The sequence below is a fragment of the Poecilia reticulata genome, chromosome 18, assembly GCF_904066995.2.
Source record: "Poecilia reticulata chromosome 18, P_reticulata-male-v2, whole genome shotgun sequence".
NCBI lineage: Eukaryota > Metazoa > Chordata > Actinopteri > Cyprinodontiformes > Poeciliidae > Poecilia > Poecilia reticulata.
Genome location: NC_088847.1, coordinates 2,636,920 through 2,855,664, shown reverse-complemented (window position 1 = coordinate 2,855,664; position 218,745 = coordinate 2,636,920). Strand labels below are relative to the sequence as shown.

General features: G+C 40.2%; 13 protein-coding genes, 1 long non-coding RNA gene and 1 other non-coding gene across 29 annotated transcripts; 6 read left to right on the top strand and 9 right to left on the bottom strand.

The window, feature by feature from the left end:
* Window positions 1-1,969: 1,969 nt before the first annotated feature.
* mblac1 (metallo-beta-lactamase domain containing 1) lies at window positions 1,970-4,642 on the bottom strand. The gene is made up of 2 exons (XM_008434966.3): window positions 4,120-4,642; window positions 1,970-2,697 (listed from the first exon to the last, which is right to left on the bottom strand). Exons 1-2 carry the CDS (start codon window positions 4,528-4,530, stop codon window positions 2,458-2,460), a joined length of 651 nt encoding a protein of 216 aa, XP_008433188.1. The 5' UTR covers window positions 4,531-4,642; the 3' UTR covers window positions 1,970-2,457.
* Window positions 4,643-6,237: 1,595 nt separating this feature from the next.
* mpdu1b (mannose-P-dolichol utilization defect 1b) lies at window positions 6,238-12,110 on the top strand. The gene is made up of 7 exons (XM_008434964.3): window positions 6,238-6,399; window positions 7,519-7,584; window positions 8,455-8,587; window positions 8,675-8,760; window positions 9,892-10,010; window positions 10,600-10,710; window positions 11,235-12,110. Exons 1-7 carry the CDS (start codon window positions 6,273-6,275, stop codon window positions 11,367-11,369), a joined length of 777 nt encoding a protein of 258 aa, XP_008433186.1. The 5' UTR covers window positions 6,238-6,272; the 3' UTR covers window positions 11,370-12,110.
* A 4,744-nt stretch (window positions 12,111-16,854) lies between these two features.
* On the bottom strand, window positions 16,855-22,100 carry sox19b (SRY-box transcription factor 19b). Its single transcript, XM_008434963.3, has 2 exons — window positions 21,000-22,100; window positions 16,855-18,486 (listed from the first exon to the last, which is right to left on the bottom strand). Exons 1-2 carry the CDS (start codon window positions 21,647-21,649, stop codon window positions 18,225-18,227), a joined length of 912 nt encoding a protein of 303 aa, XP_008433185.1. The 5' UTR covers window positions 21,650-22,100; the 3' UTR covers window positions 16,855-18,224.
* A 3,610-nt stretch (window positions 22,101-25,710) lies between these two features.
* Window positions 25,711-34,613, bottom strand: LOC145548816 (uncharacterized). Its single transcript, XR_014084811.1, has 2 exons — window positions 34,139-34,613; window positions 25,711-33,179 (listed from the first exon to the last, which is right to left on the bottom strand). It is a non-coding gene; the product is annotated as an uncharacterized LOC145548816 (long non-coding RNA).
* A 5,628-nt stretch (window positions 34,614-40,241) lies between these two features.
* senp3b (SUMO specific peptidase 3b) lies at window positions 40,242-53,869 on the top strand. The gene is made up of 12 exons (XM_008434962.3): window positions 40,242-40,404; window positions 41,713-41,838; window positions 44,439-45,122; window positions 46,625-46,735; window positions 47,638-47,749; window positions 47,970-48,117; window positions 48,407-48,454; window positions 49,572-49,649; window positions 49,901-50,038; window positions 50,305-50,388; window positions 51,507-51,557; window positions 52,770-53,869. Exons 2-12 carry the CDS (start codon window positions 41,751-41,753, stop codon window positions 52,878-52,880), a joined length of 1,653 nt encoding a protein of 550 aa, XP_008433184.1. The 5' UTR covers window positions 40,242-40,404; window positions 41,713-41,750; the 3' UTR covers window positions 52,881-53,869.
* A 4,029-nt stretch (window positions 53,870-57,898) lies between these two features.
* Window positions 57,899-64,990, top strand: LOC103480125 (eukaryotic initiation factor 4A-I). The gene is made up of 11 exons (XM_008434961.3): window positions 57,899-58,009; window positions 59,192-59,234; window positions 59,467-59,599; window positions 59,910-60,049; window positions 60,430-60,598; window positions 61,690-61,799; window positions 62,557-62,700; window positions 63,718-63,855; window positions 63,938-64,027; window positions 64,355-64,434; window positions 64,555-64,990. Exons 1-11 carry the CDS (start codon window positions 57,987-57,989, stop codon window positions 64,697-64,699), a joined length of 1,215 nt encoding a protein of 404 aa, XP_008433183.1. The 5' UTR covers window positions 57,899-57,986; the 3' UTR covers window positions 64,700-64,990.
* LOC145548993 (small nucleolar RNA SNORD10) lies at window positions 60,882-61,021 on the top strand. Its single transcript, XR_014084937.1, has one exon. It is a non-coding gene; the product is annotated as a small nucleolar RNA SNORD10 (small nucleolar RNA).
* Window positions 64,991-69,393: 4,403 nt separating the features above from the next.
* On the bottom strand, window positions 69,394-72,248 carry med11 (mediator complex subunit 11). The gene is made up of 3 exons (XM_008434958.3): window positions 72,057-72,248; window positions 70,240-70,370; window positions 69,394-69,815 (listed from the first exon to the last, which is right to left on the bottom strand). The coding sequence occupies exons 1-3, from the start codon at window positions 72,124-72,126 to the stop codon at window positions 69,666-69,668; spliced, it is 351 nt and encodes a 116-aa protein (XP_008433180.2). The 5' UTR covers window positions 72,127-72,248; the 3' UTR covers window positions 69,394-69,665.
* pelp1 (proline, glutamate and leucine rich protein 1) lies at window positions 72,183-84,545 on the top strand. Of its 2 annotated transcripts, none has more exons than XM_008434960.3 (19): window positions 72,183-72,428; window positions 72,607-72,671; window positions 73,380-73,485; window positions 74,383-74,532; window positions 74,668-74,739; window positions 74,864-74,923; window positions 75,023-75,179; window positions 75,276-75,408; window positions 75,671-75,758; window positions 76,653-76,741; window positions 77,486-77,599; window positions 78,644-78,794; window positions 78,865-79,018; window positions 79,112-79,167; window positions 79,613-79,746; window positions 80,172-80,274; window positions 80,480-82,102; window positions 82,987-83,316; window positions 84,040-84,545. In XM_008434960.3, exons 1-19 carry the CDS (start codon window positions 72,288-72,290, stop codon window positions 84,127-84,129), a joined length of 3,816 nt encoding a protein of 1,271 aa, XP_008433182.1. In that variant the 5' UTR covers window positions 72,183-72,287; the 3' UTR covers window positions 84,130-84,545. The 2 variants fall into 2 exon arrangements, with proteins under 2 accessions (XP_008433182.1, XP_008433181.1); XM_008434959.3 differs by having other exon boundaries at window positions 72,185-72,428; window positions 84,037-84,545.
* An 804-nt stretch (window positions 84,546-85,349) lies between these two features.
* On the top strand, window positions 85,350-100,260 carry peli3 (pellino E3 ubiquitin protein ligase family member 3). 5 transcript variants are annotated; one of them, XM_008434955.3, is made up of 7 exons: window positions 85,350-85,604; window positions 93,803-94,000; window positions 95,504-95,633; window positions 95,727-95,828; window positions 97,513-97,737; window positions 97,991-98,179; window positions 99,366-100,260. In XM_008434955.3, the coding sequence occupies exons 2-7, from the start codon at window positions 93,828-93,830 to the stop codon at window positions 99,963-99,965; spliced, it is 1,419 nt and encodes a 472-aa protein (XP_008433177.1). In that variant the 5' UTR covers window positions 85,350-85,604; window positions 93,803-93,827; the 3' UTR covers window positions 99,966-100,260. The 5 variants fall into 5 exon arrangements, with proteins under 5 accessions (XP_008433177.1, XP_008433176.1, XP_008433178.1 ...); XM_008434954.3 differs by having other exon boundaries at window positions 85,351-85,604; window positions 93,800-94,000; XM_008434956.3 differs by lacking the exon at window positions 85,350-85,604 and adding an exon at window positions 85,730-85,877 and having other exon boundaries at window positions 93,800-94,000.
* A 1,413-nt stretch (window positions 100,261-101,673) lies between these two features.
* Window positions 101,674-109,809, bottom strand: rab1ba (zRAB1B, member RAS oncogene family a). The gene is made up of 6 exons (XM_008434951.3): window positions 109,536-109,809; window positions 107,159-107,231; window positions 106,949-107,044; window positions 104,966-105,061; window positions 104,723-104,854; window positions 101,674-104,367 (listed from the first exon to the last, which is right to left on the bottom strand). The coding sequence occupies exons 1-6, from the start codon at window positions 109,547-109,549 to the stop codon at window positions 104,173-104,175; spliced, it is 606 nt and encodes a 201-aa protein (XP_008433173.1). The 5' UTR covers window positions 109,550-109,809; the 3' UTR covers window positions 101,674-104,172.
* A 1,353-nt stretch (window positions 109,810-111,162) lies between these two features.
* On the bottom strand, window positions 111,163-127,015 carry LOC103480120 (ephrin type-A receptor 3). Of its 2 annotated transcripts, none has more exons than XM_008434950.3 (15): window positions 126,793-127,015; window positions 124,805-124,863; window positions 123,108-123,726; window positions 120,146-120,301; window positions 118,516-118,848; window positions 117,577-117,805; window positions 117,005-117,102; window positions 116,450-116,563; window positions 115,847-115,927; window positions 115,681-115,773; window positions 115,352-115,473; window positions 113,516-113,625; window positions 113,235-113,394; window positions 112,639-112,775; window positions 111,163-111,467 (listed from the first exon to the last, which is right to left on the bottom strand). In XM_008434950.3, exons 1-15 carry the CDS (start codon window positions 126,875-126,877, stop codon window positions 111,206-111,208), a joined length of 2,658 nt encoding a protein of 885 aa, XP_008433172.2. In that variant the 5' UTR covers window positions 126,878-127,015; the 3' UTR covers window positions 111,163-111,205. The 2 variants fall into 2 exon arrangements, with proteins under 2 accessions (XP_008433172.2, XP_008433171.2); XM_008434949.3 differs by having other exon boundaries at window positions 124,805-124,866; window positions 126,793-127,014.
* A 2,970-nt stretch (window positions 127,016-129,985) lies between these two features.
* On the bottom strand, window positions 129,986-174,669 carry ehbp1l1a (EH domain binding protein 1-like 1a). Of its 7 annotated transcripts, XM_017310564.2 has the most exons (31): window positions 159,957-160,207; window positions 157,739-157,796; window positions 156,329-156,424; window positions 156,165-156,218; window positions 154,221-154,399; window positions 153,874-154,019; window positions 153,258-153,320; window positions 152,833-153,054; window positions 149,707-149,877; window positions 148,781-148,906; window positions 148,533-148,673; window positions 147,153-147,371; window positions 146,881-147,025; window positions 145,057-145,107; window positions 144,726-144,905; window positions 138,906-142,783; window positions 138,764-138,812; window positions 138,351-138,557; window positions 137,556-138,098; window positions 135,418-137,229; window positions 135,074-135,227; window positions 134,366-134,532; window positions 134,237-134,285; window positions 133,611-134,132; window positions 133,481-133,517; window positions 133,346-133,389; window positions 133,105-133,216; window positions 131,659-131,758; window positions 131,499-131,572; window positions 131,273-131,387; window positions 129,986-130,969 (listed from the first exon to the last, which is right to left on the bottom strand). In XM_017310564.2, the coding sequence occupies exons 1-31, from the start codon at window positions 160,058-160,060 to the stop codon at window positions 130,876-130,878; spliced, it is 9,912 nt and encodes a 3,303-aa protein (XP_017166053.2). In that variant the 5' UTR covers window positions 160,061-160,207; the 3' UTR covers window positions 129,986-130,875. The 7 variants fall into 7 exon arrangements, with proteins under 7 accessions (XP_017166053.2, XP_081455923.1, XP_017166054.2 ...); XM_081599797.1 differs by lacking the exons at window positions 149,707-149,877; window positions 152,833-153,054; XM_017310565.2 differs by lacking the exons at window positions 147,153-147,371; window positions 148,533-148,673; window positions 148,781-148,906; window positions 149,707-149,877; window positions 152,833-153,054.
* Window positions 174,670-175,836: 1,167 nt separating this feature from the next.
* On the bottom strand, window positions 175,837-179,249 carry LOC103480200 (RNA-binding protein 4.1-like). Of its 2 annotated transcripts, none has more exons than XM_081599799.1 (4): window positions 179,101-179,249; window positions 177,340-177,768; window positions 176,296-177,035; window positions 175,837-176,139 (listed from the first exon to the last, which is right to left on the bottom strand). In XM_081599799.1, the coding sequence occupies exons 2-3, from the start codon at window positions 177,749-177,751 to the stop codon at window positions 176,311-176,313; spliced, it is 1,137 nt and encodes a 378-aa protein (XP_081455925.1). In that variant the 5' UTR covers window positions 177,752-177,768; window positions 179,101-179,249; the 3' UTR covers window positions 175,837-176,139; window positions 176,296-176,310. The 2 variants fall into 2 exon arrangements, with proteins under 2 accessions (XP_081455925.1, XP_081455926.1); XM_081599800.1 differs by lacking the exon at window positions 179,101-179,249 and adding an exon at window positions 177,966-179,082.
* Window positions 179,250-181,739: 2,490 nt separating this feature from the next.
* map4k2 (mitogen-activated protein kinase kinase kinase kinase 2) lies at window positions 181,740-218,488 on the bottom strand. 2 transcript variants are annotated; one of them, XM_081599219.1, is made up of 32 exons: window positions 218,199-218,488; window positions 210,716-210,773; window positions 209,275-209,365; window positions 208,164-208,228; window positions 207,798-207,853; window positions 207,221-207,268; window positions 207,080-207,122; window positions 206,317-206,389; window positions 204,007-204,138; window positions 203,815-203,877; window positions 200,525-200,606; window positions 200,050-200,166; window positions 199,401-199,479; window positions 195,921-195,979; window positions 195,784-195,830; window positions 193,488-193,526; window positions 192,681-192,714; window positions 191,626-191,779; window positions 190,419-190,585; window positions 190,164-190,205; window positions 189,333-189,417; window positions 188,390-188,469; window positions 188,170-188,230; window positions 187,959-188,082; window positions 187,760-187,818; window positions 187,340-187,443; window positions 185,616-185,793; window positions 185,474-185,542; window positions 185,302-185,388; window positions 185,152-185,222; window positions 185,008-185,063; window positions 181,740-183,878 (listed from the first exon to the last, which is right to left on the bottom strand). In XM_081599219.1, the coding sequence occupies exons 1-32, from the start codon at window positions 218,289-218,291 to the stop codon at window positions 183,791-183,793; spliced, it is 2,604 nt and encodes an 867-aa protein (XP_081455345.1). In that variant the 5' UTR covers window positions 218,292-218,488; the 3' UTR covers window positions 181,740-183,790. The 2 variants fall into 2 exon arrangements, with proteins under 2 accessions (XP_081455345.1, XP_081455346.1); XM_081599220.1 differs by lacking the exon at window positions 190,164-190,205.
* Between the last annotated feature and the right edge of the window lie 257 nt (window positions 218,489-218,745).

The following is a 218,745-nucleotide window of genomic DNA, read 5'->3' as shown; positions in this document are numbered from 1 at the left end:
TTGGACGAAAGCAAATTTTGTATGTCATTAGGAAATCAAGGTGCCAGAGTCTGGAGGAAGACTGGGGAGAAGGAAATGCCAAAAGGCCAGAAGCCCAGTGTCAAGTAGCCACAGTCAGTGATGGTCTGGGGAGCCATGTCAGCTGCTGGTGTTGGTCCACTGTGTTTTATCAAGGGTAGGATCAATGCAGGAGCTATCAGGAGATTTTGGAGCACTTCATGCTTCCATCTGCTGAAAAACTTTATGAACATGATTTCATTTTTCAGCACAACCTGGCACCTGCTCACAGTGCCAAAACCACTGGTTTACTGACCATGGTGTTACTGTGCTCAGTTGGCCTGCCAACTCTCCTGACCTGAACCCCATAGAGAATCAGTGGGATATTGTGAAGAGAAAGTTGAGAGACACAAGACCCAAAACTCTGGATGAGCTTAAGGCCATTGAAGCATCCTGGGCTCCATAACACCTCAGCAGAGCCACAGGCTCATTGCCTCCATGCCGCATTGAAGGCTGCAAAAGGATTCCTGACCAAGTATTGAGTGCATAACTGAACATAATTATTTGAAGGTTGACATTTTTGGTATTAAAACACATTTCTTTTATTGGTCGGATGAAATATGCTAATTTTTTGAGACGGGGATTTTGGGTTTTCATGAGCTGTATGCCAAAATCATCAGTATTAAAACAATAAAAGACCTGAAATATTTCAGTTGGTGTGCAATGAATCTAAAATATATGACAATTTAATTTTTATCATTACATTATGGAAAATAATTAACTTTATCACAATATGCAAATTTTTTGAGAAGGACCTGTATATTTATGATGGAATGTTCTAGAAATAGTTTCCTTTAAACCCAGTAAAGCCTGGTCTTCATAAACAAACAATGATAATGTTGTGCTGAGGGTTTAGATAGAGCTCCACCTCATTTGACACCTATCAGTTTATGTAACACAGTGATGTGTTTCAAGGGTGAGCCAAACTGTTTATTGACACTTAAGTCATGATTTTCCATGGTAATACGTCTCTGACGGCATTAAGATACTTTGATCCAGACACACCCATAACTTGGTGCAGTGACAGACATGCAAAAGCATTCATAAAAAAATATTCTATCACTTCATCAGTACTTTGTTTAAATTCAGAATATGGTTACACTATATCTGAGATTAAATGTTGTATATTAAAGAAGGAATATGTAGTAACATTCTGAGTTGAATGAAAGACCAGAGAGTTACTGGCCAGAAGAAGCTGAACCTTCACCTCCACCAATCACAGTGGTGGAAATATTTGTTGTGCTGCTCACTTCAGAGGTTTGTTCACGTTGATAAAGGCGACTGATTTGTGAATTATTTGGTAGTTTACATTCAAAGAAAACGGCACAAAATATAAACAAAGAAATAAGAAAAAATATTTCTAATTTCACATTTAATTTTTTAAAATTTTAATTTAAATTTACTAACATCTAATACAGTAATATAACTATGCATTAAAACCCAGAAATTATTATGACTATTTGGGTACTTAGGTCATATGGACACCAATAAAATATATACTACTGCATCTAAAAAATATAGAATGTTGCATAAAAGCGCATTTTTTGTTGCCTGTCATCTCAGAAAGTGAAACTTGTATATAATACTGAGTCATAATAGCACATAGACTGATATATCCCAAGACTTTGTTTCTTATAATTTTGATGATTATCAGCAGGACCCTGCTGATGACCTGCAGATTTAAAAGCTGCAGGACATGACCATGCATACATATTACATTATATGTAATAATTGTTGGCACTTTGGCTTTCTAAGAGTCATTTTTAAAGATGGTTTCTAAATGTTTTATATTAAGCTAAATGTTCTTTGGATACTGGATCAACAGCAGCCTAGGCACGATTTCCCTGATAATGCTTTTATGTTAGGTTTTAAGCCTCAATGGAAAATGATTGACGAGTCCTGACAAGAACTCTGACCTCAGAATTAAAACTCTAATTTTATTTAGCCACAAAGAAACACAGTGGTGCATCAATTAATAATTTTTGGAAGCATGACATTCATATTTTAACCGATGAATCCCGGATCATTTTGCCATTCACTCAGGCCTAGCTTACCATGTCACGTTTACCAACTGTCAAAGTTTACAGAATTGCAGCAACTCTTCAAAAGGTTGCTGCATGGAAATAATGTTTATTTTCAGGCAGCATATATGAAGAATTTTTCAAAGAAGGAATTCAAAACATCAAACTTTGAAAATCGCATACTTTAAACAGTCATAAAGTGTTAATGAACACTCGTGTGTGTTCCTCGTGTGTGAACATGTGCTATTCAGTAGGATTACTCAGTGTAAACTTTGACTGAATTAACTCAATAAAGCTCAGGCAGTGGGATAATAATACACGAGACTCCTAGATAAGTTGTAAATAAGCCAAGCGATGTCAGCACATCATTTCAATGTAATCAGGTTTTGAGAACTCTGAAAGGAAATCCATGTCCAGGTATAATGACATCAGCAATATTCAGAGCCTTCTGTCGATTGACTTCCTGCACTGCACTGTTCAGACTCAAATCCTTCCAGCTGTTGTCATCGGACCAGCACTCAAATAAGTCCCCTGCAACAAGGACAGTCCCAACAGATGTCCCCTCCACCTGGACGCTGACGTCTTGTCCTGCGTGGCCTGGGGTGGGAACCACATACACCTGTGATGGAGGAAGATGCACTGAATTTACCAGACTTCATAGAAATGGTTCACACATGATTTATTTTAATAGGTGATCATCCATTTCACAGTGAGAGATATTTTGATTATTGTTCTGATTCACTTTGATGCTAAAAAGTAAAAAGGGGTGGAAATAATCAGGAACGACTATGAATGACTATGAAAAAAGCAGAACTGCCACTTGATCTCACGAGACATTATTTTGGGGATATATTATGTGTCCCTTAGGTTCAATTATTTCATTCTCCATTACAAATTTTGTTCAAGGCAAAACTAAAACCTGGAACACCTCCTGGAGATTGGTTATTCTGCTTTTTATTTTTTGAGACATTGGTTTGGGAGAAGTTAACAATGAAATTCAAGAATGGCATCCCATCTATCCTAACTGTGCTATATTTATGTTTCTGAGGAGTTTCATTTCCCTTCTCCGGGTCTACAGCCATTTTACTGAGAGGTCAGCGTGACTACAGCTTTCTCTGTGAGGGGCCTTGAGCAACGCAGAGCTGTCTGTCCCCAACCCGAAGCTTAGCTTGGCCAATCAGCTGGCTGGAAGGTTTCCACAAACAACATCAGTTGACTAGAAATAAACTTTAAGATTCTCCTTGTCATTTTTGCAGTCAGCTTGCAGAATCTACTGATTATTTCCTTAGACAGAAATTCTTTTAACCAATTTTAATAATAAACTCAACTTAACTGCATGGCTTGATAATTAAGATTAATTGGATGTATAATTGGATTGAATTGTTTTGTTTTTTTGTTTGTTTGGTTTTTTTTACATATGTTGTGAATTGCTGCTGAATTGAATTGAACTGACTGTAGAAAGGGAGCAGATAGTCCAACTGATCTAACATCAGCTGTGTTACTAAATCAAACTCAGGAAAAAACGTTTTATACAGTAATTCTAACATTTAAATCAAATTGCTACATTATTTCAGAAAAAATTGAATAATTGTGGAATTTATATTTTGTTTGTTTTAAATAAAATTTGGGGATCTGAGAATCTATCCAGAACTATGCTTTCCTATTTCCAGTTGTTGGAAAACCAGAGGAGTTTGCTATTTGTGGTGTAAAAACTATTAGCAATACAAGCAAATAACGGTGGATCGTTGCGTATCTGCAACCTTTTCACGAACACAAGTTGTACAGAATTTTGTATTAGTGATTTAATTAGAACCTTTAGAAGTGAAAATGGACAGATTATTTCTGCAATAATCACATCCTCACTGTTGTGCTTTAAGGTGAAACGTGGCGGTGTTCTGACTTCCAGGGTTGTTTCACTTAAGATTTCCGAGGTAAATAAAACGCACCACATGAATCTTTCCAAATAAGAAAAAGGCTTCAGTTATACACAGACTGTTTTGGTGAAGTTTAAATAAAGTGCTGCAGGCGATGTGACCCTTACATGTTCATCCACAGTGTAGACCTGTCCTTCTGCCAGCTGGTTGGGGCGGTACCTGTCCCCCTCACTGATATCGTATCCCACTATAGTCAATGCAGAAGGGAAGAGATTCAGATTTCCAATGTGATCTGAATGTCCGTGGGTCCCCACCACCAGCTGTATGTCCGCGGGCTCCAGGCCTCTTTGCTTTAATGAGTGGAGGAGGAATTCCCGGTCCCACGGCCCCCCGGTATCCACCAGAATGTCCATGACTCCCCTTATGAGGGTGATAGTCCCGTCGGCTCTGAACGTCCCGTCAGTCTGAGGGACGCAGTAACCGACTTTAAGGACGGACACAGAGTACGGCTGGCCCGGGAAGTCCAGCTGAGTTTCTGACAAACACACTCTCCGATACCGATCACACACTGCGGCCATCTGACCCTCACAAACAAACGACTTTCTGCAAAAAGACACAAACTGCTGCTGCTGTCTGTGACTCACAGGATGGACGCTGCTTCTTCTTCGTTACAAGGACTGATCTATGGGTGGAATGCTGCCCTCTTTCGGTCCAGATATGAAACTGAACAAAAACTTCTGCAAACGTTTGAAGAGTAAAGCATTTAGTGTTTTAGTGTTAGCCTTTTAGTGTTTTGGTGATATGGATAACTCTAGCAAAATGTTCCGAAATAAAGATGCCTTATTTAGAAATATTTTATTTTGTTTTTATAAACAGCTGCTGTTTGACGCAAACAAAGGACTGACTGTGGCACAACATGTCTGATGAATTAAAATGAGTTGAAAATGGCTCAAAATGTGTTGAAAGCAGAATCTGAGTCTGAGTCTGAATAGTATGCACAGTAGAGAATAAAAAGGTAGGCTATGCATGCTGCAAAAGGGAATTCTGGGGAATAAAGACAGAATTCTAAGAAAATGATATTGTTTTGCATAAACCAAAAGATACACGTTATTATTTTTAATTGACTAATTTGACTGTGTTTATTTCTCTTTGCTTTACTTTGTGGATTGAAAGAGCTTTTAGCAACATCAATAACATCAATGTTTTTGGTTATTATTTTATATTATGATTGAAATCCCAATGTCTAATTAATGCTGACTCAATATAAGGTGTGTCGCAGACACTCTCTTCCTCCTCTTTGAGCTCTGGATGAGAGCATTTCCAGACAGCAAAATGTGGACAGGCAGAAACATTGGATCCATGTTTGAAGCCTGACATTTAAAAAGTGGTCAGTGACTTTCATGTTGAGTCAACGTTAGGTTTTCAACCATAACTTTTACTATATCAATGTTGAATCAACCATCATCTAATTTTGGATCTATGTGTATGTTTTGTATTGATTTTATATTGAATCTAAACTGAGGAATCAATATTGATTCATGTCAACATATATACTGTTGACAGAGATATGCTGCTGCTCATGCTGTGCAGAGCTGCAGGTGTGTGTGTTAGAGTCATGGGAGCAAACCTGCAAAAGGAAAAGAACTTTGCACAGTTTCCCCCACACCCACAAGCTGACAGAGTGAGATGAGGATGGAATGCTTCTGACATGCAGGTAATGTCAGAAAAATGATGACTAGCTAATGCCAATATATCCAGTTAAGCTTGTTCACAAGTTTGGTCTACTAATTTTGTTATCTTCTTTTACTTTAATTATATTATCATTGCTATTTTTACTTGAGGAGATTGATTGTGCATTTAAAGAAATAGACTTCAGAGATTGGAAACATTAGATTCTTAGATTTCTGCAGCATATGAGCTAATGTTTATGTCACTGTTTATATCCTTATTATTTATTTATGTATTAATAAACATGGTTATACCATTTGAAAGGTTACATTAAGGTTTGTTTATGTATTTATATTAAAGTAAAAGCTTGTTTACTCTGCCCTCCATAAAATAAGCCAGGCTTGTTCTAATAATACAAGTATAATTCTATTCATTGGTTACAATTCAATCTTTTTCTTTCTTTCTTTTTAAATTGTGACATTTCCATTAAAACAACTGTAATGTTGTATTTTCCTTTTCAGCCACACTATGGAAGTTCCTACATCAATGAGAACAATGTCTAGGAGTGAGAAGCTCCAGCGGAACCTTTGTATTTCACTGAAATTGCCGGGGATTTGTGACCGTAACACAATCAAGAGAAACGTCATCGAATATGGCAGATACGCCAGGTTATCCGAGAGGGGAATCATTTATGGATCCCTTTAGGGGAATATTAGTGGCATATTTTATGCCAGAAAATTGCTACGATAAATTCTTTCTGGATTTCGACTTTCTGGACGGTGAGTGGTCGGTTTCGTCATTTCCTCCAGTCCAAGGTGTCTCGTGATGATGGTGGCAATTAGGTTGTGAAGTCTTCCGGGATTTCTTGCTTGTCTGTTCATGTTTTTGTTTGAACACCAGATATGCAGACAAGTTCCTCATTCAGTTGCGGGAGCATTCAGGGAGAGCTGCTCAACCGGAAGTCCACGTCACAGTTCTCCGGGCTGCAGCAGTTCAAACAGCAGATTTGGAAATGAATGGGAGCTTAAACTCTGGAAATTGAAATGCAGTTAAAAGCAGATATTTCACTCTCCGTATGAAAAGGCTGTTTCTTCTCTCTGACATTAAATCAAACCAGACGTTTGTTTTCTGCTTTACCTCAGTCGTACCTAAAATATGAATACATTCTAAATGGCAGAATAATGAGGGATTTTTAAACAACTTTCTTCATATTCAGAAACGTGCACGCGTTTCCTTATTGAATGACTTGAGTCAAACATTTCTCACTTCCTTCTGCAAGATGTTCAAAGTAGTTTCTCAGTTAACTGCAGACTCTGCTTCTTGTTGAAGAAAAAAATTTACGTTTGTATTAATCTCATCATCTGCTGTGTAATCTGCCAAACTACACCTACTGTGCCTCCATCCATAAGCCAGTAGCGGCGGCATGGTGTCAGACACTTTTAACACTTGAATCATTTTCAGCACTTGTTCACTTTCATCTTTCCCAATACCGTTTTCAACCCAGGATCCCTCTGCCATTTAACCAGCAGGGGGCGATGTTGACCTGTCCCTACTTCCTTCCAGGACTCTGATGCGTGGTGAAGTGAAACCAGGCCTGCAGGACTGTGGGGTTGTGAATAATGTTGTGCTACAACCTGGGTTCATGTTGCTTTTCACTTCATATTCTGTTGCGCAAATTCAGAATGAGATCATGTTGGTCCATAAGGTCACATGGAGCAGCTCTAACCCAAACAGAGATCTTCCTCCATTTAATCCAGTTTCATTTACTGCTGTTTGTTTATCTGGACGATTCTGGGTCAAATCAAATGAATGATTATCTCCACTCTATTAACTGTGTTCATGTATTTTATTCCTCTTTGTTTTGTTTGTTTGTTTGTTTGTTTGTTTGTTTGGACCAGTACCATGTCTGAAGATCGTACTGAGCAAAGCCCTGGGGATCGGCATCATCCTGGGATCAGTGCTGGGTAAATCATTTATTTCTCTGTTTAAATAAAGCTGAGTTGTTTCTCTCCTCAGATATATTAACAAAAATATTCAACCGATTAATTATTCCTGTGATTAATTGGGATTGGCGCTAAAGTTTGACTTTAAATTTAGGTAAAGTTTTTTTGTGATATAAATATCCTCTCAGACAGTTCAGGGTAATTTTGGCCTACCTAACAGCTAGACTTTAAATTGAAATTCAGTTCAGTATTTTTTTCTTTTTTGTTCTTGTTTTCTTTCTTTCTTTTTCTTTACTTTTTTCTTTTTTTTTTGTTGAAAGAATTAATTAGTTTTCCTGAGAAGCAACCCCAGTGATCGTCATGGCAGCCCAGGCCTGCTGTCCTGATCATTCCCAGCCTGATGGGCAGTGGGGAGAAGAATAAATTCATTTCAAAATTTAAAGGCATTTATCTTATGTTTTTATTTATTATGCAAACATAAGATAATTTCTTTTTGAAACCCAACACATGCTGAGGATGCCATCTGCTGGAACTACAGCTTTAAGTTCAGGATGGAAGGCGTCCCTACCGTCACCCTAATCTAATCTTTAGCACTCTTCCCCGGTTCTGGATTAGATTCGAGTCAAGGTTTTAGCATGGCTGGTCCAAAACGTTAATTTTTCAGTCAGAACAATCTAAATCTAGTGGCTAACGCCTCCTGACGTCCCCCAGCTGTCCTCTGCAGGCTGCATCCGTGTAAATCAGACGTTTTTCTTTCTCATCTGATCTGAACCAATTCACCCCCTTTCCTTGTGGGTACTGCTTAACTTTAGTTATCTCCTCCACTCTTCTAGACAAAAATGGATTTAGGATCTGTAACATCTGTAACGTTTCTGCTTCCACTGTTCACAGTGAAATTACCTCAGATCATAAAACTGATGAGATCAAAGAGTGCAGAGGGGCTGAGCTTCAACTCTGTGCTCCTGGAGCTGCTAGCCATCACTGGAACAATGGTCTACAGCATGTCCAACAAGTTCCCCTTCAGGTCTGGACCTCATGCACTTTAACTCTGTGTTGCGTACCTCTACTCTTTGGTTTGATGGTTGAAGTAACGTGCTGAATGTGGCCGCAGTGCCTGGGGTGAGGCTCTGTTCCTCATGCTGCAGACGGTCACCATCGGCTTCCTCATCCAGCATTATGGAAGAAGAACCGGCATAGGTGAGACCAGACACAATGTCACAACTGACTGGTACTGTCCTCTCACTGTCATAAATGGGTTTACTGCAGTTACTACTGATTGTGGTGGTCTGCTGATGACCAGTTACACCAGTTACACTGGTCATCAGCCAAAATATTGTCTGGGGTTCTTCAACTGTTTTAGGGTCATGTTGATGAGCTGAATCCTAAAATCACATTGGTTTTGCTCAATCAGGTCAATTTCTGAACTATGGAGCAACATGAGCATCAACATGCAGGACTTGTTCTCACATCTGGAGAATCTGATCAATGAGTGATGAGCAGGAGGAGAGATTCCATCAGGACAGGGAGAGACTGAGAATTTTACACAATGAAGACGTGATGTTCAGGTCACATGTACTTAACATTATCAGTGTTTATTATTCAATTTACAGCAATCCAAGTTTGTAACATTTAATTAATATACTCTGTTAGAAACAATTCTTTTTTTCTCCTAAAACCTTTTTTGGATGTGAAATATTAACGGAAATGAACTGATAATGTCAGAAAAATGTCATCAATTTAGTCAGAAGATCAGATTTCTCTAAATCAAATTAGAATAAAAACCTGAACTGATTGAGAAAAATGGATATCATTTTTGGATTCAGTGGTGTAAAATAGTCCTAGTTAAAAAAACAAAGACAACTTCCAAAAAAAATATTTCTTTGTAACCCAGTGTAATCGATCTTTAAAACAAAAAAACAACCTGCTAATACAGATTATGGTTAAAACCAACTTTTTTTTCCGTCTGTAAAGTTACTAAATATAGTGAAAGTCACTAAGTTGGCAGCAGTGGTGTGACTATTGTTAGCAGCTAATAGCAGAGCTAAAGGGGAAAGTGGCTGATTTTCAGACCTTTACTACAGTTGATAAGATCTGAAGATAAGATCAGTTTCACATCAAAGAATCAACTAATGGCTCAAAATGAAGGAAATCGGATAAATGGACTGGCCGACATGTCGGTGCACTGCTGGTAGCTGCTGTGTATATGGATGGATAGATTTGGTTAAAATGCTTATAACATTTAAAATCATGTTTAGGTTCAGTAAAGATGAGGTCAGATAAACACCAATCTGTTAGACACTGAGCTAAACGTCTGTACATGTCTTCCAGGTCTCTTGTTTCTGGTGGTATATTTCGTCCTGCTGGGCGTCCTCCTGTCTCCAGTCACTCCCATGTCAGTGGTCACCAGCATGCAGGCCTTCAACATGCCAGCCATCATCATCGGCAGGGTGAGCAAACCCTTCATGTCTCTCTGCATCACACTGCCTGGCCTCTAACATGCTGACAAGTAACTGGCCTGGTATTAATTGTAGCTATATGAGTTTTCTGAGTTATTATTTATTTTTTTATGCATGAGTGGGACAAACAGAATGAACAGGTATAAAATGCAGAATAGTTTGAATATCAGTTATAAGTGAAGGAAACCGTCTTACTGCAGCATCTGCAGACACTCTGCTGAGGAGGGAGGCACTGATGTCAACATTTTGGTTAAAATTGATACCATATATTAATTTTGCTGTTATGGCCAATAACCAATATTTACTGATAGTATATATATTCCCCAACACCTTGAGAAAAAACCAACCACACTGCTGACTTCACCACTGCTTCTCTGCTTAAGTTAAACTCCCATAATCCTGTGCTGCATCTTTATCAATATCACGTGACCAAATCTCTCTGGAAACAAGGTGGACATGTATAACGGTTGATATCGGCCCAGTTTTGTTGATCAGACAGATACGATGCATTAAAAATGACCCTGGGCTGATGGAGATGTTACTGTGAATGTCCGACTGACTCTGACTCTGACCGTTCCAGCTGATCCAGGCTGCAACCAACTTCCGTAACGGACACACGGGCCAGCTGTCTGCCATCTCCGTCTTCCTGCTGTTTGCCGGATCGCTCGCTCGGATCTTCACCTCCTTGCAGGTGAGAACAGACTCGTCCTCCATCTTTGTTCCTGTTCTGACGGAGGAGCAGAGGGAAGTTCTCATTAAGCTCACATTAAACAAGTTGAACACAATTTAGAGCCCATTTTATCATCGGTGTATTTTTTCTGGGTAGTGAATGTTTTGTTCTTAAGTCAGTGACTTGATGCTCTGCTGGGTTTCCTTAAATAGAAACTAAAAAAAATTAATAGAAATGTATTTAATATAAAACTAAAAAATACATGGTGTAGTACATTTCATTAATGAATGAGAAAAATATAATGAAATAAAAAAAATTCACATAACAAACAAAGAAAAAGAAACAAAGTATCAAACTTTTTAATCTACTTTGAATAATTAATAGAGCATATTGTACTGTTTGATAACTAGGATCAATGGCAATGCATGTCAACTGAAATGATTATTACTATTATTATTTTTGTAAAGTTCATTGAGACGACATTTCTTGTGACATTTTTTGCTATGGAAATAAACTGAGCAGAATCGAATGTTGTCTTCTCCCAGGAAACCGGGGATTCGCTGATGGCTCTGACCTACGTCATATCCTCTACATGCAACGGCATCATCACTCTGCAAGTCCTCTACTACTGGAACAGCAGCCCTGAACACAAGAAGAAGAAGAAGAAGAAGCGGGAGTAAACTGCGGACAACTGTAGTGTTGTTTATGTGCGGTTTTCAAATTTCTCTTCTTCAAAACCCGAGGAGCTCACAGACAGCGAGCGGAGCAGCACTAACGTCCCGCTTCAGGAAGAGATGAATTTTCCAGAGCAGAGTAATGATGTGCAGCTCCTGGCTTCATGACTGTCAGCCGGGATCCGGACCGCTCTCCCATCATCACCCAATGATCACATTCCAGGGAAACATTCCTCATCATGATGATCTGTTCTGACGATCAGATTAATAAAAAGTTCTGTGTGAGCTTTTGTTTCTGTTTGTTTTCCCACGTAAAATACCATTACAATCTGGAAATCGTGACTGTTTTTATATTTCTTTTGTTAATTGAAATCTTTATATGCATTGAAAGAGCATGAATATTCAATTTCCAAATAATTGGAGTTGCTGCTGCAGTCCCGGCCTGATTTTCTTTTGAATCTGATGTAAAAAGCTTTAGAATCAATGAAACCACGCCTGCAGCTTTTCACACGCCACCGCGCCGCCGGCGTGTAATCGGGCTCGACATCGTTCTGTTGCAGTAAAGGAGGAAGTTCTGCGTTAGAGTCACCGTAAAGCAGAGCTGACTGTCAGGAAGTGAATCATCAAACTGAAGTGGATCCTGAGTCTGGCTGGTGAACAGACTGGTTCGGTTCTGACCCAAATACCTCTGACTGATTTATGATGTACTGTACTGCTTTGATATATAAAAGCATAATTGAAATTGAACTTATTGCAGTTTTTCTTTGGTGCTTTTCCCACTTTAAATTATTTTTTTTGTCCTATTTGTTTGTGTTATGGAGCTCAGTCTGACAGAGAGATAGATGGATACAGTTGAAACCAGAAGTTTACATACCCTATAATAAGACATACATTTTAAGCTTTTGACTTTGAAGAAAGTCATAAAAATGGCCTTTAAACATTTTCCCTCATTATTCTGGCGTTTAGCAAACAGACGTTTGTTCTGATTTCATATCAGCAAGAGAAAAAAAAATGAGATTCTGATTTCAACAATAGATCCTTTTACTTTCTTCTCTTATTAGATGAATTAAGTGAAATTATTACTTTCTTTTGTCCTTTCTTTGCAGCAAACTCTTCCTATGTGAATTTCTGTTGACATTTCTTTTGTCAGCTTTTTCTTGTCTGACGGTTTTTCCCGTCTGAATTATAATATACCGAGATAATTTTGACTGAATTGTGCATTCTCTTATTGGACCTAAATTCAACTGTTTTTTTAAGCAATGCTTAAAATATGTATTCTGTCATTTATGTGCATTATACATATGTTGCTAGGTTGATATATTGCAGATTCAACTTCACCGTGTCTAGGCTGAACATTTCTGGATGGGTTTTTATGACAGCTCTCTCAGTGGCAGCGTTACTCTAAATATTCCTGTCTTTCTCAGTAGGAACTGTTTCTAATTCCTCCTCTCCTACCTGCCACAGTTTTCACTTAAGAAGGAAAACAAGAGCTGCTCATGAATAAAAGTTTGACCCGGGAGAATCTGCCATTGAGATCTGTTCACTTCAAACAGGTTATGACCAGATTGTCTCCTCAGTTTGCTCTTTGAAATTCCGTTTGGTGACTACTACCCTTTCCAGCAGACGAAACTCACAAACACTGAGAATGACCACCGCTCTTTGTGGACTCCTAAGTCACTCTCAGCACATCCATGGCAACCACTTGTTGAAGCTTCACTGCCTGTTGCCGGGCAATGTGATGTACTGGAGCAGAAAATCCCTCCATTGACATGCTCTCCGCCTCCTTTGCACTCACCCTTCTCCCTGCCTCATCCCTGCCCTCCCACTGACCACTGTCAAAACAACCCCGGTTTGTGCTCCCCTTCAGTGGGACGCTGGACAAGAGATGCATATTTCTGGATCTCCTCCTTCTTGTCACAGCACAGTCATAAAAAATGATGCAAGGAAAAATAGCATGGATTCTTTGGATTCTATCAGAGAGGGAATAACAGAGTGAAAGAACAAAGTAATGTTTTTGCTCCAAACATGATGACGCAGTTCTGTGTTAGTTTAAGTTCATCTTGCAGTAAAAAGTATTTTCAGAATAGCCAGTTGTGTCACTTTCTAGGTTATGAATAAACTTTTGCCACGAGTTTCCACACTAAGGTCTCCAATTCTATGCACATCTTTCTTTATTCCACCAGCTCTGTGTTCCTCAACAATCTTTTTTATTTTTAATAATCTGTGCATTTTCCATATTTCTATTGTTTCTATTGTACATTTAATACTGCACTAAACTTTACTTAACTGTAGATCTCCACTGAGAGTTAAAACCATAATTTCTCAATGGACTGGGCTTCCTATAGCATTCAAAATGGTAACTCCAACATCAACAGGTGTTCCACTGGAAACGTCCCAGTTCTAACTGGGAATTCCAGCTTCCAGGCTCAAATACGTCACAAATCCTTTATTATTATTATTATTATTATTATTATTATTATTATTATTGAAACTTATAACACCTCTAACACTTATGATTCTAACAAGTAAGTAGCTCCTTACTTGTAACTTACATATAACAAGTACTTACGTGTTACTTACATATAACAAGTAAGTAACAACTTACTTGTTATGTGTTGTTAGTTTACTGCTATAGTTTGATACTCTGACATTAGTTGAACTGAATTGATTTTATCTGAATGGCAAATTGGACTTGTTTAACCTTTAGCAAGATGCTAAATCCAACTCTAACCATAACTTAGTGTCTATGGAAACAGTGTTGGCATGAGATCCAACCTTAAGAGGAAGTTGCTCCCAGTAGAAAACATTCTGAATGATTTTTCCAATAAACTGCTAGCAGCAGCTGTCTGTACGCAGTAATCAGTGTTGCAGATCTTTATTACATGCTGCAGTTACAGACCGGGCTTTGGCAGCAGCAGAGACAGAATGGGTTGTCTGAGGAACTCTGGCTCTCTCCGTGTCCTCAGCATCTGTTCTCAGCTCCTTCTCCCTCCCTGCTGCTGATCTCCATGCCCTCCGTTTTTCTCCTCTCCCCTCCCCTCGGTGACCGATTAGCCGGTGTGGGGTTCCCTCCTATTTCCATGAGAAAGGCAACGGTCGATGAAAGGGTTAAGCCCGAGGACGCAGCCCCCCAGAAAGCAGCCCTAATTTTCTGCTCGGTGGGGGAGTGAGGGAAGCGGGGCGAGGGAACAAAGACGCCCAGGGGAGGAGCGGAGACTGCGGCTTTACTATATGCACCTGCGGCCTGAAAAGCCACAGACAATGCGCCTCCGAAACGGCCAATTACGGCCAGTTTTCTAAGGAGAGTCCTGGAGGAGGAGGATGGCTGCTGAAAGGGAAAGGGAGGAAAAGAGGAAAGTGAATTTTAAAACAGGTTAAAGATAAGAAAGTAAATAATCATTGGAGACACTATAAGACCCCCCTCAGATCTCCACGAACCTCCCCACCCGAGTTTTCTTCTTAAAGAAATGTGGGCTGGTGAAGATCCGTGAGAGCTGCAGGCAGTGGAACCTGTGGAACCAGATCCTCCACTTCAGACTAATGCAGCCTTACAGGAGTCAGGAAATTACACAAGATACATCTCATAATTATTACTCTAAATATATATTTGTATTTTATCTAGTCGAAAACAGTTTTAGACTAATTCTGCTTTGGTTTATAGTTTGATGTCAGTTTCCAGTGGTTTCCTTCCAACCCTCTGATATTCCACAAGTTTTTTTATCTGGAGGAATCACATCTAGAATCCGCCGTGAACATCTGATAAGATTTTTTATGCTATATTTCAAATGGGCCTGAAAGCACCCGGGACTTTACGGCATAACTGATTATAAAATCAGTTCATTAAGGAGGATCTGAAAGTGCTTAATATCACATAAATTCAGTGTATGGGGAAAACTTTTTGCACCCAGACTGCTTGTAGGATGGGAAGAAGCACCATGGAGGGAGCATGAGCAGTCAGTCCAATAAAAGCTGAAGTTGAGAGTTTGCATCTGTGTTAACAGTTTGCCATGAAGGACTTTTCAGCAATGACTGTGGCTTCCCATCAGTCTGCTAAAGGTTATGAGACCATATCTAAACTCCTGACAAAATAAAGCAATCAAACTGGTGGTTTGGATGCTTTATTTACATAAAACCAGGAGTCGTGAGTTCCAAACATCCAGTATGGACAAAAATGCTGAGTGGCAACTTGTTGCAGTAGTGGCGTTAAATTTGTTTCTATATTTTTAAATATTTTTCACACTTTAAAATGTTTTTAATCTGGTTTAGATTCTGTGAAAGATTTCTGCCACTTTGTCAACACTTTAGGCTTGTTTTGTAACCTTAGCAACCAGAGAGTTACAAGCAGAAGAGGCTAATTGACATTTCAAAGTGTCACACGCTATTACCATGAAGGGAGAGGAAGTAAAAATACCTTGTATTCATCTGGACAGACTGAACTGGAACTGCAACGCTGCCGTTTTCAACCAGGGACGGAGCAGACTGTACTTCAGGAAGCCAACGTTCATCTTCTAGTCTGTCATGGAGGATATAATCTCCTCTGGCAACATCTGTTGAGGTAACCAAGCACTGAAACAGCTGAACAAGCTGCTGAAGCCTGTTTTACTGTGGGGACACCTCTGGAGCTGAATGTGCAAAAATAATGCTTCATAAACGCTGCAAGTCTACAGATGGTTTTCAGTCAGAGGCTTCAACAGAGCCACTGCAGCACAGACCACTACATGAAACCCATTCTACCCTTTTATCAGCAATGAAGAATCTCTGAAAGAGGAGCCAATAAGAAATCAAATTTCATTTCTTTTTTGGGATAAATGTTTGAAACAGAACTGCAAGTGAAGGCAACACTAGATGTGCATCATTTTTCCAAAGTTTGAGATGCATTTCAGTGGCACAAAACATGGGTATCAGGCACCACTGGTACCAACATCAGGCCATTGTGACACTTGCATCTTTTTAATGCTGGGACATTATATTACTGCCAGTCAAAATAACGAGGGTCATGTTAAGTACAGGTAGAAATATAGCTGCACTAGTTTCACCACCACTTACAGCATTCTAGATTCACCTGCCACTGGACTGCATGGATGCCAAACTGCCATTACCCGGCAACCTGGACACTTCACTGGTTTTCTGATCAATCGGCACATTTTAACGCCTCGCAGACCAAGACGTTTTTAAACTTGAAGAATCCAAGCCCTCTCCCATAATGAGTATTACTGTGGCCTTTTCCACATCAGTTTTACAACCACAGAGTTTGATCTTCAAGACAATGAAATGTATCACAAGTTCACACTTTGTTTAGCTCCTGGTAGTACACAAACCATTTTCTGCCCCTTTGGGAAAAAAAAAAAAATAAAATATATATATATATATATATATATACACACACACACACAATCTTTCACAACATTAGAGTTTGTATATACTCAGGACCCAATAAAACATACAGCAAGAGAACCTTACTAGTTCTGGGGAAAAAAACGTAACTGACAAATGTGTCATAAAAGAGTTTTAATCAAAAAGCAACCAAGACTCTGCATTTGAGCCTAAAAATATGGACAATATTTACAAGTGTTTCCTGTGACTCTACAATGCAGCATTTGCATACACTTACACATACTCTACAAAGTATTCAGTATAAAAGTTATTTTTATATATGTGGGTAGTAATGTAAACATTCAGATATTAGTGTAACAGGAGTGATTTTCAAACACTTTTGGTATTCATTCCCAGTGTCTGCTTGGTTTCCAGCAGAAGTGTTTTAACCACATTCAACATCCTGTGTGTGCAAGCTGATCAGACTCCAGCTCTGCCAGAAACAACCTCGACTTCATAGAAAAATGATGGAAAAAAATATATATATATAGTAACTGATTAATCTTTTTTTAAGGAGTGGTTTGTCCAGCCTTTTATTCTATACTAACAGAAATATGACTTCTCTGAAATGTTTTAACTCCAGCCCAGAGGAAAGTGATGACACACTGGCAAAACAATGGATATTTACATGCAGAGAATGATTCTAAAAAATAAAAAAAAACTAACCACAAATAAAATTCAAATGCAGAAAATAGAACATCTCAAATCCGAAAGTGGATTCCATCAATTTGATGTGAACAAGGACCTGCTCCATGTTTCAGATACATTTTGAGCAAAACACAGATGGAACTCGGAATGCTCTTGGTTTCCTGTAGATGTGGTGCTGATTGTCCAACAGGTGCATCAGCACACAGGATTTCAACTGGGAAAAATCTAAAAAGGGAGAAAGAAGCAGAAAGCCAAATCCAGTGCACAAAGTTAAAAAGATTTAAAAAGTTGTGCATTTTTTCTGCCTCTGAATCATCATAGACCCATTAACAGTTAATGACATCAAATGAGGGAGTGGTGGTGGGGGAGGAGGAGGTTCCAAAGCTCATCTCCATTTGTGCTTTTATTTTTTTTTTGAAGAATGACTCTGTGGCAAGAAATTCTGGGCTGCAGGGCATATGTTAAACCTTTTGTAATAAGTGCAGTCAACCAGTGATTGTCCACAATGAGTCATGAAGACCACAGAGGCTGGGAAAGGTTAGCCTTACACTCTGTACCAGGGAGCTAAAGCGGTAAGCCCTGAACCCGCATGCAACTACAGCAGTTGAGGGACAGTGTGTGCTGGTCCAGACTGTCAACAAACTGGACCGTTAACCTAAGACTCATAAAGACATGTTTCGTCAAATAGCCCAAAACCCAACGACTGAGGTTAAAACATGCACCAGCTACAATAATCTAGCTCCGTCCTGTAGGACTCCTCACCTCATTCTCTTGTTCAAGTCCCTGTGCATCGGCTGCTTTTCTTATTCCCAATACCACCCCAGGATTCCCACTTTTGTTCTAAATGTGCGTAAGTGGCACTGTTCCACTGAGGTAGTGCTGCTGGACACTGGTATAGCCCCTCTGTGCAGTTGCGGGATCGGAGGAATCCCCTCCAGGTCCGGGAATGTACATGCTGATCATGTCCCTGAGATCCCCCTGCAAAGCCCCTCTGTGGTGGTTCGGCGTTCCTGTTGAAGGCGAATGGGCCACCGGTTCCGCCTTCACCATGGGCATGTTCACCGGGCTCAGCTGCTGAGGACTGCTGCTGTATGACATGGGACTGCAGGAGAGAGAAAACGCAACAAATTAAACCCACACTTTTCCATTTTTGTTGGTACAGAGATCAGAACTAGAGCATTGAGTTTGAGAAGCTTTACACCTGCACCACTATGGGCTGGGAACAGTATTAATGTGGCTTGGCAGCATTTTGTACAAACCACAAAATGCAGAACTATGAAAAACACAAAGTAATTCAAGATGAATGATAAAGACTGAAAGTGGAACGTTGTAGAATTTAACTTTGGGTATGAATGCTGACATGAATCTGTTAAATACACCTGAACTCTGAACCACTTTGGTCCCAGAAATTGAGAGAAAAAAAAAAGTCTAGTTTCAATTTTACCAAATTAAAATTCTTTATTTGCCGATTTATGAGTCTATAACTTCCATTTTACTGTGGAACCAAGGTGGCTTTACTTCCACTAATTGAATTTTTTTTGCCGTGTAGAACAGTGCAGGAGCTGAAAATAAAATTCCAGTTCAGAACGAGAAATTGTACCATATAGGCCAGGAAAATAGTGCATCAATCGTGACTTGCATCTGCGTGTTAAGGCAAGGCAGGGATCGTCTTTAGCTTAACACACCCTACAAACTGCAAGCCTTCATTCCTGGTGTCTGTCTAAACAGGATTTACCCACAAGACATTAGAAACATCTTCATCCATTCCAATGCCAAGTCTTCAACAATTCTGCACAAGATTTGAGTGAACAGCATCATGCACGCATGACCGTTTCCCCATTTGTGATATCATAGAAGACTTACTGAAGTCTTTAAAAGATGACAGCAAAAATAGGAAGCCAGAATGAGGAGATGATTCATGCATTTCCAAGCAACGGAGGAAGAGTGTACACAAAATCTTCCAACAGCCAGTCAATCAGTTCAGAGGTAAGCCATCCAATTCCTCACACATGGGATCATGTTTCTTATGAGTATTCTTTTATGGAAAAGACCATCTAATAAATGATTGTAGATCACAGCAGTATGCTACAGCTCAAGAACTTTCGAACAGTTGTGGCCAGAGCTTTGTTGTGCATGTTTCCTTTCCTCAGCCGGCTGATTCCACTAAAGAATTTCAATAGTTTATGCATCAATGTATAAAACCGCTCTCTAAATTTGATCCATGGAAAAAGATCCAATATGCTTATTGTAAAAAAATATATAATAAAATCTCCTCGTTCATCAAAACCAAACTCTGACCGCCATCTTCTGTAGGCAAAACAGACTTCACAGCATCTCTACACAACTCTAGAGTAACAAAAAAATCCCAGTCTGAACTGGAGCTCTTGAATAAACTAGTGTAGCGTATCTTGGGCTGGGCATCAGAATTTGTAGATGTTAGAAGGCGACTTAAGAGTATAGAGAAACCAAATATTAAATTGAACAACAAATTTGTACAAGACAGTAATGGCTTTTAAAAAACAAACACTGAAACAGAGCATCACTGCTGGATTAAGATCCGAATGTTTCTCAGTGCAGTCTGTAGTTTGAGAAAATTTAAATAGAAGACAAAGCTCTCCGATCACTTAGGACAATAGTTTCAAAGAAACTGTGGGTGGCCACACACAGAGCAGCCCTGCCCGTCATCAAGTCCGCTTGATCAACATTCCAGGCAGGACCCAGCCCAGAATCACAGCCTCCAGCATAACAAGTAGGCAACAGACAGAACTCTGTTCCATGTTCCAAACTCTCTCAGGGACTGAATCATAACCCGACTGGGCCATCATTTAAATCTGTTAAATAATGGTCCAGTGCTTTACATCAAATTCAAACCATTTTCAAGCCAAAGTCCTGTAACGATGGAAGTGGATTTAATATCCAAATCATGAAAGGCACATTTGCACTGAAAATTAAAGTGCAGACGTGTGGAAGTGTAACGCTAAAACAGTTCAACAGCCCTCAAGTCAAAGGCTGTGTAAGAATAAGTTCAAACTTGACCAATCAGGACCGAGTTGAAAATCCATCAGTAAGTCGAGCTGGACAGTAACCTGGTGGTCAGGCAGCATAATCCGACAGGTTCATTCTGACACAAACTTTCTGGGGAAGGGTTTTTTTGTGATCAATTAAAATAAGTACACACTATAAAGTAATTAACACACTACACACAATCTGCTGGATTTCTTAAGATAAAAACTTTTAAAATTAATTTGAAATGATTTAGGACCACAGTCTGAATTTTGTACCACAAGCAAACAATTGCGAAATGGTATGACAATAAAAAAATAATTTAATGCTTAAAATAAAGAATTATATACTGCTTGATAAGGGTTCACTGGGATGTATGAGAGACTGAACTGTATAGAGGGCTTATTGTGAATTGGCGTCATGTAAATGAACTGCATCATTTATGTGAAATATATTTGAAAGTGATTTTATTTACCTGCACAGAGAATATTAATATATTAAAGTGTGAAAAGCGGCAGATTTATTTTGTTAGTGGAAGTTGTAGATTAGTTCAGAGTCGAGTCGCTGATTTTCCTGCCTGCTGTGGTGAGAGGCGGACAGAGGAGCACCCACCTGTAGGAGTTGGCTCCGCTCATGTACGTCTGCGCCGCCGTCATCGCGGGCGGGTACTGGAGAGCGGACAGGTCGTACCGGTGCAGCTGCTGCGTGTAGCTGAGCGCCTCGTTCTGCATACCGGTGTAGCCCCCGGTGGGAGCCCATCCGTAGCCCTCCATCCGGGGACTGCCGCCTTGGTTCTGCGCCGCTGCCGTCAGTAGGTTCCCTGCCGACAGTGGATACTTGCCCACCTGAGCGTCCTTCTTCAGCAGCGGCTTGGTTTTGCGGCGGGGTTTGTATTTGTAGTCGGGGTACTCCTTCATGTGGACGGCCCGGAGTCTCTTGGCCTCGTCGATGAACGGCCGCTTCTCAGCATCGGTCAGAAGTTTCCATTCGGCTCCCAGTCGCTTACTGATCTCGGAGTTGTGCATCTTGGGGTTCTCCTGAGCCATCTTCCGCCTCTGTCCTCTTGACCACACCATAAAAGCGTTCATGGGCCTCTTGACTTTATCCATGGGGTCGCCTCCAGGTGGACACGCCGTTTTCGGGAGAGAGTTCCCATTGGTCCCCATACTCCCGGTGAGGTTGCCGGTGACCGGTGACATCCCGGTCTGATGAGTCTGAGGCTGACCGTTTGGTTTCAGCTCGTGTTCCATCAAGCTGTACATGTCGGCCAGATGAGTTAAAGATACTTAGAGTGAGTGAAATACAGCCGAGCAGCCGGTGACTTGAACTTTTGCTTCCCAGCAGGTTAGACCGGGTGACTTAAATTAAGTTGCTAATTACCCACGTCACACCCGGGAAACAAAACGAGCTCAGCGAGATCCACCTTTTCTACTTTACGTGTTATGCTGTTGGGGATGTCATTACTTCTCCACTTCACGTTTGTGGGTTTTGTCTAAACTGAAGCAGTGTGAACTCCACGTCCAGCAGTTGTCAAACGGCCCCAGCATCGCACACTGACGCGACTCATCTGCCCCGAAGCTCAAACAGACCAACTCTGTGCTGCTGCACATCAGCAGGAACCAATGGGAAAGCGAAAAGCTCCAGAGGGCCATTTGAATGTGAATAGCTTCCGACGCTGCAGAGACACTTGTTGATGACTGAGTTGGGGTAAAGGGGCGTCCCTGGTGTCATGGGGGGAGGGGGCACAGACCCCATATTTAAGAGTAACTTGCAGAAGATATTTTTCCACATTGTTCATTCTCAAAACAAGTTTTTTTTTCTTTACTCTACTTCATTACTTTAAAACAAACCACTTTAGAAGTTATACTTTTTCCACTTTAACCATCGACTACTTCAAACCCATTAAATACAAAGGCTCAAGCAGGGCTATAGTTTACGTTCACATGTTCAAATCTGCTTTCTGATAACATCAATAACTAATGAGCAAATCCCTTTTATTACATTTTCTTATTAAGAAAGGTAGATGTTTGACAGTAGCTGTATATCATGGGATGCCAATATACGGTCAAAAAATAACAGCAATAGTTTGGGTTACTTTGTCTGTCATAAGAAAAAGAAATGGGGGTTCATTTTTCAAAATCACGTGTTTTCCATGTTAATTTATTAATAAATTAACAAACAAAATATTTAATTAGCAAGCTAAATAATTAGTTTGAAGGGTTTTTTTGTTTGTTTTTACGTCAGTACTAAAGAAAACTGAGAAACGGACATTTAAGTCCAACAAAACACCATGAAATCAAAACAACTGAGGGACAAAAAACATTCCAGAGACAAATAGAATACATAGCTGTTTTATTTATACCTCAAAAAATGCCAGAGTTTTCATCACATTGATAGTGAAATGTTGGATGATCAGTGGTCACTTTGTGTACTGAGTTTTACCCATTTTTCACTATAACTGAGATTAGAAGAATAAATATAGATCCGTGGTCTCAGACTGCATTCCTCAAGGACCAGAGTCCTGCAACTTTCAGACGTGTTCCTTGTCCTACACTACAGGTGTCAAACTCCAGTCCTGGAGGGCCACTGCCCTGCAACTTTTAGATGTGTCTCTGCTGCACCACACATGAATAGAATAATTAAGTCATTAGCAAGGCTCTGGAGACCTGATCTACACAAGAAGGAGGTAATTAAGCCATTTCATTCCAGTATTTTGTACCTGTGGCACATCTTAAACTGCAGTACAGTGGCCCTTGAGGACTGGAGTTTGACACCCCTGTCCGCTTGAACTAAATAGTGAAATTGCCTCTGTATTATGCAGGCCAGCTAATGAGTTAACATTGGAGCCAGGTGAGCTGAAGTGGAGAGACGTCTAAAGGTTGAAGGACATCAATCAGCCCTGGAGGACAGGAGTCCATTGATATACAGGTCCTTCTAAAAAAATTAGCATATTGTGATAAAGTTCATTATTTTCCATAATGTAATGATAAAAATTAAACTGTCATATATTTTAGATTCATTGCACACCAACTGAAATATTTCAGGTCTTTTATTGTTTTAATACTGATGATTTTGGCATACAGCTCATGAAAACCCAAAATCCCTGTCTCAAAAAATTAGTATATCATGAAAAGGTTCTCTGAACGAGCAGTTAATCTGAATCTGAATCAACAAAGTAACTCTAAACACCTGCAAAAGATTCCTGAGACTTTTAAAAACTCCCAGCCTGGTTCATTACTCAAAACCACAATCATGGGTAAGACTGCTGACCTGACTGCTGTCCAGAAGGCCATCATTGACGCCCTCAAGTAAGAGGGTAAGAGACAGAAAGAAATTTATGAACAAATAGGCTGTTCCCAGAGTGCTGTATCAAGGCACCTCAGTGGGAAGTCTGTGGGAAGGAAAAAGTGTGGCAGAAAACGCTGCACAACGAGAAGAGGTGACCGGACCCTGAGGAAGATGGTGGAGAAGGACCGATTCCAGACCTCGGGGGACCTGCGGAAGCAGTGGACTGAGTCTGGAGTAGAAACATCCAGAGCCGCCGTGCACAGGCGTGTTCAGGAAATGGGCTACAGGTGCCACATTCCCCAGGTCAAGACACTTTTGAACCAGAAACAGCGGCAGAAGCGCCTGACCTGGGCTACAGAGAAGCAGCACTGGACTGTTGCGCAGTGGTCCAAAGTACTTTTTTTCGGATGAAAGCAAGTTTTGCATGTCAAATCAAGGTGCCAGAGTCTGGAGGAAGACTGGGGAGAAGGAAATGCCAAAAGGCCAGAAGTCCAGTGTCAAGTAGCCACAGTCAGTGATGGTCTGGGGAGCCATGTCAGCTGCTGGTGTTGGTCCACTGTGTTTTATCAAGGGCAGGTCAATGCAGCAGCTATCAGGAGATTTTGGAGCACTTCATGCTTCCATCTGCTGAAAAGCTTTATGAACATGATTTCATTTTTCAGCACAACCTGGCACCTGCTCACAGTGCCAAAACCACTGGTTTACTGACCATGGTATTACTGTTGGCCTGCCATCTCTCCTGACCTGAACCCCATAGAGAATCAGTGGGATATTGTAAAGAGAAAGTTGAGAGACGCAAAACCCAAAACTCTGGGCATCCTGGGCATCCTGGGTACAAATTCAAGCAGGAGTAACAATTGAAGCATCCTGGGCTCCATAACACCTCAGCAGAGCCACAGGCTGATGGCCTCCATGCCGCATTGAAGGCTGCAAAATGATTCCTGACCAAGTATTGAGTGCATAACTGAACATAATTATTTGAAGGTTGACATTTTTGATATTAAAACACATTTCTTTTATTGGTCGGATGAAATATGCTAATTTTTTGAGATAGGAATTTTGGGTTTTAATGAGCTGTATGCCAAAATCATCAGTATTAAAACAATAAAAGACCTGAAATATTTCAGTTGGTGTGCAATGAATCTAAAATATATGACAGTTTAATTTTTATCATTACATTATGGAAAATAATGAATTTTATCACAATATGCTAATTCTTTTTAGAAGGACCTGTAGATAGTATGAAAAGAGGTATTCCAATGTTACCTGAAGTTCTGCAGACTATGATTGTGTGGTTATCCTTACTCCATGCTTCTTTTTCTGCTTTTTTAGCTACTTTCCTAAGATATAATTTCTGAGAAATGGTGTGAGATGTTGAATATTTGAGAACACAAAGATTTTGTATTGATGGCATTAATTTTAAACATATAATTAAACTACATTTATTGCTTATATATAAATATGAGCGAACAGCAATGTCCTCAAGTCTCAAATTATGACTTTCTATCTTGGTAGCATGACTTTTTGTCTGCCGCTGCCTATCTGACCTTTGACCTCACTCCACATCACTGGCTTCATCACAGAGTTATTTCCTGGCTTCCAGAAAACAACTCTGGAAGCCAGGTGAAGCGTCTTAATAGCACTTCACCGAAAAGAAGTGAAGATTAATTGTATATTTCTGAAGGACTACCTGAGTAGCCATAAAATTGGACTTAAGGAAGAGTAAAATTAATTCACTTCATTAGATTTACACTGAAATAGAGGTAATTCAAAGCACTTTGAATTGCCTTGTTGCTGAAAATGTGCTATATAAATAAAATTACCTTACCTTATCTAAATATGCAACAATTGTTCGAGAATAAAAGGTGTTTAGTAAAAAGGTTGTTTAAGCAACAGTGTGATCATAACATCTGATTTCATCTGTAAAAATTATGTAATCAGACAGAAATAAATGTATAACTTAATTTATTTACAAACCCAGATATTTTAGCTAAGTAAAATATCTATAAATGTACAAATTCAAGCAGGAGTAACAAACCTTTCCAAATGTGTTTTATTCACACAAAGAGCTGCTGAAACCAATACTTACAATAGATCATGTATAAATGTTGAAACAGTAAAAGGTACTTCAAAAGACTTCTCTTGACCTCCAAGTGGCACAGCGGACCGTTTTCAGCAGAGAGTTCCCACTGGACCTGGTGAGGTTGCCAGTGATCGGTGACATCCCCCTTGATCTGATGACTCTGACCATTTGGTTTCAACTCGTGTCCCATCAAGTGGCACATGTTGGGCAGGTGTGGTGAAGATGACTTAAGAGTCAGAGAAAAACCGAAATGCAGCTGCGAACCTGGTGACTTTAAATTTTGTTTCCCAGCAGGTTAGACCGGGAGCTCCAGGTGAGTTCCCATGTCACACCCGCAAAACCGCAAAACAAACTAGATCAGCCAGATATACCTTTCCATTTTCCTTGTAGATACTCCTAGAAGTACTTTCTTTTTCAAACAGTTGGCACAGACAGCCATAAAAAGTCTTTCATAAACACACATGTTGCTCTATTGAGGATCTTTACTCGTCCCCCTCATCAGGTGTTTTCCCCAAGCTTATCAACCAAAGCTGAAAAAAGAACAAGTCACTAATCCAAAATTACGTAGCAATCTCCAAACTTCTATTCATCAGCAAGGTTATTGAGAAAGCAGTGTTTGAGCAGTTCTAAACAATGACCAACCACTTTGATGTTTCCATGCTCATCACAGTGTGGAGACTGGCCTTGTCAAGATGTTCAATGACACCCACATAAATACTGACTGTGGAAGAATCACAGTGCTGGTTCTGTTGGACCTCAGTGAAGCATTCAACCCTGTTGATCATGGTATGTTATTGAAGCAAATGCAGAGCTGGGACAGACTCTCTGGTAGGGTACTTCATTAGTTTGAGTTTTCCTTAAAGAACAGGGACTGGTACTTTTGGTAACTTTTTGTTGGAACAGAGTTGCACGTGGGGCTCCCAATGGTTCCATCCTGGGGGAGCTACTATTTAATATCTACATGCTCCTGCACAGTGATGCAGCTGGTAGCACTGCTGCCTTGCAGCAAGAAGGTCCTGGGTTCGAACCCCGGCCCAGGGTCATACTCTGTACCCCAAATTTTGCCAGTTGAAGATGGAAACTAGTGGGAACACCACTAGGGATAAGTGTGCAAGATAATAATCTTCTCTCATACCATTATCTTCCTATCCAGTTTCCCTCCATCCTCTTTGGTCGTCCTCTAGGTTTCCTGCCTGGCAGTTCCATTCTCAGCATCCTTCTGCCGATGTGTTCACAGTCTCTCCTCTTTACACGTCCAAACCATCTCAGTCTGGCTTCTCTGACTTTATGTCCAACACACCTGACACAAGCTGTTCCTCTGATGTATTCATTCCTGATATGATCCACCAGGTTGCTAACAAAGAGAACCTCAGCATCTTCATCTCTGCTCCCTCCAGCTCTGCCTCCTGCCTGCTTGTCATTGCCACTGTCTCTAAACCAAACAGAACAACTTTAACGCAGAAGTCCTTTAAATCAAGGCTTAAAACCTATTTGCTTAGAGCCTCCTCCATTTAATAACTAAAACCCATCTTAATTTTAGACTGTATTCTAACTTATTACTTTCCTTATCCAATGTTTTGTGTATTTTTTTTCATGTTCGGCCCTTTGAATTGCCTTGTTGAAATCAACTTGTCTTGTTATAGCTTTTCTCAGTGAGATATTTGCTGAGCTGCCAGGCTAACAACAGCTCCTGACCCAGAACTGTTTTCATTGATTAGGACTTATTATGACTCACTGACATATTCACTGTTTTTATTTCTGCTCCATTTATTTGTGTGCAATCACAGCTTAAATAAATAAACAAATCCTTATAAATAAAGTACATTGTTGTTATTTCTAATTATTTTGGTTACAATTTAGTCTAAGCTAAGTCTGAGACTTGGAGTGTGCTAAAGATGAAGCATAGAGTAGATCTACATTTACTGAACTTCCAGTCCAGACCTGGATTGGAATCTGAATTGTAAGAATCACTGCTCTTACTACTAGAGCAGTATAGGTTGTGCCCTATTTCACAACGGAGACATTCATTTAAATCTGTAGAGTACACATAGGTAACAAGGACTGTATTACATTTCTGAATGTGTATATTAACTGTTAGGTATCACGTGTGCAAAATCAGAACTAAATGCAAATCAGTTGTAACCCTAATTGGCATTGTTTTCTTCCAGTCATTAAGAGTTTTTTTCCTTTTTCTTGAGTGAAATAAGTTGAAATGCTGCTCTGACAAGACACTGCATGAGACAGAAATTCATTTAGACATGAATAACCAGAGATTTAAGTCTAAGAATACCCCCACTCAAATCTATTTGGAAAATAATGAATTACGCACAAGCTGCACAAATCTTTTCTTTGTTCTTAAGTAGGCCTGTCACAATGACAATACATTTATTGAATTATGAATTTAAACAAATGATTCATTGTTTATCTTTTTTTTCTCTCTTTCTACCAAAAACTGGGTGATAAAAGTCTTTAGTTTTATGCTTTGGTCTCAACTTTGAAGGATAATTTTGTTTACAAAGATTTCAAAATTCACTTTATTTTTTGTTCATCCATCCTCCATCCATCCATTTTCTTACACCCTTGTACCTCAGTGGGGTCGGGAGGGTTGCTGGTGCCTATCTCCAGCTAACGTTCCAGGTGAGAGGCGGAGTCACCCTGGACAGGTCGCCAGTCTGTCACAGGGCAACACAGAGACAAACAGGACAAACAACCATGCACACACACACACACTCACACCTAGGGAGAATTTAGAGACGCTAATTAACCTGACAGTCATGTTTTTGGACTGTGGGAGGAAACCGGAGTACCCGGAGAAAACCCACGCATGCACAGGGAGAACATGCAAACTCCATGCAGAAAGACCGGGGCCGGGAATCGAACCCAGAACCTTCTTGCTGCAAGGCAACAGCTCTACCAACTGCACCACTGTGCAGCCCTGTTTTGTTCATTTATTTTGGATATTGTCTTCCAGTTCCAGTGTTAAATATTCATTATAATTTAAAGTTTACTGATCTTTTACAATGTGCTTTTGCATTATTATTTTGCCATTGCCATTATATTACTTAAAATTTTTCTCAAAACAACAATATTATCATTTATCGCAATAACTTCTGGAACAATTATCGTCCAGCAAAATTTGTTATTGTGACTGGCCTATTCTGGAGCACCATTCAAGGTGATTAAAGCAAAGGATTTTGTTATATGCACCTTGTGGGATCCTGATCCTCGGACCTTTGTAAGGACAGCGACTGAAAACCAAATGAGCACAATAAGAGACGGCCAACTTCTTAAGGATCTGGAGCCTCTGTTTATTTTAGAAGGGAGTTTTGCTTTGACTCGGTGTGGTAAATGGAAGATGAAATTATAACAACGTTTTTAAAAAGTTTAGACTTTGACAATGGTGTTCCTGTGATGGAAATACCAACTAGTCCCAGAAGATCCTGAAGATGAACTAGTTAAAATGGCAGCCGCCTGCAATTTAAGATGAAATCAATAAACACCATTGAGCTGAGAACGTACGCTGCTGCTATTGTCTGAGATACTTTATTAAAAATTATTTTAGACATAAATGTTTATAGTACTAACAATTATTAGACTTTATACACACTCTGTATATTTCAACAGTTTTCTACTCACTAGTGGCTAAAAGTTAGGTAGAGATCTTCAACTTTTTAATAATGCCATAATATCTCCCGTTGACTCAAAGTGTAGATTTTCTCTTCATGACAGCATCAAGTCACTTGCCTTCTTTTAGTGTTAAAGAACTCTGACTATCGGATTATCATAATGGATCCCTATTCAGCATACCCGCAAGATAATGAGAGGATTCAAATGCTTTGGAACCTTGCGAAAGGTGAAAACAGCTTGATGGAAAGAAGGGGAAATCTGAATGAACAGAAATTAAGTAGGATAAAATAAGGAGAAGTAAGGATGGCAGCAAAATGGGGGTGGGGAGTAGATTCAAGGGTGAGAAAGGGCCAGTGAATATGGTCCAACGAAACCCCCAAATAAAAGAGAATGGGTAGGCAATGTGGAGGGAGAACAAGGGAGGAGGAGGGCTGAAATGATGAAGGAATGGATGAAGGGTTGGTGTAAGGGTTTGGAGCACAAGGGTGGTTTTGGGTGACAGGCCTCATTCAATAAACCTCTATTCTTCCCCCTGCTGCCTTCTCTTTTCATGCAAAACAGGCCTGTTCAACCTCCTAGCCATCCGTCACACAGAGAAAGACCATGGCAGGCCTTTTGCGAGTCTCACACTCACATAATCCACCCACCCCACTCTACGATCCAGCACCCAACAGGGGGTGGAGTGGGTAACAAGACGGTATATGTGTGTTGGACCGCTGGGGGATGGGCAAAGGGTACCTTCACCACAAAAAAGTGAAGAAGGGCCACCTAGTCTAAGTGCAAGATTAAAAAGCAGGGAGAGTTAACATGTTTTGCAGTAGTTATATTGGGGCCCCTGGAGAAAAAGAAGGGTTAACATGTCTGGGGCACTCCAAACCATCTCACCAGATTCACATTCAAACATTCATTTAAGAACTAGATTTCATTTGGACATTACAGTAGTTAGAAGAGTAAGCATGTAAAGTTCTGCTTTCCGTTGTTTTTATCAAAGTACGTCAACAGCTTTCATATATTATATAACCTGCTTTTATAGGTTATTATATTAGTGGGTGTTTTGTATTGATAGGTGCTGGCTTGGCTGATGAGGGTGCTCTAAATATGGTGACACATTTTAAAATATTATGTCAGTACTATTTATCTATTTGTTTATTTTTCCTATGCAATTTCACAGCTCCCTATAAATCAGTCATACTTATAAAAAAACAAAACAAAGCATTATATTTATACTTTATTTTGCTAATTAGTAAAAAAAAAAAAATCACACTCGTTAAATTGCTGTTGTTTGTATTTGGGACAAATGCTGCTTGCAAAATAACAAATGGTGTATTTCACCATGTGTGTTGTGAATTTGATTTTTCCTTCTAAAAAGTTTCATTCACACGTTTCACATGTGCTATTTTTCACATGGTGAGACACACTATGTTCAAACTGGAAGTTTAAGTCATTTATTTTGGTTTTTGTACATTGGAGTGGATATTTCTGAGTTATGCTTAATCATCAATAATTCATATATGATTAACTCCCATTAAACAGTATGACCTCCAGCAGAACCTGGTTCATAAAGAGCAGCAACAGTATCTACCTACCAACTTACAAGTCAGGAAAGAGAAACTGACAGACAGAGGCACTGGGCTAGGAGTACTTTCTATTAACCAAATAAAGAAAGAACAGTGTTGGTGGCAGCAAAAATTGTAAATGTAAAGACGGTGTAGCCAACTGACTTCTCTACTCTTCTCTGAACGTCTATTTCAGATGAGGAAATAGACGTTCCTCATCTAATCTTGAAGGCATCTTGAGACCAGGCCAGCCCCCTGCAGCACATTCTCAAAACAAACGGCAATTCTCCACTTCCCATGACCATACAGGAACAGACTCTCCTTTGGACTCAGCTGCAAACTGCTCCAGACCATTTCAAAGGGCATGATAACACCAACAGAACCACATCTTCTCAAAAAGCTAAATTGGGAAGCTGATCCCTCAAAACGGATAGACTGCTGCCCACCACTACATACTCAAACCTTGTCCTTGAACGCAACAAAGAAGAGCAGAGACAAAGGGCAGCCCTGGGACCCAACGCTGTGTTGAGGATATGGACACAGTTCTCACTTTAAAGATAGACCAGAAGACTAGACAGGAAATAGAAGTGACAACAACATCCCAGCAGCTCTCCCTTCAAAATGCCAAGGAAAACAAGGTCATGAGTCTCCTCAACAACCACAAAGCCCAGGACTGAACAACCAAACTACTGTCATCCCGTCAAGGTATATAACAGACATCTACAATATAACTCTGTATTATAGAAAGGAGCATCTGAATGGTCTCTACTGCCACCACCAGGAATCTAACTGTATGAGACACACACACACACACACACACACACACACACACATCAACACATTTTTGTTCTGTCGATCCCTGAAATGGTTTCATCAGCTACACTCTGGTTTATATCCAACCAATCTAAGTACAAACTAATAAAATTTTGAATAATAAAAACAACAATAAAATCAGCAATCATGACTTTGACATAATCATGCATGATTCTCTCCAATCAAAAAAGTCTTGGTTCTGAATATGAAGAAATTAATAGAGAATTCTCAAAAACCATTTCTTATTTGGATGTTTGTTTCTGGGAAGTAGAAATAATTTTGTTAACTGATATAAAAAAGAAAAAATTCAGTATGATTAATGGTGAGGGGAAAAAGGTTTCTTTGTTTTATATCCATCCATCCATTTTCTTTACACCTTTGTCCCTTAGTGGGGTCGGGAGGGTTTCTTTGTTTTATATCATGTTCAAAAAACAAACAGTTTAAATTTGTTTATTTTTCATCTGAAAGCTTTCAGATTAACAATATCTACCTCTATAAATTCAACACGTAAATATTATTGTAAATCGGGTGGTTATTTTCTTTGTTTTTCAATAATGGCCAGGAATGTTCCCATAACAAGTACTGATTGTACTGTATAATGGACATTTTGGTCCATTATCAGATGGACCAAAATGTAAAGTTAAGTGGAAATGTTGGCATTTTAAGGACCAAAATCCCAATAATTCATATAAGTAAAAAATAACAAAATAAAGTTTTTCCAAATAAGTTTCTTTCAATATAAAACCTTTGAAACTTTAACGAAAAATGCTGATTTGTGTCTTTGTCTGGTGAATTTTTGGTTAGAACATATTTGTTTTTTATTCAGTGGGTAGAGAATCAAAAAAAAATTACTCAAGTAGAGTAGCAATACTTCACAATAAAATGACTCAAGTCAAAGTAAAAAGTAGTATAGTAAAAAATACTACACTGTACTTTTTAGTGCCTACTTGGAGCAGGCCCGTGCAGAGACCACTAAAGGGGCAGGTGCTCAAAAAAAAAAAAAGGGCACATCTAACTGCATTCTAGGACAGAATATTAACAAAGCCACTCAGCTTTCAGAGTTTAATAAACAATGATAAATTACAAAAATGTGACATATACAATCAAAGCTAACAAACATCTCCATATAGAGCATAACACTATGCCTATGTAAGATATTTTATTAGTAATTTCTTTCTGCAGGTCTATTTTGTTATAGGAAAGTATTGCAATATTCAAACCCGCAATTTAGCAAGATATGTAAATCAGAGCTAGACCACCAGACATATTTTGTCTTTACAGAATTACACTATTAAAAATCTAAACAAGGGCACAATTCAACCTTTTAGTGACTGTAATCTATAAAACAGAACTGCCTGTTTGCTGCAGTGGAGATGAAGACGGCCCATTCAGGAAAGCAGAGCTGCAGCAAACTTTAACGTGGACCTGCAGAAAAACGGAAAAAACAAAAGCAAAAATTGAATTGTTAATGCATGTCATCATGAGAAAAGCCTACTGAGTTTTGCTTAAAAAAACTTTTTTAAACATTTAAATCAGTCTCATGAAGTGCATGTTTTTTGCAAAACAAACTTATTTTGCATGTCAGAAATCTTTTCTTAATATTCTAAGTTTTTGTTGGAGTCAAAGTTTTGCTTGTGATTCTCACATGAGTCGTGGGCAGTGCCTAAAATCACAACAAAAGATTCCTGATGTGTGCAAATAAAAGTTTATGTTTGGCAAATAACTAAGTTCACAAGACAAAAATTAGTTATTTAATTTAAGACAGTTTTTTTTAAACAAAACGATTTTTTTTTTTTTTAAAGAGAAATCATTACAATTCCAAAAGTGTTGATTACAATTTTATTTTACTTAACTGAGGTTAGTTCCCCCCACCCCCATTGAATAATTGGGAAAACAAATTTAACTTCATACTCTGTGAACCAGACTCTAAACTTAAAGTCTGGATTGAGTTTTTTTCCCCTTCATTAATTACACACTTTTAACTTTTATTACATACATTATATCTATCATGGTAATTCAGGGTGAGTTATTTTTAATTCTAAATGAATATCCTTGTTGGACTTTTATTTAAGCGTTATTCTCCTTCAAGATACATTTACCTAACGGCAGAATAAATGAAATGTACATTATGTAGCAAAGGAAATTAGAAGATCGGACATATATCCATTATGGAGATGATCGGTTTTGGACGGGCGATGTGCCCTTATTGCATAAGCAATACTAAAGAATGACTGATATCATTAAAGATACAGGGGAGAAGCTTTTAGTTATCTTGCTTTGCTAGCAAAGTCGTTAGCTAGCAGCTAGCTAATAGCACAAGAACAACAGCCTAATGTCTGTGTGATAAAAATACTGAATGATAAATAAGAACAGTTTTTCCTCACCTGGCTGTCTCCTCCCGCTCAGAAATCGTTCAGGGAAAGGCAGAGGCAGAGGCCTGTCAGTATCTGTTGTATTTCATTACCTCTCTGCTTCTCTCAGCAGAAACGATAAGCAGAAACGATACTTCAACGTTTTCTGTCATCTGACAAGTAGCAAGTCTACTCCACTTTATTCACCAAAAACGTTTTTTTAATTCACCAAAAACTGTTATGTAATCTGGAACGCTCCAGTTAGCCGCTTTATCGCACTGCGGGAGAGGCAACTGCGTCATGCGTCACGGGCAAAAGGTCAAAGGTAACAAGGTGACCGGAGGGCTTATTATGTTGTACAAAAAAAAAAAATACAAATAATTTTAGTACATGTTATGCGTCAGAAGAGGCCTTAGAAAATAATAATACAAAAAAATAAAATAAAATAAAAATAAAAATGGACTAAAAGGGCACTTTGGGGCAAGGAGCAAAAAGGGCAGGTGCTCAAGCACCCCCAGCCACCCCCCACCCCCACCTCTGCACGTGCCTGACTTGGAGTATCATAATTTTTCTAACGCACTTCAGATTTATTCATTAGGATTACCTTTGAATCTTAGCATATCGTTCAACCGATTCGGAGGCAGCATAAAAGCCGCTTTACTGAGTTCATAAGAGAATGTAAAGAGATATAGAACAGATACACAGTTAAATGTGATATGCTTGGGAACTACTTCACTAAAATCCTTCATCGTCCTTGTAGTGACCATTTGTCTCTATCAAAAATCAAAAAACTCAAAACTCAAAGGTGATCTAAAGAAAAGGTAAATCAAACTCAAATAGTCACCTGATGCACCGTGGATTCTGGTTTACGCAGCAAAGAAGGATCAAAAGTCAAAATATAGTTCTTTGGTTTTATTCTTTGGCTGATTCTGTAGGCTGGTAAAAAACCTTATGACCACCCACGTGCATAATATGCTACCTAAGACCCACCTATTTATACCGTGAAATACCCACATCCCAACCTGAAATTAATTAACTAATTAAGTGAATTCCTAATCAAAACAACTTATTCTAAACAGCAAATTAAACAAAAATTCTAATGATAAATTAACTAAGAAATAAACAATAAGAATAAACTAAACAATTTAAATTCTAAGATTTAACCAAAAGAAAAAAGGGGAAAATGGCTCCTACACTCCAGCCCCTAATTGTGCATTAAAAATCACAATTACATCCTTCACTAAAGGAGCTATTTTAACAACAACCTCAAACTATATTAATGCAAAGACAAATAATTCTTCTGGTTCTTCATTTTCTTAATGAACCAGGTCTTGTGCATCAGCTTTGACTGCCAAGACTCTCTCCACCTGCCAACATCTTCTGGCTGCTGTAGCATCTGCAGTGAAGACGATGTCTCCAGGAGAGACGTTTCTTCTCAGTCTCATCCACTTTTGCTTTTCCTGCATTGAGGGCAGATACTCAGATCCATCTTGTGGCAGAACAGGTTTGTTCATCAGGATGTGATTTGGATCAGAGACAGAAATGATGGGTCTTTCATTCAGAATGGCTTCGGCTTCACAGAAAACTGTTTGCAGTGTTTCATCCTTTAGCCTGATTGAAGAAACTGGACCACTCCTGCTGATGAATCTTCTGATTACATAAGTGGCATCCAGAACATGAACCACTTTCAAATGAACACCACCATCAACTCCAACATCTGTGAATGGAGATTTGTCTGGTGGTACCTTTTCCTCAGTCATCGTTTGTTCCAGAAGTTTTCCTCCATTTCTTCTGCAGGTGACACAGTCAAACAGGATCCTTTTGGCAGCAGAGTTTGCACTGATTATCCAGCATCTCTGACACAGTCTGGACAATTTGTGATTTCTTTCTGTTGGACCAAGCAGACGGTAAATGAAACACAGAATCAATATTGCTACATGTATGGCTTTATACAGGACAACTGGATGTCCAGCCCCAGGTGGCACAGCAGCTCCTCCAAGATGTCCACCCACTCTGAGGACTCCATTACCAGCCACTGGACCAAGTTCATGCAGCTGGTTGTCTTCTAGCGCCATCTTTCCTTCACCGTTCACCTTCTCCATCTGAAGCTTTAGACGGGCATCCTCTTCTTCCTCCAAATGCTCCTGCAGTCTGTTCTGGTCATCTTCTGCTTGACCTAGATTTGTAGAGATCTGCTGGTTCTGGCAAATCTTCTTTTCGGCCAGCAACTCCTGTTCATTTTGAAGCTGGGAAGACAAGCTGGTAACATCTTTTCCCAGGTTGATGTTCTTGCCCTCTGCCTCATCACAGATGTTCTTTAGGACGGTGATCCAGTTCTTTGAAAACTTTCCTTTCAGGCTTGGAAGACGCTCTGCAACACAACACTTTACAGGCAAGATTGTATTTTCAGCCTTAAAAGGCAAATCAATGCAATAATGTTCATTTTTTAATTGTGCTGAATTGTTCATAAACTTGATGTCTCTGGACATTTTAATCTGCTGTTGGGATATTTTTTCATTGAAGTCATGATTGTATTTAGTCAACATTGTCTCCAGATGTTTAATAGAAATCCTGTTTGCAGTGAAAGAATGGCAGCCTGTTTTGTTCCTTTTACTCCAGAGTGGACCATTGATGATCCATCCAACTCGGGTCCAAACTGCATATGGGCCTTCATCCTGACTGTTGATCAGCTCCCATGGCTCCATTACTTTAAATGCATTTGTGCCAATGAGCAGATCTACATCAGCATCTATGTTGTGGAGCTTGATGCTTTGCAGGTATGGCCACTTATCAATGTCCTCCTGTTGTGGAACATTCTGCTTTGAAACAGGCATTAGTTTCTGTGTCATGACATCTGGAAGGTCAATGAAATCATCTTTATCAAGTGCTGCTACTTGGAGTCCAGAGATGATGTTTGTACCCACAATGTCTTCATGTCCCATTGTTTGCAGCTGGATACTTGTTCTTTTACCTTTCAGTTGCAGCTTCCAGGCCAAATTTTCAGTGCAGAATGTTCCTGTGCTTCCCGGGTCCAAAAATGCATACGTCTGCACAGTAGTGTTGGTTTTTGGACTCCTGACTTGAACTGCAACGATAGAAAGGTTTGAGTTATCTTCATCACAGACTCTGACATGACCACAGGTCTGAGTCATTGTGGAGGTGATACTCAGAGGATTCTGTGGACGTCTGAAGAAGACTCCTGTGCTCTCCTTGTTGATGTGCAGGACACTGGGATGCTGCTGGTGACAAACAGAACAGACCAAACGACTTCTGCATTCTCTGCTTATGTGTCCCACCTTTAAGCAGCCAAAACACATGCCCTTTTCTTTAATAAAGTTTACTTTATCTTTATGTGGCTTGTCTTTAAACTTGAAGCACTTGTCAATAGTATGATTGCTTAGGAGACAATACAGACAGCTGTGGCCTTTTGAGGACTTGCCCTCATCTCCAGATGGACACTCATTCTTCACTGCAACAACATTTGTAGCAAAGCTACTTCCACTTTTCTGTTTGGTAAAGCTGCTGGTTCTGGAGTTGAGCTGTTGCAGGTCCATGATGTTACCAAACAGTGGATCAGATACAACTTTAACCTGTTTTTCAATAAAAAGAACAAGATCAGTGAACAATGCCCTCTGACCCCTGCTTTCCTGCAGGTCACAGGCTACATTTCTCCAGCTCTCCCTCATTTTATAGGGAAGCTTTAGGATTATGCTCCTCATATTAGATGGCAAGTCCAGTTCCTTCATATAAATGATATGTTCAGTTAAGTTTGAGCATCCCTTAAGAAACAGAGAGAATGCTTGCAATGATTCGATGTCCTCATTTTTAATAGCTGGCCAATTGTTAATTTTATCCATAAAGGCCTGTGCAATTTTATATTCATTTCCAAAATGCTCAGAAAGAAGACTTTTAGCTTTAAGATAGCCCAGGTCTGACGGTAAATGCTGGCAGCTATGCACAAGATCTCTAGGCTGCCCCCTGGTGTATTGTTCTAGAAAATGCAAACAGTCACTCATGTTGGACGTTTTGGCCTCCACGCCGTTTTCAAACGCCCTTATAAATGATTTATATTGAAGAGGATCGCCATCGAAAACGGGGATGTTTCTTGGTGGCAAGACAGAGTTTTGGTTTTGCTGAACCAACATGGCAGTGATGTCATTCTGCCGCTGCATGATGTCAATAATACTGGCTTGTTGATCCATTTGTTGACCTGGTCGCTGCTGCCTGCTTGTGTTCGGATTTTGATTAACAGTTAATTGATCACAGAGACTTTGTGGCTTATGAACAATTTGAATTGCTGGCTTTTGTTTCAGCCGGACAACTGGTTGCTCAGAGATGACGGAGGAGATTTTAACATCGTCCATATTTTTCTCTGGAACAAATGCATCGGCCCATGGATCAAGTTTTAGCGCCGAATTGGAGTTGCGCTTTTCAACATAGGAATTCATGCCATCAGAACATTTTGTGCCACACTGTGAATTTATTTCGAACACACGAAGTTTCGCATTAGCAACTGCCAACTCAGTCTCAAGCTCAAGTTGCTCTTTTTCTTGTTTTAGCTTTTCCTCCAGCGCTTCTATCTGATGTTTCTTCTTGAGCGCAGCAGCCCGCTCCAGCAGCGCTGCTCTCTCGGCCTCTGCTTTAATACGAGCCGATGAAGTGGAGGAAACACGGGACACCCGAGAGCCTGTTCTAGACTTTACAGAATGAACATTGGAAGCGCTGTCTTCAGGATTTATGACGTAATCAACATCATTTTTGGCTTGGTCATAATCAGCCGCACTTGGTTGCACAAAAGGCTTACCCAGTTCACACAACCAGCCCCTGACAAGCTCGGTAAACTCAAGGCAAGTACTCATTTTATTTTGAAAATGTTCATTTTGTTTCATGAGTTCATCAGATGGGAGTGGCAAACTTGTCAAGTTTTTATGCGACACCTCTGCATCCTGAAAACACTGAATAAATGTAGCAAGAAGAGAATTCACTGAGTCAACTTTATCATTTGACTCCATCAAAATATTCAAATCGTCCATTATTCGTTTTGCTTGCTTCAATTTCACATTTCTTTTATCTTGGCATGTTTTAATATAGGATATCAAGCCTTTCTCAGTCAGTTTAACGGTTCGTTTGGATGAACCCTCCAGATCACTCCTGGTCAACTGTGCCTTCGATACATCAGACATTTTGGCGAAAACACCTTGAACTGCTTGTAGTTTTGTTATCTTTATTTTAAACCCACTGGCGGTGCGTAAAGGTGCAGCGCTTTAACTCAGTCTTTCATTAATCTTCATGTCGACGAACTTGTACTATAACGTTGATGCTATCATCAAACTCCTCTCGTTTGGCTGTTTTCCTTTACAGCATTAGCAATCATCGCACATACCGATATCGTTGAAGAAAGACGTGAGTGTTTGTAGATGAGGCCTCTTGTGGCTTGTGGGCGTGGCACGTTCCTCCCGCTGTCGGCGTCCGAAGAACAAAGGAGACAGTTCCTCCAAACTTTACGCAGCCATCAGCAGAATTGAGATCGTTGAGACAAACTCCAAGGTCGGATGTTTTCTTGTTGATTCAAAAAAGCCAAGGCCGGGTTTTTTACTTGATGTAGTGACCATTTGTCTCTATCAAAAATCAAAAAACTCAAAACTCAAAGGTGATCTAAAGAAAAGGTAAATCAAACTCAAATAGTCACCTGATGCACCGTGGATTCTGGTTTACGCAGCAAAGAAGGATCAAAAGTCAAAATATAGTTCTTTGGTTTTATTCTTTGGCTGATTCTGTAGGCTGGTAAAAAACCTTATGACCACCCACGTGCATAATATGCTACCTAAGACCCACCTATTTATACCGTGAAATACCCACATCCCAACCTGAAATTAATTAACTAATTAAGTGAATTCCTAATCAAAACAACTTATTCTAAACAGCAAATTAAACAAAAATTCTAATGATAAATTAACTAAGAAATAAACAATAAGAATAAACTAAACAATTTAAATTCTAAGATTTAACCAAAAGAAAAAAGGGGAAAATGGCTCCTACAGTCCTGCTATAGAAGGCGAAGAAAAAATTTGAGGGTGAACCTTCCGAGAGATACAACTAGATGGCGCTAATGTGAAATTATGGGAGTTGCAACTCTTTACTGAAAAAAGGAAGGACACGAAGAAGAAGGAGCCGAATTGTGGCTGGGCTACACTGTTTTAATTGAATGAGGCTAAAGAGCAGCTAAAGTTTGTGTTTGTGCTTTAAAATATTAAAAGGAAATACGTCCAGTATTCAGTCAGAAAGTCTGAGACCGAGGGGTAAGAACATTATCGCTGTATCCAGCTGGTTGAGGCATGCACCCGCTGGCTTTTTCATACAATTCTTGGAGCATGCTAAGTGCTTAGCTAGCTTAAGATAACGTTGCTAACAGCTAACACGTTTGCACGGGTATATAATAAATTATCAGTGGACTTTTGGTATTGCATTACGTTCATGTTGTACTCTCATTGTGATGTAAATAACGTTGACGTATTATGGTTCCGGATAAAACAGTTTTTTCAGGCAAAGTTGTGGGATTTTATCTTACGTTTTGAAGCTATCGTTGCTAGCTCTGTGCGCGCTCAGCGTAGCATTGAGGTGGACTGTTGAATGAGTTCTTGGTGTTTAGTCGTTTAAATACGCCGCCGTTTCACCGATGAAGGGCTCTCTAAGTGTTTTAAATCTGAGTTTTGGTGCTCACTTTATCTAGCGACCAAAACCTGTACGAACCGCTGTGCAGGTAGCATTCCGCGTCTGGAAGATGTCCACATGGTAATTAGTATTTACACATTTTGCTCATCACTGCTGGCTCTTCATCACCATGAAGAATCAACCAAGATTCAAACCTGCATTTATGTGCATGGTGGCGTGCAGCTGCAAATAATAGTTATGCAACCCAACCTTTTTAGATATAGTTAAGCAATATTAGATATGCTAGCGAAGATCAGGGATTTTTTCTTCAAGAGCAATAAAAAAACATTCATTGTTTGGTCATGAATGTAAATGACAAAATTGAGAGGCACCAGCGTTTTGGAGCAGTTTGTTATTTTACAGTACAAGGATGACACATAATCACTTGTTTTTTGATGAGTTCGTCATTACATATGTAACTAACTAGTTCTGATTAAAGATCGACCCGTTTTAGTATCCATTTTAAATATTAGTTAGCTGACTTGTATCAGTCTGTTTATTCAGCAATATGTGGCAAATGGATATGAAATGTTCACTATTGAAGACAGTGAGAAAAAAGTTGTCTTGAAACAAAAAATGCGTTCAAAATGCTTTTACAGTAATAATTGCAGCTAAATGTTAACTGTCAGACCTTTTCATGGTTAATTTGACATTAATTTGTTCTGGTTTGGCCAGACCAGAATCTCAGCAACAAGTGTCCTATTGCTGAAATTCTGTGGGGAATTATGATATGATCTGGGATGATCTGTCTTTGCATCATTTTTCCTATTTAGATGTCAGAGATTTTTTTTTTACCACAGCAACTTCATACATTTGAACAGACAGATTGCACATGCTTACACTAACGGTCATTTCTGTTTCCAGTGCTAATGCAAGCGTGTGTTTGCTGCTTGCAGGTGACGAGCTGGCGCAGGTCGTGGGCTGTCCGTGGACAATGCGAGACAATGGCGGTAGCCTGGCCCAGAACCGCTGGCAGGGGGACCTGGGGCTGACTGCTGTGGGGCAGGACAGCACTGCAGGAGGTGGGCACTTTAGATCATCTTGGATGTCACTACCAGAAGCTCTATACAACCTCCTAACTTGTGCCATATTGTTTTCACGTTTTCTGTTATTGTGCATGTTTCACAGTTGTGTTATTCTATCTTTATTTAACCCAGAAGTCCCACTGAGAGCAGGAATCTCCATGGCCAAGATGGCACCCTCACAATGCAGCACTGTGTAAAATACATAAATAATACACAACGCATCTTTACAACAACACAGGGATCAGTTTGAATGATATTTTAAAAATTATTATTGGAATGTGTGTGGTTTTTATTTTTTTTATTTTTTATCAGAATCAGTTTTATTGGCCCAGTTTGAGCTAACAGTCAAGAAATTTAACTTCAGTTTAACTTTTCTCTTAATAAACAGACATTCTTAAAAGTAAGTTATTGAGATATTAAGTTTTTTGTGGAAATAAATGTAGTTTTGGTAGAAAAAAAGACAACAAAGTTGATATTTAAGAACTGTCTGTGGTGCACAGAAGAAAAATGCCGTTTTGCTAGAATTGGTCAAAGACGAGGTTAAAGTATCTTACTGAGGTATCCTGATAGTTTAATAAAACCTTACCAGTGTTGTTGTCTACTGATGCTTAATGATGTCCAATAACTGTTTATTGTTTATTGGACCAATAACCAATAAACTGTTTTAAAACAGTTTTAAAACTGTTTGTTTTAAAATAACAAACAGTTTTCATGTTGAGTTGAACAAGTTTTCCATCAATCCATGTCACGATGCACTTACAGAAGGATAGTATTATCGATAGCAGTACAATTTGCACAATGCCTGTTTTGTTTTGTTTTTTTCTTGGAAAAAGTTAATAAAAACAAGTTTTTGTCTAAATTAAGGTGAATTCATGGTTCCTTTTTCCACATAATGTAACCGGTAGTGCTTATGATTAAAAAAATTAGAATTATGTGATCGGTATCGGTGATCAGCTGTGTTTTACATGGGTGATCGGAATTGGAATCGGCAGGAAAAATCTGATCGGCACATCTCTACATCAAGTGTAAAAATTGTCAAAGTTTTTCAAGCCAGTCTTTGATAAAATCATAACCTTTGTTTACTGGGTGTTCAAAATCCAATAAAAAAATTTCAAAGTTATGTTCTCACCTGTGGTGCAGAATGAGCAGGTGTGTGGATTGTATCACCTGTGCACAGATGCAGTTCTGCTCAAATGTATTTATGTAGACCAGTGGTCCTCAAACTACGGCCCGCGGACCGGATCCGGCCCGCCTCCACATTTGGTCCGGCCCCCTGAACAATACCAGAGAGCATTTCGATTTTTTATTTTTTTTTTCATATACCGTATTTTCCGGACTATAAGCCGCTACTTTTTTCCAAAGCTTTGAACTATGCGGTTTATAGCCCAGTGCGGTTTATATGTTGATTTTTCTTCAACCACCAGGGGGCTCTTTAGCAGGAAGTGAATCATTGGAAGTCAAAATTGGAAATAAAAGAAAGCGGCCATTAAAATAGAATTAGGTTTTAATAGGGAATTGAAATTTGAGAATGTTGTTGATCAGTTAAATAGCATTGAGGGGAAAAATAAGATTTTTCGTTTTTTTAAATACTGGGATCATTATGAGAATTTGAGGCATAGATATTAGGATCCAATAGATGGCAGTAGTGCAACAATAATGAATGCAAGCTGCCATTGAAATCTAAAGAAGCAGCAGAGGAAGAAGAAGAAGAAGGAAGTGCCCATTTTTATTTACCACATGCTAATAGCAGACACGAAGGATCAGCACCTTAACTGTTACAGTTACCGTTCGGAAACTACCGTAATCAGTTCAGTTCAATCTAAACTTGGCAACTTTTACTTTTTCAACCCTAATAAATGTGATATTCAATTGACCTGTTATGACTCAAATTTTGGGTGTCCGCCCCCCTCTGCTGCTGCATCGTTGTGGAAAACCTGGAGCGGCAGAGATATCTGCGGCCTACTGCCTGATGCGGCTAATAGTCCGGAAAATGCGGTATTTAATTCATAAATAGTGTTATTTCCTGGATTTTTTTCTGTGAAGAACCCAGAGAGGGTTATTTGATTGTGCTTTCTGGAAAACAATAAATTTTTACATTTAGGCACTCCTACATTCGTCACACTTTTTCTGTTACAAACTGACTCCGGCCCCCCACCAGAGAAGGGAAAAGTTATGTAGCCCTCACAGGAAAAAGTTTGGGGACCTTTGATGTAGACAGTTACTTCCAAATGGAAGCTCAGGCACAAAACTTTCTACGTTTCTAGAAAGTTAGATTTTTAGACCTCAGCCTGGACACAGGATTCTCTGTGTTAAATAGTTTTTATCAGGTCAGATCCTCTGGACAAAAGCCCGTAATCCTGAGTTTGTCTAAAAGTATTCACCGAGTCCATTTAGTTCTGAAAGATTTCCAGGTAAAGCAGCACATCATTAAGACCAGTTGTCAGCTGTAGCAGCAGTGACTGATCCGTGACCATTAAAACCAGACTGGAAAATGCTTGTTGATCTGCTTTTGTTCATGTAAAATCAGCTTTAAGATTTTTTTGTTTCTCGATTGAAAGCTGAATGTTTTGACTTTTTTTTTCTTGTGTTTTGTTTAGGAGGGATCCCTGGAGACCACCTCATTGTCCCCGTGTCAGGCCACAGTGTATCCAGCCCCATGCACCTCAGACTGGGCCAGAAAGAGAAATTGTGGACAGGAGAGTATGTAGAAGACGAGGAAGAGGATGGGCCAGATGAGATTGAAGCTGTTGGTGATGAGGAAGAAGTCAACAATCTGTATGAAGATGATGTAGAGGAGCTGGAGGGCAAAGGCTGGGAGAACAATGGAGAGGAGGAAGATGGGGATGAGGCAGAAGAGAGTGAGGAGCAGGAAAAGGAGGAGTGGGAAGTCCCAGACTTTCCCTGTCAGTCCACCCCATACAGCCGAGTACAACAGCCCCAAGCTCATGGACAACAACATAGGGCAGAACAACTCGGTGAGCCATGTGTAGAGAACATTGTCTCCCAGACTGAAGTCCATGGCTTTTTTGGATCCCGGTTCAACAGCTACCGGGCTCAGAAGAGGCTCAGACGCTTGTGGCGCATACGCTCCCACAAAGTCCTGGGGTTCCAGCTGGCCCAGCACTGGAAGAGCTGGCGGCAGAGGGCCCGCTGGATCACCACGGGGGGGCCCCAGTGGGGCCGAAGAGGGCAAAAGTACAGTTCGTACAGCAGGCAAAAGAGGACAAAAAGACCTCATCACAAATATGAAGGGGATGACAGCCAAGAGGAGCAGTTAACAGGTACATATGTTCAAATGCAGAATTTACCTCATGTTTCCGTCACTAGTAAAACTGCGTACACATTCGCAGGCTAAACACAGAAATCAGTGCACACACACACACACACACATAAAGGACAGCTTCAAATCTAATACGATCCGTTCTCTCTCTGTGGGACGGGGGTTAAACGACTCGGTTTAATAAAGGGACAGGCGGCTGTAGGATCAGCGTTTCTCTGGGAAGCAGGAAGGAGAAATTCAGATGTAACGGCAGCATCAGGCATATAGGTTGACACAAGTGTGCAAAGTTCCAAGTGTTAAAAACAGATTAAAAAAACGAGATTAACAATAATAATAATTGTAATAACTTACTGTACAATATTTTAACATAAACATACTGGGCAGTTTTTAGAATAGGAATATCTTACTCTCTATCCAAGAGATGTGCAGCTGAGTAGGATTACATTTTTAAATCTACATAATGTGGATGTGTAGTGAACATCCAGAAAGACATCAGATTGTTTGAAGTACAGCACAGCAATGCAGAAAAACACGTGCAATAACAGCAGAAATTTTATTAAAACATGAGTTAATAACAGTACAAGTTGTCCACACGCCAGTCGTGTTCAGAGCTCTGACGCTTCTACAGTCTAACAGCTGCTGGGAGGAAGCAGCTCCTGTAAGACTCCTTTGTGCACTACTTTCTATATACTGCATGGGGATGCACTGATATGAAAATTTGGGCCAATTTTAATATTGCTGTTATGGCCAATAACAAATAATTACCAATATTACACACTCACATGACCAGACCAAACAAGTATCACATAGCCAACTCCCCCGACCCCCTGTAAAAACAAACGGCAATAAGACGGAAATGCCGATTATTAATATTGGTTTAGTTTTATTTACTGGACTGATACTAATATGTTTAAAAAATAGCTAATATCGACCGGTACTGATATTAGTACTGATATGTCATGCATCCCTAATACTTAATACAGCCTTTCTCAATTCCGGTCCTCACGCCCCCCTGCCCTGCATGTTTTAGGTCACAGATGTCAAACTCCAGTCCTGGAGGGCCGCTGCCCTGCAACTTTTAGATGTGCCTCTGCTGCACCACCTGAATAGAATAATTAGGTCAACCCTAACTGATCTACACAAGGAGGAGGTAATTAAGCCATTTCATTCCAGTATTTTGTACCTGTGGTACATCTTAAACTGCAGGACAGCGGCCCTTGAGGACTGGAGTTTGACACCCGTGTTTTAGGTATTTCCTTTCTGCCAACACCTGGATTGAATATGTGGTGATTAACAGGCTTCTGCAGCACTTGATGGCCATGCAATCATTTGAATCAGCTCCTCTGGACTAGAGGTACATCTAAAACATGCAGGGCAGGAGGGGCTGAGGACTGGAATTGAAAAGCTATGACTTAATACATTTTGTTAAACCTGTATGCTTGTTTTCATATTCCATTTTGAAGTGAAATAATAGTGTGTTAAATGTTTCCTTTTGACTGACAGATCTGCAGTTAAACGGCCCTTCAGACAAGCAGGATGAGAAATTGAGACGGGAAGTGGGAGTGAGACCGATGGAAGTGGCTCTAAGTGAAGAACACACAAAATATATAACTGGTATGGAGGGCAGCTGAATTCTCCTGTTGAAATATCACAATGTAAATGTTTTGTAACCATTTAAACGGGACATGTAGTGCAAATTTCAGCTTTTGCATATTTTTATTATACTTTGATTTTGGTCTGTACTCCTAAAAACAACCCAAGAGCTTACAATAAACACCCAGACGTTTTTTTAGCAATAAGTTCATGTTTTTTGGTGTCTGGCAAACTGAGCTCTTGGAAAACCCTCCCGACTCGATGGGCACTGCTCCATTACGTAGCCACCTCAGCCGAGACCAACTATCACCTAGAAGCCCAATCAGACTTCCAACATGTCTTGTCAGCTCGTTTTACAGCTGTACAGCAGCTGCTGGAAAAGATAAGTTTTGTTGTTTGCTTACCATTTACAAACTGCTGCTTCATTCTTGTTGGTTGTGCAGGACATTTTACTTCTTCTGGTTTTGGATCTGACTTGAGGTCAAAAATGTATGGCTGTATAACTGTATAACTGTGTAAACATGAATTTGGGGGCGTGGCCAGCAGCAGCTCATTTGGATTTAAAGTGACAAGACGCTGGACAACAGCTCATTTTGAGAAGAGGTCCAAATAGGCACAACAGTGAAGACTAAAAGCTCGTCATGTAAGAATGGTTTTGTGCAAAAAATATAATGAATGTGTTTTGTATGGCTCACCTGTTCAAGATAGGCAAAATAAGTTACCTTTAAACTTAATGCAAGTTCAGCTGCTAATAGGATGATCTTTGAACAAATGAACAGATGTTGGTCCTGTTTTCTGTGATTGTTGTTGCTGAAAGTACATCAACAGTCAGTCCTGGGCTTTTGATTGAATGACCTGCCTGGATGGAGTAAAACGGAAAGCGGTCTATGCGAGCTGAGTGATTGTTGCTTCGTCTCTGCTAGGTGTTCTTGAAGAGTCTCTGCAGCAGTATGGCAGTTTGATTCCCTTCCATGTCGACGATGTCGTGGGAAAGCTTCAGGACGTTTTCCATGAGAGCTTCTCTCAGCCACACAGGTCAGAGATGCTGCTAACCTCCTGTGATGAACATCCCAATCAAACATGTACACAAAAGCTGTAAATGGCTGTGCAAAGTGGGAGCTGATCTGATAAACTGACTGAAGTTGAATACTAAGCTAAAAATAGCATACACTTTTTAAAAGTATCTTTGTCAGCCTGCTGCTTTATTTTTGTTATTAAATGACACTGGTTTCCATATCATGTGGTTGTTTAAAAGGAAAGCGACGGTCCAGCATCTCATTCAGAACTTCCAGCGTTCATCCGGATCGGCCGTGGCTAAAACATTCAGAGTGAACTATAAGCGCCACGTTTTGACCATGGATGACCTGGGCACTTTGTATGGTCAGAACTGGCTCAATGACCAGGTACAGCACTACTGCACATTACACAACCCAGCAGCAGACATGGTTAAAGGTGTCGGCAGTGAAACCACAGGCTGCTTCGTTTCATTCAGACGCTCCTGTGGCGTTTAGGAAGGAAGCACTCGTGTGTTGCCTGTGTGGAGTAAAAACGAGGCTGCCAAATTCACTTCTAAAGTATTTCACTAATGTTTGTATCTATGGAGTGTCTTTTCATCTTTTATATGAATGTTTATGTTTCTCCATTTGATTTTTATGGATTCATCTCATGGGTTACATGATGTGCTTTCTGTAGATTATGAACATGTATGGTGACCTTGTCATGGATTCTGTTCCAGATAAGGTAAGTGAACACAGAGCACCTTCACTTTTTCCTCTATGTCATGCCTCAGACAGGGATCTGTTTGGATTCTGCTCTTTAATGGTAACCAGCAAAGCTGCTGGTAGTGAGTTAGGTGACCAATTAGGCCCAGTGCATAGGGCTCCTCATTCAAGGAATAACCAGTTAATCTGAATCTTGTGGTGAGCCGTTGTTTTTTTTTTTTTTTTGCTACTTAGTTGAACTGTGAACCAGTTGAGAATTCTGAGTTAGGGTGATTTGGAGATAAATGCTCCTGTCTGAATGAGGAATGAACAACCTGTGTGTGCAAATAAATGTTGCACTTCTTTATGAAATGTTAGAGATGCACCCATATGACAGTTTTGGTCAATACCTGATATAAACATTGCTGTTATGGCCAATAACTAATATTTACCGATGTTATATATATTTTCTGACCCTTTCAAGGCTTTAGGGGGAGGAGGGGAAAGCATTGTGCTTTCTCCACCACACCTTCTCTGCTTCAGTTAAACTCCCACAATCCTGCGCTGCATCACTGTTAAATCAATAACCTCCTTTCCTACAACCCAGAAATAAATGGCAACAAGTTTGAAATAAATATGTTTTTTGAATCAACCCTGTTTTATTTCAGACCAATATCAATGTAGTTGCTGATGGATCACTCATCCCTACAAAATATTCATGTAATCATTTGGAATCACAGTGAGAGCAAACATACTCTGTGTTTTCTGAGTTCAATGTTCTGGTCCCGTCATCTCAACAAGTTGCACTAAGATCATGTTTCATTTCTTTAGACAGGCTCTTAATATCTTAGTGTTGTGGTATTTTCTCTTATTTTATTGTCATTTTTTGTTAGGTTGTTTTTACTGTAAAGTTCTTTGGTCATCTTAATTGGATGTTAAGTGCTATACATGTATATAAATCAATCATTACATGTAAGCTACCTTGTCGCTGCAATAATAATGTAAGAGAAAATGTGAAGTTTTTCGCTTAATTTATTTCTGATTAGAGACTCATTCACATTCATAAACATTTAGACACACTATGTAGAATATGTTCATAGTAGAAAATCAACTGGACATGAGTGCATTATGACCTTAAAAATGTTTTTTATCTTCAGGTCCACTTTTTCAACAGCTTCTTTTATGACAAGCTGAGGACAAAAGGATATGAAGGAGTTAAACGGTGGACAAAAAATGTAAGTGGACACTGTCCCTCCTTTTAATAACCGTTACTGTTTCAGGATTTGTCAACAGTTTTTATTGTGGATGTGAAAATGATAGAATGGGTAGAAGGTTGTTAAGACACAGGCAGACAGCAGATGGGTTATGTCAGGTTCAGATTATTGCTGATTAGGTCTGGTAAAGTCAGGGATCAGAGGTCAGTTTTGTCATTTTCTTTGATTTTGAGGGCTCTCCTGGTGCTAATATGTTCTTCCTCTCTTGTCAGGTGGACATCTTCCAGAAAGATCTGCTGTTGATTCCCATCCACCTGGAGGTTCACTGGTCGCTAGTCAGTGTTGACATTCCTCGGCGTACCATCACCTACTTTGATTCTCAGCGGACCCTCAACAGGCGCTGTCCAAAGGTAGGAAAAGCCCCCAACAACCAGATCCACTTTAGGACACAGAAAATTATCTGCCTGCTGTTTTAGCTGTAAGCCAACATTCTGGCTTGGTACTGTTCAATATGCAGCTTCCATTGTAAAAGCCCAGTAACTTATTGTGTATAAGTTACTGTGTCACTTATTGCCACAGTAAACAAAACACTACAGGTAAACTGTTATTGTTTTTGTTTTTGTACCTAACTTTGTTGTCCTTTCCTTTACATCTTTCTTGATTGTTTTTATTCCAGCATATTTTCAAGTATCTTCAAGCTGAGGCCATAAAAAAAGACCAGCGAGACTTTTTGACGGACTGGAAAGGCTTTTTTAAAATGGTAAATACTTTTTGTTTTCATTCTTTTTTGACTTGCTGCCATAGTTTATAGTTGATGCATTGAAGAGAGCATGAAGCTGGGATCGCGCACCAATCACACCACCTATGAAGACTGTTCTTTGAACTTTTACAAAATAAACTCGCCAGCTCCTGAAAATCCTAAATTTAAATGGTCAACAATTTAAAATATTTTATTTAATTTATCTTTGCTTACACTATTAAATCAAATTTAACTGTATTGATATTCTCAATAAACAAATGCCAACTTTCTATATCTGTGGTCTAAAATGTCAGCATTTATGGGTCCCCTGCGGAGCCTTAAGCAGCTGCTTAGTTCATTTATGCCATGGACCGGTTCTAAACGTGGTCGGCATTACATCGTGTTTTTTAGATCCACTATCTGATATAAAAAACAGTTACTTTGAATTTAACAATGAGGTCAAGTGCAAATAATTATTTATTTTAATTGTATTTTTTTGTTGTTGTTTTTAAGACTCAATAGTTATGGATTTAAGTTTTGTTGACAATGTCTTCCAGTAACATAATTACCCAGTAATATTTCACATTTCTTGTTAACTGAACATCTTTTAATACAAAAACATGTTCAGAGAACCACCTCGGCGCCCCGACCACCAGGCTTGGAAAGTTTTCTGCCTTTTAAAAAAAAACTGATGCTGTTCAATATTCAAACTGGTACAAAGTTTTCTGTGTGAGGACAGCCAGCTGATTAAAATGGAGTCCCTGACTGCAGCAGTCCCTCCTGACTGAGCTGGTAGCATCAGTGCATGCTAGCATACGTTGCATGGCATTGGTAGCTTTTGCAGCAGTCCCTCAAATCGATCATGCATGTGATAACGTAGAGGAGAACATCAGCAGAACTGTCTCTGTGTGAGCGACCATGGAAAATAGACAGATATTGATTTTAATATGTTGTTTACAGTCACTTCTGAAGCAGCTGAGGAAAGCTTCAGTTGGCCTCAAATATAAAAAACTGCTAGTTGTCGATATGACAGTAGAGAGTGATGTTTCAGTGTTAGTGAGGAGTTGTGGCAGCACGCCATGTTTGGCTGCAATGGGATGTGATTGGCTAAAGTAAATAATGTATTTTGTATTTTACAGAATGTGGGTCGTCAGAACAATGACAGCGACTGTGGAGCTTTTGTACTGCAGGTAAGTTTCTCTTGTTTGGTCATCACATTTGCAAATGAATGGCAACTGTTCTTCCTGCTTTAAGTATTGAAATGTTTATGTCCTAAAACGGTAAAGTTTTTCTGGGGCTTATTAGCTGCCAAGCGATACCAGGGAGACTGGGACATTCTGTTTATACTTGCAAGTCAGAATTGATCCAGTTCAATACTGTTTATTTCTATTGCACCATTCACTATAAACATTATCTTGAAGCACTTTACAAAATCATCAGGAACCCCTGACGGGCAAATTCAGATTTGGAAACTTTCAGCTCCTCCCTGAACATGGATCTTAAAGCCACATGGCTGCCTGACTCACACAGTGTTGTGATAGTTGCAGAAATAATGTTTTTTTTGCCTTTCAGGTGGTTTTAGTCTCATCAAATCCATCAACCAGCTCTGGTCAACTTTTTATTGTGAACATGTTCCCTCTGTATTTGGACACAAAATGCAGATTAAAACATCAGTTATCTGTTCGGTCTGAGCACAACAGTAAAGTAATGGCCAGCCAGAACAGTTAGTTTGGTTGAGTTCCAACCTCCAGAGCAAACAGTCTGTGTTGCACAAATCACGCAGAATATCCTGCATGAAAACATTGGTCTGCCGGTCTGTAATGATCACCAGCTACATATTTTATAAAAATAAAGGGAAAAAAACATCCGTCTTACATGGGTTGTTGACCACTCTTTTTTGTTTTAGCTTTTACAACCTAAAACACAACGGATCATAATCTTATGTTTCATCAGCTGTTTGTCTCAAACGGCTTAGTATGGGATAGTTTTTACATTCATTTTAAATTATCCAGAAGTCGTTAGCGCTGCACCACTATTTGATGTTGTTTTCTAGAGATGCATTGAAGCAGATATAAAAAGACTTGATAGTGACAGATGGGTTATAGGTTGAATTCTTTTTTCTAGATCCATTAACGGGTTAAGCTGAGCTGTAGCCTTCCAGCACATTTTAATAAACCTATAGTATATCTAGAGCTACATTGAAGCACTATTTTAATGACCATCACTAAGTCCTGTTCCTGTCTTCTGTTTGAGTCTTTTTCTGTGATTATCTAAAAGCTGTTGGTATTTCACTCCCTGCTGTATAGTAGAGTTGCTATACAGCTGCCTTTCACCCAGATTCATTACCATGTTGTTTGTGCAACTCAGTAACTTTTATCTCGTCTTTCCTGCACCATCTACAGTACTGCAAGTGTTTGGCACTAGGACAGCCATTTAACTTTGGGCAGCAGGATATGCCCCGACTAAGGAGGCAAATGTACAAAGAACTGTGCCACTGCAAGCTCTCTCTGTGACCTTGCACCTCTATCCCACCTGGATCCTAACAACACAGAGGGACAACAATACATCAGTCTTTTTTTCCCCTCTGTTTGCCTTTTGAAAACTGGTTTGGAGTTCACACATCATAGCTACTTTACCGTGTTTGACAGACCAAGACAAGGTTCCGTTCTGTGATTGGCTTAGGCAGCTTGTCCTAGTTCACTTATCTCTCAGTTGAGACTGAAACATAAACAGTATGAAGGTGTAGAAAGACTCCAGGCCAGAAGCAGCTTGTCCTGCAGTAATACCTGCTTTTATGTAACAATAAACGACCTGAAGCAGTCTGTGTAAGCTTGTGATTGAACACTTCCTGTGAGTTTTCCATTCATTTGATCCATCTCTGCAGGTGATGTTTTAGCAATTCCAACACTAACACCACAGAAAAGAAACTGCTAGAGCTGGTGGTTGGACATTGTCATCTGTGTAGTACAATGTGGCGTTTTGATGTATATTCTATTTTTAAAGAGATCAGTCTTGGCAGGATTGGAACTGATGGAACTAATGTATTCTGCTGCCAGAAACCAGCTTTCTTATGGCGCTTGCAGAAGGAAATAAGAACTTGTACATTTTTGAAGTACGCTTTTACCTGACTTGGGTGCCCGAAACTTCCTGCCTCCTCCAGTAAAACGAATGAAACGGCTCGATTTGAAAGATTGGATGAAAAGCCGCCCAAAGCATATTGATACAATGGCCTGGAACCAGGGATACCTTTTTTGTTTCATTTATCTTTTTGTGTTTTTATTGCTGTCAGTAAATGTGGTGATATACTTATTGCTTTAAACAAATGGTGTAAAACAACTTTGTTCTTTTGGAGTAAGTTCCAAATGTTCTGTTTAGTATTTCTTTGATAAAAGCCATTTTGGTAAGGACCACAACAGCTACACAACAGGCACCGTATGCCCACAATGGAGTTGCAGTGCTTTCTTTTTTCTTTTTTTTTATAATAAAAACAAACTTGTGGATAGCTGTCTTTTTGTTTTTGCATTCTTTTCTGAGTGAATACAACAGAGTTGTTTTCTATATCTTCTACAATGGATTATGGTTAGTTGAAAATAAAAATATGTGGCAAACAAATGTGTATTTTCTTAAACCTAGATTTATTTATATATATATATATATATGGATAGATTGATATACATATTGGTGCAAAGCTAGGATTTTATCAGTCAAAAGGCTGGTTTACTATTTTAATTCAGCAAGCATGAAATTGTCAGGAGGAAAAACATCATCTATGCTTCAGCCAAAAATGAGTCATGCCCTAGAAGATTTGATCAAATTCAGATTTAAAGTGGTCTTTGCTTGTGATTGGACATGATCCTGGTATATCTGCAGAAAATCAAATAGACAAACATTCTGAATAATGGTTTACTAAGCAAGAAATATTTTTGATGCCAAAAAATATAAGGAAACAAGGCAGAGGGTGTAAGGAGAGAATTCATGGATCGCTAAGAAAATTTGTGAAGCAGTATGACCTGAAAAGATTTATGAATATAAATCAGTAAAAAAAATAAATTCTATAAAAATAATACAGTTGTGAATGAAATGAGTAGAGGTTTTGTCAGAGTTGACACCTATTAACACAGATTAAATAACACAGGAAAGACAAGAGAAAGTTAGATTCTGAATACTCGTGAGAACAGAGATGTGCTTTCAGTTACAAATCTACTGCTCTGAAAGCACATTTGCCTGCCCCTCTTTTTATTGTCTTTAGGATCCCTAATCTCAGAGAGCGCTGTAACTCTAAAGGGAGGGGGGAAAACACTTCATCACAAGTTACAGCGCCAATGATTGTCACTAACACTATCTTAACCTAGATTCTCCAGTTCCTGACACAGGGTCAAACAGCAAGTTGTACACCTTCACGGCGCTAGTTTTACAGCGATCTAAGAGGTCAAAAACAGGGCGTTCTGTGAAGAGCTGCTGTCACTGCTCTTCTTCAGAAAGGCCCTCTGAGAAAGGAAATCAGAATGATTAACAATACAGAAACATTTCTTAAAAGACATGACTAAACAAGAGTACATAATGTAAGAACATTATAAAAGTAAAACAAGTAGTTGATAATGCAATTTACCTAACAGGTTTAAATACTATGGTGGTCTGCATACTGTTGAGAATCCCAGTCTTTCTTCATGCAGTGTGTGTTCTCCCTGTGCAAACATGGACTCTCCCTGGTACTACGGCTTCCTCCCACGGTCCTAAAACTGACTGCTAGCCTCACTGGTTTCTCTAAATTGTCCTTAGCTGTGAGTGCATTTGTGTTTATTCATGGGTGTGTGTCCACGCACTTTCCCCTGTTGCACACTTTCTTGAGGAATAGAAACTATAAACCAAACCCTTCAGAATGAACCTGATTCTGGTACCGCTCCACCCAACTGCTCTTACAACCATCCTCCAACAGTTCCAAACTTGTTCACTGAGTTGATACTGCAAAATACTTGTGCCATCCTGGAAACAGACCCAACATCTTCCTCCTCAACCGTAAGTTCTATTCACAAAGATGTGTATTGTTGTCTGTTCTGTTTATGCTGGTGATGAAACCAGAACTCGACCTCATGCTAGTCTTCTTCAACCCTTGTGCAAAGCCAAACGACTGATATTATATGTGGTTCTAGATTATCTCACTGGATTTCCTTTGTCAAAAAGCTTGACTACCATTTATGACCGGTTCTCCAAACGATTACCCACTCCATTCCAAACTGCCCAACTCCTCATCAAACATGTTTTCTGTCTGAATGGCATACTCCAAGAAGTCCAGTCTGGTCATGGTTCTTAACTCATCAGTGACCTCAACCAGCTTCTGCTGTTCCTTGAAAGATTTCCCTTTCATACTTTAAATGTAAACTTTTGCATCAAAGCCCTGAAAAGGTTTACATTTAAAGTATCCCCATGCTCAAAAGACCATGAGGATAAACTGTATTTTTGATGAAGTTTATGTAAATATAAAAACATCAACTTGGTGGTGTTCATCCGTACTTTGTTCTAACGTTTTGTTCAGATTTTTCTCTTTCGTCTTGTTTTCTAATGCTCTTCAACCCCAGCATTAGCATTAAGTACAGCTATTCGTTCATGTTTAAACAAGGTTTTTTAAAAAGTAGACCAAGCAATTTGCAATTTAATAGTCTTTCTTCTATAGTGCCCCAAATGCAGCCAATTGTAGTTGTGGTGCTTCTGGTATTTCTTCTAAAAGTTTTCGGGTATTTCTGTTGCTTGTTGGTTGCTGGCAAACTGACTTACAAGTGCTTTACTGTCACCTACTGGACAAAGGTGTTTGGAAAAATATTTTCTACTAATGAAGTCTAAACATTTCAAATATTGCATTAATTGACCTGATATTGATAGAAATAACAAATTAAGATACAGGATGATTGGAAATGTATTGGGACCTAATGCAGTGTTTCTCAAACTTTCTCAGGCTGAGGATCACTTAACCCACGTAGCAAACACTCACGAACCACCTAACTTGAAAATGACATAACATCTTAATATGTACAATATGAAATGAAAATATTAGTCTCTTAACACACCTTTTATCCTAAGGAGAATGGATGAAAGGTGATGGTCTGCATACCACTCTTATGTAAATATGACTGACCACGACCAAGCCAGGAACACCTATACTCAGGATATTTTGAGTTATTTAGAGATTCTGAAAGTGTGGATTCTAAGCTTTGCAATGTCAAACACAAGGGAATGAATACTACCAAGTGTTCATAACATCTAGGGATATTTGTAGTGTAGAAGCACAGAAAAAGAAAAATAGACTTTTGTTTCTTTAGCAGAAACAAAAGTCTTCTTCTGCACTAATATAAAAATGACCAATTACTTTCAATTGTATTCATCTATATATTTAATTAATTGAATTGTTTTTCATTAAATAAAAATAATAGCAGTTGATGTGCGAGCAGAGCATTATAAGCAAGCAAAGTCCTAAAAAACAAATAACAGTTTTCACTGAGACTTGAGGCCTACTGTTCACGGCAAAGAGCTGTTCAAAAGAACTGAATCGCTAGTGAAAAACTCAATACTCTTCAGTCGGTATGACTTGGCTTCCTGCAATCATATAAGACGTCCTACCATTGTTTTTGTTCCACCTGTGTTTTCAACCTGTTTTTGGACTGTGGGAGGAAGCTGGAGCACCCGGAGCATTAACAGGGAAACTCCATGCAGAAAGATCCCAGGCCAGGACTCAAACTGAGAACCTTCTTTTTGCAAGGCAACAGGTCTACCAACTGCAGCACTGTGCAGTCCTGAATTTACAATGCTTACTGCCACTATTTTTCTTTGAGAGCTGAACATGTCTATTTTTTTACATGTATTCCTGTATCATAGAAGTTATAATACTCTTGTCATGTCATGTAAATTTAACTGTTTATGTAATTAGCTTTACTACTTTGTAGTCCTACATGTACATCAGTGATTTAAGAAATTCCCTTCTAGTTCAACGTGTGCTGGAATTAAAATACAATTTAATAGTCTGTACATAAATTGATGCCTTGAATTGTCCGACACAATGAATGCTGATAAAGTATCTGAATTCAGTTATTTGTAAACCTTTTAATCAACACCAGATGTAAAAATTCCAATATATAAACTGGTATTTTGTCTACTATCCTTTTATGAAGTATTACATCATACCTGGAATAAAAACAGCATCACGTCTAGTTTGTAGGTCCTTAAAACCACCTCTGAAAATTACAGTTTTCTCTAAATAACGATGATCTAATCACTGAACTTTAAAACAGGAATCGTTATGTCTTTACTTTCATTATTTCGTTAGAGTGGAAAAGTTAAATGACGGCAAACTGAAATCCCCAACCTTCAGAGCAACTGCCCATGGCAACTCAGGAGATGGCTACTGAGGAGAACTGTTTCTTTAAAAAATCTAAATACCGCCCCGCTGCCTTGTGAATCATCAAGCCCCACCCTGTTCCTCCTTTTTTTTCCACTTGCAAAACTAGCCAATAGGAACCCTTCGAAGTCGGACTTATAGTAGAATGACGGCGAAATCCTCCAATGAGGACGCGGCATTGTACGTTCAACGTATATAAGACATTTCTGCCGTTTTTTCTTTCTTTGGAAATATGTCGGCTGACTATGATAACAGGTTAGTAAAATTGTGAACAAGTCTTATCGGAACATCTTATTTCGAGGTTTATTTGTGTTTAAATCGGTTTTTTGAGCTGCTTGCTACAGCGGAACGTTTTTGGACGCTTACTTAAGTAGCGTATACCGATTAGCCGCTTAGGCCTGAGCTTCGCCTCACTGTCCCCAATTCAATAGATAATTTACGCACACCGAGGGGAAATTTGGTGGATTGAGTTTCGAGTTGATAGTTTCTTTGTTAGCTATAAGTGTACTGTATTGTTTTGGAGGCCTCCAACAGATCTGTGATTGTTTCTCAGGATAGTTTAATTAAATGGCTGCCGGCGCCATGAGCAGCACGTGAGTCCGTTCTATCAATTGCTCGGTCAGAGACTTTATTTTCCGTTAAAACCGACTTTTAAAGCAGCCCAGGGTTCACTGATGCCATAAGCCTCTCCGTTCACCACAAAATGTCCCGTATGTCGTGACCAGCTGGCGGTTCGGATCCGTGTTCTGGTACACTGGGTGCACATGGTGTTGGTAGCCGGCAGTGAACAATACCGGTAGCACCGGCCTCATGGTATCTAATAAGATTTACATCCCATTTCTCCCCACTTCGCTATTGTAGCGGTAGTTCCCTTTTTGTGTGAAATGTTTGAACTGCTATTAAAGGATTTCGCTGACCTGCGGTGTATTTTTTGTTTTGTCAGTCAGGCCAAAACTATCAAAGTGCGAGCTAATTTTTTTTAGCAGGCCCGTTTAGTGTGAGCCGAGCCTGCCCTTCTTCTCACGACGGTTCTTTTTGTTCTCTCGGCTCAGAATTAGCCCATTGTTTATCATCCGCATTTACACATGGAGTTCCGTAGTCTGGCATCTTGGAACACTTTGCTCTTTAACCCCAGTTAGTCGACGCGCCTAGTCTTCTTAGCTCGGGCCGACAGGAAAACGACCATCTTGAATTGAGCAGGCAGTAAAAATGGCGGACTCACTCGGCCTGTGCTTGTAAGATTGGGGTGTAGTTCTTTTTAACGCGGCCTTTTGGGAGTCACAGTGGGGTCATAAATTCGTATTTCAGCAAAAATGTACCAAATTTTTTTCATTTCTGTCATTCATATGTGACCTGTTTAATTTTTTTGCTGTTGTGTGATATAAGAAAGCTATCTGGAAATCAGTGCAGTGATGTCTTTTAATGGTTATTTTTCAGGGATAATGGCCCAGAGGGCATGGAGCCAGATGGCATCATCGAGGTAAGTTCTCCCCCTTCTACCTGAGTCAGGCTTTACAGTAAGGAGTGTCTACAACACCCCTTGCTTTTTGTCTTGTTTGTCCTTCTAGTAGTTTAAATTTCATTGTTTATTGGTGTACGACTGAAAAGCCTGAGCATGCAGTTTGTATAATTTGAGATAAAACGTGTTGACATTTTAAAGTCACAAAACTCAGATGTTTAAAATGTTTGGTTGTTGTTTCTTGCTCCTCCAGAGCAACTGGAACCAGATCGTGGACAGTTTCGATGAGATGAACTTGCGCGAAGCTCTGCTCAGGGGAATTTATGCCTATGGTTTTGAGAAGCCATCCGCTATTCAGCAAAGGGCTATTATCCCTTGTATCAAGGGTGAGTATCTTGGATTATAAGTTCAGACTGCCCAGTGGTAACGGTTTAATGTACTTGTAAAGGTAATTTTTTCCTTCCTTTGCACCCATTTATTGACTACATCAGGGCTACTGAAGCAGCAATTCTCAATGCATCAAAGGCCAATTACTGGCAATATTAGAACATTAATTTTTATATGGATGATGTGATTAAAATTTGCCTTGTTGATGTAAACATACAGAAGTTCAGAATACATCAGAGGGTGTAAAACCCTGAGCTAGCAGCAGTAATTCCTGCAGCTCAGAGCTGATCTGTTTCACTCTGCTTTCAGGTTATGATGTGATTGCTCAGGCCCAGTCTGGCACTGGGAAGACTGCCACCTTTGCCATTTCCATTCTCCAGCAGATTGATGTGGAGATGAAAGCCACCCAGGCTCTGGTTCTGGCTCCTACCAGGGAGCTGGCGCAGCAGGTAGGACAGGGTTTATTTTCTTTGTAAAGATGCTTCAGGTATAAAGTCCTGTTGGTTAAGGACAACACTTCAAATACAGTAATAATATGGTTAATCAAATAAACCACAATAAATTTTGCCCTATTTCATACCAACACTTATAGACTCATGGTTATCATTAGCGAGGAGCCGAAAGTTGAATTTAACAGCCGACTTTGAGCGGCGTTCTCTGTCCTGGTGGTGGAACCGGACTGGTCCAGAATCTGGACAGGCTTGGTGTCCTATTCCAAGATGATGATTTGTTTCCATTAATCAGAACCCGTCCATCATGGTGCCTGCTGGACCTTAATGCTCTGATGCAGATAAAGTAAAGATTTATTTTTTTCCCCTGACCTGCTTAGATTCAGAAAGTGGTGCTAGCCCTGGGCGACTACATGGGAGCCAGTTGCTACGCCTGCATTGGAGGCACCAACATCCGCAGTGAGGTCCAGAAGCTGCAGGCTGAAGCCCCCCACATCGTGGTGGGAACCCCTGGCCGAGTCTTTGACATGCTGACTCGTAAAAATCTCTGTAAGTTATTCAATCCAAACTGCACAAATTTTCTCCCATTTGATTTCTGCTCTATAAGTAAATATAATTTGGGTTCTTTGAATATGATGTGGATTTGACTGATTACTTTTTGCAGCATAAATGTTTTAAGTTGTTTCTTCATACTGCGTAGTGGCAGGTTCTGCTGGTAGTCTTATGTGGGATCTTTAGGCTTGGCCAGGCTTCAGAGGAACATTGCAACAGTTTTACTGAGTCAGCATCTGCAGTGGTTTGTGTTGTAGCTTACCCCAGTGAAGGAAGTGCTGTACGATGATGAAATCCATGCGTGTCAACTGACTCTGTGAGCTGCTGGTGTTGGGATTGTCTGGTTGGCGTTCTGCTGACCTGAGTTGTCTCTCCATCAGGGACCCAGAGACATGATCAGACGTTCATGGTTCTGATTACAGCCGTTTTCTTACAGGGTCTAATTTCTCTCCGTTTTTGCTTGTGCAACACTTGGGAAATAAGTTTACTGCACAATGACAAAGCCCCAAGAACTACAGTTAAGCCTGACATTTTTCATCCCCTGGTAGATTTCATTTGAAATTCAGATTTTCTGAAGGAAAAAAATACATTTGGGAATAATTCACCATTTCCAATTAATTATTTCCACCATTCTCAATGAATGGATAATTACTTGGTAGCACAGTGTTTGTACCCCTCTTGTATTTGCTGACTGGCTCTTCCTGTTCCCCCTGGTTTTCTGATTTGTTTGAGCTCCTTGTCTTTTAGATTGGAAGGTAATCCTTACATCACCCTAATCTGTAGCTCCTTCCACAGATTCTCTATCGGATTCAGTTTGGGACTCTGGCTGGGCCGCTCCAAAGCGTTAATATTCCAGTCAGAAGAAACATGTTGGTAAAAACAAAGCTTACTATGCATATAGGGGTATGAATAATTGTGGGCTTAACTGTAAATCCAGGTATTTAGGAACCAAAGGGGGAGGACCTGTTGATGCCATACTGTGAATTACTGCAACTGTGAAATTACTCGGGTTGATATGTTCATGTTTTGATTTTGTTTGCTACATCCTGCTGATAACTTCTCCACATGTCTCTGGAACATTTTTGCAGCGTCCAAAAACATCAAGATGTTTGTGCTTGATGAGGCCGACGAGATGCTGAGTCGAGGATTCAAGGACCAAATCTATGAGATCTTCCAGAAATTGTCCAGCAACATCCAGGTAAAAGCAGCTACTAACAGAAGAGCTTTCTGAACAAAGGAGCGGAGCGAAGTGGTGGCTCTGCCTTCCTGTGATGTCAGAGGCTGATGGTGTTTGGATATGTGCCATTAACAGGCCAGCAGTCAGCTGCATCATTTGGATGAAACCTTCAGATTTGTTTACCATTTACTTGGTACTTGATCCAATAATTTTTCCATTGTCATTCAAAATCAGATCAGCTGAAAACGACTGCACCAGACATGGATGGCACTTCAGATGCCCAGTAGTTGTCTTTGTCACAATGACATTTTACTGGACAGTGACATGTCCCAGGAATTACTGATAAGTGATATTATACATAATGGTAATAAAGACATATTGATACAAGGATTCCCTCTCACAGATCAAAAACTTAAACTTCTGAAAAACATTTAACCTTGGAACTAGAAAATATTTTTTTTAATACCCAAACTTAACCATACATTAAAATGGATTATAATGTCTCTGTAACCAAAGTTACACTAGAAAAAATATTAATCATTCGGGTTAGATGGGGGGGAAACTGGCAAAAGTGCCAGTTAGGATCAGCTACTTGGTGATGGGTGTCAGATGTTTGTGTTTTGTAAAATGGTGACTTCTCAATAAGTTTAAAAGGATCACCTCTAACAAATTGTCCAAATGCAAAGTATTAAGCTAATTTAAATTGATCATGTGATTGACTTGTTGCTCATCTTGTGAGGTGCGTAGCTGACTGAAAACTGTGTGTGTGTGTGTGCAGGTTGTCCTCCTGTCGGCCACAATGCCAGCTGATGTTTTGGACGTCACAAAGAAATTCATGCGGGAACCCATCCGGATCCTGGTGAAGAAGGAGGAGCTGACCCTGGAGGGCATTCGCCAGTTTTACATCAATGTGGAGAAAGAGGTGACATGTCTGTACATTATGCAGCCTGATGAGGCCTAATATTTTATCAATCATTCAAAACTATCTGGGTGATTCAGGCTGTCCACACCTTTAAAGTCCATTTTAACTATATGGATGTAACATTAACACCTTCAGCTGTCTCACTTAAGAAGACAAAAATTAAGGTCGTTTTAATTATGTTAATCATGTTAATCACAGGTATTGAAATAGCAGGATTATTTAATCTTGTATATTCTAGGTAGGTGCTTATATGAAACTTTTCTGTTGGGCAAAAGTTTGAGTTGCCCGGTGACGTCTTCATGGTGTTTGGTCTGCTATGATGAAATGTGTTGGATGATAAACTGTTCTGGTAATCATTGAGATGAATGTTTTTTGGAGACTATTTTCAAGTAATATATTTATAATAGCATAATAATGCCTTCTAAGATACCAAATGGATTTTATTCTGTAAAGAACACTTAACACTGCAACTGGAAGATATTTCAAATATCTAAAATAAAACGCAACCAAAAGTAATAAGCAAAATATCTTGTGAAGTCTGTAAACCAAACTGCTCTTCAAAAAATATTCAAAATGGAAATGACAAAGCTCATTTTAATTCATTAATAGTTGAGGCTACTGGTAGCTAGCTGCTTACCAAAAGCTTGCTAGCTTTTGGTAAGTGCACATTTGTCTGTTGGCTGGACGGCTTTAGTTTGTACCTCTGGCTTGGATCTGTTGCCGACCCATGTGACTCCACATCCAGTCTGTGGATCAAAGCTGGGTCCTGTGGGCAGTGAGGCTGTAGCAGCTCACTGCCCAGAGACTGTCGCCACTGCTGATCTAAGAGCATTTTGGTGCAACGCCAACTCTGAATTTGGAGCTTTATTGAATTTTAGACACGGTGGTAAAGCACAAATCTTGCTGCTGCTCAAGAGCATGGAACCGAACCAGAACAGAAGTCCAGATGTCGCTCTGATGCATGAGAGCGTTGAAATGGTCTGTTAATTGACAGGTCCTGTTTGACTTTGTCTGCAGGAGTGGAAGCTGGACACACTGTGCGACTTGTATGAAACCCTGACGATCACACAAGCCGTCATCTTCATCAACACCAGGAGGAAAGTAGACTGGCTGACTGAGAAGATGCATGCCAGAGACTTCACAGTCTCTGCTCTGGTAGGCCTGCAACCGTCTCTGTCCGTCTGTCAGTGCCCGGCTCAGCTGCATCCTTAACGTCTGCTTCCAACTCTTCATCCAGCACGGCGACATGGACCAGAAGGAGAGAGACTTGATCATGAGGGAGTTTCGCTCTGGTTCCAGTAGAGTTCTGATCACCACTGACCTGCTGGTATGTTTGGCTTCAATCTGATTTTATTTGTGCTGGTTCAGTAGTTTTTAGAGATCCAGCAGGATGTCCAGCTTCTAGTTTGTCCTGTCAGCGGTCCAAGGTTCCCTCTCCTTCCAGCTGCAGTGTTGATGAAGGACTGAAAGTTCCTTGGTATAGAAACTCTCCTGCCCTCCACTGTAGCTTAGTTCAAGTCTTTGATTCACAACTAAATGGCGGGTTACAGTCCTACTTAGATTTCTAATGGAAATCAAAGTAGAACCTCTGAATTCAGATTGTACAAGACTGTTGGCTCTTTTGTGTATTTCATACTTGCCGTTTCCCCTTTAGGCCAGAGGGATTGATGTTCAGCAGGTGTCCCTGGTTATCAACTATGACCTGCCAACCAACAGAGAAAACTACATTCACAGGTGATTAACAGCTCACTTGAGTCAGCCTCATTGGAAACTGTTAATGGAAAACACTGATGTACATTTGTATGAGTGTACTTTCTGAGTTACTAAAGCTTGGCCTGTTTGGTCTTGGGTCAGGATTGGTCGTGGCGGTCGCTTTGGCAGGAAAGGAGTAGCCATCAACATGGTGACTGAGGATGACAAACGAACCCTGAGGGATATTGAAACATTCTACAACACCACCGTGGAAGAGATGCCCATGAATGTGGCTGACCTCATCTAGCTTCACCATGCCCAACATCCACCCCAACCTGCTTATTTTAGAAGTGAAGTCCTGTTTTTGCTATGTGATCGAAATTTTAAACTTCAATGAATTTCACTGATCTGTAATCCAAATATTTGAAAGTTTTTTTTTTGTTTTTTTTTTTTTATTTGCCTATTTGGACGGATAGCTTACTGAACTGTTTCATCTGTTCACCATAGTTGTCATAGACCTTCATGCATCAGCTGAACTCTCCTTCAGATCAGAACTGCCTTCATCTGTAATACATTGATAAAAGCGATCTTTGGTTCATTGGCGTTTCCTCTGAAATCTGTTACTTTGAGGTCGAGCAATCGGAAGCATGATGGCAGTGACTCTTCATCGCCGACGTGTTGTGGTTTGTGGATCATCTTGCTGCTCCACTGCTGCTTGTCTGAACGGCTCAGTGCCGCTCGGGTGGAAGGATGGAGCAGCTCTTCACCAGGGCAGCATTTCTTCAGCCTTCAGTGTAATGACTCAGCATTCAGGACGAGCAACAGACGGCCATGTTCAGAGAAGCTCCAGTCAAAGGGTTTAGAGTAGAGGAATGCTGACGACCTGGTGGATTTACACTTTAATGCCTTTATCATTCTCATAGCTTGTTTTGTTTTGTTTTCTTTAAGGGGGGAGGTGGTGGAAAGTGGCATGAAAGGACCAAACTACATATAATTGGAGAAAAGGCCATGTGTGTCACCAACATTTTCAATAAGCTTCATTAAAGTGCTGGCTATGTTTTTCTTTATTACCCCCCATCTACTCCTCTCATTGCTTCAAATTACATTATGGGGTGTTAACCTTTTTGAGACAGTGTATCGAGTTTTCTACATTGGATTCTGTAAAGTATTTATTTTAATGGTCTTTAAAAAACAAAAAAAAATAAAGGTTTCTCCTTTTTAACAACATAAACTGGTTTCTGCATTGAAAAGCCTAAATGTTTTAATCCAGATCTTCTCTTGGAACATGTAGTTAAATGATGGAAGATTTGGAACCATCTGGCTTGTATAAAACCGTTTCTGCTGTCCTCATTGGTCTGAGTCGTTTTGGAAATGGGGGTTCTGACCACATTAATGGGCTATGGGCATTTTAAGGCCTTTTTCCCATCTACACATTATGGCAACTTTCAAAACGGTTAAAATGTGCATTACGTTGTAAAATCAAATGGATAAAATTCATAGCACAAAGGTTTGTCTAATGTTCAATGGCTGTATTTTTCATAACCCAGACTCATCCTGCTCAGTTCACAGAAAGTAGTCCGATGATCTCAGAGGGTGTAAAGAATAACTTGATATAAACTGGTGCAAGTCCACTCAGTGATGAACACAATCTTTAATTTAACCGACCCCACAGGGAACAGGAGTGATGTATGGATTCTGGAGATGTTTGAGGCAGACCAGGAAATTGGTTATTGCAGAAATCGAGACAAAAGTGTGAATGAAGGTTGGAGCATCAACAAGATATTATATTGGTAAAACTCCTAATCTGATAAAACGGTTTTAATAAAATGTTTTGGGCTTATAAAAATCTCATGGTTGCAAATATTTCTATTTTTTGTTTTGGTTCTTAAAACTTTATTGCCTAAAAAGGAACATTTATTTACTGGAGGCTTAATCATTTTGTAGCAAAGGATGCATCTGCAGCTAAACTGAAAATGTTAACTTGTTTAGCTGAACATCAATGTTGTGTAGGCCTGATTGACGTTTATTGGATTAACAGTAATAACATTAATAGTAAACGGTGATTAAGCCTCAACTGTTTTTGCAAATGGAATTTTTTTGAGTCTATATTACAGATGATTACTAAATTAGCTGACTATTTCATCACAGTTAATACAGATCAATAATTTCAGCCCTTTTGAAGAGTTGAAAATCTGAATAATAGCATCCCTGTTAAACAATGTCTGTCATTGTTTAACAATGAAAAGTTATCAGACGTTTAATATAAGTGAGACGTGAACCTAATATGTCTACAGCGGACATGTCCTATTGGTCAATAGCTAAATTTGAGTATCATCTGAATATAAATTAAAAATATTAGCAAACAACCTGATTAAGTGGTAGCATAAAAATAAGTGGAGCATCGAAGCTTTGAGGAAAACCACAGATGGACTGCAAAAGACTGGAGGAATTGTTACTAATTAAAACGTATCACGTAAGATTTGAGTCACCCACAGAATACTGCAGCCGATTCTGACGTCTTATGTGTTGGAACAGAAATTGGTTTGTTCATTTGACTTGATTTTAATATTAAGTTCATAACTTTATCCACCAATTGATCCACATTACCAAGTAGATAATGTGGCTGTGATTCAAATTGTTGTTGCCAGCAACAGAGCTAAAGACATCTCCTGTGTGCAGGGGCGGATCTACTGGGGTGGCATCAAATGAGAGCCTTGCCACCCCTGTTTCCACCCCAGCTGGCGACTATGAATTCAATAAATTATTATGGGAAATCGGACATTAACCGCACGGATCTCTTTTTTCCGACAACATTGAATGCAACACAATGTAACCTGACACCTACTGCTGAGTAGCGGGAAGTGCGAGAGAAGGACATGCTAGGCAGCAGCATTGATGAATATATTACTGGACTGGACATCACGTGACTTATCGTGCTCCACACCTGCGCCATTGCTGTCCATTGAGTCAACATTATGGGTGGTCTTAAAATACCACAGTCATGCAAAGAATCTTAAAAATGGACGCAATATTTAGCGGTTAATTCAACCCTATGAATTAGATAACAAGGGCTTCAGATTTAACAGGTGAGGAAAAAGTTTTAACTTAAAAAAATCATTGAACAAGTGAGCAGTGGGTCAGGTATTCTAGCCTAACTGTTGGTAGCCTTCTATTGACTTTGATAACCTTAACATGTGCTGCGCAGTTCGGTGTGTTTTGGTTCCGTTGGCACTAAAACAGGTCAACCCGCCACCACGTCATCAGTACAGCAGCTGTTTAAATACGACTTAAAATAAAGAGGAGAAAACTGATGTTTGATCAATTCTCTGTGATACAAATCTATAAACAATTTTGTTTCTGTCAAGATGCAAGAAGGGGCAAATTGATTTTATATTGGTCAGTCGTTTGATTTTAAATATGCTGTAGGAGCCGTAGTTTGATGATTAGTTCAGTTTTTGTCGCTTGTTTAACTTTTAGGCATTGCAGCGGCTGCAGACAGTGCGCCACAATAAAGTACAATAAAGCTGATAAACAGGTGAAGAACCAAACACCACTTCTATTCTGCCTTTTCTCGCTCTGTGTGTCAGCTTTACGTGACCCGTTGCCATGGCAACCGACAGACAACAGCTCAACGAGCAGATAGAGCAGAGATTACCGATCAGGGGAATCAACACCAAAAAACAAACATTTCCCACACAAAAAAGTAGCAAAAACACCAAAACAGAACATTCAGTATGTTACATTATGCGGTCAGGCTTGATGTCTATATTGTCATTATTAATAAGTTTTCGCCTGAGCACAGCGGTGGTTGATCAGTTGATTTAATAGATAGGCTACACCTGATAACAAATGATGGCGCTACGAATATTTTTGTGAAATACCAGGGCCTCAGGGAGGAACTGGAAAAGACCTGGAAGGTGATGACCACAGTGGTGCCTGTGGTCATCGGGGCCCTCAGGGCAGTCACCCCCAAACTGGAGCAGTGGCTCAAACAGATCCCAGGAACAACATCAGACATCTCAGTCCAGAAATGTGCAGTTCTAGGCACAGCCAAGATACTGCAGAACCCTCAAGCTCCCAGGCCTCTGGTAGAGGACCCGAGCTCAGAGGATGAAACGGACCACCCACGGAGGGTGAGAAGGGAATTTTTTTTATATATATACACATACTGGTATATGCTGCCACCCCTGAAAAAATCCCCGCCACCCTCTTGCCACCCCATAAATATTTTTCTAGATCCGCCCCTGCCTGTGTGTCAGTTAGCTGATTCTATAGTTGTCATAGAACTACTTAACATATGAATCTGGCATTGTCGCAGTAAAGTGTTAAAATGTCACACTGGAGAAAAAGGGAAGCAACATGCAAAACAGAACAAAAGAAAACTGAACCATCCAAAAGAAACCCAAGAGACAAATCATCCTTCAGCTCCTCCATCTAGCTATTATACAAGTAATGAAGGTACTCAGAAGATATTTTATTCCTAATATTTGGCAAGATGATTAAAACATGAAAGGAAGCACATGACTAACACTGTTCAAAGGACTGATGAATTCTGTTTACTGCACTTTTGAGGTCAGAACCTGCATTTGGAAACATCAAAGGCAGTTTTTACTGTTTTTATTGTGCTTCTTGATGTCTGGTGACCACGCTTTGAGTAAAATAATGAATTTCAATTTTCATCATTTGTGAGCCATATTGGATTTTGAAACCAGACTTATTTATGTTTCCAACTTCAAACTACAACTTGTTTGTAAAAATGTAACACTTAATTACACTGTCAGTCAATTATTTATTCAGTGCTGATTAAGGTTTAATGATTCTCCCCATCCCCTTCCTCAAATTACATTTTCTTGTAACAAGAAACATAAAAAGCTAACCAGATCAAAGTTCACCAAGATCATATTTCAGTTTTTCTGAGGTGAGAACCACAGGACGTTCTCAGCCAGCAGGTGATGTTGCAGTCCCTCCCAAACGAAAGGAATTTTGGAACTTGGACTTGGATGTAGGAGATGTAGTGAAATTTACAAGTTTATTGAATGTTGCATAACATAAAATTACAATTACAAAATGAAAGTTTTACGTTTAAAAAAAATACCACTATTTAATGAATCAAAAACCTGCCTTTAGTCCAGCGTCTTGGTTTGTATCACTCCAACAGTTTTAAGCCCCGTCTGTGGAACACCATTGACACACAGTCCCACCCAACACAGGGAGCTGCTGCTGTGAACCCGGTGACCACGGTAACAGCTGGCAGACACGTGGCCTCTGTTCTGTCATATCTGCTGCTGCTGCTCCAGCATGGCTTCACATGTCCGACCCAGTTCTCCCAGCTTGACCTTCGCATACTCAGCTCTGTTCAGTGACATCTGACAGTCCTTCCTGGTTGAGTAAGTGGAGCCCTCGTGTGGCTGACCAGTAGCAACCTGGTGGGAGGAAAACAACGTTAACATGTCCGGGCTGCTTACAATAATGACACGATTGTTTTTAAACCAGAGCTGGAAATTTGTTTCAAAACTCTGGAGGTATTATCATAAGGAGTGCACTAATAAATTGGGCCAGATTTCCTTAATTTTGGGACGTCAGTGATTGGCTGAAATAATCAATTCAGTTTATTTATATAGCGTACATTTCACAACAAATGTTGTCTAAACACACTTTACAAAAAAATAAAAAATATCTGGCCTATCTCCAGCGAACGTTTTGGGCGAGAGGCAGGGTACACCCTGGCGACAGACTGGACAGGTCGCCAGTCTGTCGCACATATGTATGTATATATATATATATATATATATATATATATATATATATATATATATGGACCAAAGCAAGAAGTTTTCTTCTTCTGACCTGTGTGAGGTAGCGGATCTGGGCACCCAGTTCATTCTCCACTCGACTGATTGACGTCTGGAACTGGACCAGTTGCCTGTCCAGGAAGCTGGCGTTGTGTTTGTCTTTGGAGAGTTCCAGAACAATGTTTCCTGCCATCAAAGGTAAAGATCAGATAGAAGAAATCAATCTTAAGTTTACAGTGAGCAGACCACGCACAAATTCACTGCTACTTTATGAAAGGAGCATCACAATACCAACATTAATGAGCAGCATTAGTAACTATTCCAAGTGACAAGGTAGTCATAAGTTGGTCTCAAGTTTCGTGAAGGCAGGACAATTCCAAGTCGGGTCCAAAGTCTGCCCAAATACCAAACGTTTTATATTAAGTCTTAAAAACAAGTCATTTGAACAAATATATAATTTCATCAAAAGTAATGACTAACAATTCCTTCATTTTACAATATTTTGAAAGGTGTTTTGTTTGCTGGAACAAGCAGTAAAAAGAACAATCAGTGCTAATGTACAGTAAATATTAGCTCAAGCAAATGAACTGATTTCCTAACACACAACAATACAAACCTGCCCTTACCAAGATCATCAGATCATTAAAATAACATTGAATTATTTATTCACCTGTACAGAAACAAACTTCATTATGTCTTATAATATTAAGTTGATTTTACATTATGCTGTCTACCAACTTCTCTTCTTTAGGCTCTGGCCCAAAGCTCTGAGACTTTCTATGCACATAATATAATAAGAGAAAATTAGGCATGTGCAGACATGGAAATTTGGGCTGATGTCAATATCTGATATTCATGACTGATACTTGCAGATATTAAAAACATTTCACTACCTTTTCAACATTTTGGAAAAAAAGGAGCACAACGCTGACTTCACCCTGCCTCTGCTTCAGATAAACTGCCCGCTATCCTGCTGCATCACTATCACTGTCACATGACCAACATCCAACCTGCCCCTCCAGAAACAAATGGGAATAAATCCTTTCATCATATCGGCCCAGTTTTATGTATCGCATCGATATCGGCTGATACGGATACAGAAGGAAGCAGGGTTCCAGTGGGTCAAGTCCTCATGGTGTGTTGGTCTGTCAGGGCAGATGGCTATCATTACAGGAAACGGACAGATGGGTAATGGCATTTTAGATGCTTTAGACATTTTAACTGTCCTAGGCAGGATTCTTAAACCCATTTCACCACAAACAGCAGTGAGCCCATTTCCTCTCCAAAACGGACAGAACAACAGCAGCCTGTTTGTGGTGCTGCTCAATATGAGCCACTGAGCAAATGTTACAACATTTCTTCAAGAAAAGCTTATCATCAAATCCAAAAAAGGAAGCGGTCCTAATCACAATCCAACTAAAGGTTTATGGTGGTATTAATCCATTCCAGGAAGCTCATCTGGCCGCTGTCATCACTTAGACCCCAGCCCTAAAGAACTCCAGCTCTGAGCAGCGGCTAAATATGACTGACTGACTGAGATGCTTCACTATTTTAAACATAGTCGTTCTTCATTTTTTCACCACCAGTTATTTAGTCATTCAAATACATAACTATAATTTAATGTAGGTTTTCTGTAATTTACACAAAACTCAAAACAAACAGGTGTTGAACTTGAAGAAAAAATAACTAGGTTGTCGCATCTATGATTTATTTCCAAAGATTTAACTGAGCATCTTCAATGACTAGTGATAACATTTCTTGTTTTTAATTGATAGTATATTGTATAATTTACACAACAGTGGCGTATTTATTTCCACTTTTCTCGGTGTAGAAAACAAGAAACTCCAAAAGCAGGGAAAGCAGTTTCCTCACCAGCACACTGTAGGACCACCGCGATATCCTTCTCCACATCCTCCAGGATTCGGAGCCGCTCGTTCGCCATCCGGGTTAGGAAGGCGCTCGATGAACCAAACTTAATGCAACGAAGAAAACAGCAGCCTTCTAACAACCATCCACTTTAGTCTTTCTGTGGTAAGCGCGAAATATTCACGACAGCGAAACGTGGTCGCACAATAGTGACGTCACATTGGCGGTGAGGGGAAAATGGCTACCTCTGCTTGGATGCATGGCACCTCCGCTATGAGGCTTACAGAGGGTCTAGTGTCGGTCCTCAAGGAACAGCGTCCAGAGTATTTGTCCGAGGTGTTGGCCAACTACAGGGAACATGGCGTGTTCCCCACCCAGGTAACCCTGCGGCCCGTGGCGGAGCCCTGCTGCCCAGCCTGCCTCTGTTAGCTTACTGTGGCTGAAGCTGCTCCAGCCTTTGTTTTTCCTGCGGCAGGAGAGCTGCCATGCCTCACAGGCTGCTGCTGCTGCTGTTTGTGGTGAAATGGGTTTAAAACCTGTGTGTTTATCTCTGCAGGGCGCCAGCGATGTCGCGGGGCTTGTGGGCTTTAGCAATGCTAAACTGAGCTCCAGCAAAACCAGGTGAGGACGGTGCTTTTCTCACCACGCTAGGTATGATGCTCAAGCCGTAGCAGAGCTGACTGTCTGGATAAACTGCTGCTCTCAACATACTGTAGCTTCGGTTGTAGGATGGATCCCAGGTGCTTTGGAAGCATTTACCACCGAGTCGCCTGTAAATGTGTGAGTGTGGCTCTAGTGTGAAGTGCTCTGAGCGGTCAAGATGACAGAAAAGGCTCAGTCCATTTAAAGAGCGTTTATCTACACACACACACACACAACTCCCAACAATTGGCTTTTGACGTCAGATGTTCCTACTAACGTGATAAAGTGTCATGAAAGGAAGACGTTTCAGTGGACATGTCCACCTGGGGACAGTAGGTCAGGCGGACTGCATCTGCTGCTTTTATCTGAACAGGGTGATGCAGCCCTCTGCACTGTTCTGGAGCTGATCTGAAGGTCAGCTGTACGCCTGCCGTCCTTCCCACCACTGCTACTAGCAGATAAGTGTGGATTGTTGAGTAGAAAATATATTTAATTACTATTTAGCGTCCTATGAAGTGATCCGAACACCAGAGTTTATTCATTTGAAGGAGGGATTCAATACTTACAGCAAAGTAGTGCATAAGTATGATCAGAGATGAAAAGCATAAGGTTTTATGTTGCAGTCAGTATTGGTTATGAGCCGACAGTGATGGAGACCTGATCGTCTGTGTGCTCCTGTCTGAGCAGGTTCGAGGGGCTGTGTCTGCTGTCCATGCTGGTTAAAGACAGTTCCAGTGATCTGTTCCAGCAGCACTGCCTGTCCTGGCTGCGCTCACTGCAGCAGGTCATCCAGGTAAAACACACACACACACACACATACACACAGACACAGAGAGAAGAGGAGACATTCATGTGTTCACTTTCTAAGTTTTGAACTGTGTTTCTTCAGGAAACTCATGAAGGTGTTTTTATAGATTTTGTTACTGCTCTTTCCAAATGTTTTTTATTTATTTATTTTTTTAATAAGTGTCTGCAAATAATACTAAACTTTAACATGTCCTGCTTTGTTTGTTTGGCTTATTCAGCTACATGAAATATAATCTCCTTTGGAAAGTCTTGGCTCTTTACATTTTTAGTTGAAATGTCAGGTTGGTCACTTTAAAAGTGCCTCATTGTGGTTGAACTGTTCTCCCATAATGCAATGCAACCCTTCAGAAATACAGTCATCAGCCGCTCCAAGTTCAAACATTTAATAGTAACAGGATAACAGCACTGGATAACAGGAGTAAAAGTAAAATTTATGTTGCTTTTGAGAATACAGATGATCATTACCAACATTTAAAATGTAAATAATTTGAAAGAGTGTCTGTGGTGGAATGAGATATCCTGACCAGGCGAAAGGTTGTTGTTGTTGTTGTTTTTTCTAACCTGTGGTTTGGTGTAGACATTTGTGGAAGAGGTGTTGAGAAAACAATTTCCCATTTAGAGGATTTAAAAAGCAGATTTTCACTAAACAGCAGTGACTGTACAGAGAGGTCAAAAACCTTCTGGAGACTTGAGTGATGACCGGAATGCTGCACCCTGTATCATACCATTCAGATCACATGTTTTACATTATTTGGATATTTATGATGGCTCATATCAACCTGCCCTAGTATATTGTAAATGGATGCAGTTCTTTATCATTCATCTGTTCTGTGCACGCATTTAAATCCTGACCTAAACCTTCCAATGCTGTGTGCTGCTGCAGTCCCAGGCTCCGTGTCAGAGCATCCAGCTGGCGGTCAGCATCCTGCAGGACCTGCTGCAGTACTCGTGTCAGCTAGCAGAGCTGGCCAGGGAGGTCGGCCTCAACTCCATCCTCGGCATCTTGACGTCACTCCTGGGCCTGAAGACCGAGGTGACTCAGGAGAGATCTCCCGTCTTTATTGCACTGCATATGTGAAATGTTTGAATTTTCCGTGCTACAAAGCAGATGATGTGAAGAGGCAGCTTCTGGGTCAGGGAAATGATGATGTTGTGTTTGTGGTGTCAGTGTGAGCTTGCAGCCATGGAGGGGATGAGAGCCTGTATGGTCTACTACCCCAGAGCCTGCGGCTCCCTCAAGGTGAGGCATCCCACATGCTCTGGTTCCTTCGGACCTACTGACTGTTTAGCTTTGCTCCGTGTCGTTTGGTATGTTGAACAAAAACTTTTCATCTGACGCATGCTGACTTTTCCTTCTGCTGAAGGACAAACTAGGAGCCTATTTCCTCTCCAAAATGGACAGCACCAGCAGGAAAACTCAAGAGGTGCGTCTCCCTGGCTAAACCTGAACTGTCCTGTCCCCTGGTTACCTGGTTACTTGTTTACCTGGTTACCATGCTCTCTGCCACTGTGTCTCCTCTCAGATGGCCTGTCAGGGCTACAGCCGCCTGCCCTGTCTGGGGGGTCTGGCCGACAGGTCGGTGGGGACCGGCAGAGCTGAAGGATGGACCAATCAGATTCAATGTCTGCTGGCCTCAGCCAATGGCATTCTGGCTCAGATCTACAAAGGTTCTGAAACAGGTAGAGTTTTTGGTCAGTGATGATATGTTCCATCTTCCACATAGCTGTGATTTATTTTTAAATGTGTGTGTGGGGTGATTTCTGTTTTTCTCTCAGATGAAGCAGTTCAGTATCGGGGTCCGGGTGTGGAGCTGCCCTTTCCTCATCTTGATCAAACGGATCCGCTCCTTCTTCTGCAGCTGCAGCATAGATACACAGCTGTCTGCCTGGCACTGAAACACACACTCCGGTAGGAAACACTGACCCTGAAGCTGAGGGTAGCAGTTCATACATCAGTATGAAATACATTTGGGTCTGATTTTACTGGCGACCTGGTTATACTTTAAGGAATTAAAATGCCCAAATTATTTTCTGACAGACATGATTAGTTTGACATAACCAGCAGTATAAATGTTTCAGTCACGCTACATTAAAATACTTTGAAAACAGAGAGCATGACTAAGGAGCAGTGGTCATGAGAGAGATGTTTGTGGATGTGTTCCTCTTATCAGAGCGGATCCTGCCTCAGCCGTACATCTGCCCGTCAGACCCATCCTCAACCTGGTGTGCCGAGCGCTCGCTGTCAACTCCAGGAGCACGGTGAGCACACACATACACATACACACCCACGCACACACACACCCACGCACACTATGTTTCTGTATCTTCACAAGGGCTTTGCATTGACTTCCATTCCTTTTGTCAGTCATTTCCACATCCTGACCCTAAACCTAACCATTCCCATGTCCAACCCTAAGCCTGACCTAAACTACCTTAGTCCTGATCTAAGCCCTAACTTAAAGCTCTGCTCCTTCTGGACCCTGTGTTTTGGGCCCCATAAGGAGAAGTGGGTCCCCACAACGTAGTATTTGTAGGAAAAATGGTCCCTACACTGCATCAAAACAAAACCACACACACATCTGCTACAGTACTGTTTTACTGTACTGATGCATGAAGTGAACAAATATTGTGGTGATTTTTTTTAACAGTAAGTAAACTCACATTAAAGTTTCCACAGTCTGTTGGGTTTACTACGTTTTTACTAACTTCTGTAATTTGGCTTGATCTCTACTGAATCAACAATGATCCGGTGGATCATGTACTGTGTGTTCCTGTGCTGTCTTCATACTCTGTGGATAGACTGTAGTTGCAGTTCAGTTTGGATAATAAGATGTCAACTTTTCGTAAGGTTGGAGTTGTGAGGAGAATAGAGTCAAATCTAATTTGAACGTGGTTGATCCTGTTTCAGGGAGACAAACCGATGTTAGACATGGAGACGAAACCTCAGGAATATTCATGGTAGACTTGGTGCTGTCAGTGTTTGAAACTGTTGAATTAGTGAAACTGCTGTCTTATCAATGAAACAACTCAACATTAGAATTAAAAACCCAACAACCTTCAACAGCTGAGAGAAATATGTCAAACATATTTCAAACATAAAGCCTTCCTGATGCTAAGCTAACGGATCGATTTTGATCCCATCATGTTTGTCAGAGTTTAACAGCAGATGGAAGCCTGAGGTTGCTGGTTCTCCCCAGTGTTCACATCAGCACTCTGGAGGTGCTGGCAGAGCTCATCACAGTGTGAGTACACGCACGCACACACACACACACACACACACACACACACACACACACACATGTTTGCGTGGCTATCTTTGTGTGGACTTTCCGTTGACTTCCATTCATTTCTACAGCTTAAACCAGGGGTAGGCGACTCCAGGTCTGGAGGGCCGGTCTCTTGCAACTTTTAGATGTGTCTCAACTTCAACACACCTGAGTCAAATAATGAGGTCATTAGCAGGACTCTGGAGAACTAGACTGCACTGAGGAGGTGATTCAGCTGTTGGATTCAAGTGTGTTGGACCAGGGAGACGTCTTAAGAGTTGCAGGACACCGGCCCTCCAGGACCAGGAGTGCCCACCCCTGGCCTAAACCGTACCCTTATGCTAACAGTAACCAAAACTCAATTCACACCTTAGTCCTAATTCTAACCCCTAACCCAAAAAAAGTGTTTCCCTTTGTGGTCAGTCTCCTTGTGGGGACCAGGCTTCGGTCCCCACAAGGAGCAGTGGGTCTCCACAGTGTAGTACGTGTCAGGAAAATGGTCCCCAGCAAGATATTACAAACAAACACTCACACACTCCTCTGAAGACCAAGGTCTTCAGAGGAGTTTTGGTGAATTTTAAATTTTTTTTGTAAATAATAAAAATAAAATCAGTTCTAAAATAATTTTCACCATCAATATTAATCACAACATGTGGAGATATATTCTGTATTAAAGAGTGGAGTGTAGCTAAAGCTGATGATGATGTGTGTGTGTTTCAGAGTGCGCAGCGGCATGGTGCAGTACGCTGCTGTAATCCAGAGGCTGTTTTCTCAGACGCTGTGTGCCTGGACGGCCTTACCTGAAGCTACCGTTGGTCAGCAGAGAGCCTACAGGTACGGTCAGCCTCAGCGCTCCTCATGAACGCATTACGTCAAGATTAACAAACAACCAATCAGAATCCTGTTTATTGCTGTGGAGTCAAATTCACTCTAAATCTACCCTACTTTAGCTGAAACAGAGAAAAGGCTGAGTATTGGGTCCAGACTGAGGCTATTATTTTTATAATTACTAACAATAAAACAAAGTTGTCATATTATGACAATAAATTAATAATATTAGGAGAATAAAGATGTTTTGTTGAGTTATCAGGACCAGAGCAGCTTGGCTTGTTTTTCCAAACAGACTCTGTTGTTTCTACATCAGAGCCCTGCTGCTCATAACTTGATGCTGATGTATTAAAAACATTAATTATGTCCTAATGGTAAAGCTGATATCAAAGTATAATTTCACAAGATGCTCGACATTCTTCATTTCAATTTTTATTATTTTTTATGTAGTTTTCATAAATGTGCCATTTCATTTTTATATTATCATGACTTCATTCTCTCATTACTACTTTTTTCTAGTACTATGGCAACTTTAACGACTTATTTCTCATCCAATTAATTTTTTTCTCAGTATTATGAATTTATTCTCATGCTTAACACATTTTTTCAGAGCCGTACAGATTAATACTAGAATAATTTCTAGAATAATCCTTATTGTTCAGTTCTTTCTGTCATCACAGTTCAGATCATTTCCAGGTTCCTCCATTTCATTTTTTATTATGTTTTTTTAATTGCATCTGAATTCCTCTGGCAGTGTTGCCAAGGCCAGTCCAGGTCCAGCCCCGTAATGATTTTCCTGGATATTCAATAATATATGAAGTTTGTCATGGAGAGTTAACCAGTCTGAGATATAAAACCAGTTCATTTTTCCCAGGTACCCTGAATACTTGGTTCCTCATTAGTTTTCTGGCCTTGTGGCTGACAGCTGGACAGAATGTCTTTTCTATATCACACGTATTCAGAGATGGCTGCGTTGATCTTGGTGTGGATCAGTGAGCTGCAGTTTCAGTGTGAGCGGGCAGTATCTAACTCTTGGACTGTTTTTTGCAGCTCGGTGCGAGTCTCTGTGTACAGAACCTTAGAGCTGTGGCTGCAGCTTGTTGGAGCTTCAGCTAACGTCCTCCAGGGAGCCTCCAGCCATGCAGAGCTGCTGTTCACCCACCTGCTGGCCGACATCACGCCCGGAGCAGAATCTGTCAAGGTAAAACGAGTTTGCACATTGAATGAAGAAATCTGAGATGAAACCAGGCCGTGATTAAGGTCTCCTCCAGCTGCGGGCGGGGCTGTCGGCTGATGTGGTTCCTGGAGGGAAGCCCGGCCCTCGCAGGACGAAGCAGCTGGTCATGGCCGACCCGGTGGGGGCGTCGCTCCAGAGGAAAGGAGACCCGGGCTCCAACCAGGACACCTGCCTGTCAGCCCTGAAAGGTCAGCTGCTGCCTCCGCTTCAGAGCATGGATTGGATCGGGTCGGGTTCTGTTCTGCTCACAGGCTCTGAGCTGTTTCTTTTTTTTTTTCCAGTTCTCAGACGCATCATACAGACCAGTGGGACGCTTCTAAAGAATGACATACACAAAGTAAGAACCTGCTAGAACTGCAACATGTTGGCTTTGGTCAAGTTCGTCTATTTACTAGTCTGAAGTTACATCTGAAGAAGTTTTGTCTTCAGGTGCATTTTTAAAAGACTGATAATTCCATAATAAGTTTCAGAATGATCCGAACAAAACGTTTGATCTAAAACATTAATAAAATATTCTTCAAAGGAAGAAGTTTAATGTTGCTGTGCTGTGAAAGTCGATCCTTCTCTAACTGAAGCTGACAGGATGATGAAGCCAAACAGCTAAACTAGTCAACTTGTAGTTTAGTGACGTTAGTGACTGTTGGTAACCTTTTTTTTTTTTTTTTAACTATCTGGAATAATGGAAGGTGTTTTAGAGAAATGAACGTTTTGCTGAGATGATGTTTTTGGAAGCCAGGTGGATTTCCTCCCTCACTCAGACTCTGTCCTGTCTGTGCCTGCAGCGCCTCCATGAGGTGGTGCTGCCGCTGTGTGTGCGCCTCCAGCAGCAGCAGACAAGCAGCATCGCTGCATGCGAGTCTGTAGGGGGGGTCAGTGGACAGTACAGCAGCGCCTTGACCCGCCGTCAACTCTACAGGTACGTCTAAAAAAAATAAATAAATAAAAAAACATGTCCAGAATGAGTCAAAACTTTATGACTACTGAATAGGAAACTGTCTGTTTTAATGGCCAAAGAAATACAATATTATACATAGTATTTCTTTGGATGCAAATGCTGCTGCCTGATATACCTTCATCAGTATCGGCCGATGCTTTTAATATATGGCCATCAGTTATATATGTATATATATATATATATATATATAATTTCCCTGCCCTTTAAACACATTGAAAAAATGACCACACCACTGACATTGTTTCTCTGCTTCAATTAAACTACCCACAATTCTGTGCTGTATCTGTCACATAACACAGGTTTGCACCAAGTTCCCAGTCTGTCCTTTTCTGGTCCAGTTTCCCAGAATCCTATCTGCTAAAGCCTCTTCCTGTGTTAACCTGCAGGTTGCTGCTGGCCCTGGTTCTCGTCCCGTCTCCATGCTGGCCTCCGCCTCTGACCTGCGCCGTGTCCATCCTCAGCAATGGCCGCCTGGACCGCAACCTCAAGGTACCTGAAAAAACTGGCTTTTTCAGGTACCACAGTGGTACCAAACTGATGAGAGAGAGAAACGTTGCTCTGGTTTCCACACTGGTACACACCTGCACACAGGTGTCCAGGTGTTCAGCTGAGCCATCAGCAGACATTTCCTCTCTGCTGTTTGAAACTGTTTCAGGCTGACTGACCGCTCTGCCTCCTCTCTTCCCCTCATCAGGTTTCGTCTTTCTGTTCTGAGGCTCTGATTGTCTGTAACTCCCTCCTCCACCCCCGGACTCCATCCATTGCCCTCCCGCTGCCCCCTCTCGCCCTGAAGCCCCCCCCCACACCTTCTGTCCTGTCCGGCCCGGGCCCTGCCCCCAGGTTGACTCTGCCCACCCTGCTCGGCGGCCCCGCCCCCGGACCGCCCTTTCCCGGCCGTCACCCGCTCAGCCTGGGCCCCAACTCTCTGCTGGGCTCTTTGGAGAACCATCTGTCCCTGGTTCCAGGGTTGCCGGGCCAGGGCCCCGCCTCGGCCCCTGGAGACCTCCTGCTGTCCCCTCACGGCCAGCCACAGCCGGACACAGCTGGGCTGGGGCCCCCCGATGGCCAGAGACCTGTGTTTGTCCGCTACGACAAAGAAGAGGCAGAGGATGTGGAGATCTCTCTGGCCAGCGACTCAGACGACAGCGTGGTCATCGTCCCACCAGGCATGCTGGGAGCCGACAGCCAGCTGGACGATCCGGCCCCTGGCTCCCAGAACTTGCTGTCTGCTGCGGTGGGGGCCGGTGCCAACCTGCCAGGGGGAGACATTGTCGCCATGGTTCCCAGCACGGCAGCTCCAGCCTCTTTGGACGTGACGTCGCTGCCCAACGATCTGGTCCCCACCTCCAGCACCCCCGCCAACTCCTTCCCCCCCTCCAGCGGCTCAGTGGTCTCCCTGGTAACGTCACTGACCCCCGGCTCCGCCCCTCCTCCTGCTGGGGGCCTGGCGGACCCCGTGGCGGTCAAGCCCCAGCTACAGCAGATGCTGCTGCAGCCCCCGGCCCCGGGGCCCCAGGGACCCCCTGGCTCCATGGCCATGCCGCTGCAGGTGCAGCTGCAGAACCAGCTGGCCCAGCAGGGCCGCCACCTCCACCAGCACCCACCCCCAGCTCCACCCAGCAACCAGGACTCAGCCGTCATCAACATAAACAGCACTGATGATGAAGATGAAGACGAAGAGGACATGGAGGATGATGAAGAGCTGGAGGATGAGGAGGATGGTCTGGATGAGGAGGAGGAAGAGGAGGAAGGCAGTGAAGACTTTTATGAGGGGGAGGAGTACGAGGACTTTGATGATGAGGAGGCTGAAGAGCTGGAAGAGGAAGACGAGGATGAAGATGGGGACATGCCTCCTCTGGAGGGATCAGAGGACAAGTCAGAGGAGGTGACCATGGAGATGGAGGAGGAGGAGGAGGAGGAGAAGGCTCTGAGAGTGGAAGAGGGAGAGGGAGAGGGGGTGGGGTTTAACCCGGAGGGGGGCATAGAGGAGCTGCAGAGCAGCAGAGCTCTGTTTGGAGAGGAGAGGATGAAGGTCCAAGAGGTGGAGAGCATCGGAGTTCTGGAAGAGGCAAGGGATGGGGAGGAGGGGGGTGGCAGGGGGGACAGGGAGGATGACAGCGAGCGCATGGACGACCCCAGCATGCCTCAGATTCTGTGCGTCACTGGAGGAGCGCTGGAGGAGAGGGCAGACAGCAGCCAGGAGGCTGCCCAGGCAGCAGGGGAGCTTCAGGACCAGCTCACACAGTGGGACCAGAACCACCAGCAGAACCCGCCCACCGGGGCCTCGGAGGAGGAGCCCACCACTCACAGTCAGCAGGTAGGCTCCAGACCTGGACCCCCACAGGGGCATGAGATGTTATTCACTTTTCTTCTAAGAGTTGTTGGAAGGCTCTGCTGTAGCAGTCAGTATTCCAGTGGTTCTGAAGAAGCCTCTGTTGTTTAGAGCCTTTTTAAGTTAAGTTCTATAGAAACTTAAATGATTATCAGAAAAATTCAGCAAAATGCAACAAATCATGTGGAAAAACCTAGTGAGCAATAGCAAGAGCAACCAGTTGGGTTCTGACACGTCTGTGTAACCCCAGCAGTGACCTTTAACTTCAAATTTCTCAAAAAAAATAAAAATAAAACAATTTTTTCCCAAACTGTTACTATTTTTACTTTTTTAGTGTCTTTTAGAAAATACCTGCCTCATTTAGTCAGAAACAAACTTCTTGGTTGAATAAAAATGATTTTAAATCTAAATCTTCTAAGAGTTTTAGATCGCAAGGAAGGTTTAGCAGATCATTGAGACTGAAAGATGGACTTGCATCGCGTGCGTTTTCTTGTAAACGCAGGAATTTCTTAGTTCTTACTTTAGTTTTAAGATGTTTGGCCTCCAGTTTTCCCAAAAGAATAAATTCCTTATTGATCTTTCAAGTTAACAGTTTACACAGTTTGAAGAAATCCTACAGAAACTCACTAAATGGTTATTGCAACACAAAACAGGCAAATGTTAGCATTTAGCATTAATACTTGCAGTCGCAACATTGCATCGTTCTGAAATAGAACAAGTCCATCAGCTGCAGAGTTTATCTTCCAGAGGAATCTCAATTCTAAACCAAACAGGTGGACTCAGTGTGTCAGTTCCGATTTTATTATCTTCTTAGCGTTTTGTGATCAGGGAGCCAAGCGTTCCGTCTAAAGTTCTGTCCCATTCCACAGGAGTCTGTGGCTGAACGTGAACAGGAAGCTGCTGAGGGAGAAGAGGTGGCGGTGGAAGCGGAGCTTCAGGAGGAGGACGAGCCAGTCGTTGTGCAGGAGGAAGAAGCTGCAGCAGGAGCATCAGGAGGCGAGGAGACTCCCGCTGCTCCTCATGATCCTCAACAGGATCAGACCGACACGCAGCAAGGATATGAAACTCAAGCAGAATGGACGAAACCTGAAGGAGAAAAAGAAGAAGAGAGTAATTCTGAGGAGGAGAAAAGGATGAAGCGGAAGAGAGAGGAGGAGGACCTGGAGGACGAAGCAGGACCAAGTCCAGAAAAGAAAAAGGTAAAGAACAATAAATGTTGGTCATATTTCACAAGTTTTAGATATTAATAGCTATTACAGTATATGTTTTTAATAAACTTTTCTTCTTTTATAATTCTTTTAAAATTCCACCTTAAATGTTTCCAAACTTAGATGTGAAAAATATTTCCATGGAGGATAAAACAGCAGCTGGAACTAAAACATTAAAGTCACTCAGTCCAGCAGCTGGACTGGGTTTGGCTCTGGATGTGTGGTACAGGAAGTAGTCAGGAGGACTCATTTATAATTTCATTATAATTTATCTACCAAAAACTGTATGTTAAAAGTCTTCAGTCTGGAATTTTGATCTCAAATAAAAAATGTTTTATGTTAATTTTGTTTCCAGAGACTTCATAACTCAATTTATTAATTGTTTCTGCTGTTTTGTTGATTTATTTTTGATATTTCAAATGTCTTCCACTTCCAGTTCCAATATTAAATGATCATTAGAATTTAAAGTTTATTGATCTTTGAGCATGTGTTCTTGCCTTATTACGCTGTTATTATCATTACTGGCAAATTGTCTCAAGACAACGATGTTATCATTTATCACGATAACCTCTGGGACGATTAATCGTCCAGAAACATTAGTTATTGTTGCAGGCCAGTTTCTGCGTCTAGACCTGAAGGTTTCCTAGCAGACTTTGTTTTTCTGTATGTTTGAATATGATGCTAAATTACTGGAGTTTGTCTGTTCTCCAGCAGGATGATGAAGCGATGGCCTCCATGTTGGCGGATTTTATTGCCTGTCCACCTGATGATGAAGATATTGCCTCAGGTTCCAACCAATCATAAACACTCGCCCACCTGAACGGACTGAGTTGACCATCATGGACATTTGCTCTGTTTTCAACACTGAGTGACCTCAGAACAGAATTGAGACTCTCCAGTCATAGTTGAGCAACCAGGTACTGTCTGGGATTCTGACGATGGTGGAAAGTGTTGTGCTCCGTTGTGTTGGACATGGAAAGATGGAGGCTTCCTGTTACCACCCTTGAACTGACCAGAACTGTGTTTACAGAGTAAGAGGAGCAGCAGCGTTTCTCTGGGAAACAGTGAAGCCAAGAAATGTTAGTCAGAACTCTGCTTTTCTCTTTACAGTCGTCAACCTGCAGGAAGTGTCCACTCTTTTTGGTTTATGTGTACCGTTTAGTGTTTTTGAATTGTTTTCTCTCTGTACTCTGTTTTCTTACATTAAAGTAGTAAATATCTGTCATGGATTACATGCACTACATCCAGACCTGCCCTGAGGATTATTTCCATCTGCACATAGTGGATATTTCACATCCAGAAACCCACTCAGCATGGGAAAAAAAAGTTTTTAAATGTGCTAAGATGAAATTTGCGTAACATAATTCTAGGTTGAATTTTCTGAAATGACACTTAAGAGATTATGATCCGTTTTCTCTGGGTTTTTATCCTGGAACAAACTTTCATTTCAGTTTTGTCATGGAGTCGGTCCAGCAGAACCCTCCATCCAGACTGATGTCTATGAAAGACGAACAGATGAGTTTTAAATCTGTTCCTGAGAATATTTTAGTTACAGTGAAGGATGATCCAAGATGTCCAAGAGCAAGAAACAAGATCATCTGAAGTGTTTGAAAGGGTAATGAAATATAATGTAAGTAAATATTGGTTATGGGCCACAACAGCAATAAAAATGATTGGATATCAATGTCAGGGCAAATGTTCACATCAGTGCATCTCTAGAATAAACTCATCACATCTTAACCTGTCAGTCATGGTAAAACGGGTGCTGGATTGACCTCTGGTGTGTTCCAGAGTTGTGTGTGTGTGTGTCAGGTTTTTGGCTATGCCTGTTTATACTCTGACGCGTCTTTTTCTGCGGTCGCAGCCAGGAGAGTAGGTGGGGTCATGGGGTTGTTAGATGATGGAACTGCGGACCTTCACCGATGTTTGCGGACGGTTCTTTAAACGTCCCGCATCGGGATCCTGTAGAGTAGACGCTGCTCGCCTGGGTGTTTTCCGCCATTATTCATCCCGGACGGATGTCAGAAGCGGAGAGGGAAAGAGAGTACAGGAAGGAGGGGTTTGGCTGTCTGATAACATCCGGGAGCAGCGGCCGTGTCTCCTGATGGGAGGCGATGACGCGCCTGACGCCCTGATCCTCCTCTGCCTCTCATCCTTCCTCACTCTGGTTCGTTTTGATCCAGGCTGTGCAGGAACAGACGGAGCCCGCCTTCTCTTCTACCCGCAGAAGGAATCCCACAGAACCGAACCGGTACTGGACCTCCCCTGGCAGACAGCTGGTACGAACCCCCGGCTGGGAGCTTTATGTCTTTAGAATGATCGCAGGAGCCGGAAGGGGCCGACTGAGCTTGTTTGTGTGTTTTCCTGCTGGTGAGAGGATGATGTAGAGGTGATGGAGGCTGGTGAAGGTGATGGAGGCTGCCGTCTGCTCTTTGTTGGCGGGCTGCTGCTCCTTCAGCAGCCTCTCCTCTCCATCCTCTGGGTTGTGACAGTATTGGTGACGGCTGAGATCTGAACCAGGTCTGGGAACCTCGGCATCATCATCATCGTCAGTATGTATGGCTGATCAGCTGTGTTTTTTTGCGTAAGGTTGTACTGTGTGTGTGTGTGTGTGTGTGTGTGTGTGTGTGTGTGTGTGTGTGTGTGTGTGTGTGTGTGTGTGTGTGTGTGTGTGTGTGTGTGTGTGTGTGTGTGATGGAGTCCCCTGTGCGAGCAAGGCTCTGCGCACGTCTCCAGCATCCCGAGATGCTGCTTCATTTCTCCACCGAGAGGCAGAACAAGTGTTGTCGGTTTCCGGTTGTGGTTGTTTGCTTTCGTCCGGCCTTTGGTTCCAGTCCGACTGTGTTTCTGAGGAAGAGGGAGGCTGTCATGGGAAAAGGCAAGCCGCAGCCAGACGCCGCAGGCGGGAACAATACGTGGAGAAGGGACGCTCTTTCAGTCGAAATAAATCTCCCTTGCGTGGCGCATTAGCGGCCTGCTGAGGTGTTTCCTGTCTTCTAGATGGTTCCAGGGTGGATGGAGGAGGAGAGGCCGTGGTGGGACGGCAGCTCAAAATGGCAGATTCAAGGTAGCGGCAGCTTCTTCGTGCTCCTGCTCCAAAACAGCCCGGTTTGCTGAGTAATGACTCATGTACAGCCTGTCCTGCTGGGAGGAAACGGCTCCCAGCCGCAGGTCAAATCAGGTCCAGATCTGTGGTTCTGGCTGCTCCGGGCCTGCATCTCCATTAGATTTTAGAGAATTCCGTTTCTGACAGCATGATGTGATGCGTTCAGGGTCACCCAGGTCTAGGAGTTCATGGTGCTGTGAACTGCTCTTCACGATTTTGTTGTTTCCATAGTCGGCCTTAGGCATAAGCAAGCTAAGCTGCTTTGTTATGGGGGGCCGCTTGTAAAGTCACGCTGTAATAATAATAATAATAATTAATGAAATTTATTTTTATTTTGATAGTCCAATTCCACTTAATGGCACGTGAATTAGCATGTTGGCTAAATATTTATCTCTGAGTTAGCTAATTATGTATAGTTGCCTTCTTCACTAAATGTCAGAGCTGTTGCTGTGAACATAACCTCTCTCTGTGGTGCTTGGCCCTGTCTTTCTGTTTCATAATGTATCACCAGGGCAAAGGCATCAAAGTAGCGAGTGCTGCCTTTATGTAGCAGTAGCTTCATATGATGGATTGTTCTATCGGCTGAGAGTCTAACAGTTCAGCTGTGTTGCTCTTTAAAGAAACCACTAACAGACGGGTTTCAGTGGATCCTGGATCAGTGTTCTGTGGTTTCTGTGTGCATGCTCTGTCTTCTCAAACACCCAGTTGTTTGCTGCTCACACTGATCCAGGTTCTGCTTCTGCTGGAAGTTTCTTCCTGTTACCGGGGAGTCCACAATGCTTGCGCAGTCTGAGGGATTAATACAATCAACTATCGCCAAAATTATCTGCATAACAGCATTAATTTGACTATATATTTCTTTATATAAATAAGATGTATATGTAGGCCTTGTCACGATAACAAATTTTGCTGGGCGATTAATTGTCTAAAAAATTATTGCAATAAACGATAACATTGTTTCAAGACTTTTTGACACTGATTTAATGGAAATTACGTAATAATGCATGCGATTTCCTGCCATAGATAGATGCACTTTATTTTCAAAAGAACACGTAACACTGGAACTGATGAACTAAATAAACAAAACAACCAAAAACAAAAATAAAATGGATTCTCAGTCTCCATTAACAAAAAAAACGTACTTGAATAAAAACTAAACAACATAAAGCCAAAGTGGAAATAAATACTGCATTCAAACAAGAGTGCAGATTATGAAGTCTGTATACTATATTGCCCTTCAGTAATCACTACATTTTTATAGAGAAGACGGGCACATCCGACTACCTAATGCAGTAGTTCACACTACACCATTTTTTGGCCTTATTTTCCCCTTATGACAATCTTAGATCATTGGTTGATTTAACCGATCATCCTGCAGTGTGTGGTGGGTTACGGTAGATCTTCGTGGTCGCTCCGATCTAAATCAGGGATTTTCCCCGACCGAGATCGTTTGAATGTGACGGGTAGCCAATCAGAAAGCGCGGATTCTTCTCCTGCTTTCTGAGGGGAAATTACGGAGGGGAATCCCAACCAGCTGACACGGCGCAACATCGGAGATGATATGTGGAAACAACATTAATATTTATTCAACATTTTGTGCAAAAAAAAGAAATGACAAGGGGAGGAGTTGGAGCCAAATTACTACCGCAGTTGATAAACCCGGTAAGTTTTCAGCTGTTCTTCGTTAACATAACATAAATAGGTTATAATGATTTTCATTCAGTCAGGACTTTACGCTGACTCTATAGCCACATGCATCACAGGTAGATTCTAGTAAAGCATTGATTAATGCCTGATTTAAAATTAGTTAACTGGACTTGTAGCCATTATTTTGTGCCCATGTGGCTGGACACCACACGGCACGACGAACCCGATACCTGGGATTTCTGTCGGCTAATGTGTCTCTCAGGGTTTGAAAATGGGCCGACAACTCCTGTAATGTGCGCTGGACATTTGACTAAGGAAATGAGGAAGGGAGGGTCAGTGGAGAGCACCGGAGCTGAGCCTTTTTTCATTCAGTGTCATCAAGAGAAAGAATAAAAGGCAGGAAGAGACAATAAAGCCGATAATTAAAATGAGGTCGATAGGTTTAATTTATCGTGCGATTAATAGATTTATCGTTTATCGCGACAGGCCTATGTATAAGTCTAGGCTGTTTGTTGCCCAACAACAGAATTGATGTGAAGATTTGACCTCACAACACTGTACCAACTGTCAAACATGGTGAAGGCAGCATCATGCTGTGCGGTTGTTTTGCTGCAAGTCTTTCTGGGTTGTTGCACAAAGTGTGCAAATCCTTGAGCCTGCTCTTTGTTTTGTTTTTTTGAAAAACAAAGAGCAGGACAACAAACGCTTCAGGGAAGCTCAGCTGGACCAACAGGAGATGAATCCATTTCTGTTAACTTGAACTCGACCAGCAGCAGGTGATGGCTGCAGAAGGTTTGGTCATTTTAACTGGGATGTTTGTATACTTTTGACCTGGTGTATTTATGAACACTTACAGTAAAATTCTAACTTCTATATCTGATTCTTCAACGATGATCTCAGTCCTTGGGGAAAAAAAAAAACACCTTCACACATCCATTCAGTTAGTCCATATTTACTCTAATGTGCCAACCTGTTCCACTCTCAGCTCTGCAGACTCTCCCCGGTAACAGAGTATCCCTTTTTATTCAGATCCCTCTAGTTCTGCTTCAGTTTAATATGATCTGATAATGTTGGCTTGTTTCACCAGTTTTGGACTTGTTGCCCAGACCAATTCTGCTGTGGAGGTGGAATGATGGCGGGGGTTCCTCTGGGAACACAGCAGCTAATATTTGCTGCAGTGCAGCCCTGAAATTCTGACCCTGAAAACTTGGGCAGAGCGCAAAAGGTTCCTCCACTGGTTCTGCGTCTGAGGCAGCAGACGGAGTGCTGGAGTCTCTGGTTTAGTAGGGAGTGGACCGAGGCGTCGACAGGCACTGTTACATGACCGTGTAAATCACGTAGCTGTCCTTTCTTGTGCTGTCATGTCTGAACTGGTTCACATGGACTTAAAGCTCAGTCAGATGACAGGAAATACGATGACAAAAATAGAGAAATTCTTCCACACAAGGACAAAAGCTGTACAGGTTTTGTTGAAGCTAAAGCTAATTTCTCACAAAACAACCTGATCATTTGTTCCTGAAGATGATCTCCTCCTTTTTACCTCTGTTTCCTTCGACCTTTCCCACCTGCCCTGCAGACAGTGAGAAAGGTAGAAGGAAACAGGATGATGTTCTGTAATACAAAAAATATTTGCTGGATCCACTAAAGGGAGATTCTGTGGAATTTCCTTGCAGTATATCACATATTTAACACTGTGCTTGAATAAAGAGAGCAGACTTCAGAAGGTTTCCTGTGAAGCTAACATCTAGTCAAACCACTAAATGCACCGGTTTGTCTTCCTCCCTTGTGGAACATGCACTGCCCTGCAAAGCAGAACAACTGAGCCTGCGTGCAGAGTAATATTTACTAGATGTATAAGAGTTTTATCTTCTGTAGCACTGTACTTTTATAGGAGACAGTTACTGTGGTCAGAATCAGATCCACTCAACATGTTCAGTTTCACAGTGAGTGATTTGCATGAAAAGGTAAATCAGAGTAAATCTATCCCATCTTTAATGTTATTAAAAGATGGGTCCTGATCATTATCAGGAGGAATTATTGTATTTTTGAGATGGGAAAAAATTTCCTTCAGACTGCGTTGCTCAAACTATGAAAACGTTTTTATTTCACTTTTTTCCCATGTTGCCATTTGCACTGATGACATAAATGCTGAAACACTGGAGGGTTCTGAGATCTAAAAACTATTTCTAGGTTACCCAAGATCAGCAGTAACAGAATCTTCCAGTCGTGATTCTGAGTAGGATTATGAGCCGATCTAATGGAGTTGAGCGACTGACTACTCATATCCACTCAGCAGAACCTTTGTGTAAAAAATCAGATGTAGATATGAGCTTTAGTACAAACAAAAGAACGACTGAAGACTCATCTCTGTATCACAGGGTGGATGTAAGATAGTTTCATTTCACAAGAAGATCATGTTTATATTCACATCATGGGGATTGAAGATGTTTTTTTATTAATAAGCTAAGTGAAGACATAGAGATATATTTGATATATATTAATGGCATGAACTTAATTACTGTCAGATCCTGCAGAGTAATGTTAAGTTAAACTCTCCATCTATCAGCCTGGAGGTGGATCAGAGGAGCAGTGGCTCCACTGGCCAGTCATCTACTGAAGGAAACTTATGTGGAATCAGAAGGGAGGTAAATCTAGATCTATGCTTCTAGACTCAGTTCTTTGCAGAAGCAGCAGCCATAAAACTGCAGAGAAGATCCAAGCTCTGACAGTCACAGTGAGGGCCGCAGCCGTGAATACCTGCAGCTAATGGCTGAGTGCTGTGAAGGTGCAGCTGTGGGTGGAGTTAGCAGGAAGATTATGTTTGGAAATTAAGCAGGAAGTGATGCTAACGGAAATAAATCCACTTAAATAACATGAAAAGGATCAAAATGTTCTCTAGATGATCTTTGTGTTTTTGAGCGAGAGCTCGCCTTTCTCCTCTGTGCTTCTGCAGACTCTTCCTCTGTGTTCTCCTCTTCCTCCGTCAGACAGCTTCTCCATGTCTGTCGCTTCCTGCCCACACAGTGGGACTGTGGCTTCGTTAGAATATGGGTGGGCACAGCACAGGCAATCCATCAACCTGCCAAATCTGGACACACACACACACACACATACACTCTACTTCCTCTTCTTCTCTTCTTTCATCATCTCTGTCCAAGGATGGATTCAAGCTTTTCTGGGTTTTTTCCCACCAAAGCTGAACCTCCTGGGCCTCCCACCTCTCCTGTTTTCACTCCCACCTCTAAATCTGCTCCCTCTGTTCTCTTGTTGTCAACATCCACTCCACTATGCAGGGTGTATTTCTTTTGCTCTCATACAATATTTGGAATTTATTCAGCTCAGCTAGAATATTTACTGTGCAAAAAGGCTGGCAGCAGTGAAATATAGCAGGGAGACAAACTGAGCTCACTGGAGGAAATAAAGCTTTTATTTCTGTAACCAAATTTCCATGAACGATTTGGTATTACCTACAAAGTTGTACCGCCATGCTGATGTTCAGGAAAACGCCTCACTGAGTTCCTCTCTGTCTGACTGTCATCACAGACAGATAATGTTTAAACTCCTGTCAGGTGTCTCAGTTCTAATGTAAGCCGTTGAGGTTTGGTGTTAGTTACCTTCTGGTGTGTTGAACATTTTCTCTACAAAACTGAACCAAAACATGAAACAAAACAGGAAACTGAGTTTTTTTGTCTCGTTTCCTGCAGACGGCACAGACCTGATGCTCGAGGTTGAAGAGGTGATGCAGACTACAGCCTATCAGAACGATGCAAACTAACCAACGCTGTTCCAACAGCAGGGGGCGTTTCTCCCTGTTTTCAGGTGGCTCTCTGCTCACTGAACAAACAACCAGTTCAGTGTGGGCTGACAGTCCAGCTATAGCGATGGCTTTAGGTTATCATTGCAGTCAGTTTAGATTCCGTCTATCAGCAGGGTTCTGACCTGACCTGGACTTGAGGCTGTCTTTGTGATAAGCTTGACTGGAGATGGTTTTTATTCTGCATGCTGTTTTTCTTTACAGTCCTGAGAAGCTGATTCTAAAGCTGGAGTTTTTCCTCTCCACTGTCGCTGCATGCGCGCTCTGTATGAGGGATTGCTGTAAAGTCAACGACTCAACAGAGTGATTGTCTCTATGTTGTCTTCCAGGATGACTGAACGCTGCAGGTCAATGACTTGATGCTCTGCTGGGTTTCCTTACAGAAACATTGGGACCTGATAATAAACTGAACTTAATGCAATGACTAATAATTAGGATTAAATTGTGTTTGAATTGAAATGAATTTTTTTTGCACAGTGTCTTGAAACGTTTGTTGTGAATTGGAGCTAAATAAATGAACTGAACTGAATTAAAAGTACCTAATGTCTCCTTTACTGTTAGTTCCTACAGATGCAGATCTCTGTTTTCAGGATTCTTGGCCTCTACCTGTCAGAATTACAGCAGGAGCAGAAAACAAATGTAGATTTTAGTGCATTCATTCCTTCGTGTCCGTCCGCCCATGCTCTTTGATTGCTGTGGTTGTGACCGGAGATCCCTCAGCCCTGACCGGCTCTCCGCCCACGGATCCAGTGATGCTTCCTGGGCTGAACGAAGGTTCTGTTGGGCCTGGTGTTGGCTCTGATGGGATCCACATGTTTTGAATCATGCCCTGACTTAGCAAAAAACTAGGAGGAATAATGTCACTGGTCTCCTGTGACCCATCTAACCTAAAGCATTGCTCTGTTCTGGGCAGTGTCAGGATTTCAGCCATCTTGTTCTGCCTGAGTCCACAAGACGTTCATGTTACGGTTCAGAATCAAAGTGATACCTGAAGAACATGTTGGATCCTCAATCTGCTGCATCAGGATGAGGAGGCTGGGAAGTATTTCTGAAGAGTATAAAGCTATCAGGTTGTGACTCCATGTCACTGCTTAAACACACTTTGTCTCATTAAGAAAATCATTTCATGTTTGAACAACAACCTATTAGTTTCTTGGTTATTTGCTACTTAATATTTATCATTCAAAGCCCAGCCAATCATCCACGGTTGTTAACTCTGGCTAATTATTTCATGTAATGGTTTGTAAATAAGCCCTCAGTAAATTCCCCTGTTTTTTTTATTTAGAGGTGTGTTTCATTCGTCCACATCCTCTGAGTTTCTCTGAAGTAAAACAGCCACCACTGTGTGTGACACATGTCCAAAACCTCCTTTATTAGTGTTTCTGGTTCTACTTGAAGACTTCAGACTGTTTCACAACACTGACCAGGAATTAGAAAACCAAGAGGATGCCCAAATTTGGGATGTGGAGTTAACAATCCCAGGATGGTTACCTAACCTCTTCAAAGAGAGAACAAAGAGTGAGAGCTCTGTGATGCTCTGCACTGCTCTGTTTTCCATGTGTAGGTGGTCTTGCCCACTTCTGATTATTAATAGTGTTGGACATTCAGAGCTGAACCGAGTCTGTTCACAGACACATGGACTGAGCTTTGACTCTAAACTGAAGTCAGAGGAGCCAGGTGACTCAGTAATGTGTGTGTGTGTGTGCGTGTGTGTGTGTGTGTGTGTGTGTGTGTGTGTGTGTGTGTGTGTGTGTGTGTGTAGGACAGAAGGTCCCGCTGCTGTTCCTACAATGATCATGTTGTTCTCATTTGCATTTGCAGTTGAATTCAGAGTGTGTGAATAGGCTTGTAGTGTTTCAAAGGAAGGAGGAATCATTTTGTGACCGTCTCTGTGTCCTGCTCCTCAGCAGCGAGCCCCAGTTGTGGCCGGTGGGCATGGTTCTGAAGGGCAGCTCAGAGGCGCTGTGTCCCCCCCCATCTCTGGAGCTGCGCCCGTCCTGCAACAAGAGCCAGCCCTCCCCTCCTCTGGGCTCCAGCTCACAGCCACACGACGGAGTCATTTCTGAGGACAAGGAGCCCATCAAGTACGGCGAGCTCATCATCCTGGGGTGAGGTCGTGCAGCGGACACTCTCACCAAACGCTTTTTCTCATGACTAATTCTTGAGGCGAGTCTGAGTGGCTCTGAGTTACTGTGAGACGGTGCTTCCAGAAACGGACCAATCACCTGACAGGATGCTATGAGATCCTGATGGGACGTAGGAAACCCTGTGCAGCTCAGTGGGAACGTTCAGTCTGTGAAAACATTATTATAAGTTATTAACAATATTTAATGTATGACTTTGATGGCAGTGAGACCTGATGAAGACAGGAAGTGGAGCTGAAAGTGGCAGCAACTATTTTCTTCAAATAGGATTAGAAATGAGGGTGACACTTTATTTGCATCAGACCGAGATGACAGTGTCATAAACATAATATGACATCTGTTATGAACATAAAGGAGTCTTCATGAATGTTTGTGACTGTTGTCATGAAGTGTCATTTAGTAAATAATGACACTTTTAATTCAAAGTTGCACTAAAAGTTGCATTAAAACTAAATTAAAAGTGTCAACTTTGCATTAAAAGTGTCATTATTAACTGATTGAAACTTCATAACAAAAGTCATAAACATTCATGAAGACTCCTTCATGTTCATGACAGTGTTATGCACACCCCTTCAAATAAAATGTCACCAAAATGAGTTTGGGGTTCAGATTAGAGGTCAAGATAAAGAATCAAACTGTTTAGATGATGAAGGGAGACATGCTGGGCACTGGGCTGACTGGGAGGAGGAACTGGGAAAGACAGAAAAGATTCCATGATGCGAATCCCTGCATGGTGGTTGAGTCTGCTGCCACTAACCTGATGTTTGTGATGTTGGACTTTGGGAGGATACCAGAGACAAATTCACACTGCACCGTTTCTGGCAAGAACAGAAACCTGGATCTTATTGCTGCAGTAAATTTATCTGAACTTATATTCAGTAGAAATGATGATAGTTTTTCCATAACTCATTCTTAAGGTTATTGTTGTTTTATTTCTGTAGTGGATGCATGTTGTAACTGAATAACTGTGACTAGCAGGTTTGAGGATTAATTTGACATTGTTTGTAGTATTTCTATAATCAAAAGGTATTTGATCATTTTTTCTGCTTGCACATATGAAGTTTATTGTTTGAAAATGAGACATTCTGTGCAGTTACTTAATTGATTCAGATTAAGATATGTAAAACAACTACAGTGTTTGACATTCAGATTCAGTATCTGGCTGTAGGTGATTAATGTAGGAATGGCAAAATATTAAACCTTTAAGTCTAAATCTTTTGTATAAATAGGAAACGATGGACAGACGATATAACATCCTGATTTATTTTTATTTAAGTTATTTAAGTTTACCACAGCCTGAACTCGAATCGCTTTCACCCTGTTATGTTTTAGCGACTTTGACTAATGACTGTTCTTCTGTGAAATACCTTGAGATGTGTTGTGAATTGGTGCTATATAAATAAACTGATTTGAACTGGACTCAATAGTAGTGTTGCATATTAAATCTCTTGTTCTCATTCCTCTCAGCCACAATGGGTCGCTGGCAAATGGTGACAAAGGTCGTAGAAGAAGTCGCCTTGCCCTTTATAAGAGACCTAAAGCCAACGGGGTCAAGCCGGATGTTATCCACAATGTCTCAACACCACTGGTGTCAAAAGTAGTTACTCTAAAATGTTCTTTCTCCGCCAAAAAATATCAGTGGGACACATCACAATACCATGCAGTGACCTTTGACCTTCCTGTTTTTCAGGCTCTCAGCAACAAAAGCCAGCACAGCATCTCCTACACACTGTCACGGAGCCACTCTGTCATTGTGGAGTACACACATGACATCAACACAGACATGTTTCAAGTAGGTTCTTCTATACGCACGCGCACGCACGCACACACACACACACACACACACACACACACGCACGCACGCACACACACACACACACACACACACGCACAGACACACACACACACGCCCCTCCGTTCCTCCACACAAACTTGAGAACTTCTTTTAAAAAAATCCTCAAACAGGTTGACCAGGTGTAGCGTTTCTATTCAGAAAACAGAACTAATTGTGTTAGAATGTCCATAAACACACTTTTTTTTTTTTTATTTCTTTGGCTCTAGTGGCCTTTATTTGATAGTTAATTGACAGGAAAGTGGGTAATGAGAGAAGTGGGAAGGCATGCAGCAAAGGTTGCCAAGGCCAGGAATCAAACCTGCGACAGCTGCGTCGAGGACTAAGGCCTCCATATGTGGGTTATGCTTAACCCCTGCGCCACCACAGCACACCCATCCATAAACACACTTGTACATGCTTAAAAGATGGGAGGGGTCGTGTGTGTGTTAAACAGTTACGTTTAAGGACAGTGGAAGGAAGTCAGAGTACCCAGAGAGAACCTGCAAACCTGCAGAGAGACTGGAACCCAGAACCTTCCTACTGCAAGGCAGCAGATACCAACTGCACCGCCGTTCAGCTCCAAACAAAGAGTCATTCTGTATTAAAATAAATTGTGTATCAAAACAAGCGTGGATCTATGGAACATAAAAGCTGTTGTTTTTTTTCCTGGTGTTTGGATGTAATCAGTAGCTGCGCTGTAAAGGATCTGACTTTCTGGTCATTTTGCAGGATTGGTTGCTATGGATTCGCTCCTCTTTCTGCTCTGTTTGTCAGCTTCAGTCTGGCCACACCTTTGTTGAAGTTTACCTGTGTTATTATTACTGACTACATTAACCTCGACGCCTTTACAAAAAAACTACTTAACTGGTTCCAGAGTAAAACAGAACAGTCAGAGCTTTGTGCCTGTAAAGTAGGATGTTTTGGTCAACAGCTTAGGTCAATGTGAACACTGCAAAAACACTCAATCTTACCAGTGAAGCTAGTTTCTAGCTTCACTAGAAGTTTTGTTTTATTACACTTGAAAATAAAACAAACTAAGTTACAAGTAACATTTCAGCAAGAAATAAGAGCTCGTTTAAGTCAGTAATTCCTTAATAATGATTAAAAATGTTCTAGTTCCATTGGCAGTTTATAATAATATTCAGTTTCAATTATAAAGCTCTTTATATCTCCAATTGAAATCTCAAAGTACTCAATTTTTTATCAATATTAAGGAATTATTGACTTAACCACAGTCCAAGTTCTTGCTGAAAAAAATTGTACTTTATTTGTTCTAAGATATTTGTGATAGAAACTAGATAAAAATACTCGATCAGACTTTGTGTTTTTGCAGTGACTGCTCCAGTTTATGACGATTTTCACACAAATGGGTATTTTTGAATAAAATTTTTAGTTTCAGTTATGTCAAAATAATTATTTAGACAACTAGTTCTGAGTACTTTTTGCATCTAATCAATAAAGTTGTAAAATAAAAGTGGAAACAGTGATGTAGGCGTAGTGGGCTGCCTGGGTAAAGCCGGCCACCAGGTCCAGCTCCTCCATAGCGGCTCTCAAACACATTCTTCCCCTGCTGCTGCTTCATGTTTCAGTCATGATGAATTTGTCTCTGCGATGACAATGACCTCTGTCTGGCTTCCCTCAGATCGGCAGATCTACAGAGAGCATGATTGACTTTGTGGTCACGGACACGGCAGGCAGCAGCAGCGGTCACGGTGGGGGGGCAGCAGGGGAGGGTGGTGGAGGAGGTCAGTCGGCCCAAAGCACCATCTCTCGCTACGCCTGTCGCATCATGTGTGAACGCAGTGCTCCCTACACGGCCCGCATCTACGCTGCTGGCTTCGACTCCTCCAAAAACATCTTCCTAGGGGTCAGTTTCTGCCTTCCTCCTGGTAAAGCAGAAGTCAAAGATTCATTTCCAGAGATTTTTTTAAATTATAAGACACTTTTTCTTTCTATTAGGTTTATTTTTAGATGTTTGAATATTTCTGTCCATTGCCAAAGTATAAATTATGTTCAGTTTAAAGAGAATAGCAACATTTGCAGTTTTAGCTATATTCCAACAGTCTGTGTGTGTGTGTGTGTGTGTGTGTGTGTGCGTGTGTGTGTGTGTTAAATGTCAGGAACGGGCTGCCAAATGGAGGACCTCAGATGGCCTGATGGACGGCCTCACCACCAACGGGGTTCTGGTGATGCATCCGGCCGGAGAGTTTGTGTCTGAACCTGCTCCGGGTGTGTGGAGGGAGATCTCAGTGTGTGGCAACGTGTTCGCCCTGAGGGAGACCCGCTCTGCCCAGCAGAGGGGGAAACTGGTGAGATGAACAATACAAACCACTGCCTATGACTAACTGTGCATGCAAAACCAGATACACATTATAAGAATAGTTTTTCTCAGTTGCTGAAATGATCTCAGATGGAAATTTCACTTATTATTAGATTTATTTTCATTTACCACAAAATATGTCATTAGTTTCTTTAAACTCAAAAGTTTGCATACGCTGAGTTAGTTGTGAGTTAAATGGAGGGACCCGTTGTGTTTTGAGTCAGAGGTCAAAGGTGAGCATGTGTTGCTGTGAAATGTTCAGCCACGCCTGAAGAAAACCTTGAGCTTCTTCAGACGCTGGCTGAAGCTGGAAACAAGAGTTCAGTTTTCCTCAGACTGAAGAACCAGGAACCAACATGGACTGAAAAGCCACGCAGAGAAGAAGAAACCTTCACAGAAAAATCACCATGAGAAACTTTATTACAATTCACAGTAGAACAGAGACCAAGACCTTATATATATATTTTTTCTTTGCCTTTCTGTTTGAGAGGACTTTTGTTTGTATTCATCATGTTTAGTTGAGTGAAACAGGAACATTTCCATAAGAGGCGTTTAAAATTAGAATTTAAAAATTGATCACTGAGTTCACATTTCAAGATATAACACGAATAACAAATTATTCATGTTGGATTTAGATTTATTATTTTTATTCAACCAAGAAGTTTGATTATGATCAGAAAAAGAAATGACACAATTGAAGGGGAGTATCCATTTTTAATAACTCCACCAGTTTCTATTTATTTAAATTATTTACTGACTTTACAGTAATCAAACCCTTCTTGTATATTTTAAATAATTTATTCTTGGCGATTAGCTCCAAGCTGTTGGAAGGCCTCTGTGCTATCACCCTAATCTTTACTGGCCTCAACTTCTACAAAACATTAATACTGAGTTAAAACCAACATGTTGGTCAAATTAAAGATTACTTTAAACCTGCCAGAGTTATGGATAACTGTGACCATAACTGTAGTTTATAATGCAAACCTTAAAAAGATGTATCCAAACTGAGTTGAAAATTCCCCTACAGCAGAACAAACCATCTGTTCTAAAGACCTTTAGGACAATGCAGAGAAAAGATTAAGAAGATTATTGGTGTTGGAACAGGAAATCAGACAGTGATGCTCTTTTCTAACAATGTTTTTCTACCTCTTGGTCTTCCTCTGATCTTGTTTCAGGTTGAAAACGAGTCAAACACTCTCCAGGACGGTTCTCTCATCGACCTGTGTGGGGCCACCCTCCTTTGGCGGACTCCTGCTGGACTGCGCCACATTCCCACCCTCAAGCAGCTGGAGTCCCTTCGGCAGGAGCTGAACGCTGCTCGGCCCCAGTGCCCTGTTGGCTTCAACACCCTGGCCTTCCCCAGCCTGGCCCAGCGCGAGATTGTCGACAAGAAGCAGCCCTGGGTCTATGTCAACTGTGGCCACGTGCACGGATACCACAACTGGGGCTATCGCAAGGAGAAAGGGCCCACCAGTCCGGGGGGCACAGCACCAGCCGGCACTAGTGAAAGAGAGTGTCCGATGTGCAGGAGGGTGGGCCCCTATGTGCCTTTGTGGTTAGGCTGTGAGGGCGGATTGTACTTGGACGCCGGCCCCCCAACACATGCCTTCTGCCCCTGTGGCCATGTGTGCTCTGAAAAGACAGTGGTGGGATGGAGCCAGATCCCACTGCCCCACGGCACGCATGCCTTCCACGCTGCCTGTCCCTTCTGCGGGACTTGGCTGACGGGGGAGCAGGGCTACGTCAAACTCATCTTCCAGGGGCCCGTCGACTGAGGCTCACACACACACACACACACACACACACACACACACACACACACGCACGCACACACGCACACACACACACACGCACGCACGCACACACGCACGCACACACACACACACACAGGTTGAAGGACTTCAGTGAATGACTGGTGACTAAGGACTGTGTTCTTGAGCAAAAATGTGAATGCGCTGATGTACAGGAAGATGACTCCTTCCGTGATAAAACTAAAAGCAATAGTAGATGCCAAGGCTTTGAATGGAAGAGCTGTCTGGAGAAAATGTAAATAAATAGTGTTGAATTGAATCATGGTCTTTTAATATCATTTGATCTGTGCTACCCTTGAGTCAGTGGGTCCACTGAGGCAGACTGCCTGGATGAAGTAACCTGGTTGAGCTGTGGGATGTATGAAGGAAAACAGAGGACAGAATGTCAAACCAGAAGGGGCTTCAGAAAGATTTGGGAACATAGTACAATTATGCTGCAACAAGACTCCGCATACAGGAACAGCCCCACCTTATGTGACAAAATACGCATTTCTATTGTTTTGATTTTATTTTGTTTTCCAGAAAATGCCACACTGGCACTGTGTTGCTTCCATTTCAATGGTTGCCGTTTCAGTAAGGAATGCGACTGTTGGGTTTAGATATTCCCTGACCAACAGCATTCAGAAATTAATTATGGTAAATCTCACTTTGTAAGCAGTTCAGATTTCTGTCTTTGAGCCCTGCCTTATGGAGTTCCTGTTGTCAAGTTACATAGTCAAAACTTAGCAGCAATATGTTGATTTATTTAACCTGTCATAATAAGAGAGAGAAAAAAAAAGTATATTCATTTTTCAAATGAACCCTAATTTCATTTTTTTGAGTCACAACCTAATTCTTGGGTTAGCAAATTAAATATTTAGTTTAGAAATTAAATGTTTGGCTTAGAATCTAATTATCTTGGAGCTAAATATTTAGCTTGTGAATCAGTTACTTGGAGCTGTGACATAATAAATGCTAATACATTTATAACACATTTATAAATGTATTAATAGCATAGTCGAAAATAACTGAAAAATGAACCCGTTTTCTCTCCTAATGAAACATAAAGGGAAAGGGTACAGACAGCGCCCCCTTCAGACTGAGAGCAGGTTACACCAGGAGCTGAGGCAGCAGATGGGTTTATATACACACACACACACACACACACACACACACACACACACACACACACACACACACACACACACTAAATCAACACAGGTTGAATAAACCAACATATTGCTGTTACTTTTTTGCTATGTAATTTTACAATCGGCACCCCATAAAACCAGCTGTGCAGACAGGGCATGTTATCCTGTGTTACTAAAAATAACTGAAGGTCACCTGCAGCCCCCCGTCAACCCCCTGCAGGAGGAGAGCGAGCGCACATGACTCTTAAAGCTCGACGTTGCTCCAACTTATGCCCCTCCATGCATCTCAGGGGAAAAGGCTTTTTAAGGCCATTTGTCTGCCATGAAGTCTGGATCTGGATGACAGTCATGCCAGCAGTGGGAGCAAACGCCAGTATGAAATGTCCTGTGGGTTTTATTTGCTGTGTCAGCAGTGATTCACTGAGGAGACGCTTCCTGCACACAGGTGAACAACTCCAGGCAGAACAAAGCAAGGTCATCAGTGACAGGGACCCTGCTGTGATGCACAGACAGTTAGGAGAGAGTTCAGACTGGGTTTCCAATCATTGTTTTTCAGAATTTTATTACATACATCTTTTTAATATGTACAGAAAGAAACATGATCAAACTCTGCAGTAAGACAAAACCAAAGGGGACAAGCCAAACAAGACAAAAAAGTGACAATTACTTGGTGTTTTTTAACCAACACCGTCTAATGAGTGCCTTGCTGCATTTAACTATTAAAAAGCAATAAAGAATTGTGCAAACGACACAGAATACCCCCTTAACCAAAACAATCCAAAGTGAAAAGTAAAAAAAAGTAAATGCAGACCACATTCATGAGCATGAGCAAACCCCCCCACCCTTTCTATTGAACCCCACCTGATCAGCACCCCCAACCCCTACTTCCATTCAGTAAACAGTATATTATTCAATGAATACACCAAAACCAGCAGCCTAGAATACAAAGACTGGTTGAAAATATAAAGACATGTAATCAAAGCCCAAACTTACATGTGTGAGAGTTAGACAAAGTTTTATTCATGATTTCTAGTTGTGCATCTACATGTGAGAACGGCGTGATGCTGTGATGGGGAGGGGTACCCACCGACGGCTCAAGCTTTATTCAACATCAGATTCAACCTGACAGAAACCCCACCCCAGAGTGATGACAGCGCTGAACCAGGTCAGTTGGTGCCTTTGACCACTAGGGGTCTCCTACCTCCAGGTGTTTCTGGGGAGTGCCAGCTGTGGGACGGATGGGAAGGGAAAATCAGGGAGTTCATATCCGGTCAGCAAGCCAAGACCAGTCAGTCCCTGAAACTCCAGAGGAAGGTGCCAAGGATGAAGCAATCAGCATCACAACCACTAAGAGAAGGAGCTAGGAGCTCTGGAGGACGACGGCAGAAAACTTCCAGTTCTAGTTTACAGCAGGAGGCTCAGTGCTGCTAGAAGACAGTTCACTTATTGCAGAGGGACGTTGGTTCCCTCCCCCCCATCTGGTTCACCCCCTTCTGGTTCCCCTAAAGTCCACTAAGACATGGCTATCAGTTCTAACATCGCTCAGAGCTCTGGGCTTGGAAACAGACTCCTAACCCTTTGATGCTACAATGCTAACAGGAGAGTGAGAACTGGTGAGTCCAGCTGGAATGTCCTCCGGTCCATTCAGACTCCTCCCAGGTTCTCAGGCCTTGCTGTCAAACCTTCCTATAACAAACTGAAAAAAACTTCTGACCCCAACTGGATCACCTCCAGATAATTATCATCATCTAACAAGATAAGACAAAAATGTGACGCATCTAATATTAACCAGCAAAAGGTGGGCAGCTGGAAGCTAAATAGGAAGGTCTGGCCACCCAACATGACTGAACTCTAAGACAATCTCTATAAATGATGCACATCTGTGAATGAGTGTGAATAGTTATGATGCTGTCTACTCAAAACAATCACAGGTCATTTGACGAGGGTCTACGGGTTCAACAGCTGTGACCCAAACAACTGAGTCGGAGAGGTCGTCTCAGCAACAGTATCGCAGACACATCTGTAGCTTCACGTGTTCTCCACAAATCTTACTGGGCCGATATCAATAAAACCTCAACAATAATGAAGCTGATGAAGGGCTTCCCGGTCTTCTAATGCTATAATCTGTAAGGAATAACGCCACCTGCTGACAGAAACACAGTGTCTCGATGTTCAGTCGTCAAGGGAAAGCTAATGCCATAGATTCCAGTCTCCACTGGGCCTGGGCGGATAAGGGTGGATGGCACCATCCTTATCCGCCCAGGTCCAGTTGAGAGGTGTGCTCTGAACACTGAAGGTCAGGGTTTTACCCCAGCTGACCCCTACTCTCCAGGTGGACCACCTGGATCTGTGTGTGTACTCCTTTGTCAGTACACAGAGGGGGGATGCTAGCATGTAGCTAAGACATGAGTTGAGATGTCAGCAAACATTTAAGGCCCCAAATGTTGGAAATGAATGTTTGTACGGCAGGCTACAAGGAACGACGCTAACGAAGCGGACGGATGGAAGAGGCTGCCTGAGAGAGCGCCATCTGGAGCCTTAACGGGGAACTTGTGCGATGATTACAGTCTGAGAGCAACAGCAGAAGGGGAAATCCTCCCAGGACCGAACAGGGTGGGGATGAAGGTGAGGGGGGTGGGGGGGGGTGAAGAAATTTGACTTCAGTCTTTTTAACTCTAACTGGACAACAGTGTGTGAGCAGGAACAGGCGAAGTCTCTCAGTGAACCAGCCTTCCCTGTAACAATCCTCTGTCCTCTGAGCAGAACGCATCACTGCAGCTTCACCCATCAGACTCTGGAACCTTCCACCGTGCTTCCATCAGATCAGCACCCAGAGGGGTCATTACCTGACCTTTCAACCCTCTCTGATGCCCAAAGGTGCTAAACGGAAGGCAGGGCTAAGAAGGCAGGCTGGGGAGGGAGTGGCAGGGGTCAGGGGGGTTAAAGTGATGAAATGGTGAAGGTGAGGGAAAGGGAAGAACGAACATGAAAGAGGGATTCACAAGAGATGTGGGGTTTAGGGGTGCGAGGGCATGGGTCCCTTAACAGCAGCCACCTCCAGACTGCCTCACTGGGGTGCTCTCAATCTTTAGGTTGGGCTTGTCGCCGCTGGCCGTGGCACCTGGCCCCATGCGCTTCTTGATCTCAGCCGCCATGGTCATGAAAGCCTGCTCTACGTTGGTGGCGTTCTTGGCACTCGTCTCCAGGAAGGGGATGGCCAGAGAGTCGGCAAACTCCTGCCAGGAAGAGGAAGAAGAAGGTGAAACATTCAACCCAAAACATAAAGGGGACCGTTGCAGACAGCGCCCCCTTCAGACAGACAACAGGAGCTGCTACAGCAGCTGGGTTTACACACACACACATTTACATTCAGACCCAATAACATTTTAAAGCATATCGCTGCCAATACCAAACCTGACAGCTTCACCAGCACACTGACCAGTTTCACTGTTCAGTGCATCAAAGCCGTAACACAGTAATAAATTATAAAACCTACATCTTTATTTCCTGAGAAGATAATACAACTTCCTGTTGTCAAACTCAATAAACCATTCAGCTGCATCCACAGTTTCCATCAGAAACACGCCGTACCTTGGCTGTAGTGTAGTCCACCACTTTCTTAGTAGTGAGGTCACACTTGTTGCCCACCAAAAGCTTGTTCACATTTTCACTGGCATAGCGGTCGATTTCCTGCAGCCACTGCTTGATGTTGTTATAAGACTCCTGAAAAAGGCGATGCACGGATTTAACTTCTGACAGGAGCAGGAGGGTCGATTGAAGCAGCCTGGCTACGCTCCACCTTCCTGTCATTCATCAGGCTGTTCCTGCACTCACCTGGTCGGTCACGTCATACACCACGATGATGCCATGGGCTCCACGGTAGTAACTAGAGGTGATGGTTCGAAACCTCTCCTGACCTGCAGTGTCCCACTGATGACCAAGGAGAGAAGACAAGAGTAAGAAAATGGATACAATCATGACGTGGATTTTGTATATCATAATAAAATGTAAAGGTGGACCAATCAAAAACACTCTAACATTCATTCTTTTCTCCGCCAGAAGATCTAAAATGGAGTTAGAGCAGAAACATTCACTGATGTTAGAGAAGTAACAATGGCATTTTCAGGCTACAAGCTAACAATCTGTCCATGGACCTAAAGGACCTAAAGACTCTGCTGTGTCTCGGTACCAGACAACAGGCAGGCCAGGATGAAACCAGCAGAACCAGTGGAACAGAAATCACAGAAACATGGTTAGTCCTGCCACATCCCACCCTGCTACTAACCAGTTATGGTTAACAAATAAACGGCAATCACCTTTAACAATAATTCATTTAGACTTAGATTGGTTAGAGCCAGATAAGGGACAGTTGAGTGTTTTTATATCACACTGTTTTCTTTCTGCAAACTCCAGGAGCCGAGATGCTCCAGTAGGTTAGCAGTCTCTTCTATAGGCATCCCACGCTCGCTACCCCCAACATGCTGAAGCTATTTGGAAGATAATTAGGTAATTAAGGTAAAAGACTAGGTGTTCACACTAACAACTGGTTTGTGTCCTGACTGAACGACTGTGGATCAGCGTTAACTGATCCTGCTGGACCTATCAGAGCAGCTAAACCTGCTGCTGCACCCAGCTCTCAGGGAAACAATCACTGGTGTGTCCCCAGTTTAACCAGCAGCTCTGTTGTGTCATTTGTCTTCAAGCTTTTTAGTCACTAAAACGTTTGCTGTTAAACCAGTAATGTTAGAGACCAACCTGAAAAATATTTTAATAATCTTGTCAGTATTCCTATTCTCTCACCTCTGGAAGCAACTGAAGGTCGCTGACAGCCAGAGGAGCTGCTTATGTCTCAGAGGAACTGAGAACATAATGATGATCACATACATGAGGCGTTCTCACATTCAGTTGAAGTAAATCCAAATTCAAAAATACTTTATTCATTCAAATGTTGTTGTAATTTATATTATTCAAAGTTCTTTATGACATACTGGTGGCTTCTCCTGTAGAAGGAAGCATCTCCAGTAGTTGTCAGCATTACAGTACATCAGAAGAAGCCTCTGACTGAAGACACTGTTGTATCTCACTGTAACAGTAATAACAGTAACTAATAATAACAGTGGAGCAATGACTGCAGCTTCTGTAGAGATGTCTGTTTGGATGTGGAGTCGGACCAGGAGTGGTCGGGTTGGGGTGTGATGCGTTCACTGACTCAGACTGCTTTCAGTATTTCATAATTGCAATTTGCATTGTTTACATCTGGATTTTCCTCTTCTGGCTTCTTCTGCTGGAGAATTATGAAGCATGTGTCATGTCAATGACGAAGACACTTTGAAAACTATCACATACCATTTAGTTCCACATTCAGAAGTGGAACAGATCAGATTTGTTTGGGGGGACAAAAGCCATGGAAACCATGAAGCCCTCTATGCAGTGTTGCTAAGCTAATCTGAGAGCTACTTAAACTTTGGAGGTCTGCAGTTTTTAACTGTGCAGAAAGCTGAAGTCCACTGACACGGCTCTGTAAGTTAACGTGTCTCAGTTCTTGTCCTAGTCAGTATGTTAGGTGCTGCATTTTATACACTTGTTGGAAGCGAAAAGAACAACTGAACTCAATGATTTGGATGAACAAGAACACTTTTGCCAATTCAGTGCATGAAAACATCTGTACATTGTGTAGAAAGATGTTTTGTGAGCATGTATGTAAAAACACCTGGGGGACCCTGAACATGGTTATGGGGTACAATAGGGTCTGTAACCAAGGCAACACTCTGCTTGGCAGCACAGCTGGCGTTCCAGTATTAGTGTGCATAAACTCACAATCTGCAGTTTAATAGTCTTGCTGTCTAGCTCGATGGTGCGGATCTTGAAGTCCACTCCGATGGTGCTGATGTAGCTCTCTGTGTAGGTGTCATCCTGTATAAAAGGAAATAAAGAGAAGCAGAACTGGAGAGGCTCCATCTGACAACAGAAGAAGAAAAGACTGCAAGATGAGGAGGGAACCGCCTGCTGGTGCAGAGAACTACTTACAGCGAAGCGCAGAAGAAGACAGGATTTTCCCACTCCAGAGTCTCCGATGAGGAGCAGCTTGAACAGATAGTCACTGAAAACAAAAACATATCAATATTTTAATTAGAAATTCTGTTCTTATAAGGGGCTGGCAAGTAATTTAAATTAATTTACATATATATTAAAAATTTTAACAGAATGAATTGCATTTATTTATTTTTCCATACAAAAGACCCAAGATGGAACCTAATTAAGAATGTTTGATGTAGATGACTGAAAAATTAAAAGTGAAAGAATCTATCATGATTTTTGAGCAGTTCTATCAACTTTTACCTGACAGAACTGCTCATAATATTATGACCAAGTACATATTTAATATGCATTTTGACTTATTCTTAAAGCTTCAGTGACTACACTACAGCATAGTGGTATATTAGGTGAGAAGCCGTTCTGCTGTGTTAACGGATGTTTTCTATTAAACAATAAATGTAGTTAATTTACATGGCGTCACTTCAAAACATATAATATTGTCTCAAGACATTTTCCAAGACACACAGAGTCAGTTCACCCCAGTCCTACAGGCCTCTGAGCTGCTGCCAAGCACTGATCAGTATGCAGTGTGTGGTTCGGTGTCTTTCCTCCGATTCCAGTTTGGAGTTTAAAGCGAAGACTGCTTCCTATCAACACACCCCCACAGATACAAAGATGGCAGTATACTGAGTGCCACACAAGACACACTGTGAAAGGTAGCAGGGTGTAGAATCAACCCCATGATTCTACACCCTGCTCCTTCACCGCTTGGTGAAGTGGTGCATCACCAACCACTTCACACAGGTAAGGACATTTTATTTTCTGTCTCTTCAAGATTTGTTTCCAGTTGCATCTCTTTCACAGGATGGTGCTGTTATTACTACAAACCTAAAGGTGAGATCAGGGGGTTTGTCATTGCCCAGGTAGTTCCATCAGTTACAGTTCAGTACTAACAGAAATAAGAACATGGATAGACGAAAACTTGTGAAAAATTAAAGGGGCAGTATTATGTAACATTTGCTTTTCTGAGCTTTACATGATGTTATAATGTTATTCCCTAGTCAAAAACATACCTGGAGTGTTGCCTTCACTCTTTCATATGTGTTTGAGTAATCCTTTAATCTCCATGGTAACTATTCAGCTGTGCAAAACACTTGGGTGGACCTAGCCCTGCCTTCAAAAATGGTGGAAGCTCAGTTTACAAACTTCAGAGCTTGTCTCACAAAGCAGCCCTTCCCTGTGACTTCCCCATTAGCTCCTTCAGACTAGCCAACAGCTATTAGCAAACACATGGTGCAACTGCACATCTGCTGAGTGCATTATAGGAGTTGCAACTTAGTGTAAGGCTGATAAAACGTTGTCAAACGGTTAATAGAGGAGCGTTGTTGTGATGACTTCCTGAAAGCAGATTTTAGACAGAGCAGAAGTTTTTAAAGAGACAGAGATCCAATTTCATCTAAAGGTAACAGTTACCACTTGATTGTGCTAGAAAACAGCACTACATGCCTGGAGAATACATAATACTGACCCTTTAAATTCAACCAAAATGGACACTACACCATTAATATGACAACACATATACTTTCAAGAACAAGAATCAGACACACATGTTTGAAATTATGCAGGATAATCTTTAAACTTGATCATGTTAGAATCATACAGAGACTCAATCATATTTAATAATGCATATTATAAATGCATATTTATAATATGCATTTTGATTAGACTTGTTTGTTAGAGTAAAAGTACCTTTTCAAAACAACCTTTAAGCAGGTATGAAACCAAGTGTGTATTTATTTATATATAATAAACACCTGGAGTGCAGTTTCTGTTGAAAAAGTTTCCTCTATACTTCAGAGTCGGTTCAATGTGAGGCAATAAGATCAATTTCAAAGATTCCCACCATTTCAGCCAAACACCCGGCCGAAATGATGCCTGTTGATGGTTCAGGAAAGTGTGGCCTGGTCGCAACCTGCGTAAGGACTAAATATTAGTGAAAGTGTCTATTTCAGACTCATCTTAGCCTCTGCCTAAATGTCAAAACCGGACAATCCTTGTATAGTTGCTATCTGCTAAAAGTAAAAATGGCAGCGTCTTCTCCAAACATTCGCTTTTTCTTGGATCATCTCCCACAGCAGGTTGTTTCGTAGCGGCTAGAAGCAGAACCGACACAAAGCCGTCACCTGACGTTTGGAGGATTACTGACACATTCCGCATTGTTCCTGGGAACCAGCTAGCTCCTGTTTAGCTCCTGACAGATTTCCGGCAGGACCATTAAACAAGCATTGTTTGGAATATTCCACAGTAAAGCACATTACATAGAACCAGTAACAGTCCTACAGCTGAGAAAGGTAAAGAGAAAACTTACTACTCGGGATTCATGGTTTCACTTGCGCTGCGTCTCTTTGGGCGAACACTCTTCCTTCCCTCTACGACAAACCGAACAGATGACTGGACGGTAGGCTCGATTCTGAGGCACTTAGAAGATTTAGAACCGTTTGTACTGCCGACCTCTGTGTATCCTACCTTAATTGTTTCAAATATCTTTCTTTTAAGCACACATATTTCAACTACAGTCACGTATAATGCTATATTTTCCTCTTTCTCTCCTGCCTTTCTGTGTTCGCTGCTTGGTAAAGGTTTAAGGATGACTGCGCAGGTGCGGTAGTGACGAAAGGTGATGTGTCACTACGCGATGGACTGCGGCTCTGGTAAACAGTCGCTTTGAGTACAGAGGGGAAAAAACACATTTCGCAATTATTAACGACAAAATATATGAATAAAGTTGGTGGTTTCAGGTTGTCACACAGACTATAATATAGTCGGCGAGTTTTCATTTGTAGCTGTCGTAAGACGCGGGGTCTGCCCCATTCGTCAGCCGACAAGGAGAGCGGCGCCGTGTCGGCGGAGTTTGTTCTCTTCAACCAGTTACTTTGGCACCTGAGTGGGAGTTAGAACACTATTATTAAGTAAATAAATAAATAATGCTATAAATACATGTAGAAATCTTGAAATAAATAAAATCTGCAAAACGCTGACTGACACCTCTCCTCAATAAAATAAAATAAAATAAAATAAAATATATACTTTTTTCTAGTCCATATACCAAGAAAGATAATATATAAAATTCTGAAATATATAAACTTTTCAATAATATCAATGTTTTATTGAAATGTACATAAAAGTGACACTGCCACTGTGGCTCCAAGGAAAACGTCTTGCAATCTGAAAGTTGTAGGTTCAATTCCAGTTTCCTTCTGCCATATGTTGATAAGACCCTCGTGAAAGCTGGTTGGATTTGGACAAATTCTCCATTTGAATGCATATTGCATATGTCCAGGTAGTTTTTATAAACATTGGAGGCTGGTCTTCACACCTGGTAGATCCTCCTTTTTACAGGTGCTGTGAAAAGTTGGAACCAAATATCTACATATTTCATAAAACAGACACATAACCTGTTTTCTTACTGGCTGACATCAAACCACACTGAAGCTTTCCTGTTTCAAGGTCATTAAGGATAAAGTCAAAAGTTCACCTAGAGGATTACATTGCCTTAAAACAATTTGGGAAGACTGACATAATCATATCATGACTTTCTAATCTTCTGACTTTTTTGTGTGTGCGTGTGTGTGCGCGTGCGTGCATGCGTGTGTGTAGTGGATTTCTTTATCTGGGACCTGAGTACAAATTTTGTACCACAAACTCCAAAGGTGGTATGACAATAAAAAATCCTTGAATCCTTGAATCCTTCTAGGTCAATTCAACACATTTGAGTTAACTGCAGGTGCACCAACATCTCACACACACTGCTTCCTTTTGTGACATCATGGCAAAAACAATAGAAATCAGCAAATATATCAGAATAAGGATCGTTGAAGGTTGTTTGTCATGTATGTCTCTTGTTTGTCTCATATGGACTGGTAGCCTGTCTCCTGCTTCTAGGTTAGAATAGAGATCCAGTCCCTACAGATCCTAAACCAGATTAAAAACATCTGAACAGTAACACAGTATTTAAGTCTGAATAATGGATGGATGTGATCAGTGTGGCATTGCTCCACATCCTTCTGCACCCACAGGAGAAGACAGGTAGACATTCTCATGTCTTCCTCCAGAGTCTATCTGAGGATCCTCAGTTACTGCAGCAGATGCAGCATCTAATCCTTGGTTGATGTATCTTTTCTCCTCCCAGGCTTCCAGAACCGGGAGCTCGGACAGAAGACCTTTTAATTTGTCAAGCAGACTCCTAAAGTCTGGCCTCAGCCGCGGCTCTGAGTCCCAGCAGCTCTTCATGATTTCGTAGCTGGTTGAAGGATAAGATAGGAGAAAAAGAATTAGACTTTTCTCACAGTATTGATTGTTTTATTGAACAGAAATCCTTCCTTACACAACAATGCTGAGTGTAATTTTCTTTGGTGTTGGAGTCATTCATTCCTCCAATAAAGACTAATTTACCTTCCCCATTCAAATCCCTCGTAATAAGTAGACAGTTTTTGTTTAAGCATGTTTTCCCATTCTGTGAATGGGGATAAATTTGATAGAACTTAGGTTTTTTTTAGATTTCCTCACATTTCAAATTGAATTAGGATTCTGGTCTATTTTTTCTTTCACAGACGGATTTGGGAAATATTCTGGATCATGACCAATGTGTCCTCTCTCAGACTCTGACATCACAGCTGGAGAATGAAAAGGAATGTGATGCTGCAACCTAAACTCAGAAACTTGAATTTCCTATTTACATATGTGAGAAACTCAACTGTTTTCAGAATTCCGAGTTAGAAAATAAAAAGGTTTCTATGTTAACCCTGACCTCGGACCTCTGCCATGTGCATAAAACATAGACTTTGCAATCTTAAACTACTTATTTTCTCTGTTTATCTTTGGTTTTTCTCTAATTAGATCAGAAACAAAAAAGGACTGGCTAACTATAAAACAAATATAAAGTGGTGTTTTCATGTTCTGTCTGCTCGCTTACCTTTTCTCTTCCTTATTCTACAGTCCAAATGTGTATGTTTGGATATTTTTGCTGAATAACTCAAGGTGCATTCTTTTTTTTTTTGTAAGGATTCAGAATTGTTGTTTCCTTCCTGATAAAAAGGAACAAAACTAGCAGCTTTCAGAACACTGAACCGGATTTCTGATGATTACCTGCAAGATCAATAAAACCTTACAGATTTTTTGGATCTGTTTTTGTTCTTTTATTTATTTATTTATTCATTTATTTTTATCAGGCTTTACTGACTGATAGTACAATCACCAATTACAAGAGATCTCGGCAAGATATACATTCTCAAGGTGCATGAGGAACATAGTTTTCTTTGCCTTTTTTTCAAGATATGCAATATTCATTTCATTAAAAATGTTTAGACTAATTATTTTGCGCTAAAATATGTTATTTTAAAGAAGAAAACTCCTACAGAAAGCAAAATTGTGTATTTCAAGCTTCTCATAAAAAAAAAAGCAGATGGACTCACAGCTTCTCGTCACACTCTGCAGGTGGTTTGAGTCTGTGTCCTGACAGCAGCAGGTCCAGCAGTTCATAGTTGTGGACAGCAGGATATGGAGTCTTTCCTCGGGATACTATCTCCCACATAGTTACTCCGAATGACCACTATAACACGGAGAAGAGGATTACGGGAATAAAGCAGCTGTTATGAGGCTTTTCTACCATATACTGATCATGATGCATGTTTTCCAGAAAGGAAAGTTAGCGAGTCGATGAGGCCTGCAGGTTTTACTCAGGCTGAGCTTTTTATCAGTTGAAATAATAAACTGAACTTCAATGCATTGTTTTACAAGCAGAATTGCTGTGGTCTTAAACCTTTGACCAGCTAATATTTAATTATTTAAAAAAAATTGTCTCTTGCTTATGTTTGTTCTTTTTGCATTTTCAGGTTCCATTTACCTGGCAGCAAGAATTACAGAGAGTTGTTATGTTTTCTTCTGTTTTGATCAGTAACTTGATCAGGAATACACCCTTTTTGGTGACAATTATACTAGCTGTGGATTGTTGTGATACGGTAACATGGGAGTGAAACACTGCAGAAAAATAAAAACTAGGCAAACTCACCACATCACTTTTGGTTGTGTAGACAGACTCAGACAGGCTCTCAATGGCCATCCACTTGATGGGCACACGGACAGCGACTGTCTGACGGTAGTAATTGCTGCTGTAGATTTTCTTAGAGAGGCCAAAGTCGGCCACGCAGACCCGAAGATCATCCCCCAGCCTGTGCAGAGACAGATGCATATTTCTATAGCATGGATCAAAGCGTACCCGCATATGTGCATCACTTTCATGCATTTTCCCGTCTTAATCTGGGTCTGTCCACCTTCAAAAGTCAGACTCACATGCAGTTGCGTGCAGCCAGGTCCCGATGCAGAAATCCCTTTGTGCTCAGATAGTCCATCCCCGCTGTGATGTCTATCATAAATCGTAGGAGCGTCTGGAAGGGAACAACCTGGAAGGGGAAAAATAGGACGGTTTTTTTTCCAAAACTAACTTCATTCCAGGCAGGATTATTTCCACATCTAGAGAATATTTCTCCTCAACAGATTTCTGCTCAATGCTTAAACAAGTCAAATAATATATAAGCTCACAAATAATGTTTTGTGTCGTTTATGTCTTATTTGGTTTGTGATTCAGTTTTTCTTTGTTTTGATCTTGATTTGTAAAGTTAGATAATTACTTCTTTAGTTTATATAGCATGCTTTTTTGATACTTTGTGCCTATTATGACATTTATGAGCTTATGGGTCAGTTTTTCCACATATTCCTTTTACTTTGTTGCTTGTGTTGACTAGTGTAATAGTACAATTGAGCAAAACTTTTTTTATTTATTGTTTAAGCATCCTGGTTTCTCCTGCTCTCTGCAGATAAATTATCTGATTCCAGATAAATCTCTGACTCCCAGTCAAACATTATTATGAAACACAAGGTCTCTGTCAGTAGATGAGTTATTAATGTTTCATGTTTCACAGAGATTTCTCAGACAAAGTGTCATTTTATAAATGATTGTAAAAGTAATTAGATCTTAAGGTTCATAATTTGTAAGTCTAAATTGATCAAATGTATATAAATAATTTATAAATTTTATTTTAAAAAATTCTGACAGCTCAATATTAACATTTGGAGAGGATATTCAATATAGAGAATCTATATGGGGAACCAAACACCAGGTTCAGCCCCTAGACTTCCAACCTCAAAACGTCGACTGAATACCAGTGAAAACACTCCAAAAGCTGTTCAGCAACAATCACAAGAGTTTGACTGTTTAATACCAATGAATAGTTTTCCATTTATTATGGAAAAGTATCCAACACCCTCCCACCCCCAACAAACAGGTTATTAAATGACGTTGTACTTGTTAAAAAAGAAAGAAGACATAAAACTTTAAGATTGTTTTATCATCTTTTGGGTCATGTCTGTCTCACTTCCTTCAGAAAACCCCCCAAAAATAAAACATTTTGATTGGATCAAAATGATCTTGCATCATTTTGGCTGTATAGGCGCAGTATATATAGACCACTGCAAAAAAAGTAGAACATTGTAAAATGTTCTATTTTTCCCCCCACTAATTTCAAGAAATAAAACTCAGTAAAATATCAGGAGGAAATCCTGGAGGACTATTTGTTTCCATCTGTAGGAGAACTGCAGCGTCAGAGAACATTTACTTTCCAGCAAGACAATGAGCCGAAGCATCCAGCAAAAGCTACACAGAGATGGTGTGAAGACAAGAAAGTGGCCCAGTCAAAGCCCATAGCTCAGACTAACTGAGTGGCTGGACTCAAAAATAGTTACTCACAGCTGATCCCCCCAGCCCGATAGAACTGGAAGAGTTTATCTGGAATAACGGAGGAAAAGTTCAGCTGAGCATCCTGACTGAGATCCACACTGACTGACTGCAGCCAGAGGAGCAGCTACTGAATACTGACTGAAGGGGGCAGTATTTGTCAAATCACTCCTCTGATGATGCATTATTTTATTTGTCATTATTGTGTAAAATCAGTTTTTAGTTTGACATTAAATAGGTTTTATTGACACTTTACTGATTATGTTGCTCATGATTGATTTGTAAAAGCCATAAAAAACCCAATCACTCACCAAGGAGGTAAGTTCCTTTTTTAAGCAATGTATGTACACATTACTGTGTGTGTGCGTGTGTATGTACTCTTAACAGCACCTCACCATTGGAATGTCCCCGTAGCGTGTAGCAATGAGAAAGCGCCGCAGGTCTCCATGTTTCATGTAAGGCAGGATGACCAGAGGAACAGGAACAGCAGAATCCTCCTCCTTCTTTAAAGTGACACCTGCAGGAAAAACACAAGTCTGCTTCTGCTTATAAACTACAGCAACTGATTTTAAAACCCACAGTACTCAATCCCTCCCCCAAATCTGACCAGATTAACAATTATCTGTATGGAATATGTTTCATGTGACTCTTTTGGCTGAGGGGACAGGAGAAGCTGGAAGGAGTCTGGGCTCAGTTCTAATCATTCCTCTGTGTTTTTGCTTACCAAGCAGCCTGACAACGTTTTCATGATCAAAGTTCTTCATTATCTCAGCCTCTTTCAAAAACTCCTCCAAGTCCCTCTGGCTATGGATTCCAACTGCAACCAGAGAAAATGATGAGAAAGGAGAGCTGGTCAAGCGTCTGATGAAGCTTCTATGTTGGCTCCAAACCTCTCATGGTTTTCACAGCCACCCTGATGTCAGCACCAGCCTGCGCCGTGAAGATCCCCTCATACACCGACCCAAACTCTCCTGTAAGTGGAAGCAGATGTTACTTAGGAACAAACATCCTGTCACCTTCATTCACATGTCTTGTTCATGTCTTGTTCATGTCTTGTTCATGTGTTGTTCACATCTTGTTCATGTCTTGTTCATGTCTTGTTCATGTGTTGTTTACGTTTTGTTCATGTCTTGTTCATGTCTTGTTCATGTGTTGTTTACGTTTTGTTCATGTCTTGTTCATGTGTTGTTTACGTTTTGTTCATGTCTTGTTCATGTGTTGTTTACGTTTTGTTCATGTCTTGTTCATGTCTTGTTCATGTGTTGTTTACGTTTTGTTCATGTCTTGTTCACGTCTTGTTCATGTGTTGTTCACATCTTGTTCATGTCTTGTTCATGTCTTGTTCATGTGTTGTTTACGTTTTGTTCATGTGTTGTTCACATCTTGTTCATGTGTTGTTCACATCTTGTTCATGTGTTGTTCACATCTTGTTCATGTCTTGTTCATGTCTTGTTCATGTAAGCAGCATGCAGAAACTATTTTTCTTGTCTGACCTTTGCCCAGCTCCTTGCCCAGGGTCAGTTGGTTTCTTTCCACCAAGACGTCCTTCAGACTGTCCCACAAGTGTCCACTAAGCCCCTCCAGCAGCTGGGCCACCCCCTGCTGATCTGAAACACAACAAAAATCCTCATTTAAAAAGAAAAATGTAACTTTAGACATTTCTTAGCAAACTCTTGGTCATCGCATAAAGAAATTTCTCTCATGATAGTTTTCAGATATGGACTGCGCTCTGCACAGCTCACTGAAAGAACACTGACTGTATCACAAAGTTATTTGATGCACCTTTCTGTTCATCATGTCTCAGATGAACAATTTTCTTGTTTGCTTCAGTTTTAGTTTTGAATGTGATTAAAATGTGAGAAGCTCTGTGATTTATGTTAGTAAATAAGTGCCAAAGAGACCCAGTTCTCCTTCAAATCAATTTTTTGGGAAAATTTAGAAAAGCATGAAGATAAAAGCAGCTTCAGGAAAGTCAGAATAAACTTCACTTCGGTAAGCTAAGTTAAAAACATGACTGACCCCCAGAGCTCAGACAACTAAACACTCACTGTGAGGCAGCTGAGCTCTGGTCTCTGTAATGGGTGGAGGTTGGTAGGAGATGTGAGCGTTCCCTGGGAGGAGCTGCAAATCATGGTCCGGTTCTGACCTGGAGGGACGGAGTGGGTTCAGAACAATCAGTATCAGTTCTGCACTGTATGAGAGCATGAAACATAATGTTATCACTTCTCATTGATCAGAGGACAGAGACATTGACTTAGCTGCAACTTTTTAAACATCTAAATATTATTTCATAAATACTGATACATTAAAGAGACTGCATTGATTTAATACAACTTTGATTTAAACAATAAATAAATTGGGATAAATGTTTTTAATGGACTCAAACTGCACTTATTTTAAATAAACAACACCAAATATGGACATTTATCTAGAATGTAGTTATCAGATTGTCCAAAATAATATGTGTGTATATATATATATATATATATATATATATATATATATATATATATATATATATATATATATATATATATATATATATATATTGTATATATATATATATATATATATATATATACAAAATGAGTAAAAGAGTCCGTTGGAAGTCTACCGTTACCTGAGCTTAGTGTAGTTTTTGCGTAAGAAGTACATGGTGACAAAGATCACAGCTGTCAGCAACACAGTGCTGAGTAAAACGACGACTGTGAGCCATGTGGAGCGGAACAGGGGTGACCTGTGGGTCAGAGCCGGAGCCGGAATCGGAGTCAGAGTCGGAGTCGGAGTCGGAGCGGCTCCACCAGCTGAGCTGTCTGACGCAGGAGCCTCAGTGATCACCACAGTCCTCCCTGAAGCAGAACAACAGGAGGCAGGTCAGGCATTCTGATGGGAGCAACTCCCCAAAAAGCTGCCCAGTGAGTGGGGTATATTTACTGAGCCTGCAGGATCATGGATATGGATGGATATTAACCCTATGAATATGCTGAAATGTGGAATTTGGTAACTCACAGTGTGAGGTTAAGGTTTAGCTTTTAACTTTTGGGAATTGTGGAGCACTCACTATTTAGACCAATATTATACTTTTTAGATTATCATGCAGAGCAACTCCCATTAGTTTTTCCAAAGAAAGTCCTTGCAGCTCATAAATAAAGTACTTATAATTATCTTACAACCCAGAACAGAAATTAGAACAAACTTAGAATGCTCAGAAAATACTTTCAGAACAAAAACAGTTTATATACTTTAGATCAACATTTAGCACCATCTACTACATAGCATCAAACTTGGAGAACCAACATTTAGTTTCATGTCTTCCTTTTTCTACTTTTGTTCTTTCCTTTGGTTTATTGTTTTGTTTGTATTTTCTTCTAGTTCATGTAAAGCACTTTCAATTGCCTTGTAGCTGAAAATGTGCTATATAAATAAAATTACCTTACCTTATCTAAGCAACAGAAGTAGTAGATACGCAGTATAATGAAGCATTTTTAAAATGTGGTTTATTGAAGCTAACCCATCAAACACAGGCTGATGGTGCAGTCTCTCAGCCAGGCTGACTTACATCTGTGCATGGTGACAGTAGCGGTGGATGAATGTGATGCTGGCTGCAGAGAGGAGATGTGATTCCAGGCCTGCACTGACAGTCTGTAGTCATGCTGGTGGTTCAGTCCCAGGACGGTGACCGACGTGTCGTTCAGCCCATCAGAGTCTGGCAGGAAAAGCACCTGGTTCCCACACGGCTCCCACCAACTGCCCATCTCTGCTGCCTTTTCACACTTTACTTGGTATTTTACGTCTGTCCTGCCTCCCTGGTCGTGGGGACTGTCCCATGTCAGGACCAGCACCGAGTCGTTAACAGGATTGGCTGTTAGATTCAGAGGAGCAGTGGGCGGCTCTGTGGAAGAAAACACACACACACACACACACACACACACACACACACACACACACACACACACACACACACACACACACACACACACACACACACACACACACACACACCTTCTATCATCCTTCTGCACAGCATCGCTGCACCTTTGTGCAAAGCAAAAGTTGCAAAAATGAAATTTTGACTATGGATATGATTTGTATTTTTTCATTACATTTCACTAGTATTCACTAAATATTTACATATTGCAGAAATATGGTTTACTGTAATTCATGTGGGAGAAATTGAAGCAATAACTTCACTAGCTTCAGTTTCAGTTCTCCAGCAACAGTCTGTTTCAAACAGTGGGAGTAAAAGCCTCTAACCACAGATCAATCCAGGTCATTTCTTATTTAATATTTGCTTATTTCAACCATTTTATTTCCCTTACCTATTTATATCCAGAGCATATCATACTCTGTTCAACTTCAGAGTTGTTTTTTCTTATATTCCTGTCTACCTTACGCCTTTCATACTTTTTCACATTGTCATGTTACAACCATAAACCGAAGCAGGTTTTATTGTGTGGTAAATAAAGCAGCACATTACTAGAAACAACAAATGGCTTTTTGTACAAACACGAACCTGAAAATTATTCCGGTTTAGATTATAAAACGATATCCCAACTTTGAACATCTTATGGAAAACTGTCCCATCCATCATCCACAGACAGACAGAATGCAGAAGAGCTAGGAGAATCTGTTGACTGGATGACTAATGGTTGTGCAGTGATGAACTTGTGCATGTTCACAGAACACAGATCTGGTTGTTTTTGGAGAATGGAGGTGAATCCAGGTGGCTCTACACAGTAGACTGGAGACTGTACATGCAGCCAGAGCTACAACAGAACGGTGTATGTTCATATTAGAGTGGCCCAGTCAAAGTCCAAACATAAACCTATTGAACAGCCAGTGGCTAACCTAAAAGCTAATGTTTACCAGTGCTCTCCATCTGAGTAAATGTGAACAGCTCTTAGTCTGATGGAGACAAATCCACATGAAGCAGCAAGCAGTGGCTTTATGAAATATGAGCATAAATACATAACCATAAAGACATATCAGAACCAATGACGTCTATGAACAAACTTCCTCAAAGTTAATACATAAGAATGATGGGTCTGTATCTGCTGTTCTTCAGTATCATAACTTGTGCCCATTTCGATATGGATGGTGACCTTTCACCTTTCTGTCATGTCACACCTGAATCCACATAAACATGTTTAAAACTCATGATTACAAGCAGCAAATAACTGATTCCTTACTACTGCAGCCAAGGTCATGGGGGTCAGAGGTCAGGCGGCTGAATCCCTTCAGGCACTCACAGCTCTCTGACCCCTCCCTGGGGGTCCTGGTGTTTGGTGGGCACAGCTGGCATTGTCCTCCCCCTTTGGTGGGTTTGTAGTAGCCCATCCTGCAGGCTGTGGGACAAACAGGGATCATCTTTTACCGTTTATAGTGTCATTTTCAAAGTGCAATCATAATTTTCTGAATTATGAAATTGCATCTTAAAAAATTAAAACACAATTTTATTGTAACTTTTTTTGTGGCCATGCTTTTTAAACATACCCTTTGTCAAATCTGTCTGTGTTAAAGATTGGTATATTCATATCAGACAACTTGTGTCTGGGTTTACAACAACAAAACAGCAGGGGGCGTTATCTCAAACAACTACCTTCAAAATGAACCTATGATTGTAATAACGGCATGATGACCATGTTTCAGTCACACCGCCACAGTTTTAAATTCTCTGTTTTTCTCTGTTTTCTGCCAAATTCCTCCATTGTGCTCGCTCTGGTTCTCAGGTTCCTTGTTCCAAGTCTGTGTGTTTCCTGTTTCATAATTTATTTGGGTAATAAATTAAGCTACAATAAATTCTGAAAGACTGTATTGGGCGCCATGAAAGAAAGACAAAACTACTTGTATAAAGTAATAAAGTCAAACTTTGTATTTTCACATTTTGGATTTCAAATAAATCTGAAATAAATCTGGACCTAATGTCAAGACCAACAAGTTAAAACTTATATTAGTAAAAAACAAACAAAAAAAATGTACAGTTGCCATTATTGCTATTATTATTATCCATAGATTTTCTTGTCTTGTTATGAGTTAGTTTTTAACCATCTTGTAATTTATTTGTTGGCTCTTTAGCACAGCGCCTTGAAGAAGCTTTAAGATACAAGGTCATTTTTTCACTTTTTCACTTTAGTGAACCGAAATGCTGTTGCTTAACAGAGGAAAACAAGAAATGTGAAAACTTGATTTTTTTTCTTTTTTTTTTTTTTTTAGAAATGCAAAACTGTGAGAAAACATAAAGCCACATTTCCAACACGAAGTCCTTCTTCAGAATGAGAAGGAAGACAACAGAGAAAATGAGGACGTGAAAGTCATGAGTTGACTTTTCCAAAGCCACCAAGAATAAATAGTTCACCAGGAAGTAATCACATGAGAATATAGTCAACACACCAACTTTGGGTGTTTTTTAAAAAACCCGAATTGTTCCAATAATTTGTTCTCAATGAAATGCTGAAAGCATAACGACATTACTTTGCTATGATTCAGAATTCATCCCTTCATTTATCTGGAGCAGAAGGAATCTGATCCAAGAAATATGTCTGCCCTGAAAAATCATTTTTTGTCTAATTTTAAAAACTGCAGCGTGTTTCAGTCTCTACATCATGAGACCAGGGTTCACTTTCAAGTAGCTAACAGAGACAAAACTCATTAGGAAGAAGGAAAAACGTCAGAACTGAACGACTGATCATGTCATTCAGTTTTGTTGAAGTGGGCTTCTGGCAGTTATTATCTTACTTGCAGTGAGAATTTTTCTTGGTTTTTCCTGTAGGCTGAAACTAACACAAACTTCAAACAGAGTTTATTTTCAAAGCTGACTGTCTTAACAAGGTTTAAAATCTCCCAGCAGTTTGTTTAAAACAGTTCTGTGCTATAGCACAGAAAAAGTTGAACCAACTTAATTGAATTGCTTCTATGGGTAACAAGCAATTCAATTAAGTTTATCCAACTTAATTTATTAAGTTTAACCAATTCAATATATTCTAATCATCCAACTCAATTTGTTAATTTTTTAAACAAATTTAGTATGTTTAAAATATCAGATTTAAGGCAGCGACTTCACATTAGAGTCACATTCACACACCAATATCCACATCGGCAGGAGGAAGCTGGAATTGAGCCTACAACCTTCCGATCACAAGACAACTACTCTATCCACAGAGCCACAGTGACTTAGTGGGGAATCTGTCCCTAGTAAGCTTGAGTCATGGTCAGACGTGGGATACAAAATTGAACTTAATTATTTCAAGTAAAGTCAAAGCAAAAAGGTCCTTTAAGGAAAAGATTTGTAACTTTTAAATTAGAGAATATTTAGAGGACACTGTAAAAAGAGTTTTCCAAAATATTTAGTTTGGAACTACTTAAAAGTTTGAGTTGCCTTTCTGTAGAATTAAGACAAAGACATTTTAAATGTTTATTAGAAGAAAATAAATAATTTGAGTAAGAGTGACTTAAATCTTTTATCTTAAACATACTTAATAAATTTGTTAAATAAAATTAACAAATTGAGTTGGATGATTAGAATATATTGAATTGGTTAAACCCCTCCCGACCCCACTGAGGGAAAAAGGGTGCAAGAAAATGGATGGATGGATGGATGAATTGGTTAAACTTAAATTAAGTTGGATAAACTTAATAAATTAAGTTGGGTAAACTTAATTGAATTGCTTGTTACTTATGGAAGCAATTCAATTAAGTTGATTCAACTATTTAGTGTAAGTTTTGAGTTAAATGAACACAAAAGTAAGTTGGCATAGCAAAAGCAAAAATAATTAAGTTAAATTAATGTAAATAAGTCCATAAGATGAACTTAAGCCCAAAAAACACTTTTTAGAGTGTACAATGAGATCTGTGTCTCCCTGACATCATCTCTGTAGAAAAATAAAGTAGAGAAATAAAAAAAAAAATGCAGGCTGTTACAAGTGGTTATAGTTCCAAATATCATCAAATCAGTCACAATTCTAATTTCTTTCTTTGTGCATAAATAAAGAACAGGATCAAAGCAGCTCAGTTCATTTTCCTCACTGCTAGATTTTATTCGGAAGGTTTTTATTTTAAATAGTGAAGATATTATAATGTGTGACCTGAGAATATTTTGAACAAGAATGCAGGTCATAACTCTCCTTGTATCAGCCGTACAAAAGTGTTTCCTACCTTCACATGTGTGACCTCTCTCCTCCAGGCCCGGCCCACAGGAGCAGCCGCCTTGCTGTGAGCTCCACACTCCGTCCAGGCCGCACTCTCTGACCGGAGGGTCCGACTCCACAGCGCCCGCCACACAGCGACCCCACACCGGCTCTGAGCCGGCCCCCGTCCTCAGGAACGACGTCAGGTTGGAGACGACGTCAGGGCATGCTTTGTAAAACACTCTGATGGAAGCGATGAACACACACTCTCCTGTGTAGGAGAAGCCGAGCTGGAAGCCTCTGCGTGAGACCGGACCCAGGCTCAGGGACACGCTGCGGTTCAGATAATCGGATATGGAGTCCAGAACATTAGAACTAGAGAACAGTTTGGAATTCTCAAGGTCCAGGACACTCGGACCGTTTGGGAATTTGGAAACGGCATTGTCTGTGTCAAAAAGATGAACTTTCAGCGGACTGAGCTCACCGGAGGACTCTTCCTCCTGAGCAACTGAAATATCTATCAGTAAATGGTGGGCATCTCTGCGCTCCATCCACCTGCTTAAGATTGATCTCCGTCCGGAGTTTGTACAGGCCTGGAGAACGGGCTCAGAACCTCCAGAACCAAACCGTAGAGGGATTTCACTCCACTGTAATTTAAAGAAAAAGGCATAAAAAAGTCAGCCATGGTCCTCCATGTTTCAGTAACTAATATTAATGCAAACAGAAACATTACATGGCATTATGTTGGGATTTCACTTAATAGATTTATACAGGTGAGAACTGAACTCCTGTATCAGGGATGTAAACGTGTAGAGGGCTGTCAGAACCAGTTCCATGTCTTGTTGCCAATTCTCTGCAAAATGTCAGTGAATGTGAATCTTCAAGTATTAGTACACATTGTGAATGAGTTTTAAAGATATGGGCTTTGACTGGACCATTTTAACTCATGACTGCATTGTGTGGTCCATTGCAGCTCTGGCTGCATGTTCAGAGTCTGTTTCTCCTCTGTCCATTTCCCTGCCCATCACCTCCACAACATGATGCTGCCAACACCATGTTTAACTGATTGTAGTTTGTTTTCACTGCATTTCCTCTGACCGCCCTTTGAATTAAATGAAATTCAGTTCAGTTTATTCACGTAGCACTAATTCTCAACACCAGTTCTTTCATAACAAAGTCAGTCTGATTCTGTTTCTCAAACAATGCAGTGATGTTCAACTTGTTACTTAAGTTGATTTAAAAGGAAACCTAGCAAATTGCATCAAGTCACTGACTCACAGCAATTCCTCACACTGAACATGCATGCAGTGACAGCGGAATGGAAACCCTCCCCCCCACCACCTTAACAGGAAGAAACCCCCAGCAGAAGCAGAGCCTGGTTCAGTATGACTGAACGTTTTAGGGCTGACTGTACAGACTGGCCATGAAGTTCTGAATTAGATCAATGGTGACATCACTTCTCCACTCTGTCCTCTTCAGAGAGTATAATACCCAGCAGACAAAGACAGAAAAGACAAACATGAATGAAGACCAGCCTGGGGTAAACTTAGAATCAACCCGGTGTGGATGTGGACCGTATGGGAGAGGGAGAGTACCCAGAACCTGGTCATGGATGTAAATGGAGAGTAGCCCAGCTTCACTCAGAAAGCTCAGTGCTCTGAGACAGAGTGAACAAATTCACCTCCACAAAGATTATATGGAACTGTAAGTAGAAGATTCACTCACCTGTCTGATCGGTTCTGACTTCCATCCCAGCCTGGTCTCTTTACCAGAGTTGAAAAGTTCTACTGCAGAGAGGAGAACGTCCCACCATCACTTGGTTTAGTTACATTTATGTCTCATTTGAATCGACAGACCAATAACAGAGTCAGAACAGTTTGTGGTTTCAGGGCTCCAGATGTTGACATGCATTCTGTGGATCAGTGGATTCCTTTCCACTCATGACTCTCAAACAGGTGGAGAAAATATGAATTTCCAGCATCAATTCCCAAAAAACTGTTTATTGCGTTAGAAAGTACTGAATATTATTGATTGATTGATTGATTGATTGATTGATTGATTGATTGATTGATTGATTGATTGATTGATTGATTGATTGATTGATTGATTGATTGATTGATTGACTTGGTTAGAATAAGAATTTTCTGTCACTTGCAATTAGCAAGAGTTGGAAGTAATTAGAGTTGGTTTAGATGGTTTTGAAGATAAGTCTGCATCTTATTGATATGATTTTTTTTTTCAAACCCAAAATCACTTAAAAACTACAACAAAATGATTTTAAACTAACAGTGTTGTGTTTGTTTCTTAACATCTTCACTCAGCCAACTTAAAGCTGTTAGTGAAAGTTGAATTTCCTGACTTGTGGCAGTTCAGCCCAGGACTCAGCAACCACTGCAAATTTAAAAGCCATTTCTGAACAAAATTTGCTTTTTGCCATAAAAAACTACACAGCTTTTCAAAACAAAATACTTTTTTTTACCTCCCCTATAGGAAATATGTTTCAATTTTTTAATGAAATACCAGGTCTTTATTTTTGTTTTGATGTAAATCAGAGTTAATTAAGTTTTGCACACCTTCTGGATGAATAGAACATGACATAAAAAGCACATAATTTGCAATCTTTGGGAAGAATTATGAAAAAGAATATTCCTATATTTGTGAAAATGTGCTTTTGTTGGCTGCAAACATCTAGAAAACATTAAGTATTTCAGCTGCTTGGCTCTGGTTCAGGCTGCCCTATTTATAAATATAATATTTATAAATATTAGTTTAATATTTTTCAGGTTTAATTACACTAGGTTACAAAAAAATAATTTTTTGGAAGTTGTCTTAGTTTTTTCAACTGAATTCGGAGTTTCTGCTGAATCCAAAAATGTCATCCATTTTTCTCAATCAGGTCAGGTCTTTTGATTTAGAGAAATCCAACCTTCTGACTAAATTGATGACATTGTTGTAACATTATCAATTCATTTCTGTTAATATTTCTCAGGTTTCCATTTTAGGAGAAATTGCTTTCTAACAGAGTGTATAACTTAAATGTTACAAACATGTATTTTTGTAAATTGAATAATAAACACTGATAATGTTAAGTACATGTGACCTGAACATCACGTCTTCATTGTGTAAAATTCTCCGTCTCTCCCTGTCCTGATGGAATCTCTCCTCCTGCTCATCACTCATTGATCAGATTCTCCAGATGTGAGAACAAGTCCTGCATTTTGATGCTCATGTTGCTCCATAGATCAGAAAGTTGACCTGACTGAGCAAAACCAATGTGATTTTAGGATTCAGCTCATCAACATGACCCTAAAACAGATGAAAAACAGACAAGTTTTTGACTGTTGACCAGTGTTATCAACAGGCCTATATGTGAATCATGCTTTGCTCCTCTCATTCTGGACTTCATTCGTCTCGGATGTTGGAGTTGCCAACCTGTGGATTTTCTAGAAGCAACATTTCTCTGCCTTTTATACATTCAGCCACTAAATGGAAGGTTTTCACACATGAACAGCATTAGTTAATAGAACTTAGTTAATTAAATGTTAATTCTCAAAAGTGCTAATAAAGAGTTTCTGCAATTGCAATAATTTTCATTATCACAGCTGCATTTTTTCAGTTTCCAGGGAATTATAATCACATATTGTACTTTTGTGTTTTTACCTGCCAGCAATCCATTTTCTCCACTTAAATATCTCAAATCATGAATTACGCACCTTCCTCTGCCAAAGGCTGTGTGTCGCAGTCAGTGGTCCATATTAGCATCCACAACAAGACAGAAGCAGGTCCAGCAGACTCCATATTGTCCTGTGAACAGTCTGAATCCTTCAATCCCGTTTCTGCCGGTCAGGCTGCAGTTCTGATGGACGTCTGGGTTTACATCTAACACAAGATGACTCAGACATTTCTTTCCCCAAATCAGCCTTCCTCTTTGAAAGTATACACCCACATCAGTGTTCTGATGCTGAACTGACTTGAATTAAATCAGACCATAAAACGTTTTTTTTTTTCATTTCAATAAAGATGAAACAGCACATTTTATTATCAAAATAAGAAGTAATAAAAAGATGTGATGCAGACTAGAATTTATCTGTTTTCCAGTTATTATAAATCAAAGACAATTCTAAACACAGAAAATAAAGCAGCTGACTTGAATTTGAAATCCAAAATCTATTTTGTATGATGAAACAATCTGATTTATCAATTCAACTCAAGATAATACATTTTTTATCATGCATTTTTTGTTACAAAAAACACAAAAAGACGATCAACAATATTCCTTTTCTTTTTTACCAAAAAGCAACTGTCATAAGTTTTTTTTACACACAGTAAAGGTTTATTATTGTAATTTTATAAATATGAAGGGGGCGAAGTTGGTAGAGCTGTTGCCTTGCAGCAAGAAGGTTCTGGGTTCGATTCCCAACCCGGGGTCTTTCTGCATGGAGTTTGCATGTTCTCCCTGTGGATGGTGGATTCTCTCCAGGTACTCTGGCTTCCTCCCACAGTTCAGAAACATGACTGTTAGGTTAATTGGTCTCTTTAAATTCTCCCTAGGTGTGTGTGTGTGTGTGTGTGGTTGTTTGTCCTGTCTGTCTCTGTGTTGCCCTGCGACTGGTCCAGGGTGACCCCGCCTCTTGTTCACTGGACATAGGCACCAGCACCTCTCCTGACCCCACTAGGGACAAGGGTGTTTTTTGGTATTAAGTTTCTTCATTGTTGCTCTAAGAGGAATTTTCTTCTTAATTTCTTGTGAATTCCTCTCTGAGCTCCAAGAACTCTTATCTTGCCTTCCAGAGTTTGGCAACTTGCATTTTCATTTCCTCTTTCTGTTGTATACTTATAAATAGTAAAAGCCACTGCAATTTATTTTAATATGAAAAAGGGTGCTAGTTATATAAAAAAATCAACTTGGCACCCAGGTGTGTTAAGATTTGTTTTGTTTTTTTCAGTAAGAAACACGTGTGTTTTACAAGTGGCATCTGTCTGATTGGACTTATTCATTTGGAAGAGTTGCAAAAACATAAAAACCCCACACACCTACTTTTGATGGTAAACATGTTGCTTCTTGTTTCCATGAAGGGAATAAAAGAATAACCAAGAGTAACAAAACCACTGCTAGTGGTGATGTGTTGCGGCTCCTGCAGTGTTGCTCAGCTGGGAAAAAGACAGCGATGATCTCGGTGTCATATGTCAATATGACATGGAATGCCATATTAGTGTACTTCCTCCTTATGGTTTCCATTTCTACCAGTTTCTTAAGTCTGAGTTGTGATTTCTCCAAATATCCCTATTTGAGCAAAGATTATGACAAGCTGAAAAGCACTCTGAACAGTGTGCTCTTTAAGTGTGCACTGACATAAAAAATGTTCCACCAACAATAAGGCAACACCCTGCAAAATCTGTTGGATCCACTTCAGCTTTTATCACGACACACACACTGCAAACACACAAACTCTTAGCATGTATTTTTGTCTAGTTTCTAGTGCAAATATCTCAATACACTTGAAATTAGACAAAACTAAAAAAGTAAAAACTATTAGTCACTTTAGACATTTTCCTCATGTTATAAGTGAAAAACAATCTGCTAGTAAAACTAGTACTGTTTCATCAATATTAAGCTATTACTGACTTAAAACAAAATCCTTTATCTGGCTGAAAAGTTAATTGTAAGTTAGTTTAGTCCTATTTCAAGTATACAAAGATATTTTCACCAGATACTAAACCAAAAGTAAAAGATTTTGTGTTTTTGCACTGTGGCATTGTTTCGATAAGGTTCTGCAACGTCACCAGATTTATTTCCACCCAGTGCTGCATTCATTTTTTGCCAGGATCTTGTATTGGAGATGGTAGAGTCTGACCGCTGTCGAGATCCTTCTCCAGCACATCCTAAAGGTTCTCAGTGGGGTTGATGTCCAGGCTCCGCTGACTAATCCATGATGCCTCATGCAGTCTGCACTGGGCTTTCACAACCTGAGCCTGATGAATGCTGACAGTTTCATGTTGGAATATCCATGAGTCATCAGGGAAGAAAAAAGTCCATAACCTGGTCATTCAGCATGTTCTTATAGTCAGCTGACGTCATAATGCTGCTGAAACCGAACCTCTTCACCAGCAGCAGCAGATCACAGCACTGGAAGCCATCATTCATCCTGTAGAGGAACATTAACATGTGTGTGTGGCAGCAGAGTTAGGTGGATTTTTTTGTAATGAAGCAGTCAGGTGAGTCCTTCCTACTGATGATAAACGTTCAAATTTTGGCCCTCAGTGTTCTGTCATGATCTGAGGCAACAAATGATGATTGATGGACATTTTTTAAAATAAAATGTAAGTCATGACCTTTCATCTAGGCAGAGAAGGGGTGTGAGAAACCTCGCCGTTTCAGGTAAACCATAAGAAAACGGGTCGTTCTGGGTTTATGGAAGAGAGCTGCTAATTTTGAAACAGTTGAGGTTGGAGACTTGAACTGATCCATATCTGTGGGCTTGATGATTATTTATTTGATTCATCCTAGAATCACTTCCTCCAGTTCAGAACTGTAGGAAGGTTTCTAACATGGGAGGAAAGCTGTTTGATTGCAAGAAGACTGGCAGCAGAATCCTGACACCCTACCTCCAATCCAACTTAGTCCTTCTGTTTGCACAACGTTTTGTGAGGAAGTTCACTGACAGCTGAATCAGTCACACCCACTGGCTGAATCCTGGCTGGATCAGTGAAACGAATACTGAAAGTGGGGCAACAAGCAGTCATTTCAGATGGAGCTGAGCTGGAATCAGCTGGAGTTCAAATGTGTTGGAACAGTGAGTACAGCTTAACACACACACACACGCACACACACGCACACGCACACGCGCACACGCACACACACACACACACACACAAACACACGCACAAACACAAACTCACAAGTGATGCATTCAGCTCTTTTGTATTTCCAATAGTGCAAATTTCACATTAAATTCTTAAAAACAAACCTCCAGGAGCAATCCTTTAAACAAACTGGAGCTAGTCACAGGTCATAAAAACTGCAAATACAATACTTTTAAAAGTATTAAAAGCGTCTGGTTTCAGAAATGGTTCATATTTCCTTAACCTACAACACAAACAGAGTAACATTTTTCAGAGCAAAGGCAAGCAACTGTTTTCCACACTTTAAAACAATACAAGTGGCAATTCTGTTTCTGCCAAAGTAAATAATGTGCTCAAGACTTTGGAGACATTTTTTTATGGCTTTTACATTTCTATTTAGTAGTAAATCAAACATTGGTACTACGTTTCACTTCAGTAACTTCAGCAGTGAAAAAAATAAAAAGAAATGGCTTTAAAATATAAGTGAGCAGTGTCACCTAAACATCTGTGACCCTGCAGCTGTCCCTGATGTCCATGTGCTGTTCTGGTCACACCCTTACATTCCTGATATTCCAAATACATTTTATCTAAAATTTCATCTCAAATAGCACAATTCCCTTCAGATGAAATGACTTTGGGAAATTGAGCACTAGTTCCAGATCACCTGTTTTTTTTGTTCAATAAGATAAATAATAAACAGTATGTTTTAAAACTATCAGTTTATCTAGAGATCCAACATACTTCCAACATACTGTAGCTTGTTTTTGCCTCAGAACGAAACTGCTGTTCTGGACTTTCTTAGTGTCAGCAGAACCTGCACAGTAAGTTCACAGTTTCAGTGCTTTCTTGTGTTAACAACAAGATTGGATCAGTTTTCTGACCTAAAATAGCAATCTGGATGACTTAACTTCCTCATTCTTGATTTTGTCCTGAACTTTCCTCTTTTGCTTTCCTCACTGAATGAGACACTTTTCTTTCTGCTCCTTGGCATACTTCCTTCTTCGCTGCTCAAGGCCACGGTTCAGACGCTCATCCTCTTCCTCAGCTCTGAAAACAAGAACAGAGATCAATCACATCCTGGCCTAAACACCTCTTTCTGGTTTGTTTAAACTGTTGGGGTTTTTTTGTTTTGTTTTGGCACAGAGCTGGTTTTGAAGCTTAATCCATATGTTGTTAACAGGACTGAGCTCAGGCCTTCTAAGGAACTGGGATAAGTTTGTTTTCAGAATATTCTTGAGAAGGTGTGCACTTTGTCTAGAATAAATCCCATTGTTACAATCTCTTCCTGAGAAAAGCTCCAAGGTGTTTGGTTCCAGGTCGTGGTAGAACAGCGAGGTGGGTTTGTCTTACCCTCTTTCTTTGGCATCAATATTGTGAACCAGCTCATCCCTCTGGTTGACCAGAGACACCAGATCCTGCAGCAGGAGCTGCTCTCTGTGGTTGTGGGCCTGGGTCTTCTGGCTCTCTATTATTTTCAAAATAAAAGCAGGTAGTTGATGAAGAAAATAGAGCAGAAGACGCCCAGCCCTAAAGACATGAGGTTGTGATGAATTCTGCATTAGATAAATAGATGTACCTTCAATTGCCATCATGTCTCTCAGCTCTTTGGTTAACAGCTCAAACCTCCTTTCCAGGTCTTGTTCCTCCAGCCTGTTGATAATGAAACATGTTTTACATGACAGAACTCGGCCATGTTGCTCTGCCAGGGGAATGCAGCATCATGGCGCCCGACTCACAGCAGCTGCACATGGTCCTGCCTTCGGATTAAAGCGTTCTTCTTGTTAACCAGAGTGAACCACTCCTGGATCAGCCTCTCCTCCTCCACCTTGTCACTGCCTGCAGAAACAAAACATTACCAGCAGCTACTGTTATAATACACTTTGAAAGTGTTATGATGCCCTGCCTCTTCATGTGCCATACATCGGAAAGACAGTAAATCCCAGACTGTCCATCATAACGTACCTGCAAGTCAGACTGGAGGTAATCAGAAGGACTGAGCACTCAGTTCGTTTTCACACCCAATAATCCAGTAGAATCTCCTTCAGGATCCCATCAATTCCCTGAAGATGTCCAGTTTCTGAAGCAGCAATGCCCCAGACCAACAAACTCCCACCACTATGTTTCATTGTCAGTATGATGACCCCTCCCCTTTTATTTATTTAGAAATGCTGTTTATTTTTACATCAGATGTAACAGTTCAGACATGTCTCAGAAAGTTACAGTTTTATCTCATCTGACCACAAAATGTTTTCCCAGAAGTCCTGGAGATGTTCCTGGTGAGTGGAGCTCTCACATGGAGGCCATTTTTCCCAGCAGGAGCAGCAACAAGGTGGCTTGTTTTGATAAGTAGTGAGCAGATCTGCTCATTTTCACTTGAAACCAACAGTTCAGGGATCAATACCAATGTGGCAGAAGAATCTAGTGACAAAGTGAAGACTTTGTGACCTATTGGACATTTATAAACTGAAGCTCATCTTTGGTCCAACTGAGCTACAACCAACTATCAAAGAAGAAACGTTGGCCTCTGTAAACTGAGAACTGATTAGGTATGATTTTAAGTTTAATAGTTAATTAGTTTTATGGTCTGTAATAAGGCATCAGAGCATAACATCACAGTCCTTCCATCTTTATTTATAGTGTCAACTGACAACATTAAGTCAGTGGAGAATGTTTTCTCCTCTGTTCAGGTCTGTAGCCATGGAGTTGACCAGGCAGTTAAATATGATATTTCTTGAGGTCGTCCCCAAAATCAACATGACTGAACGTCACATGACTATATGTGATGTTCTCATGTGTTTTTTCCCTGAATGAATAAGAAAAAGTTACTTTATCTGCAGGATAAAGATATGATTCTAAGGACCTTTATAAGAGTGAATTATTTACTTTTAATTGCAATTTACTATATCAGTCATGGTAAAAAAGTAAGTGAACCCTCTGTCATCTCTAGGGTTTTAACTTATGAGTAAGCAGGTTTCAATCCTGCTTACTCATAAGTAAGCAGGACTGTAACAATTTCAATCCAATCTGTTAAAAACAAAACTACACACTCATTGGACATCAGTCCAAACAGTTTGGACTTTCTGTCCAATCATTTAGATTTTATGTCAGTTCCATAAAATCTAAATGTTAGACTTAACATTTAGCTTTAAATGTGTTGACCATCAAGGCATACAGTACTTTACCTGTTTCCATTAACTGCCTGAGTTTCTGCTCCACCACGCCTGCTCTGTTGTCAATGTGGTTTTGTTCGGCTTCTAGCGCTTCCATCTGATGCAACACATACTGGCTTGTGTCCTAGATATATTAACAAAAATATATTAATATGATTCTAAATATGCACAGTTGCGAAACAGAAAGAGTAAATGTCTCCTTTAGGAGTTATCACTAGTAAAGTCATTTGTCAGTTCCATCAAACCAACTCACCTGACCTTCTGGTCTCTCTTCTTCAACTACAAACTCTGTTCTTTCTGCAGAAAGTAAAAACAAATAAATAAATATGATCATTTAAAATGTACATGAGGACCACAAAAAGGAGAATAAACCTAAAAAAACATCTACCAGTCTCTGAGTTCTTTTTGTCTTGCTCTGTTGCAGCCTAGAGAAACAGAAACAAGATCCTTGTATTTTAGTCATCGGTAAATAAGAAGGAGGTTAAACATGAACAAAAATACCACAAAAAGCATCGTACCACTAATATATCTCCATCATCAATTGAGCCACTCTTCTTCTGTGATCTGCGCTTCTTGAGCAGATCAGCATCTTTCACTCGGGAGAAGCCTGACTTGGGTAGATTATGAGACCGTGGTGGTGCCACAGGAGACGGAGAGCTGGAAGCTCCTCCTGCTCCAGCATTCTGCAGCCGTTTGGACCGAGGAGGAGCAGCCATCTCATCGCTGCTTTTGGTTTCACCTTCTGCAGGGCTTCCACTCCCAATAAACTCAAGACTGAGACCTTTCTCCTGGAGTTTCTGGGCGCAGTAGCGAACAGTTGCCTCTGGGTCCTCCTGGGCATCCTGCTTCCCTGATACCGCATAACTAGACTCACTGCTGTTTTTATCTACGTGAAGCACACTGAGCTCCTGGCCGGTGAAGTGGGTTCGTATTTGGTTGAGGTAGGTCATGACAATAAGGCGGTCAGGAACCGCGAGCATGACCATATCTGAAGGCTCGATCAGTCTGGAAATCCCAAGTTCAGCAAAACCATCAAAAGCCTGAAATGTGTGACAGAAGACAGTTGGATAATTATAATAACTTTTATTATGATTGACCAAATAACAGTCAGACCAGTTTGGAAAATGAATAAAATGTCTTGAACCTGTTTGTTGTTGGTCTTGATGTCATACGGGTTCAGCATTTCAAAATTTCTAGAAAACGACAAACGGACAGAGAAATGTTGACTAGCAGTTTGTAGTATGGAGCATTTTGTATGGCAGGTGTTTCTTACATCTTTCCAGGGTGGAAGTGATGCAGGATAGCACAGAAGGCCAGGCCATTCCTCCAGGAGGTGCTGAAGTTGGTGATCTTCACTCCCTTGTGACCCTGAGTGACATCCTGACACCACTCCAGCAGAGACCGACTGGAGGTCACTAAGCTGGGACTACCGAGGGTAGTCTACAACACACAAATCAAAAAGAAATTCAGAAATTCAACTTGGCACAGAACTGAAACTATCAAGTATAATCAGTGGTGGTTTTTGATTTGAGCTGTATGGCCAGCTGCTCTGGGCAGCAGAAAGGGGCGAGTCGTAGAACAGATCTGCCAGGGAACTTCTGCCTCCGATTAAGGCAGTCTCATTAAGTTTAAGAGAAACTCATCTATGGGTTTATCTTTAGTCGCACTGATTACTGCAACAGCGTCTTCTCAGGTCTGACTAAAAGATCAATCCTCCAGCTGCAGCTGATCCAGAACGCTGCTGCTGGTGTTCTAACTAAAACCAGGAAGATAGAGCACATCACCCAGTTCTACAGACTGTTCACTGAGAGAATAGACTTTAAAATACTGTTGGTTTATAAATCCTTGAAGGGCTTAGGACGACAATGCAATAAAGATCTGCTGTTATTGTATCAGCCTTCCAGACCACTCAGGTCTCCTGGTTCTGCTCTGCATCCAGAACCAGAACCAAACATGAAGAAGCAGCATTCAGCTTCCTCACCTCTACAGAAGGAGCGCCCTCTGCAGGTCTTTTCTGAGGCGTTGTCGGCTCACAGGCTTGTTGAAGGGTTTCAGCTTGTGACTTGGTGCCATTTAGAGAGGAACCACTCAAGCGCTTCTTGCCACGAGGAACAGGTACGGGCTGCCCTGACGACCTAACAAAACCACAACAGAACACAAATGCACCTGTTACTTATTACCTTTAATGCTGCTAAAAAAAATCAAACATATGTTTAAAAAGGTAATCAGAACCTTTCAAAAATAATTTTACGCACACTGAAAACTTAAAACAAATATTAGTTGAGTGCATCCTGCAATAGTTTAAAGCTTGTTGACTAATCTTACCTTGGATTCTTTGAACAACCAGCAGCTACATCTACAGACACAGAGTCCAACTCTTCATCTCTCACTTCCCTTCCCGTGTCTATTTCCATAAGCTTGCTTTCTTTTGTATGCTCTACATGCAGCCAGTCATCCTGAGAGGAAGAAACGGTGACAGTCCCAGACCTATTGACCTCTCCTTCGAGGACCTTTGTGATGTTCTCCTTCTCTGAATCTACTTTCTCATCATTCTGTAAGGTTTTTGTAACAAGTGATTCATCTGTAAAGGTCCAATCTTGCAGAATTTCATCCTGAACCTCTTCAGTATCCTCTATGGACTGTGTCTGAGTAAAGACTTCATCCATTGCTTCTAGCACATCCCTCTCCAACTGCAACAGAACTTCTTCTTCGCCCTGGACTGTAACTGAACCTCCATCAGATTTCAAGTTAAGAGATGTTGAACCTTCCTCTGCTTTCAGGCCATATGTTTCATCTGAGTTTGTCTGAGATAAGTCCATTTTTATGGAAGATAAATTGCTTGCGGGTGGTAAATCAGTGTTTCTAAGGTCGTTCTGGACTTGACAGAATAGAACAGACGACGTTGATTTCTTATTTTCTGGGACTGCTTTAGCATCTGCAACGTTGTCTGAAGGAGAAGCAGTTTTTGAGTCCTGTAGGAGTGCATCACTGGAGTGTTTCCTTCTTTCTTTGGGTACAGGTAGACATGAGGGTCCTGGTGATTTTTCTGAAGTATCACCATACACAGCATGAGTGCTTTGCTCAAATGTAATTCTGGTTCTTCTTAATGCAAGATCAAAACAATCTTCAGCTTGTGGTAAGTCTTCAGGTCTGGAAGGAATATTCAGCAGACTGCTTCTCCCTGCTGTCAGTGCTTCTCTGCCATGGGCTTCCTGAGATGCACCTACTGCAGCAGTACACTTGTCTGAGCTGGAGCCACTGACATGTTTTCTTCCACGAGGCTTTGGAACAGGATTTTTAAACATTAAATCTTCTGCCTTTTGGTTTGTAGTGTTGGATATATCAACAAATGTGCTACAAGCTAATGGCAGCTGGTAAACTTGATGTGAATCATCTCCTGCAGTAATGTCTTTGTAAGTACAGAATCTGCCAGCTTTTCTAACTCGCTTTGGAAGATTAATCTTCTTGATGATTGAAAGAGGGGCAGCATGCTCATCATGGAATACGTCTGGCTCTGGAACAGGGGGAAGGGTTTTCACTTCTTTTGCGTCCAAAGAAAGCGTTGTATTAAAAGAGGCCTGAACTCCGGCTGTGCTGTCTTCGTTAGGCCGGTCCGGAGCACTAGAGGGATGTTCTGTGTCCTTTGAGCAAACTAGCACTGTTTCTGTTTGTAAAGGTGGACTCTGAAACAAACCAGTCATTAGAGAAGGTTCCGTTACTGTTTCTTTCTTCTGTGTGTTTTGTGAAAGAACTGTGTTGCATTGTGCTTTATTGTCCAACGCAGAAAGAATGTGAGGTTTTGTGCAGCTGGACTGGACAGTGTCTGTCTGTAGAGAATTCTCACAGGCAGAGAGAACAACTCCTGGAACAGGCTTATGAAACACATGATCCCTCCTTCTGTTTGGCCTTCTTGGAGCTATGCATATCTCTTGATCACTTTCTTTCAGTTCAGGTGGAATCACTGGCTTTTTGTCTTGTTGAGGACCAGCAATGTCAGGTTGTGGTAACAGTGGATTATTGTCTTGATCACACGCTGATTGGTCCAAGGGTAAATCAAATTCTGCATGTCTTTGTTCATTACTGTCTGTAGGCTGAAGAGGAGTTGCAGACAGTTCTTTTGAACTCGTTTGTGTCGGGCTTAGAGAAAAGAGAAGACAGAATCTTCAGAATCAGCTGCTGTGTGATGCACGTCTTGGTTAGAAGAGACCAAAGTTTAGTTGTATTCTTAAAAGATTCTTCAACAATTAAGTGATTATTTTTATGATTTAATTTAGTTTCAGAGATGAAAAAATAGTACAAAGAATACAGTATTACTCAAGACATGAAGGCAGCAATGACCTTTTACGATCTTTGACCCTCACTAATTTCTGATTGGCATATGGTTATTCACATCACAATATAAGATATATTACTAAGCTTAAGTCACACACCATGCAATCAAAAAACAATCGACTATCACTCACCCTTTCTCTGAATGAGGAGAGAACAACATAATTTTCAAACCATCTTCTTCCACACAAGCCTGATCTTTTGATAGCAAACTTTCCATGTACTTTGATGTTTGAACAGAGTTCTGTTCAGTCAGAAATGTTTCCTTTGAATGTTCCTGATTCAGAGGTAACTCACGTTCATCTGTTCCTTCACTACCTTCTCTTACACCCTTGTTGTCCTCCTCTGCCAGTGGAAATCGATTCATACTTGAATCAAAAAGGGTGTCCTCAATGCCAGCAGTTGACAGCGAAGAGACTGACTGATCATCCACCAAGTCCCACATGTACGGTTCCACACTTATTGGATATTCTTGTTTAGTGTGAATGTCCTCAGAATTGTCATCTGTCTTTAGTGGAGGAGACCTGCTGTCAGGGAAATGTGGCCAAAACTCAGCAGAAGGAGCAGAAGGAGTTAACGTCTTTTCCTTTAGGCACACAGAAGGAACAGCGAGTGGGGGGTCAACGTCTGCTACGGCAGAGCTAGATGGGCCCAGGATGGATGCTACTGTTTCATAACTGTAAAGAATGAATGGGCACTGAGTATTGAACATGTAAGTCATTGTACAAGTTCAGAAAAAAAAGTTCAATATAAATTTACATTTCATCCTAAATTGGACCCAGTTTTTAATTGTCATTAAACTATAAGAAAAGGCAGGAAAAAAATTGAAAGTGGGTGTAATATTACATTTTTAAATTCTGGAATCTCAACAATCAAAAATTCTATAATTCATGCTATTAATTGTGGTTTTAGACTAATCTTAAACTTACCCTTTGTGGAAAACACCAACAAGGGCCTTTACTAATCCAGAAGTCTCATCTGCATTTGCTGATAAGGAGAGTTCACTCTTTTTTTCAGACACTGATCCATCTGCCTCCAAAACCTCCCATCCAAAAAGTCCTGTTGCCTCTGATGTATCCCAGGATTTATCCCCTGTCTGCATTTCTTCTGCTGTTTTATTCTCTATGTGCAATTGGCTGAGGACCCAAATACAAAGCTTTAAAACTGTGATCCATAAAGAGTTCATGGAATAAACTTAAGCAATGAAATGTATCATGCCCAATCTGCACAACTTTACCACGCACTGTGCAGGAAGAAGTCTTATCCCACACAATCTATGTTAAGCAAGCACTAAGTCACTTTCACAGCAAAACACACGGGACCACTGGGCTCCTCCACTTACCCAGAATACAGATAACGATCTACACTTTCCTTTGCACCCCCCTTTTCTTCTGTTAAAACAGCAACCAGATTAAAGACTTGAAAATTAACAATCCACACACAAGTATGTGACATATGAATGTTGAATGCCATTGATGTCTCACCATAAGAAAGTTCAGAGCTTTGACTGCTAACACATGATAAAGGAATGCCACTGCTCTCGTTGAGATTTGACTGCGCATGTTGGGATACATTTGCAGCATATGCTTCAGCAGCAGAAAGACGTTGAATAACCTTTGCTTTCAAATCAGCTGTGTTCACTGGGAAATAGCTGGGAAATCCAGGAATCTGAGCCAGATGTGGGCATGATGAAGCCAGTGCGACCATAGACTTCATTTCTGGTGTATGAAGCAATATTGCTGGCAAAGTTGCAGGACAAGCCTTCTCTTTTTGCTTCTTTTCGAACAGGACAATATTCTGTGGGATCCAGGTGTGTGTTTCTGTATATTCAGAACTAAGCCTTCTTGCAGATGGAAAACCAGGGACACATGAAACACATGGAGAAGATGAGTATAAGCTGACCATATCTGGTGGCCGATTTACCTTTTGGGCATAAGAAAAGCCATAAATTCTGGTCTTTTTGGGACATGATGTCACTAAAGTTAGCATACCTTTCCTGTTGTATAAATCTAGTTGCTCCTGTTCATTAATCAAGATACTTTTATGCTTGACCTGAGGTTTCATTAGTATCATTTTTGTTTCATTTAGCCATTCTGTATTTGGGCCTGGAGTCAAGGATGAAAATCCTCTGATAGATGAGGTAATAGGGCAACAGGGTACAAAATTAGTTATATTAGGTTCCATGCTGGATTTGAGTTTGAGTTTGGAGGGTTCCTCAGATTTAAGACATGACACACTGCATTGGGTGACAGATGGAAAACCAGGGATGAGGGAATCTTTTGGGCAAGTTGGGACTATACAAAACATCTCCTTCATTTTGTTTGTGTTACTTGGAGAGAAGTCAAAAGTATACTGAACAGTCCTTTGTGACCTGTACATCAATGAACCTAAGTCACGTGTCCAACATTCTTCTTTCTGTGGTTGAAGTGACAGGAATCCTGGTATACAAGAAGTCACAGGACACAAGGGAAAGAGACTGACTATATTTGGTTTATAATACTCAACTTTAGGATTAGGAATAGATGGAAAACCTTGACTTCTTGACACCCTGGGACAAGATGGCAAGAGAGAAACCATTCCTCTCACTTGTCTCTTGTCTCTGTCATGGGCCTCAATACTCAACAAGTGTTTATCTTTGACTCTTGGTTCAAACAGTGTCTCTCTGCCTACTGTCCACAATTTTGGACAATGAATTGATGGACATCCTGCAATCTGAGAGATCTTTGGACATGAACTCAAAATAGCCACCATACTTATTGTCTCAATATCAGTCAAACTGGTTTGTGGTTTGGATGCAAAACCAGGAATGAGTGATTCTCTTGGGCAGGATGAAGCAAAATGCCACATGTCCTTTGCATTGTCTGCAACATTTGGTAATAAATCAAAACAAAACTGAACAGTCCTTTGTGTCCTGTACATCAATGAACCTATGTGAGCAGGCCAACCTTCCTCATTCTTTGGTTCCAGTGATGAGAATCCTTGTATACCAGAAATGACAGGACACAAGGAAACGAGACTGACTATATTTGGCCTATAATATTCCATTTTGGGATTAGGAACCGAAGGGAAACCTTTAACTCTTGAAGTCCTGGGACAAGATGACAAGAGGGAAACCATTTCTTTTGCTTGTCTTTTGTTTCTGTCATGGTTATCAATAAGGAACAATCGTTCTTTGACCTCTGGTTCAAACAGTGTCTCTCTGCCTACTGTCCACAATTTTGGACAATGAATTGATGGACATCCTGCAACCTGAGAGATCTTTGGACATGAACTCAAAATAGCCACCATACTTATTGTCTCAATATTAGTCACACTGGGTTGTGGTTTGGATGCAAAACCAGGAATGGGTGATTCTCTTGGGCAGGATGAAGCAAAATGCCACATGTCCTTTGCATTGTCTGCAATATTCGGTAATAAATCAAAACAAAACTGAACAGTCCTTTGAGTCCTGTACATCAATGAACCTATGTGAGCAGGCCAACCTTCCTCATTCTGTGGTTCCAGTGATGAGAATCCTTGTATACCAGAAATGACAGGACACAAGGAAACGAGACTGACTACATTTGGCCTATAATATTCCATTTTGGGATTGGGAACCGAAGGGAAACCTTTAACTCTTGAAGTCCTGGGACAAGATGACAAGAGGGAAACCATTTCATTTGCTTGTTTCTTGTTTCTGTCATGGTGATCAATAAGGAACAAGCATTCTTCTTTCACCTTTGGTTCAAACAGTGTTTCTCTGCCTGCTGTCCACATTATTGGACTATGAAAAGATGGAAATTCTGCAATCTGGGAGATTTTTGCACAAGAACTTGAAAGATCCACCATATTTCTTGTCTCAATTTCACTCACTCTAGGATTTGCTCTAGAAGGAAATCCAGGGATCTTTGACTCACATGGGCAACTTTGTGAAAGAGAAATACTTTTTTTCCACTTTTTCTTTGCTTTGTTGCTTTGTAGCAGTACTAGAGCCCTAATATTTAACAATTTCTCCCACAATGGTTTATTACTGATTTGCCAATCTTTGCTGTCAGGCTTTTGGACAGATGGAATGCCAACCATTCTGGAGACAGAAGGACAGGTTGGAACAAGGTTAGCCGCACTAGATCCATTGAGAATGTCAGAAAGTTCAGAAGCAGATGGAAGTCCAAATGCACAAGCTTGTTTTGGACAAGTTGGGGCTAATGCTGTCATTCCCTTTACCGACTCTGCACTTTTTATATTATGAGGTACGTCATTAATTGTAACAGTTCGAACTTTAAGATGTGTGACTGTGAAGAGTTTGAACTCTGTAATCCATCTTTCACTGAAATTATGATTAACTAATGATGGAATGCCTGCAATTGGTGAGCTCATTGGACAAGAACCTAAAATGGTGATGTCTGATTGATAGAATGTGAAAGTAGTCTGTACAACTGAGTCTATATCTGGTGTATAAGAATGCTTTAGGACCTCTGGAGCCATCTTTTCTTCAGCTTCACAGTTCTCTTTTGGTGACACTATACTTGTAAAAGCTTTAGTTTGTATTTTCTTTTTTCTAAACACTTCCTGTTGAGACTCTGACTGTTTATCGTTATTTAAAACAGTTTTCTTTGATAGTTTTGTGCAACAATAACTGTTGCCACTCTTTTGGGACACCGATGGGAAACCTGAAATTCTAGCCTGCCTTGGACAACATGGTGCCAGTAAGACACTTTTTTTTTCATGGGTTTTATTCTCTCCTGATAAGAGTTGTAGTTCCTTTTCTTTCATGTGCAACCCTTTGTTCCAGATTGTCATTTGATCGGGAGGCCAGTGTTTTTCATCACTACTTAGTGATATTCCTGACATCCCAGGTATGTTTGTCATTCTGGGACAGGTTTTCAAGAAAATGAATTGTTTACTGTAAGATTCCGCCATGGGATAATGTGGCAAATAATCTGCACTAGGACACGAGGAGCTTTCATGCTCCATGTGTTTCATATGTCCTTGTGACTGAGGATCATACTCATTGCTTGGGTTTTCAAAAATTTGTAGTTCATTTTCAACAGTTTGGCAGACAGATAGCTGGTTTTCCATCACAGTTTCTTTTTCATTGTCATCAGAGTGTACCACCATGGAAGCACTAGCTGATGGGGCAACATCAGCCGATTCTTTTGTCAGTTCTGTTTTTAGAGGTTCCTGTATAGGTACACACAGAAGCTTCTCCCTGTCTGAGGGACATTTCCATGTTCTCACTTTAGGCTCCTGCAGCTTCATGGTTCTCAAAGCAGGAGCATTTTGTGACTGATGTGCTAAAATAGCTCTTTGAGTTTCTGAAATGAGTTTTCTGGATTCAGTAAAAAATGGGCATGGAGGTTGTTGTGAAACCATGTTCTCATCTCTAAAAAGAGAGTAGAATATAAGAATTTAGTCACCATTTATTTTGGACAATACCAAATTAATAAATAACGTAAATATTTATAAATGTATTCACAAAATGGACACAATTGTCCTACAAATGTGCATCACAATATAGCAACCAACTACATAGTGTATTTCATGCTTAACAGCAAAAATGCTATTAATTTCAAAGAATTTTCCAAAAACCTCTTGAAAAAGTATGCATTCCTTCTCAACTTGAACATTAAAATTCATTTAATGGGTTGTCAAATCTGTTTAAGATAAATTTTCAAAACAACCTTAAAATCTCTGATGAAAATATTTTGTGAAAGCCTAATTTATGAGAAAATACAACCACAAGAATCTTAGACTCATCGTTGTGTTACTGTAGTTTTGGCACATCGTTGTCAAAGCGAAACTATCCTAGCTCTTTGTGGATGAAAACACTGTCTTGCTACAAAGCAGTGCCTCGGTTTTACAAGACTGAAAACAGTTAATTATTTAAATTTCTACATTTTATCTTGCAATTTTCATGAAAAAAAAAACAAATACTGCTCCTATATAATCAACCCCAGGGGCAAGAATTGTACTGTGCAGAAAATAAAAATAAAATTGCAAAACTTTAAGATGTTTGACATTTTCAAAATAAAATAAAGCACTCTCAGCCTCTTTCACTATCAGAGAAGTAATTAAAATTATGGCAAAGGAATCAGCAAAGGTGTAAAAAAGCTTCTAGTGAGGAAACTACTTTCTACAAAAGAAAAGAACTGAGACATCTTCAGTATCGTTTTATGATCATCCCATGCTTCTATGTGTGTCTGCAGACCCTTTGTCCGCGACCTGGAGAGATTTTTGTGCTGCTTCCCTTGTAGCTTTGCAACTTTGCTTCTTCTTCCTCTTTTCTATGTTAAGTGACACTAAATTAAGGCATGTCACTGTAAAATAGCAATTAATAGTCAGATATAATTATCTATCTACTTTTAATCCACACATTTATTTCTTTTTCCTCTTTTTAGTTACTGTCAGTTTTTTTATAATTACTTGGGATGCGTTAGCACCATGTTGTGCTACAGAGTTTCAATCAAACAAATGAAGTCCACAATACATCGTATTCAATAAATTATAATATGTATCCCTATAATATGTAGCCTCTGTGTACTCAGACCTAACCATACACAATAGTCTATAAAACACACTCTCACCTATTCTGTAAGAAATCTACTTGGTAAATCTGGTAAACTAAATGAAAGAGACAAGATAGTAGCACATTTTTACCTAGACATTTAAAGTAAATATCTGGCATTAAATGCATGTGCTACTCTGAGTCTCACCAATATCTTCTTCATTTAATTTAAGATCACAAACTTTGTCATGTCCCATGCTATTTGCAGTTTTATTGTTACAAAATATGGTAAGTATCAATTGGTTTCATACTTTTTCAAGATTCTGTAGTTAAGAAAAACCAAATATAAAGCGTTAGAATTTGTTTCTCTAAAACAGCATTTCATAATGCATGCTTAGCTGTTGTTTACTCCAAAATTTACAACAAGCTTTGGCATACTACTGCAAAATCTGTTAGGATTATTAACTTCTCTTTAGGTTAATGCATCTGTTGAGGTGACTACATGAAGGAGAGTGTATGGATCTGTGATAGCGACCTCTGGTAAACTGGTGGAGGCTATCTTAGTTATTTATATGTTTGATGGATGGATGGAACAATGAATGGATGGATGGACGGACGGATGGAACTTATAAACCAATATTCTTGCTACCTTTTGAAGATGTCCTTTGCTGAATAGTAATGTGTTATGCAGCTGATGGACCAATGAAACGGTTTTGCTACAACATCATGCATCAGTCATGGAACTTCTACTGAATGTAAATCACTAAAGCCATGCAGCATCTAATGCTTCATTTAGGCAATACTGTCAATCTAGACTTACCCACGCTCACTATGTCTGGTACATATTTGTTCAACAGAATCACAACACAATGACTCTAAAGAACACAAATCTCTTGGTTCCCCTGAGGACAAATGTATAGGACTTTCCACAGTGACTTCAGTAGTGTCTGTATCTTTTACAACAGTTTGTCCTTTTTCAGTATCCCTCTGAGCCACGGGGCTGGAACAATAAGATAATAAAGGGGAAATTTTAGATATGATAAAATATTATGGATATCTATAAAAATGCCAATAATGAGCCAGCCAGCTAAGGATGAAATTCTTATCATTCATTGCAAAATGCATCACACAAGCCAAACAAGTTAACTCACCTGTCACTAACAGTCAACAACAAGGGTACATCAGGATTCGAGAGCCACATTCTTAAATGAAAACAGAGTCCAAAAGCAAATATTTCAAAGACGAACCTGGTGGAATAACAAAGAACTCCAAATCACACTGCCATTTCCTAACCCTTTGTCCTGAAGTGAACTTGTTGTTCTTGGTGCCACGTTATTACAGGGTTGCAACAATAGACTTTGAGAAATCTTTATTTTAGATGTAAAACTAGCATAGTAAAAAATACTGTATGATGTTTGGTTTCTATAAATTTGAATAAAATATTATCACACGGAGAGAAATGTTGAGAGCACAAATGTTGGTCCATTGGAAGTTGTGTTTGGCTTTTTCACCTCTCTGCTCTTCTTTTTTTCATGCAGAAAGTGATACAAACATCTCTCAATATTTTTTTAACTTATAGCTAATGGTGAAGCAGGGTGGCTTTGTCTAAATTCACACCAGTCAAACACAATATGATAAACAACAATTCGGGTAATGTTAGTCTTCCTGTGTTTACTCTGTAGATTCCAGTACAGAACGGACCTGACCGCGTCATCAACCCATCAGGTAAGAAAATGGTGACCTCCATGGGTGAGAAATATAACCAGAGGTATGCAACTATTGAAGCAATAAGTTTTTACATATCACAAACAGCAATTATTTATTTAATAGGAAAATTACAACATATTTAGGCCAATATTTTCAACTAATTGTGAACCCCTTTAAAATGTACTCTGGTAGAGCTGTCCTCTTACCATAACTTGAGAATTAAACAATGTGGGTGATTCTCAGTAAAAGGATTGATTTCCTTTCCAAGCTACATAAAAATTTAACAAAATAAATGTAATACATTTCTAGGATTTCCTTGTTTCTTCACTTTTTTATTTGTTACATTTGAAGAAGCAGTAATTCACCAGGTCTGGGTAATTATCATGAATCAGAGTTTTATTTATTTTTGGTATGAAGAACACCCTTGTAAAAAAATATATCATTTGTGTCTATCATATATTTTTATATCAAGCAGCCTCCCATACAGGGAGCTCCTGCTCAGAGTATTGCAGCAGACAAAAACACTTTTCTGGGCTATTGAAAACATAAAAATGAGAGATTCAGGTGCAGAGAAGGAGGCTTCACAACATCCAGCAAAAGCCAGTGCTGCCACCAGGGTAGAGCAAGGTCAACAAAGATGGAAGGTGAGTGTAAGAAAATCTGCAGTCAGTGAAGCAAAGATTTTCAGATAGTTGATTGGGTCAGACAGTTAGTCTAAACTGGCTGATATTTGTTTTATCCTCAACCACTTAAAACCGTTTACCAAAATCTAATAGGAAATAGGAAATGCTAAAGCTTAGGAAAATTGGTTTTACTGATAAATACATTTATAATATCTAATCTCAAACAGACTAAGTCTTGCTTTATTACTCTTCTTAAATAATTAAAAGTATTTTTTTTCAGTTAATTTCATTCCAAATGCTTAAGGACTTGATACATACATTTTAGTTGATTTTGCAAAAAATTTTAAAATGTTAAAAAAGAAAAACAAAATGTTTCCCCAGTGGAGGCTTCTTATTTCAAACAAGCATAATGCTTGAAGTTGGTGAAACATTTTGTTGCATTCATCAGATCTGAGTCAGCTATGGTCTGGCCTCAAACAACTGTTACCTTCAAACTAAGAGACAAGATTAAAACCTGGTTTTCATGTCACCACAGCACAAGATGCACAAAGCGCTGCAGTTTGTTTGTCAAGCAAAACATACAGAATATTCAGAAATGCTGGAGCTACTTATTAAGCAGCCATGCTTTAGTGCACATATACGCACCCTGCTGAAGCTTTCATGAGCTCCACTGCTGATGGTGCATCGTTTTTCCGCCCCGGTGCTGCGGAGCCTGTCCTCAGGCTGGCTGCTGCAGGGCCTGAGCTCAGGCTCTCCTCCTCACTCAGGGTGCTCAGCTGTCTCTTAAACTCTAAAGACAAAGAGAGCAACAAATGAGATTGTACTACATGGTTCAATGCTGATGATAACCATCACTAGTGTCCAGACACTATTTACAGCTTGTGAAAGCGTACTGACCCATGACTTGGTTTTGTTACCTGCTTCCTGTCTACTTGGGGAGACTATGACTGTTTCAAATATGTGTAGCTGGGGAGGATGAGGAGCCCCAGAGAGCAGAGGGGCAGATGAAGGACTATGACAACTGGGTGAGTGGTTCTCTACAGTGATACTGCCATGAGGTCTCCCAGAGGAAACATATCCTGTCTCTCCCTGCTGTTTCTGATCCACAGACTGAGCTGCAGACGAACAGGATGAAACTGGCAGGGAGGAAGAAAAGCATGGATTGAAGGACGAGGAGATGGGAAGAAAAGAAGGGAAAAAAGTATCAACATCAAGCTAAAGTCTGAAGCAGTACTAACAGCATGCAGGGAGGCGTGTAGAGCAAAAGAGATTGATTGATGTGGCATGACCTGTTAATCAATCCAGTGGGTTTGTCAGCAACTGACCAGCAATTTGTCCCAAAGTGAAATGTCCCTTACTAGGAGGAACTGAACTCTCTTTTCCTTCGACAATGTTGTCGGGATTTATCAATACGAGCCCTTTGTGATCATAGAGATTTGGTGAAAAATAATTAGAAAATATGACAAATTGTGGGGAACAATTACACAGAGTGTTTGGAAGGCAGAATATGATTTAATTCCACTTACAAAACTCAAATGAAATCTGAAAAAATGTAAAAGATGGATAAAGACCTGCGGCTGATCTCATGAGCAGCTGAACACAACAGTGATGGGCAGGAACTACAATATGCACATCATGGGAACTGCAAATAAATATCCGTTTTCTGTCATAACTAGACTGTGTGTTTAATGGTTAAATCTTAAAAGGAATGATGCATTAAGCTATATGTGCTTGTTTCTGTGTGCTTTGTTTGCAGATATGTGCTGCAAATCCTGTTTTTATAAAGTAGGTCTAGTCTTTGTCTAATCTATTTTTCACAAAGCGGTAAATAATGTAATGTAAAATTAACATTCAATACTGAATTTCACTGTATATTCCTGTTATTGGTAGCTCTATGGCAGAATGAAAACAGCCTTGTTTATTGTTTCTGAATTCACAGACAAAACAATGAAGCTGTTCTGTTTAGAATAAACCTCCCAAACCTAAATATCAATGACGGTGGGAAATATCAGCAATTCTTTTCAAACACATTAGTCAGCAGTCACTCAGGTAAAGTGTGCATTATGCCACTTTGCAAATTTTAGGAGATTAACAGAATGTTTTAGTAATCCTAGGTATTGAATTTTGTCTAGACTACTAAACAGGCTACATCAGGCAGGGATAGTTACAAATAAATGAGTGATTCAAGTGCAGGCAAGTTTAGACAAAATTAATTGAAGCAAAAAATATTTAATCTACTACGCATCCCACTAACAACAAACACCAATAGCCTGGAGAGAGTTTGGTCACAGCATTACGTATTTCTGTTCCCTGCTCTTTGTGCAGCACCAGAGCTTCTCCTGGATGACTTTCAGAAAGACGCAAAAACTTAGGGGAGAGGGCCGGCTGTGCTAGAGGGGCCTGAAATTTAGGAGACTTCCATTCGGTCTGCCAGGAAGCTAGAAAAGAGGAGCAGGAAAATGGTGGGAAGACACATAAATAGCATAATTCTATTATGTGTCAACAGTCCACAGTTCTTTACTGTGTCTTCATTCTTTTTTTTTACCTCTCTCAGGGGCAGACGGGAGACTTGTGGGCTTAGTGAGGGTACAGCCCAACTCCACCATTGAGGTGGGTCGATCTTTGGGCTGCCTGGAAGCAGGAGGCTTAGGAGGGAAGGTTCTTAGAGGAACTAAGGATGAGGAGCAGAAAGAGGGAAAAAGAAATCTCTGGGGATTCCAGAAAACACAACAGGCATAAAAAAAAGTGTGCAGTAAGAGAAACAGCTGAAAAGAGCCCATGTTTACATGTGACACTTCCTTTATGGTTACAAGGACATTTAAATAATGTTTGGACATGCCAGTGACTTTAAACTTGAATATTAATTGATTCTTAAGTATGTCGAAAAACTAAGAGCAGCCCTGATTGGTAATGCACCCAAGCAATAACAGACATATTATTGGAGTGCAGTAAAGAAAAAGTGAGATTCTTAGGTAAAGTCTAACAAGTCTTTCAGAAGGTGCAGCAAGTGGAGAAACTAACAGAGCCTTTTTCTCGTCTACAGAATGTTTTTTGGCTGCCCTGGAACTGCAGACCCCAGCAGGATGTCCTGCTCCAGTCAGCTCCAGACAGCCTACCTGGATGTTCCCAAGGACATCTATGTTCCTTGGGAACATAGATGACTTATCCAAGTAAGAGATTTTGTGACTGGGCATTGTTGTTATAACAAATGAGTGGAACTGAGCTCCTGAACGCAACCCAGTCTTTACCAAATGTTTGTAGAAGTCTTAAAAGCTAAAACTGGCCACAGAATGTAAAACATGCAAAAATTCCTTCTTAAATGGAACATTTCACAAGAAATACATCTGAGACAAAAGGTTACAGTAAGGGGTGAGATTCACTAAAAGTAGGTCTAGTCTTAGCTTAAATATATGCAAATTGTCTGCTGCGTATGGCTTGTATTTGGGTTCCAAATGATGCCGCTTAACAAACCTGTTTGTGATCTGTCATAGAAAGCAGGGAGGTGGGGAGATGGATCAGATGGAGATGAAGACAGAGAAGAGGTAGAGCGGGCTTTAGAAGGGATGAGTGTAGAGAAATACTGGGCCACCACACCATCAGAGGAGAAGGCATCACTGTGGAAGCTATGGGGCCTTTGCAGGGCTAAAATTAATGGAAAATGATAAGAGTATTTTCTAGAAGGTCCTGTAGAAAATAACAAGAAAAAATGAATAAGTGAATCTAAAACACACATAGTGTTAGGGGCAAACTGAACCTGCCTGTTATGTATTTCAGTGGGAAACTTATAATTCCATTGGTGTGTTGTTGTTTTTTAGCACAAAACCAGCAATATAAATACAAGCATATTCATTTTCCAGTGTCTAAGTGACATTAAACAACTTTAAATTTAAAATGGCATGCAGATAATTAAAAAAAATGCTATAATTCTTTCTAGCATCCTTATTTTTTATCTTCTTCCTGCCTTTATCTTAATATTGACTCAGTGCAAATTGTGAATTGTCAACTTTAGAAATGTATATTAATAAGCTATTGATTACTACAACTGTTGTCTGGTGAGGTTGGATCTTTCATGTTGCTATGGTTATCCCAGACAATTAATAACACTAATGAAAAAGCTGTTTTACATGTTTAAGGTGGACTGAAGAACGTTACTTAATATTAATAAAAGGAAAAGACACTAATGAGACCAAATTGTATTTTTTTGTTATTTCATTAAATCCAAAAAACAACAACCCAAAACCTTCCTATGTTTCTATCTGTCTTGACATGTTCCATTTTCTCTGGTTGCTATAGAAAATCTTTCTTTTCAAGCATAGTTTCCAATTATTCATCAATCTGCCACTTTATCCTTCCACCCAATAATCTCTTCTAATTTCTGGATGTGTGACCCAGAAACAGCTCAGCACAGCCACAGGACGGCCGCAGCTGTCAGCGCACGTCTTGGCAACAACATCCCATCACCCAAATAAACCAGGTGTCATGTGACCTGCAGGCGCAGCCTTGGCTTTCTACTAATCTGACCTTCCCAGTTTCATGACACAAAAGTTGTGTTGATAACAGTATTGAACTGGCTACCACACCAGACTGTCTGAGGTCTAGTGGAGCAAATCTCTGAAGTTGACAAAAGTCACAAAACACTCATGACTTTTGCTTGTATTCTCTGTCCAAGTGTGTGTCAAAGTTTTTGGAGTCTTGAATTTTTGTGCATCAGTGTCGATATTAATATTTACATTCATGGATAATCATGTAACAGATGCTTTTATCCAAAGCGACTTACCACTGAGGATATAACAATGCAGTCAATATCAGAGCTAATTAGAAGGAAGAGCACAGTCAGAAATGATGGTGTAGAAACAGTGTCAGCAAAGCCAAGGGAGCAGAAGATCATCTCTGAAGAGCTGCATCGGTCCAGTTCACAACAACTGTCATCTCAAGGCTAGCTTTACAGCTGAGACATTTATCCAGTTTTACTGTAATGGTAAGAGCTAGAGAGCTGACTGAGGTCACCAGAAAGAAGACTGAAGCAGTTTATCAGACTGGTTTAGAGAGCTCTTAAAACTACCTGAAATCACTCTTTCCAACAGTACAGAAAACATCAAGACAACTGCCAACATGCCAAAGTCTGCCTGTCCCAGCAAGTTCACCCAAAAGACTCATCACAAGACAACAATAAAACTCTCCAACAAAACATCTAATGGCATGACAGGACACACACAAGGCTTTTGAGACTTTTCTAATAAGAAGAAAACCTTTGCTCTCAAAGAAACACATTAAGGCCAGGAGATGGTAGAATGTAAACTGAGACAAAGACCAGGACGTCCGGAATAAGCACTTTTGGACTGAAACTGAACTGTGTGGACACTGGAAAAGAAGTCATTTAACCTGAATTAAACACATAATTCTCAGATTCCATGAACAAAACCACAGACATACTTTGAAGCATAGAGGTGGAAGTGTCATGCTTTGAGGATGCTTTGTTGCAGAAGGACGTGGCCAGGCCACCATCAGAGGGTTTTGTGATCCGTAGTTTTCTGTGTTTATTTTTGAGTTTTTTCTGTGTTCATTGTGATCCTGTGAGTCTCTGTCTCTGCGTCTTCCCCGTTGATTGATCCCAGCTGTGTCTCGTTCCTGTGATTACCCTCCCAGTGTATTTAGTCCCACCTGTCGTCTGTGTTCCTCGTTGGGTCCTTGTCTAAGTTTGTCAGTACGTCTATGTGTCTTAGTCTGCCGGCACAGTTGAACTGTGAAGTCCTGTGCCGACTTTAGCTCATCGTGTCAGTCTTTTGTTTTGAGTCAGTTGCTGAGCCTCTGTGTTTTCCGCTCTGCCGTGCTGCCTGCCTGTTTTGGACTGTTGAGCATTTTCATTAAATGTATCATTTTTTCATCTATAACCTGGATCCTGCGTTTCTCCTCACCTCCAGCCACCACTACCCATGACAGAGGGTCTGATGGTAAAATGTGCAACATTTTCTGAATTGTTGCACATTTCAGAAAATGTGCAACAATAACCTGAAAAATAATTAAACCTGAAGCAGAACTTGATTCAGCAAACTGTGGAAAACTCAAAACAACCCAGCAGAGTCACCAATTCTCAGGCTGAGAATGTGGAGATGGACCTAGTCAAAGCCCAGATCTTGATCTTATTGAAATGCTGTGGGACAACTTTAAATGGCTGTCTAGGCTAGATTTTATGGGATATGGTGTTTCCTCAATCCATCAAAATATATGAGAAAACAGAAAAAATGATTATTGGATTTTACCTAGAATTTGACTTATTTTCTAATGATAAATGGAATGAGGCAATACATAATTGTGTGTCCTACTTTTTGAAATGACTAAAACTGGTTGGTTGGATGAACTTTAGCTGTCCTTAAATTCCACATCAGCTTTATGGTTTAGTGACTGAGTTCTTAGGAGAGTGTTTTGTAATGGTTATACAGAGAAAAGAGTCAGAAAATTAGGGCTAATAATTAATTTAAAAAAAATTGCTAGCATAGTGATTTTTTTTGTTTTTTCACTTTGGGCAACCCCACTTAAAATCCTCTGCCCGTAAAGATAGAGGCATGAACAAAGGACTAGGAGTTTCTGGGCAGATACCTGATCTGGAAGTTGACTGAAAGATTTTTGGAAGCATTGGAGGAAGAACATGTGTAAAGGTCAGCCCTGAGCTGGCATGAGGCCGACCCGGTTGGGTGGGGCTTGGTGGTTGCATGTGAGTTTGCAGGAAGACGAGTGGATTTGAAGGGCCTTCATGTTCAAATAAGGGAGCATGTATGGAGGAAATGCCAGAGGACTTTATCCTGTCCATCCCAACGGTTACTGAGTGAAACGAAAAGATGAGATGCAGGAGGGACAAGGTGAAAGGGAAGTAGGAGGTTTAATGGAGAAGAGTGAGAGATTGGAATGAGGCAGAAAACAAAACAGAGACATTTCACAAAATGAAGGGACACGTATGAAAATGAAAGCACATTTTATATGACAAGGATGTAAAGAAGGATGCTGCAGAGTGAACAAAACATTACCTGTGGGGCCCGATTGACTTTCAGGCCTCCCAGTCAGATCTTGTGCACTCACACTGCAGAAAGCTGGGGGCAGGGAGGTAGCATAAGACGAAGATACGGAACAGCAGAGGGAAGGAATAAAAGAAAGGAATAGTAGTTTCACCAGAATAAATAAAAGCAGAAAAAAAAGTCATACGAGGGGAAGCAAGGCTCAAAGGAAGCAGAAAGCTCAGGGGAATTCTGACCTCTGACCTTCCAGCTTCCACACCTTACAGATTAACCTGGCTGTAAACCCAGACTGCAGACACTCCTTTCTTTTCACTTTAAACTTACTTCATAAGTTGTAATTTAGAAAGAAATAAAAGGTAAGATAACATACTTTGGTGCCTTACCTAAATCAAATAAAACACACAATGAAACATTTTGCTACAGCTAGCTAACCAGAAAGTTTGATAAACCCTCAGAACAGCTGTACTCTGTGCTTGCTAATAATGTTCATAACATAAAACAGCAGTGGATCTCTATGGCTTTTACTACAGAATAACGCATTCTAATTTATTTTATTTTTGAATTAGAAAGCAGATGGGGAAAAATTTAGTATCATATAGTAGCACCAACTCAAAATGTGCAGTATTACCAGCAACATGGATGCTCTGTCCCGTTCCAAAGCTGACTCGTCTCTCTTCGCCTGCCTCATCATCGCTGTCATTAAAGTCGTCCAGATTGCCTATGTCACTCTGCTTCATGCTCATTAAGCTGGCCAAACTTTGCATGTCCTCATCCCTGGAGAAAGAAGAGAGCAAATCCACAGGAATCACTACTCGCATCACACATGGACAAACACACCACCAGCTGTGTAAACGACCTGTCCATTGGACATGCAGAGTTTCTACCAGGTCAGGTAGAGGATGTTCAGTTTTCTACAATTTTACAAAATGTGCCTCTGAAGTACAAAGGTAAATACTGACATTTTCTCAAACTTACGTAGCTTTTCCCTCCTTCAGAAAGATGCATGACAGGTTGAGGATGAGCGTGGCTTCCACCACTTTCACAGACAGCGGCTTGAGCTTCAGTGTTATGCTGTATTGAGCTGAGGCGGCACTGGCGTACTTCTTCATATTAACATCAGCTGATGCTAAAACTTTCCTACGGCCTTTTGTCTCCTGAAAGAATACACAAAGACTTTAATTTTGCAAACAAATTCCTTCTTTCTTGAGATAAACTAGGTCAAAACAAGACAAGCCCTGATACATACCCAAACAGAACGGAAACAGTAAGTAAATAAGTAAAATTTTATGTATGTAGTCCCTCTCAAGATAGCACCAATATTTTGAAATCCACTCACTAATGAACCGGGAGCCAAAGAAGTTACATTATGGAGTTACATGACAACATTTTGAAGATCCAGTCAGGGGCCTAGCAGCAGCATTCTGCAAGACTGATGGGGAGGTTTTGGTTAAACGAGTGTAAAGCGCATTGCAATAATCAGAATGAGATGAAGCAAAAGCTCGAATTAAGATTTTCTGGATGAGAGGCAATGGGGTTATGTTTGGCGCTATTTTTCAGGTAGAAACGGGAACAAACCAGACTTAACATGATATTCCAGGGCAAAACCTGAGTTGAAGATTATCCCAAGGTTTCTAACCGAGGATTTAGCCAAATAACCTAGAGGCCATACAAAATCACTTCGAGAGCCACAAATGCCCCCTGGGCCGCACTTTGGTCACCCCTGGTTTCATCTAAGAATAAGATTTAAGTTGCAATTTTTGATATTTTGGGTTTTAATAAGTTTTCAGTCTAATGATTGTACTTTTTTTTCCTCCCGTCTTGATTTTATTAGCAACCTCAGATCCCTCCAACAGTCTTGGGATCTGGTGTCTATTTCAATCCCACCCGTGGTAATCTTAAAACTGCCCACTCCCATGAGGTTTGCGTTGAGTCCTGCGGGATCCAAATCCCAGTGCAGGGCTCTAGTGTGGAGGACGGAGTGGACTGACTGCAGTTCTGACCTCAACTCCATTAAACAGCTCTGGGATCAGCCTGTACATCCTGTTCTTTACATAAAGACATGGTTGAAACGTAGAAGTCAACAGCAGAAGAAGCTGTCTGGCAAAGGCACAGAGGATATGGAAAATCTTTCATGGACATAACCCATAATATGCTGAACTTGGTAAATCTACCTGCATATGGATTTTCCTTACAAATGAGGCACCACTAAATGGGGAAGTAAAGAGGCTTTCTAAAGGCATGAGATTTATTGTCAAGAAGAATTTTGACAAAGAAATAACACATTGCCTCACATTTTACTTCAAATTTTACTTTGCTAAATGTTTCCATTGTCAAATACTGAAAGCACAGCTGCCTCATTTAATTTGTCAACAGGAACATGAATTTTAAATTTTCTCACTAGCGAAGGAACACAAAATGTACACTATGTTTCATTTACTTTTAAAGATGCCCTCATAGCAAAATGCTTTAAAAGCTGAACCAGTATTGTACTCACTGACCAAGATAACAACTCACAGTTTTCAATTCTGATCTTCAGTATTTTTCTTTGAAAGGTGCAGGAGGTATCTTTTATAAAAAATATGGTTTTTTTTTACATACAGTTGTCAATATGTCTTAATAATATAATGAGACAGATAATTCCTGAACAAATCAAACTCCTCTGTCTCCTCCCAGCGGTCCTACAGCTATCTGCAGAAACACACCACTCCGGGTCGGAAACAACCAATCTGAGCCAAGAGGAATGTGTTAGAGTTATCAATCAATCGCGTGTACGTGGTGCTAACACTGTCCCCCGTTCAGTCTATTCAAGCTCAAGATTGCTGGTGTGCTGTAGCTGTGCTAATGGTGGAGAAACAACCTGACTTTACAGCCAAATTGTGGGGTGGGCATGTTTAACAATGTAATAAATAATGAACTTACATTTTCAATGACAAAAGTCCAATCTTTGTCTTCAAACTCTTCAGCGGTAGGCTCCTGTTGGTCAACAAAGCATAGTAGCTGTCTGTCAGGTAAATGATTCATAAATCCAACAAAATTGTCATTATGGAAGTCAAATACTTTCTCAGTAGAAAATAAAGCCATACCTTGAAGAGAGTCACAGTGATGTTTAAACTCTCTGGAACCTGCCAAATGACCAGACCTCTGTATGGGTTCTTTATACCAGGCTGCCAGCTGTGGAGCTAATAGAAAAGAGCAACGGAGAACTCAAATGTCATGCAAGATGAATATAATATGAACAGCTTTATTTATTCCCTTTACAAGAAAAATCATGAAAGAGAAAGGAAACACAGAATTCAGATATGACATAGCCCTCTTGAGGACACTATTTTTGGAGAATGAATTTAAATTACACTACCACCTTTAGATAATTTAACTGATCCCTAACCCTTTGTTATAATTGCATAGTTAATATTAATATTATTTCCCATATTGTTAGCAATTTGTAAGTACAAGCCGCAAAGGTTTAATGAATAAGAAACATATTTTTTGTGAATAGTGCTGTTATCCATCCAATTTTTAATACACTAATCCTTGCAGGGTCATCCAGGGGTCATCAAGTGAGAGGCGGCTACGCCCTGGACAGGTCGCCAGCCCATTGCAGTAGGTGTACAATTTAACTCAATTTAGAACAATATTGTGTTACATTATGCTCGGAAGAAGAAATTCCAAAGTTTCAAGTTGGAAAAATCAATAGAAATTAGAGGTGGACCAAAATTAAAACTTGGCCAGATTTTAATATCCGATATTAATGTTGCTATTATAGATGCTAACAATTTTTTTTTATATTATATTATGTTTACCAATATTGTATATATAATATATATTTGACTACCCATTTGACACCTTAAAAAATTATCACACTGCTGACTGCATCAGTATGACCATCACATGACCACCGACCTCTTCCACTGCCCCTCCAGAAACAAATAAATATCCCCCAGTTTTCTGCATCAGACCGATACCGCCATACATGACAAATATTGTAACAAACATGACAAATATTGCCCAATTCTGATGTAGATGATGATCATGCATCCCTAGCTGAAAAAAGCTATTACATCCACCACTATGATTTTTATATAAACTTATTCATGTGTGATTTTAATTGCATTTCTCATTTAATGGAAATGCTGCAATTTCAAAATTGTGTTTTTTGACATTGCTGGAATATTAAAAAACTTTGAGCAGATTTGTAGTGGAAAGGGAGCTAGAGTCTAAATGTACAAAATGCAGAGAAGCACATTATTACTGACAATTCTACTACTATTGTCACTACATAGCAATTAAATCTTACAAATTTTTCTTCATGTAACTCAAACACATGAGGTGTGACATCATTCCAATAAAATTGTTTTGACTTCCAACACGTCTGGCTCCAACAATGAACAATGACGTGTTATCCAGCTGGTGAAGCTCATGCTACTGGCCAGGTTAGGGCTTTGTAGAGGAGTTTTAATACCACAGCAGGCAGCAGTGGTAATGGTGACTCTAACCTTGGTGCTGTGACGTCTGTTTCTTCTGATCCACATCACCCTCAGTTTGTCTGGTTGCCTACGTGACAACAAAAAAACACACACAGTGTGACATTACAACAAGCATTAATTTTTACATTAGTTAATGCAATTTTACATTAATTAATGCATTAATTTTTTTTCACCTTACATCAACCTACCATTAAGTTAACCCTAAGCACATTACAATGCTGCATTGTTATGAATTTGTAACTCGGGCTGTCAAACAATTACAATCTGATAAATCATAGGGTTTCTGTGAATTAATAACGATTCATTAACTAATTATTTAAAAAATTAACTGAGTTAATGAGTTCAAAATGTTTTTACTAGGACTGTCAATTGATTAAAACAGAATGTGACAGGAAGAACATGGCATCTTTTCTCATATCTTTGATGCTTTTGTATTTACCACTGTTTATATTTTTTTTATTTGTTCATGGCAGCGTAGTGTTGCTTCAGTTGTGAATAATTGTATGTTAAAAAATGTTTTGCTACAATGTTCTGTGGACAACAGTAAAATCATTTCGGTATTCTTCCTATGCTCTCAGCGCTGCTGTGCTGCAGCAGCACAGAGCAGCGGTGAGTAGGAAGACAGGTGGACAGGAGAGGAGAGAGAGAGTGGAGCTGCTTTCAGAGATAACTTTCGTAAGAAACAGGAGATCAGCCCCATAGAGATACAGCTGAGATGGAGAAATGTTCAAACTTCATATCACTTCCAAAAAGTACAGAAGCCAGGGGGTTAACTGCACATTTTAAAAAATTAACTGCATTAAAAGAACAGGAATTAATCATTTTGACTCCTGTGTTTGTAACATCCATCCATCCATCCATCTTCTGTACCCCGTTGACCCTTAGTGGGGTCAGGAGGGTTGCTGGTGCCTATCTCCAGCTAACGTTCCGGGCAAGAGGTGGGGTTACCCTGGACAGGTCGCCAGTCTGTCACAGGGCAACACAGAGACAGACAGGACAAACAACGATGCACACACACACTCACACCTAAGGAGAATTTGGAGAGGCCAATTAACCTGACAGTCATGTTTTTGGACTCTGGGAGGAAGCTGGAGTACCCCGAGAGTACTCCGGCAGTTCTACCAACTGCGCCACTGTGCATCCCTGTTTGTAACATATTATGAAATTATTTCCACAAAATGTGGACTATTTCATTACTACATGTAATTTGGAAGCAACATTTAGGTCACTTAAGTGATATGTTAATATTTTTCCACATCAGTGAGAACAGAAGACATCCTGGTCAAAGTTTGACACAGGCCATTTAGGAAAGACAAACGTGGAAGAATGCAATATATTCAAATGGGACCAAGCAAGCAAAACAACCTGTGTGTGTGTGTGTGTGTGCGTGTGCATGCGTGTGTGTGTGTGTGTGTGTGTGTGTGCATGTGTGTGTGTGTGCGTGTGTGTATGATGGAAAAATCCAATGGATGGATGGATGAATGGATGGATGGATGGATGGATGGATGGATGGATGGATGGATGGATGGATGGATGGATGGATGGATGGATGGATGAAAGTGTATACATATTAAATCAAAAATAACCCCAGAGAAACAGCAGAAGCAGACTTGTAAAGCTCCCACTGTGAACCTTTGGAAGTATATCACGGTTCTCTGGGTAAGAGTTCCCACACCCCATGGAAACAACAGCTGATGTTTATATTCCAAAAACAAACGCGGAAGTAATGGCCACGCAGGAGAGAAGTACCCATTTGTCAACATGTTGTCATCATCTGAGTAGTACTGCGAGGAAAATACGAGGGTCCAACAATACATTCTTTCATTCTAGTTAAACTACTTTCTATTCAGTCACTGAGGGAAACTAAATGATCAAGACTGAGTCTAAAATCAAGAAGTGCGCTTTACCCCGAAAACATTTCGGTGTCATCTGATGCATTATTATTTAAAAGCTCCAACGTCCGCCTCGCTTGTTAAAGTGTGGGACAGTAAGGAGAAAAGATCCATGTCCATACGTCGGACTTTCGGATCAAGCGGTAAATGGATCCCTGACGCCTGGCAGCTCTGGTGACTACGGAGTGCTTCGGGTGGAGTCCCTGCATCCCTTTCTGGTTACGTCTGTCAGTCAGTCCCTTTAATGTGTGTTGAATAGAACCAGGCACACAGAGAGGAATGGATAACCTGCATTAGGTCCTCTGTTTAACAAATGCCAACATTAATACACTTACCATTTTTCTGTGCATTCTATTACGAGTTCTTGAAAAGAGGCAACAAACTGGAACTTTGACGCCCTCTTCCCGACTCGTTGGAGTCTTTTCCAGACTGAAGTCATGTCTGAGTCGATAGTTCCCGCAAAGAGGCGATTCAGAGCGGCATAACAGCGCAGAGGGCGCAGACCCCCGCTGCTTCACCGCCGGGACGAGGGACAGCGACTCACCCGTGTCGAAAAACACTCACGCGCCTCAGGCAAGTCTGGATTCGCATCAAGCTAGCGCAGACTAACTGGAGCACGCGCGTCGATGACTTTCAAAATAAAGTTCTTATGTGCCTGTTTGTCCTAATGTCAGGTATCTCACACACACAGGGGTATTTTGGAGGTAGCGGCTTGGGAAGTAAGCACACAGTCATGGTCAGTAGCCCGGTAAGAACACCAATATGGTGTTCTGTAAGATTTGATGGTTATTATATTAACCCTCAATAATAATAATAATAATAATATAATAATAATAATAATAATAATAATAACAATAATGATGATGATGATGATTATTATTATTATTGTTATTATTGTTGTTGTTGTTGTCATACTGAATATCTGCACTTCCAGTCCTCCCATGTAGTTGTGTAACTTGACTTTTCTATCATGAGCTTTAAAAGTCACACATATTGTAACTTCCCGTTGTGCAGGAGTAAGTAACGAAACTGGGGCGTTATGCGAAATTCTAAATTAGTACCATAAAACAGAAAACAAAAAAGAGAGACAATGATAACAAATCTTCTATGGATAAAACAATGACAGACTGCACATGAGGTTACTTGTTGAATAGTGTTTAAAGTAATACTTTCTAGTTTAGCTTCACTTTGAAGGGTCGGTGTTTTGTGTACACATGTTAAATTAGTAAGTATATAATTAGAAACGTTTATAACTGTTTCATTCATAAAAAAGTGACTTGCTAAAGACAATTGGAACTAAACCAGAACAAATAACAGGGCCTCACATAAATAGTGCTTAGAGGAGCCAATCAGATGTTAGTAAGTTTCCATGATGTTCTGCTGAGGGTTATTATAAAGCAGTGAATACAAAAACAGAAATGATCTCTGAACCAGTCTGAGAGCATTTCCCGTGTCATGAGTCCAGTGTCAGCTTCAGGGACTTTTTCAAGTCAACACTGAGTTTATTTTTATCCCTCCACGTTATCCTGAGCAGCTGGGAACATAATGCTGCTTCTGAGAGTACACAAGAGATAAACAATGAGGAAAAATCTTTTGAACATGAACTTATAATATCTCTTAACTCAGAATCATACATTGATCTGTAGGTTTACTAAGTAAAGTCTCCTGAGAGAAATCGAAAGATATTGGCCGTCTTTGTAAAGGTTATACCATTTAAAAGTTCTATGTTAAACCTTTTTGATGATTTTTTTTATCAGTGTGTAATTTGCTCCATCTGTTCTTATTATTGCTGCAATACAAGTTGGTGATTAGTTGTCCAGGTTTTATCTGCCATCACATAGGAACAAAGGCAGTTAGATCAAACAGCTGATGAACCACAGCTTCATTAAGTCATCATAAAATACAGGTATAGTAGCAAATAGCTTAACATTTATCAGAAAAAGAGCAACAATGACATGACTGAACTTTGTGTACATCTAAAAATACAACTCCTAAAACTACTTTAAATTTTATTTTTGCTTTTCTCAAATGATCCATAACCTATCTATTCCTGTTGGTATAGTTGGTGTGACCTTTAAAACCAAATTTTTAGATTTTCTACTGTAAAAATAATAAATAAAAACGTTTAATGATGCTGTGTGGATAAGCATTTCACATTATTCCTGCATTCAATTCCTTGTTAACATAAGATCAGGGGATAAAATGCTTTTTTTAACAATACATTTAAAACTGAGTGTATAATTTCTGTTTGCAGTGCTTCTTTTTTGGTTTCTTTTTTTCAGATTTAATGGCTTTTATTTGATAATGGTCAGACAGGAAAGCAGGTTGTGGAACATATCTACATAGAAATACTATGTTGATACATTCCAAGTGAAGTGAAAGACAGTATAATCCTCTGGAAATCAGTCTGTATGCATCATAGTATTTATAATCTTGGAATATCACAAAACTATAATTACTGCTGATGTTAAGTCACACTGTCTGGTCCTAGTGCACGTTCTCCCAGTAAACAGCCTTTTCCCTTTGCTCTGAGGTTGTTAGTGAGGGAGCAAATCCCCTGTGAAGGTCCCTCCTTTCTCCTCGTCTCCAAACACATTTTCATGCTTCCTCACTTAGAAGCAGCTGGAACTGGGCTGCAGAAAATCATGCAAGCAAGAAACAAAGAAGACTGGAGAAGGAGGAGTATTCCAGCCTAGTCTTTATGAGATTATGTTTTTCTAGCCAATTTATACTATGGTCAGTTTATTTTCCAGTTGTTCTTTCTGAAATTCTAACAGGATTAAGTGTTATTAGACTGTAATAATACTTATGCCCTAATGGTTATTGTGTGTTTACTATCAAAATTATTCCCAGTAAATATATTCCTAATATTTCCTCTAAAGTAAAATTTGCAACAGTTGTTGGTAGCTACCCAAGTAAAACACATATCAAACCAAATCGGAATATATCCATCCATCCATTTCCTGTACACCATTGTCCCTTAGTGAGGTCGGAAGGGTTGCTGGTGCCCATCTCCAGCTTACGTTTCGGGTGAGGGGCGGGGTCACCCTGGACAGGTCGCCAGTCTGTCGCAGGGCAACACAGAGACAGACAGGGCAAACAACCATGCACACACACAAATTGAAATATATTTCTCTACAAATTATTTTATGAAGCAATGAACACAGAATGAAAAAGATGGGCAAAAAAGGCCCAGAAAGTCAAGAAACCAACTGAAGTCTGCTCGTCTGTAGAAATCCTTCTTTCTGTAATATGCAAATGAATATCAGCTAATGGCCAAGAAAAAAAAAATCTTATTATTGAAGTATTACTCACACTGGTACAGTTGGTAATAGGAAAGAGACAGTCACAAAATGGTCTTACTGTTGGAAAGTATTCAAAAGCTTCATACTAAATTTCTAAGTGTTATAATGAGGACTGGAGCCAAACTCCAGTGAAATTCTGCTAAGAACAGAATTTCACCATAAATCGACTACAGGCTGGCGCACTTAATACGATTACTGACAGAGGAGTTTGAAGAATCATCTAAAGAGTTGCTCTTTTACTTATGAAGCCAAAGAGCTTCATAAGTAAAGCACTCAACCACTTCTATGTACTGCACAAGACTCCACTGGTGGTGGAAGCAAATAATCTTTGGAAACTGTCCCAAGGACTGATTGTTTTTTTGATCTGTCTTTGGAGAAATCTAACGACAAATTACAGGACCTTTTTGGAGAGTAAACTACAGAGAAACATGTAGTTGAAATTAGAGTAATAAGATCCCAGTGGTATCACACTTCACATTTCCATCTATAACCTTTGTAAATATAGCTTGGCTTATCCGGACACCTGTGAGCTGTCTGTCAGCGGTACCAAGAGGGGGACAGGAAGGACAAGCCAACATTAATACATGATTAAAGTTAGAAAATAATAAAACCCAGATTCCAGCTTCTGTGCAAAAAAATCAGAATTTTTCTTCTTGGATTCAGGTAGGGTTCTAAGGGTTCAGCTGGGGATCCTGAGGTGGTTGGACTGCCGAGGATCAAGCCTCTTAACTGACTGCATGAGAGATGAAAACTGGACGTTTGGCTCCCCCCAGTCACTGTCTTCTTCTCTTAATCTGACTTGATGGCCAAACAGTTCATTATCCCTAATGATGTAATTTTCCTTCTTGGACCTTACATCTGGACAACACCGCTCCGCTGATGTGTCCACTGGCTTCATGAACTGGAAGGACTTGAGCTTCATGAAGAGACAATCTGTTTGTTGGTGGAAGCCATATGGTTACTGCTTTGAAATAAAAAAAAATCCCATACCAAATGGAGAAAAGGATGGACAGATATGGCAGGCCATTTTATTATAAAAGCAGCTTCACCACACTTACATTCCAGATATCTAAAATTGGTTTATGACTAGCCATATTAGTTGATTAAGATTCTGTTTAGTATAAATGGTGTCTGATTTACCATTAAGTTGTATATAGACTTCAGTTCAAGGGTTAGGGTTACCATGTCCTGGTAGGTCAGCAGCTCCATCCTCTCTCCATGATCAGACAATGAACTGATCAGAGCTTTGGGAGACGGTCAGACCTCGGGATATTACTGTGGATTCTAACTCTACTAAACCTCTCCACTATGCTCTCCCTGACCTGCTGCTGGGTTCATGATGCTGGTTGCTCACTAAGGTTCTTAAAGAAACATTTGAGGCACTAACAGCTGTATTTTTGTTGAGACTAAATTACACAGACTTCTGAAGGGGATTAGCTCCACTGGGTTTTATTTAGGAGTATCAGAAAAATATGTATCGGTAGATACAGTCATATTCAATCAATTAGAGGACTGAAAGAACCTTTTGAAAATAACCCTTAAGTGGATAATTAATATATGCTTCATAAAGCCCACATTTCTGACCATTATAAAAAATATCTATTTTTTATGATCTGATGTAATATTCAAATTTTAGATGTCATGTTTTCATTACCTGTAAGCAGAAAATCATCATAATTAACAAATTAATCAAATCAAATTTATTGAATTGGTATATAAATAACTGGGTCACTGTAGAGAGCTTTATTCCCAAGTACGTGAGAGTTTGAAACACAATTTTGTAAGAATTTTCCTTCCACTTTACCAATTATTCAGTAGTTTACAACAAAGTTCCAGTATGATACAGTAGAGTTTGGGACTGTAACGTGGTAAAAGGTGAAGGTGTTTAGAGGTTGGAAATAGTTTTGAAAGGCACTAGGTGATGTTATCCTACCAAAGATCTACACCATCATTGTGCTTTCGGCAAGTCAAGGAGGTGACCTAACAGGACTGATGACTTCATGCATCAGCTACACCGTGTATGTTGTGAGCGATTGGCAGGTTTAGTGGGGTCGGGAGGGTTGCTGGTGCCCATCTCCAGCTAACGTTCCGGGCGAGAGGCAGGGTCACCCTGGACAGGTCGCCAGTCTGTCACAGGGCAACACAGAGACACACAGGACAAACCACCATGCACACACACTCACACCTAGGAGCAATTCAGACAGACCAATTAACCTGACAGTCATGTTTTTGGACTATGGGAGGAAACCGGAGTACCCGGAGAAAACCCACGCATGCACAGGGAGAACATGCAAAATCCATGCAGAAAGACCGGGGCCGGGAATCGAACCCAGAACCTTCTTGCTGCAAGGCAACAGCAAGAAGGGGCTGTACCACTGTGCAGCCCCTATGGACTGAACTTATATAGCACAAATACAAAATTTTCTCAAATTTCCACTTTGGTCGGAGTTTTCATAAATAATTTTTAGTGAAAGTAAAGTTTTCATGTGGATGAAAGGCCAAAACATATAGAAATATATTTTTTCCCCAGATATCTGGTTACATGTAGACTAGGTTTAATTTGTGGTGTATTTAAAATCCTGACAGAAAAAAGTTTACATTTCTATTTATGAGAAAATTGTTGGATGAAAAAGTGATTCTAATATTTCACAATTAAGTGAAATGCAAAATCTATATGCAGTAAGATTTATATTTTCCTAATTAAAGCTATCATTCCAAGTTTTCACTCCAAACTTACCGTAGATCTACCTGAAAGAAATAAACTATGCAGTGGAGAGTTGAAAGGTAGAATTGGAGAAAAGGAGAATCTACTGCAGCACAACCTCACATTTTCTCAAATATCCTCTCATCCCCCTAATCCAGTGTTTTTCAACCTTTTTCAGCCCAGCGCCTCCCTAGCCTTTATCCAGGTCCCTCACCGTCCCCCACCAAAGAATTTGCAGGCTACTTTGCACTGAACATTATTTTATTATTAATATTACTATCACTATTGTAGATGTTTTGATTATTATGCCTGCTTCTGTATTTATCATCAAAAATAATAAATATAATAATATAAAAATAATACAGGCGTCTATGAAAAATGCAATGAACATTCAAGTTAAAATCGGTAGGCCTAACAGCAGCCAATCAGAGTGGAAAAAATATTCTTATTTTGTGTCATTTTCTAGTTGTTAAATCTTGCACAAAATGAGCAGATAAAAGATGTACAGCAATGCCAGTTTAAACTTTGAACTATTTGCAAAACAACTGAGTTCTGCAACATTAAAACATGGATAGAACTGTAACTACATTAATCATAACTCTTCTTCTCTTCTCTGTGCTGCCTTCAGGAGAATGGGACATCAGAGTATCATCCATAAAATTTCACCCACATGGCATTTATTGTGCAAACCAGAGCTTTCAGTGGAAAAACAGAAGCTCCAGGTCCTTTTAATGCCATACAAATATGAGACAGAAGCATGGATTATATCTTTATATAGATCTGTCTATTGATTTATAGATTAATAGTTTTACTGGACAGAAATTACAAAGAACAAATCTGGTTCTTAATCAAATTCTAATGAGTCAAATTGAAAGTGTCATGGAGTCACTGAACACCACCATGACAATAACACTGACATGAAAAATAATATTGAATAAATAAATATATCAAATCTAAGTAAAAACATAAATAAGTGATAAGTTATTTACTGTTATGGTCTGTAAGATATATTTATTCTCAGTGCTAGATATGGTCTCAACAAACCCATGACATTTCAACAATATTATTTTACCTTTTATCTGGAAATAGTGTCCGTTTATTCTTGCTATACAGTCCTATGTATTAATTATTGCTCGAAAGGTCTTGCCATACAAGTTTATTCCTCTGTATTTACTTTAGTTTCTTAGTTTATTTTTGCATTTTGTTCTTCATTCATTTCCATTTAGTTTCCTTTGATTAGTATTATCCTCTCCTGGTTTATTGCTATGTCCACTTTAGTTTCTTTCCTGTTGCTAGATTTATTTTATCGATTATTGACCACCATTAATCTTCACTCATCACCTGCAGCGCCGCCTGATCGTCATGTGTTTCACATCATGTGTTAATTTTTCACTGTTCAGCGTCAGATTCTCTGTTTTTATGCCATAATTCACATCTAGTTCGTCGCTCCGTTTTATGTCCCGCTTCTCCTGTTTCAGAGTTTTGCGCAATGTGCGCATCTTTTTTTTTTAAGCCCCTAAGGTGCAGGGCGGTCGGGAAGAGTATCGATGGGGAAAAGGCAGACTGACATAAATCTTATAAAACAACGGAAACAATTTCTGGATTCTGATTATTGAAATTTTAAAGTGCTGTGTTGTTCTATCACCCCCGTTTCATACCCGACCACTTACAGCTCCGTGTTAACGCTATAAAATGAACGCTCTCTATCCTGGGATCACTCATGGAGGGATTTCTTGATTTCTTTATCTAAATGGGTTCATTTTTCAGAGGGATACTCAGTGAGGGTATCGTGATTTTAGCTACCAGTAGCAGGAGAACGGAGCTGCGCCAATAAGCTAACAGAAGCTAACAAACACTGAATAGAAGAAGAAGAGCTGCCATCGATACAGTTGCAGCCAAGCATGATTTAATGTTACACAATACAGTTTTACCAAGTTGCTCAAAGTCTAAACTGGCATTGTTGTGCATTTGTAGTCCCCCAAAGGCTGGGATGCCTTTGGGGGACTACATGCCCCCCAAAGGCATCCCAGCGCCCCCCTTTTGTAAAAATGTCCGCCAGCGCCCCCTGCCGTCCTCTGAACGCCCCCTGGGGGGCGGTACCGCCCACGTTGAGAACCGCTACTCTAATCGATATTAGCTTTTTGGAGAGTACAGGTCCTTCTCAAAAAATTAGCATATTGTAATAAAGTTCATTATTTTCCATAATGTAATGATAAAAATTTAACTGTCATATATTTTAGATTCATTGCACACCAACTGAAATATTTCAGGTCTTTTATTGTTTTTATACTGATGATTTTGGCATACAGCTCATGAAAACCCAAAATCACTGTCTCAAAAAATTAGCATATCATGAAAAGGTTCTCTGAACGAGCAGTTAATCTGAATCTGAATCAACAAAGTAACTCTAAACACCTGCAAAAGATTCCTGAGACTTTTAAAAACTCCCAGCCTGGTTCATTACTCAAAACCACAATCATGGGTAACACTGCTGACCTGACTGCTGTCCAGAAGGCCATCATTGACGCCCTCAAGTAAGAGGGTTTGAGACAGAAAGAAATTTATGAACAAATAGGCTGTTCCCAGAGTGCTGTATCAAGGCACCTCAGTGGGAAATCTGAGGGAAGGAAAAAGTCTGGCAGAAAACGCTGCACAACGAGAAGAGGTGACCGGACCCTGAGGAAGATTGTGGAGAAGGACGGATTCCAGACCTTGGGGGACCTGCGGAAGCAGTGGACTGAGTTTGGAGTAGAAAGCAAATTTTGCATGTCATTCGGAAATCAAGTCTGGAGGAAGACTGGGGAGAAGGAAATGCCAAAAGGCCAGAAGTTCAGTGTCAAGTAGCCACAGTCAGTGATTGTCTGGGGAGCCATGTCAGCTGCTGGTGTTGGTCCACTGTGTTTTATCAAGGGTAGGATCAATGCAGCAGCTATCAGGAGATTTTGGAGCACTTCATGCTTCCATCTGCTGAAAAACTTTATGAACATGATTTCATTTTTCAGCACAACCTGGCACCTGCTCACAGTGCCAAAACCACTGGTTTACTGACCATGGTGTTACTGTGCTCAGTTGGCCTGCCAACTCTCCTGACCTGAACCCCATAGAGAATCAGTGGGATATTGTGAAGAGAAAGTTGAGAGACGCAAAACCCAAAACTCTGGATGAGCTTAAGGCCATTGAAGCATCCTGGGCTCCATAACACCTCAGCAGAGCCACAGGCTGATTGCCTCCATGCCGCATTGAAGGCTGCAAAAGGATTCCTTGAGTGCATAACTGAACATAATTATTTGAAGGTTGACTTTTTTTGGTATTAAAACACTTTTCTTTTATTGGTCGGATAAAATATGCTAATTTTTTGAGATAGGAATTTTGGGTTTTCATGAGCTGTATGCCAAAATCATCAGTATAAAAACAATAAAAGACCTGAAATATTTCAGTTGGTGTGCTATGAATCTAAAATATATGAGTTTAATTTTTATCATTACATTATGGAAAATAATGAACTTTATCACAATATGCAAATTGTTTTAGAAGGACCTGTATTAAATGCAATACTTTACCCACACTTATACCTGGTAACGCGCCTGACTGGCATCTTGTGGTCATTGTAACAACCCGACTTTGTCTAGAGTAATTTTCTCCCTTTAGCCGTTATTGGTGGCTTACATTTGTCTTTTCTTAAAGAAATGTAAATTTTTATCAGCTGATTTCATAACACCTCATCTTCTGAGTCATGTTTGTTCCCATTAGTTTTCCCCTACCATTTCTTCCCCCCCCCCCCTAAGCATACCATTTCCAGGTTTTTCCCTCCTACCACTTTGACATCTTTTCAAAATCTTCTTGTTCATACCTGCTCTAGGTTTTGGAGGGCTGACAAAACTTGTTTCGCAATAGTCTGTCTTAGAGCTAGTAGTCTCCTATCAGTCAGAAGTTGCAAAAACTCAACTAATTTATTCAACACTTTGTCATGTTAATATGTCTCACTTTTCTAGACAAAATTAACTCTTCATTGCTGCTGAATTTTATTTGAATTCAATTTAATTGAATATATTATTGATAACCTGTTTGAAAGTTAATTTACTATAAAAGTAAAACAACACACTGGTTAACTTTTACACTATAAAGAATTTATTGAAATCAAATGAAACAGGAGAGAATAAGGAAACTAAAGTCACGTCATTAGAACATAACACAGCCTGGTCTCACACAAAAACAAACATGGACCTTCTTGTTCATGCTTCAAGATGTTACTTTTTAGTGCTACACATCACAGCTTTGAAAATAATGTGTTGGAATGGCCGAGGGCAGTGACCTGGAAACCCACTAACAAAGCTATTTCACTACAGACGTGTGTTTCAGTCAAGCTAACTGGTTTCAGAAACCCTAACTTCCTACTTGCAGTATCAACACCTGCGCTGGACTCTAAAGCATTTTCTGAAAAAAGGTACAGCTACATAGAAAATAAGGAAATAGCAGAGCCCAAAATAAGATGCTGAGTATGATTAGTTTGAGAGGAGACAAGCTCAGGATCTCTTCTTGACCAAAGGCCACCAACTGACAGTGTGGTGGCATTGCTGAACTCCTTATAAACGGGTAAAAACAAACAAAAATAAAAAGTCCCAGCTGTGAAAATTACCGAGTAGATTTTGTGCTTGCAAACATGATTTTGTTTCGAGACTAGGTTGCATTACAACATGAAGACCTAAAGCTTCATCACGGTCAATGAAATCAGAATTTAAAAAATAACTTCATATCAAAGAGCCCTCAAATCAAATACAAGATTTTTTTTCAAACTAAACCCCAACCCTCGACAAAAAACTAATTTCATCTCTGCACTTGTCTGATTTTGCACTACTATGTTGGATGCACTCGGTACTTAAACTACATCTGCAGTTGTTAAAAATATATGTAGTAACAATGTGAACTTGACTGTCACAATACACTAGCACGGACAAAACACAATGGAAACGTAAAAGTGTTTGACCTTTACATATTCACCATGCACTACTTTATTTGAGGCGTATGATAATATATGCTAAACTTGTACAAGGACAAGTCACATGAATGGAACTAAAAACTGCTTCTATACACTGGCTTAATCATTGTAGAACTGTACAAATACAACAGATCAGTACAAAAATGAAAGGAAGTTATTTTACTGCACTGCAACATAACCTGGAACGGGAACAAAGCAGAATATTCCATACACTCCACTGAACAGAGATCTACTGACTGGCTAAATCTCTGTGACCACCATCTAGGCTGCCCACCCACACGCCATACACAACACAATGCATCCTGACTCAAACCATCAATTGAAATTCTCAGTGATTCCAGTGGTACTTAGGCTATTCTGCTTGCTTGATCGTTTATCTGCTCCCTCTTGACTAAACCACACAAAGTTTAGTAAGTATATCGTGCCCGTTCAGCAACAGGATCACGCAAATGCTCGTAGGTACCACTTCTGGGAGTCACGGGCACCGGGGAAAGCCGCGATCGCTCAAATGCGTATCCAGCCGCGTCGCCGGCGACTCTCCGTATCGGACTCCGGTCACGTGCGTAGTATGTAGACACCGGGGCTGCTGGAGGAGGAGGGGGGAGGGGAGGACACACGTATGGATCAATGCTAGTGGGGGGAACCCGTTCCCTCACAGCTGTGGAGGCTGGCGTTGTTGGGCCAGGCACGGGGACAACACGTCGGTCGTCATAATAAGTGCCTCCGTAAGAACTGGCCCTGTACTTCTCGTAGTAGTCCACGACCCCGTACGGATCCCTTTCGTCGTAGGGCGACCGTCGCACCGAATAGGCTGGTACCGCGCCATAGACCGAGGCGTTGCTCCTGTATGCCGACTCGCTGCCGTACATCCGAGCCACGGTATTATCAGCGACAGCGCTTATGCCGTAAGCTTGCGGTGGCCCATACCGCACTGCGTTCTCATAGCCCGTACCTCCTCTGTAACCCGCCATGCTGTTGCTTTGAGCGGAAACCCGGGAAAAAGCAGGACCGTAGCTGCCGTCATAATCCGGAGCTGCACTGAAGTCCGGAAAAGCCCTGCTGCGACCACGCCCGCCGAATCTCGAGGAATCAAATCCCTCAGAGTTTGGCTCTGAGCCATTTCTCTGGTAGCCATTTTGGTCTAGAGGGCATTCTTTGGACCAGTGGCCTTCCTGCCCGCAACGATAACAACCCGATCGTTCTCCCATTCCCGGCGCAGTACGCAGGCGGCTAGTTGATAGCTTCACGCTCATCAGTTTTCCTTAAAAAGAGAACACTCAATAAGGACTTGTTGCTGCAAATGATAGATTTAAATACAAGACATTTCCTGCTTCACATGTACAATAGAGTGCTAGCACACCTCAAAGAGTTATTTTAAAACACACCATTGTTAAAGCTGTAATCCGTAAATTTGAACACTTTATTTTTAATCTCCCTGGCTAGTAGACAAAGAACAAATTAAAATTTCATTTTGACAAATACTTAGCCTAAAGTGGCTACATTTGGGCAGGGAGATAAATTGGGCATTAAGTCAAATCTTAGCTTAAAGTCAGCATTGCAGAAAACCCTCCAACAAACTACCAGTGACATTACGAATAACAGCTTTAAAATAATGCTGCCTTTCCTCTAAATACTCACCTGAGCTTCATCTGGAACTTACCTGAAACCTAACAACATAATATTCTTGATGTTAGATCATTAATATAAAATCCCCATCAAGCCCAGCCCAAAAGTTCACCTTTAAAAGCTGTGTTGTCCAACTTATTAATAGCCTCCATGGCATCCTCCACTCGCTCCATGTGAACAAAAGCATAGTTTTTAACAATGTCGCACTCCACCACAGAGCCAAACTCTTCAAACTTGGCCCTCAACTCTTGATTGGTACACGCGATGTTGCCGACATGGAGCTTGGTGGATCCTCTTGCCTTCCCTCGGCTCATTTCTACATTTAATGGCTGGCCATTAAGCTCGTACTGGTGCAGGTTGCGTATAGCTTCTTCTGCCTCTGACTTGTCATCCATGTGCACAAAGCCAAAGTTTTTCACTATAGAACATTCTGATATCTTGCCATACTGGGAGAACAGAGAGCGGAGTTCATCTGATGTCGTGTCAGACGACAAGTTGCCAATGAAGATTTTCACCATCTTGGATCCTCCCTGTCACTAAGAAGCAGATAGAAAAAAACATTAATCCATAATCAACGTTTCTTATTCGGAGACTACATGAGCGGCCTTTCCAAGGTTACACTTCTGGTTACAAATTCAAGTAAGTTCATATAAATGTTACACATTAGATAATGCTACAACATCTCAGGTAACAGGTGTTGTACAGGACTGCCACATTTGCAGTCGGGTTAAAATTTCTGACGTCCAGGCATAAAAAAGGAACATCAAACTGCCATTGAAATTGTTTCCTGTTACTGGGTTATTATATTGCTTTATCATTAGAATGTTGAGAAAGAGAAAGTAGACAAACTGTTACAAAATGCCTCCTAAATAAAGGATGAATAAAAAAATTTGTGCTAATTGACTACCAGTCCATTAGATCCTGTTTTCAAGTTGCTATATGCCAGCAGAGGTGGGTAGTAACTACTTTATTCAGTTTAGTTGACTAGCTTTTTGGAGAAAAATAATTTACTTTTAGTTGTTTTATACACTGTATGTTTTATATATTTATATGTGTATAACACAAAATTAAGAAAAAAATACTGTACAAGGTTACAAAAAAATCAAACAGGCTTGCAGTAGCAACTGGAAAGTTGTTTAGAATGAACAAAACTGTATGAATATCAGCAGTTTAACTTATTTTAAATAACATCTCTGCTTGCATTACTTTTGCTCGAGTAATATGAAGTATCCTAGTTGCTTGAGTAAAATTTCTACTCTAGCCTCAGAGTATCATCACTGCATAAAGAGTTATTTTAACCAGATATGCATGAGAAACAGTCACATCTATAGCTTATGTTAAAGTGAGACATCATGTTTCTTAAGGGCTTTATTTAAATTTTCTATTTTGTGAGCTAAGCCTACAGTAAACACCATATATTGTGTAGAGGCGGAGAAATTCTACTGTATTCGTTTTATATGAAAAATACTGATTTGGGAAAGTTTACTCTGACCAAATTCCATTTGCATTAAAGTTATTTGTTGTATTAACTTTTATTGTAGTCTTTAAGACACCTGTATTTGCACATCATTTTATATTTTTGTCTCAATAAATCAGTTAAATATTACATGATATAAACAGTTACTCTTGGCTTAAGTAGCATTTTAAGAAAATACTTTTAACTTTTATAAGAATATTCTTGATAGTCGGTGCTCACCCCAACACCTGAGCCTTAATTTCCATACTCGTATCATCTAGGTGTTTTTTTCCTCAAACAAAATGATTTTAGAATAAATCACCAAATGCTTTCGTAGATAGTTAGTAATGCTGCCTACTAATATTTTGTTGAGCGGAATAAACCATTCATGTAAACAGTTACACACTTATCTTTGATACACACGCAGAGTAATCACTGCCCTGCCTCCTTTCAGTGGACACGCAGCACAGTGTAGATTTGCAGCTAACAATTGGCTAACAGAACTGATCAAAACATCGGCCTTACTATTAGCTTATCATAATATTAACACAGAACAGTAGACACAACTCCATGTTAAGCAGACGCAGACAGTGGGACAAATTAAAGTTTTTTGTTTTTTTTTTTACTTCGAAATGTGCACATGCTGAAGCTTTGCAGCTGGCCTGGTAATGGTCTATTGTAAGACGTTAGCATAAAAGCTAACGTCGGAGGTCCATCCACTTCTAAAAGGAATCATGCGTTCACGCAATACACGCAGTGCAGTCGGCTCGTTTACAAAATAAGTTGCAGATAGCACTCTAAGTTTAAGGCGGATTCATACCTGTAAACTACGGCCTCTGTGTCGTACGTTTTCAGAGATGAAATGGCGACTGCAGAATTGACCGCCTGACGTCACACGGAACCGGAAAAACGTATACTTCCGGGGAATTGGAGGTGTTCCGTGTTCTTTTCAGATTTACTACCCTCCGAATACCATTGTGGCAAAAATATATATTTTTCCGCGCTTCTTTACATTATAACACCTTTACCTCAAAATAAACGTCTGACATTACAGAATGCATAGTTTTACGGTGTTGGGACATCAAATGTTTGACCTAGCCAAGATTAATCATCATAAAAGCTCCACCTGTCTTAACTGTTTGAGTTTTGTGATAAAGGCCTGTTTAGTTTTGAGTTAAAGTTCTTAAAAAGAATGGGTTTGTTTGTAGGTTTGACCAAATCTACAGCTATTTCAAATAAAAGGAGAAAATATTTTTGTTTGATTTAATCCTCTTGCTGTTTTGATGGTGCAAAATGCAGTAAGCAGTAAATGTTAGATTTGATTTTCAAAACTTTGCTGAAGACTGTCTGCAAGTGAATGCCACAAACTTCGAATCCATCTCACCACCAACCTAAAACATATACAGAAGTGCCCATAGTAGTTAAATCCTTCCATAATGTCATTATGAGTCATGTCGTCAAACTGGGATTTCAGTCTATCGGAGAGCAGAGCCAAAACACCCAAATAATTGACTTTAATTTTTCTTAAAAAAAAAAAAAAAAACGATATGTTGTTACCTTTTTGGATAACATGGAACACTTCAAACCTAACTTTAAAAAAAAACAAAGGCACCCAAAGGGAAGAAAAACAATCTTAGTCTTGCAAAAAAAATGTATTCATATGCTACAAATTAGCACATAACATATTTCCTCTTCTAAGCAAACAGTTCAGAGGGAAGGAAAACCATTTCGTTACACAGGTGGGTGACCTGTTCTTTTGGTACCACCACCACCTTTATTTAAACTGAGTCCAAATTAAGAACACTTCAAATGTGAAAAGGTTATTATAATCTGACCTCATATCCAAGTCACTGATATTTTTCGTTGACTTGTGTCAGCAAAGCCTTTTCCATTTCTCCTAAGCGGTTCTCCAATTTGTGCACAAAGTAATTTCTTGTTTTGGATGCAAGTAAGCCAAACTGATCATAAGTCAATGAATATTATCAACAAATGTTTCACTTTACATTAAAAAAAAAACAACTTAAGTCATCAATTAAAACAAGCCAATAACAGAAAAAATATGGCTTGCATTATTGGCAACCAATGAAATATTGTAAATTGTCATGACAAAAAACAAAAACAGAAAACATTGATTCAGCACATTTTTATATGACAAATTCAAAGCAAAAACATTTTCAGATTTTAACAATCTGCCGTATGTATGGAACAAAAAAAGATTATAACTAAAAAAAAAATTAAAAATGGCAGAAAACCTGTCAAACTGCATTCTGTCAGTCATCCTTTTGTGAATGAGAACAACGGACTCTTTTCTGCAGGTAGCTGGCATCCCATTTCTAACCCAGATATCTTCTATGTTCATATCTGGACGCTACATACAGTGGTGGGACTGTAGAGGTTGAGGAAAGAGTGAAAAAAGTCCTGAAGTTCCGACCTGGAAGAGAGTCAGGCATTTAATTTTACAAACAAGTCTTGTCAAGTGCTCTTTGAAAAGGATGGATAATGAACAAACATTGCTCCAGTTAATTCTAAGATTCAAGTGCTTAATTAAAAGATATATTACAAGAAAATTAGGATCTTAAGCCAATACCTTGGTACCATGGCTTTAATAAGGCGCGTATCGCTGTGCATAATGTTCTTTGGGCTGTGAAACAGAGTAGGAGCTTGTGGTAGCAGGTACTGGAGACAGACGCTTTCGTTCATAGTTGTAGGCCGTTGAGACAACTGGTACTCGTCTGATTGGGTTGTGTTCCGGTGTGTAGAATGCAGTGACCGATGAAGCTGGAGGCACCGGCCGGCGGTCATATGGATCCACACTGGGTGAGACCTTGGGAAGAGAGGAAGGGGGAGGTGGAGGGGGTGGGGGTGGGAGATAGGGCAAACGACGCTCTTCGAAGTAGCTTGAGCCATAAGGCCGAGCTCTGTACTTTTCATAATAATCAGCACTGCTGTAGAGACGGCTACGATCATAAACATATGACCTGTCTGCATATGCGCCTGCAGCTCGGCTCGCATACCAATCCCCCAGCTGAGCGGCGTAGCCACGATTAGGCGGAGGAGGTGGCGGGGGAGGAGGAGGCGGCGGCAACCCGCCAGCATAACTAGCTCGATTATACATAGAATAATCAGCTGGTGGAGGTGCGGCCATGCCATATGAGGGCTCCCGGACGCTGCGAAATCTTGTGCCATCACCGTAGCTATCGTCCCGACCGACTTGACAGTCTTTCGACCAATGACCGTGTTTCCCGCAGACAAAGCAGCCGGTATGATCTCCCATTCCCGGGGCCGGGCGAAGCCGACTGGTGGACAGTCGGACGTTGATCAGCTTGCCTTGTAAGGAGAGAGAACAAACGCATGAGACCGAGAGGATCGACACGAATAGGGTCTTACCGACTAGAACATGGTAAAGGAATGTGAGCGATAATGAATGCGAAGGAGTATATTTTTTAGAGCCAGCTTATGGTGATATTTTGTCAGCGAACTGCCCCTATGACACTCTCAACTGGTCTTGCAGAGAACTCTGCAAAGCCCATTGGTGAATAACTGCAGTCCATGAGGTAATGCAACGAAAGGATCCAACATTGGTATCAACTGACAGAAAAGACAAGGAGCTTTTCCCTGCCAAAGAGTTCACCTTTGAAGGCTGTGTTATCCATCTTATCGATGACCTCCATTGCATCCGCCAGTTTCTCCATGTGAACAAAGGCATAGTTTCTGACAATGTCACATTCGACCACCGGGCCAAACTCCTCAAACTTGGCCCGAAGAATTTCACTTGTGACCTCTTCACTGAGGTTGCCGACATGAAGTTTGGTGCTGGATTTGGTTCTGCCTTTGCTCATCTCCACATTCATGCGCCAGCCGTTCAGGTCAGTCTGGTGGAGGTTTTTGATGGCCTCCTCTGCCTCTGACAGGTTGTCCATGTGAACAAAACCAAAGTTTTTCACAGTATCACATTCCGAGACTTTGCCATACTTTTCAAAGAGTTCTCGCAGCTCCTTGGCAGTAGTTTCCGATGCAAGGTTGCCAATGAAGATTTTCACCATGATGATGTTTGAATTTCCTAGAAGAGTAATAAAAATATGTCATCTCATGCTGAACAAAAATTCCAACATTAAGCATAACTAAAAGCCAATATTTGTTATTCACTCAACTTCTGAAGGAAGGTGGAAATCACTGAACACCAGACATCATTTAGTCATATTTCACATTGTAACGAATTACAATATGAATATAGAACAGAATTATTAACAGATTTACCTGGTTATGGATCACAAGTCAGTCTCCCTGCTTAGTTCCAGCTTTAGAGGTAAATGGCATTATGTGCATATTGAGATACAAACTTTCTGACAGAGGTTTGACAAGATGGCGGACTGAGCAGACATTCTTACAGTCTTTGAAAGTGAAGCTTTTACTTCTCACACTAATCATATTGATCAGATTTGACATACAAGAGAAAAAGTTGGAGGACATTAATTGTCAGATTAAGGAAAACAGCTCAGTGATAGACAGCCTTGCTCAGGCTCAGTTAAATGCTGCTGAACTAAATGTCTGTAAGGTGAAAGTAGAAACTCTGAAGTGTTATGGATTCTGTGTTTTCCTCCTCCTCTTTTATCCTCTTATCTGCTTACATGCACACACTGCAGCTTACATAACCATATTTATGTGTGACTGCAGCCAGTCATACATAAACGGACTGAAATTGATTAGACTTCCCTTTAGGGAAGGTACAGATTGCTGAGAAGATGCTGACCCTGGTTTACTTTCAGGTGTTATAATTGGGTCTCAATTTCAAAGATTAAAATACTCAAACTGATTTTTAAGAGCTGCCTTAACTTTAGAACTCCCCACCTTGTCCTTAAAATGGAAATATTTTACGAAGGATCCCCCGGATTATATTAGTGTAAAACTGAAAACCTGGTACCTCTCTCCCAGATTTACCAAAAGTTAAATGAATTCGTTTTGTAATGAATTGTTAATACAAAATGCACCGAATATATCCAACAATGTGAAAATGTAAACATGAGCCCAACCTCACGTCACGCAGCTAATTGCTAACGCCAATGTGTTACACCATTTCTTAAACGTTTATAACATTACTACTAAAGTGATACCAACTCGAATGCAACAATACAACTCCTCAAATAATTACAAACAATGTACAAGTAGTTTAAGTGCAAACAAATATTTAATTGAAGTATAATTTAATGAGTTATGTTGCCAGGAAAGTGTGACATCAGTGAGCTAATAGCTAGCTAACGTACTGGTTGGTCCGTTGTATTTCAACTCTCTTCCCCTCAACCATCTGTATCAGCGCTACAATAACAGCAGCACATCTCCACTCTCTGACTGAACATGTTTACCTCACTTTATAAGGTATAAACGTCCTACTCACCAATATATTGCGATAAAGGCCTTCTTACTAATGAATGGACAGCGAAATGGCGCTACTGCGCTCGTCCAGACTTCTTCTTTAGTTTACAACATCAAGCTTTGAGCGCCATCACCGCCACCCTCTGTTTCAGAGAGAGAATCGCAACATACGGTGTCATCACCCCGATTCCCTGCATCCCATTCTTGTTGGGTAGTCTTCAGGCATCATTAAGTCAATCTTCTTGTAAGCTAAGCTCTAGTCAAAAACTCCAGATTTAAAATGGTATCTGAAGTTGATTTTAGTTCTAAAAAAAAAAAGATAATCGTTAAGAATATTTAAATTAACAAGAGGGCATAGATAAAAACTAAGTCCTGTAAGTGGTTTTCACAACCCTTCTACTGTATTCTCCACAGTTCTGTCCTATGATCTATTTGCTGTAGATTTGCAATGCACTCCAGGAAAAATTAAAGCTACTGTAATTCAAATTAAACTAAACTGGCTGGTGGTAAATACATTGCTGCTCTTTTCTTGTTTTCGCTTTGACTGGGTTTTTTCTAATATTTTTCATGTGACATTTTGCATTGTCCACCTAGTTTTATCATGCATATTCGAGAGAGAACTTGTCATACAGCATAGTTGATAGATCCTGTTCATTTATGGCAGCCGTCTTCTTTAAGCATTACATTGGAACCTGATTGATACAACAAGATTTATATCTTTGTGACAGAAGACAGATGCTGTTAGTCTCCATGACGTTTGTGCAATAAAGTTGAAAACTTCCCAACACTCCTTAGTTGGTTCCAATCTTGCCTGTCCCTTCATGTCCCACAGGCTGCTGTATGAGTCTCAAACATGAACCCACTGATTTCAGATTTAATAAAATCTGGGTTGTTGAACATATATATATAAACAGTGCAGACCAAAAGTTTGGACACACCTACTCATTCAATGAGTTTCCTTTATTTTCATGACTATTGACATTGTAGATTCACACTGAAGGCATCAAAACTATGAATTAACACATGTGAAAATATGTACTAAACAAAAAAGTGTAAAACAACTGAAAATACGCCTTATTTTCTAGTTTCTTCAAAGTAGCAACCTTTTGCTGTGATTACTGCTTTGCATACACTCTGCATTCCCTTGATGAGTTTCAAGAGTGAAGTGAAAACCTGAAATGGTTTTCACTTCACAGGTGTGCCCTGTCAAGTTAACAAGTGGGATTTCTTGCCTTATAAATGGGGTTAGGACCATCAGTTGCGTTGTACAAAAGTCAGGTGGACACACAGCTGATAGTCCTACTGAATAGAGTGTTATAATTTGTATTATGGCAAGACAAAAGCAACTAAGTAAAGAAAAATGAGTGGTCAACATTACTTTAAGAAATGAAGGTCAGTCAGTCCGAAAAATTTGGAAAACTTTGAAAGTGTCCCCAAGTGCAGTCGCAAAAACCACCAAGCGCTACAAAGAAACTGGCTCACATGAGGACTGTCCCAGGAAAGGAAGACCCAGAGTCACCTGTGCTGCGGAGGATAAGTTCATCCGAGTCACCAGCCTCAGAAATCGCATGTTAACAGCAGCTCAGATTAGCGACCAGGTCAATGCCACACAGAGTTCTAGCAGCAAACACATCTCTGCAACAACTGTTAAGAGGAGACTGTGAGAATCAGGCCTTCATGGTAGAATAGCTGCTAGGAAACCACTGCTAAGGACAGGCAACAAGCAGAAGAGACTTGTTTGGGCTAAAGAACACAAGGAACGGACATTAGACCAGTGGAAATCTGTGCTTTGGTCTGATGAGTCTAAATTTGAGATATTTGGTTCCAACCACTGTGTCTTTGTGTGACGCAGAAAAGATGAACGGATGGATTCTACATGCCTGGTTCCCACCGTGAAGCATGGACAAGGAGGTGTGATGGTTGCTTTGCTGGTGACACTGTTGGGGATTTATTCAAAAGTGAAGGCATACTGAACCAGCATGGCTACCACAGCATCTTGCAGCGGCATGCTATTCCATCCGGTTTGCGTTTAGCTGGACCATCATTTATTTTTCAACAGGACAATGACCCCAAACACACCTCCAGGCTGTGTAAGGGCTATTTGACCAAGAAGGAGAGTGACGGGGTGCTGCGCCAGATGACCTGGCCTCCACAGTCACCGGACCTGAACCCAATCGAGATGGTTTGGGGTGAGCTGGACCACAGAGTGAAGGCAAAAGGGCCAACAAGTGTTAAGCATCTCTGGGAATTCCTTCAAGACTGTTGGAAGACCATTTCAGGTAACTACCTCTTGAAGCTCATCAAGAGAATGCCAAGAGTGTGCGAAGCAGTAATCAAAGCAAAAGGTGGCTACTTTGAAGAACCTAGAATATAAGACATGTTTTCAGTTGTTTCACACATTTTTGTTAAGTATATAATTCCACATGTGTTAATTCATAGCTCTGATGCCTTCAGTGTGAATCTACAATTTTCATAGTCATGAAAATGAAGAAAACTCTTTGAATGAAAAGGTGTGTCCAAACATTTGGTCTGTACTGTGTATATATATATATATATATATATATATATATATATATATATATATATATATATATATATATATATATAAAATTATATATATTTATTCATAAATAAATTTATTATTTATGAAAAAATAAGTAATAGAGGACATTAAAATCTTTATTTTTTTTCATATTAAAAATTCTGTAAAATTAGAATGCATTCTCAGTTGTTATATACATACAGCACAAAACACACCTAAAAAAACAACCTACAATTCATACTGTCTCCCAAGTGTGTCTCAGAAAAAAAGGGGAGTTATTAATACAGCTTACAGTATAAATAACATAAATATCATTATACACAATCACAGACAACTGCAATGTAGTGAAATTGAGACTTTTAGTACACCTGAATTGTTCTTTCCATCAACAGTACTTTAATTAAACTAAATGCACATCTGTATTAAGAAGTCGGTTCCCTTTATTTCTAATCATCTGGTCCCTTCATAAACTTCTTAAATATTATGGCCAACGTCAATATTTTCAGTTTGCTGCTCTAAATCATCAAAGTATGTTATGAAAATACAAATGATGAAAACAGCTATGAGAAAAGAAAGAGAAGTAACTACTGCTGTTCATCAGTCTGGATAAAAGTATTTTTGGTCTTTGGATAATTATTCAGAAAAGATGGTGCATGAAGTTTATGATTCTAAAGAGCTTCATTCAGAGAAAGGCACCAAGAGGATCAGATGTCCAAACCTCTTTCAATGAAAGGCAGCAGCAGTTGACCTCTGACCTGATGGAGATCCTCACCTGCCTCTATAGCTGAACCTGGCCACACTACAAAGAACTCCACTGCAGGCATTTGTATCCACGAAAGATTTCAATCTGATAAAATTATACAAAATGCATAAGCAGCAGAATATGGCGTACTACTTTGGCACTTTTATTTATTATTTTAAAGCTAATAGGACACTATTGATGGCAACTTTAAAGGTGTTAAAGTCTGCCAGTGAGTCAACAGCAGGTTTTCATTTTGATAACATGATGGACATGCCAGAATCTGTTCAGCACCAAGTTAGCACCTCTTTCCTAATCTAACATGGAATCAGTTATAGAAACAGACTTCTAGGGTTTTGCTTTATATTCTCTCCAAACTTCTTTCTCTCTTCTACTCTTCCTTTCCCCCTACATTTCATCCATTCTTTTCTATCTCCATGTTAGAATTGAAATAAACAAAGCATTTTCTAATAAATTTTGATATATATCTAATGGAGCATTAAAGCAAAATCTGCAATGCTCCACTTGTGAAAGTAAATCAGTTTGGCTTCACTTTGGCAGTCACACAACAATTCTGAGTGCCACACAGGACACGTTAAAAAAGAGGAAGAAAAGAGAGAGAGAGAAAAAAGAGCTTGCAGCCTCATCACTCCATTCCTGCTGACAGTGTTTACACTCTCTGGTTCTTCTCTAGACATCCCAGCTCTTTACAAATGAAATTATCTGCATACCAATCATTAGTTTCCATGTGGACCAAATTATACCTCAACTGAACCATTGTTACTTTAAGAAACTGGCTATTTTTAGTGAAATTGTTGATGTTACACATTATATTGTTAGGATTGTGGACAATTAAACCCTTCAATAAAAATTTCAGCATGCAGAAGGAAAACATTAAAATGGAGAAATACTGAATCATTTTGGTCTGACATGGAGATACCGAGGTCCATTTCAGTTCTACGCAGGAAGCAGAACCGTAGACTGCACCATTTGTTTAGCATTTCTCTGACAGAGAAGAGAATGTTCCCTTCACTTTCTGGATAAAGTCATCGTACAACTAGACTCTCTTCTTACAATAAAAGACAGGAGATTGTAGGTCACAGTGTCTAAAGAGGGACTGAAAAATATCCCACCCAGGTTTCTGATGTAAGTTGGCAAGATAGATCACAATCTTTGCTGATGCTGCTTCTGCTGTGCCATTCCTTAGACAAACTGACAAGTTGTACAACCGTTTCTTTGCAACATGCCTCTTGATGTGGGATGGGAGCTGTGTCCCTGCAGAAACTGCCAGGGACACAGCTGTGTCTGCTGTGGGCCGATGGTGTTAAAGTCTTCTCTGCCTTCAGTGCAAGGGGGATCACTTCTTAAAAGTTTAAGAGCAGGTAGAACATTCTGGTTCTTGTTCTTTAAGACGTCAGCCTGTTTTCCAGCTCAGTAGCTGTTTTCATGACCAGTCAAGATGTACAGGTTGCTCAGCGCTGAGGGGTCGTCCGTCGGCGTACTCTGAAGGATGATGTCTCTGTTTAGTGCAGAAACCAAAGGAAAAAGGTCTTATTCATCCAAAGTACACAAATCTAAGTTAGTTTGATAATACTGCTTCTTATTTCTGCAAGACAACTGCTACGCAAAACTGAAATTAAAGTCACACTCTCACTGATAAAGGTATATGTCTAAGATATTTCCTAGAATCATCTTTATCTTATTTGTTAATATTAGAGTTGAACAGTATGTAGCATCACAATCATCTTATTAAAAGCAAGTTTGGATGCTCTGAATATTTCTAATATATTTGACCATCTGGATGGATGGAAATCTAAAAAAAAAAAAAATTTTAAGAAACACTGGAAAGGATTTAAACACTAACTTGCTTTATGGAAAAAAATGTTTTCCAGAAGTTTAAACTTTACAAATCACTCAGCACTGTTCCTATAATAGGGCTGCAATTAACTATCAATTTAGTAATCAATTATTCTATTGATTATTCTGATGATTAATCAATTCATTGGAGAAAAGATTGGAACATTCTGCAGATTTTTCAATTAACCACGTATTGTATTTTATACAATGTTAGAAATATGTAAAAATACAAATAAATAATTACATTTATCTAATTTCCAAAATGCAATAACAGCATTCCTTTAATGAACTCTTGATCATTTGTATTGTATTTAGCATCTGCAGCTAAAAACAATCCTAACATCAACATGTAAAAAGTTCAACACTTTCTGCTGGTTGAACATCAATCCTGTGTGGGCTGATCTGTTGAGCATTATTTTATTCATAATCGGACAGCAAAAGATGATTAATAGGATATTTTTTAAACAAAATCAGGAGAGCCAGATGAAGCTAACACTGCCACTTCAGGAGTTCTGGGTAGAACATATTTACAGATTTACAGACGAGGAAGTTTTTATATATTAAATGCAAAATATATGTATTTTTTGTAAAGTTTTTGGTTTAATGTTATTGTTCTTTCAGCAGAAGGTCTTTTTTAAGTCTGTATACTCCAACTAACAATTTATCAATTCATAATTAGTTGACAATTATTTCAATAACTGATTCATTACAATTAATCTGATCAATTGTTTCAGGCCTACCTATGAATACTCAATATAACACCTAATGTTTGTTTTCTTTCATTATCTCACCTGTTTGTTCCCAAAACTCGGAAAACTCGGCTCTCATCTGTGATTTCCTGTGTTACCTGCCGCTCAAAATGACATGACTCAGGTTTGTGAATTCTGCCACATAACAGGCAAAGGACTCAGCTTCACAGATGTGCAGATATTCACCTCATCCAAATGGAAACTCCTTCCTTTAAGGCCATGCTTCCAGAAAGCCAGCACACTGTCCTGTAAACAGACTGCCGGGATAAGGAGCGTTACTCAGCTGTCAGCACAGACAAGCTGATCTTAGAGCGGCTCTCTGAATGTTGTTGTTACCTAGTGTTTCAATTGGAAAGTCAAAAACGATCTCAGCTGCCAGCTCTTTAGATGGAAGCCCTTTCAGGTCCACAATCTTTACCGTTTCTGCACAGTCAGCATCAGGACAGAAGCAGAGTTCATTACAAATCATCACAAAATGTGTTTTAGTGATGACATTAGAGTAACTTACTTTCAGTTGTTATCAGTACTGTGTCTCTGTCCAGCTGGGTAACCTGTACAGCTCTGAGGGCGCCACCACCTGCAGAGAGACGACATTACTGCAGGCTCTAATCTGAGAGGCTCACGGACTGAAGCATGGTGGTTTATCCTACCTGGCACTGAAGCAGGAGGAGCATTCAGCTCGATTATATCAAACTTGAGCTGCTGGCTGGTTGGACTCTCCTCATTTTTACACTCTCTCACCCCCACACAGAGCTGGGGAAACTCATCTGTTACCAGAACCAGAAGCTCAAATATTGGCAGAGACTCTGGTAGTCGCACTGGTATGTGCTGCAAGAGATGAAGAACAAATCAGCAGAAATAGGAACAGTGAGGCTACATGATTAAAAACTAGGATGCAGGTGGGAGATTAAAGTTAGATACCATGGTTACTTGGTCGCTCAGGTCAGACAAGTTTTATTAAGCAAACCTAAAACCTTTAAGTACTTAAATATCACCTTGAATCCAGCAGCATTGGAGAGTTGCACAATGACCAGGCTGCAATTAACCATACGAGTTGATAACAACACCAAAAGATCATATTCACCTCACCAAAAACAAATTCTTGTATCTAATAAACATCAGCTAATACTTCTATTTAACACCGAAACAACGTGTATGAGATCAAATTGTATTTATTAAAATAGTCTAACACAAATTAAATTGCTAAATTTTAACTTAAAATAAGCACATTCAGTAAATCTTCCATAAATTGTTTGAGGGAAAAAATTACTTAAAATGTCAGTAGAGGGCAGCAATACCTCAGTGTAGAATCTGATCACATCATTTGGACCCAAGAAGAAACTGAATGACCCTGAAAATGTGCTGGTTTATTTTCTAAAGTCAGAATATTTGTGTCGCCATTGCTGGAGGATTATGGAGATGGAGGAATAATCTGAATCTACTCTGAGTTTAGGGTCTGTAAAGGTGATTTGCGTATAAAACAGCACAAGATGTTGAACTAAAATGTTTATTTGCACAATGCCTCTGACATGAAAAGGAGTTTGTTTTACACCTACCAAAAAAGATTAATATACACACTTAACCATGCCACAAAAATTGAGATTCATATTTCAGAACGTCAGAAGTACTGATGGATTTGAATGGAAGCAAAGTTAACCTGCTATATCTGTAGTTACGCTGCTACAGGCTTATGCTGGAGGACAAACTACCCACTTTTCTTACTTTCTTTTTTCCCAACTATCATTACTTTGTGTTATGTCAACCATTAGCTTTATGTTTTCTCTCAACTTTTTTTGTCTCCATAGAAGCTCCATCTGGTCTGGTGTTCTATTTAGCTGTGACTCTTTCCTAGAAAACATCAGCTGAAATAACGCTGCCAATTAAATAGTTCTCTGTGTGCCTGGAAAACAGAACACTGCCCCTTTAATGAGTTACAACCTGTCAGAAGTGGAAATAAAGTGTTTATTCTAAGTTTTACATCATGTTATAATGTAACATAAAGTCCAACATGGTGTGTCAGTGAGGAATCTCCAACTTTTCCAACTGGAATTCCGACATTGAGTTGTTCCAAGTATTTTTCATTGACTTGAACTCAAAAATTCTGACTTTTGATTCCAAATGTAAGGTGAGCAAATTGTAAACATTCAAACAGACATTAACTCCAGTTACACATTTCCTGCTTGCATCCCTTTTTAATACAGCTGTTAACATATGAGTTAACTGCTGAACTTGAGGGCTGGATAAGAGTTCATGGTTCTGTTCATACATAACATCAACGTCCTGGTATTAATTACAGAAACTAAGAAAACGGATCTCGTTTGTACTTTGAGTAGTGGATGTCAAAGTGCTTGTGGGACAACATATCTGCACTAACCTTTAGATGCATAAACTTCTGGAGAGGCTCATACCACAGCAGCAGCACCAGGCCGGAGGGAACCGCCCCACACAGGAAGGTACTCTCTGTGTAGGGGTTTCTAGCTGCAGTAAGGAAAAACAACAACACTGAAGACTTTGTTGGTATCAGTACATGGAAAAGAAGCACTTGGGCTGTTTATTCAGATGAGCACCAGAGATATTAAGGAGAATGTGTGGAGAATTTGCTTCAGGCTGTTGACACTTGCCAATGTGAACACTCAGCTGCTGATTTTCCACATTTCTTACAAACGGGGAAAAAAATAGCCCAAAAAAGTTTTGGACCAAGTGCCGTGGACATTTGGGTTCTCACACTGCATCCATCTTGATTATCCCTGGAAAATGTGTGAGAACTACTTTAGAGCCGGTTTGAATCACTTACCCACACTACATCTCCGACAGCCTTTAGTGTCTGGAATTTTCACAGATATGGCAAACTTTCTGGAAACGGGAGGAAACATAGCTCAGTGTAGGAATTAAGAAGATTCAGTAAAAGGTTAAACAAAGGATATTTGAAAGTTTCTAAATGTTGCACTCTGCCTGAACTGCCCAGCCTGTTCCAAACTCTGACCTGTACCAACCTGGGAATGATCCTCTCAGTGAAGCGATTGGTGCTGAGAGACAAGCTGCCGTGTTTTTTTTGCAGATGTCCTTTCTGCTCAAACAGAGCCGTTAGACTGTGGGAATAAAGCTGCGACGACTTTCCTGCACAAAGGACACGGTCTTAGAGAGGCAGATACTATAAAGCTCAGCATGTTGTCTGATAGAAGCAGCACACGGAGGAGACGTTACCTGACACAGACATCAGCACGTTATTCATGACATAGAGCCACGTACATCGCTGAGGGAGCAGCTGTGGACAGAAACAAGGTTAGTTTTACTGGACAGCTTTCAAACGCCTGTCAAAGAAATATCAGGAATAAACATATCCTGATCTCTTTCAGGACAGGATGGGGAGCAGTGTAAACATGACAAGAAAGTGTGTGTCTGAGTTCATAAGATCTTCTCCAACCTTTTCTAGTGTGTCCTCATGAAGTTCATTTAGGTTCAGTGTGTAAATTCCTTCCTCTGCTCCAAGAATCAGGTATTGATCTAAGGCGGAGAAGAACAAGTTAAAGTGAGAGGATTACCTCCAGCTGAATGCAGTCATGAGGGAAAAGAAATGTCCATGAGTGACTGGACAGGCATGAGAAAGGCGGCTCTACGAACCGTGGGATGGTGGTCTGCACCTCGTTTTCGTCATCACTCAAAAATCAGTCACAGAAATATTCTGTATGTAAATAACCTTTAAATGTTTCAGGGTTTTTAAGTAAAGACCACTTTTGTTTTGAAGTAAAGATGACATGCTTGCTCAGGAGAACGAAAGTCACAGCTAGACTACAAAACATTTTACCAACTGACATTATGAACTGATTTACAGCAAGAATCAAACTGGGAACTAAAATTGAATCCGTTTGCAAATATATCTCCATACCTGGATATGAATTGGAGCTTTTTGCCTCGTAAGGTAAAAGCACTTGGGCTGTTTATTCAGATAAGCACCAGAGATATTAAGGAGAATGTGTGGAGAATTTGCTTCAGGCTGTTGAAACTTGCCAATATGAACACTCAGCTGCTGAGTGTTCATCCACAAATGTGGACTTTGTTCATATGTGCTAAAATTGGCAAAGTATAAATCAGGGGTCACCAACTCCAGTCCTCAAGGGCTACCATCATGCAACTTTTAGATTCACCTCTGCTCCAAAATGTCTGAATTTCCTCATCAGCATTCATTCCTCTCTGCAATAGGCTGGAAATGAGCAGTTTATTTGATCCAGGTGTGTTTGAGCAGAGACACATCTAAAAGTTGCAGGACGGTAGCCCTCGAGGACTGGAGTTGGTGACCCCTGGTATAAATAAACGGAACTAAAGTGAACTTTCTGGGGTTCAGGGCTTTAAGAAGCCAGAGTCCTCACCTTTTGTTTTGGGTAAGATCCAGGTAGCAGCACAGTGGATTTTTAGAGGACAGCCGTTGAAGACTTTGGTAAAGCAGGCTCCCATCTAGAGGAAGCAGATGACTTTGAGTCTGACAGGATTACAATGGCCCTTCAGTTGTGGAGTGGTGTGATAAAAAGCAGTCATTGAAATCATGCTGCTGTTGGTACAGTAAAGCTACAAAATGCCCACTGATGCAGCTTTCAAGCAAAAGGCTCTTTAACAGGCAAACAAAGTATCTACAGCAGAGACACAGATCATGTAGGAGGGCCATCGGACCACATCATGTTGCAGCGTGTAATCAGGATTTAGATACCTCATAACTGGTGATTCTTCTTCTACTCAACCATGAGACTTTTCCAGATTTTAATTTCAGTTGTTCTCTTATTTCTTAGCATCCTTACTTTCAGTCGTAGCAGATTCTTGTGATGTCTTGTGTCATTTAACAAACATTTTTTCAGTCTAATTTGTGAAAATTTTCTATTTCCCATCTGTTTTAATCTTGAGAGGATCACATGAAAGTGGTATTTTTTATTATTGATATGTCATTTTTGATAGGATCTGCCCAGCAACTTTTACTGAAACTTTCATGCTTTTGAATTTTCTTGATAACATGATAAGATCCTTTGACCCTCACACATTAACGAGGATGGTGCTTTACATAATATTCAAAGAATAAAATAAAACTTACCTAGAAAGTCTATATGTAACACCATGCAATGCATTAGTATGTGTTAGGAGAGGAAGTGTCTGTAATTAGTCATGAAGGTGTTGGCATTTTAGTGCTGGTTGCTGTTAGAATTCACACTTACATGGACTTGAGGGGTGGGAGGAAGCCCATGACAACCAGCTCTCTAGAATTACAAAGGTTACACACAACAACACAGAGGGAGTAATAAAGACTGTACACCTGGGGAATAATACCAAATTAACAACTTTCACTGCATCTATCAACCTTTACAGGGTTCAAACAGAATCATTAGGAAGTTATTAGGTTAGCAAGTCACTCCAGCGCTCTGACGTTTGCTTCTCATTTAATGAGAGAAGCATTCTCATTAAAAACTCACTGAGTCTTCTGGCTTTTTCCTCAGCGTGCTCCACTCTGGAGACAGAGGCGTCTCTCTTTTTGGGGAGGAAACCATCCTTTTCTCTGCTACTACAGAGTGTTGTGGTAGCAAACATGGGTCACTGCAGCGCTGACTGATGTCCTGCGTGGCAGAACACCTGGACAAGACTTAGAATAGAATAGAATAGAATAGAATAGAATAGAATAGAATAGAATAGAATAGAATAGAATGACCATTTACTGCCCCACCGTGGAAAATTCCAGTGCAACAGCATCAAAGTGACAGACAATCGAAGCATGTAGAGTCACACAAAGGTAGGAATATAAAATATTTTAAAAAATACTGAACAGTAAGGGTTGTGGTGGAAAATTACTATAAGTTAACATCTGCTGATCATGTTATATTAAATGCTTGTGAACTCACCAAATAACTATTTGGGTTGCATGTACAAGGTTGGAAGTTGTTTTCTACAGCTCCATCAGAACCAGACTGTCTCACCCCTTGTTTTGAATTCCTTATCCTTGGTATGAACTCAAGTGTTGTCTCTGCCTGGCAGAGCTTTTCACCCAGACCTGCTTCATTATTGATTGTCCTACAAGCTCTTTTTATTGTGCACAATATATGAATAAACCTGACGGAGTGATTTCATCTGACAGTGCTTGGTAAAATAGTTTTTATCCACAACAGGGTAAAATTACAGCATAAATAATGTGCTAGTCAGTTATTTGTTGGTGTTAGTGTCTCCACATTTCATGCTGTATTACAAAATCTTGTGTATAGATTTATGTATATGTCTCTACAAATAACATCATTCTGATAGTAATAGATATTGCACAGAGCTCAGTCAGGTTTAAGTCCAGAATGTGGAACCAGTGGCAGTTTAGTCTTTCTGTAAATCAATGACTTGTATTTGTGATTATTATTATTTTTTTGAGTCAATTAATTTTTTTAATTTTTTTTCTTATGTGGACCTATTTGTCTTTAATAAAGCTGCTGATGATGAGTGTGTAGTTATTAGAAATAGCACACTCTCCTCCAATGAAAGGGACAACTGAGTAAGACCCTCAGAAAAACTGTGCATGTGTATTTGTGGATTAAAAAACAACAAACGACTTATAATAAGTGACAATACCAGAACCAGCAGACCTCTGCTGATGCATATGAAACAAGTTGTGTGTGACTGAATGGTGTGTGTACTGAGGTGTACCTGCTGCAGAGCCGGGGTCGGCTGTGATGGCCGCATCAGGGCCGAGTGTGCAGGCCGGTCTCAGCGTCAGGTCTCTGTCTTCTGTGTTGGAAGTTAAAGAGCTGAAGGCTGGCAGTGAGGCTGTCGGACTGAACAAAGCGCTCTTCCTACCTCCCTGTAAAACACCAGCATGTGAGTCATCACTGGAGTGATTCCAACATCTCCAACACCGCTCATGTGAGCGTCACACATAAAAATAGAGTAGAAAATATCCTTTTCTATTCTACAATAGGAAAGCAGCATTTTGGCTAGTGATTTGTGTCGCTATTGATAGCCGATATTAATGTTACTGTCATGGCCAATGATTGATATTTACCAATATTCATTATATTTTTTACCCTTTCGACACCTTGAAAAAAACAATCACACCGATATGCTGTGCTTCATCATTATCCCTGTCACATGACCAGACACACACCACATCACCAACTTCCTCCACCCTGCCTCCACAAACAATTGGCAACAAGATGGAAATAAATATTATTGATCCCGGCCCAGTTTCATTTATCGGATCAATACCCTTATGTTAAAAATGACTAATGTCAGCCAATGCCAATGTTAGCACCAATATATTGTGCATCCTTAGTTAATAATTGATAATTCATCGATCATTTGATTAACTGTCATCAAATAAATAAATCAAATAAAAGAGTCAGAAGGCAACTTAAACCACAGCTGTCCTCAGAATTAAACTCTATAATGTTGTGATCACATTTTATCTCCATTACAATTAAGAAACAAACAGTTAATATTTGTCAGCAGCTTCTGGCACTGAAGGACTCTTAGTCAATTTAACCAATAAGTTGGTTTCTCAATGAAATAACATAAATATCTCCCAGAAAGTACAAAGACAAGGTAAAGGGATTATTAGTTTTGAAAAAAATAATCTCTAAAAGATTGCTTTAAGAGGTAAAGTATAATTATAGCATAGTTAAAACTGTGGAAGTTTGTATCTAGTCAACACATCAGGCAACAGAAATAAAGACTAACTTTATGGTAATAAGAGTCATACTCACATCAGCAGATGGCGCTCTTGCAATCGTTAAACTCCTGAAAGACAAATGAGCAACAACCATCAGGTCATTGCAAAATCTGATGGCTGAATCTAAGCATGGGCTGGTATGAGAGTCTAACTCTGACTATAATGAGGAAAACATATCATGGTATCAGTATGGTATCACCATAGCTGTCTGAAACATTTCTAAACAGCTGAATCTGTCGGCCTTGTAAGCAGAGAGAAAATGTAGAAGCCTGCTTTAAGCCAGCTGGCAGGCAATGCTCTGCACTGGAGGGAGAGAGCTGCACCACGGTCCATAAACCCAGAGAAAACATTCTGACATCTACGCAAGCATCTCATGACAAGGACTTTAAACTAAAGCAAAAGCATGAAGATTTCAGTGGTTTTGTCAAATCAATGTTTTAAATCCTTTATATAACCTCATACCAATACCATGCCTAGTCAAATCATTCAATTAGATCCAGGACAAGCAACACGACACCAAGCTTGAGGCAGACGCTGGGGAGCTTGAAGGTAGGACAATAGCAGCACACGGACCAAACTCTGACGGAAACGCCACAATGAAGCAGACAAAGGAGCCCTCAAAGCTGAGAACCACTGGGCCTGTCCTGGTTGGAATCTGCACCAGTTCACGTAGTTTGAGGGCGATATTAAGAGCACATGAACACAAACCTGAAGATTATGGCAAACACACTGACATTAGCTGACAAATGCATCATAATAATACCAACTGGAGTGGTTTATTTCAGGTGGGATGGAAAAACAGAGCTGTTAGGAGAGGCTGGAGCAGGCGGGCGTGGCCTACCTCATCTGCAGGGCTTGCTCCACACATTCCAACAGGCTCCTGCAACAGGAAGACCCCCGGTGTTTATCTGACCACAGGCCTCAATCGGCCAGAACAATATGAGGGAGTAAAACCAAAGGTCCTCTTCTAGCAAGCACTGATTACCTCAACTGACGCCTGGATTCTTTACTTTTTCAATCTTTTTGCAATATGGCTCTGAAAATACCTGAAGTTTGGATCAGCAGGAAGTCCTGTCCTTTAATATTGGATGTCTCAGTTCTTGCAATTTAAAAAGGGACTTTTAAGATTTGTATACATGGTGTAACATTTTTATCTGCGCAAAAACAAAACACGACAACTGGCCTGAAAAGATGCAATGACCCAATCATTACTGTACCTGGACATGTCTAACTATCAGTGCAGACGGCTGGACTGGACGTAGAAATGCAGAATTCTTGCTGACCGATTGAGTCGACTCAGCGGCTGCCCCTTCTTGCACTGACCTAATGATTTTGGAAAAGGTTCTAATGTTTAGTGGATATTTTGCACAGCTGTGCTGGAAACCAGAATCAGACTGGGACTGGCAGTGTGGTGTGGGATCCTCACTGTTCATGAGGCGTGAAATCGAGGGAACATGTCCGTGAAGCGGAGAGGACTTTCACTATTATGGAAGCAGGATGCTCACAATAAGACAAGAAAAACCTTAAGGATCCGCAATCATTTTGTTCTGGAAATACAACTCATTAACTTAAAGAGTCTCAAGTTGTCCTTATGTTTTCATTTTAAATATTTTTCTCACAAAGGAAACATCTTGATATCACGAATCATTTAAAACAGACTGTAAGGATTAACTTTCCTATATTTTTTAATTTAACATACGTAGTTTTGCTGATATATTGTGTTGATAAAGATGTGCTGTAAACTGTAATACTTGTTACTTACAATAAACACATGAGGAAAATATTGCATTGCACTTCTGGCTGTATACTTCGGGTCGCTGTCCTGCTGGCAAAGTCGCTCACAAGTTATTTTTTCCAAAGCTAGGTCAAGTCCCTGAGGGACAAGTCCAAGTCAAGTTTCAACTAAAATAAACAGTTTATCATCAAATTCATGACATCTAGGTCACCTCTAACTCTGCACTACTGTAGGTTAGAATTTTGCTGTTTGTTCTTCAGATCATTAAATAAATGTTTGATAATTATCAGTCTATTTTATATATACATAATGTTGTTTTTTTAATCTTTTAACATTTATTTCTTTATCCAGAAATCTGGTAGTGACTGATTTGTATTATTATTAAAAAGGATCCAATCTAGTATTTATCTTCACAATTATGTATTATTTCTGTTGGTCTATCATATTACGTCCTACAACACACTTATGATTTTAATATGATACTTTTGCAGTAAACTGTATATTTGTTAATATTTCCAAAATGTCTAAGCAAAGTTGCTAGGTGAAGTGTGTAATGGAACACTCATTTAATTTTATAAATCTGATTTGTTTTGTATTGAACCAAACAGGAGTAAACATAATCATTCCATAAGAACAGAATATGATTTGGGGTGACAAAAAATAATGTTCCTTATTAACACTTCTGTGTGGACCTTCAAAGGCTGCATCAAAGTAAGATACTGTTGTTGTTGTTACTGTAGTGTTTACTTGAAGCTCACTTGGGTTTTTTTCTGTCCCTGTTCTTGGCTAATTGCAGGAACATCAGCTTTGGTCACTAAAACTGGATCAACTGTCAGTTTATTTACATTCTACCTGGTCATGCGTGTGCATTCATAGGGAACAGTTTCATTGCTGACAAAGTGCATGACTACAGTACAGATTGGAGCAAGAATTGTCTGAAATAAAGAAACATTCCCAGGCGCAACACAGGATAGGTTTGGTCATTCCTGCAGTCACTGACCCGATGACTCAGCTTGTTTTCAGAACAGACCCTGAAACTGTAACTGTTCTGAAACAGTACGGCCAACTTAAACAGTAGCCTCTTTAAATTGATGTTTTAAAAATCCCAAGACTTAAACAACATTTTCTGTGATAAAATGATCCGCTAAATTATGTAATAAAGACATTTGACTGTCTTCTGGAAATAAACAAACCATTATCTGTATGTGTATAAAACACATTAAACAATAAAAATATAGACTGTAAGTGGATAAGAAATATTCGTCTTCCACAGTCTTTACCCCGCTAGGTTCATTCGGAGAAAATCACTTTGTCATTTAAAAGACACATTAAATAAAAAATAATCACTTTCCCCCATATGTTTTAATACGGAATAAGGATTAAAAGGAACAAAACAACTTACGGTGAGTTCTCTTCATCTCCAGACATGCTCCAGTCATCATAGGAGCCCTGCAGAAAGCAGAGCAAAAACACAGCCATCAGTCATGTTAATGAAGTGCCACATATGACATCAGTAGCAGAGCAGTCAGAATCCATTACCAAGTCAGGATAAGGCTCTGTGACTTTTCTCAGTGGACGTCCAAACTTTATTTGGTCAACTGCAAAGAGAACATCAGAGTTGATATGAATTCTGTCGATGAACATGTTTGTACACAGATTTTACACAGCAGCTCAGTGGATCAGTAAATGTATCACTTGTTTTTTTCTGCTCTGACTCGACTGAGATGCAAAGTGTGAAGATTGTGTTTGTCGTCTAACCACAGCGAGCCTGAGCTGACTTCACAGAGCCTTTGAAGCAGCAAATGAGGAAACCGTTAAACCAGAAAGCAGAAGCTGCTGTCTTATATCATCCCAGTTAACCCTCACAATGTTTCTGATCGTCTGCTTCAGGCCAGGAGGAAGGATTAGCACCAAATGCTCTGCAGTAGTTTTCTTAAACTTAACACTATGTGGGAACTATAAATAGAACAAGAAAATGTCAGGATTTTGCACATCATGTTCCTTTAACAAATGAAAGTACATGCTTGGGATATTTTTCCTCTTCTCTGGCAGTCAGTGAGTTTACTAGCTGTGACGTGAAGATCAACTGAGAGTTCAAACACTCTGCTATACCAACATGAACATGATGTGCCTTTTAGACACATTGCGCTGCCGTATATCAAAGCTCTTTGGTTTGAAAAAGTTGATTCTCCACTACAACAACCATATCACTAAAGTACTCAGCAGAGAGACATAATCACCACAACAATAAAAATTCAGACTGCAGCACATTAACCTCAGGTTTCCTCCTACTGTAATGATTCAATACACAGTTAAACACAGAGCAAATTTTCACTGGAGATGAAGGAGGTTTCCTCTCTTAAGTTGACAGATCTCTCTGTGATTATAGCCATGGTCTGGTTGCTATGCATGTGTTGGACCACAAGGAACAGAGAGACTGGTATAAAGGCTGTGAGTCCCAGGAGAAAGAGACAGCGTGATCATGTGACACAGTAAAAAACCTCTCTTCGTCCCATCATCACACATTGGACGAGATGTCTGCACACCTTAACCCCCTGTCTCCCTTCCACCAGGGGAGAACACTTTCTTTGCTGTCAAAGGGAGAAATCTCCCAGGATCCAAAGTAACTTCAGAATACGGTTAAAGCATCCAGTGTCTGTATCCTGGCTGAAGGAATAAGACGCTGGTTTATTCATAACTCGGAAGAAGGAATCTTTGAATTGTAGGTTCTCCAAACAGAGACATCGTCTGACTGTGTTACTGAATTGATGTTCCTGCTGCTCCTTCCACACTTGCTCCAGCCTCAGAGATAAGAAGAGAACAGCTTCACTTTTTATTTATCCCACCTTCCCGAGAGAGAGAATGAGCAACACCTCCACAAGCTGACCTCATCACTAGCCAAGAAGCCTCCACCTTTATTCTGAAACGACGCTCCTTCAGCTGCTGGCTGACAATTCCCTGGTTTTCCCCACAAACGCTGCAGTTTCACCAGGAAATGCTGCAAAAGCCCCTCTGACTACAACACAGGTGGAGACTGCCTGGTTATTAAGGATGACTAAAGTAAGAGGTTATGTCTGGGCAGAGATGAATTAGCTTAGGATAAATAATTTGAATATTATTTCTGAATGTGTGTAACCTTTGTGTTTCGACAGTTGATGATTAAATCTGAGCAGTAAGCCAAACTTTATTCTAATAGGTTTGATCTCTTTGGTAATGTGAGCTTGTACATATTATTATTTTCTTTCTTCTATTTTTACCAACCTAAATAAAAAGGTTTTTAAAATGTGAGTTTGTTAAAAAAGAATTTCCTTTTTTTTCCATTTTTAAGTTAATCATAACCAAACCTGCTGTTGCACAATGCATATTCTGTGTAATTCCACATCTTACAGTTCACAAACTGCCAAACTGAGACACTGCAGCAACGCAAAGCCAAGGTGATGTAACTGCACAAAGCTTGGTGTATTGGGTGTGGTCAGTAGTGGTGAAGAAAATATCAGAGATCACACTCATGCTGTTCCATAATGTTCCTTGCAGCCAAATGGCAGAAAGTAAAGAAACAGGATCAGCAACACAGACCTGAGTCTACGAGCGAAAGTTTGGATGCGGACATGTCTACTTAATCTGTTATCTTTGTAAAATCCTGAGGGTTCCTGCCAAGAGAAATATATAAGGTTAGATTCTTTGAACATATGAACTCTGAAAACAATTAAAGTCCCAAGACACAGAACTTCAGTCTATGCTATAATGGAACTTGCAGCTTGTGTTACTGATAAAGGATACATTCTTCATTTTTGAAGGAATATTTATGAAGTTCTGAGCCAAACATTTTGTCAGCATGCACAGGCCTGCGATCCACCAACTCACCACATTCTTACCCAGCCCAGTTCAACACCGACACTTCAGACACAGAGCCAAGCTTTGCAGCAGTCGTCTGAGTCGCCTGAGCTCTGAATGATAAATCTGAGGTACAGGTGTTTGTGGCTTTTGTGTTAACACCAGACTGATGCATGACAAAGCGGTGGTCTGAGTGTCAGGCTAGTCTGTTACACCAGACACACTGTGCAGGCCGGCAGAATGAAGTCACTGGGTGAGTGCATAGAAGCACTTGTGTCTGTCACACAGCAGGCATGTTCTTAGTGCCATCCTCTGCCTTCATCCCACATGTACAGAGCAGCTACAGGACAGTAGCAGCCTGACTGAGAGCTTGTTGTGCTCCTCCCAAATATGGCTCATGCAGCTCTGGACACAGAGGGTCATGGGAGACAATGAAGCCACTTTTCAGCAAGTACAAGCAGCAAACACAAGAATTTCTCCGTCTGCTATACAAGAATCACCATCAAGTGTAAATTCACATACAATGGAGTTCGAAAACAAACTGGACTTTGTTACAGAAAATATATCGACATATAAAACAGCCAAACTGACTGAAAGTTAAACATGTTGGGAAACATTGATGATATTTTTCTCTTTCTGACATCTACTGTTAAACCCAAAATTATTCATGCTCCAAAAATATTTAGATTTAAATTGTATTTTATTCAACCAAAGAGTTTGTTTCTGACAATAAATTAGACAAAACATTGCAATGCAATCTTTATTGGCATTACAACAGTCAAGTCCTGGTTATGGTTGATGTGCAGTATTTTGTGTGTATTTGTATGATTTATTGATCTTTGGTGATAAGCTTCAAGGTTTTCATGTTTGAAGGCTTCCTGCCATCACTCTAAGCATCTAAAGCTGCCTCCACAGATTCTCTGTCAGACAGATATGACGAGAGCGATGTTAGACCCTCCTGCATCAAGGTCAGAAACAACTGGAAGCAGAAACCAAGAGACCAACATCTAAAGAGAAGACCGGGACAGGAAAAACCTGCTTCCATCAGGTTGGACTGTTTGGATTGTGACTCATGTCTGCATGTGTGTGTGTGTGCGTGTGTGTGTGTGTGTGTGTGTGTGTGTGTGTGTGTGTGTGTGTGTGTGTGTGTGTGTGTGTGTGTGTGTGTGTGTGTGTTGAACTCACATTGTTCTTCAGACAGGGTCCTCTCTACAGGCAGATGTTTTCCTGCTGACTGAATCTTATCTGGAGACATTTCCCCAATCTGTCAACAGCAACAGACCCATCAGTGTTTCACACAGGGATGGCAGTAATAACACAGAAAACGAAACGAAATTTAACTACAGTGCTGTAAAAACATGTTCATCTCCTTCCTGATTTCCTTTGTTTTTGCATGTTTGTCACACTTATTATTCACAAATGGTGAAAACATGGAACAGTGGTGACCCAGTAGCGCTCAGCCAACCATAATCAGTGACGACTCATCCAAGATTTCACAAACAAAACCACAACATACATCAGATCCATAAGAAAGGGATTGTTATTAGCACATTTATCAGAAAGTACATGAGTTTGATTGACTAAGACTTTTCTCCCAGCTCTGATTAGCTGTTTTTAGTTAAGTGGTGCATTTCTTCAGACTGCAACAGCAGCACAGGAAGGAGGTGGAGGAGATCAATCCTATCACAGATTATCTGTCTCTTAACATACTGTCACAACATGGTGGAAGTTTTAGCAAATATGTATAAAAACATATTCTTTGTAAAAGTTTCATTATGCAGCTTTAAAGAAATATTTAAATGTTGCTGAGCCCTGATGAGTCTCAGTCACTGACCTCCAGCTCGCTGTCATCGATGCTGTGTGTCAGAGCGCTGTGCAGCTCTGGGTTGTTGGCCATGTCCAGCAGCTCAATGATCAGGTTCCGGGTCAGCAGCTGGGTCACAAACGGATGCTGAAACCACAGCAAGATATGCTGAGCTTTTCCATCAATGGTTCAGAGACACAAGCCACTGCTCTAACAACTGCTTTACAGTTTTTCTGAGCTGAAGAACTAAACAAAAACTAAGCAGTTTTTGTTTAGTTCTTTAGAAAAATTTAGAACTACATTCTTCTTGCAGTTTTCATTACATCATTTTAATGCTTTACAATATAAATTCCATCTTAACTTCAATCCTTTCTTCAGTCACAGAACCTGTCAGACTTTTTTCTGTCTGTATAGCTGAAGCTCAAACTGAGCTCATGAATATTCAAGACATCTTTTTGTAAACTTTAGTGGCTGATTAATTATAAAGTAGGAAGAGCCATCTAACCTGCAGCAGTGTCTCTGATGAGGGTCTTTTACGGGGGTTTTTATTGAGAGCCATCTTCACAAAGCTGTGGAAACCTGCAGACCTGCAAAGAGAGGAGAGTGACAGGAGGAATGAAAACAACAGGTGAGAACATTCATTATTTCCATGCATAATATGATTGTGAATAAAGTATAAGCACTTTAAATAATAATGTTAGGCCCAAAGACAAAAAACGTGTTAACACCGTCAGTTCTCTCTTACAGAAGTGAGCAACAATGATTTTGATTATAAACAGTGAAAATGATAGACCGACCGACCGACCGACTGACCGGCCGGCCGGCCAACCCACTTATCCCTGCTGGTTATGAGTGTTATGCCCACTCATACCAACACCAACATGAGGGATGTTGGTGTCTATCTCTTTCAGTTACCAGGTGACAGGCGGGGTCACCCTGGACAGGTCACCAGTTCATCACAGGTCATAGATTATTCATGTTTTCTTTTACAGAAGCATACTTGTTTGATCATAACTGAAGTAATTCCTTACTTGTTAAATCATACATGCTCATTATTACATATTAAATGAAAATAGTTTCAGTTCAATGAGATGTAATTTTTGACATTGATTTTGAAGAGAACATAAGCTTACAATAGTAAGAGGAGCTGTCCACAAATAGCCAGGGAAAAAGAAGTGGGAGAAAGGTGAAAGTTCATGCACACTGCATGGAAAAGATTAGGTCATTATTTACCCAAACAGCCAATAAAGTGAGCCTGGCAACAGAGCTAACCAATGAAATGGATCTGTATGTTGAAAAACCTTATAAAGAGGAGAAAAGTAGGAGGAAGTGGTTGTTTCCTTCAGGCAGACACTGAGCTATGATCAAGATGGACAAAGAACCCTGCAGCAGGACCAGAAGCCCCGGGGCCACAGATGGGCTGAACACTGGGCTTTGTAACCTCTAAGTTCCAAAGACTGTGGCTCAAACCACAAAGACAAAGAATGTGGTCAGTGAGAATCCATCAGAGGAAAAGAAGACTGAACTCCAGTGTGCCTTCCACTCAAGGAATCTTTAAGTCATTTTCCAGAAGATCCAATCTGACTGTGGTATGAAAACTGCTCTGTCTCCGAAAGCCTCCACTCAGCATCCTACAGTTCCAGCATTAGTGAACGGCAGGTTAGTTAAACTGATTTAATTTTACTCTTTGAATCTGCACTACTGAATTAAGCTGCACTTGCAAATAATTACTGAAGAAGCATCTAAAATCTTAGACTTGGGCCTTCAATTATTTGAGTCGCCTTAATCTTTAGTTTTTTAGTGGTGGTAAAAATGGTGTTTAGGTATGGTTCAAAAATTTATTAGAGGTTTCTAAATGTTGTCTTAAGCCCAATGTAATTAAAACAACATCCCTGAGGCTCCATACGAGTCACTGATGATGCCTGACTCAGAGTCAAGAACAAGTTGCAAAACAGAAAGATATCGACCGTTAATGGGTGAGGTCTGTGAATCCTAGCTGACCGCATGGCGACTTAATCTGACTAATTTATTGAAGGGAGAGGGGTGGGGCTCAGACCTAGGTGGGTCTTCCTTAGTAAACCAGAAAGATGGATTTTCTTCAGATCCAGATCAGGGTAAAACTCAGCAGGTTTAGGAATCTCGGTAACCAGATGAAGAGCTGATGTTAACCTCTCAGGGTAAGGAGTTGGTTGAAGCAGCTTAAAGAGTCACAGTTAGTCTTTAACACCGCTGAGGAACACTGGCTGAGCAAAAGGCTTGAGACAAGGAACCTTTTATTATATCTGATAAATATTCAAATATAGTTTTAAACTGACAAAGGCTTTAAGGTTTTGGTCCTGTAAAAATATTAACCCTTTTCTAAACAACTGCCTCCCAAATTCTGCTGCTTGACAATCGAAACTGATTTTACTGCTTTAAATCAAACTCTGTGTTTTGATAGTATGCCAAAAGTCAATTACTGAATCCCCCAAACCATGAGAAATCCTAAACTGGGTTTTCTCTAATTTCTTGTTGGTAAAGGCCAAATGGAAAGGAAGACATTTGGTTAGAGTTCAATGTGGCTTTCCAAGTAAGCCTGAATGATCTTCAGTGTGGGTGAAAACCAGGGCATCTGGAGGTTAAAGGAGAGAAAGAGGCTTGTATGTGTAGAAGCTTTGCTATGAGGCATGAGATGGGAGTGGGAGGCCAGGTGTGGTCTTTTTCCCAAACGTTTCATTAGTACCACTTTAACAGTTGTCCCCTGGCTGCATGTGGACATACTAATAATATAAACCACAATTTCTAATTCTTCAAAATTTGATAGTCCCTTCATAAAACATAAGACATGTCTTTTGTCCAATTCTTGTGTAAAGTGTAATTTGTTTTTTTTTTTCTTATTTCAAACATGCAAATATTAAACAAAAAGAACTAAATACAATGTAAACAAAGTAACCTCAAACCTCCACATGCGCCACACACTCTCATACACTGGAGCTGGGGGGAGTTTGTATTCACTGAATTCCACCCCACTTTAGTTTTAGTTAATAAGTCTACACATCAATACTCCTAAATACAACATATAATCAGAGACTATAACTAAATAATAGTAATATAACCATGTCAGGCAGCCAGTCCTTTATTTGACTGTTTCAAACTCACTCATCTAAAAGCACAAGTTTTTAGTTCAGTGTTTTTTTCCATAAATTTCTCCATTTTGCTCAGAAGTTTTAAGCACAGATTGAAAGGTGTGCTGAAAAATTATACAAATTTCTATTAGAAAATGAAGAAAAAGAAACTAATGTCTCTCTGTGACAGACAGTAGCAATGCCCCAGTAAATGGCCCCAAAGCCTCGTGATTTCCTGGTGTCTGCCAACAGGCTTATCACAGAAATGATTCATTTGAAGGACAACAGGTTTTAAAAATGAGATATTCCATCAGAATAAAGTAAATCGATTTAATTTTTTCCTTTGTTTCACCTGTAAGGCCTATATGAACATTTGTTTTATTCACAGAATTTTAATTACCTTTATATTCCATGTTTATTTTATTTTATATTTACTAATAAAAAAAGAAGATTATCTTCTAATTTCTCATCACTATTGCAGACTGTCTATATGTCAGCTTTCTGGATTTAGAATGTAATCCATGTATAAATTCTGCTAAGAAAGATTCCAATAAGAACAAATTATAATCTAAAAAAAGTCAGACTGTAGTTTAGTAGGATAGTTTCCTGTTTTACAGAAAGGTTCATCTTCATCTTTGGACCATTTCACCTGCTACTCTACATCATTTTTAAGCAGCTCAGTAAAACTCACCACTTGGCTTTTTCCTTTAGTTTTGGAGGCTGGAAACTGCTTTTGGACATCAGCATCAATGCTCTGAAACACATTTCATTACAGAGGATAAATTGACCTTTATTGCTCGCCATAATGTGTTTTCTGCATTGTTCTCTGGAGTCTGGTTGTCTCCTGTCTGAGTCACTCTGCCAGCTGTCTGTGCTGACTCACCTCATTGGGTGGAGGTCAAACATGGGCGGCTGGAGCTCAGCCAACTCGATGGCTGTGATGCCAACAGCCCAGATATCACACAAGTGGTTGTAGCCGCCCTTCTTCTCCACTGCAGCCACCTCTGGAGCCATCCTGAACAGGGAAAGGGGAGGTGACTGCTGGTCAGACCAGTGAAACCAATGGTCATAGAGTGAAGTATACACTTTAGGATCCACAACACATCAGAGTTTAAGGTTTTCTGAGTCAGCTGACAGAGCAATGTAACAAACAACATATTTTAAAACAGATTTTACACACTCTATAACCCCCATATGTTTACGTTGTATGCTGGTTGTTTGGATCCACTGGAGCTGGTTCTAATAAAAGAGGAAAGGTTCTGTGTGCTCTGTAAGTTTAGTCCTGCTGTTAGTGTGTGTGAGTGTGTGTGAGAGTGTGTCTTTTGTGTTTCTGCTCCTGCTGTTTCCGTACAAGGTTCCAAAATCAGTGCAAGCTTCAGCACCAACACAGAGAGAGAGAGAGAGAGAGAGAGAGAGAGAGAGAGAGAGAGAGAGAGAGAGAGAGAGAGAGAGAGAGAGAGAGAGAGAGAGAGAGAGAATGCTCTCACATTCCTGTCTGGTGGGAACCAGTCCTTATCTCACTCTGCTGTAGATCAAATAGATCTCTTCAATGAATCATTCTGGATGGTGGTGCTGTTGGCAGGTAGGAACTTCAGTAGCAGTCAGTCTTGCAACAAATCTGAAGAGGCTTCTGACTGAAGACTGTTGCTATGTGACAGTTCTGTGTCTCTGATGACATGCTAACAGCTCAACATCCATGAAATGCAGACCAGATCTGTGTCTCGTCGTCTGATTAGAAAGCCGGGTGTGTGCAATATTTCTATAGCAACGGACCATTTGCTATAGTCCTTTGCTATATAAAGAGTGGAATAAGAATAGTAATATATACTGCTCAAAACAATAAAGGGAACACTTAAACAACACAATATAACTGCAAGTAAATCAAACTTCTGTGAAATCAAACTGTCCACTTAGGAAGCAACACTGATTGACCCGACGAGGGTCCCCGTTGTCAATCAGTGTTGCTTCCTAAGTGGACAGTTTGATTTCACAGAAGTTTGATTTACTTGCAGTTATATTGTGTTGTTTAAGTGTTCCCTTTATTTTTTTGAGCAGTGTATTTCAAGTGTTATGAACTTATATTTTACATGCTAACATAACATTAAGCCAGTTGAACAGTCATGATAAAATGCTCAAGTTCACACAGAGCTGGAAGAACAGATGAGAAAGAGAGGAAAAATAAAATGGGCATGTACTGCCATCTGACATGCATCTCTGCATATACTGTATGATATTAATGTACCTTGTAATTTTGATGAAGTAAAGCTCTGTTGAGTGTTTTAATTTAAGACTGGGATTCTTCCACAAACCCATGAACACAGCTGAAGAACATGAACAGCTCTGTGGTGCACAAGACTTCCTGCAAGTCTCAGAGGATTTCTGAGGATATTTTTCAGATTTTCATTTCAGTTCAAGAAGAATACTTTGCATGGAGAGCAGTAATTTCTTCGAACGTTGAGAGAATACACGAGGAGGAAAAAAAAAGAAAAAGTGATAGGTCTAAAAACTAACAGGAATGCTAACCTGAATGTTTAACACAATCCAGACACATCCTTGATAAAGCTACTTCATTTATCATCTTGGGAAATTGTCTTCTTCATGTAATGCTGCTGTTTTAGTTTTGCAAACTTAAGTCAAGAATAAACAACCAATGTCCAAAAAAACCCTCTGAAATATGTTTAGAAAGCCTGGAAAACTCTTTTCAAAAATGTCTCTTTAGCTGGAAAAGAAAAAGAGCCGAGGCCTGGATTAAGAACAGTAGAGAATATTCCCTTCTTGGGAACGTTCCAACCTTAACTTCAGGAAAAAAAAAAAAGAAAAGCAAAGCGTTCAAATGGAATAAATGAGAAATTATAGAACAAGTATTTTTTACAGGAAGGACATACAATAATGAAAAAAAAAATTTTTTTAAAGTATAAAATATGTGTAAATGACATACTTAACCTTAAAAAATGTGCCTTGACAAACCGACATTAGTTGTCTGAAGTAAACAGAGGTTCACTATTCAAGCACAGTCTGTTAAATGAATCACTTAGTAACTCTAAAGACATGGAGTCCAAGCTGCTTGTTAGGCCAAACCTGCATCATGCTCTGCCTGTCAGACTGGAGTATGAAACATTAGATTGATTGCTTGAAGCATGAACTCCACTGTCTCCAGACACCTCCAACACATCAACAGTTTGGGTCAACTCACCAGTAAGGAGTTCCAATAAAAGACTTTCTTTTGGCCACTGAAGCGCTAATCTCTGCTGCCACTCCAAAATCAGCTACACACAGCAGGAAGAAGAGACAAACACACAGTCATGTTGGAGGCTGAAATCCAGCACAGATAGCTTCAGACATGCCATGGAGTCAACACTCTGGATGTGCACACTGCAAAAACGCAACTTCTTCCCAAGTAATTTTGGTCTAGTTAACTTAAAACATGCTCTTACTTCTTGCTGTAAGGTGTCTTGTAAGATCATTTTTTTCTGTATTATTTCAAGTTTACAGAGACATTTAGGTAACACTTTATTTGATGCATCAGACTGACTTTTAGTGCAACTTTGCATTAAAAGTGTCATTATTTACCGAATGACACTTCATGACAACACTTGTAAACAGACATGAAGACTCCTTCATCTTCATGACAGGTGTTAAGTTATGTTTATGACACTGTCATGTCAGTCTTATGCACAACCCGTCAAATAAAGTGTTACCTAAATATCTTTGTAAACTTGAAATAATACAGAACTAAATTATCTCACAAGTAACCTTACAGCAAGAAATGAGGCCATATTTTAAGTCAATAATTGCTTAATATTGATGAAAAAGTTCTAGTTCCACTGGCAGATTGTTTCACTCACTTACATGAGAAAACTGTCTTGTTAGAAGTGAAATAATCTACCAGTGGAACTAGTGCTTTTTCATGCAGTGTAAGTGTCTGTGAAGGTGTGTAAGTGCAGATCTCTACTTGCCCAGCTTGACGTCACCTCGTTCAGTCAAAAGGATGTTAGCTCCCTAGAAGATGCGGACACACATCTAAGTTTGCATACACAGCATATCCCACAGCTTACCAGATTTTATCACTACACCAGTCAGATGCAGAGATGCCATACCTTTATGTCTCTGTGCATCTTGCCTGTTTCATGCAAGTGATACAAACCCTGAAAAAAAGGCATAAAGTAATTTAGATAAACTCCATACAAATGTAGTTTTTATTATGAATTATCTTAATTCAAGTATGTTAAAGATGACGGAAGATTCAACTGTCAGGGAGATCCAGATCTATAAAGCATCCGACTCACCATCTAAAACAGTTAAGCAGCAAATCTAGAACCCAGAAGAAACGGCCGTACTGGGTATGTTGTCAAGACAACCTGGTATCCCACCAATTACACAACAAGAACCACCAACATTGTGTCATAAAGTTAGACTGTTGGATATGAACTGGGGCTGTTTGTCTTGCAAAGAGCATTGAGATAACATTAGAACTGGTGCTACATTACAGGGAAGGTCATTATGATTCATCCATAAGAGGATTAACAAAGCCTGATTAACCAGTGAAGACCATAGAGTCTATCATGTGCCACAATGACAGTAAGACAGTAAAGTTTAGCTGGTCGTCTGCAGCAATATTTCTGTTTAAAGTTAACTTTAATAAAAATTAATCAGCAATGAGCCAAAAAGCCTTACCTGAAGGGTTTCCCTGCACACGAATGCGATCTGTTTCTCTTTTAGTGGACCCGTCACTGCAAACAACAGTTTGATTAACAGCTTAGAGACCAACAAACACTGAATGTTTTTCTTTTTCTAAAGTTGGCCTTTCTTTCACAATAGTAAGAAAGGGGAAGAATTCTGGAATTTGCTAATTATAATGTTTATTGTAAGTTTACATCATACAGTTTGGGCTAATTTTATAAGATAAGTGCCAAAGTCTAAATTAAAAAGAAAATTCCACAGAATGAGAAACATATCAGAACAAAATGAATGTCAGTTAAACAGGACGACTTCAAGGTCAGCCATAAAAAGCACTAAAGGCGGATCTAAGTGCGTCCGTACCTTGGTACATGTCCTGAAGCGATCCCCCCCCACAGTACTCCATACAGATCCACAGCTTGGTGTTCCTGTGGAGACACAAACTTTTCACTGCTGCTGAAATGGCAGCTTAGAGTCAAGACATAAATAAATCCAACATGAATCAACTAATGTCAGACTCCTGGCAGCCTCACTGACGAGTTTCCAGCTTGTCTTTTAAACATGCTTTTTCTTCAGCAGTGGAGTCTTACATGATGAAAGTGCCTACAGGCCATGGTGGTTGGATGCATTACATGTTTTGTTTTTTTTAACAATTGTGCCTGCTAATTACAAGTCCTTCTGAAGGTCTCCCCTAGTGGTCTGTGGCTCTTAAACACTGATAATTATTTTTGCTCCACTGTATAAAATTTTGCAGCGATCAGCTGGACGAGCCCAGTTTATGGCTCAATAACAAACACTGCTCACTTTACAGAAGGACTGGATGGGTTGGATAATGATGTGGAATTGAGCAATGATATATTTGAGGCTCTTTGCCACCTTTCTGCAAATTATATTTTAGTTTAAGGATACAAATGGCAGGAAAATCCAGCCAGATCAGGTGAACCTTATTTCAGTTTATTTATTTCAATTTCAGTCCTCACAAACCTAAGAGGACTGAAACTGAATTAAAAGGTGGTTCAACACAGAGCATGAGGGTCTAACAGTATACAACCAAAGAACCACAGCCTGTATAAACACCTTTGTATGTGTTTAGGATTTTCATATATATTCCCCCCCAATAAATGTGTTTTTCAGTTGAATTGGAAAGTGTACATGTCGTAGTAAATGTGCAGAATGTTTCCAAATGATTCAAAATCATCTATCAGAAAACATGACATCTTAACATGGGAGTGTAGAGGATTTCAACCTGAGCTCTGATTAATTCACTGCTGTAAAGAAGCAGCTTTTAATGTGTTACATATTTACTCTATCATGTAAGGAAGTCGATAGATACAGTAGGACATGCTGCTGCGCCGACTAAAACCAGCGGCTGAGGAATCCAGCTGCATCGTGGGGAAAATAAACATTAAACTGCCAAACATTTCCATCCGTGTACAATCCCAGTAGCTTCCCCCGTGTTATAAACATTCATCACCTGTGATAGCTGCCGAAGTAGGCCACAATGTTTTTGTGCTTGCATTCCTTCATCATGGTGATCTCCTGCTGGATGGATGTGATGTCATCACCTGTCCAGACAGACGTCTAAGTGAGTGTTTTCCTCCCAACTCTCATGTCACAAACACAGGGAGAGAAAATTACAGAGCTGGAAATCACAGACCTGCACTAACAGCTATAGGGTAGGATGCATTTATGGTCTGCAGAGGTTGGGCCACCTGTTTACTGTGGTGTTCTGTAAGACAGCCTGCAATTTCACCCACTCAGACGTTGCAGAACAATATTGTAACAGGACTTTATATGATGCTGCGTATTCTGAGGGTTTGAAAAATAGACACAGAATAAGATACAGTGGGTCTATGGGCCTGTAATTAACCTACCTGTTAGTTGGTAGGTTAGTCGCAGGCTCCCGTTGATTCTAATATGTCTTTATTCTGAATGTACCGTAATTCAATTCATTCATAATGTTCACCTAATTGAAAACGATTCACTTTCAGCCAAGGAGGAAAACACAAGCCAAACCAAATCCTGAGCCTCGTCCCTGTTTCATCTGTTGGGACAGAAAACATCATACTCTCGAAGTTTTCCTGCACTGAGAGTATACAGAATAACCAGGTGACTCCTTTTTTATACAACATCAGTCTACAATCATTGCATCTCTGACTCCCAGAATGCATTGGGCTTATGAAAAGTCACAGCAATTGTTTGAATACAAAGAGGGATGAATCTTTTGCCCTGTGATGGACTGGTGACCTGTCCAGGGTGACCCCTCTTTCATCAGACCATTGCATAAAAAGCCTTTTGAGGAAAACATTGCTCGTTTAGAACAAGCCGAGTTGTCAGCTGATCTCATTTGATCACGAAAAAGAAAATCTGACTAACCAAGGTAACCACCGATTAGAACACCTTGGAAGTGCACACTACACCAAGTTATTGCCAAATGAAAGCAACAGAAAAAAAACTCCGGCTTCCTCCCACAGTCTCATGACTGTCAGGTTAATTGGTCTCTCTGAGTCTAAATTCACCTACGGTGTGTGTGTGTGTGTGTGTGTGTGTGTGTGTGTGTGTGTGTGTGTGTGTGTGTGTGTGTGTGTGTGTGTGTGTGTGTGTGTGTGTGTGTGTGTGTGTGTGTGTGTGTGAGTGGATGGTTGTTTGTCCTGTCTGTCTCTGTGTTGCCCTGCGACAGACTGGCGACCTGTCCAGGGTGACCCCGCCTCTCGCCCAAAACGTTAGCTGGAGATAGGCACCAGCAACCCTCCCGACCCCACTGAGGGACGATAGTGTAAAGAAAGTGGATGGATGGAAGATAAAGTTTAAAATCATTTGATGGTCAATCTCAAGGATTCATAGGATTCAGTTCAGTCAGTGACTCAGTGTAAAACTGACTGGTATGAAATTTGTGTTTAAACTCTTAAACCTACCAGGATCCAGCTTGACGATTTTAATCGCTGCCAGTTCAGATGTCCTGATGCTGCGAGCCTGGAATAGAATAAAAATAAATGATGTCAAAAAGCTATTAAAGGAATCAATATATATACTTTAATAGCTTCATACTTTATACAATCAGACTGTAGATCAGTGTTTCTCAACCTTTTTTGGGCCAGCGCTCTCCTAGCCTTTATTCAGGTCCCTCACCGCCCCCCACCAAATAATTTGCAGGCTACCATTATTTTATCATCAATATTACCTATCATTATTGTAGATGTTTTGATTTTTGTGCTTGTTTCTGTATTTATCATCAAAAATAATTTCCCAGAGAACAACAAAGTCATGGGAATAGAAATTATTTTCACAGGTGTCTACAAAAAATGCAATGAACATTCAAGTTAAAATTGGTAGGTTTAACAGCAGCCAATCAGAGTGGAAAAAATATTCTTATTTTGTGCCATTTTCTAGTTGTTAAATATTCCACAAAATGACCAGATAAAAGATGTTCAACATGCCAGTTTAAACTTTGAACTATTTGCAAAACGACTGAGCTCTGCAACATTAAAACATGGATAGAACTGTAACTACATTAATCATAACTCTTCTTCTCTTCAGTGTTCGTCAGTTTCTGGTGGTGCAGCTCTGTGCTGCCTTCAGGAGAATGGGACATCAGAGTATCATCCATAAAACTTCACCCACATGGCATTTATTGTGCAAACCAGAGCTTTCAGTGGAAAAACAAAAGTTCCAGGTCCTTTTAATGCCATACAAATATGAGACAGAAACATGGATTATATCTTTATATAGACCTGTCTATTGATTTATAGATTAATAGTTTTAATGGACAGAAATTAAAAAGAACAAATCTGGTTCTCTGAACGCACCCTGGGGGGGCGGTACCGCCCACGATGAATGTCTGGGGAAAACCTGTACAGTGATTGGCTGTTTAATTTCAGTTCCAGCTTTAATCTCCTCCTTTATTCTCAAGAACTCTACAGTAAGTTGTTTTACAAACACTTTGATCCAGAGTAATCAAAAAGAAAAGAACTAGAGGTTTAAGTGTGGTTCTTCCACCATCTGGGCCAAACACAGTATCACACTTCATACAGAACGTATTTCCTCCTTCCAGAGTTCTTCTGATTCTTACTTTTCTGTCTCACTAAAAGGTCTAAATAAATGAGTCGGGTTCTTTCCTCTCATAAAAACCAATAATCCTTTGCATCTATGAAACAAAAATTAGGTTGACTGGAAAAATGTAGCCACAAGAAAAAAAATTCAAAAACAGAAGGAATGCCTGATGAAGCAGGACTAGATCAAGACTTAAAGAACAGTTCTTTTTGTGTGTGCATTCAAACAGCTATGACACATAAAACAGGGTTTAGAGTTTAGGAAGACGTGTCTCCTACTGCAACCACCTGTGTGCTTAAATGAACTTTTTTTAATGACAGGCAATTAGAGAGGAAATCAAGAAAATCAAGGAAATGATGGACAATCCTGAGCATCTTCTTCATGAAACATAAGAGTGTCTTCAGTCAGAGGCTTCTTCAAACTCACTGTAATACAGACTGTTTCTGCCCACAGCTATCAGCATCTACAACAACTCTTTGAAGAAACAAACTGCTGGCTGGACAAGTCTGGTAAAGCACAATTCATGGTTCAGTTACAGCAGGTCAGTCATGTCCAGATGTAAGAAAAACTCATACCAGAACACTGTTTGAATGAAGGTATGCTGCAGTTTCTTTTCTGCTGTGTTAGCAGCTAGTAGTGAGAACTAAACAACACACATATTGTAAAAAGTTTCACTTTTTTCTTGCTAATCTCCAGAATGTTTTCCCAAAAGTCTCGGGTTTAAAGATTTGGTTTGTTGGGTTTTTTTGTTGGTTTTTTTTCTAAGAAACAGAAGACGGGTCTTTTGCTGTTGAAGGTTGGCATAAATTGAAATCATAATTTGAAAACTGAAATATGTAAGAGTGACAGAAATATTTAAGAATGACAGAATGCAGATACAGAAGAAATCTGAGATGGTAGGTGCTTTTATGAGGCGCTATTTAAATCACAACAAAGTCACCATCTTTAATTTACATCACTGACATTTTTTGACAAATTACATATTATAAATATATAAATTTACATATTACATGAAGTCATCTCAAATGAAATCATCGGGATCTAATTTCCCTTTGGGATAAACAGTTATTAAACTAAAATCCAGATTTGATAAAGCATAAACTTTCTAACACAGAGAGCAACAGTCAAAAATCGAGACACTTGGAAATCCTGTCTGAGACATCTAGCTGCTTTGTGACAGAGGAGGCCTGATGTTAACCTGCAGAAGAAAAAGACGTTTTCACAGAGAAAACATGTTGCGTTGGTAGGAAGTGGGGGAGGAGAGGTGGGTGAGCAGCAGTGTAACCAAAGCACTGCCACTATTTATGTAATCATCATACAGTGCCACATGTCAAGACCAGCTCAAGTGGTTGACTTACGAAGCCTCATGTGGACTAAGATGGGTTTATCATGGCAGCCATGTTGAAGAATATGTAACAAAAAGACTTTTAATAATACCATATAGAAAGGAACAACTACATTGTTGACATAGTGAATCATGTCATTCACTATGTCAATGACAATTACTTGTATATTTATGTATATAAATATACACATATATAAACAACACAAATTGCCACAGGAGTCAATATTACTTATCAATTTAACACAAATAAAAACAACAGTTGACCAAAATCTTCACAATTTTGCCAACAACCATTAAGGTTTCTTGTATTCTGACTGATGGCAGCATAGGGGATTATAAAGAGCTTTCTCTGGGTTTCTCCATGGAGTCCTCCAAAGCTAAGCATTAGGACCCCAACATTTTCTCGTATGTACTTCTTTCTTGACAAAGTCAGTCTGTGACACATGGATAACCTTTCACAGTGCACCACATGGCACCCCATACATTCGGAAAACTTAACATCACAAAGTTGCATTCAAGGAAAGTGGAAAAAATATTCTTCAACTTCAAGGAACCAGTAAATGTTTAGGTATTTTTCTTTTCATAAGTCATGAATAAATGCTGAAAGTTATTTTCAAATATTTTAATTGAATCGTCCTCAGTTCTTCCTGAAATCATTAGTCATTCCCATTCACTAACATAATGACTGGTTTCTTTCCACTCAGGGCATCCATAACAAATGAGGTAAGAACCAATGGAACAAACAGTTTCCCTCAACAAAACCTGTAGCTTGTCTGATTTCTACTTCCTGTTTTCTTTCCTGTTCCACTTTAGAACTTCCTGTAGCTATAGTAATGATGATGTCATAAAGTGGTTTTTCAAACTAATGCTCAGTGAGGCTGCATACATACAGCAGGAGGAAGAGGACACTCCACTTCAGCAAACACCAAAACTATCTCATAACCAGAGATATATACAACTATTATTAAAACTATAATTTAACTAAATTGAGCCCAAACTTTTCTAAATGCTTAACAGGCAAAAAAAAGTCACAAAAAACAAACCAGTAATCTTGTGCTGTTTAGGTTTGTATCCATTGGCATAATGCGACACAGGGAAATGATATTCTTTAAGATTAAAATGAAAGTGTTTGGTCCGATGCAAGTATATGTGGGGTTTGAATCCTGGATGTGGAATCTGAACATGCTGCATGCCAAATGTGCATCAGCAAATATTCATGAACTTCAATAACACAAACACAACGTATATTTTACACGTGTACATTTGTTTAACCTAAATATTAGCTAATATACCTCTGAATATCATTTTGTCCAATAAGAGTTTCTCTAGTTATGTAAAGTGATTACTACTAAATCTGGGACCTGTACCTTAAACACATACAGTTTTGTCTTAACTAGAAGTGTTTTTAAAACAAACCTGATAATTGGATTTGAAAAAGCACTTTGTGACATCATCATTATTGTAGCTACAGGAAGCTCTAAAGTGTATTCTTGTATTTTCTCTTCTTATAAAGTGTCCTTGGGTGTCTTGAAAAGTGCTAACAATTAAAATGCATTATTATTTCTACTACTAATACTATTATTATTACTATTAACTTCTGGCAGCTGTGAGCAGGTACTCCAGAACTACTGGACCACATTCCAGTTCCTCTGCGTTTCCAGGTGATTCTGTGTGGACATGATGCCTGATGTGATTCTTCAGGTTTTCTACTGGATGAAGGTTCATAGATTGTTCTGGCAGCTTCATTCTGTTAATCTGAAGATGCTGCCTTACATGTTGAAGGACCATTTCCTTTCAACATGTAAGACAGTATTTTGATGTCTTCACAGTAGGAGTGCAACAGCACATAAATGCTACATATTTAAAATATGACTTAAAAGAAAATTTACTTCCTAGTCCATTGGCTCTTTTTTAATACTCCACCTTCAGGAAGTCATGACAACATGGCGCCTCTGTTAAACGTTTAACAGCATTTTTACCAGCGTTACTCTGAGAAGTATCTCCTATAATGAGCTCAGCAGATCCACAGTTTGCTAATTACTGCTGACTAGTCTGAAGGAACTGAGTGAGGGAGATGGTGTGGAAGATTTTCAGCCTTAGTACATTCCCCCCCATTCCCCTCCGGAGGAGAGAGAGAAGGAGTGGTACAGGGGAACATGAAATAATTCCAACCCTAAAGAATAACTACACATAAGAAGTAACTAGACTCACTACGAAAGGACTGAAGCAAAGAAGAACAGAAATAAGGCTGATCTGCTCAAACAAAAGGATCTAAGGAACAGAAAATAACAAAACAAAAACTAACTCAAACAACCAAAAATCATGACACGTTTAGGTTAAGGATGTACATGTGCCCACCCCCACACATGTGGACTAGATATGCAGGATGTTTTGACAAAATAAAAACATTTTCTCCACAAAAAAGGAGAAAAAAGGGAAATAATTTTTTCCCCTTTCTGGGGGAAAAATTATTTTCAATGTTTTAACAATAAAGATGAGCAAAAAAAAATCAAAAAGAAAAAATTCAAATCAATCATCCTGAAACCATCTCAAGGTCATTACCTTTATTTGACCTAAATTCAGTTAATGATGAACCTGCACTCAAACTGTATTTGTATAATATTTATAATTATATGACAGCGTCAGAAAAGCTTTGTGGTTTCTGAGAGCCACACACTGACACTTGTACTGAGTAACACCAGGATCTATTGACAGCCCACACAGTCACATGTCCAGAGATTTCTCCCTCCACGCCAGAAGATGCAGCTCCACCAAATCCACCAACAGGAGAAGTGGGAAGTCATAATGTGCTATTGTCTGTCACTGTATGTAGCGCTGCTCCCGTTCCCAGTTGAGACACAAGCCACAGTATGTTCAGCTGTCAGAGTAATACAAAGGTGCTGCAGACTGTCAGTCAGCTGATCAGAGGCTGAAGGTCTGTGGTCCTATCAGAGAGGGGGACCCAGCGGTCGCTCGGTACAATTTTACCTTCTGTCGGGTCTGTGCTGCTATATTTGGTTTGTACTTCTAATTTGCAACGTGTGAACACAGCACATTTAGTCAAGCAGTGGATGATGTGACAGTGTGTTCAGTGTCTCTACAGCTCCAGGCCAGATATTTCTAATGCTAAAGAACACAAACAGATAAAACTTTAGTGCCAAAAGGCACGCTGAGACCCGTCATCCAAATGCTTTTTGCACATACTTTTGTATTGAACACTGTAAAAACTCAACGGGCAGTTAAATCAGTACACTTCATATGTTAGACTGTAAAAACCTTCTCTTTCAAACTGAAATCAAGCTAAATGCAGCCGGTCTCAGCACACAACTGCTTCAACAAGATAAGAGCAACTAAAAAGAAAAAGAAAAAGATCTGTAAACAAAAACTCTTTCAGCATTTACACACCTGCCAATCTGCACACTGAACAAACCACCGGCTGCTAACTTAAAAAGCATCACTTCCTTTACCGCACAGAGAGTCTCATGGGAACAACAGCCGCCAGAGCAGTTTGAGAACATTTCAACTATTGGAAACTGAAACTGTCTCCTGGCTAAGAAACACTCATAGAACGACTGTTTCTGAAAACAGTCCAACATTCCAAACAATCAAACACTAGGCTGTCACCTGATTTTAACCCCAAACCAGAAATATTCTGTGGGCCAGTTGAGAAAAAATCCTGGTGTTTCAGAAGACATGAATGAATCTGGATCAGGACGGCTCTGCTTTATGTTTCTACAGCTGAATTTCATTCTGATCTTTCTGATCTCTTTAATTTAGCTTTAAGTTTGAGCTTATAGAAAAATTGATTACTGAGTAAAACACAACCAGCGTTTGCAAAGCAGCCAATCCAGCCATTTATTGTCTTTACATATTAATGAATATTTAAGGTATATTTGATGTGTGAAGGATTAAAATAGACAGTTCTAAGACGCTTGAGGAGGAATCTCAAATATTTGCAGATTGTAGCTGTTCACTATTCACTGTGCTCCCTTACATCTGTGATTCACTGGATTTCAAACTTCAGTCTTTTTGTGTTGTGCTTGTTGGCATAAACATTCCACAATTAATTGCTGATTTTAACTGATTAGCAAGGCCAACAAATGTAATCTATCTACGTCCCAAAACATTGTTGAAATGCTTCTGTTGGTGTTCAGAGTCTGGTGGGTTTAATTTAACAACAAGTTTGCCCATCACTAAATTCTACTCAACTTCCTATACAACCAACCATTGGACCTGCAGCTCAGATCATGTTTTTGTGGCTTATATTAAATGTGAAATGCAAACTAAACTGCAACAAGCAGCAATGGTGATGATTTTTTTTTCTGTTTACACCTAAACTCCTCAGCCGGATATGGAATCTGTGATGTGATTTTTTTTTTTTTAAAGAAAAAGAAGAAACAATACAAATTCTTGCCCAGTTTCTGCAGGATGCAGAAGGCACCGGGGTGTGCGACCAGAGCAGGATGTTTGCATCCTGACACTCAGATCAGAGGAAAAAGACACAATGCTGTACATTTTCTAAAGCAGGCAATAAATTGCCTGCTTAAATTGGACATTTATGTGGCATGTAATAAGTTGCTGAGATGATATCGGCCCCATACAAAAAAGACAAAAAAGTGATTTCCATCTGAGATGAGGAGCTTAGAGAGTTTTAACAGAGGGAGGCTGGAGGCTCCGCAGGAGTCAAGATGACAGGACAGGAAGATTCTGACAGGTAAAATACCCACAGCCACGTCCCGAGTGGATCAGATCAGATCAGATCAGATCAGATCAGATCTGATCTGATCTGTTGGAGGGTGGAGGGAGTTTGGACTCCATGGTGGATAATAACCCCAGCAGCTCCAATCTGGTCTGGTTCTCCCCAAACAAACAGGTTCACTGTCATGTCAGGAAGTTAAACTTCCTGTGCGCTTTCTGCAGATCGTTAACAGTTCACGTTAACGATCACACTGGCATGTAATTACCCCAATGCCTCGGTGAAAACATGCCTTTAACACGTTTACCTTGAACACATCTCCGTAGGTTCCGCAACCAATCCGGTGGATGAGCTCGTAGTCCTCCAGGGGGTCCAGGAAGGAGACCCCTATCCTGTCCATGCTGGGAGGCACCTGTGGGGCTCAGACTGAGCCTCTCTATTTCCACATCCTAAGTCGGATCGATGGAGAAAGCAGATCCCGGTCCTGGTGGAGCCTGGCGGGGTGATGGGGGCTGACTGCTGGCTGCTGCTGCTGGATCAGTCCAGGCGCTGATTTCTGACTGCAGAGTCTGAAAGCACAGCCCATCCTGAGGCGCAGGAACCGCAGCACGCATGAGCAGAAACTGCACTGTAAAATATTTCAAACTGGCTCCGCAGACAGTTCAAACGACTGCGGCGTGTTTAGATCAACAAATATTCACTTTAACGAGCAAATACCTGATAATCTCATCAGAACGTTCTGAAATGGAGGGAAACCGGTAATACCGTTTTTACTAAATTTGTCTCATAAAGCCCAATATTATTTGTTTTGATACTTCAGTATTTTTTATAGCTTACAAACACACACGCACACG

Coding starts and splice junctions, on each gene's coding strand:
- mblac1 (XM_008434966.3), bottom strand. CDS start 4,530: ATGGCCGCAGTGTGTGATCGGTATCGGAGAGTGTGTTTGTCAGAAACT. Junction 2,698..4,119: donor TCTACACTGTGGATGAACAT/GTAAGGGTCACA, acceptor CCTCCATCACAG/GTGTATGTGGTTCCCACCCC.
- mpdu1b (XM_008434964.3), top strand. CDS start 6,273: ATGGCAGATACGCCAGGTTATCCGAGAGGGGAATCATTTATGGATCCC. Junction 6,400..7,518: donor GGATTTCGACTTTCTGGACG/GTGAGTGGTCGG, acceptor TGTTTGGACCAG/TACCATGTCTGAAGATCGTA. Junction 10,011..10,599: donor CAGCCATCATCATCGGCAGG/GTGAGCAAACCC, acceptor TGACCGTTCCAG/CTGATCCAGGCTGCAACCAA.
- sox19b (XM_008434963.3), bottom strand. CDS start 21,649: ATGTACAGCTTGATGGAACACGAGCTGAAACCAAACGGTCAGCCTCAG. Junction 18,487..20,999: donor AGCGGAGCCAACTCCTACAG/GTGGGTGCTCCT, acceptor TCTCTCCTGCAG/TCCCATGTCATACAGCAGCA.
- senp3b (XM_008434962.3), top strand. CDS start 41,751: ATGCGAGACAATGGCGGTAGCCTGGCCCAGAACCGCTGGCAGGGGGAC. Junction 47,750..47,969: donor AGCTTCTCTCAGCCACACAG/GTCAGAGATGCT, acceptor GTTGTTTAAAAG/GAAAGCGACGGTCCAGCATC. Junction 51,558..52,769: donor GTGGAGCTTTTGTACTGCAG/GTAAGTTTCTCT, acceptor CACCATCTACAG/TACTGCAAGTGTTTGGCACT.
- LOC103480125 (XM_008434961.3), top strand. CDS start 57,987: ATGTCGGCTGACTATGATAACAG. Junction 60,599..61,689: donor GCTGACTCGTAAAAATCTCT/GTAAGTTATTCA, acceptor ACATTTTTGCAG/CGTCCAAAAACATCAAGATG. Junction 62,701..63,717: donor ACATCAATGTGGAGAAAGAG/GTGACATGTCTG, acceptor CTTTGTCTGCAG/GAGTGGAAGCTGGACACACT.
- med11 (XM_008434958.3), bottom strand. CDS start 72,126: ATGGCGAACGAGCGGCTCCGAATCCTGGAGGATGTGGAGAAGGATATC. Junction 70,371..72,056: donor GGTGGTCCTACAGTGTGCTG/GTGAGGAAACTG, acceptor CTTTGATGGCAG/GAAACATTGTTCTGGAACTC. Junction 69,816..70,239: donor AGATCCGCTACCTCACACAG/GTCAGAAGAAGA, acceptor TCCTCCCACCAG/GTTGCTACTGGTCAGCCACA.
- pelp1 (XM_008434959.3), top strand. CDS start 72,288: ATGGCTACCTCTGCTTGGATGCATGGCACCTCCGCTATGAGGCTTACA. Junction 75,759..76,652: donor CTGTCAACTCCAGGAGCACG/GTGAGCACACAC, acceptor CATGTTTGTCAG/AGTTTAACAGCAGATGGAAG. Junction 79,747..80,171: donor ACCCGCCGTCAACTCTACAG/GTACGTCTAAAA, acceptor GTTAACCTGCAG/GTTGCTGCTGGCCCTGGTTC.
- peli3 (XM_008434952.3), top strand. Junction 95,829..97,512: donor TCAACACAGACATGTTTCAA/GTAGGTTCTTCT, acceptor GGCTTCCCTCAG/ATCGGCAGATCTACAGAGAG. Junction 98,180..99,365: donor CCCAGCAGAGGGGGAAACTG/GTGAGATGAACA, acceptor ATCTTGTTTCAG/GTTGAAAACGAGTCAAACAC.
- rab1ba (XM_008434951.3), bottom strand. Junction 107,045..107,158: donor GTCTTCTTCTGCGCTTCGCT/GTAAGTAGTTCT, acceptor CCTTTTATACAG/GATGACACCTACACAGAGAG. Junction 105,062..106,948: donor AGACTATTAAACTGCAGATT/GTGAGTTTATGC, acceptor CTTGGTCATCAG/TGGGACACTGCAGGTCAGGA.
- LOC103480120 (XM_008434949.3), bottom strand. CDS start 126,877: ATGGAGTCTGCTGGACCTGCTTCTGTCTTGTTGTGGATGCTAATATGG. Junction 120,302..123,107: donor GAGAGGTCACACATGTGAAG/GTAGGAAACACT, acceptor TTTGTCCCACAG/CCTGCAGGATGGGCTACTAC. Junction 112,776..113,234: donor ACACAACCAAAAGTGATGTG/GTGAGTTTGCCT, acceptor TCCGTGTTATAG/TGGTCATTCGGAGTAACTAT.
- ehbp1l1a (XM_017310564.2), bottom strand. CDS start 160,060: ATGACTTCAGTCTGGAAAAGACTCCAACGAGTCGGGAAGAGGGCGTCA. Junction 156,425..157,738: donor ACAGACGTCACAGCACCAAG/GTTAGAGTCACC, acceptor CTTTTCTATTAG/CTCCACAGCTGGCAGCCTGG. Junction 154,020..154,220: donor CTGAAGGAGGGAAAAGCTAC/GTAAGTTTGAGA, acceptor TTCTTTCTCCAG/GGATGAGGACATGCAAAGTT.
- LOC103480200 (XM_081599799.1), bottom strand. CDS start 177,751: ATGGTGAAAATCTTCATTGGCAACCTTGCATCGGAAACTACTGCCAAG. Junction 177,036..177,339: donor GGATAACACAGCCTTCAAAG/GTGAACTCTTTG, acceptor TCTCCTTACAAG/GCAAGCTGATCAACGTCCGA.
- map4k2 (XM_081599219.1), bottom strand. CDS start 218,291: ATGGACAGGATAGGGGTCTCCTTCCTGGACCCCCTGGAGGACTACGAG. Junction 195,980..199,400: donor GACCCTGTCTGAAGAACAAT/GTGAGTTCAACA, acceptor TTCTCTTTGCAG/TTGACCAAATAAAGTTTGGA. Junction 191,780..192,680: donor CAAGAGCGCCATCTGCTGAT/GTGAGTATGACT, acceptor GGTGTTTTACAG/GGAGGTAGGAAGAGCGCTTT.